The sequence below is a fragment of the Misgurnus anguillicaudatus genome, chromosome 19 (genome assembly GCF_027580225.2).
Source record: "Misgurnus anguillicaudatus chromosome 19, ASM2758022v2, whole genome shotgun sequence".
NCBI lineage: Eukaryota > Metazoa > Chordata > Actinopteri > Cypriniformes > Cobitidae > Misgurnus > Misgurnus anguillicaudatus.
Window position 1 is genome coordinate 22,138,692 of NC_073355.2, and position 287,104 is coordinate 22,425,795.

The following is a 287,104-nucleotide window of genomic DNA, read 5'->3' on the forward strand; positions in this document are numbered from 1 at the left end:
AAACACACACACGGACACACACACACACTTACATAGTCAATTTCTGTGGCATTTTGAACAGATTTCAAAATGCATCAAAAACAACAAAAAATTCTACTATTTGAAATAATATTTATTTTTAATGTGCTTTCTAATGTTTATATTAACATAAATTCACAAAATGTATCAATAAAGTAGTGATGTTAAGGAGTTGGCCACATTCAGTGAAATGAATGGGTCTCTATGGGCATCTGCTGGTCAAAATGATTTTTTTTCTAAACACCAAATGGCTGAATTCAGCACATAACATCTTGATCAATATCTAAAAACAATTTAAAACAGATTTAGATCATAATTTATGTGAATTTTTCATAAAAATTTGATATTTTTCAGGCAAGCTAATGGTGTAGTTGAGGAATTGAATGGTAAACAGGTACAAAAGTACTTCATATCTCCCAAAACACAGCATTAATGTATAGTAATGAACAAAATTATATATTTTTTGTAATCCTTTTTTAATCTCTGGGGTCATTTTTATACCCAAGGGACTATAACGTATACAGGAAAATAGGGTCTAATGAGGGTTAAGTAATTGCTACGTATACACATACCACAAACTGGGTCTAAATCATATTCTTTAAATGTATTGAAGTAAAAAAAACATGTTATTTAACAAAAGGAACACTTTTTGTTTGTTTGAAATGACTCATCACATTAGGGCAAAACCACAACACACAAGAAAATGTCTAAATCAAGGAAGAAACAAGCACAACCTTCTCATTTTTTCCCCAATTTTATATTTTATTGTCATAGAAGATGCTTTAATAATGAACACGCCCGTGCACTTGGCAAGAACGTTATGTGAACAGAGAAACCAAAATGGGAATAAGCAATGGGAGACATGTACAACCAAGATATTGACATTTTGGTTTCAATTGGTTAATCATTCTTTACTGCTCATAGATCATTTTATGTTAACAAGCAAATCTTGGTCCACATACGTTTACTGTATCTGCTGCCATTATATTTCTCTGATGGAAGCCAAAAGAAAAATTATAAAAATAAAAAAGTTTGGAAAAAGAGCTAAATCTCTTGCCATTAATCATGTGCAGGCTGACAGGGAAGAGGTCACGGGGGAAGAACCTAAAACAATGGCATCGCTGAGCTCTCAATATGAGAAAGCTGACACATGTGGACTTGATTTCATTTTCGTTTGCTTAAAAACAGATTTCTTTTAAGAGAAGTTTTTTTAAGCTGGTCTTTAGGAGGCAGAGGGGAGAGAAAGGACAGGAGGGCTATGAAGTGTGCCGCAACCGAAGCAGCATCTACCTCCACCTCTGTCAGTCATTTCAGATCAACACTGTTTTCAGTCCTTCTCAGCAACAAGTTTCAACACTTTCCCAATGGCAATGGTTTTCCCTGAAAGATGAGAAAAGCACACATTTGTAGCATTGTCTTTCTAATACAAATGATCACAAAATTCAAGGAAGAGATACCAAAGCAAGGCTTGTGACCAAAATGTGCCTTAGGAGATAACATCCGCTTCCCCTCATCTCGTAAGGTGAAGCGTCCCATCTGAGGAAAGTCTTTGAAGGTTTCAAGGCAGATGGTCCCAGCTGTTCTCAGACGAGCAATGCACACTTGGTCCTGTTTAACGAAGCGGGGTCGCGTTTTGCTCTTTTCCCCCGTCTTTTTGTCCACCAGACAGATTAAGGCCTGTAAAGCGACAAAAAAAGCAGAATCTGCTTTATGGCAAAAGCTAATGGTGCATTCACACCAGCCACGATAGAGGCGGCAAAAATGCGCTATTATCGCGTAGTTGGGCGCTTGAACATGTGAGTTTACTTGCTTCATTCGCGCGTGAAATTCTAGTCATTCGAGACACTCGCGCGGAAATTTGCGTCACAGGAGGGGCTTCTGCGACTCCGCTTGCTTCCTGTAATCACGGCACTACTACAGCAAGGTCCTGATTGGTTAACGCGGGACGGGAATCCGCTGAAGTTCAGATTTTTCAACACGCGCGTTTTCTGCAGCAATGTTCAATTTGCGCGAAACGCGCCATCCGCGCCGCAGGATGCCTAATCGCTTTGCATTGACTTAACATGTAAATCACTTGCGCTTGCCGCCTCTACCGCATCTGGTGTGAACCCTGCATAATAATTAACTAACTATTAATAAAGTAGAAACAACCTAAAAGTGAGTAAATGACAATTTAATGACCCTTTTTTTGGGAATATTTTTCATAATAATTACCGTGATTTGAACTTCTTCAATGCAGGTGTGAATATGAAGAACAGCGTTGTAACCCGGGCAGATGATTGACTTGTGTTCAATGATGACTATCTGAAAACGGCAAACAAAAACACACAATGTACAAATTGCGGAAAAACACCTCTCCGTTTCAGGTTTTAATAACAGGGAAATCCATTTACCTGGGCATCAAAGGTACGCCCAGTGTGGCAGAGGTTCTCAGCATTGCAGAGAATAAAGCCTGGCAGGATCTCCTCCTCTTCAATACCCTTAAGCCGCAATTTCAAGTTCTCACCAGGTGCAGCGTCATCCGTTTCGACGTCATCGGAAAGCAGACTCAGCACCTCCACAGTGTGCTGCACACGGTAGACACAGAAAGATATACGTGATACAGAAAGTTCAGGGTATTAAATGTAAAGGAGAAAAGCAGCTCTGATTATCTTACCCTGTTGGGCATCATCACAAGTTGCTGAGCTTTACAGATTGATCCTGATTCAAGTTTTCCCAGAACCACAGTGCCCATGTCCTACAAAGAGCCAAACGCGCATTAAACACCTCATTCACAAAAGCATTAGATATTTAATTTATGAACTATGTAGACATTTTAAATGTATTATAATTAATAATTTTAATCACCTTATATTTATCTACTATAGGTAACCTGACAGGCCCATCGCTTGATCTGTTAAGGTTTGGTAAATTGTCCAGATGTGGAATGAATGGTAACCCTCTGTCCATTAATAACAAAATAATAACAGGTGAGATTAATGATGTACGTTTAAGATGTTCTGCATAATTCAATACAGCTCAGCATACTTACGTATACCAGGGGCAGAATTCTGCCGGCTCCTTTAGATTGGCTCCAGTGAGTCCTGAACATGGCATGAAATGAACATCTTTTCTGGGATTAAACCCAACTTTCTTCAAAAACGGAACAAGTTTCTCTTTACATTCTTCGTACCTACACGGAAATAATAAAAAACAGTTGAGTTACAAACAGAAAATGTATAAATATTGAAAAAGAAAAAGTGTAAGGGAAGAAAGTGATTTTGGACATTTAAACACACAAGTGTATTTACTGACCTCTCCAGACTCCAGTTCACTGTTGGGTCATCCATTTTGTTTATAAGTACAATCAAATGCTTCACACCAGCAGTTTTGGCCAACATGGCATGCTCTCGCGTCTGACCGCCTTTCTCGAAGCCCGTCTCAAACTCTCCTTTCCTCGCGGAGATCACCTTCAGAAAAAAAATGACATCTATTAATTAGCGAATGATCAGATTACAAAAGTCAAAGCCTTTAGTCCAAACTTTAGCCTTTAGTCATTTCTATTCAAACAGCTCCCTCTACTGACTAACAATAAAAAATCACCACAGCTCCAGGTGTGCAGCAGACAGGGTTCCCACACCTTAGCTAACTTCAAATTCAAGGACCTTTCAAGGACTTTCCAAGTCCAATAACCTCAAAATCCAATAACTAAATGTGGGGACACATTTCAAGTGAGAGCAAGGTTACATCATGTTACCTTTTAAGATACATTGTTACAGTTCCCTTTCGAGGGAACTCGCGCTGCGTCACTGCAGTGACACTTTGGGGACGCCTCCAGTGGTAAGTGCGTCTGAATGTGTATATCAAATTCAACCAATGATGAGGCTTAACAACAAAGACAGGGTGACGCGGGAGCCAGGAAGTATATTCCTATCTGAAATATTGTCAAAGACTGCGTTACAGGGATGCAGGAAGTATGGCAAGGGAGACGCAGCGTCTCGTTCCCTTCTCAGGGAACAACAGTTACATACGTAACCCAAGACGTTTTCATGTGTTAAACACAACTATGCATACAGAAGATATAAGCATTTAAAGCGGACAGTTTAGCACGTGTGCTTAAAAAGTCTAGAATTTTTATGATATTATCCTACACTACAGGGAATAATATGGATTTTTTCCAGAAAACTTCTTTTTACATAAAACATAAAATAGATTCAAGCACTTTCAGTGACCTGTATCAATGTATGTATATTTTCAAAAACTTCCCAGGGCCTTGAATTTTCCCCACAGATTCACAAACTTTCAAGGACCCGTGGGAATCCTGATCAGACAGGTTATATTAAAGTCACAACGAAATTTAAAATGACTTTTTTAAGACTATTGTGGTATTTTTTTTACAAACGACTTGTGAAACTCATTTTTTTCATGTGCCCTCATAATCTTAAATCAAAAACGCGAATCTCCAATCCTCCACTTCTTGAAACAATCTTTCTATTAGAGGGTTTCATCGGTCGCACGTGCGGTGACGCGATTACTTTACTTCTGGTCTCTCTTTGTTTAATGGTCTGACTAGTTGAAAAACTGAAGTCTTGAACAAATACTTCATTGAAAATAACAAATGTTTTGGTTTCCTAAAGACGAGGGGATAATGGCGATCATGGATTATTGCTATTTGATGGTAGGTTTTGCAGCCGATCTGTTGTTTAGATTGTATACATTATATATTAAACATTTTACACAGTAATGTTAGCTCAGTGTAGTTTTATATGCTTTAGCTATGATATGAACTAAGATAATCTATGTGTTGTTATTTTGCTTGTTATCAGAAATAAACTGCTCTAGAAGGACTTTGTTGTTATTGATTCTTTGCAGAGTTTACCTCAAGTTACATTTGTTTATGTTGTTACTGCTGAAACAGTCTATACTTCCAGTAACAGGGTATGGCAGGTGGACGTGCCCGAAAAAATTGCAGTGATTAACAAATAGCAACATGACCCAACTTCAAACAATCCAATCAATTCTCTATGGTCGAAATTAATTCAAGCCCTACCTTTATGCTTATTTCAGAAGCCATTTCACTAAACTACTTCAGTTTAATTGTGACTTTTAACATCTTCAAATTAGTCACTTTTTGCCTAGAATCTGCAAAATCATACTCGTAGCATTTTTTTTCAAGCAGATTTGAGCTCTTACTCTTTAATCTTATTGGCTGCTTTATCATTTTTTGGTCAATTCTTAAAAGAAATGTTTTCTTATGAAGTTAAAAGGATGGCTAATTTATTGTTTTTGTCTACAAAAGAAATTTTAAACATTTGAACACATACCTTCAAATTAAACTATTTTAAGCTCATGAGAAATATTTCATTCTAGTGTTTCTAAACTTTTGAGCGGTACTGTGCTTAAAAATAAGTGGAAATTTTTCATGGCTGCTCTTCAATGCCTACTCAATGTTGCGACTCACCAGCACTGCCAAATCAGCCTGAGAAGCTCCGCCTATCATGTTGGGGACGAAGCTTTTGTGGCCTGGTGCATCTAGAATGGTAAAGTGCTTTTTCTCCGTCTCGAAGTATGCACGTCCAACCTCCACCGTCTTCCCTTTGTCTCTCTCCTCCTGATTTGTGTCCAGGGCCCAGGAGAGGTACCTGAAAGTCAATTTATTGTATTTTGATCTTACTGCCTATTTGCACAAAAGCAGTTACCAATTTCAGCTAACTTTTAACAAAATCTGTGTACATGACTGCCGGGCGTTTTAGCTAACTCACTTATGAACTCTCAAATTAAATATTCAAAGTTTGAAACCAAATAATTACCAAGTTTCTCTGTTCTTCTCCTTGGCTTCTTTCTCATACTTCTCCAGGGTTCGTTTGTCCACCATCCCCGTTAAATACCTGTGGAGGAGCAGAAAATGGTGCGGATATTAGAATTGATAACTGGAGGAACTCAATATCTAGCGCAAACACATCATTAAAACAGCAACTCACATGATATGTCCTCAAATAGTTGACTTTCCAGCATCTGGCAGAACAGGAGATAAGAGACAGGGTGAGGCCAAGATAGATAAAAGTTTGTCAATTGACTGTTCTCTTAAAAGTGCTTTCCATGTGGCGTAACAGTAATGAAATTTTCAATTTCTTTAAAGGGACATATCACTTTTTTTGAAAATATTTTCATTTTCCAGCTCCCCTAGATTCTTACCGTTTTGGAATCCATTCAGCTGATCTCTGGGTCTGGCGTTAGCACTTTTAGCATAGCTTTAGACCATTAGCATCGCGCTAAAAAATAACCAAAGAGTTTCGATATTTTTCCTACTTAAATCTTGACTCTTCTGTAGTTACATCGTGTATTAAGACCGACAGAAAAGCAAAAGCTGCAACTCTCTAGGCAGATATGGCCAGGAACTATACTCTCAGTCTGGCGTAACAATCAAGGACCCCGCCGCTGCAACATGGCCGCAGCAGGTGCAATGATACCACGCACTATGCGAAAACAGTCCCCTGATATTGGGGACTATTTTCGGGCAGTGCGCAATATCACTACGCCTGCCGCAGCCATGCCACATCAGCGAAGTCACTGATTATTACGCCAGTTTTTATAGTCCTAGCCACATCAGCCTAGAAAATCGCAACTTTTAATTTTCTGTCAGTCTTAGTACACGATGTAAAGAGTCAAGATTTAAATAGAAAATATATCAAAACTCTTTGGTTACTTTTTAGCGCGATGCTAATGGTCTAATCAGATTCAATGGATTGTGCTAAGCTATGCTAAAAGTGCTAGTGCCAGACCCAGAGATCAGCTGAATGGATTCCAAAACGGTAAGAATCAAATGTTTAACTCTAGGGGAGCTTAAAAATCAGCATATTTTCAAAAATAGTGGAATGTCCCTTTAAGATAAAAAACATAACTTTTGTCAATGCGTGACACTGTAAGCAGACATGCATAATGTGAAGACAACATACAAACACTAACCGACATGGCCAATAAAGACCACATTAACATGTTCCTTCTTGGGGGCATTTGGCTGTATTGGGACTACTTTGGGTATTGGCACTACTTCTTCCTCCTCCATTTCTTCCTCTTGTGGCGAGTCTTCCTCAACCGGACCACCATCTCCTCCGGGGCTGCCTCCCGGCTCAGCTTCAGCCTCGCTGGGCTCACTCCCTTTTTGTTCCCATGTGTCATCAGCTGTCATTTCCGCATCACCGTTTTCCATTGGTGGAGCTGATGGCAAAACCAACATTATAACATAACTCCACAGGATATACAAAGAACTTGCAAAGGTGTTTATCTCAAGTCAATAAGAAAAGCTTTGATCTTTTTCAGCGTTATCATTTGACTAACACAGCTGCTTTTGGTGTCAACACAATTGTTGCGTCTACACACTGAACCACAACACGGGGATTGTACGTTACTAACTCAAGCCTGACTATCAGCACCTTACTGCCAACTTGTACGTTTTACTGTTGTTGGGACGTGAAGCAAAATGTGGTTGCGTCTCAGCATTTACTTACATTCATTCTCTGACACTTTCACATTGGCATCTGTATTGGGTCCTGCAAAAAGAAACAAGGTTGACTTTTAAAGTTGTAATTACACAATACGGCCTAGTTACAAAGAACGATAATCTTAAAAGCGCAAAACGTGACCGTGTTCCAATTTAGGCATGTGCCGACAACAAACTGCCATATGTAATAACAGTTTGCGAACAGCACATCCTAGTTTCTTTGTGGTAAAACAGGCCATAGCATGAGGGACAAAAGTAAATGAAAGGAGTCTTATCCCACAACAAACACCCACGTTGTTTTTAAAAGGTATTATTTCGTGACAAGACATCATTTGGCTAAGAGGCAGGTTCTCCACCTGAAATAAATCTCTATTTAGACACCCAAATGAATAGAATGAAGTATGCACTGTGCATTTGAATATCCACACTACTTTGTTTCTTAGTTGACCTACACCCACTGATTGTTACTTTATAGTTTCAAATGCATTGATGTATGTTTATGCAAATTTTAACTGGGGAAGAAAAACTGATAAGATCTTACCATAAAACTGTGTGCATGCTACAGTGAACTTTCTACGAAACCTGCAATGTGTACCTTATAAACACACTAAAGTCTTCAAGTAAAACAACTTTGACAAAGACTGCAAGTAGAAGTTAAGACACTTGCTGTAGTACACATTTATATTATAGTGTGATATAGAAGTTTTATAAAATAACTGATGTCAATGTCACACCAAAAACAACAGAGCTCGTGGGGGTACATTATGTTTGCAGTAAACAACAGAGATGGGGGCGAATCACCCCTTTACATTTAAATAAAACAATATAAACGAGGTATTACCCAACAAAGAAAATTACTTATACGTGCTTATTCACCTGTAATATTACTAATGACTTAGTTTCGACAGCAACCTTGGGCGCCTTTTGTGCGAGCATTGATAAAAATGCAGTCACATGACTTAGTTTAACCAACTTATCCTGCTAACCACCTAAAACGATTTAAACTCCAGAGAGACGTGGGTTATTAAAATGGCTTAACTTAGCCTTCCAGCACTTTCATACTCAAGCGTCCACCCAACTGATTCACTCGCCTTTCTTTCTACTAAAATATGTATTACGGTCTCGTTAACGTGTTATTTAATTAGTCAACAACTTATATAATCCGAATTCTTAACTTTTATACTATGGCACGTGAAATGCGAACACGCTGGCCTCGTTTCCGCTTCAAGTCGCCGATCGTAACTGTAATGTAGCATCGATGCTAACCAGCTGCGGCGAGCTCATGCGAACAAGCGTGTGCGCGGCTAACAGCTAGCGCGCCGACACCACGTTAAATAACCGGCGAACTTAACCGGGAACTCACCCACTGACTCCTCCGTTTCCGCCGAGTCCTTCTGCAGGAAGGATGGAATGAATTCTGCGGCGTGTACGTTGGGGACAAACGGCTTGGCGTCCACGTTTAGGTGGGCACTAAACGCGTTGGAAAGTTGCACGTCGACCTGGGCCTCGCCATCGTCCTCCTGATCCCAGGAATCAGGGGCAGTGTCTCTCGCGTCCATCGCCACACAGCTGTTACTCAGACACACTTTAAAGCCACAAACGCGATCGCTTTCGTGTCTGGCCTTAACCGTCGTTAAGGTCGCCCCTCACGTCGTCCAAACTTTCTGTTCGTGGCGCGTGGCCTTCTCCCAGTTTTGTTAAAATCAAACAGCCGGTGTCTCTCAGCAAGGGGCGAGAGAAAGGGAGGTTTGACTAAGCACTCGGAATGAGTCCTCGTGTGCGCTGACGACAGCCCTGACCTCGTGGAGCAATACCGTGTGGACTTCTGGGAAATGTAGTTCGTTTGGTTCAGGAAGACCGTAGCGAGTATCTGAGCGAGTTCGATCATAAAACTACATTTCCATTATACAGATACATCGATCGTTTTGGTGACCTCTTTTTAAAACTACAAAATAACAAATTTTCGCCCAAAGACGCAGAAAATATATAAAAATGTAAATACATTTAAATTAGGATTTAAAGATAAAGTTATTAAAATTACATTTGCTTTCAATAATGTGACAAAGCAGCAGTTTATCAGGATATCTAAAAACTTTTAAAAAGTAACTCGGACCTCTTATTTGTTTGCTTTAGTAGTATTTTCTTTATTGTCATTTACACAGTAACTCGTTGTAAAATAAAATTATTGTAATTATAAAAGCCACTTTATTCTTGCTTTTGACACATGATTTTCAAGTCAGTACTCCTCTCCCCAAAGATATCCCAAATATTTATTGCACAATTTAAAACAAAATCATTTTAAAGAAAACAGATGAGCAGATCTACAATTATATTATTAAGTAAGGAAGCACAGTTACAAAAAGAGCACTTGATGCCCCCAATCCCCCCTCCAAAAAATAAAAAATAAACGGATGGATGTAATCTAACAGTAGTGATTAAATAATTTTATGGATGGAGTATTCACACAATGTTCCTATGCTGATTATTAATTTTGTGTGCTAAAACATTCAACGTTTTTGAACAACATATAAGAATCTTCATTTCGGTACATAACATTGATTTAACCTTCATAAGCATCCAAAAATGTAACAATTACTCAAAGAAACATCTCTGAAACATTCTTCACAGTGAGAGCAGTATAATAATCATTTCAAAGCCAAAAGTGGTGGATGGAAATCTGTGGAATTACAATGGAATTACAGCAAGTTTAAACATAGCAAATGTTACACGTGTAACCTAATGTCCTCCAAGGAATTGTTTAAAGAATAAATAAATATTCAGTTGTTCTGATTAAAGTGTGACATTATGTACATAAAAGTGCAATAAGGCTGTCATTTCATTAGAAACAGCTGCATGAGCCTTTAAACATCACAACTTTAAAGCAACTTTTTGCAAACATGACATTTTGTCAACCGTTTCCGAACAGTAATCATGATGGCAAGGTGAAAACACCCCATTCGATGTGTAAATAAAGTGTGCAGAATACCAGAAAACTATAGATGGAATAAGGGAAAGCATCCTAAACCAAAATCTGAAGTAAACTGAAGTCACCCATAAAGCAAGGATATGGTGGCAGTGCGCATTAAGAATTTTGGGGAGACCCCTTGAAATTAACCAAAATATAAAAATCTGCAATTGCTTATTTAATCAGTAAAGTAGTTAATGTTAGATTTGGAAATATATTTAAACCATACTGTGAGGAAATTCCAGTGTTTTTGCATTTAAAGCTGCTTCATTCCTTAATTTTAGAGGTGGCTTGCTCAAGGCATCAAGGTCACAGATGCACATTCCTCTGTAATACAGCGCTCAACTGCACTGACATCCACCTAAGAATGGTCTTATCTAAGTGTATCAACACTCTCTGTGTTTTGACCCTCGGGTACACGCTGATCTGACGATGCAGTTTCCTCTTCTGTGTGTGAAGGATGCTCCTGAGGGACCTCTGCCACATCCTCATCAGCAGCCTGGATGGGTGCCGTCTCCCTGAACGATTCCTCTAGCTGGCCAACAGAGCTGGTATCACTGATAGAATCCGATCCTGCCCCGTGACGGCGGAAAAGTTTTTGGCCTGTGAATCACATGGCATGATAAACATGGTTAAACATCTATGCGTGTTCCCCATCACATTATATTTTACCACATGATTGTAACAAGATGTACCTGGTAACCGTTTGATAGTGGACCTTGATGGGGATTCAGGGGAAGACTCTTTATTCATCTGGGCTTTAACCGAGTACACGGGCTCAGTGCTGTCCAGTGAACCTGTGGAGGAAATACAGGTTACATTGTAGAAACTAAAACTAGTACAATTAGACTGAAGTTACCTTAACAGTTTAACTAGAATCCAATCTTATTAATCTATACCTTCAGCCAGGTTGAAAGTCCTTCCTTTTACAGAAGCCTGCACCGGAGAGAACCAGTTGAGCACAGAGCTCACCACAGGGATCTGTCGAAGTACACCCTGCCAAATAAATAGAATAAAAAAATCACATGACTATCATTAATCATTTCAGACTTAAAAAACGTATATTATTTAATATTTAAAAAAGGAAATGTTTTCTATCCAAAACATATACAGTTGTATTCAAAAGCCTTGGATCACTAGTGACAATTAATTCATCCAAAAATGAAATTCTGTCATCATTTACTCACCCTGTATGATGTCTTATAGGACAAGTACGGTATTTTACACTTAAAGCCCTGTTTTCAGATTGTTTATGATGAAATAGAACGGTTTTGACTGAAATTTGGACATATGATGCTGGCCCGAGAATTTTCGGGTGTTTATTGTATCACCTCCCACCTCTACAATGGGTGTATAGGTGCACTAAAACAATCCTTTCTAAAATGCATTAAACTTTCGTTTACAAAGACATGAAACTCACCGAGTGGTCAGGGGTGTTCACTGATATGCTCACACAAAAATTGCTGCAAAAGATTCTTTCCAACAGCTGTTTTAGCATTCGTTGTAAACTTGTGGACCTATTTTTCCAAACGCCTCACACCTGTATATACTTCCGCTGAGAGCTTGAATAAAAGACACTCCAGCCCAGTTGGTGGCGATAATCCGCCTTTGCCAATTGCAAGAATACAAACAAAGTTCCTGGAGCGGAGTAAAAGTCAATGGAGTTGGACAAAAACTACGATAAAACAGCTGTTGGAAAGCATCTTTTGCAGCGATTTTTGTTTGAGCATATCAGTGAACACCCCTGACCACTCGGTGAGTTTCACGTCTTTGTAAACAAAAGTTTAATGCATTTTAGAAAGGATTGTTCCAGTGCACCTATACGCACATTGTAGAGGTGGGAGGTGATAGAACAAACACCCAAAAATTCTCGGGACATCATCATATGTCCAAATTTCAGTCAAAACGGCTCTACTCCATCACAAACAATCCGAAAACAAGGCTCCAAGTGCAAAACACCGAACCTGTCCTCCAAAGTTTGTTTAGTTAAATTTTTTCTACTTATCTCCTGATTTTCTCTGTGTTTTAGATGCTATAAATGTAGACACACACAAACTCACCTCCTCCATAAGCTTCTCTTCATTGGCTTTCTGAAGCTGCAGCTCAGCCTCCTGAATGCCTTTTCTTACTACTTCTGTCATGTTCTCGAATAACTAGTAACAAACATAATTATTACTAATTTATTGGGTTCTCGCTACAGTTATAAGAAATTGCTTAGTGAAAATCAGTGCATAACTTTCCACTTTCCTCTATGTCTCTGCCAAGACATACAATAGTTTCCACCAACTCTGCCACATCCAGGTCTTCTGTTGCCATTTCAATGAATATGCAATTTTTCTCCTCACAAAACTCTGGGCCTGCACACAAGACAAGAGTTCACAAATGATACGAACTGCGGCGGTGGTATAACCACAGCATCATCAGTCACATACCAGTAGAGAAGTTCAAGTCTGTATCCAGCTCCTTCAGCTTCTTAAGCAAGTCACTGTTGACTCTCTCCACCCTCTTTTGTCTCTTGTCTTCATCAAGGTCTGTGTTTCTGGGCTCATACCTGATAAAAGAAAAAGAAATTATTTTTCTTCACTGAGACTAATAATAAAGTCTAACAATAAAGTCACTGTATCCTTTTTGCTGTGGCTCAACTGGTACAATGTCAAGGTTATGGGTTTAAATCATAGGGAACATACATATTGATCAAATGTTTATCTTGAATGAACAGTAAGTAGTGGGTTCGAACCCCTTTAGATAAATGCACTTTGGATAAATGCATTAATTCGTTTTGACCTCAGAACTGACTCATACCTCACACCTCCTAACCCGGGCCAGCTCAGGTCTTCAATGTAGGAAAGTGAAGCTTGTTGCAACACCTCATCTTTGAAATCCTGTCTGAATCGCATGGTATAACTCATCACGGGAATCATCTGCGCCAGCTTCTCCACCAGTGCAGCCACATCATTCTCCTGAGTGCCAAGCACTACACACACATAACACAGTGTGAACAAATCAATGAATAAGGGTCTTATAAGAAATATATCTATCATTAATACATGTGTCACTTTATGGCAACTGGTAAAGTATTGCATTAGCAGCATAAACGTCATAATAAGTTTGATTCCCAAGGAAAATATAAACTACAAAATGGGTAGCTTGAATGCACATTAAGTTGCCTCGGATAAAAGGCATCTGCCAAATGCAAATTCAATTAAACTGTGATTGTAGCACAAACGACAAGTAAACCCCCCTTGGAAAAAACATCAAGACTATAAAGCATCATATAGAGCATCAATAAAGCATCAATAGTGCTTACACTGCAAAAAAATACTTTCTTGCTTAGCATTTTTGTCTTGTTTTCAGTAGAAATATCAAAAATTCTTCAATGAAGATGTAGAATTTAAGTGAATTTGTGCTTAAAGGTGCAGTGTGTAATTTTTAGAAGGAGTTTTTGACAGAAATGCAAAATAATATACAAAAATATATTATCAGGGGTGTATAAAGACCTTTCATAATGAACCATTATGTGTTTGTTATCTTAGAATGAGACGTTTTTATCTACATACACGGAGGGTCCCCTTACATGGAAGTCGCCATTTTGGGCCGCCATGTTTCTACAGAAGCCCTTAACAGACAAACTTTTTTTACTAATTTGTCTCCGACGATGACATGTTTGTCCGGTGGTGGCTACAGTAGCTTCTCTATGTGTTTCAAAAGCAAGGAGTGAGCAGTGGACTGAGCCATTGGTTGCAATTCACCACCTCACCACTAGATGCCGCTAAAATTTACACACTGCACCTTTAAAACAAGCAAAAAATATCTGCCAATAGGGTGAGAAAAATATTCAAAAATATATATTTTTGTCTAAAACTTGACTTATTTTCTTAGGTCATTTTGCATCAAGAAAATACATATTGATTTAAGAATTTTTAGATATTTCTACTGAAAACAAGACAAAAATACTAAGTAAGAAAGTCATTTTTTGCAGTGTAATTACTGTGCCTCCCAAAAGTCATACCTGCAGCGGTCATGAGGGGGTTAAAACGAACACATGTGCCTTCATCTTCCAGTTCCACCACATCCACACCACAGATAGGCACCTGCTGTGCCAACTGCTCACCCAACTGATAAATCAGATCAAAAGCAGTCGTGTCATTCTTTGGTAGGGAAAGACTCTACTAACCACAGCATTTCATAGAGGAAATACCAGATCGTGCATGGCAACAATTCAAAAGTTTTTTTTTAATCTGTAATCCCTTAAAAAGATAAAATTGTGAAAAATACTGTGATAATAATTTGCAATACAGACAACTACATAAATGGAAAAAGACCACACACACTTCAGTATGCAAAAATCACAATATGATATGACATTATGATAAAAATTATAGCCTTGCAACTTGTTTTTATGTTTATAAAGACCAAATCCAGCAAATCTAAAGCTAAAATGATATATAATATACTTTAATTATACACTGAACATTGCAAAGATTACCAATTCATTCGCCATAAAATTATAAACAGTTAAACCTATTTTTTATTTTAAGGGCATGATATAGTGTTTGTTGGTGAGAGAAGCATTTACCCATCTGTTAAGAGCATCAAGAATTTCTTTCTCCTGCGAAAAATATTCGTCTATTGAGCCGCCACTTGATGCTGAAAAAGAAAACATTTTGCCACTCATCAAATCCTACCTGCAATCTATATTTTATTTTATTATATACCACTTTTCAATTGTTCATTGTTTCAAATCAACTTTATATGAATATAATATATAATATTTATTTATTTATTTTATACAAACTATAAGTAACAACAGTCTTAATTTAAATGAAAAACTCACGTGTACGGTTTTCCTGTGAAAATCTGAACACCACCACGGGTGAATTCAGTTCATCCTCCACCTACAAGCATCACAGACACAGAGGGTGGAGACAGAGTCTAATAAAACTGTGACACATTCAAAAAACAGCACAGAAGATTTTTATGTCATGCTGTGAGAACTAACATGTTATTGTGACATTGGTTAAGTATTAAATGTTTTGATGCAATGTCATGGAGAGGCTTTTTGTTTGCTAGCTACTGGTTCGACAGGTCAGTCTGAACAATGTAGCACATGACCTAAAGTCATGCATTACTGCTGAAATGTGATGCTGGAACCTTTGTTATAATTAAGGCTAGCTTGTGAACATAAAACTCAGTTACTGCAGAAATGTCCACTATTAAAAATTAAATTAGATTATTAAACATTTAGATTACCTTCGTAAATAATGCCATTACTATTACTTAAGACTATGAATAAAGGTTTAGCCACCACGGATTAAAAATTTAGTAGGTAAAACCTTAAAAAAATCAAGCGATCGATTTCAATAAAAATAGTTTTCTGCCTTAAAGGTGTACTCAGCAATTTGGTGTTTGTGTTGCTCTGGCTGATATATTAAACCACCTATGTAAAAGCTTTAGTTTCAGTATCTAATGCCATTATACAAATGCCTGTTTATAGTTAGCCATGATTAATTGAATCTTAAGTCCAATAAAATGGTTACAGAAATAAAATAATATTGGTAATATCGAGTAATATCTGGCTGTGATCTCAAGATATCGACCGCTGTAAGGATCCATGTAAAATGAAACATAATTCGATTTGTCACCTAATGTGAATTTATTTTTTACATTTTTTATTTAACTTTCTGTACATTTCTGCATTTACTAGACAGGACAGTAGGAGTTCAAACAGGACATTACACACTAGTCCCTTTCACACATACACTCTTTACTGGTAATTTACTGGTAAATTGCAGTTAACAGATCATGTGTGAACAGAACCTTTCCGGTAAATCAGTGCTCCCAATTTACCAGTAAGACAGGTTGTAAGATTACCAGTAATTTACCGGTAAACGCTGTGTGTGAACGAAAATTATAGGATTACCGGCATTTAGAACGGACGACGTCAGACCGTGCTGACAGCTTCGGGCCAATCATAGCGTTTTAATACAGATGACGCGTTTACCCCCGCACTGTTTACTGACGTTTCCACACACATGCTGCTTGAAAGTTGAGCACACCTGCAGTTTACGTCCACATTTCTTACCAAAGTTGTTAAAAACCTCTCTGTGAAGCCTAAAGTGCAAACAGTACTGATGTTAAAAACGCATTTTCGGTTTGACGTCGTCTCATTCAATGTTGTTTGGTCATGAGCAACTTCGCGACTGTTTACCACAGACGTGAAAACAACAAAATACGGACCGTGGATATGAACGACGTGGATTGTTTACAAATAAAACACTGAGCTCGCCGCGTGCTACAGGTACTTCCGCTTTCTCAACGAATTTACCGGTATTTTGATACTGATGTGTGAATGATGTCTTACTGGTAAAATAACGGAACGCCACTGCGTGTGTGAACAACACATTTTTGTATTTACTGGTAAATTCATTCTGGTAAATTCATGGTAATTTACCAGAATTACTGTGTGAAAGAGGCTACTGTCAGAATAAGATGCTTAATAAATGGCCCAAGTTGTCACTCTTGCAGTACCCTTTAAAAGGGTCCTAATACTGTATGTACCATTTAGGTAAAGATATATATACATTTGGTACCAATATGTACCTTTGATGTACTAATATGGCCTCTTTGGTGCAAAGGTGTGGGGACCATTTTGGCTTTTTTGAGTTGCAGAAGTCAGTATTTGGCATCGAATTTACGTTATGCTAAGTAGTAGTTATGGGTGCTATGCAGTGGACCTAACTGTATATCGATGTGGTGCCCACAAGACTATAGTTCTGACATTATACCACGGACCTACTGAATGCTGTATTCTGATTGGCTGAGAAATGTTTAATGGGTGTTGATTATTTTTCAATAACCGCACACCTAACCTTTAAAATGTCTTAAAAATAGGCACCAGAGTAATATTTTTAGTAAGCGTGGTATAAGCGGAATAATTGACTCCGGTCCTCTAAATTATTTGAAAATAATGCACACCTGTGGTACATTACCACCTTGGGTGTGCATTATTTTCTTATAATTCAACGGCCCGTCGTCGTAATACATATCTTTGCGTGTATATCTTTGCATTGACTGAAATTACTGAGTGCACCTTTAGGCCCCATAAACAAAATAAAGATTTGCATTTAGTAACAATTTACCTTTTTGGGGTCTCCTATCACAATAAATATCTTAACATTGAACTGCAGTTCCTGTTTTCAAATCTAACTTATGAATACCTTTATACCAAACAAACTCGACAAGTGTTAGTGTTAGACACAGGATCATCGCCCTAAAATTTTCCTCCATCACTCACAAATGCCATATTGAAGTTCCCTTTCCATTTCACCATAGTGAGGTCCAGCACTGATGCCCAACAAGTCATCAAGCTTTGTGAAGTGACATTTACTAAATGTATTTTGCACATGCCTGTAGCACTGGTAGGCCTTTAGTTGAATAAAAGCCTTTCAACTGAGCACCAGCACTTATGGGTGGACATGGTGAGGGAGGGAACAGTGAAAAAAACAGCGCGAGTGAAGGGGGAGGAAGTGGAGTGGGATCAAGCAGGCAGAGGGTTGGTCCCACCTACAATAGAGAGTATAAGAGAGCCCAGCACGTCCCGCAGCGAGCCCCCGGAGATGAGAGGGACCCGGGAGTGACACACCACATCCTGAAACCAAGGCACCCACGCTCACTACCACGCTAATGTTTAAGAGCTGCACACATTGCTGACGGTCACAAAACCACAGCGCCAAACACATATATGATGAACACTCTGCTCTTTACCATGTGCAAAGCCTCGACGAGAGACACTTCACTGTCAAGGATATCCTAATGGTGGTGACACAGAACAGAAGTGTTTGCGTGTAAGATTTAGGCTTATGTTTTCTTATTGAATGGGAAAAGTGGGCCACTAACAGGGAGAAAGGAAGTGTTTAAAATATTAAATAAATAATGCAAAACTGAAATTTTGCCATCATTTAGATCTGTCTGGGTTAATACATTTGTAGAATATTATGACATATACTCCAACCAGTCTTGGTGGAAAATCAAAAAATAAAAGCAATTTACAGCAAAACTGTGTGTTACGTATTAATGGTGAGGAAATTATCAGTAGTAACCACAATTTTACTGTGAACTATTTGGCTAAATAAATATTAAACATTAAAGCATGTCCTAATGTCATACAATTGCACTGAATTCACCAAACCAGTTATACATTAAATTGCTTTTATGATCAAAAGAAGCTCAGTCACACAAACATCATAAGGTAAATAAATGATGACACAACTATTATTTTGGCTGGACGATACAAATAAAGTACAATTTGTATACTAAATTTATCATTAATCTATTCTAAATGCCACATCCAAAATGTTTTTGCAATCAATGTGATGTTTTTTTGTTGAAAATGTATAAAATGTCTGCCATTGTTAAAGGGATAGTTCACCTACAAATGAAAATTCTGCCGTTTATTCATCAATATCACGTTGTTACAAAACCTGTATACATGTCCCTGTTCTGATAACAATGAAGAAAGATATTTTGAGGAATGTTTGTAACCAAACCAATCAGAGGCCCCATTGACTTCCATAATATTAAAGAGGACATTTCACAAGACTTTAACATGTCAAATAAATCTTGGGTATCCCCAGAGTACATATGTGAAGTTTTAGCTCAAAATACCATATAGAAATGTATTATATCATGTTAAAATTGCCACAGGTATAAGCAAAAATGTGCTGTTTTTGGGTGTGTCCTTTTAAATGCAAATAAGTTGATGAAATGCAAACACTGATCGCCATGATGGTGGTTTGTTGAGACTGAAACTCAATTGTGCTGTCATTTATTCTCTCTGCACTAAATGGCAGTGCCATGGTTGGATAGTTCAGATTAAGGGGATGTATTATTCTAATATGATCCTCTTCTGACATCACAAGGGGAGACAAATGTGTGATTTTTTCACATGCTTGAGAAAGTTTTGGTAAACCAAAGTTACTGGTTTGATCTTTTTCACATTTTCTAGTTTGATAGAAGCACTGGGTATGCACTTATAGCACTTAAACAAGTCCGATTTTCATGATATGTCCCCTTTAAAAAGAGAATACCATGGAAGTCAATAGGGGCTCTATCTCCATTTTGTGTTCATCAGAACAAAGACACTTATACAAGTTTGTAACAACATGAGAGTGAGTAAATGATGACAGAATTTTCCATTTTTGGGTGAAATATCCTTTTAAGGATCTCACAAAAACTATAAACAATACAGTGAGTAGACCACCAAGTCTGAACAGAGACTTCTAAAGTTATTCCTCTTGTTACTCCCAAATCTTTTCCTGTGTACATACAGTAATTATTTGTGGTGACTGTGGTCTATCCCTAAAGGACTTTGGGCAAACAGATCAGTAAAAAATTACCTACCGAGGTTTTTATTGAAGCCAGTGTCTTTAAATGCTCCAACAGCTGTTGACTCTACAGAGAAACAGATCAATTGTGTCCAATGAGGTCACAGTAATATTGCAGGAGTGATAAAGCACTTTATGTATGATGCAGTCTATCGGATTATCTAAACGACTATGGAAAGGTACTCACTAGCTGCGAGGCATGCCTAATCTTCTCGATAATCCCATCATGACCAAGGTACTGCAGGGACAGCCAGAGAGGAAGGGCCCGCAACTTCTCTACTGGTTGGCTGGTTGTCAGACCAGCTGCTAGAGACTGCCGCCATCAGGCAGGGAGGACAAAAAGCATGTAGTGTTTGAACAAAAGCACAAAGTATGCTCATCCACCATAATCCAAATACATCTTTTTTTTTCTTTGGTATATTATTAAACTGTCCACTGACCAGGGCAGGATCATCATGTCTGTAAAGAGTGACTGCAGGCACAGCGGGCAGGCCCAACCACGGTCCTGGTGTTAACGTCATACTATCACATTTGCTGGCCGCCTTGAGAATGAGGGAGAGAAAGAAACAAATGAGCATAGTTTAAAACAGATAAAAAACTCAATCTAACTGCAAAAAACACCAACATACCATGACCGTCGAGGAGGCTTGACCAAGAGCAAGCGTTGCCAAATTCACCCTAGAACAGGGAACAAAGTCAAAGGCAGACTTGAACATAAGGTACCAAAGACTGTGCTGTGTAATCGTAAAAATGATTTAGCTGTGCTTTATTCACGATACAGCACTACCCTCGAGTACCTTATTGCTTTTATAAAATGGTTACCACACAATACGAATATTAAAGCAAAAAATGTGAAGCAGCCCAACTTTCATAAAGTAAAACTACTAAAGCTTTTCTTCCGCTGGAAAAAATAGTCCCTGATCAACTGTAAACAACAACAACAAAATGTTTCAAACGTTTACGCTGCTAAGGGTTTTACTGTTATTGACCAATCAGAATCAAGGACTGGAATAAACCATTTTATAATTAGAGTTGATGTAGAGTTAGGTAGTAATTATTTAAGTTATTTTTTCGCCATAAACCAAATGGGAATAAAGAATGGGCTTTCTTGCAAGGGAACCAGTTTCACGCTAACTCTTCCAGGGTTGGCCCACAAAAATACGTCATCCCTGCGGCACTCTATTACATCTAAAGTCTTTTATACTATATATACTATAAAACAGTGGCGGCTCGTGACTGCTCATCTGAGGGGCACAAATTCAAAATATGTGTTCTGAGTGTCATGTGTGTTGCTCATGTTTTTAAAATATTTGTTTGTTGCGTCATGTGAACCATGTGCATCACGTGTTTTGTCAAAATAAGTGCCTGCTGCACACGCGTCAAAACCGTTTGTGATAAAAGAGACGCTCACGTTCACAAAACACACGCAAGACACTCCCTTAACAGTAAACTATGCCGTAAACAGCATATCTTTTATCATAAACCCTTACTGACAAGACACGTGATGCACATAGGATCACTCGACGTGCAGAACACAAATTTTGAAATTAAGAACCACACACATGGCGGGCTACATACATGTTGTGACAAACTTCGCATTGAGTGCCCTCGAAAAAAATAGTCACCGGCCGCCAGTGCCACGTGTATAAAAGATATAAAAGACACTACAAAAAGGCATGATACTGACCCCTCAACATGGAGCCACATGTTGTACTGAGCACAGAGCTCTTTCAGACGGTTGAGTTTGTCTGTATGACCGGCACCCGGCGTTCCTGTGAACACAATTTAATTTTAGGGACCGCTTGCAGGTAATCATCAAATGCTATAAAAAAACCCGAATTGTTTGCATTACTAATGAACAGTAATAAACTGACCAGCATTCGCTATCAACAGTAGTGGAAGCTTCCCTGCCTCTCGGTCATCTTTAATGAGCTTGTCAAGGAGAGCGACATCCTGTGAAAAGACAGTTCAGCAAAAAACATCTTCATACAAATCTACATGCACTATATTTCCAAGTTATCCAAATCCACTGCCATCTTTGTGTAAGGAACAGAAACAAAGACACAAAATCTGAATAAAATCTGAAATCATTGTGTCTGTCTTGTTTTGCATATGCAATAAGGCATTTATTCAGTATTTGGTGAAAGTGTAATATTTAAAATATCCAAAAACTTTCCTACCATTTGGTGTAGTGAGCCAAACATGGTGTTACAGGGCACAATACAAAGACTTGACAGAGGTAGACCCAGCTGAAAAACAAACAAAATGTTCACAGCCTTCTGGTAATAAAGTGTATATATCAGATTATGTGGCATAGACAAATGATTTAGAGGTGACATTGTACCTGGCTGCAGAGATGTTGTCCCAGGCCAGGTCTGCATGCAGCACTTTGGTAAATAACAGGCTGTTTAGAGCTGAGCACAGTAAAGCCTTCAGTAGCGTAGTCTTCGTAATGAGTGTTTATAACAAACCGACACACTTTCAGCAGCCCATCACGATCATCTTCGTGGTAGTAAGCCGAGCCGTTTTCATATCTATACAAAAAAGTATCGAATAAAACATTTGAATGGTGTTTTACACAATCGAAAAGTATTGATGGGTGTACACTGGTGAAATTATCTCTTGTATCACATGTCATTGTAATAAAACTCAATGTTTTTCCTCCTAAGCCATTTAAGCAAACACACTGCCAATAAAATTTACTGAGGTGAACCAATGGCCGACGGTGAAACCTGTTATTTTATGCTGTGAGCCAAATTTACATTACTATTAGTAGTGACAGTATCTCAAAAGCATTTATATGCCTTTGGAAAGAGCAATCGCCCAGAAACTAAACTCAGGCATATTTGAAAATCCTGCAGAGCCAGAGAGTGGTATCCGACAGGATGCGTGTGGTCAGGTTTCTCATTCTCTCTCGATCCAAGATAGATATATATGCAGCCAGACTGTGTCCCAATAGAGCCATGTGTCCCTGTTCTCCGACATACTGCATCCTGCTAAAACACAATCGTTGTTTTTACAACATGCAGACGGTTCACACGTGGTCTCTCCATGGATGCAATTTAACATTGTGCCCTACCGATGACTCTGTTGGTCATCTTCTCCATGCATCAGGTTCTGGACTAGCTGTAGTACGCTTACAACATCCTGTCCACTGCAGGGAAAATATAAAAAAAGACAAAAGATAATAATGCCAGTCAGAGGTGTTTGAAGCTAGCTTACACATACTGACCAAAGCTCAAGAAGGCTGATGAAAGTGCACATATGCGTTGTAATTTTTAGTGTAAATGTAAACAGTAGTCTACTTACTCTCCTTGTAAGGGTCCCGGGATGTCTTTCCAACTCAACTTTCTTTTATCTTTCACCTGTTCTTTCTCCCTAAATATATACACAGACAGCATATAAGAAAAAATACAATAAACACCAAGTATATTTTTTTGATGTACTGTCAACATAATCACAAAATGGGTTCTCAAAGTAGAAGCGAATGACAAAAAAAATCAATAAATATTAAATATAGGATGAAATCTTACAGTTTCCCACTTTCCAAAATCTTCATGGCATCAGAGAGATGGTTCCCCATCTCAGCAAGTGTAGAGTCCATCATCTACAATTACAGGATAAAATGTAAAATAATTAATGTGGGCAATATATGTAACATTTAAGAGCTCACAAACTTGATGACAGTGACTTGTCTAAACATTGCATGTCCTGTCTGTCACAAAAAAAATTATTCCTCAGGCATTTACAAGCCATCACACCTGACCTGTGGGACACATTTAGGCCCATGTACTGTAATAATAATTGGGCATTTGGGCAACTGTTATTTGGCTCAATAATCGACTTAACATGTGTTTCTATTTAAACATGGAGTCCATCAAAACCCTCTATCTGGAATTGTTCACAGTAACACTAAGATACTTGATATTCAGGATACAGAGTGTTTGTACTAAAACCTGTCGAATGACAAGCCTATCACGTCAAGTCATTGGTCTGAGCCGCGAGCACATCCACATCAGACTGAAAAGCATTTCTTGTTCTCGTGCGCTCTAACACAACCAGTTTGTTTTAAGCACGACCCTTTCATTTTCTGAATATTTTGACGCAGGAGGTGATATGGGCCAAGAAAACTCAAACTTTAAACAATGTGCTTGCAGGTGTCTATCAATATCTTTGACAACGTTCTTTTTCTTCAACACAGCATCATTTACCGGACAACTGTACATTAAAGAGACTAGTAAGAGCAATGGGCTAGATTTGTATGATTCGGCTGTGTTCCGCATCATCCTCTCTAATGACAGCCTGGCACTGATAGGGAATACGCTTCCTGCACTCCATTCAAATGTACGAGTCCTTCAGGAAATGAAATGCTCATCAGTTTTACGTTACCTTAACCGGTGGCTTATCCGTGCAATGATGAAAATCGAGTCGCAGGGACTTTCTGCGTCCCTGTGCGTCGTCGCGGGCTGTATATTTTAGAGGATAAAATCCAAAAAGCACAAAATTCCTGCGTTCGTTCCCTTGTCTATCGACATTTGTGTAGTCAATTGAACGGCGTTACTTCCTGGTGTCATGTCATGCCTCTCCACGCTGGCAGCGCTGACGTAGGCTGAAACCACGCCCCCTTGTCAGTTTTGCAAAATATCAATAGCTAATCGCAGCGTTGAGGAAACAATAAAAATAAACATTATTTATTTAATTAACAATTTTATATATTTAATTTAATAAAAAAAAATTAATAATAATACCAAGTAAATATCAATGTCATAAAATTAGGTATAGCTATATTATCTATAATAATAAGAATAATAATAAAGCAATTAAAAGGTACGCCTTGGTAAAAGATGATCTATTTACAAACAAATCAACTAAAGTTTGTGTGATCTTGTTGTAGCCTATGGTCGATCATTATAATTTACAAATCAGACAGAAGCGCGCCGCCGCGGGACGCGCGTGCAGGAGCTCACAGGCAGATTAATGTAGGATTTAAGCACCTGACTAAGTAACGGGAAACTGCTGATGGCTGTATGAACGCGGAGTGAAACCTTTTAATTTAATTGCTACATGGATTAATCCATCGTAATTCTTATTTTTTTCTTTGCCTTGCTGTCACTTTTGAAGTCATAGGATTGAACCATGCATTTGATTTGTTTTATTGGCAACTTTTATTGATTTAATGTTTCTGAAGGAGTTGAAATGAGCTGTCAAACTATTAATATATAATTTATGTCAGCTCTTTTAAAATACAGATCCAAACTGACTGGAAAAAAGTGGTATAGCCTAGTGCTTAAATGAATTGCTCATTTGTATATTTAACTGATCAGAAAGTCACGCGCTTAGAGAGCGTCTGTCACATCAGGACACTTATTTTTGTGCCAGTCGACATTTATAAAGGTTGCTAAATAAGGGTTAGGGTTATTATTTTTTTATTAAACATGAGAAAGTATTTTTTCACACGAGCAAAGGTATTTCCTTGGATAACTAATGCCACGCTATACGGATGTTTGTTTGCGGGTGGGGATTTTGCGCATCAGTGTCTCGCGCAGAAAGATGAGATTGACTGGAGCCACACGAAAAACGTGGCGCTCGTGGCCCTCAGTTTCCAAGGTAACTTCAATTACTTTTGGTTAAGGGCCTTGGAGCGTCGTTTCCCTGGAAGATCGGCTGGAATGATTTTCCGCAAACTGCTTTTGGATCAAACTTTTGCATCACCGTTGGCGACCAGTGTCTTCTACACAGGTGCTATGAAACGTATATCCTGTTAAAATGGTATAGAATAGGGTTATCTGTGGATTATGGGTATTCAGCACTCTCACCTGAATTTTACCTGAATTTCAGGTATAGCAAGTTTGCAGTAGCCTGTACAGGAGAGTTTGAGCAAGTTTGTGGAAAATTTTCCCCAAACTTGCTCAAACTCTCCTTTCATGACAATCATGACAATTGTTTGGTTGTTTATTCATTCATTCCATTTTAATCACTGAATTTACTTTTTTTTATAGGTGTGAGTTTCTTAGAAGGCAAGGAGGACATATTTGCAGACTGGCGAGAAAAGTTTTTTAACACATATAAGGTGGGTTTAACATGTGGGCCTCAGTTAAACATAGGCTAAGTTGTCCACTATTGGACTGACACTTTCAGTATTTAAGCATTTGTGAAGGTTTTAGAGCAGTGGATCTTAAACTTTAACCCTTTACGACCTTATATTGCCCACAACAATATTTGAAGACTCTTCCCTCACTTAATTTATCATCTAAAATAAACTATAGCTTGGCATGACTACAGTTATTACAAGAATAACCAAACAATAAGAAATCTTATTTTTTATCTGCTTGAAGCCCCAGTTAAGGCGTCCCCCAAGTTGAGAAACCAGGTTTTATTTTTCACTTTTAGAGTTTTAGAAAGTTGCTTACAGTTCCAAATCAAAAGAGCTCACTCCAATTGTCTGTATATGTTTACATTTTAGACAGGACTAATGTACTGGCCATTCATGCAGGTAAGAACCAAAATTTGTCACCACATATCTAATATGTATTAAATAGATAATGTGTCATAATGTAGTCTTGCATTCAGTTCTTTTTCACTACATACAGTATATGGATTAAAATTGTTTTCCTTTTTTTAGTTTCTGAATTTCGTTCTGATGCCTCTATATTTGAGAACAGCATTTATGGGCTGTTCAGCATTCTTGTGGGCCACATTCTTATGTTTCTCACATCAAAGTGGAGATGGGACAGCAGCGGTGGCATTAGCCTGCGTCATGGCACCCAAAAAAATCACTTCTAGCTCGAAATTCTGGTGAAGAAAAATAGTGATAAAGTAGGCACAATAAATAAATACTGTGCCTTTGCAGATTGGCCGACACTGGTGTATTGAGGTTTTGATCTGTGTACAATCCTTATCAGGTATCTTATTAGGATTTATATTATACTTTTTGTGTCAAATTGCAGTGTAAGGTTAGGATTAAACCTAAATGCATTATTCATTAAAAAAACTACACTGTAAAACTGTTTTAATTACATTAAGTACAGAATAAAACTATGTTCATTTAACTTTGAACAAACATTTGCCAGTAAATAACATAAATGTAAATCTACAGTAAGTTACTGGCAAACAGCTGCATAACTACAGCAAAAACATTTACAGTGTATGTATTCATTATTCGTTTTAGATGGACATACTGTTGCGTATAGTTGTATTTTATTTAAAACAATTTGAAATTTGTTCTGTTTGTTCAGTGTCTCTTTTTCTAAAGAAAAGGATATCCCATTTACGCATAAGGTTTACCTTATATTCACAATGCCACAAAAATTGTTTAATTTTAATTGTTTAGCCTGTTTGACTTCAGTATTTATTGTAATTGTGTATTCTTCTTCGTAGTTTACACATTGCTTTTTTTAGGGTTAATAGTTTGGATAAAACAGTGTGTGTATATGAGTTGTATTTCATATGATGCTGCTCTTTATATACAGGTGACATTTAACATGGACAGTTAACAAGACAGATCAATCTATAGATATCGTAGGTGATGCAGGGTAACATAGATAAACAGCTTTTCCTGTGCTGATTGTCCATGTGGATTAGGCAGGATAACACATTTGCTAATCTTTGAAGGGCAGAAATGTCTGGTGTGCACTAGCTGTCATATATGACATCTGACAACAGTATTTCTCTGTTATTCTCGGTTATTGTCTACTTTCATGTCATAATTTTTTAATGTTAGCTACAGACATGTTTTTATGTTTGGGCTATTGTCTGACAAATTGAGAAAGCTTCGACAAAAATTACCAATTGTTTTTCATATGAAGTAGCCACAGGTACAATTACTGTCATGTTTTTGCCTGTGATGCATGTTTGTTACTCCCTGTTTTTTGACACCCTCAAAATATTAAAGAGAAATATTAAAACCAAACCAATATATTTACAAAGTAAACAAAGAAACACATGAAGAAAAGTTCAAATAATTAGTTTGATTTTATCTAAAGGAGTCTTTTGTTAGTGGCCAAAAGAAACTTGCAACATTCACCATTTTAAAGGTGCAGTGTGGACTTTTTAGAAGGATCTCTTGACAGAAATGCAAAATAATATACAAAACTATATTATCAGAGGTGTATGAAGAACTTTTTATAATGAATGTTTATCTTTTTATTACCTTAAAATTAGGTGTTTTTATCTACATACACAGAGGGTCCCCTTACATGGAAGTTGCCATTTTGTGCCGCCATGTTTCTTCAGAAGCCCTCAACGGACAAACTTTTTTACTAAGTTGTGTCCGACGATGACATGTTTTTTCGGTGGCGGCTACCGTAGCTTTCAAAACAAGAGGTGAGCAGTGCATTGAGCCGTTGGTTGCAATTCTCAACCTCACCACTAGATGCCGCTAAAATTTACACACTGTACCTTTAAAGTTATTATTAGTACACACAGAGAGAGAGAGAGAGAGAGAGAGAGAGAGATTTACATGCTGTAAAAATTATGTAATCAATAAATCATGACATGCATTATTTTACATGACATTACTACAATCTTGCAATGTTTACTAATTTTGTGTTAAAATTTCAAACTTTTTAAGCAACTTTAGTCAAGATTTAATATAGTTGAAATGGCTTGAACAGTTAATATATTTAAAAATTAAAACAGCAAAAATGTACAGTGTATGCATAAAACATAATAAACAGTAAAATGTATGTTTTTCCCCCCTTTTTTTAATTTTAATCTTTGTTGCTTCTTAAGTAACGTTTTATCATTATTTTGTTTAAGTTGTGCTAAATAAATAAACTATATATAAAATTTGACTTGACTAAACATTATTAGTAGTAGTAGTAGTATTATTTAATAAGACAGTATGCCAAACATCACGTTATTCTCAACATATCTAAAGGCCATAAGCAGGCTGTGCTAATGTGTTGCAGTCTTTGTATATCTATAGGTGAGTCTTCCTGTAGTTAAGACGCACCCACTGCTCTATGCCACTCCCTTCCAGGTGAGTTACCAGAGTTGATAACGGAGAGCTCCTTCCTCGGATCTGTTACCTGTGCAAACAAACGGAAATCATTTAAAACTCTTACAAACTCTTGTTTCAGACGGCTGATTGTTTCGGAGAGCAATTAAACAATCAGTCCAAAACCAAATATATCATATATTGGAGATGGAGGCAGCGCCGGGTGGTCTCGGGCGCTGTTCCTGCGCGTTCTGGCTCGCCGTGGCTTTTGATGTTCTTGGTCTCGTCATACTATTACTGGGCGTATTTGGGAATGTATTTTTCTACGATTTTCTCATATATGCAGGCGCCATCATCATTTTCCTGAGTCTCATTTGGTGGGTGTTCTGGTACACGGGAAATATTGAGGTTCCCCCGGGGGAGCTCGAGGATGATGTGGGCTTGCTGAAGAAGGGCAGAGGTTTGGCAGGGGTTGTCAGGAGGTTTTCCACTCGCCTCTCGAGCGGAATCAGAAACTCTCTGAGGAGAAACGGGGTGGCACGAGGTCAAGGTGCAGCAACTCCCGGTCAGGCAAAACCCAAAAGGGAAGGCGGACGTCAAGTACCAGTGGCGCTAGAAATGACCTCCCCAGATAATGTGAGCACTGTTTCTGCAACAGTGACTGGAGAAACCCTCAGGACAGAAACACAGGCCATATGATCCAGCATGTAGAGGTTATTAACATAATTTACATTTTTCTGTGTTGAGTCTGTGGGTAATAACAATATGCAGTAATCTAAAAGCCTGTCTTTTTATTATTGTTAAAACTTGTTTTTATTCTGTTACCTATTTTAGTGGATTCATAATTCTTAACAAGAGAAACAATTCAGGCCATTTGAACGACTTTGAGGAAGTATTTGCATCATGGGCTGATCATTCTGTTAAACATTAACCAGAAAATCTTAAACAATAGTTTTGGGACCTACAGTAGAAAGAAATACAGATATACTTTCATGATTTCAAATATTGTCAGATTTAAGTACAAAATAAACATACCACCTGATATAGCCCTCTACTAATATTGTACAATATGTATTCTGCACATATTGTTGCACTACACAAAATTTCTGTGTTTCAGTTAGGTTAAATGAATAAAGGGATTTTGTATATGCATATAGAGCTTTTATATCATAAATGAAATGTATTTTTAACATCTATTTTGTTTGATTTATTTTGACAGATCACAAAAGAGAATGTGACACGGCCTAAACAGATTTTATTGTTTCTTTAATTTTTTTTAAACAGTATTTTATTTGTTTTTAGTGTTTTATTGATAAAGTTTACAACTGAATTATATTTTTTACTGTTTTGTTAATTTTATCAATTTTGTGTTTTGTGCATTGTACACACCATTTTGAGATTATGCACATGCAAGAATTGCTGTAAGAGAAAATAAATAACATTGTGTATTTTCCTACATTCGAGTGTGTCTGTGTCTGGTTTAAGGTGCTTTTTCAGACATGAAATTGAAACTGACATTTATCGGCCTGATTTTATTGAATCTTTACAACTCTACTGTACAACCTTTGCACAGTGAGGAGTGTTATAAGGTTGACTTCCTCTTATCTTTGTTTGCTCATACCAACTTTAGAATCAGCAGGTGTAAATGAACCAGCAGGTTGGTAAGTAATTTCATAGTAAACACAGAAAGACAGCAGCAGTATCTTCTCTTTTGCAACAGTTAATGTTAATGTATAAAATAAAAGATGTGAATTTAAAAATAAAATAATAGATAAAAAATAATTCCAGATGAACGTTGTAGTATATTTTATTATTTACTATAGTAAACTGTAGCCTATTAACTTTGTTAAACTATGGCCTACTCTAAAATGGCTGGGTTATTTTTAAGCCATGTTGGGTTAATAATGGACAGAACACAACGCTGGGTTAAAATTGACCCAATGCTGGGTTGTTTTAAACCATCTGCTGGGTTATTTTTAACTCATGGTTGCATAACAACAACCAAACATTAGGTAAGTGTTCTGTGCAATATTTACCTATTATTGGTTAAAAATAAACCAAACATTTTATAGTGTAGTATTCTGTGGTATTAATTATAGTGAACTGATTTTTACTTATTGTGGGATTTTATATTAAAATAAGAAATCTCTTTAAGAAATTAACTAATAAGAAATTTCTGCATTGTGAGAATAATTTTCATTACATAACCACAAGTTTTCTCCAAAATCTAAATGTTTACGTTAGATTCACTAACAAATGTTTATTTGGTTAATCATATACATCACTGTATCAAAAAACAGCAAAAAAATTCTGTCATCGCATAAACAACAATCGCGTTCGACTTCACACGACGCTGCGCAGAAGGCATCATGACATCATGTACCGCGAGAAGAATTCAAAAGCCCAGTATTTGACTCGCTCTCGCGGTATTTAGATGTCATATGGTGACCGCCTGCGCAACTTCAAATGGATCCCAACGCATCCGACGTCACGAGATCATGACACTCCAAACCACTAGGTGGTACTACTGTAATATATTGCGCACCGTGTGACTGAATCCACTACATCCGTGAAAACAATGCTGACTGAAGACCACACTTCCTGTTGCAGAGTTCGGCATGGTTGTGCATGCGGCGTATTTAATGTTTAGCTTATAATGCGTAATTCCATTATAAATCGTTTATTAATTCTCATTATTTGGTAAGATGTGATCGATTAAGCTATTTACTATGAAATTAATAATGCATGCGTTTTTCTTCGCATAGTGTACAGTAAAACGTAATGTATTTGGTCGTTCATCTTTCATTTGGTTTTGTTACATCTAACTTTTACACAAACATAAATAAAGCTTACTCAATACATGATGTATCTAAATGTGGACGTAGTGTCATTATTAACATTCATATCGTTGTGTGTTGTGTTCTTAGAATAAGAGGATTTGTTATACATTATGGAGGTAGATGACAGAGATTTCCTCAATTCACCTCCAGTGAAGACTGTGCGTTTTGGAGGGAGTGTTGCAAATACTTTAGATAAACTAAAACAGGTAAGTTTACTGCTGTATAACATTAAAAGCTTGACGCATGTCACTTTCTTTTTTTCTGTGGATCATGTCCTGACATATCTGATGTGACTTCTGCAGGGTGACACAAGTGACTATGAACTGATACAGCATCAACTCTCAGATCCTGACATTAAGGCGAGTACTGTTTTTAAATGTATTTCTGCTTTAAAAAGCATGTGATGATTTATTAGTTTTTGTGTTGTTGTTGTTGTAGGATGCCCAGATCATCAAATGGCTGCAGGAACTCAGGAGCTGTGTTACTCAACTTGGCAAAGATCATGAACAGTTAATCTATGTTGTGTTGGTGAGCGAAATATAATTTTGTCATATGATCACAAAAAATGTCAGGAATGGGGTGGGTTTTATAAAATGTTTGTCCATACAGAAGCTGCCATGGCTCGGTCGCAGTCAAGCTGTTGTGGAGGAATATCTGGCTTTTCTCAGTAACCTTGTGTCAGCACAGACAGTTTATCTCAGAGCTTGTCTGAAAACAATTACATCTAATTTTACACCAAGTAAGTTTGATTTTTGGTTACTTCACTCAGTTCACATTCATCAGATCTCTTACTAAAGTAATATAATAATGTTTATACTTTGCTTTTTTAACCAGAGAGAATAAGAATCCAAGAAGGAAATGTGGATATTTCAGATTCTGATGACGAAGATGAGAGTAAGTTTTTTTTCTACCATTACAATTTTTTTAAATGAACATTTGTTTATACAGTAAATTGTTTTATAGAAAGAGGCTTCATAGACTTGGCAAATGCATTTGTTCAGAAGTTTGTACGTACAGACATTCGTTGTGGACATTCTTTGCAGTTTATCCCAAGTTTTTTTTTTTACATTCATGGGTCAATGACGTAACGTTAAAGGGACAATGTGTAGTATTTTATTAGTCAAAATCAATGTCTTTATTCATAAATATGTCCTCATTGGTGTCAAATGACCTCTGCCAATGATCTGACTTTTCTTTGTAAGCTTAGAATTGTCGTTCCGCCATATTAACAAACTATAATAGCAGAGAGGGACAAAAAGCACTAACCTACCGCAACGCGTTTTTCGTTCAGAGTCAGCATCACGTGAACCAGCTGAAACATGTTGTCATAGCTTCTTGTTACATAACGGCTACCGTAGTTGCAACACGCATTTGGAAAGCGAGGCGCTAGAGAGCACTATTCGTTTGAATGCAAAATACAAGAGTAAATCCTACTAACTGTCCCTTTAATTATTTTGTGTTCGTTTGGTTCAAGTAAATGTAAAAGGGTTAAAATTTCAAAATAAATTTGCAGATTACTTGCATACATTCTTTTTTTTAAGCACCAAGTCTAAAATTTCTGGTTTTATAATTTAATTTTGAAAGAATATTTGGCGGATAATTGCAAAAATGTCAATGTGGTGTAACCGGTCTGTGTCAATTGGTGTAACTAGTAATTTTTTTTAAAAATGAAAATATAAATATATTAATACAAATGTGGAATAAAATAGAATGATCTAGTTTAGTGTAATATGATTTTTTGTTTTACATAAATTTTTACATCATTTGTCAAAAATTTAGAAAACAGAGCAGTTTTCAGCATATGTCAGGACAAATATTACAAAAACGCATTAAAATTTACATTTAGAAAAACTAATGAAATTATATTTTAAAATGATTTTTTATGATTACGCTTACATGCCATCAAGGTGAATAAAAAATGCAATATTTGTAATTCTTTGGCGCAATTAGCGGTTACACCATTTGACATTTTCAGGTCCATTCAGTCTTAACTTTCATAAAAATGGTGCAAATGTAATTTTTTATTGCATAACATTTACATAAATACACTATGTGCATTGAAATAAACCTGATGCATGCTTTTAAAACAAGGTTTTAAAAAAGATTTTTGAATTTCTCATCTTGCCAAACCGTTTTTGTCACTGACCTTCATACCATTATCGGATTTATAGCATATCGACGGAACTTTAGAAGTATACCAGCGATAAAAAATTTTGGCCATATTGTCCAGCCCTAACACATTACAAATATACATATTTTTGCATTTTATGATCTACCCTAGTGACAAACCACCATGCCAGGCTTATGGGATCTCATTTGCTGTCATTAATTTCATGAATTACATTCAAGTTATCTTGATGTGCATTATATTAGCCATTGTTAATCACATCACACTATAATTCATTCTTTCTTTACATTCAAACAGATCTACCAAGGATATTTGATCAGTGTCATCAAGCTTTGCAGTTGATTGCAAAATACGTTCCATCGTAAGATTTTTAAATAAAAAAATAAAAAATGTTTTTCTAAGTTTAATAGTTGCTCTATCACTTACATCACTTATACTTTCAGAACCAGCAGATTCCTGACGCCAATCCTCTCTGAAAAGTTCCCATTCGTGCAGAAATCCTCCAGGATGCTTGTGAGTTACAGAAAGACTTCTCATTAGATTTGAAGGGATAGTTCACCCAAAAATAAAATTTGACATCTATTACTCCCCCCTCAAAACCTGCATGAGTTTGCTGAACACTAAAGAAGATGTTTTAATAAAGATGGTAACCACATAGTTGACCGTACCCACTGACTTCCATAGTAGGAAAAACAAATCTTATGGGAGTCAATGGGTACATCAACTGTGTGCTTACCATTATTTATCAAAATATCATCTTTTGTATCCAACAAAATAAAGTAACTCATACAGGTACTAAACAATATGAAGGTGTGTCAATGATGACACAATTTTAATTTTGGGTGAACTATCCATTAACTCTATGATGTTATGTGTGATTTGACTGAGGCTGTATCATATTCTCCACACAGGAGTGTTATGTACACAACCTGTTAAGGGTTACAGTCTACATGCCAGCCCTGAGGAAAGACCTTCTGGAGCTCATCATCAGCAAGATGCTCACATTAGATGTAAGAGGGCTTCTGTGCAGTCACTTGATGACTATTTCTACAGGTGTTTGCAGCATTTTGACAGCTGTTTTTGACTTGCAGGTTAGTGCTTCGCGAAATGATATTGAAGAAGTGGAGGGTGCAGCGCAACATGACGCCAGTAGAGAATCACGAGAGGACGACTGCCTCTTTAACATGGATGAATATTTCTAAGGACAACTAAATGATAAAAACTAAACGCTGCCATACAGAATAAAATACAGTTGGTGCCCAATGGCATGTGTGCAACCTCTTATGGCTAAATCACTCATTAATTTGTTTTATGGTTAATTTAGGATGAGGAAGAGGACTCACCACTGGATACATCTAAATCTGTTGATGGACCAATGGTCCATCCTGTGGCAGAGAGACTAGACACACTAATGACAGTCCTGCTGGCTTACATTAAAGATGTGTGTCATGTTAACGGTAAGAATTTGAGCTAAAACACTAAGAGGAAATAGTTGGGTATTTTTGCATTAGTGTCTTTGGGTTACACCTTGATTGGTCATAATAGTTCTACAAATGATAGTTCTTCAAATGAACAACTTTTTGCTTGTTTAATGTTATTAGGCTCTTTGGATATTGAGAAGACCAAAGCTCTGTACAGAGACCTGTTGTGTGTGTTTGATAAGGTGGTGCTTCCCACACATGCTTCTTGTCATGTGCAGTACTGCATGTTCTACCTGTGCAGCTTTCGCTTGGTAAGTTCCCCGTTCTCGTGCCAAACAACACAGCACAAATAAGGAAGTGTGCTTTTAACAGTGCTTCATAGACAATTTTATACAGACTGCCGTATCTAAAGCGGCATATAGAGCAGCTTGATATGTACTTTTTGTAAATCTTTGTTGTTTTGTATTTTTAGGGTTTGGCCGAAGCTTTTTTGGATCACTTATGGAAACTGTTGCAGAGCCCTTCACAGCCCCCTGTTCTGAGGCAGGCTGCTGCTGGATACATGGGCAGCTTCATGGCAAGAGCCAAGTTCCTGCCAGTATCGTATGTGTCTAACTGTGATCTCATAACATCCAGTTTTAATAGACTTATTGGGGCATTCCACTTTTTTTGAAAATAGGCTCATTTTCCAGCTCCCCTAGAGTTGAACATTTGATTATTGCCATTTTGGAGGCCATTCAGCTGATCTCCGGGTCTGGCGCTAGCACTTTTGGCATAGCTTAGCATAATCCTTTGAATCTGATTAGACCATTAGCATCATGCTAAAAAAATAACCAAATAGTTTCGATATTTTTCCTATTTAAAACTTTTCTCTTTTGTAGTTACATCGTGTACTAAGACCGACAGAAAATTAAAAGTTCTGATTTTCTAGGCAGATATGGCTAGGTGCTATACTCTCATTCTGGCGTAATAATCAGTGACTTTGCTGATGTAACGTGGCTGCAGCAGGCGTAGTGATATTACACACCGGCTGAAAATAGTCCCCTTAGTAACTTTCAATGGCAGGGGACTATTTTCGGGCAATGCGTAAGTTTTTAATGGGAAAAATATTGAAGCTCTCTGGTTGTTTTTTGGCGCGATGCTGGTGGTCTAATCAGATTCGGTGGATTGTGCTAGGCTGTGCTAGGAGTGTGGCGCCGGACGCGGAGATCGGCTGGATGGATTCCAGGATGATGGGGATCAAATGTTTAACTCTAGGGAGTATATTTTCAAAAAAGTGGAGTGTCCTCTTAACTCTTTCCCTGCCAGCGTTTTTTTTTTTTTAAGTTTCCAGCCAGCGCCAGCATTTTCACAAAAGTTTAATGACTTCCAGAAAATGTTCTTCTTTAAAATATAAAACTGTTTCATCCTATCTTTATTTATTCTCTTTTTATCATCTCTTAAATATGGGTAGGTTTTTCAAAAATACCAAATTTTGCGCAAAAAGCTGAGACTTTTGATAGAGATCAGATTCAGAGGATAATCAAAACATAAACAGAGTTTTTACTGTTTACTTCCAGATTTTATAAGTTGGGTAAGAGCGCCATCTGGTGGATAATAGCTGTAATACGGATTGCCGGAAAAACTTGGCAGGGAATGTTTTTCTTAAAGGAATAGTCTACTCATTTTCAATATTAAAATATGTTATTACCTTAACTAAGAATTGTTGATACATCCCTCTATCATCTGTGTGCGTGCACGTAAGCGCTGGAGCGCGCTGCGACGCTTCGATAGCATTTAGCTTAGCCCCATTCATTCAATGGTACCATTTAGAGATAAAGTTAGAAGTGACCAAACACATCAACGTTTTTCCTATTTAAGACGAGTAGTTATACGAGCAAGTTTGGTGGTACAAAATAAAACATAGCGCTTTTCTAAGCGGATTTAAAAGAGGAGCTACATTTTATGGCGTAATAGCACTTTTGGGAGTACTTCGACTCGGCGCAGTAACACCCTCCCTCTCCCATTATGAGAGTGAGAAGGGGAGCGGACTTTTCAGGCGAGTCGAAGTACTCCCAAAAGTGCTATTACGCCATAAAATATAGTTCCTCTTTTAAATCCGCTTAGAAAAGCGCTACGTTTTATTTTGTACCACCAAACTTTCTCGTATAACTACTCGTCTTAAATAGGAAAAACGTTGATGTGTTTGGTCACTTCTAACTTTATCTCTAAATGGTACCATTGAATGAATGGGGCTAAGCTAAATGCTATCGAAGCGTCGCAGCGCGCTCCAGCGCTTAAGTGCACGCACATAGATGATAGAGGGATGTATCAACAATTCTTAGTTAAGGTAATAACATATTTTAATATTGAAAATGAGTAGACTATTCCTTTAATTGACGAGTTAACTCATCAATGGTGGGGAAAGTGTTAATATACAGTGGAGTTCAATATTTAGGTTTGGCATACAAGGCGTTTGGTTATAATGATTAAATGTGACCCAGCCTGTTAAAACCCAACTAAAGTAATTTTTTTATTTACTTTTTTCTATATAATATCATCGTAGATAATGTAAAGAACATTCTGTGAAAATATAACCTTGATAGGTCATTTTAAAGATTGAAATCGATGTAAAATCAAACTTTGATGCTCCTAATCTCATAATTATAATGAGAGACTTTGGCCTCTGGATTACACAGACACGGTCACAACTATTAAACACCAACTCATCTTTTTTCTTATTAAAAGTGGTTTAAATAGAGTTGTCATTTCATCCCCAGTACAGTCAAGGCCTGTCTGGACCTGCTGGTTCCCTGGCTGCACCTTTACATCGACACCCAAGACTCTGGATCCAAAGCTTTCTGTGACGTGAATCTGCACGGCCCCTTTTACACTGCTTGCCAGGCGGTGTTTTACACACTGATCTTTAGACACAATGCTATCTTGGAGGGCAACATGAAGAAAGGTACACACAGACCTCATCCTGCATCGGTTATAGTGACGATCCTCTGTGTCTGTTTGTTTTTATTGGTTGCATGTCGTTTTTGCAGGATTGTCCTACCTTCAGAGTTTGAATCTCGAGCGCATAGTGATGTGCCAGCTCAACCCCCTGAGGGTCTGTATACCGGCCGTCACCAACATGTTTGCAGCCATCACCAGGTACAGGAGAGATCCTTCATCGAATTACACGCCTTTATGAGATGAATAAAAGCTTTACAGATGAAGGCAATTTTACCCATCTGTTGGCAGGAAGTATCAACTGGTGTTTTGTTACACCATCATCGAGCGGAACAACCGGCACGTGCTGCCAGTGGTGAGGAGTTCAGTGGGCGGCAGCTCTGTGTCCGCTAACGTAAACCCTCTGGACTCTTTCTTCCCTTTTGATCCATATCTCCTAAAAAGGTGCCTTTCAGTCCTGTTATAATCAGCCTTTGCATAATTGGTCAGTCGACTCACCTTATTTTTTACTTAATAACAGATCTGGAAAAGTCATCGAGCCCATCTACCAGGTGTGGGAGGAGCCGTCCGATTGTGTGATTGATGTACCGAAAAAGGAAGTTAGAAAGGTGATGACCACAACTTGATTTGTCGTCATAGTACATCAAACTTATTTCTCACGATTTGACGGTATAGTTAAGCTACAATATCTGCTATCTCACAGGGGTCCATGGATGAAGAAGATGATTTTCTACATGGAGAGACTCCTAATGGAGACACAATTGTGGGCATGACTCCAGGCTCCTATGACTCTCACCTGCACAGTCCGCGAAGCGTGGGCTCTCCCCCTATCTCCTTCCTACAGCGGCCGTTCTGATCAGTACGCCGGTCGCAGATGAACAATCCAAGCCAACATTACACCGTGTGGGGGTGCACAAAGAACGAATGTACTTGTGTTTACACAAATCAAATTAAAAACGCCATTAGAGGAGCCCCTGACTCACCAGTATTACTGACGTGTGCATGTCAGTAGCTTTTCTAAACTTATGAACTCATACTTTAAGACTGCATCACACAATAGACTTGTCTCTTTTGCACACTTTAGTTATTATAATAGTCATATTAAAGAAATGTGGTTTCTTAAGGAGACACTTAGTCTGTGTATAACGTGTTTTTCAAAGAAGCTCACAGCATGTGCATTGTGACTGTTGTAATTGAATTTTGTATTGTGTTGTAAATTTACTCTTGTGTTGAGTAAACTGATATTTGTAATTTATTGTGAAATATGTTAAGAAGTTCCCTGATTTTCTTGTTTTGTGGAGTGAATAGACCCCATGTTTAGTTTCAAGGGTATGAGCTTCAGTTAAATGTCCGGTTTCACACCTTAAATGGTAATGTTGTTTGGTTTGAAATCGAAATTTGTAATATTTTTGTTTTTAATCTGTAAAAAACTTACAACATGCTATCCTGCGATCTTAGAGTTGTGCTACATCTAGAATTTTGATATTCTTGGTTTGTAAACATGTGAAGAGTTTAAATGTTGCCATTTACATTAAAATATTGCTATTCTAATTGTTGAAAGTTGTTTATGACATCATTCTTTTAGGATTTTTATTATATGTGACCCTTTTTGTGAAATCCTGGATAATGTTTCAAAATCTAATTTTGAGATTAAGAGCATCAAAGTTTCAGTCGTTGATCTCACTTTGATACAGCTTTTTTTAGTCAAAGATCAAGGTTATATTGTCACAAATGTTCTTTATCTAGGGTTATACCACGGGGCTGTTGAATGCTTTATTCTGATTGGTTGAGAAATGTTCCATGGGTGTTGATTATTTTTTAATAACTGCACACCTAACTTGTCAGATGTCTTAAAAATAGGCACCAGAGCAATATTTTTGGTAACTGTCAGGGTTCCCATGGGTCCTTGAAAGTTTGTGAATCTGGGGTGGGGGGGATTCAAGGCCCTGGGAAGTTTTTTGAAAATATACATGCATAGATACAGGTCATTGAAAGTGCTTGAATCTATTTTCAAGTTTTCTGAAAAAACTATATTATTCCCTGTGTAGTGTAGGATAATGTCATAAAAATTCTAGACAAATGTTGGCTTTAAATGCTTATATCTTCTGTATGCGAATGTTGATTCATACCAAAATAATTTGCATAGTTGTGTATGATACACGAAAGCATCTCTGGTTACGTATGTAACTGTTGTTCCCTGAGAAGGGAACGAGACGCTGCGACTTCCTTACTATACTTCATGCATCCCTGTAATGCCGTCTTTGGCAATATTTCAGATAGCGATATACTTCCTGGCTCTCGCGTCACCCTGTCTTTGTCATTAAGTCTCACTATTGGTTGAATTTGATATACACATTCAGACACACTTACCCCTGGAGGCATCCCCAAAGTGTCACCGCAGTGACACAGCGTGAGTTTCCTCAAAAGTGAACTGTAACAATGTATCTTAAAAGGTAAGACGATGTAACCTTGCTCTCACTTGAAATGTGTCCCAACATTTAGTCCTTGAATTTGAGGGTACTGGACCTAGAAAGTCCTTGAGAGGTCCTTGAATTTGAAGTTAACCAAGGTGTGGGAACCCTGAACCATGGTATAAGTAGAATAATTGACTCCAGTCCTTTGAATTATTTGAAAATAATGCACACCTGCGGTACCTTGGGTGTGCATTATTTTCTTATAATTCAACGGCCCGTCGTCAATTATTCCTTACTGTTTTTATGTAGAAAACAGTAAATCACTAAAATGACTTGTAGTAGGTTTTTACAGACTGTCACATTTTTCAAACAAACATTAAAAACTCTAATAATGGCAGATGAATGCACGACACACATTTTTTATGACTTTAATAAAAACAATAAAAGAAAGATATTTAGGCCACACACATGATGCATTCTAGTTCAATCACATTACTATATCAGCACTTTCTGAGCATGTATTTACAAATCAAACCGGTTAATGTTAACATGAAGTTCCACCTTATTCATCAGGAAATGAGTAATACCACTTTATAACACGTTGATATAAGTGACTGCAGATATTCCAAGACAAAAACATTCAAATACAGCGTGGTTATGAGAATGGTAATCTGAACTCTCTTCATTGTTTAGATGAATAGATGCATTCAGGGGTGAAGCATTGCAATATGACCTCCACTGCTTTATGGTGGCATGACAACCGAAATCCTTCAAGAACAATCGGTACAGTTACAGATGCCAGAGCCAATAGCAGAATCAAACTAGGAAGGATCTCCCCTAAAACAAGCGAACAAAATGAATGACATCAGACTAAACTGCACTGCAAATGTGACAAAAATGACATCATTAGTGAAGATGTAAAGAGACGTCGAAGGGTTTGGCTGCAGTATTTACAAGGTTTACAACAGCAACTGCGCACATATATGCGAGCATGTCTATGTGTTTCTGAATAATAAAAGATTTGGACTCAAAATATAAAATCTTTAACGCATCATAGCACTTCTTAGCAGAACAGATACAAATAAGCATCATTTCAAACTTAAATGTAAAACATGTAGTGTATTTTACACATAGCTCTAATAAAGAGCTTTACAGCAACGTGTTTACATTATATTCACTTAATAGGGAAATGTACTTGAATTAAGACTTGATTTTTATTTCTCTTGTTAAATATATTAAACACTCATCACCATAATTGTGGTTTACGGTTTCTTACTAAACAAGTTAAGTTAAATGTTGCACATGGCACAATGTGATGACTTAAACCCAAGTCACCTCTGTTTATGTTGTCATTTGTTTAAACTGATCGTTTTTTGGCTTCCCATTATGACATTAAATAATGCTACAGGTTAAATATGTACTGTACATGAACAGATGCTTTGACCAGTAGTCTTCTCAGTTCTCTGCTATCATTTGAAATGAACAGTAAACGCATAAAAAACACAAGAAAACATCAGTCTTTTATTCTCCAGTTTTGGTTCGGTTCGGCCTTGATGTTCTTCTTGTTGAAGTCTTTGTTCATTCCAAAATCCTCTATGGTCACACTACTGCAGGAGCTCAGAGGAGGGGAGGAGCCTGCGGCCAGTGAATGACACTAGAAAGTAAAAACATTCAATAAAGTCTACAATAAAAATATCTCTGTTGCTCAACTGCATTAGCCATGGAAAACACATTCATATAAAATGTATACCACCTTGTATACCCATACCCTCCTGATTTTAAGGGCCATTTTTTCATGTAAAATAGAAAGGCATGTCTAGCTTAATATAGTTTAAGACAGCTGTAATTTATCATATCAATTGATTAAATGTTCGATAATCCAAAAAACAGCATATGTTCATATATATTCACAAAAGTTTCACAAAATGCCATCCAGGAAAATTTTCTTTTAAAATTACATAAACATACAAATATATCAAATGAGAGAACAGACCCGCTTTCAAACAAACACTAACAAACAAACAAAATGGGAAAAAACATTTCATCCTATCTATATTTCTTTCTCTACTTATAAACTCTTAAATATGGGTATTTTTCTTTAAAAATGTTTTTTCTTAGCAAAAATACATTTGCATTGACATAATTGCATTTTTTAAAAGGAATTTTGTTAGAGATCAAATTCAAAACGATTATCAAAACATACACACAGTTTAAAATGAGTAAATCATGTTTTTGCTTCAGTTTTTTATAAATTGGGTAAGTGCGCCATCTATTGGATAATCACGGTATTACAGATTAACATAAAAATTCATTTATAAAGTGTGCGTACGCATAGATTTGATAGTAAAGTGTGTGTATGCAAAAATCCACGGTAAAGTCCATCTTCTGCGCCACGTCAGGGTCAGCAGACGTACACACTTTTGCTTGTCCGATTGCTGCAGGTTTTTGGCAATATTAGCTATTCTGCTGCTCGAAATTGGGTTTAAACATTGACAAGCGCTCTTTTATATGTCTATAACATTAATTAGGCATCATTAAAAGGCAGAGGTCTGAAACTGCTCAGCTGCGCAGAAGGTCAAGATCTTTGCGATTTATAAATTTCACATCTGAAATGAAGGGGTACGTGCGTTTTCAGCGCATACATTCGGTTTATGAATCACACATACGCATTTTTGATAAATTATCGTAAGATCAAATGTAGGATGGTTTCTACGAAGCATTTTATAAATTAGGCCCATGGAATGCATAATTTCATGCAAAATTTTCCTCTTAATTGACAAGATAACTCATCAATGGCAGGGAAAGGGTTAATGTACTTATTTTAATGAAAACCTCAATTTTCTTTTACCTCTCAAAATTAGACGACACACATTGCGACTAATTTTTCCAGCTTGGGTCATGTATACCTCTTATAAGATTATAATCTATTTATGAGGCCAGTAAAATGTACAATAATACCATATAAAATCTCATATATTTAGTCATATACAGTTTTTTCTTTTTTTCCAACTTTTTGTAAAGCTGATTTAAAGGTGCAGTGTTTAACTTTTATAACGATCTCTTGACAGAAATGCAATATAAACCACATAAGTATATTATCAGTGGTGTATGAAGACCTTTCATAATGAAGTGTTATGTTTTAATTACCTTAGAATGAGACGTTTTTATCTACATACACAGAGTGTCCCCTTACATGGAAGTCGCCATTTTGTTTATACAGAAGCCCTTAACCGACAAACTTTTTTTACTAAGTTGTCTCCATGGTTGTCCGGTGGCGGCTACCGTAGCTTCTCTATGCATTTCGGTGAACGGTGGACTAAAATGTTGGTTGCTATTTGCAACCTCACCACTAGATGTACTATAATGTACACACTGCACCTTTAAAGCAATGAAACACTGTGAAAAAAGTGCTATAGAAATAAATGTGACTTGATCTAATTTGAATGTTTTAAATAAAAAGTGTCTGCCAAATGCATAATGCTTATGTGAATGCACAAATGCTAATGTAACTGATTCTCACTCAACACTAGGTCTCAATGCATGAATACAATATAGCCGTTTCCCAATGTCAAGGATACTTCCTTGGCAGGGCTAGTGCTTACAAGTCACTTCCTTTAGAGGCTAGGCGAGGCTCCTCTAGGCATTCGGAGAACACGTTAAATGGAACAGGCTAGCAAGTGCACGTCATTGCGTGATTGAAAGGTCACCTTTAAGGTGTGCTTTCGGTGCTGCGCGCATAGGATTGTGGTTGATTTAGCGCGCGAAGGATACACATATGGATCCTTTCCAGTATATGGGATATTTCTCGAACGAAGGACTCAGACCTTGGCTGAAATTTCGAGGATCCTCGACATTGGAACAGTCCTTCGACGGACGTCAATGACGTAGCATCCTCGAAATTCTGGCTTCTGAGGATCCTTCCTTGACATTGAGAAACGAGCAATATATCTGGGCTCTGTCTATGGACATATTTGGCCTAAAACCTTGTGTGTGAACGTTTTCATGAATCAATAAGCATACAGTTTTGAACAAATTCATTCTGCACATACCATACCACGTGCAAAGAACAGAACAATGAAGATTTATTGCAATAAATTGGCAGTCTATGAACATAATATTATTAAGTGATCAAAGAAAGGAAATCATTTACAATCCACAAAATTTCTCAGAGTGCCAAAATTGTACATTGTGCACCAAGATTAAAAATGAATCATGTGATACCTGCATTAATGTTTTTCAAATCTCCTTGTCAAACTGTGTTAACTGAGAGACTTTGCAAGAGCAGCAGTTATAGCAAGGACCTTTGTGACAGTAAAATGAACATCTGGCCAAAGCTAAACACAGCTGACAGCAGCGGTGAAGAAAAATGCTGATTGTTTTATAACCCAACAATAATATTTACTCACTCTGAATCACAGTCGTCTCCGGAGTTCATGCCGCTTTCCTCTGAATACTGCGGTGATGCTGCAAAACATGAAATAACATTGCTGATGTCTTGATGAAACAAGATCAAATGAGCTCATTACAATCGAAAGGGCAGAAACTGTGATGAGGTGAACGGAAACAAGCTTCGAACAAGTTACTAGCAAGCGCTTATCATCTAGCTAGCATACATTACATCATGTAGTTCATTCCCACTTACTGTGATCCTCAGTGCAAAGTGAGCAGACACCATCCACAAGCTCTTTGGCCTTTGCTGCGAGCTGGCAGGCGGGGTCAGGGATGGGGGAGGGCGTGTCTGGGGTGTCATTTGCCAGGGATGCTCTTGTGCTCCTGTAGGATGAAGAGGTTATGGTATGTGACCATAGACCACACAGGTATATTTGTAGCAAAAGTCAAAAATACATTGTATGGGTCAAAATGATCAATTTTTCTATTTATGCCAAAAATCATTATGTAAAGATCTTGTTCCATGAAGTAAATATATAATTGTGAGTGAATACAGTTGCTACTTAATTTGGACAACTGTAAAGGTGATTTTCTCACTATTTTCATTTTTTTGCACCCTCAGATTCCAGATCTTCAAATAGTTGTACTATCCTAACAAACCATACATCAATGGAAACCTGATTTACTTAGATGATGCATAAATCTCAATTTCAGAAAATTGACCCTTATGACTTGCATGGTTTTGTGGTCCAGGGTCACATATGAGATCAATTTAGAAGCATTACTGATAAATGTTTGCATTGAGAAACTCACCCATTTTCTATCCCGAACAAGTTGCTGTTGGTGAGAACTTTGTGGACATTCTGTGGAAAGAGTTTCAAACTTTTAACACTTGTTTAAATCGAAAAAGGCAGTCTATACGGTTGTCCGAAAATGTTTTTTTGGATACTTAAAGATAGGCTTTAATGTATTAATGATGCTGCATTAGATAACTTTATTGACAGATAACTGGAAGTTAATCTGATGAATTACACCTGTGGTTACTAAAAACCTGTGTGAGCTTGATGGTAGCTGACGTCACACATCTACTAAAAATGACGGTTGATTAAAGGTGCAGTGTGTGAATTTTAGCGGTATCTAGTGGTGAGGTTGCGAATTGCAACCAACAGCTCAGTTCACTGCTCACCCCTTGTTTTTGAAATGCATAGAGAAGCTACGGTAACCGCCACCAGACAAACATGTCATCTTCGGAGACAACTTAATAAAAAAGGTTGTCCGTTAAGGGCTTCTGTAGAAACATGGTGGCACAAAATGGCGACTCCAGGTAAGGAGACCCTCTGTATGTAGATCAAAATGTCTTATTCTAAGGTAATAAACACATAACGGTTCATTATGAAAGGTCTTTATACACCCCTGATAATATAGTTTTGTATATTATTTTGCAATTCTGTCAAGAGATCCTTCTAAGAATTACACACTGCACCTTTAAATATTAAGTATGTAATGCAACACTTTTAAATGCAAATACTTTCTGCTACCATTTTATATTGAAGATTAAAAAAGCAGTAATGTAAAGTGCTTTTTAACTCAACTTTTTGTTCAAATTTACTACCCTTTCGGGTTGTTCGTGGATGAAAATATCCACTAAATTAAATGGCTGTAAAAATGTATCGAATTAATATTGTTTCATTTTTTTTGCATAAATCTGTTAATCAACCTTAGTACTGATCAAAACTGATCACACAAAGGCACACACACACACACACACACACACACACACAGACACACACACACACACACACACACACACACACACACACACACACACACACACACACACACACACACACACAGACTCTAATATGCTGTTATACTCCATATAACTCTATGTACAAGCCAGAAATTAAGCTCTGTTTTTACACATTTTACCCCTTGGGAAAATGAAAAACCACCAACAATCAAAAATGCATGATAAAAAGGTGTCATGGCTCTGCAATAAAAAAAAATATTGTTATAATGGTCAATGGGGCAAAAACATAATTGAACAATAAATGAGGGAGAAAAATAAAAACTGATGCTGCACAAAAACTAAAAATGGATCAAAGCCAATGTTTTTTCTAATCTTTGACAAGCCCAAGGCTGTGAAAAATCCGGTCCACAATCACTTTTATATTGAAAATCTGTCATTATGTTTGGTTTTTCCCCCAAATCAGTGACACCACTTATGAACTTGGCAATTAAAGTATTTATAGTATACACAGTTTGCCCACTGTGTATTGTTGAGTTTTTGCAAAATTTTCAAAGCATTTTCTCAAAATATGTGTCAATATAAGATTTGTCACCAAAAATCGTAACATTTGCTGAAACACAGAGAAATTGTGGCCAAATTAAAACTCAATCATCCCGATCAACACATAAGGGTTAAATGGGGGGGGGGGGGTCTAAAGCTATTTGTAGCATTCTGACACTGTTAAAGAGTTGGATTCCTCATGCTAAGAAAAGGTAAAGTGTCAAAAAAGCAATTGGACGTGTGAAGGAGTTCGTACAGGTTTCGGAACGTTTTTTTCAAAAATGAAACATAACAATCATGCTTTATTTCTTTTATGGGCAATTACAGTGCAGGAAGTACAGTGGAAGTCCTTATATGGGCACTTCAACCAGAATAGTGCACGCACACACCAACCAAGAGCGGACACAAAATCAACATTGCCAAAGAAGTGTGTTGTTGTTTGTGATGGAAATGTAAGCTTGTTGAGCTTCCCAAAGAATCCAGCCTTATGGAAACAATGGATATAGTTTGTTTAGAGAATAGAATAGTTTACCAAAACTAAGTTACTGTGTTAATCTTTTTCACATTGTCTAGGTTTATAGAAGCACTGGGGACCCAATTATAGCTCTTAAACATGGAAAAAGTCAGATTTTCATGATATGTCCCATTAAAAGATGCAATCCATAGGTTTTGCCTCTCTATCGCCATCTCGGTTCAAAACGTAAAATTGCATGAAACTTTACATACTTTACATTGTTGTTGTTGTTGTTGTTTTTTAGGGGGGGGGGGGCATTTTGCCTTTATTTAAAGTGTAAGGAGAGGAAGGTATAGGTCGAAAGTGCATCTGCCCCATATGTCGGAGCACTGCCCACAACACCACAGACTTTAGGTATTTATCTTTATTTCGCAAAATCAGACTCAAATTATAAATAATTTAATAAAAGCTAACCATTGTTTAGTCAGGTAAGTTTGCCGATTTGTAAAAAATTTTAACCAAAAAAGATTGCAGTTTCAGTCTAAACAGGGCTTTACCTGGGCAAACCCAAGGAGCTTCTTGTTGGATATCTCCAGGTGTTTCCTGGTCAGTTCAGATTTTCTCAGTTGGCTGTCAATGATGGCAAGCCTCCTGTTCAGATCCATTACATCCTCCTGTGCAGAAAACACCATTTAAAACAGGTTGATTTCTATACATGTACTGCACCTGCACACTACATTTCATTCCATTGCATCTTGCTAACTTGGTACATTAATACATGCTAAAAGGTTTACTTTGGTAGCGCCCAGACTCCTTTGTTTCTTTCCGGCCAACTGGTTCTTCAGATCTTTGATTTCAGCTTCCAGGAGCTGAATGACTTCCTCGTAGTCCTGTTCAGCACTGTTAGTCTGTCTCTGAACGGCCTCGGCTACCTGCAGCTTACTCTTCAAAGACTTGTTCTCCTCTACCGTGGCAGTGGCCGCCTGTTTCATCCACACACACACAAAAATCAACAAATAAACATGAGTGAAAACATAAATTCATATACAGTTATATATCATATTTCTTTATGAAAGGGGCTTTACATGTTTAATTATGCACATTTTTAATATTTTATTTTTTATGCCCAATTTGTAGCTTTTTAGGATCGGCCACAGCTAACGTATTATCTGCAGGTTTTACCTCAGCCGTCTTCTGCAGTTCCTCCTCCAAAGTCTTCTTACTGTCTTCTGTGTCTTTTAATAACACCTGTAAGCATTGCACTAAACGTTAAGGTCACAAGGACTTTTGGTGCAGATGTTCTGCTCTGTCCTGCAGAATTTTCTAGACAGTCAACGATGAAACACTTTCACAATGCGGCTGGTAATCCGGTTACATTTCAGCTCTGTTGCTCACCTTGAGCTGCTTCATTTGAATTTGAAGTTGTTTGACTTCAGTCTGAAACTCCTCCAGCTCTTCACTGCTGTAGCTGCACTCGGACTCATAGGTCTGAAATAGAGAACAAGACAAATGCAAATGCAACGTTTCATAAAAATGTTAATAGCAGAATACTTCATATTAACTCACCTAAAGGATTATTAGGAACATGTGTTCAATTTCACATTAATGCAATTATCTAATCAACCCATCACGTGGCAGTTGCTTCAATGCATTTAGGGGTGTGGTCCTGGTCAAGACAATCTCCTGAACTCCAAACTGAATCTCAGAATGGGAAAGAAAGGTGATTTAAGCAATTCTGAGTTTGGCATGGTTGCTGCTGCCAGACGGGCCGGCCTGAGTATTTCACAATCTGCTCAGTTACTGGGATTTTCACGCACAACCATTTCTAGGGTTTACAAAGAATGGTGTGAAAAGAGAAAAACATCCAGTATGCGGCAGTCCTGTTGGCGAAAATGCCTTGTTGATGCTAGAGGTCAGAAGAGAATGGGCCGAGTGATTCAAGCTGATAGAAGAGCAACTTTGACTGAAATAATGACTCGTTACAACCGAGGTATGCAGCAAAGCATTTGTGAAGCCACAACACGCACAACCTTGAGGCGGATGGGCTACAACAGCAGAAGACCCCACCGGAAACCACGCATCTCCACTACAAATAGGAAAAAGAGGCTACAATTTGCATGAGCTCACCAAAATTGGATAGTTGAAGACTGGAAAAATGTTGCCTGGTCTGATGAGTCTCGATTTCTGTTGAGATATTCAGATGGTAGAGTCAGAATTTGGCGTAAACAGAATGATTAAATGGATCCATTATGCCTTGTTACCACTGTGCAGGCTGCTGGTGGTGGTGTAATGGTGTGGGGGATGTTTTCTTGGCACACTTTAGGCCCCTTAGTGACAATTGGGCATCGTTTAAATGCCACGGCCTACCTGAGCATTGTTTCTGACCATGTCCATCCCTTTATGACCACCTTCCTCTGATGGCTACTTCCAGCAGGATAATGCACCATGTCACAAAGCTCAAATCATTTCAAATTGGTTTCTTGAACATGACAATGAGTTCACTGTACTAAAATGGCCCCCACAGTTACCAGATCTCAACCCAATAGAGCATCTTGGGATGTGGTGCAACAGGAGCTTCGTGCTCTGGATGTGCATCCCACAACTGCAAGATGCTATCCTATCAATATGGGCCAACATTTCTAAAGAATGCTTTCAGCACCTTGTTGAATCAATGCCACGTAGAATTAAGGCAGTTCTGAAGGTGAAAGGTGGTCAAACACAGTATTAGTATGGTGTTCCTAATAATCCTTTAGGTGAGTGTATATCGACGTTTTCAAAAATGCACAGGATTCAGAACAGTCTGATTCTGACAATCAAAGTTTTTTAAGCACTTTGATAACTTTCCTGAGAGGCAGAAAAGCTCCTATTAAGTATGCAGAGTAAATCTCCTAACTAAAATGAAGTCTCAATTTGAAGAGGTTGTGTGAGGATTCGGCAGCAGTTTAAGTCGTGCATTTCATTACTACTGTAAATCCTGCAGTTCTACTTACTGGGGAGTGAAAGGCAGAAGTGTCCATCAAACTAGCTGCTTCTTGATAGGAGAACATAAAGGGTCCTTGTCCTAGTCCCGCCTCCTCCAGCTTCTCTTGGTAAACATTGCGGGTGGCTTCCACAAAGTCTTAGCAGGGAAGTCATAGTATAGCACAATTAATACAATAGGTATGTAATATATGGGGATTATACAGAGAATTCAAAACTTTTTATACGGAGGTGATTTTAGGTCACATTTGCTTGTTGAGGAAAGGAAGATTTCTGCATTTCATATAAACTCATCTCCTGTCACCCAGCTAAGCCTATCACGAAAACTGCAGGAGAGAGCGCGTCCAGAGGGAATGTTTGTTTATGTTTATGTGCACTTGCTCTGTGTTTGCATAGCTGATACAGGAATAGGAATACAGACAGAAATCAAGACAGCTCCATCTCAAACGCTTTGATCACGATTTGCTATGCTGCCATTTTCCTACTGAGGATGTTCACAGGTGGGGAACAACTTTTCATTTTGAGAAGCCAAGTAAAATACTTCGCTTTCTAAATTTGTACTAAACACAAAATGTTGTCTTGCCCTGACACTTCCATCACATTTTTTTGTTCTGTGTTTAAGGTATAAGCTTAAGCTTAACATGAATATGAATTTTAAATTACTCTTTTAGGAAGTAATTTATGTTATTTCTACTAGTACTGATCTTCCTTTTGCAGTTTTTGCTCTCACAATATTAGGGGAGGGGGGCAAAACTAAAATTGTTCAGAAAAACTTAATTTTAAAAGATAATGTTTTAGACAGAGATATATTTTAGCTGTGGTCAATAACTCACAAGTGTAGTCTATCAATACAAGGTGGAATTTTGAACAAATGTAAAAACGACTTCAGTATAATTTCACTTTAAACATAAGTAGTGAATTGTTACTTTTGACAGCAGGGATAAAGTAACACAACAAAACAAGATAGATGTCTTACAGTTGTTTTTAGGAAATATACATGACTATGACCTCGTTCATATGTAACCGCAAACATATTTTGTAATTTATCTTTGTAAAAAATAATGAAATTACATTTTCATTTAATATTTCAACCAACAATACAAACTTAAATTGTTGCAAATAAAAAAATTTTCAACAGTTTGAACACTATGAAAATGAAATTAAATCAAATTAGAATAATATACATTTTCAACATATACAACAGTATTAGCAGCGGAACAAAAGTAACAACTGGGAACTCCTGACATTTAAACAAAATTGACTTTTATTTTTAAAAAGTCAGAGAAGTAAAACTTTAGGATGTGTTAGGTCAGTGGTTCTCTAACTTTTTCAGCGTGTGGCCCCCATTGTATATGGTGCATTCCTTCGCGGCCCCCCCAAAGAAAATTTATGACAAAAAGCAGTTCTAAAACGTAGCATTTTAATTAAACAAAACATTAAATTATACAAAGTAGTGCTGTTGGTTTGTAGCCTTATTTTTTTTTTAGGTTTAATTACACAGAATTCATGATAAATTAATGTATTTTATAAAATGTTGTTAAACTGGGGACCCCCTGGCACCATCTCGCGCCCCCCAGTTTACGAACCACTGTGTTAGAGCACTAAAAAACCTGTATATTGATCATGAAACGAGAAACACAACGCATCATAAGAAAAAAAATACTGCTTTTGGAATTTACTTATCATCGTTGAAAACACCTTTCTGGATCTACACGCGGAAAACGGTGAGTAAATAACGTGATATTTGTCAGCTCTGTCAAGGGTTGCGTGCTATAAATGCGGCCACAGTTTGGAATGCAAATGTTATCAGGGCTCAGAGAAAATCGCTTTGTTAATTTCATCTCGCATAACTTTCGCCCCGGTTCTCCCTACTGTTAATAAATATATAAACTACATATAAAAAACATGAATAAAAGATCCAATCTTGGGACAAACGTAAATTATAAATCAATTGTAAGTCATCACTACAGTGCATGCTGGAAAGTATGGTATTGCAATGGTGGTTTAAAAAACATAATTTGTAACATAACAAACGTTACTAACATGACCCTGACACTACACAAATATGTGAAATATGTGGCTATACCTCCATATGAGACTGTCCCCTGAGGGTCTGTAGTCAAACTCTCTCTCAACTCCCGCCCCTTCTCTTCAGTAACATCTAGACCCAGATAAGACAGAGCCTGCAAAAGGATCAAAGTTATGTTAGACCTCTATACACAAGAGGGCAGTGTGGTAACAGAAGCACCATGAAGTCCAATCCTTTGGTCCATACACTCTAGAAAGAGTACAGAAGCTGTCACTGGGGCGGTAGTGGTACCCTTTCAAAAAGTACATTTTGGTACCTAAAGGGTGCATATTAGTACCTCAAAGATACATATTAGTACAAAATGTATACATATCTGCACCTAAATGGTACATACAGTATAAGAAGCTTTTTAAAGGGTACGGTCCCAGTGATAGCTTTTGTACCTTTTTTCTGACAGTTTATGCTGCCCTATAAAGGCTAAGTGCAGTAACTACGCAAACACTGAAACCGAGACAATGCCCTTAAAGTTTTTTACACCAGCAGGTCAAACATGTTACTGCAATTTTGGCACACACGATTCTTTGAAATGGGCAAAATTAAACCAGGAGACTTTGTCACAAGACAGAACAGATCTCACAAAGCCCATTTTAACCCTTTAGGGCAGTATGGATGACTAGTTATTTTAAAGTTATGATTTATCTTCTGATGTCATTCATTCCATATCTGGATGGTCTTATGTTCCCTATAACACAATGTACTACAGTTCATAGTGTCTGCAAAGCTCCAAACTTCAAACACACTGTGTAAAAAAAATTGCATAAACATTTTTCTTGTTCAGCAAAAAAAGGTCCTGATGTACTCTGAGTGAAAACTATTTCAAACCAATTCTGGCCAAATCAAATGGGTTTGATGGTTTGATGATAAACTTTTAGAAAAACCTTTTTTGGTCATAACAATGATGTAATAAAAGGGTGTGACCTAGAGCCCCACTGACTTTTGAACCAAACATCATCTTTTGAACCAGTTAATTTCTTTATTATCCGGTCAAAATTCTGTCAAATTTCTACTCTGAAACACCCCCAAAAATTGTCCCGCAAGTATTTCAGGGCCTTAAATATGAATAATACATGTAAATAATAATTTCAAATTTTGGGGGTAAACTGTAATTTTAAGAAATTAATATGCAGTGCAATAAACAGTATGAAGGCACTCCATCACAGTCAACTTTGAATCTTCTTAAATACCTGTTTGTTTACAATATAGGTGCACTGTCCCTTTAGTCTACATTTAAGTGCTCTCGTCCATTGAGACCTAATCCTATTAATGGGCTGGTAGATTAGGGTCAACACCAGGATCAGCAGGATTAAATTAAATCTCTGCTAAACAACTGCACCATAACAAAGAGCACAGACAAAAACAGAGATCTGGGAGGAAAACAGTCATCTTTAACTGGGATATAGGCTGCTTTAAAAGTCACTGGTACAGATTACAATGGGATTACAACCTTTTGAACTTCCCTTATGCTTTTAAGAACCTCTGGGTTTAATCTTGTCATTAACTCTTTCCCCGCAGTTATCTCGACAAATTAAGAAAAAAACATTTGCATTAAAAAAACGTGTTCCTGATGAGTTTACATTAATCTGCAATATGGGATTATCCACTAGATGGCCAATTTATAAGAAAACTGAAGCCATTATTTACTAATTTTAAACTCTGTGTATGTTTTGATAATCGTTCTGAATCTGATCTCTAACAAAATTCCTTCACAAAAATGGAATTATTTCAGCTTTTGTTTTGTTTTTTAAGAAAAATACCCATATTTAAGAGTTTATAAGAAGAGAAAAAATATAGATAGGATGAAATGTTTTTCCCCATATTGTTTGTTTGTTTAAAAGCAGAGGGTCTGTTCTTACATTTGATATATTTGTATGTTTGGGTGATTCTCACGAAACCATTGAAACACCACGGCACTAATGATTGTAGCTTTAAAATGTGTAATATAGTAACATTAAAAAGCATCAGAATTAACAAATACTGTGTTCTACCTTGCACAATGTGTGATTTCAACATAAGAATTTATAATTGGAAATTTTATCTCATTTTCTGCTGAAATTCTCATTACCGCAATGTGTCCGGCTGTGTTTGAACATGCGTTGTGTTGTAATTTAATCAAATTAACACAAAAATATTAAGAAAAAAAATAAATGGATGTTTTGCTAGACTACTTTAGAGCAGAAAAAATATTTACTGAATATTCATGTATAATAATATTGAAGAAAAATTAGGAAAATGATGTGTCCATGCCTGATGTTCTCATCCTCCGCAACACTTTTTGAGAACAGTTTAAGCACACATACAGAATTTTAATAAAGTTTGATTTTGAGTGACCAAGCACATCGACCAGTTACTTCAAGATGGCTACCAGGTAAGATCATTTTTTTACAGTTAATTTGAAATATTGTCTTGTCAGAATGCTTACACGACATTTTGATTATCATTACCGCAACAGATGCTTATTAAATGTTAATTTAATTAATAGAAGCATAATACTTTGATTTTAAATGCATGTGCAGAATCTCCAAATTATGTTCTTTCAGGTTTGTCATGTCATTTTGAAAATATGTCAGTGTTGATGATTTCTGACTGTTGCGGTAATGAGATTTTTTAGGACAGATTTTTTAAATTATGTTACAAAAAGTGTTAAATGATAAGTAAAAGTTTTTAAATTAATGTTCCCATTTACTCCAGACTTTGTTTTTCAATGTCTGGTGGGAAAAAAAGTAAATTTAAGCAACTTTTACATTTTTATGCTTGACATTTTTAAAACCAAGTTTTCGTGAGAATCACCCGTTTATATATTTTTAGAAGAAAATTTTCTTGGAAGGCATTTTGTGAAACTTTTGTGAAAATCACAAAAAAATGCTGGAGGGCAACTTTTCAAAAAATGGCTGGCGGGTAATGAGTTAAGCCCTCTTCTTCCAATGCTGTAAATAGTCATTAAGCATCTAAAATTATATTTATTTCTATGTTTTCTGAGAGGTGTACTCTCCTAAATGCTAAATCTAATACAAAGATGCGTGAATCCACATATGCGGGTGATTCTCACAAAATCCAGACTTAGAAGGTGTCAGAATTTTTAAAAAGCCCTTAAAGCCATTTTTTGCACATATAAGATTAAGGTCTGAGCTTACTATAACCATTATTTCCTGTAGAATTATTTACATTTTCTAGATTATCATTATCAAAAATTATCATTACCGCAACATGATATTACATTAAATATATGCATTTACAAACTCATGTTTCGGTAATGAGAACTAAAAAGTTGTAGGTACTATGAAAAACAAAATTTCAACTTTTATCTGGATAGAAAAAATAAGAACTGCTTACCTGGTAGCCAGCTTGGGTGTCAGTCAATTAAGTCCCTTACAACAAAGTTTTTTTGCAATGATTGAAAATTGTTGCGGAGGATGAGAAAATTGGTCTTGGACACATTTATATTCCTTATTATTGTCATTGTAAATATTTACAGTATAACATTCACTACATTCACAAGCTTTTTATTAAGTAGATTTTTTAAATTATAAATATGTCCAAATCCAGTCATGGACATGTTGCGGTAATGCAACAAAATTGGTTTGTATGATGTCATTTGAAATCATGTGCAAAGTAGTACATGAAGAGATGTTTGTAACTATGCTTCTTATTTTGATGGCATTTACTTTTTTATCAAAATATTTCATGACACCTCATAAGTCTAATTTCGTGAGAATCGCCCATGCGTGACATTTTTGTTTTAAAACATGCAGAAAACTTGAAAAAAAACTTTTTGGGATAAATCTCATTTTGGATAAATCTCATAACACTGACTATTTTCAGCTGTATTCACCAGTATGTGGGTTTAATCTGTTTTTTTGTTCTCTTTCTAACAACTTACAACTTATTTAAACAAAAAAGCAGGCTTACCAGATCAACTTTCTCTGATTTAAGCCGTATGTGGGGATCCAGAGAGATCTTGGGTTTGGGAACAGTGGTTGGTCTCACTGCAGTGGACGCTGGTGAAAAAGTGAAGCATTGAATCATTGAGTATTTTTAAGAGTCATACCTAAATTTAATGTCACTGCTAGCAGTGCAAAATTTGGCCTTAATGATTTTCATTGTCTAAAAGCTCAAACAAATGGGTATTATATTAATACAATAAAGATTATAAACTGTACAATAAACTTAAATAAAACATCAGTGTGTATTGTTAACTGACTCGCTCTCTCTTTCTCTGATCAGCCACCCTCATTGGTCCCTCCCCGAAAGGATTTAACTACCTCCTGATGCTCATGATTGACAGGTTGAGCTCACATACGTCAGACTCACACAGACTTACAGATACATCCAATGCTGGTAATTCAGGACCAACACAGCACAGCAGGAAGGAATTGATTTAACAGGTGGGACTGATGGGTCACGCATTCCCTTACAATCCAGGACAACTAAAACAATCCAGATTAATGGCGCTTCTGTTACCAGATTTCACCAGATTTGCACAGCCATGAAAAGCCAAGAATATTTACAGCCAAAGCACATACACATGTTTTATGAGACGTCATGTACACAACATTAGAAAAGATAATTCGGATAATGAAGATCAGCATTTGTCACAAAATGTCAAAGGGGCCATTCAATTACAATTGTACTTTAATTCTATATCTTAGTAAGTGTGGATGTATAAGCACTGTACACAATATTGATGTCATGATTGAGACACTGTGCATGTAAACACTGCACAATTCAGAGTTTAAGGTCATGTCAGGCCTTCTTAAATCCTTCCCAACTCTTTCCCTGCCAATGACGAGTATTTCCAGCAATCCGTAATACAGTTATTATCCTCCGCAACTTATAAAACCCGGAAGTATCACCCTAGGGCAAACAGCTACATGTTTATTTATGTTTTGATGATCGCCCTGAATCTGATCTCTATCAAAAGTCCTTCACAAAAATGGAATTATCTCAGATTTTTGCTCAAAATTTTGTGTTTTTGAAGAAACCTAACCATATTTGAGAGGTGATAAAAAGAGAACTAATGAATGTAGGATAAAACTTTTTTTTAAAGCAGACGGTCTGTTCTTTCATTTGATATATTGTATGCTTTAAAGCAACACTATGTAGTTTTTTTACCTTTAAATAATGTCTCTAAAATTATTTCAGTGATAGAACAACTTTTAACTGGACCAATTGTACTGTTGCTGCAACCTGAGCAGCCTCCTAGCTGCTACAAGCACACTCTGAAAGTGGCGGTGGAGGGTAGGAAACACAGCCCCACCCCTCCCCCTGCCTGCAGAAGAGTGTCTGATACCAGGCACTGTTGCGCTTTTCAACCACATGGGGGAGCTGTAAGTCATTTTTACATGGAAACTACATAGTGTTGCTTTAAACAAAAGCTGGCAGGAAAGAGTTAAAAACTTTTATTTTTAAAGTAGAGATGCCACAATACTAAATTTCACTTCAGCTACAGATAACCATTAATTAAGAGGGATGCCTGCTGATACCAATAGTTTGGTGTTTTACTTGACACGATGACACGATTTTGTAAGAAATGCAAATAAAAACTTTATTCTCTCTTTTTCAACAACACTGTAAAAAATGATGTCAACTCAACATATATTTTATGTTATGAAATTAAGTTAAACAAGTCAACTTATCACAAGTCAAAACTTAAAATAGCATGTTGAATTGACTTGCAAAAGCAAGTTGTTCATGCTGCATTTGTTTTACAGTGAATTTTATGTTTTCAAAGTAAGCAAACCTTTTCCTCAAATTAACATTGGACTAAATTCTGAATATTAAAATAGTATCTTTTGAGTTTTATAAATTAATAACATTCAGTTAATTACTATCAACACTAAACATCAATTCGGTAATGTTTCTTAAAGGTGTAGCAGAGGATTTTCTCGAATTTTAGAAAAGAACCGCCTTATCCACTTTTTAAAAAAATGCAATTGCGCAACACTCCTGATTGACAACTAGGAGGACCAATAGTCTTGATGATCCACCCGGAAAAAGAAAATCCTCCACAATACCTTTAACACTTCCAATCCTACTCCCTTGTTTGACGGGAATAATCGGCCAATTATTTTTACCAGCTGATACTGATTATTGGCTGATATATCAGTGCATCTCTAGTTTCAAGTACCTATTTGTAAAAAAGTTTTTTTTCTAAAGGCTTAGAAAAAAAAATTCTGAGAAAGTCATAACATGTGTTTGCACATGCAACTTAAATGTGATGATTTGTTACTAAATGCAATATCATTCATACAGTATATTCAAGGTATCCAAAAGCACTTTGGCGCCACTGTATATCTCTATGCGAAAAACCACAACAATCTCAGTGCTTGGAAAAAAAACTTGACATGTTATTGTTTTCTCTCATAATAATACTTCTTCAAAGTATCTACGAGCATAAAATTGACTTAAGTGCCTAGCTCAGTATGGTTTCTATAACAACTTATCAATCCTGTTGTTGTGCCCCGAGAAAGGATTACACGCTATGCACTGCAAAAGCAATCTATACTGTACAGCCAGTCAACCGCTGTGAAGTGAGATAACAGCACTATCTGCCTCCACATGAAAGAGGGTTTCCTCCCGTATTTGATTACGTCTTTTAAAGTTGAATTGTGTCATTTAAACACCTCACATGCATGAGTACTCCCTAGGGCATCAAGAGATTACGTTTCAACTCGTTGATTAAAATCCAAACACTGCTACTGACTAATCCTCAATCTTTCTTTCCTATAATAAATAACTGCTTTGTCAGAAATCCTTTCTGTCCAAACGCGCGGGTTTATTTTGTCTGCTACTTGGATTAAGGCAAAAGGTGTGATGTGTAAGGTGAGTATTCTTAACTTTAAGGCATCTTAACTTTCTTTTTGCCCATTATTACTCTCCTTTATAGGTTATAACTCAAAGTCTACATCTATTTTAAAAAGACAGTAGCACTGAGTAACACTATTGTAATAGGCTTTAAGGTATGCAGAGCAATAGACCTTGCACAAAATCTTGTTTTGAAAGGTTTTGGAATTAGAGGACTTCTTTCAAAAGAAAAATATAAGCCATATTAACATCAAATCATGCACTGCCCAAATATAAGTGACGAGGGTGCAAAGATAACATACAAATACAATGCTTATTAAGATTTAGATTAAGATAACATACCTGAAACATGTATGTCTGGAGAGCAGATATCTGGAGAGGATGAAAGCACTTGAGCCGTTTCCTCTCGTTGCATCTATGAGAACAAAGTTTACATGCAGGTCAAAACTTCTCAGTTCACTGAATTCAGCCCAATTTTAATGTTAATACTGAGAATAACAAACCACATTATAAATGCTCACCTCAGGAGATGGGACGTGAACCTTTAACCGGCTGGAGTTGTATCCGTTCCCAACACTCCTCTGAACTCCGTTATGTAAGGATACGGTGGTGGAGAATGTTCCTTTTCCTGGAATGAAGGCAATATCCACCACTTGTTCCTGACTGCACAGTCAAAATACAAGGATGGAAAGTTTTTGGTATACTGCATTAAAAAGTACAAAATCGATTTTTATACAATAGATCCATTAGTTCCAATCCTGGATCCTGATTGGTCAATAGCTGTGATTTATTCATAAAGCATGATTCATGTGTTTTGTATTCTTGTACCACTATACATTAACCTAAGCTGATATTTTTGTAACATAGAAATTAAGCGTTTTCAAAAATCTTGTTTTTTGATTGATTTGCATTCAATCTATCGTATTTTCCGGACTATCAGTCACACTTTTTTCATAGTTTGGCGGGTCCTGGAACTTATAGTCAGGTGCGACTTATACGTCAAAATAATTTTTATATGAACCAAGAGAAACCATAACCGTCTACAGCTGCCAAAGTCCGCTCTAGGCTGCTCCTGTATTTATGTAATTCAATGGATTCAGTGGTGCTTCGAGACCTTTTTAAACTTATTTTGCCTATTCAGCCTTCCGTGTATGTTGTGTATGCTATTATATATCGTGTAAATAACTGTTTATGTTACTTTAACATGTACGACATCTATTCAGCCTGCTGTTCTGTGCTATTGTTAAATTGAATCATTTGCCTTTCAAGATTAAATGTATGTTCTTCGGCTTGGATTTTGTGAAATCATTTTCTAAATAAACGCAACATATAGGGCCCTATTTTAACGATCTGAAACGCAAGTGTGAAGCGCAAAGCGCAAGTGACTTTGTGGGCGGATCTTGGGCGCTGTTGCTATTTTCCCGGCGGGAGAAATAAGTCTTGGGCCAGGCGCAAATCAATAAGTGGTTGGTCTGAAGTAGGTTCATTATTCATAGGTGTGGTTTGGGCGTAACGTCAAATAAACCAATCAGAACGCTATCCAACACTCCCTTTAAACGCAAGGGAGCAAGTTGCATGGCGGGTTGCTATTATTATGATGGATTTACTAGGCACACGCCAGGAGCGGTTCACAGCCGAGGAGACCCACGTTCTTGTAAGAGCAGTCAAAGACAGAGAAGTTGTTTTGTATGGGGATAGGAGAAACCCGCCCAAATCAGCGTCGGTTAAACAGGCGTGAGAGGAAATAGCCACAATTGTCTCATCAGCTGCGCCAAGCACTACATGTCAGGAGACGGGGGGATCCCAAGCTTGCCAGCATAAATCGGGCACGCCGTGTAACGGGAGGTGGATCTGCCTCTACACATGACCTGACACCAGCAGAGGACATCGCTGCGTCCACCCTCACCGCTGAAAGGGTTTGGGGGCTTTGAAATCGGACCCAAGAAACGCAAGCAAGGTCCAACCCCAAAGTACACTTACAAATCAAGTTCATATACATTAAGGTTTCTTATGAAAACATTTAAATTATTATTTACATAAAATAAACGTAATACAGCCACACAACAAACTTATGAAAATATTTAAATCGTTATTTGCATGATAATTGTTTAACGCTGCCACACAAAATAAATAAAAACTATCACCACAATGCTCAACACAATGATTTCCCTTATCTCATGTATTAATATTTTTTTGTAACAATTTATGATAATGATTTCCCTTATCTTATATTTTTTATTTTAACAATTTATGATTTGCAAAAATAACTGTTGCATCTGTGTAGATTAGATAAGCAATGCGCGTTGTGCACGCTATACATTATGGTCAAGCATGCGCCCTTAAAATAGCATAATGAACAACGCGCAACGCGCCACTGACTTTAGACTAGTTTTTTTTTTGTTAGTAGCGCAATTGTTTTTTGAAACCGCAAAATAGCATAAAGATGGTTTGCGCCGGAGCACGCCTCCTTTTTTGCGCTGAACCGCCCAGGGAGCGCAAGTTCATTCCCTAGTTTGCCGACGTGCGTCTGTGGAGGGAAAAACCAGCTGTGCGCCGATGCAAAATACGAAATGATACATGCGTCACTGACAAAGTCAATTGCGCTGGGTGCAAGATAGGGCCCATGGTGTGACTTATATATGTATTTTCCTCTTCAAAACGCATTTTTGACTGAAGCGACTTATACTCCAGAGCGACTTATAGTGCGGAAAATATGGTAAGTAGCACAATAAAAACATGATAACACATGTTTAAAGTTATCTCATTTTGGAAGCAAACTCTTCAAATATTCAACTACTGTTATTGTCAGAGTTTATATCTTCTACTGAATGTATGGCAGTTGATCATTTCAATTAACACGTGCATATTGCAACATGAAGACATTTAGCCTTTTCATCAAAAGACAACAGAGCAAATACCTAAATTTGACTTTATTGAGGAGACTCTTCGCCTCTTCATATGTGACGCCTATCAATGACTCCTTGTTGATGGCGATAAGCTGATCTCCAGGTCTGAGCCGTCCATCCTAAAACCAAAGAAATTGAACACTTCAATCAATGTCCATGCATCAGCAGGAACATAACCCTTTATACTTCTCATTAACAAGCATCTCTTATATCACACAACACAACACCATATCATATCACTAACAGTAAAAAAGTTACAATAATACATCTAATGAGAAGCTTTACAAAAAACTGGTTGGGAAAAAAGCTAAATCTTTGGACACTTTGGTGTTTAAATAATATCACAATGTTTAATCTCCTTAACAGGCAGTTATGTATAATTTATATTTCACACGTATCTATCTATGACATCTATTTGTATGACTCACATCTATTACTGTATATAATACTATAATTATATAGTCTGATTTTAGGTGAGATCAGGTTACCTAAGATGAAAAGTTTCTGAATAACTACAAAAAAAACAACTTTTTAGATTTATTTCACATAAGATTGGACATTCATCTCTCCTGAGACTCATTCTGGCTAAATGGCTTAAAACTAGCATGACTTTATATTATAACTGTTATAGATGCCCAGCGGTCTGACACTGAAAATCTGAGTGATATTAAATATCTGCATTTCAGCACAATTGTGCTGGAGGTGAAAGGCACATCTCCCTTCCACATTCTGGGTTTTAAATTCCATTGGGAGGGCGATGCCCTACGCGGCCGTCTGTACGTCTGACCTCAACGGTTTTGCTCTGCTGTGACAGCATTTGCTATCACATACAAGACCGGCAGAGTCTGTCGCTATGTCTGTCATTCCCAATGACTCAAAAGACTGAGAAGACACAATGTACCGCATGGACTGTTTAGCTAGAGGTCTACCTATTAATGAAGAAAGCTTGTCATTGGCTTAACACAGCAGTCATTTTAGGATGACATCATTTGTTTAACCTAGAACCTTTTGAGATGAAAATTGCTAAATGTGTCAGAGCTGTATGGCAAGGTGTTAAAATCTGAGTGATCTATGCCTAAGGGATGTTTCCTAGAGGTTCATAATCTCTTTTCATCAAACCCTAAACACTTCCTGGAATTCCCGCTCATTCCTATTTGGTGATCTCATTCTCTCTGTCTTTCATTTTCTTGCATCCGCAGAGCTTCAGATGTGCACGTACAGTAGATCGTTTGTTCATCAAAATCAGATTAGTCTAAATGATTGAGTGCATGCCTGCAGATATCATCATAATACAGAGAAAACACATGCAACACAAATATATGTGTATCCACAACACCCCCCTTTGTCTCACCCGATGGCAATCTCCTCCAGACAGCACTTCTTGAATGAAGACCGCAGGGCCGTCGGGCCTGTTAGAACCGCCACCGATAGTAATACCAAGACTGCAGGTGCGAGCAACTGATATGAGCTGAATCACCCCTTCACCTGGATGACTGAAACAACACACATTTTCACACACGTATTAGAGTACAGTGACGAGTGATTTTGAGACTTTATTATAGTTTTCTGTACCTTAGGGTTCGTAGCAGGGGTCCCGTACTGTTATAATTACTGTGAGAGCCAGCGGGACTGAGCAATAGGGGACTCTGTGATCTGGACGAGGACCCTGATGATGTGCTGTCCAAGTATCTGCCTGCTTTAGCACATAAAGATGAGGAAAGATTACGTGATCATCAAACACTTTATCAAAGTTGAAAACATAGAAGTGGTTAGTAAATAGTAAAGCTTATATCAGAGCCACCAGAGGGCAGTGACAGATCTTATCAAAATCTTATCTGTTTTAAAAAATTCTTCTGGAAGCCACAGTACATTTAAACAATATTAGAATAGTAAAGTAATGTGTGACAAAATAGCTGTGTTTGTGCCAGATACACAATGTTAAAAAAAAATAGGCTCATTTTTCAGCTCTGCTAGATTTAAACATTTGATTTTTATCGTTTTGGAATTCATTCAGCCGATCTCCGGTGGCTGTACCACTTTTAGCATAGCTTAGCATAGTCCATTGAATCTGATTAGACCATTAGCATCGCGCTCAAAATAGTCCCCTTGGTAACTTTCAATAGCAGGGGACTATTTTCGAGCAGTGCATAATATCACTACGCCTACTGCAGCGCAAAGTCCTTGATTATTACGCCGAAATGAGAGAATAGTTCTAGCCATATCGGCCTAGCAAATCACAACTTTTAATTTTCTGTCGGTCTTAGTACACGATGTAACTACAGAAGAGTCAAGTTTTAAATAGGAAAAATATCAAAACTCTTTGGTTATTTTTACATGTGATGCTAATGGTCTAATCAGATTCAATGGATTATGCTAAGCTATGCTAAAAGTGGTACCGCCAGACCCGGAGATCGGCTGAATGATTTTCAAAACAGTAAAAATCAAATGCTTAACTCTAGGGGAGCTGGAAAATGAGAATATTTTTGGGAAAGTGGAGTGTCCCTTTAAGGTGGTACATTGCCGCACATAACGCACATATAAAAAGTGCCCTTCGAAGGCTGTCTAATATGCTCCAAAATCAACAAAACTTTTATTTATAAAACATAGCGAGCTCGCTTTTTAGAAGGAAGATTGGCGAGCTTTGCCATTGTCAAAGAAACTCATATCAAATGCCCAGACGAGGCTATCTGACTACGGCTTCATCTCATTTGCACTTTTAAATTAAAGACTTAAACTGTAACTCTTTGCTGTGCTTAAAGCAAGTTACATCATTAGAATATACTGCACTTCAGGGCCAGCATGGATAAGACAGCTCTCTGCTCGGCACGCTCAGTCATCTTAACTACATTTTCCTGTGGATTGTCTTTCCTCCGGCAAAAACAGATGTTCACAACTGCAAAATACACGAATGCACTGCCTTAAGCCATATTCAAGGGCCGATTTGTTTCTCCCACTAAAAAGATAATTGACTCAAAATGAGAGATTGTCCAAAAGAGAGAGATTTATGTAATAAACATTTCATTTTTTTTACCTATTTTGTATTTAAATAACATTTTAATGGGATCCGCATATAAGATGTTCAAGAACAGCAGAACACAGAAATGAATTAAAGGGACAGTTCACCCAAAAAAGTAAAATTTTTTCACTCTCATGTTGTTACAAACCAATTTCTTCGTTCTGGTAAACACGAGGGAAGATATTTTAAGGAATGTTTTTATCAGAAGTCCCATTGACTTCCATAGTATAGGAACAAAGAATACTATGTAAGACAATGGGGCCTTTGATCGGTTTGGAGGCATTAATGTGTTTTTAACAAGTGCATTGCATGTAAACTTGAAAATGATCGAGAGAAGGAGACGCACTGTGTTGAATCGGAGAATTCCTTGTAGATCCTGTGCTGCCGGTTGATCCGTATTTTTCAAGAAGCTCAGAAAATTCCCGCCTACACAAAGACAAATGACAAAACGACAATAACAAAATTTTAAACCTTCAATCAAATCATATAAACCCCAAATTCCTTTAGACACCTAAATGACATAACAGCGCTTACTGTCCGCAGCTTATGCAAGAACAGCTTACACTCTTTCAGAATAATATCATGCAGTTAATTTGTTTATAGGATGCGCTAGTGAATGACTAGGGATGTTATCTATGAATCCAAATCTGCTCTAAGCAGACAGAAGTCCTCTCTAGAGGGCTGAATACAATGATGTAATATTCAAAATCATGGAAGAAACATGAATGTCCATTTACTGCAAAGTGCAAAGTCTACTGTTTCTTAAAGGGATACATTTTCTTAAAAGAAAATTCTGTCATTATTTACTCACCCTCAAGTCATTCAAAGCCTGTATACATTTCTTTGTTCTGCTAGACACAAAGGAAGATATTTTGAGCAATGTTTGTAACCAAACCGTTTTTGAGCACCATTGACTTCCATTGTATTTTCCTTCCTTCTATAGAAATCAATTGTGCTCCTGTTTTCTGCTTTATTCCTAATATCTTGTGTGTTCAGCACAAAAATGTATACAGGTTTGTAACAACCTGAGGGTGAGGAAATGATGAAAGAAATTTCATTTTTGGGTGAACTATCCCTTTAAGTCAGTGTTTCCCGATCCTGGTCCCCGAGGCCCCCCTCCCAGAATGTTTTAGATGCCTCCTTTTTTAACACACCTGATATAACTCATCAGCTTGTTAGAACGACACGTTTACCATTTTGGAAGGAGGCTGATAAGTTGAATCAGGTGTTTTAAACTGTGTGGCTGATATGACAATTAATTTTAGTATGCTAAAAATCTACAAATTCAATATATGCTCAATTTTTGCTAAAACATGATTTCAGCTTGTACTTCATAATCCAATATATATGTGTGTGTGTGTGTGTGTGTGTGTGTGTGTGTGTGTGTGTGTGTGTGTGTGTGTGTGTGTGTGTTGGTCTATGTGGTTTACGAAGACATGAATAGTGTATAATGACATGTTTATTATGCTATAAACGTGGTGTACAGGGACACAGAGAGTGTCCCCATAAACGGAAAAGCTAAAAAAAAACATACTAAAATGTTAGTTTTTCATGAATTAAAGACTGCCAACAGGTTTTTGTGACATTGGGGTTAGGGATTGGGGTAGGTTAGGGGAATAGAATATAACAGTTTGGACAGTATAACATGCATTGCGTCTATGGAGATGTCCCCGTAAACCACATAATATATATAGGGCTGTCAAATATTTAATCTAGATTAATCACATGATATTATGAGTTAACTCGCGATCAATCGCAAATTAATCTCACATTTTTATCTTTTCTAAATTTACCTAAATGTAACACTTTTTACGTTTTTAATGCTCTAATCAACATTGATTTGGACAAATATATATGCAAATATATGTTTACACCAGCCTGTTTACATTTTCAACAGAACCATCAGCCATAGTCTTATATATGATTTTCCCTTTAAAAGACCTTGTTGTCCATTTCTGTTTGCTGCTGCATCATTTGTGACCTGTGCTGGCAAATTGAGTTTTTGAAATTTTCAAAAATTAGTTATTTATATTTTAACATTCTCTATTAAAAAAAATTCAAAACAATGTTGGAATTTGACAAAACATGACAGAACTACACCTGTTTACGCAAAGCAAAAACAATATCATTATATGTTAAATATGTTTTTCTTTTATTGTTTAATTTTGACATTGAGACAGACTGCTTTAAGATACTAATGCAAGGGTTTAATATAATGTTATCGAACAGATACTTTTCCTCAACAGTTAATCCAAACATTCACTTCAGATATAACCGATTATAGGTCCTACTTGTGTGAATTATTGTCAAAACAGATACTTTAAAAACTGTAAATTTGTGTAGATGTCTGTATCGGGGTCACACACTCACGCGTTTGTGTGCATGCGCTTCAGACGTCAGCGTCAGGAAGATCGCTTTTGAGTCTTGTCACTCTTAATAACCCTTTTAACATCAATCAGGTCTATATATATATATATATTTTTTTTTTTTTATTGTACATTATTCTTCCAAAGACTTCCCTTTTGGTGTACGGCTTTGCATCAGGGTACTGCACCTAAAAACCAATCATGCTGAGTTCAGCTGGACCATCCACCCTCTACTTAAACATTCCCATCCATCTGCATCATCCCCTGACACCATTTGAGTGTCAGATATAGGTCAGCAGAAATGTCCCGTCACTGGGCTCTTATTGACGTGTGTTCATTGTTCACTGACGAACAGATGTAGTCACTGGCCTCTTTACCCAAATGCAGGTGTCTCAGAGTCAGACATAGTTTATGATTATTGTAATGTAGGGATTATGTGAAGATTGTAAACTAAAAGTGAATAAATAAATACAAAGTAGAAGAATTTAAATATTCAGTCTAAGTTTTGGTCCAGTCCAGAACACTTTAACTTTAAGGTGAAAACATGGCCATCATCTACAGTATACCCAGCATCAAGTTGTTAAAAACTATTGTGATTATATAGATAACTATATTATCTATATTGTGATTTATTTATCAAACCTTCAAAGCTGCTCTATTACATACTCCAAAAACACGTGGTAATCTCTGGCTATCAAGAGCCGATGCAATTTTACTTGTTTTTGCTATAAAGAAATCGTTTTTTTATTGTATTTTATTTTAATACTAAGAAACAAAATAAGTAAAAATGTGTGCATGATCTTGCTTGATACAATACATGACACTGCTCTAATATACTGTATGTAAATGCACTATGCAATGTTAACATGCGTCTGAATCACTATACAGACTTCTTGGCATTGCTTCAAATTTGAGCTAAAAATATCTTTCAGATGCTGTTTTTTAGGTAAAAGCTGCATGAATGCATGATGCAATGCAAAAAAAACTCTTTCTCCATTTTCTCCATCCTCAAGACAGGTTATCAGCGCGGATTAAAAGAGAGGTCGGGCAAGGTTGTGATGAATAATGTGGTAAGAAGCTGACTCAAAAATGATTGAGCTCTGTCTGAATTAAATCACAGTAAATACTAAAAAACGTTCTTTATGCACAATCCCCCCTCCCAAAAAAACCCCCAAAAAAACGAGGACTGCTGCTATCAGTCATTCGGTCCCTGAAGACTTCCAGGTTGTTGATATGCGGGTGAAGGCAGTGGATGTTTTTGCATAGTGGGATAGGCGTAATCCCCTCAGTGCGCATTGGTTAAGGGCAGAACGCAGATTAAAGCATGGAAACGCGAGGACTCATCTCATCATGCTCACAGCTTAAACTGTAAGTCTGCTCTCAGTTTTTCTCTCGCCCACTTGCTTATACGTATATCACTTTGCATGCAGTGCGACTTTTTCATTCATACAAATCCTGTACTGCTGTTACTTACTACTATATCAGTCTCCTACTTAAATGGCAATAAGGCTAATAATGTGAAATTTTCTTATTTAAAGTTTTTCTAGAAAGGAAAGTTAAAGACAGTGGATGGGAGATGGTCGAATTCTGCTGCCTAAAACCGGACTCAAGCTACCAGTAGCCTCTTTGAACAACACGCCAAGAGACTTGCATCTGCTGGCAATACCTAGATGTCTTGTATTTAATTATTTAACATGCCTTCAAACTGGACAACATTTAAATGAAAGATCCTGAGGTCACAAATCCATAAATCAATAACAGTAATCGAGGATGAGAGTGTTTAAGTGATGCCAAGGGTTTGGTTTGTTTGGGAATGAAATAAAACACAGAAAAAAGCCCAAAACGTATATATATACCAAATGTTTGCTATTACTGTAACAGTGAAAATGATTTTTGTTGTTGTTAAGACACAAGGATCGGTTTCTTACCTGGCTTCCTCATCTCTGGTTATCAGAAGGCGCATGTGATTGGTTGAAGAAGCTGCTCTGAGAATATCTACCGCTCTGAAATCAAAGAATTACATCAGACACAAAGTTCAAAGTCGTGATGAATAGATCTCACAAAATTCTTCAAAAGAAAAGATGAATAAGGGATCTACTGTACACATTAAAGTCTTACAGATGTATTCGAAACATCAATGATTTGTTTAGCAAATGGATATCTTTTACCAGAAATTAAAGCATAACATAGGCATAAACATAGATATAAACGTGCAAGTATGTACCTCTCACTTGTGACGCCAATCAAGCTTTCACCGTTTACTTCTAAGATTTGGTCTCCAGGCTGCAGATTTCCTTAAAAAAAACATTTACAAAACAAATCTTAAAGGCCTTGTGAAATTGTTTGACTGCGCAGTGTTCTTTTCTTTGTTGATTTCTATTTAAACAGTAAGTAGGAGTCGGCGCTGATAGCCCCGTGGTTATTTCGTCGACATATAGTGCCAGTGCGCGGGTGTTTTTTGCTAGTTTCAGCCCGGTGCATATATCATTTTCACGTCCAGTGTCACGTTGTTTGAATAGCAAATGCATTTGCGCCAATTTTTGCGCCCATGGCCGTGCTTCTGAAAAGCCCATTGTTGGCAAGTTGCTATTCCGAGGCAACTAAAATAGACTACGCCATTGACCAACTAAAACCTGGTCTAAAGTCTAAAGTCAATGCTGCAATATTGGTTTTGTTATTTAAAGGTGCTCTAAGCAAATTCACGCGTTTTAGACCATAAAATATTTTTTGTTACATTCAGCAAACATCTCCTCACTATCTGCTTGCTGCCTGTCCGCTGATCAAACTGTAAAAAAACGCAATCTCTGTAGACAGCCCAGGCTCCACAAACTGCAATAAAAACAAAGTGGCCAAACCTACCATCAGAAATGATAACAAAGTGTTCCAGCCAATAAACGACAAGAACAATTTGGGGGTGGGGGTTAGGCGCGTTCATGAAAGCACGGAAGAGAGGGGGAGGGGAGGAGTTAGCTACGCTCCGTTTGTTTGAAAACAGTTCGAACATCAACAAAAAGTAACGTCATACAGATTCGCTTAGAGCGCCTTTAAAGAGCGCGTTAGTAACATGCGCCTATAAACGGTATGACAACGCGCGTTTGCTTATTACACAAATGGACAGCACACAAACATAATTAAATATAAAAATTAAAGGATTAAAATGTAAAATATTATTATTGAGTCTCTTAGACATAAATGAGGAGAGATTAAGAGACTTTAGAAGGCGTAAAAAGCTGTTTTGTAATTGAATGTTTGCTTCAAACTAATGCAAATATTGCATTTAAATGTTTTTTTAAATGCTACTGAACAGATTAATTGTATATGATGACTCTGTACTTGTGGATATGGTGAGATGAGAACCTTTTTAAGTAACACTTTTCAAAACACTCACGGCGCGGTCCGAGTGCCGAAACGTTTCGGCTCTCAACACGTTTGTTAATTTTTAACAAACTCACCTGTTTGTTACAAAATAAAGTATTTTTAGAGTACAACTCGTTTCTTGCATATTTGTAAATTATTCTTTCTTTGACATTACATTGATCATGTAGGCTATCCACACATTCACAGCTATTAAAAGCCTGCTAATTTTAACATTACTGAAAGAAAACGACTTTTAAAGAAAACCAAAGGTTTTAATACCAAAAAATAACAACAATTTCAAATAAAAACAACACAATTTTTTAACATCAATCCTAAACTGGTGGTCTTCTTCCTCTGCTTGGTTTCTCTGTTTACAAATTCTGCCCTCTAAATAGGGAATCAGCATGGCGCGAGCGCTACTGGCTTTCAAAGGGGATGGAAGATGAGACTGTGGTTAATTTATTGCACGTTACGCCCAAAACACAACCATTACTCATTACTTTTAGACTGTGTGCTAGGCGCACAAACCGTTTTTCTCATCATTAAATTAGCAAAAGTGGATTTGGACACACCCATGCATTTATATTCATTAAAATAGGGCCCAAAGACTTGTTAATGTTTAATGTTTATTTAACTTTAAACAAACTGTTGTCAGTTAATAACACACATTTTTTATTTACAGTAAATTACTGGAAAACAGCTGCCGGTAATACCCTATCCAAATGAAGGCATAAAAGTATAAAAAAGTAGGGCAAGACATATCGGGAGGGCATGCGATCACAGCCATGCTTGATTTCTAATAATAGTAAAATAACACCCTTATATCAAACATCAACATTTTTTACTTGTTTCAAAATGATGACTCATAATATCATATCAATGGGAAGGGTATGCATGCAGTGACTTGCATGACTTTACAATTTTTCATTATGTTGTAGAGAGTCATTTCTGCATGAAGTCATATGTATGCAAGTACCTTTATACAAGCCATGTGTATCAGATTATTACAAGATTAGGAAACTGACAGCATTGTGATGGCTTACTACATAAATTCAGTTTGAATTAGCACACCACAGTTTGGATAATAGATAGATACGTATGCCAAGGTTGTTGGCCTTGAGTGAACTTGACTATATAACTGTTGACCATGACCAAGATCATCAATGTCTGTGTGTATAACATTATAGTTCGCTCTTCAGATGAACCAGGTCAGGATGGGTCAGGGTTATTTCTACTATTCTCCTCCACCTAAGTAAGGTCTTGTCATAACAAATCACGTCATAAAACTGCTACCTCTCAAAGAGGTCCCATATGTCCTTCTCAGTATCGGAGTACTTCACCTAAATATGACCTTTTCACTGTCATAGTCTTACAGTCACCATGGATTACTGCATTTTTTGAAAAGCTGCCTAGGAATATCTGTCTACCAGGAAAACGCTAGCATGCATGATTTGTTTTTCCACCAAACCAAAAAGTGCAGTCAGGACTCGAGAAGCATGCTGAGATCACTGTATGGTGAACTGACAGCTGAATAGTGCCAACAGAATCAAAACAAGTCGAGACGCTGCTTTACGCATGCGTCCACATAAGCTCCCATATACCCCATGCACAATAAAAGAACGGGAGTCAGACTCTAATTCCAGCCGGTCAGAAGCATTAACTCTTAAGCACAGGGATGACAGTAAACTCCCCTTCACACATGAGAAACTTAAGCAGAGGAATACGCAGCGAGACGAAAAATCTGTTTGCTGGAAATAGAAACAGCTTCGTTGACTTGGTTTCCCCTTTTAGAGCAAATGAATTTGGTCGATATGACTGATATTCACATTCAAATTTCAATTTCAACCTACATTTGTATAAAAACTAATCTCTAATTGTGATAATAGGAGATGATTTAACTGATAATAACAAGATTGACTGGCACTAGTCATTGGAAAAAGCTGTCCAAAATAAAGCATCAGGATCAAAGCAATTTAATTAAACTAGCAGGTCAGAGCAGACTTTATCACTGATTGTAAACATAACAGTCCACATGATCGGATATTTAAAGTGTTTTGTCTGGATAAATGTTAAAGGAATATTCCATTTTCTTAAAAGAAAAATCCAGATAATTTACTCACCACCATGTCATCCAAAATGTTGATGTCTTTCTTTGTTCAGTCCAGAAGAAATTATGTTTTTTTGAGGAAAACATTGCAGGATTTTTCTCATTTTAATGGACTTTAATAGAGCCCAACATTTAATACTTAACTCAAAACTTAACAGTTTTTTGACTATAAAAATGACTATAAACGATCCCAAACGAGGCATACGGGTCTTATCTAGCGAAACGATTGTCATTTTTGACAAGAAAAATAAAAAATATCCACTTTTAAACCACAACTTCTCGTCTAGATCCAGTCGTGATGCGCCAGCGTGACCCCATGCAATAGGCCAGAGGTCACAGAGGACGAACGGGAAACTCCGCCCCAGTGTTTACAAATGTGTTGAAAGAGGACCGTTCCGACGTTGTTGTATGTCAACTGATACTAATTAATGTCTTTGTGTCAGTTTATTGTTTACAATGGTCCGGAAATTTGCGTTTTATATATGTAACACGTGACCTCCCTACGTCACTACGCGTTTACTTTAGGTTGCGCTGGACCAGACCTAGACAAAAAGCTGTGGCTCAAAAGAGCATATTCTTCATTTTTCTTGTCAAAAATGACAATCGCCTCGCCAGACAAGACCCCCACGCCTCGTCTGGGATCGTTCATAGACCTTTGAAACTCTGTTAAGTGTTGAGTTAAGTATTAAATGTTGGGCTCTATTAAAGTCCATTAAAATTAGAAAAATCCTGCAATGTTTTCCTCAAAAAACATAATTTCTCACCTGAACAAAGAAAGACATCAACATTTTGGATGACATGGTGGTGAGTAAATAATCTGGATTTTTCTTTTAAGAAAATGGAATATTCCTTTAAGCAATGCTGAAATTATGACAAAGTATTCTGTTATTATTCTTCAAAGAGGACTTACCATCGTTGGAAGCAAGGCCACCAGGTAAAATCCTTTTCACATAAACTCCAAATTCTTCTCCTGTTAGTTCTTTCACACCTCCAATCACTTTGATACCTTTGGAAAAGACAAAATATACATCATGCAAACTTTACAAAATACCAGTTGTGCACGTGTAAACAGAGACTGTTACCTTCAGAGCCTGGGACTTGAGTGAATCACATTATTTCACTGATAACCAGGGCTGGAAATGGCAGAAATCACTTGGGGGACTCAAGTTTGGGGGGGGTGACTTTGAAGATAGTTTTTATGTTGCAATAAAAATAACTCATAATGGGAAGTCATTTTTAAATGTTATTAAGTTGTTTAAATATAATTAATTTTCAATTCCACTATTTAAAAATTATAACCAGTTTTAAACTCACGCTTATTTAACATATTTAACATATCGTCGCTGTCCGATGAAAACCATGTATGTCCATTTTGCAGATTTTTTTATTTTTCGACGGATTGAATGTCCTGGTTCATTTCCGTATACAGTATGCTTCACATATCTAAATGGCCAATGAAAAGTTGTGAAATCATGTCATCTGATTTTCACGTATATTCCATTTGGTGTCAAAGCTGTCAATCACGCCGCGTATCTCCCGCCCTGTGGAAGCATCTCGCCGGTCTTGTGAAGTTTCATCGAAGCTCAGCACTGGATAGCCGAATAAACATAACGTGGTGAGACAATGACTTTCCTTCATCGAGGTAAACCATCTCCCCCTGATGCCAGACGTACGCCTAGGAGTGACAAAATTACAGTAGGACTGTGCAAACAAAGTATCTGTCTAGCATTAACATGTCAGTGTATTGATTCATTGTCCCTTCATAGTTTGCAAGAGACATTTAATACATTTATAATTAATATGAAATAAACTAAGCGTATTTAACTAAGACGTAGGCTATTTAATAAACTGAGCGTTTTCATCTGTCAATATGAAACGGGACTTGGCCATTCTAATTAATGATCGGAATAACGCGTATCGACCACCGTTACTGTAAAATATGCACGTATGTCCATTTAAAATGTCCATTATTCTGGCAAGAATATGGTTACATCTAAAGATGCCGTACCAAGTATGACAACGCTACATTCAACTGCTTTTGAAATACGGTGGGTATTTTTCACTTCCTTTGGACATGAGTTTCATCGGGCAGCGACGATATATATAAAAAAAAAATGCAAATACATGCCTGAGTTGTGTCCCCCTGCACACTCCCCCCATTTCCAATCCTGTTGGCAATAATGTGTAATATGTATGGTATTCTCTTTGGTATAGTCAAGCATTTGACAAAAAAATTTAGTATATATTGATATATACTGTATATCAGTGAAGCCCTTTTCAAACAAAGATGACCAAAAATACACAGAAAATCATTTGTTTTTTGTTCATTCACAGTGCCAATTATTTTCTGGAATCTGTGTGTGCCTTTACACACATGCAGTAAAGATCCCGTAAAGACACATGACGTGTTTAAAGTCCTGCACTTGGTCATTTTTTCCACAGTGTCTTAAGTTTGCTATAATTATCTGTGATTTCTCTCTTGAGAAACCACATGCGTGCATTTTTGTTTATGAAAAGATCAGGAGTGCGTGATGCACTGTTCTGCTTGTAAATGATCTCAGCTTCAGTGTGGATACTTGACAAGATCCCTGATCTCTACTTCAGTCCAGTTTGCAGACGTTTCCCATCGTGAATGTTAATCTGCATTTAAAACAAGGTCCCCTTAACAGGAGCGACATTTACAAGACATGTTTGTGTTCACACAGAAGGCCAATTTTTTTTGTGAATGTGGTTTAAGTGTATTCTCAAACTGGACAGATAGCTTCCCATTGACTTCCTCAAAATTTCTAAAGGGTTTTTAGAATTGCAGCAGTTTATGATTTACATTTACATTTTCATAATTTTGCACATGCTTTTATCCAAAGTGCCTTACAGATGTGGAAGCATTCAATATTTTTTTATCAAAGGCCAACAATAAGCATAGTACACAAAGCAAATATTTATGTTATATCTTAGACATGCAACTGTTTTGTGCTTTTAAAACCAAAATATGTTGCTACGTACTGCTGTATGCTGTACTAAGAATCGAAATCAACTTAGATAAAGAAGTCAAGACTCGGAGGGAACACATGGCTTAAAAATTCTTAAGTTTAGGACAACAAACTTATCAGACTTTTACCCCTAAGACTAGGTGAACGTTCACAGTTGTGTTAGAACTCCAGGAGTGTCCATGTAGTTTACCTGGTGGAGCAGTGCACTTGCAAAACTAATCTTAGGGGTTTTATGCACAAACTGGTACCATTTATATCATAAATGTGCTGTGTGAGGTATGGATGATGAAACCATATACCAAGTACTGTTTGCAAAGATAAGTAAAGCTTATGTGCAAACAAGAGTCCATAAAGTAAGTATTTACATTTGCTTGGGTCAGTATTTACATCTACATTAAGCGTTTCATGTAGGAAACTTAACCCCTTATTTACACGCGTTATGGCTGTGACGTGGCTGCCAGGTAAGATGGCCGCCAGGCGATGACGTTAGAGACTCCACCGTAACACATCTAGCCTTTATACATATCTATGATTTACCCTTTGTTGAAACACAGAAAATCAAGAAAACCAACGTCGGACAGGCCAATCACGTCTCGTAAACCCTGTTGCTTCGCTTCTAAAATGCTCCTGGTGTGAGTTGGCACCGTGGAAGACGGAACAAAACCGTATTGGAGCCACAATACGCTGCAGATGCATGCACCGTAGAGTCACCTTCAAAGCATCAGTTGACCAAACGTCCTCCATTGTACTTCGAATGTCTCAGTAAATTAAAATGAGTTTATTGGATTGCTGTGAGCACAGCAAATGTAATAGATTCAACACAGAATCCATTACAAATTTACTTAACCTCAATGAAAATAAAACAGGATTTCTATGTGATTGAGTTAGTCCAGAGTCCAGCAGAGTCAAACTTTAAACTACCCTGCCAAACATCTGGTCAATTGCAGCCGACTCTGATCAAGAACTTATATAAGAAATAATATATAATTCAAACAACAGTGGAGCAGTAACTGTAACTAAAGAAAAATATTAGTATTTATAACTAAAACTGCACTTTCTGTTAATCTCAGTGAGCAAGGATGCCAGATCCTTTATTTGAGAAATCAACTGCAAATCTGTATTGACACACCTTACTAAAACAACAGCTCTGACACAGCTAAACAAGTAAACCACAAACTGAAGGAAATGTGCAGTATAAACAGGGTCTTAGATTTGCTTTGGCTAGTTTATCACTGCTTGAATTATAAATGTTATGTTTTTGCTTCAGGCTTATCTGCTACTAACTGGCAGACAATAAATTGGTACCAATTAAGTTTTGAACTTGTATTGCATATTACTAGATTAACTTCCTGATACATTGTTCACACAGTAAAACATGTTCTGTGCTATAAAAATATTTTAATATGCTCTGACAAAAACGCAGAGTAAGGACTCCTTGAGCGCTTATATGACAGTATGATGGTTTCACACTTTTAAGTCTGTTCATGATAGCGCTGCAAATGTTTTGTTAAAGGTTTGATTTAGCTGTGCTGCTTTCATTCAGTGCACCACTTTCAAAATCTGTATTCATTAAAATGTCCTCTAGAACAGAATCTTCTTTTAGCACAATAGATTGTTGACTGTGCAAGTTTGAATGTAAGAAGGACAGGTTTAAGGAGATTAGTGATCCCTTCAAATAGTGTTTTGGATCTATTGTGAAGAGGAAAAGCAGGCTGTGCTATAAATATAACGAAGCAAGTGCAAAAACCTGAAAACAAACATAGACTAACCCTATATGCCTTTGTTTCCGTCCATAAACCCGCTGTCTGCTCTAATAGTGATTTGCGATAGATAGAGATCAGAGATGCCTGCCGTACAATGAATGACACTCATGCTGAATGTTTAACTCTGTATCTTTATGTCTTGGATGATTGTGTGTTCTAGTAGCACAATGAAACAAACTTAACTTACCTAATCCATTCTCACAATCTGTAAATTCTATAGAATGCACTGATCGATCTACTCCATAAGGACCCATCAGTGTCCTGTGCAGGAACAGAAGAGCCATAGAGAGAAGAGATTATTTGACAATGTCACATTTTGATTAATAAACAAACTGAAAAAGCGAATTAAATATGTTTAAAATATTTTGCATATAGTATTAGATAAGTGATAAATAAACATGGAATTGGTTTGATTAAACAATGCCATCACCTTGGAAAAAACTCTCTCTTAATTCAGTGGATATATTTTAAACTTTTACAGTATGTCACTATAATCTAACCAGATGTTGACGTATTTCAAGAAATGCTGATCTCACAAAAATGCATAATTATTTCATGAAGTGGCTAATTTCACAATGTGAATCTAATAAAAATAAAACTATTAGAAAAAAGCAATAATGAAGCCAAACCCTTAAACTCAAGTTCACTGGCACAAAAGCAGATCATAAAAATAGCCCCATTGTAATAGTTATAAATTGGAAAAGGATTGTGTTGGTCAATCTCTCTGTACTGTATACAAATATAGTGTGACCACATGTTTAGTTCAAATGTTTAAATTTGTGGACTCTACAACGCTTATGGATTAGCACGCACCATCTCTTTTCACTGTTGAATTTTTCATCAATTATTCAGTATGAATGGCCTGCTTTGATCAGGCACCTAAAATAAAATCTTTGAGAACCCAGTTATTTCGTAATGAATATTTACTTAAAGGTGCAGTGTGTCATTTTTAGAAGAATCCCTTGACAGAAATGTAATATAATCTACATAACTATATTATCAGTGATGTATAAAGACTTAACCATTATGTTTTATTACCTTAAAATTAGCCGTTATTATCTATATACACCGAGGTCCCCTTACATGGAAGTTGCCATTTTGTGCCGCCATGTTTCTACAGAAGCCCTTAACAGACAAACTTTGTTTACCAAGTTGTCTTTGACAATGACGTATTTGTCCTGTGGTGACTACAGTAGCTTCTCTATGTGTTTCAAAAGCGAGTGCTGAGCCATGGACCGAGCCGTTGGTTGCAATTTGAAACCTCCCCATTAGATGCTGCTAAAATTTACACACTGCACCTTTAATTATTCAGGTCATTTGAATGAATAAACTAATAAAGTTAAAATATTAAAGACTTAAAGCATTATGTGTTAATAGATATTGATAGTTAAATTTAAGTGATGTTACTATAACTTTTATAAAGATTTTTTTACAGATAGTAACATGTTGAGTCAGTGCACATTCACCACTATACACAAGAGATATCAGGCTACTACAAAGGAAGATCTCTGCATTTACAGCTTCTTCAGCATGCTTGTTCTTCAGCATGATTTTAAATTGTATTTCAAACCATATACACTTCATCAAGTTAACAGTGCATTTAAGATACAGACAAGAAAGGCTGCGCTGCTGTTTTTAAACACAGCACTAATCCTAATACACAGAACAGAAGCACATTTTTAAAGAAAGTTTTCTGAATTTCATAATGTACCTTCTCTGAATGGGTTTAGTGAGCACACACATAAACAGATTATAATCTCTTGCTGATTACAGCACATTAATAGTACATCCTTACTGTTCTTGTTTTCCTACAATCATATTTAAGCAATCTGCAAGGAGATACATGTTTGCATTACAGTTAAAATGCATTTAAATCATTACGTGAATGAATTAATGGTCTAATATCGTCACGCACGCCTCAAATTCAATATCCAGGCATACTCTGGGATCAAAGTAATCTTCTGCATGAGTGCACAACAGGTAACCTACACTTGTATACAAAAGTTAACAAACCCCCCGTCTGGAGCGGAGAAAGTGTGACGCTAGTGTTCCCTCACTAACTATATGTTGAAAGTCTCGTGCGCCAAACGCGTACCCTATCTGCGTTACATTCACAAAATTACAAAAGTAACATTTTACCTGCTAATCATGACAGCTCCTTTGAACATGACGGAGAATGTTGGCATTTTTATGAGATTTTTGCGCATTCAGCGTCGCGTGCCGCATGTCTATTCCACTCGTGATCAACGCCTCGCGGAGCTCCAATAAAGCGCGAGCCACATGATCCACTGCTGCAGCCCTCTAATACCCCTCATCCTAAACAACACCAACTTTGCCCACAGATTAAATCTTATGCAATGAGGCAACAGAAACGAGGGTCAGTTGTTTTGTGAATACATAAAAACATTTTATCCTCTTTTAAGTCTTAAACTTCTAAAAATGGAACAGGTGGCTCTGGAAAACCAATTATTCACGTGTATGTGCGAACTATGGTTTAAATAATGTCTCGTGTGCAAAGCTATCGCAATTCATTGAGGCTTTCAACAACATCAGATTGAACTTTAGATGCACTCTAAGCTGTCCAATATATGTCTTTTCATATGAGAATTATGTTTTGGCTATAAAAGCTTTGATAATATCCTGCTTACTTGATGCATTGTCTCCAGAAGAAAATAATGGTAGAATAGCAAAGCTAACTTTTTTGAATAACCAAAAAAGTTGATACAAAATTAACAATATGCATAATAATAATCTATTTAATGTCAGAAAACAAGCGTGTTATGTGGTAAAATATATTTAACATGTTTACCTAAATTTAATAAACATTTGTGTAACATTTAACACTCTTTAAAATAACATCAGCATATTTTCACTTTTACCGTGTATAACACTAAATACTGGAAATAATTTAATGTAACCAATAGTGTAAAAAATGATTTAAAAGTTATTTTTTAACTCCCAAATGAATCCCACTGTAGTTGAGTAAACTCCAAAATCTGGGAAAGCAAAATTTATGCCAAAGTAGAAAACTCAAAATCCTCTGTTAATTCTGCAAGACATATTTAATCTCTTAAACCATCTGTTATTTTAAATAACAATGCCATTGTCTATGATCATTTGATGCAAAGCTAGAGTGTTTTCCTGTCACACAGCAATCAGATTTACACAAACATGTTTGAGGTAAAATTGATGGATACAATGTTTGACATTGATGGATAAAGTTTTATATATTCTTTCACATAAAATAATGTCCTATAAATAATGTAATGTTTGTTTAGTGGCCTTTAAATATCTTGACTTAAAAAATGACACACATGCATAATGTAATGAAGCGACTGTACCTGTTAAAGGAGATTACTGTCAGTAAACTCTCTAGTGTTGCTAGTGGCCCAGTTAGAATCAGAGTGACGCATTGCCTTAAATTAATTGTCAATGTGTAACCCTTTGCTGTCATTTCATTTGACACATGTCCTGTGACTCAGGTAGCACTTTTTTATCAACCTGAGCTACAGTCAAAAACAAGTCACACAAAGTTGTTCTGAAAGCTGCTCAAAGTATCATATCATATGTTAAAAATTTTCTTTTGTGCCTGAAACAATACGGTTATGTAACAAATGTAGGTGATTTTTTTTGCGTGTTTAAATGTATGTGTTTATGTGTTGTGTAAGCTTAAATTAATTGCCCCAAGGGGATCAATAAAGCTCTATACTATAAAAGGGAGATATTTTGATAAATGATGGTAGCATATGGTACACATTGCCTTCCATAGCATTTGTTATTCCTAATATGGAAGTTAGTAACATAATTTTTTATAATATATCTTCAGCAGAATAAAAAAGTAAATGATGACATAATATATATTTTTGGGTGAACTATCCCTTTAAGTTTGTTCTTAATTGGTATGCAACATTTTGGATACTGTCACTAGGATCAGTTTACTTTTTGCCTTAATGTTAGAACCGTATTTTCGGAGAGCATATTTTTAGATTACTGACTTCATTAAAGTATAAAGTAAATTATGTTTCTGCTACTCCCCATAATCTGGCAAGCCCCTGTCCAGACTAAGCCTTTCTTGGGCCAAACTCATAGACTCAAATGATGTCATTTAAGGATTTGCTTCACACTGCTCAGCATCATAAGTAACACACAAAACTACTCTGACTTTTAAACTGTTCTGTCTGGCTTGCCTTGAAATATTTCTGTAAATCTTCTCATAAGGTTAATATGTCAAGTGTGGTTAGCAGAATCACATATCAAGCTGTAACTCTCAATAATCTGCTCCTAATACACTACGAGATCACTTCTCCCAATAAATTATTGCACCATGGGCAAGGTTGTCATCAGGGGGCAACCGGGAACATTGCTTCGGTCCTGTGATGAGATGAAGCCCACTGAGGTACTTACTGTAGGCTACTCGTATTGACATTTAATTGGCCTGTTTCCCATTTTAGTCAGTATCAGTATTAACAAAATCCCCTAATAACATTAGATAGAGACTTGTTAGATTTGAGTAAATTCTTACTATTGATTAGGGCTGCACAATTAATCGCATGCGATTGTCATGATGCGCATCTCATCAGTGATGGATGAATCGCCTGCGATTATGAATGCAATATTTCCCCTCTTGTCCGTGAACTACGGCTCTGTGTAGTAAATGCTGCTCCATCTGAAAGCAGCTGATGGCGATTTATTACTAATCAAGGAACCGGCTTTACTGACAAGATGCGCGTGACAATCGCATGTGATTAATAGTGCAGCCCTACTATTGATTTAAATTCAGTCTAATGCTGCGTTTACACCAGCCGAGGTAGAGTGATTTCAATGTTAAGTCAATGTGAAGACGCATTGACGCGCGTCTGGAAGTCTCGCTGTGCGGATGAGGCTTTTAGCGTGAAAGGCGCGATTCCGCCTCGTTTGCGCGAATGGCACGGTACGCGCGAATGGTGCTTTTTGTGCATTTTGCGTTTGACGCGAATTTGCCGCTGACACCCGAGTTGAACATTTAAATTTTGGCAGAATTTTGCACCGCGTTAACCAATCAGGAGCCTGCTTGCTGCTGTGGCGGCAGCCCTGCCCGGAGTCACTTATTCAACCTGAAGGAACACTTGATATTGTAAGCAGTCACCCGGAGCTATACAACACAAGTTCTTTTTCTATAGAGACAGGAATAAAAAGGACCTCGCTTGGAAGAGTGTCAGTGAGGACATCGGGCAACCTGGTAAGTTGTAATACACATTTCACTTTTGAGTCACGTGACGTTTATCGACCCGCGCCGGTAACTCTCTTGATAAATGCACAATCAACATCAGTCATCTTGCAAACAGACAACGAAATAGCACTTGCCCCTCCCACAGGAAGCAGATTTTTGACTAGGCGCGGTAGACGCGATTTTGACGCCTGAAACGCGGTTGGTGTAAACGCAGCGTTAGCAGGTGGCCTTTATGCATGGTACAAGTCCTGCAACTTTAACCTAATGTGCCACTGAGACAGAAATAGAAGAGTTTTACTACTTTACTCTAAAAATCCTGGTTGTGCCTACATTTGTAAAGCCTGATGCTAAGGGGCTAAAAATAATCTATCAGGGCAGCCTCTGTAATACGGGAGACAGCTGTTTATTCAAAATTCTGCCATGCACATAAATGGCAAGAAGAGGAAAGCTCAGGCAGATATTATGCACTGGAAGGCTTACCATAAGACAGTGCAAGAAGAGATTATTTAAAGTACTGGAACATCCTCAAAATTCTGCATTGTGATTAAAATAAACTCAGTAAATGCATAACTCTTCCTAGGTCAAAAATATATGTGTGTTATTGTGTATATTTCATTTCTGCTGTGTCTGCATGTCTGAATCATTCATATGATGTTAATCTCACAGCCCTATCTCCACCAGCACTCATCCTGTACTCTCAGAGAAAAAGATACAAAAGTTGTCAAAAGGCCATAATATGTAACATTTTGGTAGAAAAATAAGATCTACATTTGAGGTATCAATATGTATGCTCTGGTTTATTCGGAAAGAAACAGTACAGCTGATCCGTCTTTCATAAATCTGATAAAATGACTCTTTGGATATATGAAGGATGCAATACTACTCGTACTCAAGATAAACATGGGATAAGCAGAAACAGCGTGGTTTGTAAGCTTTAATAATTTACTTGCTTTCAAACTTAAAACTACGTTTAACATGAGAAAAAACACATCAACCACTCACAAAAGAAAAAATATACATTAAACATGTACATAATGTATGTACAAGCACACACCTACATATGCATGTACTGGTATCTGTATACATGTATACACCTACAGTACAAACAACCTCATCATTTCTGCATAAAACACACAGACAGAGACCTATCCTTTTTTCTTCCAGCAGCCATGGCAACTACACATTGCATCAGAACTTTAATCATCAAATCTGCACAGTGGGTTGTTATCAGATTATCGGATAATCCAGTTCACATTGAGAAATCATAACGGCTGGAGATACACTTTGGAATATCAGTTTTTGGTTCGTTCGTCTTGGGTTTCGTCAAGGAGAAGATCATTCAACATGCCACCCATTACACAAGTGATGGATGGAAAATGAGGCTTGCAGCTTTTATCAAGTGCCAAGTTTCCATGCAGCACCCAGTGTGGTGAAATGGGTTAATCTGAAATGGTCTAAAAAGCCCGTCTGACCTGTTTCCTAGCTGCTGTGTTCTGGGCTCATGAGTGCTCTCTAAAGGAAATGCATAGAAACGCAATGGGAATCAAAACCCCAACCTTTGCGTTGCTAACTCAATGCTCTATACCGATTGCGCTAAATGAAAACATATTGACCTTTTCTCTTGCTTGATAAAACCAGCATAAATAATACACCAGTGAAAGTATTTAGAAATTGTTGGAGGCATCTCATGTTACACTGTTTGTATTTGATTTTTTGTAGACCTATATGCTGAATTTATAAATTGTGTTTATTATGCAATCATGTAAAACCTTTTCAGATGTGATTCAACATACACACTTTGATAATGATCCACAACACTACACCTAAGCCTACTGACTACATACTAATCATACTAACTCATGTCTGTTGTCTTTATGAATTCCACTCTGTAAAGAGCAATCAATGATCCACTGCAAGGCTGACACAACAAACCAGTTAATTATGCAGAACCACATTATCATGCAGGATTGATAAAAACAGGTCAGATGAAACATAGTCAGCAAAAAATTATTAATTATATTCAAACTTGAATTAGATATTTAATATAAATCATATAAATCAATCAGTTTTAAGTGCAATAGTTAAACAGCATCATAACATCATGGTAATTTTGTTTTATTTTAAAGGGGACATTTCGTCCCCTTGGAATTATAAGGTTCTATCTAACATTTTTGTCAAAATTGAGTTATTCACATATTCTTACTCTGTGACAACTTATTTACATTATGTGATGTTTTATTTTAAGTTTTGTACATTTTGGGACGTTTTATTAAACAAACAAAAAGGTTCTATCTACAAAATCAAACTCTAAGTTGGCTCTATAAGGTTCTATCTGCGTGAGCTAATCAGCACTTTGAATGCACAGAAGGGGACCAATCAGGATCAACTTTATGGGGTGGTTTCTCAGACAGGGATTATCTTAAACCAGAACTAGAACTTAGTTTCATTAGAAAATATTTAACAAACATGCCTTACTAAAACTATTACTTGTGTGCATTTTGAGGCTAAACAAAGGGCAGTGATGTATTTTAAGATATTTCAGTGCAAGTTGTTTTCAGTTTGGACAGCTCTTACATTTATTTTATTCTAGGACTAGTTTAATCCCTGTCTGTGAAACTGTCCCTATATGTGGTGTTGCCGGCTTTGTCCTTGACAACAGGAAAAATCACAGACACACAATATCTGTGAGGATTATGGCACGCAACGCAAAGTTTTGAAGAAACCTTAAGATCGACAGCCCGAATTTTAGGCAAGTTCACCCTACTGTAAAATCCAGCTAAAGCTGGTGAGATGGTTTTAGCTGGTCTCCCAGCTTGGTTTTTGCTGGTATTGCTGGTATAGCAAGCTGGTCTAGCTGTGTTTTATGTCACTTTTTAAGCTGGTCTAGCGGTGTTTTGGTCATTTTTTAAGCTGGTCTAGCGGTGTTTTGGTCACTTTTTAAGCTGGTCTAGCTGTGTTTTGGTCATTTTTTAAGCTGGTCTAGCTGTGTTTTGGTCACTTTTTAAGCTGGTCTAGCTGTGTTTTGGTCACTTTTTAAGCTGGTCTAACTGTGTTTTGGTCACTTTTTAAGCTGGTCTAGCTGTGTTTTGGTCACTTTTTAAGCTGGTCTAGCTGTGTTTTGGTCACTTTTTAAGCTGGTCTAGCTGTGTTTTGGTCATTTTTTAAGCTGGTCTAGCTGTGTTTTGGTCACTTTTTAAGCTGGTCTAGCTGTGTTTTGGTCACTTTTTAAGCTGGTCTAGCTGTGTTTTGGTCACTTTTTAAGTTGGTCTAGCTTTGCCAGGCTGGTTGGACCAGCTTACAACAGCTACTGCCACCTTAAAGCAGCTAAAACCAGCTACCAGCTTATGCTGGTCTTTGCTGGATTTTTCAGTAGGGGCAGTCTTTTTTAGGTCTTGCTGAGGAGATTGTTTTCATAGTTAGACACCACACTAGCCAGCAGTGCTAGCTTCTTAGTTCCTGATATTAAGAGGCAAGCACTAAGATAAAAAATACAGAAATAACAAACTAACCTATCATACCCAAAATAGTTACAGTAAGTTATGATCGTTATGTCCAAATGGAAACATGTGAAAGATCATTAAAGCAGTTACCTCAGTATTAAAATTATTTCAGAATGATTGTAGCCTGTAGCTGCTCAATCCTACTGAAAAATACAGCAAAGACCAGCATAAGCTGGTAGCTGGTTTTACCTGGTTTAAGGTGGCAGTAGCTAAGTCCAGCTAGACCAGCTTAAAAAGTGACCAAAACACAGCTAGACCAGCTTACTACACCAGCAAACCTGCTAAAACCAAGCTGGGAGACCTGCTAAAACCAAGTTTTGAGACCAGCTCAAACCAGCTCAACAGCTTATGCTGGTCTTAGCTGGATTTTTTTAGTAGGGAATGGTATAACATGCTTAAACAAAATTGTCTATTTTGTAATGAACCCGACATATACAGGAGGATGGTAGAGAAACTGAGGCAGAAGAGGGAAGAAGCAATGTTGTAAAAGAGCAATGTAAAATCAGACTTTTAGAGATAAAAGTGCTAAAAATAAAAACATTAAATGTCATAGAAAGGATTAAAATGTTACTTTCTAACATATGTTGAAAAATTGTTACAACATTAATTTTATATTTAATGTTTAAATAATGTTTTGGCAGATAGAACCTTATAATTCTTAGCGAAAAGTGTTGTTTTAGAATTAGAAGGTTCTATCTGCATTTGACCCCTTCCAAAAATCCACATTTAGAAATTTGAGAGGATTTTGATATTGTATATTTAGAATGCATTTAGGGTCCCTGTTATTTTCATGTTTGAAAGATACTTCTTCCCCATGTAAGTTTTCCTATATGTTATGCAAAAACTTTGAAGCTCAATATCTCAAAACTGCTCAGAACGCAGATAGAACCCTATAATTCCAAGGGGACGATTTCACAAGACTTTTTTAAGATGTAAAATAAATCTTTGGTGTCCCCAGAGCACATGTGAAGTTTAAGCTTAAAATACCATATAGTTAATTTATTATAGCATGCTAAAATTGCCACTTTGTAGGTGCGTGCAAAAATTTGCCGTTTTGGGTGTATCCTTTAAAATGCAAATGAGCTGATGAAATGCAAACACTGATCATAATAATGGTGGTGCGTTGAAATTGAAACTCAATTGTGCTGTCAATTATTTTTTTCTCTCTCTCTTTCTCTCTGCACTTAATGGCAATGCCATGGTTGGATAGTGCAGATTAAGGGGTGGTATTATTATAATAAGATCCCCTTATGACATCACAAGGGGAGACAAAATTCAATTACCTAATTTTTCACGTGATAGCAAAGAATGGTTTACCCAAACTATGTTACTGGGTTTTTTTACACATTGTTTTATTTACAAACTTTTCACACTGAGGACCCAATTATAGCACTTAAACATGGAAAAAGTCAGATTTTCATGGTATCTCCCCTTTAAAGATGTTTTTTTGTTTGTTTGTTTATTTTAGTGATTTCAGAAAACCAAAAAAGTTTAGAAACATTATTTATTAATGGTGGTTACTAGCAAAAACAAGCAAATAAAACAAAAACACTATAAATAATTGTTATAGGGTATGTTGTAATACAATAAGTGATTACTGTACATACACTGTAAAAATTATTTTAAAAACAAAAACAAATGACTGGCAGCAAATGAATGGCAGCAGCAGTTTTTAAACAAAAACGTAAAATTAAAGTAAAATTTCTTAATTACAATAATGTCCAAAAACAATCATTTTACAGATTTTTTCTTATAAAGTTTTGTTTGTTATGGTGAAATTTTGAATTTAGAATTGTTTCACTGTATAGAGATTAAATTCAACTTAATTCTATAGATCTCTTCACAGTTCACGTCACAGGCGGTTCCCACTGCGCATGTCGGGGTCAAAAATGCCTACTTGCGTCGTGGGCTTTGAAAATCGCACTAGGTCTGCCGTTAAGTTTTTCAGGATTCCTGCAGAATCTCAAAAACAAAAAAATACAACATCTGTGGCAGCAAGCAATTAAACGTGCAGACTGGGACAATGCAAATATCAAAGAGGCTTGTGTTTGTAGTGCTCACTTCATTTCAGGTAAGTCATAATTTTTCAGCCCTGTTAGATTAAACTAGAAAGCCTAAATTGTATGAACAGTTTGACCTTATGCTGCACGCGCACCCGATAGTCATTCAATGTTTACAAGCCTTGAAGGGGTCTATATACCGCTAGTCTTTTTTTTACTCATTAACTGCATTTGATTCAGCTGCTTTTGGAAATAGGTGCTGATCTGTGTAAATGACTACAAAACCATATTCGATTTTTCCTAACCTGATCTTCATTCATTTACATTATCAAACACATTATTGTGTGCCATAAACGCTGTTGAGTATTTAATGGTGTTAACAGCCATGCATTTACATTGAATGAAGGCTGCATTTAAGTCGAAGGACCAATTCTCTGTGTTTACACATGTCTAAAACTTCACTGCCTGTATATGTATCTGATGCTTTACTAATCATATCCAAAGGGAATCCTAACCTAAAGTGTTGAGATCATATACCACTAATCCTCTGCTGTGATCGGTTTAGATTTGTTTCAAATAAACAAAAAAAGCAAGCCAATACAAATGCATTAATTTTCATAATGCAAAAGCAGTGCAAATCCACAATGTTCAGAGCACAGGGACATGATGTGCCTGCTTGTAAAGCCATTCATATCAATGACCACGCACTTTGTTATGCCTCAATAAATGCTTTATATTCAACCTTAGATTAGATATTTAATGTAGGTCATATGAGATAAATCATATGAGAGTCATTTGAAAAAAAAAATCACTTCATATGATTTTCTTTATTTCTCAAACACTGTGAAGGTAAAGTTTTAAGTGCAATAGTTAAACAGCATCATAAGATCATGGTCATTTTGTTTTATTTTAAAGATGTTATTTTGTTTATTTTAGTGATTACAGAGCCAACCCAAAAAAGAAATTCTGGTCAAAATCTAAATCTGCTCGTTTTTAGTTTAGTTTAGTTTAGTTTAGTTTAGTTTAGTTTAGTTTAGTTTACCAAACTGAGATTGATTTTATGTGTGACCTATGTAGACACCAGCCATCATCTATGTAAGTTATGTTTAGATCACGGCAACTGTTACTTAAGGTCAATAGACAGCATCTTCACAGCCAAGCAAGCAGCCTCATCTGACTCTTCATACTGGACTCGTGCCCTAGTCTCCAAACACTAAATTTAGCTCATCACTAGGCAGAGTCACCAGGTATCCATTAGATTGTCTTACCTAATAGTAATACACATAACTTACATATTTACAAATTTTCAAGGTGTCAGAAGTTTCTATTCCTTATCTGCCACTTAAGCACCTGCTTTGGTGCGTCTCTGGTATTCATAATGCAGTGAATATTGGTATTGAATTTCAAGCTTGCTGACAACCAGTTTGTTACCAGTTAAAATTGATTTGCTTAAACCACTGCAAACGATAATGAAAACATGCAATCTTTAAAAGGTAAGCACGATAATAATCAATTTAACATCGATTCAATATTTCTTACACATTTTCCAAACTGTAGGCTAACATGCTCGTGCGCATTGCTCGAACTTACTTTAACTGTTACGCGCGCCCACGCGCTCCGTCTGTGAAGCGAGATTCCGAATATATTTTCATTTTAATATGTAAACTATTTTAAAATCAAAACTTTGATCATGGTTATCCAAAATATGTGTTTTTTCCGTTTAAATAACTCAAGAAACCGCTACTTGTTCTCACTGCAGATAACGGGATGATGGAACCGTAGGCTAAGTTACCTCAAGCAGTCCCCTACCGTTATGTGAAAAACATTCAGTAAAACTTTCCCAAAAATACCTCTACTTCACTTTTATTACACGTGTTCACTAACATTTAACGTCTAAAGATACCAAAATGAAAACAGGGAGAACACAATGCAAACTCTTCAAGTGTTCATTATTAAAAGCTTACCAGTAAATGAGCGAAAGTCCATCAAAACGCTCGAGCTCTCTCCCCCGTGGGTTCAAATATGACATTGCATCCAACAGAAACGTTAAGGTTGAAATATTCTGCTCTGAATCCTCTGTAGTTAAACGATGTCTCCAATTATTTACATCAGACACATCAGTGCGATTTCATGTCAGGTCTCTGCATCACAGCCTGCATTGTTGAGCACGAGCAAGAGTGAGCATTCATTCAGCATTAAATCAATCATACAGCAACAGCCAGGCGAGACAGCGACTGCTAGTTTCTAATCTGTAAGACACGTGGTTTTCGTGCTGACCTGGCCGTCTGTTAGACAGAGTCTTGCCGACAGCCCTCTGGTCACATTACTTTGACTTTTCATAGTGTTTCATAAAGAGCCCCCAACTTTGCCGCTGTCTTTTAAACCAGAACGGCATTTTTGGGTATCACAAAAGGTGTGGTGCATGCTGTCAAGGTGGGCAACTCTTTAACAGGTCTTATATGTATTGTGAATGAAAATATGTCTTCTATGTGAATAAATATATGAGTGTATATTACTGGTTACGTAGGAGATGTAGACTATAAGGTGGAGTCCGGTCATCATGACAGTTGTATGCTACTTCAGGTAACTGTGATTAATACTCTGACTGCTGACCTGTCCTAAGAGATCGGATGCACTGCAGTCTAAACAGTAGGGGGTTTCTAATTTCCCCACATAGACATTTGTTTGCAACACAAATATCTACCCCTGTAGTCCTTCTTCACACATATACCTGTCTATATTTATTCATAGTTGGATGCATAAACTACCACTTTTAAAATTAGAAAGAAAATTCAGTTTTTGTATGCACAATATGTCTGTAGCTTTGAGATCATGAAGTCATTTTCTGTCATTTTTTAAAGAAAGGGATAAGGGAGAGCAGGGCACAACCTAACGCTTTTTGGTTTTGGTTCAATCATTCAAAAAATATTTGAGTTTGATTAATTATATTTTTACACAAACAACACACACATCTCTGCTACAAATGAACATTTGAAGTTTGTTTCCATTACTTACCATTCTTAGACAATTACACCAAACATGACAGAAGTGCAAACGTTACAACTTACCCCATAGGTGGGGTTCATTGTAACAGGCAGGGGGTTAGTTGTAACACTTGCTAAAAATTAAGTTTGCATGCAAATTTTTTCAAAACTATTTTCTCTATACAAAAGAAAACTCAGCACAATTATGACAAAAAAACAGTCTGTAAAACCATACTAAAGTCTCAAAATCAAATTCTGAGATAATGAAAATCAAAGTCTAATTTTAATAATTCATTTCATTATGATTTTAATCTTTGATGTGACCTTATTCAATCAATATTAAAGATATGAACAAAAATACATTTTGACACACAATTTTTGATAAGGCAGACACATTTATTTTGTTAGCTGCCAGCAATCATTAGTGTGTAGCCTATATAAAACAACTGCAAGAATTACGCTAACGTTAGCTGTTTAAATATTGTTAGTGCTGAGCGGTTAGTTGTAACACAGTGTTACAACTAACCCTGCTTTGTAAAAATATTTTCAAGCCTACCAAAAAAGTTGCTAAGAGCTGCAGACATATTTCAAAATAATGCTATGTTTTAGTCAACAAGACACTGATTAATATGACATAACATTGGTTTTGATATCTTACACACCCAACTCAGAAACTTAAAAAAAAAATTACCAATCAATAAATAGAGTTATCTTTCATCAATAACTTTATGGAAAAACATTATACTTTTCATAAATTTGCGCGAGAGCATCTTTTTTCAGCGTTAAAACAATACCGGATAAACACCTCGCTCAACCCTGTGCAACAATGTAAACGATTCGTGTTACAACTAACCCTGCGTTAGTTTGTGACCCGGGCATCCCTACTATAAGGGATAGTTCACCTAGAAATCATTTACTCACTTTCAAATGGTTATAAACCTATATACATTTCTTTGTTTTGGTGAACACAAAGGAAGATATTTGAAAAGCAGGCAAGAAACAGGAGCACCATTGACTTCCATAGTAAAATAAAACTTACTATGGAAATCAATGGTGCTCAAAAACAAATATTGCTTAAAATATCTTACTTTGTGTTTTCGGCAGAGCAAATCAATTTAAAAGTAAATTATGTAAGTAAATTCTGACAGAATTTTAATTTTAGGTAAACTATCCCTTTAAGCATATTTGTTGTGCCCAATTAATTTATACTTTGCTTATTCCATAAAAGGAAACTTAAGTGATTAGGTCCTTAACCAGCCCTTACTAGATTTTTTACATGTAAAAGCTTAAAAAATACAATTCTGTTTAAATAGCACATAGTCACTACTGGGATAACACTCAAACATTTAAAAGCCTTTTAACATTTTCTTTCATCTACTTACATAAGCATGAATACAGTTTCTGGGGGTAACCCCTGACAGTAAATGCAATTATAAATAGCTGCTATTGTTTTGAACAGCAAAAATGATGTGTGTTGCTTCTTATATGTAACTAACAGAAAACAGAGGCATGCTAAGTATCATGACAACTGGAAAATGTTGTGTCTGCTCCTCTTTCCTAAAACACCAATTTTACTTTGACATCTAAATTCAGGAAAGTTGGTCTGTAAATTCTGCTGTCAATATGCCTCTTATTTTCGTTAATTAGGTTTTCTAAATTATTGTTGTTGTTTTTTAATACAGTCATTTAAAGTATATCGATAGCTTCAATTGCCTGCTAAATTATTCTTTAAGCCAAAATTGTTATTTGTACCACAATACTTTTCCTGTTTGTGTAAATTGCAGAGGCTCCCTCTAGTGATGCAGCTTTGTAATGTCAGAACATAGAGCATCCATTCACCTTCGGAGGCGCTGTGATACAGTCTATGTGTGATACAGATACTCAGCAAGTTGTCTCTGTGTTGCATATACCTGGATTGTATCTGTATCTCTACACTCTAAAAACAAACAGTGCTAAATAGCACCAAAAGTGGTTCTTGGCTCGTTATCATAGAGGAACCATTTGAAGTGCCAAATAGCACCGATGTGTAGCACCGGTGTAGAACCATATGGTGCTATGTAGAACCATATGTGGTGATATAGTGGTGCTATATGACCCCCTTATGGTTCTTCATAGGTGCTTCATAGGTGCTTTATAGTACTAAAAATGGTTTCTCTATGATTACAAGCCAAGAACCACTTTTTCACCATTTTGTTTTTAGAGTGTACATATCGCATTTAATCCAGATGTGCATCATTTAAAATCTGTACAATCTCAAAACAAATGTACAAAAACTGTCACTGGGATTGTTCCCATTTAGGTGTATGGTACTACAAATGTACTTTTGAGCTACCTTAAGTACAAAAGTGATCTTTTTGAACCCCAGGGATGCCTTTGCATCTTGTTTTTGAGACTTTGGGTACAGACTGTAAATGATGCACAACTGGATTGAAAGCAATTAACTCATATTTAGAGTTATTGACTTTGTATAAAGTTTATCCTTGTGTTTTCATTACAGTACATCAGTAACTGTAGATTTTGTCTGCATTAATAAAGAATGGCATAGCACCCTAAGAAAAAGAGTGACTTCAATGACATACTTTGAACTAGATCATGAGGTGGATATACAGTGAAGAAAACAGTGGGCGAATAGGTGTGGTAGCATGTTTTAGATGAGTATTACACCACTTTCATGGTCATTCTGTCAACATTCTTGGCCTTATCGTAAAATCGATGTACGCGAGGCTAAGTCAAGCACGTTTGTACCTCTTTGTCTGCGGATTTTGTAAAGTGACATTCAGGGTTTTTTTAATGTATAAGCGTTATGGCATTAGTAACAGAATGGTTGACATCTTATCAAAAGAATGTTTAATACTCGTTTTATTTAAAATACATGACTGGATGCTAGGCAGGATTGGCTGGTTTTCTCAGTCCATCCCCGTTCTAGAATGTAGGTGGGGCTGCACGGTCTGCAATGTTTGACCCAGCCAAGCAGGTTTCTCATAGCTGACCTGGGTGTGGTCATCACCTGTATATGTCAATGCCACTGATACATACACGTAGCACTGACAGCTGTTTTCAACCAGACATTTTCTAATCTGATCTACCTGGCTTACAAAATTCCAAAAAGACAAAACAAGACATGAACATATTGACAAACCAATGATCATTGCTCTGTTGAAATGTTTGGGAATTGGGGACGGCGGCCAGACTGATTTACTGGGACATAACAGAATTGCTGCAACACAGCAGTTTTATGTGTCAGAGGGTCTTTGGGAGGTTTTTAGAGTCACTGAGCCTTGGCTTCCTGCTTTGTCCACAGTCTAGGATTCAGGGTTGAGGATTCAGTCACTTTGCATGCCCAAAAGAGCTTACAAACCGCATGGAGATGGAGTCCTGTTGTGTTATCCTAAACACATATTTAGATAGAAAGCCTCAGTCTGCTGTATAATAACAAAGTAGCCACTGATCGACTCTTTCATTAATATTTCTGTGTCATTTTTGGGTAAAAATACTAGTTGTGTTTAATAAAATCTAAGGAAATATGTGGAGCTTTCTGTAGTGTGCTACACACAGATTTGCTAATGAATAAATAGCAGTACTACAAACCCTAAAGGACAAACCCTATAGGTGAAACGTGCAGATAGCGTGCCATAAAATCACTATAATCTCAACTATTGACATGTGTTGAAACAGCAGCACTACAGCAGTTGTAAATGTTTCTCTTTGACACAAACTAAGATACCTTATTGTCATATGTATCTGCAAGAGAAATAGCTGTTAAAGGTTCCAAAGTGAACCTTAACCCTTACAGAGGCATACGTCCAAATGTCACCAACAATGTCTTAGCATACCTCAGTGGATGTCTAGCATATTTGTGTTTTATGGTTTCTAGGTGCATGTAGTAATGAAAACCGTGTGACACACCTAAAAAATGCTCTTGTGTATATAACAAAGCAGGTGCTGACACTCCTGTCATTGAGTTTGAAGTCTTCACACCCAGAAAACAGACACTCCTCTTTCAAATGAAACCTTATGAATAGTGATTTCCATAAATATTGATTGCATTTTGCCCATTTATGGTCATTTTGTTGTAAATTTACATTTCAGCTCATACTTTATTAGTTTAGTCTATTACGCTTCGGATTCATCCTTGGTATGTCATGCATGCTTCATTCTTAAAATGAGCCTGTCATGTATGCACAACAGTCATGCCATTGAAGTTTTGGTTCAATGCTTTTTAAAAAAAAACATTTCTTTCTACATATAGTCTAACAACCTACTTTTATAGTCTACAAAGTACTTTTTGTGAAATGGGGATCATGTAGCACCTTAAGAGTCTATACAGCTGCCTCTTTTATATATCTCGGTCTCTCCACCCATGTTTGTATAATGCACCTTGCACCGAGAGACTGATGCAGAACACACCCCATAGTTCAGTTCTCATACCTTGAGAATCTAACATTTAGAGGATGAACTTTTATTTGTAAGCCCACACCACTGAAGAGTCCACTGGACCATGGCTGACTGCTCACAAGCCCATTATTGCAGCTCTGGAACTCAACACACCCTATGCAAAGTAGGCCTATCCTGGCAGAAGAATGTGTTGAAACCAACACACATAAATACACAATGTAGTGTCAGGACTTCAGATCTGGCAGCACAGGTCTCACAGCTAAACAGTGTTCATACAATAAAGCACACATCAGTCATGACTTTTGATCTTTACCTTCATACCTCACCTCGGCTATATGGGCGTGTAAAGGGAATTCCTCCCTTTCACCTGTTTCGTAAAATTCCTGGCTCAAAACTTACAGTCGAGCATTTTTCTTACACACAGTATTATTTATTATCAGCAATGCATGCATTACCTATTCATTTACCTATTCATGTAGTATGATGACAAATATTCACTTTCTTGCCCTTTTTACTTGGATCATGTGTAGAATGTTGCAATACTGGTTAAACGGTGAATCAGTCCAAGCATATTTGGTTTTGAAGAAACTCCGGGGGCTAGTCAATGAGACTTTACATCATCCAAATGTAAATTATACAGGAAAGTCATTCACACTTATTAGGCGCTTGAATTTATCACACCACATACAGCGTTAATGCTGCTTGGGTGGTTTGACTTAATAACAAAGTAAATGTTTAAGCTATTGGAATGGACTGTGGTCCTTTGTAACCGCTACTCTCCATATGCTTATCTTTAGTCATAGAGAAGCGACAATATCATATTGCTGTGCAACTACAGGGGTGTTAAAAATAACAACGGTGAAAAAAGTCAAACATTTACTGTATAAACAAGATTTAGCTTTCTTGTGAATCACTGAGCTAATATTTAGTTTCTGAGAACTGCTTTACGTCTGTGTTGTATGGAGTCGACCAACCTTTGGCATCCATATGCAGATTTTGTATTGGATTGAGGTCCAAGGATTGGTCTGGCTACTCCATAACGTTAATCTTTTATGGCCTAACACCATAGTATAGGAAACGTCCCCATAACATGATGCTTACACCACCATGCAAAACTGCCTTTATAGTGTACTGTGGTTTGAATTCAGTGTTTGGTGGTCGTCTGACAAACTGTCTGTGGCCCCCAGACCCAAAAAGAACGATCTTGCTTTCATCAGTCCACAAAATATCGCGGAATTTCTCTTAAAGGTCACGTTCTTTCTGATCCTATTTTTTAAACCCTAGTTAGTGTGTAATGTTGTGATAATAGCATACATAATACCTGTAAAATGATAAAGCTCAAAGTTCACTGGCAGGCGATATATTTTCTTTAACAAAATACCACTTTCAAAGCCTACAGCGAACGGCCGGTTTGGACTACAGTCCTCTACTTCCTGCTTTAATGACGTCACTAGAATAGTTTTTGACTAAACTCCGCCCACAACAAACCGTGTGTCTCAATTCGTTCCCTAGCTCCCGAGGTCGTGAATCAGTATATCGTGTACACAGGTTCGGGCACTGGTAAGGACCCTAGCTCACTTCACATTTGGACAATGTTCACTTATTTTTCTGTCACGTGGCTGCTTAAGCGCGTTGTAATCACTCACAGCTGTTACTCATTAACAACTGGCAAAACCAACATCTCTCTGACTTAATTTTAAAAACAGTACATTGTGAAAAATGCTGCCATTATTCTCTTACATATCTGTGCATAAAATGGGAGGCATATAATTAAATTTTTAATGTAATAAATATATTTACAATTTTAAATAAATATTATTATTTTAAATATTGAGTAGATTGTGATCTCTTACTGTGTAGCAATGTGTGTTTATATTTGCAACTAAAACAAACATTTGTCTTTATAAAAGTTCTGTAACTTCATAAAGTTTATTAAGTTGGATCACGTGATGTTCGGTTGGCGAGCTTCAGAAAAGGTTACGTGATGTCCGGTTAGGGAACATAGGGACCATCGATGCTCACTGGTTTTTGCGTTGCATTGTGGGAATTTTTAGGGAACAAACGTTCCATTGCACTGAACGGATTTTGCGATTGAGACAGCCCTTAAAATGGCTGACTCCCTGATCAGTGCCCTGACTACTGAACATTGAACAAGGGAGCTGATTGAGACACACAGAATATGTCAGACGCCAGCTAAGCTAACGGCAAGCTAAGCTAAGCTGCTATTGAATCACAATACACTAAACAAACTACACAATCAAAAGTCGTTACGTAAGGAGGGACTTCATAGAAAAAGAAAGACATCAGCCCGTTTTGAGGACAGTGAAACAGCAGTATACAGATAAGTCAATTGTATAAAAAATACCGAGTTTTTTTACACATGAAACATGAACACATGTTATTTTGCGCACTGTAAACACAATCAAAGATTCAAAAACACAGAAAGAACGGGACCTTTAAGACCAGTCAATGCATTCTTTCTTACCTCTTCAGCATGTGTCGTTTTTACATCAACGGGAATTAGCGTGGGCTTCAAATTAGATTGGTTTCAAATAGGCGTTTTTTAATTGTTACAGTACTCACAGGTAAGTTTAGACTTTCTTTGATCACACTGGGTCTGATCATTGGCCGAGTCTTTGCCATTTTGGATATTTTTCAATCCATTCGAATGGTAGTTTTCAGTTTTCACCCAGGTCTTTCTGATTTTGGTTCAATTTTAAAGTATTTAATATCATTTTTCATTCTCTGCACAACTTTATACATTTTCTTCTCTCCAGTCAACTTTTTAATCAAAGTACGCTGTTCTTCTGAACACAATGGTCTGAATTGACCATTTTATTTAGATTTTCAGGAAGAAATGCACTATAACCACATGTAATGTACAGTAAAACCCATTTGCTGCCTTTGCTGCCTAAGAGCCAAGAGCCACTTGTTTGACACAGAATAAATAACCTCACTAATTGATCTTAACACTACTATTATTTTGAACACACCCATTTTAAAGGGATAGTTCACCCTAAAGTTAAAATTCTGTCATTACTTACTTACTCTTATGTTGTTACAAACCTGTATAAATTTATTTGTTTGGATGGCCACAAAGGAAGATATTTTGAGAAATGTATGAAACCAAACCGATCACGAGCCCCATTCATTTCCATGGTATTCTTTATTCCTACTATTAAAGTGAATGGGCTCATGATTGGTAAATCATGTTGTGATCATGTTGTGATCATGTTGTGCCTGTTGGTGTTCTACTACACCTACTAGTAAATGATTTGCCATTTAAAAATATAATTTCTACCAAAAACAGTGATGTTGGACTGGTAATATTTTGAACAACACTGTATATATCCATTTTCCCAACAGCAGGACACTACTATAATAAATGTAATGCTTTTGGAAGTGACAGCCATTATTGGTGTTCCTGTAGCTCATTTGGTAACGCATTGTGTTAGCAACACAAAATTTTGTGGTGGTTTCCTGAACAGAGATTAGCTTAAGCCAGGATTAGGCCTAAGTTTAATTAGGAAATATAACTAGTTTTGACATTCATGCCTTACTAAAAACATTACTTGTGTGCATTTTGAGGCAAAACAAAGGGCACTGATATATTTCAAAATATGTCAGTGCAAGTTGTTTTCAGTTGGGACAGCTCTTGGCATTTATTTTAGTCTAGGACTAATCCCTGTCCAGGATACCGCCCCATTGAGTTTGATCCCAGCATTATACACTGTAAAATGTGAAAAGTTGGAAAAAATAACTTCAATTGGTTAGACCTAAAAAGTTTTTCAACTTATATGTTTAAGTGAAAAATACTTTTAAGTGAGAAAACTTATATTTTTGTATTTTTACCACTATTTACAGTGCACATACTGATTTATGCATAGCTTGCATGCACGGTAAGTTGCTTTGGATAAAAGTGTCTGTCAAATGCATTTAATGTAAATGCACCTGTTTGTTACAGTCAACATGAGAATACTGAACGGGCTCTCTCCTTTACTCACTCACAGTACATTTGCATTATATACTGTACTCTAAATGTATACAATAATGGCATGCACATAAAGATATTAGCAGTGTTGCAAACTATGACAAATTCCTTTACCTCTGAAGGCTTTTGCACTTTGTTAATCCATTTTAGAAAATTTGCCTATTTTTGATTTGCATTTGGTTTGCAGTCAGTGCAGATGAGCAATAAGGCTAAAGCTGGAGGACAGCTGTGGACACTATCATAATCGACACTAACCTATTATTGTGGTCTGTTTTATGGATTTTTAAGCTAAGCCTGTATTATGTTTTAAAAATTAAAAAGTCTTCCTGTAGCTCAGCTGGCAGAGCATTGCATTAGCAGCTCAAAGGTTGTGGGTTTGATTCCTACACTCTCAGAAAAAGGTACAAAAGCTGGCCATTTAGCATCGCACTCAGAAATTTTTCCTATTTAAAACTTGACTCTTCTAAAGGTACATCATGAATTAAGACTGACGGAAAATTAAAAGTTGCGATTTTCTAGGCCGATATGGCTAGGAACTATACTCTCATTCTGGCGAAATAATCAAGGACTTTGCTGTCTACCATGGCTGAAAAACGTCCTCTTGGTAACTTTCAATAGCAGGGGACTATTTTTAGGCGCTGCATAATATCATTATGCCTCCTGCACCCATGTTACGGCAGCAAAGTCCTTGATTTTTGCTCCAGAATGAGAGTATAGTTCCAAGACATATCGGCCAAGAAAATCACAACTTTTAATTTTCCGTCGGCCTTAGTACATGATGTAACTACAGAAGAGTAAAGTTTTAAATAGGAAAAATATCAAAACTTTTTGTTTATTTTTTAGCGCAATGCTAAACGGTCTAATCAGATTCAATGGATTTTGCCAAGCTATGCTAAAAGTGGAACCGCCAGACCCAGAGATCGGCTGAATGGATTCCAAATGGTATAAATCAAATGTTTAACTCTAGGGGAGCTGGAAAATGACCTTAAATGCTCCTTTAAAATCATATTATACATATATAGATTGCACTGTGCTTGTCTGGTTGTGTGCATGTTAATGAATGTTTGCTTTACAGTCTGACACCTGATGAATTCAAAAAGGCTTCATTGTTTACATAATGTTTAGGCCTATAGGGCATGCAACATCAATGAAATAGTAGAGGAAGGAAAACCAAACTATTGCTGTATTGCTGTTGAGTTTCCATCTGCTTCCATTCAAAAACAGACACCAAAACACACAATAATACACACATAAGTTACACCCCCCCCCCCCCTGATGACTCATTGTTTCTAGTTATCAAACAATCCCACGGATTCTCAATAGTGTGCATAAGGCCCTGTTTTGAACTTTCAATACAACTGAGATTACCATTAAAATTAATCAGGCTGATACAATACAATGCATATGAGAGAATGTGGCACACAACTGTATATTTTGTAACAGTTTTGGCCTTTAAAACTCTTGAATGCTCGTGCTGGGTCTCATTGTAACTGAATCCCATACAAAGGTTACGTAAACTCTAGTTGAGCTCACACTGTGCGTGTATGAATCATTACTCAATGGCAAAATAATAAAAGAAAACATGCTGTACTGACCCGCATGTGTGTGCTCTTCTAACATAAATCCCAGAAAAAAACGCATTTTATATGAAATAAATAATGATTATTTAAAAACAATAAATAAATAAATAATGAGTTGACATTTCTATATTAATCCACTGTCCAGCACATGAAAGTGTAGACGGAAGAGAAAGAGTCAACGCCTCTGTTTTGATTGGCTGCAGGTATATCTTGACAGAAAGGGGCGTGCACCAGCTCGCGCTTTAACTGGAGTTGATGTTTTGAAAGCGTGACTACACTCTTGAAGGACAGCAAGAGTTTATGTTCGTGGGAGGGTTGTTGATCTTTCGCTGTGGGCGTTGTATGTGAGGTGTACACTACCTGTCCTGTAAGACGCTTCAGGTGAAAACCATCCAGAGTGGAACCTAAACTGTGCCAGCTTTTCAGACGGGTGTTGATGAAACTCCGCAACTGTCATCATGTTCAGTAAAAAGAAGTCGAAGAACACCGTGACCATCACGGATAAAAGGTCGGTGCCAAGCGGATACATCATGCTGTATGTGTCCTGTATATCCAGATCTATGAATCGATACTGAGGCTGGAAGAAAACGTTGCGTGATTGTTATTTAACTACTGAGATTTACTTTTTACTGAGGGATGTTACTTACTGAGGTCTAATCGTCAGTCAAAAGTTCGCTTTTGAATGAGGTTTTATTCTAAAATGGTTACTGATGTTTTCTGTACCGAGATTCATTTTTACTGACGTTTATTATTTACCGATGGTTCGTTTTTTCACTATCACTATTATAGCCATGTTACTATGTAAATGCGTATTTTAAACCTTTATTTTTTCTACGTTTCACATTTGTTTAATGTTCTTGTAGTAAGGGTGTGGCGCAAACTAGTGAAGGCGCTGTAACAGGTTGGATAAGTTTTCACTGTTCAGATCTAATATTGCGTGACTTTGAATAAGTTTTTCCTCTACGTATTTGTCATTAGGGTGGTCTCGCGGCACATTTAAATGCTACCTTGGTAACACAAAAAAAAAGTCTGGTTTTAGCAGCAGATCTGCATGGAGTGTGTGTGTGTTTAGTGATCACATTGAATGGGAAGAAGAGCTGCTCTTATAAACACCCAGATAACCTTCATACTGACTTACCCTTCAGGGTGAAAGTTAAGAATTGAGTAACCTAACACATTCTGCCAGTTTGCTAGGAAGGTAGTAATATGCCAAATCCAGGCTAAAGTCTCAAAATCTCAAGTCAATATTAATAATATAAGGGATATTATGGTCACATAATGTTCTTTACATTATGTAGGTTGATTATATGTAAAAAAAAAAATACAGATTGGGTCACACATTATTTATTCTGTACTGAGCGGTACCTAATAACGTTTAATTGCTGTTTTTATCTTTACATCAGAGTGATCAGGTTGCATTTCAAGTGTTTAAAGCACCTTGAGAATTGCAACTGATGTGACAGAAGTTCAAGTTCAAACATGCTTACATTAATGCTGGTTTGACAGATGAGTGTCACAGTAACTATGGAGGGTTGTACTCTAGTATTACAGTCCAATTTTTGTTGATTTCCATTTTTATTGGTTGCAGATGCACAGAAAAAAGATCTTTACCCAAACACATAGTTTAGTGTTTAGGTCATATTTGGGTGTTCTTTAACCGCACCACACATTCGATGTCACAAAGTGTCAGCTGTGCCAAGTTTGCTGACTCGTTCATCCACTTTTGCTTGTGACAGAAACAGGACATGCTGGGATATAAACAGTGTGTTTATACTGGTTGAAAATGGACAATACGATATAATAGCACTGTTCTTTACGATGGCCAGGTTTTTTAGCTGATCTGATTATTCTTATTTATGATTTATTTTTGTCAGCTTTGTAGGGAACACCTGTAGTAGCGGAGGAGGGAGGCAATACGTGATTATTACCACACCCAGAACTATTAATTCAGATGAAATGATCATTTTCTATTATTAAATTATTGCCTTGATGTTTTTAAAGTTGAAAAACATGGACTGAAACTTCTCATAATGTCATGTTTTAACAACAGCCTAGTGATCCACGTGTTAAGATGTGTTTTAAAGAGCTGGTGTATTTAGAGCAAATAAGATAGGGAGGCTTTTTTAACCTTCTTACAAAAATAGCACATGTCTAGTTGTACAGGTATAGTGAAACCTGTTAGACCTGTTTGGGTGTCAAACACCCTCATTTAACTCATTTTCTCACTTTAATTTACATGTAGATTTTACTCTAAACTTGTAAACCAATGAACTATAGACAGGTCTGTGGTTGTTTCTTAATTAAAACTAGGTTGTGCGCCATTTGTGTTGTTTCTTTCATGGAATGACAGAATCATTTTAGATATTTGTAATTACTATGAACATGTCCCATTGATAATAATTCATGCTGTTGAATGGTAAATAATATGTCTTGTCCTCGAGGCAAATTTGGGTCAAGCTTTGCAGATGTTTTTCATGTTTAGTCATGTCTGCCCAACACTGTAAAGTAGCATTTTTCTGGGTTTAAAGAATGCTTTACTACTATTCCACACTGTAAATAAAGGGAATGTGTAAATGCATATGGTAACATCCAAGGTGACCGAGTCAGAAATATTTTTAGTAAGGAATAATTGACGAAGTGACGAAGTGCTGTTACACCGCAGGTGTGCGTTATTTTCAAATAATTCAAAGGACCGGAGTCAATTATTCCTCTTATATCACAGTTACCACAAACATTGCTTAAGTGCCTATTTTAAGACATTTGACTGGTTAGCTGTGCGGCAGAAAAATAATCAACACCCATGGAACATTTCTCAGCCAATCAGAATGCAGCATTCAACAGACCCGTGGTATAAATACGACTTAATACATCTTAATACATTAGGTTACACCGTCAATAGCCATTTTTAAGGTTAAAGGGGACATTTCACAAGCCTTTTTTAAGATGTAAAAGAAATCTTTTGGTCCCCAGAGCACATATGTGAAGTTTTAGCTCAAAATATCATATAGATAATTTATTATAGCATGTTAAAATTGCCACATTGCAGGTGTGAGCCAAAACGTGCCATTTTGGGGTGTGTCCTTTTAAATGAAAATGAGTTGATCTCTGCACTAAATGACAGTGCCGTTGGATAGTGCAGATTAAGGGCTGGTATTATCCCCTTCTGACATCACAAGGGGAGCCAAATTTCAATTACCTATTTTTTCACATGCTTGCAGAGAATGGTTTACCAAAACTAAGTTACTTGGATGTTCTTTTATACATTTTCTAAGTTGATAGAAACACTGGGGACCCAATTATAGCACTTAAACATGGAAAACATATCTGGATCAGATGATTTGAAATGAAAGTATTCTTATTATCACCCCATCTCATTTAAACCTGACTGGAGATGTTTGGTCCTAGATCCAAAGATATAACACAAAAGAATCTTCGCATCAGTTGGAGTTAATATTTTTGCAAAAGACCTACAAAAATCTTGCATATCCAGATTACTAAAGTAACAAAATGCTTTTAATTTGTTTTAACCTTAGGACAACGGACAGTAGTCTGACCGCCCTGATTGACAAGTTGCAGAAGAATGCAGACAAGGTGGAGAAAAACATCTATGAGACTGAGCAGAATCTCAACAGGGTAACTACAGCACATCTCTGGATTACAAATTCAATACAAATTGGTGTATGGCTGAAAATAATTTTTTATCTGTGGATCATTCATGCTTTTAGGACATCCAGAAAATCAATGAAAACAAGCCGCCACTGTACCAGGAGGACAACAACAAAAGGATCCTGAACTCTCTGGAGCTATTAAATAGTCTGGATGAGGATGCGGCCCAAGCCTCCCGTTTGAAGCACCCTCAGGCTGAGATGATTGAGAAGGAGTGAGTACATCCATTATATCTGCTGGTCTAAGCTCACATTTATCTGAAATAGTCAAAATTGAATGCATGGTGTACACACAAATATATAAAGATAATCTGAATCCTGAGTGACGTTTATCTTTAACGTAACAGTATGAAGCAGCTGCGATTTCGCGTGATGAAGCTTCGCGAGGACCACAATCGCATTTACAATGTCACAAGATCGGAGCAGGTTCCCATTGTTAACTGGGGGAAGGTGATTGATGAAAAACAGGTGTGTAACTAAATATTCCATTCGTTTGACGTTTCGCTTAGTGTGATTCACAAGCATGATTCATTCATGTACAAAAATGTTTCGATGCAGGCAAATCTGAACAACAAAGGATTCGGCCAGGACATACCAACTATCGAAAATGAAGTGGAAGAGCACAACATCTTTCATAGCGAAGTGGAGGCACTGGCTCCATACGTCAACGGAGACAAGGTAAATTGTGACTTATTGTTTTAAAATGCAATATTACAACATAAAAAATGTTTGACATTGAACTAGTGACACCTGTGACTCATTTTCTTGTTTGCATAACAGGGCAGTAATGGGCAGCAGGAGAAGTACAACAAACTACTGGTGAGTCCAGAAAATACTGTCAATTGGATTTTACCAAATTGGCTCCATGATAGCATTGTCTCAAAGTGAGAGCTGGTGATTTATTGATTCATCTGTTCCTCTCAGGCGAGTTCCACTGCTCGACAGAAGAACCTGATCAGTCTGAGGGATTACATGCAGCGTTGCACCAACGAGCTCTACTGGTTGGACCAGCAGGCGGATGAGCGGATCACCTATGACTGGAGCGATAACAACCTTGACTACCCTGCCCGAAAAAGGCAGTACGAGGCAAGGCTCAGAGATGCATAATGATTTGCTTACTGTAAATGAATATACATACTGTTCTGCCATATAGCGACACTAAATGGCAAAAAGGAAGTTGTATGCAGGAAGGATGTTGTATGCAGGTGTTGTTCTCATTGATTAAACATTATTGTAACATTAACATTATATAACTATACATTTAACATGATGCTTTGTAATTGACGACAGAACTTCATCAGCAAGTGTCTAGAGCCAAAGGAGAAGACCATCACCCAGCTGAATGAAGATGGAGAGCTGCTTGTCGAGCAGAATCACCCAGGGAAAAATGTTGTTGCGGTACTGTCACAATTTATTTGTTCTTATAACATTAATCATCACCGCTACTGCTAAATACCACGGAAAGTAAAATTCTGAGGATGATGATTATGAAACGGTTAATACCAGTCCTTGATTCTGATTGGTCAATAGATGCGTTTTATTAACAATAAAACACAGATGCTACACCCAACGATTCTTTGTATCACTGCGCAGCACCCTTAGCAGCGTAAACTTAAGTCGATCAGACACTATTTTTCTAACAGAAGGAAGACTTTTACTGATTTTACTCAAGAAATATATATTTTTAGCGTTAATATTTATTAATATTGCGTGGTAAACATTTTATAAAAGCAATAATTCTCCGGCCAAAAATATATTTTAAATATATGCAAAACACATTTTATAGAAAGTAATGCTCAGTTGAATATATTTTTTTTAATTTGGAAATTTATTTAGATTTAACCTTCATATATCAACGTATATTTTAAAATGTATTTCAAGGGCAAGCAAATACATTTCTAAGTTTACATCCCATATGGCAAAAATGTATTATTTACAAAAAATATTTGAAATGTATGCTAAATACAAGTTAATTTTATAAAGTATATTTTTGATGTTGAAACTATATTTAGCTTTAACCTTTTTTAAAACGGTTATGTTTACAGGTTCGTAACAAAAACAAAGTTTTACTTTCAATGCAACGTGAATATATTTCCTTGGATTGTATATATGTATATAAATATAATTCAAAATATACAAAATGGCCAAAAAATATATGGGTAAAATTTTTTGTATATTCTGAAATATATTTAAAAATATATTTATTTGCCATATTGCATAAGTCACGGCTTTGCATTGTGCCTCACAACGTAATTCAGCCATGACTTATGCCACGATACAGCACAGCTTCTTGTACCTTATTGCTTACTTATAGACTTTTTTATGCCTCATTATGTATATAAAAGCAAGGGTCTGGTAATCATTAGGGACCCCGTGATATGATATGTATAGATATGATGCTTTAGTATATATTTAGTATTTTCCTGGAAAGGTATTAGACTAGTTCTAGACTAAAATAAATGTAAGACCTGTCCAAACTGAAAACAACTGGCACTGACATGTCTTAAATACATCAGTGCGCTTTTGCCTCAAAATGCACACCAGTAATGTTTTTAGTATGGCATGTTTGTTAAAACTAGTTATATTTGCTAATAAAACTATGGCCTAATAATGGCTTAAGATAATCCCTGTCCGGGAAACCACCCATGTATGTTTTAGGGCTGTCAAACGATCAATCATGATTAATCGCATACAAAATAAAAGTTGTGCATGCATACACACACACACACACACATTTAATAGTTTTATATATATATATATATATATATATATATATATATATATATATATATATATATATATATATATATATATATATATATATATATATATATATATATATATATATATATATATATATATATATATATATATGTATATATATATTAATTAACACATGTTAGTGTTTCTTAAATATATACATTCATGTTTGTGTATTTATATATACATGATAATTACACATAATAGAAACATATATTATGCAAACACAAACTTTTTATTTTGTATGCGATTAGCCCTAATATGTTTTAGTCAAAACTCTGATATATTCTTTCTTATTTTGTGATTTACTCATATATAAAATGTAATTCAATAGTACGTTTTGCTTTTTTGCGTTTTCTTACACAAGCTTTATGTTGTTTCGGCCCACATGGAGGCTGTTCATGCAGATTGGAAGGAATATCTCAACTTGCTCATTTGCGAAGAGACTCACCTCAAAAACATGGATGACTATCACAAAGTAAGTCTGCCATTTAAATGATATAAATACAGAAAAATATCTGCTTCAGTCTTGCTTAGTTGTGGCTTTTCATGTTTCCAGTTCCAAAAGGATGCAAGAGACACTGGTGATTTACTGAAGCGTCTGGACACCGAGATCAGCCAGAAGTATAACCCCGAGTTTAAAGACATGTATCAGCTGGAGGGCTTGATTGGGGACCTGGATCTGATGCATTTGTATTTCCAGGACCAAGCAAAGGCTATGGATCATTACGACGAGCGACTCAAATCTCTTCAGAAGCGCAGCCTGCAGGTTCTCCCTCTGAAGTACCGCAGAGAGACTCCTCAGAAACTTCTCCCCATCGAGGCTCTATGCGAATACGAGACTGAAGAGGTACAGGGTTTCAGCACTCTCAATCTTTGCATGCAGCTTAGAGCTCTGCTAATTCCTGTCAGAGAAACATCAGCTATTATCATGAGTAAGCACCGAAAAATGTTACACTCTCGGTTTCGGATACACTCTTTCTAATGTATTTAAATCCTCAAGTCGGCCTTTAACCAAACGATTCATCTTGTTTAAACCTCTGGAGACGAGTACGGAGGATTTTGTACGGATTTCACATTGATTTAAAGAATTTGTGTGTGTGTGTGGGGGGGGGGTGCTGCAGTATCATGTTGAAACACAGCTCACTTTGCTTATTTGTACAACACAGGGCTCCATTGCACGAGGAGCACGCTACACCCTGCTCAGGAACAACGGTCCCAAATGGGACGTGAAGGACACGAACGGTCGCACCATGAACGTTCCAGGAGTGTGTTTTATAATCCCACCCACTGATCCCGAGGCTGTGTCCACTGCTGAAAAGTTGGTTGTCTTCTATATCTCCTGTCATGTTGAACCACAGCAACAGCTTTCCATTTTTACAGATGTGACAGTCATTAATATAAAAACTTTGTTTTCTGCAGTCTAATAAACCAGCACAAAGGCATCAAACAAAAAGTGTCCGGCAGCAAATCTGCATTGCAGAATAGGCTGGGAGAGCTGAGGAGAGAAAGCACAAGCGGTCAAGGTATGCTGACCCCTCGTCATTGTGTTAACCACACACTAAAGCAAAATTATGTGTGGTTCTTTGCAAAAATACATTAAGGGGATAGTTCACCTAAAAATGAAAGTAATGTAATTGTTGACTCACCCTCATGTCGTCCAAACTCGTAAGACCTCGATTTTCGTAACACAGATTAAGATGTTTTAAATTTAGTCCGAGAGCTTGTTGACCCTTCATTGAAAATCTACGTACAGTATACTGTCCAGAAAGGTAATAAAAACATCATCAAAGTAGTCCATGTGACATCAGTGGGTCAGTTAAAATTTGTTGAAGCATTGAAAATACATTTTGGTCCAAAAATAGCAAAAATTATGATTTTATTCAGCATTGTCTTCTCTTCCACGTCTGTTGTGAAGCACATGCCCGAGACTAAAGTCACGTGACGGCAGTGACGTGGATGACATGTTATCCTCAGACATGTTTGCAAAGTTTTTTTTTCAAACTTACAGCGTCTGTCTCCCTCAGACTGTAAATGAAGCCCGGGCACACAAAAAAACAACTGGGGCGCACCAGATAACACGTCAGTTGTGTCATACGTCATCCGTGTCACAGCAGTTACGCGACGTACTTTAGTCTCGCGCATATGCTTCACAACACAATGCTGAATAATTTTTGTTATTTTTGGACCAAAATGTATTTTTGATGCTTCAACACATTCTAACTGACCCACTGATGTCACATGGACTACTTTTATGATGTTTTTATTACCTTTCTGCACATGGATAGTATACCGTTCGTAGATTTTCAATGAAGTGTCATGCTCTCGGACTGCATATAAAACATCTTAAACTGCGTTACAAAGATGAACGGAGGTCTTACGAGTTTGGAACAACATGAGGGTGAGTCATTAATAACATTATTTTCATTTTTGGGTGAACTTTCCCTTTAACTAGTGATTGTATTGATGTCCCTCCGGTGTCCCGTATATGGAATGGCACCAGTTAAGAAGTTTTAAACAAACTTTGGACATAACACTGCAATAACCTTGGTTGATTTACAGTCATAAACTAAACTTAAAATTATGTGATTTAGATGTAATTCACTAAATGCTTAGACAGGTTTAAATACGCTGTAATGATTCAGCTAGAATGATTCTGCTGTCATTATAATATATTCATATACAGAACTCTGTATTGAATCGACTAAATCTGACCAATCGTAGATAAACAAGAGCAGCAGTGCCGTCAGCTGATGGCAGGACTGGATAAAGTGATTGGGGATCTGGATAAGCAAGAGAAGGCCATTTACTCTCAATTGCGCCCCCCACTGGAGCAGACACGACCTGTTCAGGACAGTGCTGATAGACTGCAGGGCATGAGGGTATGATGTTTGAATGCATCTTGATTTTACACCCAAGTTTAGTGAGATTCAAATTCTAAGCATTACTTCATATCCTTCCTACATTGAGGAACTTCTGCATTATCTGCAAGTTTTAATCCATCGTTTTCTTTGCAGGACATTAACTCTGCTGTCCGTAGGATCGAGCCAGAAAAGTCTACAAAAATAAAGGAGGCCGAGACGTTCCTCAGATCAACTCCCCAATGTGCAAGCGCCCCACAGCTATATTCCAAGGTGGATGAGACTAACAAAAAATACAACAAAGTGGACTTGCTTCTGAAGTGTGCCGACGAGAAGTATGTATCATTTCCCCGTCATACACCGTTCAAGTAGTAAAAGCATCCCAATTGAGAATTTGAATTTTTATGCCGAAACATTGCGTTTGTGTGTTTGTAGACTGCAGAATTCCAATAGACTGGAGAATTCCTTGCAGAATGGCAAAAACCTACTGTCCACCTATGAAAACAAACTGGCAAGAGAGGAGGTTGCCCCAGCAGATATCAGTTCTCTGGAGAGGACTCAGCGCGAGTTGGATGTAAAATTCTAGAGTCTATAAATTAAGCATACTTTTGAAGGTTCCCTATGCACTTGTGTCTCATGCATTCTCTTCTTTAGGACATTGCATCTGAGCTGAGGATGAAAAAAGGTGTCCTCTCAGAAAACGAGCAGAACCTAAGAGCTGCCAAGGCTAGCTGCAACAACATGGCCACCAAAGTTCAAGAACACTGTCCTGATATTGAGAGACAGGAGGCAGATGTTCAGAAACTCAACAAACGCTTTGACAACCTGAACAGACAAATTGATGTGAGGTAAGATGATGCCTGGAGTCTTTGGAATTTTAGATTGGAGTTACAATCAAATCACATCAGACAACTCAGGGCAGTGAAAGAAAATTGCTTTAAAATATATCCAATAATCTAAAGTATATAGTAAGCAACTGGAATGAAAAACAATCAAATGAACTTTTGAAATACAGTAAATATATGTAAGAACTCAACAGAGTTATGGTAATGTCATAGTCTCAAAAACAAATGTGCTAAAAGTGGTTCACTGGCTCGTAATCATAGGGTAACCATTTTAAGTGCCATATAGCACCTGTGTAGAACCATATTGTGCTATATAGAACCATATCTGGTGCTATAGTGGTGTTATATCACCCCCGGATGGTTCTTTATAGGTGTTATATAGGTGCTATATAGCACTAAAAATGGTTCCCCTTACGAGCTTTTAGGGCTATTTAGCACTCAGTGTACAATATCAAATACACCTTTAATAATTTAACCTATTTCAATTTTACAGATCAAAATGTCTGCAAAAAGCCAAAGTGGCCCAAACCAACTATCAAAATGATTACGACAACCTCAATAGTTGGCTTTCTCGAATGCCAAACTATGAGCCACGGGAAACTGATGATGTCAGACAGATTGACACCAAGCTGAAAAATCAAAGAGTAAGTTAGCTATCCTACCCATCATTAAATTTACATTAGTGTCAAATTAGATTAATTTATGCAAAGACTGTGTTAAAAATTCACAGAGTCTGCTTTCTGACATCGCAAGAAAAGAATCCGACCTGAACAGTGTGGCAAAAAATGCACAGCTTTACCAGCAAGCGGTCAAGGTATGAAAACGGTTTTGAATTCCTTAAAATTGGTTACATTGTGATTTTGTGTATTCAAAGAAATATGAATGTTTAATGTTGCTGCTTTCAGGAATACGAAAATGAAGCTGAACGGTTTAAATCCATTCTTGACCTTGAAGATGGCTTGGTTCCTCAAACATACAAAAGGACCAGACTTGAGTCTCCTGCTGTGAAAGTGAACAGAGAGGTGATTGTATTTCTCAAACCTAAACTGTTTTTCTGGATTGAATAGTTAGCTTCTGTTAGCATTTTATTACATTTCTGTACGGTAAAGTTAAAACATGAATTTGTGTTCAACAGGAATCTGCTATTGAGGCCAAATTTACTGAAGTGAATGCTGTGAACAAACAGAGACTGCAGAACTTAGAGTTCACCCAAGGTCTTCTTAACCAGGTACAACATATATTATCAAATGCAGTTTATACCAATATTCTTATACATAAACTATTCTAACATGTTTTTCTATATATCATTATTCTTTATAGCAACCAGAGGTTTCAGTAATGAGGAAAGAAATCCAATATGTGCAATCCTCAGCACCAGGAGAAGAGCCCTGGAGAATCAAAAAACAGCTTCAAGAAGAAGTCCAGCGTAGAGAACAACTGGAAAGAGAACTTCAGTCAATCCAGAGTGACATTTATTTACTGGAGGGCCAAAAACCACAGGATACAATTATCAAGAATGAGGTCATCAAGAAGGTGCCTGATCCTCACCTGGATGAAGAATATAACAAGGTCCAGCAGAAGCTCTTAGAAGAAAGCAGGACCACTCGTGTCTTGGAGAGTGAGCTGGAGACCCTCCGTGTAAAGCTCCGTGGGATCGAGACTGAAATGAAAGAGGGTGCCCAACAGTATACAGTCAAAGAGGTGCTCCGCATTGAAAGAGACAAGGCGCAGGAGGAGGAACTCAGGAGATTGAGAGAGGAGCTAGAGGAAGTTAAGAGACTGAAAATGATCAGAGAAAATGAAGTCATTCAGATTCAGAAGCAAGTGACTATACTTGCAGAGGAGAAAAACAGAGAGCAGGAAGTCATCAGGGAGGAGGAAGTTATTAAGGTTCAAAATGACCCTAAACTTGAGAGCGAATACAGATTACTACTTGATAGAAAACAAACGGAAATCGATAGCCGAAAACAACTTGAAGATGAACTTCGGTTCCTGCAGGAGAAACTAAGGCGTCTTGAAAAGGAAAAGGCAATGGCTGAGGAGAAGATCACCATCAAGGAGGTCGTGAAAGTTGAGAAAGACATGGCATTGGAGAGAGAGGTAGAGAACCTGAGAAGACAGTATGAAGATGAAAAAACCAAGCGCAGTACTTTATACAGAGAGAAAACCGACATTCAACGCAAGATCACTAGCCTGGAGGAAGAGAAGTCTAAGGTCATCATTCAGGAGAAGGTACGTGAGATCGTTCGACCTGAACCTAAGGCAGAGGCTGAGGTGGCAAATCTTAGACTTGAACTTGTAGAGCAGCAGAGAAGGTACAGAAATTCAGAACTTCAGCTGAAGTCCTTGCAAGATGAATTGACCATGCTTAGAAACAGAGGACCACAAATTGAATACAAAGAAATCATCAAAGAGGTCATTAAATACAAGACCGACCCAGCAACAGAAAGAGAACTGGAGCAACTCAGAAACGAAATTGTAGACAAAACCCACCAAACAGAGAAGTTCGAGATGGAGATCCTTCAACTCACAGAAGAGATTCAAAGATGGAAAGACACCAAGCCTCAGATTCAGACTAAAGAGGTGGTAAATGAGATCGTGCAATACAGAGAAGATCCTAAAACCAAGGAGGAGATAGAGAGTCTTAAGCGAAAACTGGCTGAGGAACAGAGGAAACGTTTGGACCTTGAAAGTGAAAGGGCTAGCAACGAAGAAAAAATCAGGATTAAGAAGATGGACTTGTCACAAGTGAGGGAAAAGATTGTCCAACAAGAGGTTGTGAAGGTGGAGCAGGATCTAGTTTTGAAATCTGAATGTGACACCCTTAGTCAAAATATCAGCAATGAGCAGAAACAAAGGGAAATCTTGAAAGAAGAGCTGCTCCGGCTGCAACGTCAAAAGGCCGACTTAGACCTTCAGCTCGAAGAACTGGAGCGCGAACGCAAAGCTCGCAGAGAAGCCGAGCTCGAAATTCAGAGGTTGAGAATACGGCTTAATGAATTAGAGATCAGGGACAAGGAAAACAGAGAGAAGGTTACGGTAAAACAAAAAGTTGTGCTCCAGCAGGATCCTCAGCAAGAAAAAGAGCACTCTATCCTTCGTCTTCAGGTTGAGGAAGAGAGGCACAAGCGTATGCTCTTGGAAAAAGAATACAACGCCTTGGTGCAGCAGCAGCTGACCCTTGAGAGAACGGAAGTTCGCGAAAAAGTTGTGCGAACTGAAAAGGTTCAGGTTGAACGTGACCCAGAAGCAGAGATGGAGATTGAAAGGCTGAGGAGGACTCTTGTTGAAGAGGAAAGGCGACGCTCTGAACTGGATGTGGAAGTTAAGACCCTCAACACCAGGGTTTCAGAGATGGAGTTCACCAGTACGAAATCGACTAAAGACCTCGACTACGTTCGTGAAGAAAACAACAGGCTACAGCAGGAGATCCAGCGACTACAAAACGAAATGAGGAGGCTTCAATCCGAAATCGAGATCACATCAAAAGAAACCAGACAAATCACAGAAACTACTACAGTGGAGAGTAGCAGAAACCTGGAACTTCGACTGGATTCCTTGCAGAAAGAACTTTCTGACCTTCAGCGTATAAGAATAGAAAAAGATACAGAAATTGAAGCGCTTCAAAAGAGTTTGTCTTCGATGAGGGTCAAACGAGAACAAAGAGAAAGTCACCTCCGCCGTTCAATTGTTATCATTGACCCAGACACCGGCAAGGAGATGAAGCCCGAGGAGGCTTACAAGCTCGGCCTGATCGAGTGGAAAATGTTCGTCAACCTTCAGAGTCAAGAATGTGACTGGGAGGAGATCACAGTCAAGGGTCCCAATGGCGAGTCCTCTGTTCTGCATGACAGAAAATCGGGCAAGAAGTTTGCCATTGAAGATGCACTAAAGGCTGGAAACATCACAAACCGCCAGGTGCAGCAATATCATAACAAAGAGATCAGTATCCAGGAGTTTGGTGTCATGCTGTCAGCAGGCAAAGGCAAATAAATCCACTATTCAGAAAACGTCACTACTTTTATATTCTGTTCAAATGCTCCAGTAAGCATACATGGCTCTACGCATTCCCAGATCACATTTTGTATTCTCTTTCTAAATGCGTATTTATTTTCAAATGCATTCTTATATTAATGCAAGATGGTGTTCCTTTGGTTATGGTGCTGAATTTGGGTTCTATCGCTATAAGTGTTTTTATTGAATGGCGCTTTAAAAAATCTGGTTCAGTTTTACTGTACTCTGATCTAATATATGCATATAAAGTGTGATAAAATAAATAAAGTATATATATCCAAAGTTACAGCCCTATCTTGTTCTTTTAATGAACCTTTTACGTATGTTGAAATAATCTGTTTTACTTTCATGTCTGATTTGAGATTAAAATAAAATTTGGGTAAACCTGAATACTGTGTTTTTCCTTCATCTTTTTAAATAAAGAATAAAGTGAGTTTAGGATATTTTAATTTTGATAACTAATGATAATAGAATAATAAATTTACATTTAAGCATAAGCAGACGCTTTTATCCAAAGATAACTTAAGTAAGATAAACAATAAGTATGACAAAAAATATGAAAATAAAAATACCAGTTACTGTTAATAAATTAAAAATGTTATTTAATTGAATTGATCTTTAAATAAACAAAATATTTTATTTCCTGTTTTGGAAACTAAATGAAATTTGTCGTATTCAGACGAATGAGCTGATGACACCACTTGACTTTTAACGTTTTCTTATTAAATCCGTAAAAAAAAAAACTAAACAAGGCCTTAACAAAACAAATTTGTTATTAATAATCAAAAATATATCTGACAGATTGTGTGATAAAAACGCCAAAGCTACTTTCAAAACTATGTTCGACTTGTAGGTTCGACATCATTCTGCGCTGCGCAGATCAATCGTCTCATGACAATGAAGTACCGCGAGAGCAATTCAAAAGCATATCTGTTAAAACGCTCTCGCGGTACTTTGATGTCATGAGTTATTGGCAACGCCTATTGGCAACGTACTACAAGATGCGTAGCTCATTTGCATGGTAGCTGTGGTGTAATGTGGGTGTGTTCATTCCCTGCATTCAGTGCGACGTTCCCCACTAACAATTTAAGATGGCGACCGTGCATCTGAGAATCGGGGATTTGGTTTGGTGAGATAATAAATTTAACTTTTTATTATTTGATTTAACGTCTTAGTAAAGACGATTTGCTTGCTCAGAGAAAAGCACAGTTTACATTTTTGCCACAGTTTTGTTAAAATATTAGTTTGAAGCACGAACATATGGCGTAGTTTGAGTCTACATGGCAAACATTGAACACTAGGCTTGAGAGAGCTTAGCTTGTGAGCTAACGATTACTTTCCATGTTTATCAAAAGGTTATGTGGCGTTGGTGTAGTAAAAGCCTTGTGATAGTTTCATTTAAAGTTTAAATGTGTACTTGTATTGCTAAATGATCACATACGTGTTTCAGAACTGTTTAGTGTTAAAATAGCTTTCCAGTAGCATAGCCTGTTTCGAGGCTTTCTCATGTAAAAACCCTCAACCGAGTCACGGTAATTTAAAACAACTTTCCTCTAACAATATATATTTCAGGGGCAAGCTTGGCCGCTATCCACCTTGGCCAGGAAAGGTAAGCTAATATCACATAAAAGGTTACGTGGAAGTTGTGTTGTTTTTCTGAGGTCCGCTGTTTGTTGCCTGTATTTATTTGTGCAGATATAGGTCGAGGTCAGTGCTTGTTTCTCTAAACCTAATTAGTTGCGTACCTACAAAGTTTTTGTGATTGCTTTATATCAATTAAAGAAAAATGAAGCTGACTAGATTTGCATACACGGCCTCTGTCTGACTGTTCTTGTTTGCTTGCTTAGTTTGTAAATGCATTCATTGATCCTGCAACCATTCCTGTATTGTCAGATCGTCAGTCCTCCAAAGGATCTGAAAAAGCCAAGAGGCAAAAAATGCTTTTTTGTCAAGTTTTTCGGAACTGAAGATCAGTGAGTACAAAGATGATAATAGTTTTCACTTTTTTGCTTAATTAAGCAGATCATAACTTTTTATATGTTTTGTCCTTTTAGTGCCTGGATAAAGGTAGAGCAGCTGAAGCCTTACCACCCCCACAAAGAAGAGATGATCAAGATAAACAAAGGCAAACGCTTCCAACAGGCTGTTGATGCGGTTGAGGAGTACCTAAAAAAAGCCAAGGGAAAAGATCAGGTTTGACAATTTAAATTTAGTTTCAGGCTGATATAAATTTCATATTTTAGACAGGCAATTGGATGGTTAAATGATTTTTTTAAAGCCACATAAACTGCCGTCAGTTAAGTTTAAAGTTCTTGCTCTTAAAAGTATGTCCTTCACTGACATTCGTTATCAAATTACACAAATGTAAAGTGATAGTGTGCGTTTTTATATCTAGAATATGGTTTGAGTGATCAATTATATCACAAAGTAATTTTTGAACAGGATCTAACACATCCTGCTTTACTGTAGTGGCAAAAAGTTATATTTTGGGGGGTGTGAATTGCTTCATCCCGCTACTCTTTGCGGATGAATCTGATGCCTGTGATCACGGTATCAGACCAGATCTGTCATTATACATCGACTGGGGGTGGCACGATTCACAAAGCCCACGGTTCGGTTCGTATTGCAGTTTTAGGGTCACGGTTTTCGGTTGTGTGCGTTTCTTGTTGTTGTTTTTTGTTTTTTTTATCGTTAACACTTCAGAAATTTACATCAGCATATGATATATAGCTTAATTATTCACAATTTACGATACAGTATTATAGAGCTGTAATCGGGCCTTAAAAGTTAGGCCCGAAATGATCGGAGCCCTACAGAATGCAGCCCGAACGTACTTAGATTGACAGCTTTTTAAAAGCCCGAACCCGTTTACAGACTGACATTATTTAAATGTGCGCACACACACAGCTTTTGTCAAGAATAAGTAATTTACACCGGTTTTAACATTACTTATTTGTGACTAATAGGCTACATGCCACTTGGAAGTTGAAACAAAGAAATAAATTAATTAATCTATAACATTGTAACATCTCATTCTAAATGGGCCTATGCAATACACTATAAATAGGCCAACATGCCAATAAAAATATTATTTCTTAACAAATTAAATTAAGATAATGCATTCTGAATTAAGATGGGTATTTGGCAATAACGAAATTAAGACAAAGGCTCCGCGGGATTTGCTTCGGCACATCTCTCCATTAATGCCAACATTAGTCTATATCTTCTGTCTAAATTATGTATTTAAGACTCAATTAATATTTAGTTATACATTGAAAAACTTTTACTCACCAAGATTAGGCTACATGTTTTTGATGAGGAAAATTATTAAATCCACTGTAAATGGCTTCAGCGCGGTCCTGCGCTACTGACAGTGCATCCGGCAGCATTGAACTTGACCGCTCATTTACCTCGCAAAGCCGGAGCCCGGCCCGAGCCCGTGTAAAATGTTAGACATGAAGCCTGGGTCCCGTCGTGTTCGGGCAAAGATCTTTAGCTCTACAGTATTAACAAAATTGTTATATGATGTAATAATGCACAAACTGAATTTAACTTGACTTTAAGCACATTATTGGGACCATCTCTGAGAAAAGCTAGGTGAGATTTTGATAAAGCAAAAGTGAAGACATTGATGACATGCTTTTCATTTACAAAGGAAAGGAAAAATAAGGAGTATGTGTATTGCCATCTCTACAGGATCTTATGTGCCTTTTTAGCACACAAAGATTGGATTTGAAGCACACAAAGATTAAACTGAAGAAATAACTTTAGCGTTTATCAAACTGCCTAACTTGCCTTGTTTATACTTGACGCGTCCACACGAGCGTGAGGGTGCGCATGGGAAAAATTATGTGGGTGGTAGTGCACGTTAAGTGCGCGAGACCCCATTTCGCATGGCGGTGTGCATGTCACATTTTGTAAGTGAGCGAGGCTCCGCAACCCAAGAAGCACGAATTCCAGGCGAATCTAGTTGAGCTTGTCGTCTCATCAAGCCGGCACCCAGTCTGTGCATCGAGTATATAAACACCTCCCCAAAAGGAGGCTCGCGCTGTGTAGCCAAACGAAAGTATACAAGGCTTCGGGTAACATATAGGCATGAGGCTACATTGCGCATGCTTCAAAGTGTGACCCACACGCTCCGAACCGAGGCAAGCGAACTGAACGGTTCAGATGTTGCCACCCCTAACATTGACTTAAGAGAAGTGCTTCCTAGTACTGTACATCCGAAAACAACAGACCTAAACCCATATTAGTTATCCATTTTCACCCATCCACCCGGCGGATATGTCGCCAAGCTTGTGGAAAACACTGAACATAAATAATATATATGCTGTGTTTGTTTTGACCATTTTTAACTAAAGAAATGTTACATATTGCCACTTTAATGATGGTTAGGTTAAACCATGAACATTTGAGATGTGTGGTACAAAATGCTAAACATTTAGGGGTGGTTTCCCTGACAGGGCTTAAAGAGAGAGTTCACCATAAAAATTACCCAATGATTTATTTACTCACTCTCAAGCCATCCTCGATGTATATAATTATCTTTTTCAGTTGAACACAATCGAAGTTATATTAAAACAAATGTCCTGGCTGTTCCAAGCTTTATAATGGTTGTAAATGGTCCTTCTGATTTGAAGCCCAAAAGATCCATAATTCACACGTCTCCAGCAGGTTAATAAAGGCCTTCTGAGGGCATTCAATGTGATTTTGTAAGAAACGTATCAATATTTAAAACTTTACAAAGTGAAGTAGCCAACTTCCGATAACTGGTAACGCACATTCACGTGAGGGTCACGTAGCACACGAAACGTAGTGATGCAGTGATGAACGCTGAAGCGCAGAAAGCAAAAAAGCACTCTGCAAGGAAATAAAATTTAAACAAAAAATAATTGTTCATCAAGGATCTTCCCTGACTGAAATGCATGTTTGAGACATCTAAACTCAAAATGGCTTGCACTCACGTATTAAATAAAAATTTAAGATTTACCAGTTTCCTATAGTTTGTGGATTGCCTTTATGTGGTCCTGTATAGCTCATTGGTAGAGCATTGCACTAACAGCGCAAAAGGTCATGGGTTTGAACCCAAGGAACACACATAGGCTACTGATATAAAAATGTGTACCTTGCGTCTGCAAAATGCGTAAATTGAAATTGGTCATCACAGCACGTCACAAATCTTCAAATTCCCTTTACATAAGTTCACAAACAGTGCAAGAACAAAGGAAATCTTGCGATGTCTCTCGTTCTCAAACACGACGGGTGTAAAGAAATGTTAGAAATGAGAATCAAACAGTATTGAGAGAAAATCTCTCACTGCTCTTAACTAAATCACTTTTCTACCTTTAATAACATTTGTACGTCGAATTGTACACGAGTTTGATTCGAGTTGCTCGTTCAGGGTTTATATTCTTAGAGCTATGACTGTGGAACAGAAAAAAACTAAATTATTTGTTTATGTGTACTACTAAATAATAATAAAAATGCACATTTCTGTAACACTTTACAAAAAGGTTGTATTTGTTTACATTAGTAAATGCATTATGAACGAAAAATGAACATTATATTGTATATAAGCATTTATTAATTCTTGTTTATGTCATTACAGTAATTGGTGTTAGTAATTGATGTTGTTTTTTTTTTTTTTGACTTTTAAAACCCTTTTAATTCACTCCATTACCTAAAACATCACAGAATCATTATACAGACCACAAACAAAAATAAAAAATAAATACCAAAAAAACAAAGAAACCCGCACAAGATTAATTGCTAATTTTACCAATTAAAAAACAAATTCCCAGATTCAGTAATTGTCACTAAGGCATCTCTCACACCCCACCTCATTGTAAAAAAAAGTACATTATCAGTTTGTTTGTAGTATGCAAATTCAATGGCAATCCTAGATTCAACCAGTGATTTGAAAAGACACAACAAATCAACATCTTGACCAACATTTTTACATTGATGTGTTTTCAGGATTGCTAGCTTGGCTTGTCCAATTAAAAAATAATAGTAATTGATGTTGCATTAACTAATGCTAACAGTTTCAAATTTGATTTAAATTAAAATGCTAAAATGAATAAGATTTACAATAAAAAAATTACAAAGTATTATATGTATGTATGTATGAATGTCATATATATATATATATATATATATAAGATTTATAGTTTATATATATATATATATAATATATATGAACGCTTGTGTCTTCGTCACCTTTTTCACCCCTGATGAGTTTGCACCCCTGTTATCAGCTCGCTTTCTGATTGGGTATCATTTTGTTTCACGTGACAATCTACAGCGTGTGCGTGCATTTGTTCTTGAGGTTTCCCCACACAACAGGATTTCGGATTTACGATTTGTGATCGGAGCAAATCGCACAACATAGAAAAATCTAATAAGATAACCCATTCAACCACAACCGACTATCGGGACTTTATCTAGGATTGTTGTAAGGGGGAAAATCGGCCAAAAATTCAGCCAGATTATCTTTTGGTGTGTAACGGGCTTTAAATATTTTGGCAAAAAAGCAAACCACAGTGTATTAGGAAATCTGCGTTTGATTTAAATCTACAATAAAATGTGCAGAAAAGTAAAAAGCTCACAAATAATAAACTAGTGCTGCACAATTAATCGCATCGCAATCGCGATGTCAGCCTGTGCGATTATATGACAGCAAAATGTTGCAATTATATTAAATAAATAAATGTGTGGACTTGTTAACACAAACTTTCTGATAACAGTTTGATGATTTTCCTTGCTGTTTAAAAAAAGAAAAAGTAACAAAAAAGGCGGTGCACGTGTGGCATGCACGTGTGTGGTGTGTGTCGTCACTTATACCAGAGCGAAGATGGAGGTTGACAGTGATCTGGTAGCTTAAAAAAACCTCTACGTCTGTTGTATGGCGGTATTTTGGATTTAGGATTACTGACACTGAGCAGTTGCTACATCACGTGGCAATACGAAAACATTTCTAGTTTTACAAATACACATTTTAGCTAAACTGTGTGTGGATTTTCCTTAAAACCCATCAAGTTGACTCATGATACCATTTAGTATAATCGCAATTGCACATCGCAATATTAGCATCAATAACAGCAATTGGAAAAATTACTCAAATCGTGCAGCCCTATAATAAACCATACATTGACTATAATTTTATCTGTTAATCTGTAATATTTGTTGATCCTCTTTTGTTGGTAACATTTTGTAAGTCATTATCTATTTCTTTATAAACTTTGCGCTTTGTGTGTTATATTTTGCCATGCTTCCTTAAATTCTTCTCAAAGCTGACCTTCAGTTTATACTTCGCATACACAAATGCATACAAAATGTTAAATGCCTCTTTAATATTTCGATAGAGAGTGTAGGTGTCAGTTAGACATCACTTTTGGCCACTACTATGTGTGTACTTCAGTTTCTGAATTATACTGGCTAACTTTGTATGAAAAAACTTACAGACAAATATATTTTTCATTTTACAGACACACTCTGATGACAAAAGCAAATCAGAGAAAGGGCGTAAAACGGCTAAACCGATGAAGATTATTGAAGAAGATGATGAAGACCCCTTCAAGGGTGGCTTATCAGACAAGGTTGGAAGAAAGTCTTTTACCTTTAAAGAGCAAAAGGGTTAGATCATAACCCAGCAAACTCCTACAGCTTTTTTGTTAGGTTCATCAAAGTGGTTTACTATGGCCTTTTGCTGTTGCACCTGCTGTGGTATCAGGTTACAGTTGTATATGTTACAATTCTAGTCTCGGATTTGTCAAGCACACCCACCTGTTCATTGAGGCAGTCGTGTCATCATTTGCTGCATAACCGGTCAATCTCCCAGGCTGTATTTTGAATGGGTAGAGATACAGCTTAAGGCTTTGTTTGACAGATAAAGCCATTCTGTACACCTGGTGAATGTGTCTCTCTTTCCCTTAAGGAACAGACTGATTCTGATCCAGAGCCATCCTCTGTACAACGTCTTGTCGCTGGAACAGTATCAGGATTCAAATGGGAGAGCAGTGTAGGTCTCATTCAGTTTGTTTCTGCCATACATGCATTTTTATGTGTTCTGCACATAATATGCCATTAATAAGGCTGATCAATGGCGAGGCTGAAGTAGATTTTGTTAGACTTTGGTGCAGTCACAGTTTTGCTTGTGATCGCAATTGCACGAACAGATCCATGAACGTCATTTTCAATCACTAAAATGAGATGGTTTCGGAAGCATCTCATTTTTTTTTAAATTTCAAGTGATTACATCCTTTACTGTATAGCTGCACCTCCCATCATGTAGATCACTGTTGCAGATTAAAAAGCTATCAGGTCAGAAAGTCTCTTTGGAGAATAGTTTCAAATTTAACTTTTTTCCATTATAGCCAGTAAAGGATGACCCACATTTCCATCACTTTCTGCTCAGCCAGTCTGAGAAGGTAAGGAGATATTTTGCTGGGATGCTAAATAATTTTAGACTTAGTGCAACCTCACCCCTGTCTCTGGCACATTGCACATAATGGCTGCTCTTTAATACTCCTTGCACAATTTGCTTTGGGTGATGCTAGTAGGCAGAATCTGCAGCATGGCAGCTGGACTGAGTTTATAACATTTCAGAACAAACTGTGAGGAGCTTATTGATCCTCTTGAGATGTACTGAACTTCATAGTTAAAAGAAATTCTGACCTTTTTTGTGTGTGTGTTTTCTGATCTTTTTTTTTGTGTTTGTCATGACCAAAAGGTTTATGTTTGGGCTGTACTCGGGGTCCAAAATTATGCCACACAAATGCCAAATTAGATGCCAATTGGCTGGCTACTTTATAGAGTTTTGCAATGAAATACATGCTTTGAAACAAAGAGTGCAAAGAGCAAGATGTGATTGATAATCAAGTATTATTATCTTGCATATCTAATTCTTGACACATAGGTATACAGAGAAGACATTTGGGGTATCTTGTAATTCAGTTGGAACAAAACTTTTTTTTCATGTTAACTTTGACAATGCATTGAGTATTTTATTAAACCCCTAAATCAAATGAAGAGTTTGGTTCCAAAACGCAATAAATCCATTTTGACTAATTTCGGTAAAACGTGTTTTCTATACCAAGAAATTAACAAGATGAAAACCACTATTTTCTGTTACAAACTGTTACATAGCATCTTTGTTATATTAACATTAAAAATTTAAATCTATAATTTGATTTTCAAATATTTATTATAAAAATTTATTATTTTTTCAGCAAAATGCAAAAAATCCATGAACACTTTTTTCCCAAAAAGCTATAAATCTATTGAGTCAATATATAAATGTGCATTCATCTTTGCCATGTTATATTCATTTAGTTGACTAGTGGTATACACTTATAGAAAAATAAACATTAATGACATTAATAAAAAAACACTTACTTTGTCATATTAAGAACACTGTCGTTGCAGCTGTCATTGTTGGGATGTCGTCGCTAAACTTTTTTTTCACAGTAATCAGGTGTAAAATATTTTGGTCCTGCCCGATTTTCGTTGACTTTGACTAAAATAATGGAAAGTTTTTCATCAGATCCCCTCGGGGTCAATGTGTTAGCATGACAGAAGCTTGATGCTATTGTGTGAGAACAAGCAATAGCCGGCATTTTTCCTTCGCCCGAGTGCCTCTCGCATAAATTATTAGATTTTGATGGGTTACATTTCTTCCCTGCCACAGGTTTATCAGAGTATTATTTTGTTTTTGTTCGTTTGTTGATCACGAAGTACAAAGTAGATAAGGAAAACTAGGATTCTGTGTACTCAATGCGTCGCCATTATTGTGTACAATGTGTGGAATGGTGCGCTGGGATTTGTTGAACGGATTTATTGCATTCTGCAGAGAAGGAGGACTGGCGTTTATTGCGTTTTGGGGAAAAAGGGAGAAAAGATGACAGAATAACACGGCAGATATTGGATTTTGCGTAAAATTAAGAATTTACTTTTTAATACTGACCAGATACAATACTGATTTTGGTGGTAACTTAAAAAGTGGTGTTTATTGCGTTTTGGAACCAAACTCTTTCAATAAAGAAAGAAAAAAGCTACATTTTGTTGTCACTAATATTTTTGTGGTCAGATAATGATTTTGGACCCTGACTTTTGTTGCACTGTTGCACATCTAAATAATTGATTATTGAGTGGGAAACCGAATCAGAAAAGCTTGTTTTAGCCAACAGAGAAGCCTGGCCACGATACTGTTGTTCTTCTGTTCAAGTGCCAGTAACCTTAGCAAACTGTTTGTGATCTATCCTTTCCTCTGGGCATTTCCTGATCAGAGAAACATTTCCTTATCGTTTGTTCTTCTGCCCATTTGCTTCCAGGCACCACAGTCACCACATATTGATCTTAATATTGTATTTCAAAAAAAAGCAGTCTCTTAACTGGCTTAAAGTACCCCGTGTTCATGAACACTGTGTCCGCCATTGTCACACTGTGTTTAAGTTTCAGTTACACTGAAACGGAGTGTGTGGCTTAGCATGATAACTTGAATTTCAGTTCCCAATGCTGGCTTTGCTTCTGGTCCTTTACTCGTGTATCAGATATGGCAGTTTGAGCCTTGTGACCTGACAGACAGCAGTGGATGATAAGCCAGCAATGAGTAGCAAGAATTTAAGATCATTTGTGACTGTTGGGCCAAGAGGTTTTCACCTGGTTTTCCCTGCTGGCTCTTGGTGTTTGTAACCCAATGTTTACCTAGGACCCTTGAGTGTAAAACTTTATGCTGTTTTTAATCTTAAAATGGTTCTGTTGAATTGACTTTACAAAAACCTCCTCTTTCCTTGCAGCCGGCCTCGTCAATGGAACCCATTACCAAACGCCTAAAGATTATCGAGGAGGTGAGCACTGCCGTTTTTGGTTTATTTAATAATTTACTCTCTAGCCAGCTGGTGTTACATGTAATAATAATTGTAATTTTTCTCTTTTAAAGGACACCAAATCAACATCCATTCAAGCAGCAGACAGCACAGCCATCAATGGCAGCATCACACCTACAGACAAAAGGTAATATGAAAGATTAGTCATGTTCTTAGAGATCACGTACCATTTGATTTAGGTGGTGGTTCACATTTCGCGTTTTTTTGCATGCACAAATACTTCATTTTCAATGTAGATATGCTACAATAGAGAGCGACGCGGTTGAACCCGCATCGAGTTCGAAATATGTTACCTTTCCAGAATGCTGTGACCGCACTGCTCTTCATGACAAGAACCAACCAATCAGGTTCAGCCTTTATGTATCAACATTGGGTCATGTAAACATTGGATCATTCTGTATTAACTTGAGATGGAGGAGCCGCTCCGAATCATAGCTGTACAGGAAACAAGCAAACTGTCAATTTTGACACAACGAGAAGAAACAACACATGGAGACACATTACTAAATCACACTACCGGAGCCCAATCGCCTAGGTGCGAGGTGAAAAAAGGAAGAAAGTGGCACAGTTGGGTTTTCCGTGTGGTTTTGGAAACGAACTGTGACGCCCTTAGAAAGCTGAGACCATGACTTGAATGTAACTCTACACCCTTCCCTCATTTATTATATTTAGATCTATGCAAATTAGTCCTCACCTCTACTCTTTCACACCACCTCGGACCATAGATGTAAATGTAAATAGATTTTACATTTGACAGTTTCATACACAACTGCTAATTCTGGTTTCAGTGAAAAGTCTTTGTTTTTTAGCACTGCTGTTAACAGGTTAGAGCTTTCACACTGCACATGTGTCTGTGCGCCATACGTACATATTATGGAGGCGATTTCAAACCGTGGTTTTGAGTCTTCGGAAACTCCAATTTTTTGGTAAAAAATACTCCGCAATGGTGTTAAATTAAGAATTTGCACGTGAACTGTCTTAGGGGCTAATCACACCAATGTGCTTTAAACGCTTGGAAACGCAAGGCGTGACGCACTGCCTTTTTTCCGCTCTCAGTGCTCCTTAAAAAGCGCGTGCTGCGGCTGGCTGCAAAAACCGCAAGCCGCTCGGCGCGCATAAACAACGCGCAAACGCTCCCTGCCCACAGAATATCATTTAAAAAAGGCGCCTGCAACTGCCATAAACGCTTTTGGTGTGATAGCCCCTTAAAGCATATTAAAAACTCTACGTAGACATATAAACAACAATATAAACTGGATTTTCACCACAGGGACATTAAGTGAATACTATCATTAAAACAAATACAAAATACTATTAAGAAATTATTAAGTTGATTGACTTGTCACTAGGGGTGGGCGATAAACCGGTATGAAAGTGATTAAAGGTATTGTAATGCTCCGTGATATAGATTTTGCAATACTGTTGATACTGCATTAATCAGGGTTCCCGCGGTGTCGTAAAAAGACTAAAATTCAGAAAGTTAAATTTAAGGCCTGAAAAAGTTTTAAATGCCCAGATTTTCATCCTAGTAGGTCCTAAATTTAATTTACCCAAGTATTAAAATTCCTACCTCCGTTCATTCACAAGAAATGTTGTCTGCAGAAAATAAATTGGTAAAACGCTGTAGAACTAAACAGTGATGGGGCAGAAATGTGCATCTAAAAATCTGGACACAAAAAGGAAAGCTCAGAACGCTTTTTAATTATTTTTTAATTTTTAAAGAGGATGCACATAGTCTATCATAATCCACGCAAATCGTGCCATAGGCTATATTTCAGGTGTCGTGATCCGACTATACTGTGGGTTTGTTGAGAAACAAACCTTAATTTAGTTTTGTATAAGAAAAAATCTTTCTGGGTTAATTTAACACAACTAAACGCCCGTGGCTTAACAAAAGCTACAGTAAGCATTGCCTGCTACTGAACCATAGAGGACCCAGAAACGAAAATATCAACACTGCTTTATTGAAAATCAACATGCTCTATTAAATCCCTCCTCCCTTCAGCTCTCCAGAAACGGCAGCGATTGGCAGGTGGAAATTACTGTAATTAACCATATATTGTTCAAAAGCACAAAAACCTCGTTCACACTGCAAGTCTTAATGCTCAATTCGGATATTTTGCTCAGATCAGATTTTTTTGTTTGGCGGTTCACCTTGCCTTTAAAATTGTGGCCTATATCAGATACCAGTGTGAACTGTTTGCAGTTTCAAACTGACCCGCATGCACAAACAAACATTAACAATCACGTCACACGCAGCACGCCGTGGCGCTAAAGTTGGTGAGGCTATGGAGGAAGTAAGCATTTTTGTTTTTCTTTTAAAATGTTTGTGTAATGACAGCCGTAACATTAATGAGCAGGTGCTGAGGATGAGAAGAATGAAGAGAAAGATGGCAAAATAAGCTATTTTGGCCTTTTGCTGGGTTATGGCTGCAAATTCACTACAGAGGTCTGTGTGGATGTGGAGACGACGCCAGGAGTGGTGGGAATTGTGATGATAGACTGACATAAAAGTCGCATCAAATCTGCCTTGGTTGTTCACACTGCGGCCACATTGGAAAAAATCTGATTTGAGTCCGATTCAGGACCACATATGGAAGTGGTCTAAATCTGATTTGAAAAAATCAGATCCGGGCAAGATTTGAGTGTTTACACTACTCCTGAAGAAGTCTGACCTGGTCACTTGACCCCAAAAAAAATCAGATTTTGCCCACTTTTGCCTGCAGTCTAAGAAGGGTCAAATTGTTTTGTTTTTTAGGAACAATTCGAAATTTTTTGATAGTGCAAATAGTTGAGGAATTAAGGTTTAATGAAGAGCCCTTTAGTGGATATGGTTAGCACACATAAAAAAACAACGAACATCCTTTAATGGTAAATTTCATTTTCTTAATGCAGATTCATACATTACTGTGTAATTGGAGATGCAGGCTATTAAAAGCGATGGTGGTACATATGCATGTTTATGGGAAAATGTATGGGGAAAAAATCATGTCTATGTCCAATCCCTCACTTTTTCTAGTTATTTAAAGTTAAAAATACATATTTTGCCAGTTGTTCAACTAACAATTTGATTTCAATATGTTTTCTCATATGGTAATATACTGTAATATAGATATACTGGCTGGAGAGTGGAAAATACCTTGATATGAATTTTAGCTTATACTGCCCACCCCTACTTATCACTTGTTAGGATGGTGATATAACTTGCATATACATATTTGTGTTAGTTTCAATTTTGCACTATTTTTAAACACTGTATTACATGAATTTAATCTGTGTTGCTTAATTTTAATAGCTTAATGCTGATAATGTTGTATGTTTGTTTTAACAACAGGATAGGATTCCTTGGACTGGGGTTAATGGGAAGTGGTGTGGTTTCTAATCTGTTGAAGATGGGGCATGTTGTGACAGTTTGGAATCGCACGGCAGAAAAAGTATGATCAATATATCTCTGAGCATTATCATTTAATAAGGCCATATAAAGTTTCAATATAAACCATTTTTTGTGTTTTTTTTTTTAATTTCACATGTTTAACCAAGTCTTAAAGATGTTAAACATTTTGATTGCTTCTGAACCAGTGTTAATACAATGTGTTTTTTATTAATTAAAAATAACATACGTTTTTTCTCCTGCAGTGTGATTTGTTCATACAAGAGGGTGCAAGATTAGGACGAACGCCTGCAGAGGTTGTGTCCATGTGTGATATCACATTTTCCTGTGTATCAGACCCAAAAGCTGCCAGAGATGTAGGTCAATGCTTTATACGTGTATTTTTCTACATGAAAGCTTTTACTTCGGTGTCTTGCATTTACAAATATTATTTCTATTCAGTTGGTTTTAGGTCCTAGTGGTGTGCTACAGGGAATCAGACCAGGCAAATGTTACGTGGAGATGTCCACTGTCGATCCAGAAACCATCACAGAGCTTGCACAGGTTACCAGCTTTTTCATTTTAAACCTCTCGTATCATATTGAATTTGACGGGGAAAACCTTTAAGATTGATTTGGTCTTTAGGTCATCACATCCAGAGGTGGCAGATTCCTGGAAGCGCCAGTTTCAGGCAGCCAGCAGCTTTCCAATGATGGTATGCTGGTCATTGTTGCTGCAGGAGAGCGCAGTGTTTATGAAGATTGTAGCAGTTGCTTCCAAGCAATGGGGAAGACGTCTTTCTTTATAGGTAACAAAACCCCTCAGTTATTGTGTGTAAGGTTGATGTGTAAACTTGGTTTTGTTTAGCAGGAGAAGCTGGAAATGCCGCAAGAATGATGCTGATCCTTAACATGGTTCAAGGCAGTTTCATGGCAACTATCGCAGAGGGATTGACCTTGGCGCAGGCCACGGGACAGTCACAGCAAACATTCTTGGATATTCTTTGCCAAGGACAAATGGCAAGCACTTTTGTGGACCAGAAATGCCAGAGTAAGTTTACCAAAATGTGGATTGTCTGTGTTTGAGATATTTTGTTGATCGATATGTTAGTATAAGAGTATAAGAAATGTTACATTGTAGTTGCCAGTAAAGACTTGGGCACTGGAAATGTGAGGCACGTTCAGAGACAAACTGTGCAAATCTAGATGCACTTTGGGATGATGGTTTTATTGTTTGAAATTAAAACAAATGTACTTTTGATTGTATTTTGCTTTGTTTCTTGCCAGAATATTTTGCAGGGCAACTTCAAACCGGATTACTACCTGAAACATATTCAGAAAGATCTGAGATTAGCCATTTCAATGGGAGATTCGGTTAATCATCCGACACCAATGGCAGCAGCCGCAAATGAGGTGGGATAACACTTGAAGAATAGGGATTCATTTGGCCACAGTTGGTTTTCCATTGATTTTTCTGGTAGATGGAGCCAATAGATGTGACCCTATATGTAAAATCCATGTCTCAAACTTTGATGCTTCTAATCTTATAATAAGATTGATTTCAATCATTGATTTCACTATGGCTATGTTAGAAACCAACCAAATAATCTATCTGTAATCAGATTGATCAATCGAACTGATAAGCCTTCATGTAAACATCTTAATCGATTGTATTGAAATAAGGGGTAGTGTATAACGTTCTGTGATCCGATCATCAGGAGACAAGTATGCATGTAAATGCCTGAATTTTATTCGACCCAGAAATACCTTTTGGACTAGTGTCTATGTTCACGTCTTATATTAACATCTTTACGTGTCACTCGATACTAGGGGTGAGACGAGATCTCGTTTATCGTTTTTTAATTTTATACATGAATATCAGCTGACGTCACTAAATTGTCTTCCGCCATTTTGATTACCTGAAGTGGTCGCAAAAGCACTAGAAGCTATGCCTTCAATATGTTGTGAGCAGTTTTTACAACACTAAGAAGGCTCGACACAACATGATACTTTGCTCGAAGCATCACCTGTGTCTCCACACATGAACTGGAGCACTGAGAACATTGTTTGTGTACACAGTTTACTAAAAATAAAGTTTTGAACAACTGACTTTGGTTGATTCGGCGTCCGCTCGCCGCCATCTTCCCAGTCAAGATGTATCCATCTCCAAATGCGACGTAAGGAGGGACGAGAGTAAAGATGGATAGCTTCTAAAGCATACTGTAGTTCCATATAAATGCACGGATAATTCATTGTTTTGTCACAAGAGAAAAACAAAATTGACCTTCTAGTTGAAAAAGGAGCCTCATATGAGATTCATTCATTCGCATTCGGCGATTGATTCTTTACATCTGGCAAAAATGACGAGCGGACACCATAAAAACCAAAGTCAGTTGTTCAAAACCTTTGTTTTTTGGTAGACTCTGTGTGCACAGGCAATGTTCTCAGTGCTTGCGTTCATGTGTAGAGATCCAGGTGATACTTCGAGCAAAGTTTCATGTTGTGTCGTGCCTTCTTAGTGTTGTAAAATAGTGGTAGTTCGGTAGCACCGGACAGCGGCTGGACGAACGCATCAGGGATCGAGTAGGCATCACACCCTAACCAAGATATTTTTTTAAAGTAGTGTTTCTTTTCATGACAGTTGAGGTGCGAAATGTTGTCTTTCGTAGCCATTTCCTGTATCGACAGTAAAAGATAAGAAATCCTTAAATCGTAGCAAGCTAGCCAATGCTTGTCAGTAGCCTACTGATACTCAGTAGGTACTCAAGATGGCGGCATGACGTAAAAGGTCACATGACTGATTTTTATCTACACCAGTGGTTCTCAAACTGGGGGGGCCGTGAGACTGTGCCAGGGGGGCCCCAGTTTTATGACATTTTATAAAATAAATTAATTTATCATGAATTCTGTGCAATTAAACCTAAAAAGGCTACTAACCAACATCACTACTTTGTATCATTCAATATGTTTTGTTAAATTAAAAGTTGAGTTTTAGAACAGTTTTTTGTCATAAATTTTCTTTGAATGCGCCGTACACAAGGGGGGGGGGCACGCTGAAAAAGTTTGAGAACCACTGATCTATAGAACGTACATGTAAGCGAACATTTGACTAAGCTTGCAACATTTACGGTACAGTCACACAGTTGAGCATTTTTCAACTTTTGAAGCACCAACGTGTCCGTCAGCCAATCAGATTGACTTATGCAATTACATTTATGCAAGACTGGATTATTATTATTACTGTGATTGGCTGTTGGCCACCCTTCAGACACGCCTTCCGTCAAATGTTAACCCTTTCGCCCTGAGTGAATGTATCGTTAGGGTACATAAAAACTGTACCGTTGTAATCTGCAGTCGTTTTTAATTCAGTCGGATTGACAAAAAATAGAGCATGTAAACATACACTAGGTTTTTAATCTTTGACTTGACCTTACTCGGTCAATATTAAAGATATTAGGGTTACATTATGTAGGATGGTTTTATCTAGAAAACTGTAAATCAAAAAAATTACTTTACAGACTGGGTCACAAATGTACCTTCATAGAGATTCTGTAATGCCTTTTGATTGCACATATGCTTTTTTTTTAAATGTTCTCACTTTTAGCAATTAATGTATTTTTAACTTAATGTATTACTTTATAATTCTGCAGGTGTACAAGAGAGCAAAAGCATTGGACCAGTCAGATAATGACATGTCTGCAGTCTACAGAGCTTACATTCACTAATCCTGTAGATGTGCTCTACGTCCCGGACCATAAACTTCACCTACTTTTCTTTGTTTCTCTTGCTCACTTTCTCTCCTCTGTTGATGAATTTCGTTGGGCACCAGTGATGTTTCCTATGTGTAATGGGATCTCTTTAGCAGCCTAATCCGAGCATTGCACTGACTATAGTATCTCTGCACGTACGCCTAACGGGAGGCAATTTATCTCCCTGCAATTGATTATTACAGAACGTGCAGTTTATTATAACCGCATTTCTTTGAGGCTACTGCGTACAATGCAGTTTCGTTTAAAATGGCTAGGGTTTTATTTATCGTTCATTTCTTAAATAAATTCCCTCCATGTTCGGAAATCTGTAAAAAGACGTTTGAGGAGCATGACGAAGCCACTGCATTGCCTTAATTCCCATATATGATAGATGTATTTATTTATTTTACCTTTGAAGATGACCATCCTGTCAGGTGCATTTTGGCCGTACGTTTAATTTTCTCATTTTTGTTCAAGGTCAATAGTTTTTTGCAGTGTTTAAAGTTGGCCATGTAAAACCCCCACAAAGATCCTGAAACAATGAAGTCCATCATGCTGAAAGGCATGCAATAGCTTTTCCAAGTATTGAATCATAACTTAACAATTATGCAGTGGAACTACCTGTTTTCCAGGGCCATCTTTTAACTGTGGATAAGCATTTTGAATCGATTTGTTTTACTTGTCTTTATTTGAAAACTTTTTAAATTGGACCTTATAGTGCAAATTAATTCTTTGCACAGTCAGCTGGCAGGTGATCTGTTGCCTTAATTTGATTTTGTTTTAGTGTAATTTGTTTGAAAGACTAATTGACTGTTCAAAACATTTTTTTATTTAAGTACCCATATGACTTGAAGAGAATTGTAAAACAAGTTTGGAAGTCAAGATAAATATGAAATAATCTTGCAACATTTTATCCCTAAATTATAATTGATTCATGCATTTATTTTAATAGTTATGTTGCAGGCCATATACAGTGGCATTAATTTGGTCTTTTTAAATTTCAAAATACAGGGTGATTTCTACAAACTCTTATTCTGCCAAAAATTTGAAGTGCTTGATTATGGATAAAACAAAATATTGGTTATTATGGACTCTTAAGATAAAGACATTGTATATATCCCATCAAAGGTTTGGTTTATTTGAATACATTGAATAACATGATTTCAGTTTGACTCTACTGAATTTAGCAATCATCTGGTGTCTTAATATTGTAGCCTGTTCTGTTGTCTTAGCTAATGGGTTTATTTACTGTAAATGGTTTATTGATTTTGTGGCTTAAACAGTTGGCAATGACGTACTGACAACTTGATTCTAGTTGTACAAGGAAGGTATTTGGTGTTATAATTGGAGTTATTTATAATTTCATGTAAATGTGAAATTTCTTTTGCTTTTTGTTTGTGCGGTCAGCTGAACCCTCTGAATAAACAAACCGAATGTCTAATTCATGCAGAGTACTTCATTTTTGGTCTCGTGTTTATATTATATTGTGGCTTCATTTATTTAAAATATACATAAAACACTTTAGAAGTTGAAGTATAATTTCAGATTGAAATGAAAGAGTCATTATATAAATTATATAAAATAAAGTCATTATATCATTATATAAAATTATATAGGATGGCTAATATACACTCACCTAAAGGATTATTAGGAACACCTGTTCAATTTCTCAAAGCAATTATCTATTCAACCAATCACATGGCAGTTGCTTCAATGCATTTAGGGGTGTGGTCCTGGGCAAGACAATCTCTTGAACTCCAAACTGAATGTCAGAATGGGAAAGAAAGGTGATTTAAGCAATTTTAAGTATGGCATGGTTATTGGTGCCAGAGTATTTCACAATCTGCTCAGTTACTGGGATTTTCACGCACAACCATTTCTAGGGTTTGCAAAGAATGGTGTGAAAAGCGAAAAACATCCAGTATGCGGCAGTCCTGTGGGTGAAAATGCAATGTTGATGCTAGAGGTCAGAGGAGAATGGGCCGACTGATTCAAGCTGATAGAAGAGCAACTTTGATTGAAATAACCACTCGTTACAACCGAGGTATGCAGCAAAGCATTTCTGAAGCCACAACACGCACAACCTTGAGGCGGATGGGCTACAACAGCAGAAGACCCAACCGGGTACCACTCATCTCCACTACAAATAGGAAAAAGAGGCTACAATTTGCATGAGCTCACCAAAATTGGACAGTTGAAAACGGTAAAATGTTGCCTGGTCTGATGAGTCTCGATTTCTGTTGAGACATTCAGATGGTAGAGTCAGAATTTGGCGTAAACAGAATGAGAACACGGATCCATCATACCTTGTTCCCACTGTGCAGTCTGTTGGTGGTGGTGGTGTAATGGTGTGCGGGATGTTTTCTTGGCACACTTTAGGTCCCTTAGTGGCAATGGGGCATTGTTTAAATGGCACTGCCTATCTGAGCATTGTTTCTGACCATGTCCATCCCTTTATGACCACCATGTACCCATCCTCTGATGGCTACTTCCAGCAGGATAATGCACCATGTCACAAAGCTTGAATCATTTCAAATTGGTTACTTTAACATGACAATGAGTTCACTGTACTAAAATGGCCCCCACAGTCACCAGATCTCAACCCAATAGAGCATCTTTGGAATGTGGTGGAACGGGAGGTTCGTGCCCTGGATGTGCATCCCACAAATCTCCATCAACTGCAAAATGCTATCCTATCAATATGGGCCAACATTTCTAAAGAATGCTTTCAGCACCTTGTTGAATCAATGCCACATGGAATTAAGGCAGTTCAGAAGGCGAAAAGGGGGTCAAACACAGTATTAGTATGTTGTTCCTAATAATCCTTTATTACCCAGTAACCACATAAAAGTATGCATTGCTTTACCATTGATTATTAAGAATATAGGTATGAATAATTTTGGGCATTGGACATTTTGTCAATGTAAAAAATAGCAAATATTTTTTATTAATATCATCTTGGGTGATTTCCAGTCCGAAGTTTCCCATTCACCAAATGAAAATTGACCATATTAAAATTTTGATAAAATTTTGTTTTGATTAAATTTTAGCACGACTGTACATTTTGCTGCGTCAACCCTGATATTGAAGGTTCTAACCCGGAATATGTCGCTGTTACACCAACCGGAAGTTAGAGTGAGAGGGAGGCGGTGTCAAAGATAATTGTTTATGAGGGATCGTCTCACTATTCATACTAAATAACGGACTTGTCGGGCTATTTTAAACACGTTTCATACTCAACAACATTGACTGGTAATGCTCGGATCAGATCGGTCTACGCTGTCGGAACTAAAGATGACCGCCGCCAGTCAAGCAGAGAGGACTGTACTGGTAAAGACATTTATTTGTGTTTGTTACATCTAACGTTACCAGACATTAGACAAGCAAATACGAGGCCACCATAATTTCAAATGCACTGCAAAAACAATTGTTAATATCCGTTTGCTTTAATTACTTGCTTGTGCATTGCAGTTACAGTTTTGCAGAGCAGCTAACGTTAGTGGGGCAAAGTCCAAATTCATCTGTGTTCAGAAATGCTTTAAACACTGATTTGTCATGCGTTATCAATACCTCTTTTGATGTCGTAAATGCGTTACGACACCAAATGCATTACGAGTCTTTTTAAATTATTTGGCTTATTTTCTATTTTAGAGATACAACAGAATTAAACGCATTAATCGACCAAAAAAGAAAAATCATTATAGGTGTTTGACGTCACACCGATCGGTAGATGATATCAAAGTCTGCGCAGCGCTGCATGAATTCAAACACAGCTATTAATTTACCTTTTATGTTTTTCAACCTCTAGTGTAACAGAAATGTGAAATAATGATAAGTCTACAATACTTTTAATGCATTGATAATAAATAAATGAGTACTGAGGCTTTCAGGTTGTGCTTTTTAGGAGGAAGAGTTTAATTGGCTGCTCAAAGAAGAGGTGCATTCAGTGCTGAAACAGCTGCAGGACATTTTGAAGGCAAGTCCAGTCATCATTTGTTTGTACATAAGAAATCTGTATTGTGCAAGTGGATTACTTAATAAAGTGTGTGTGGTTTCACCAAAGGAGGCATCTAGGCGGTTTTCGATGCCATCACCATGTCTGGAAGGACAACTGAAACAAGAGAACTTCATTCTGGGCAGTTCTACGTAAGATACTAATATAGGATTAAACTATACAGAATCTAGCCAGATACATAAATCTATTGTCAGTTATTGTTATTTAACAAGCATGCGTATGACATTTGAAGCTACGTATAACACAGTAGAGAAAGAGCCTTATTTCATATAAATACTGTTTGTATTTTATTAGGATGGACCAAGTTAAAGGAGTCTTGACGCTACAAGGAGAAGCTCTAACTCAGGCTGTAAGTGTTTTACAACAAACTAACAAATGAAGTGTTTCGCAACAAACCAAAAAATGAAGATGGCTTTTAGCCCTATAGTTGATTTTAAGTGTGTTTTTTAATATATGTAGGTAGGGCTGGGCGATATGGCCAAAAAATTATCAAGAAAATGTTTTCCATATCAGTCGATATCAGTAATTATCATGATAAATAACAAATCTTTATTCCTGTCAAATTTAAAGGCAGATTTTTGCTCCTGAATGAAAGTTGTAAAAACCAGACAGTTAATAATCGTTTTAAACTACTTTTTATTCAGAACATGACAAATACAAATACTAAAATCTTGTTTGTCTGTATTAAATGTAAATATATTTGTTATGAAATCAACACATTTCTGACACAGACAGCAGCAGGCTACTGTCACTTTAAGACCCAAGACAGACTGCTTGAAGTTTCAATATACTGAGTAACATCCAGCTGTATATATTCACTTAAACAAGAAAGAAAACTTAGTTCAGTGATCACGCGTGTGTTATACATATACGAGCTATAGACGGTTTCATCGGACGCACGTGATACACGTCTGGATCCGAACTTTACTTACGGTTTCGGTTTTTTTAATGGTCTGACTAGTTGCTAAACTGATCTCTTGAACAAATGCCTCATCGAAAATAACAAATGTTTTGGTTTCCTAGGTAATCTATGTGTTGTTTTTTTGCTTGTTATATAAATAAACTACGTTTTAAAGTACTTTGTTGTTATTTATTATTAGCGGAGTTTAGCGGAAGTTATGTGCGGACCGTGACAGCTGCTTGTTTATGTTGTTACTGCTGAAACCATCTATACACGCTGATAATTGGATGTCAAGAGCGTCACGTTTCTGTGGGAGCGCACACTCATACAGTATATTCACTGCAGTAGTGGATCTGCTGTTTTTCCTCAGTTTCCTGAATTTGTGAAAGTCTTGTAAATATACTTTTAAAGCTGTGCGGACGTGTGCGCGTGCAAGGCGAACGCTGAAATAAAGTACAGTATACTGTAAATAATTTGTCTGCTGTGTTCCAGGCTTTGACGAACCTTGTTTGCGCATCCAATATTACACAAAAGGAAAGTGTTTCCGCGCATTTGGATTCGGTGATTTTGTCCGCGTTATCCGCGTCGCGAAAATCATAGGGCTCTACTAATAAATTAATAGCTTGCCTCATCTTACTCCACTCCTTCAAGTCTAATTGACACTGTGATTGTAAACCAAGAGCTCGTGCCGCATCCGGAAGTGCTTGCGCAACATTACTCACAGTGCGTAAACATTATCGATCACTGTCGTTATCGGTTTATCGGAAAAGTTTATATCGGTAAAATTATCGTTATCGAATTATCGCCCAGCACTATATGTAAGACTACATTCAGCACAACATCACCTTGCTGTCAACTAGTAAAGGTGCAGTGTGTAAATTTTAGCGGCATCTAGTGGTGATGTTGCGAATTGCAACCAATGGCTTAGTCTACTGCTCACCCCTCGCTTTTGCAACACATGGAGAAGCTACGGTAGCCACCACAGAACAAACATGTCATTGTCAGAGACAACTTGGTAAAAAAATAGTCTGTTAAGGGCTTCTGTAGAAAAATGGGGGCACAAAATGGCGACTTCCATGTAAGGGGACCCTCAGTGTATGTAGGTAAAAAGATCTCGTTCTAAGGTAATAAACACATAACGGTTCATTACGAAAGGTCTTTATACAGCCCTGATTATATAGTTTTGTATATTATTTTGAATTTCTGTCAAAAGATCCTTCTTAAAGTTACACACTGCACCTTTAAAATCACAATGCAGTTTATTAAATATTCAGAAAAATATATAGTAAATGTGTAGTAAAACTAAAAATATTTTGATAAAATGATTAGATAAAAATCTATTTTTCTTTGCAGGATGTTAATATCAAAGTTGCAAAGAGCAGTCAAGTCATGCACTTTGCATTCCGAGATGATAAACAGTGGAAATTGCAGCAGGTATTTTGTCTTTCTTTTACTCTTTTTTTTGTTTAAAAACTAAATCTAATCAAAACAAGATCTGCCTATTATCTTGTTTGAAGGCTGGATTTTACTCCTTTACAAATAGAAATGTTAAAACCACCCTGCCCTATTTCAGATCCAAGATGCTCGAAACCACGTGAACCAGGCTCTGCAGTTACTAAGCAGCCGCGATGAGAGTTATTACTTCAGGACTGGGGCTGAAGTTAACAAGGTTTGTCATCTGGAAGCTATTTTAGGTTTGTCACAAATATTTGCTGAGCTAAATGTCCTGGTAAGCCATAAATACAGCTGAAGCTGTGCAGTGCAAGTTATTTATTTTTTGTATTTTCGATACTAATGCATTTTTAGCCTACATTGTGTTGTATTACTAGTCTAAAAATAGGTTGTCCAAAATATGCAAGAATAACAGTCATTTAAATGTCATATAGAGAAATACACACTTCATTGTGGCTGATAAAAATATTCATAGCCAAAAATCCCAAATTTGAAAACATTAGGTTTGGCAACAAGTTGTGTTTGTGTATTTAGCAGACGCTTTCATGCGAAGTGGCAATACAATCAAATTAATCTGTACAGATTGTCAATCAGTACGTGTCATCTTGGAATGAAACCCATGACCTTTGCATTGGTAGCACTATTGAGCTACTCGATCCCTAAGCAAGCTGTTACGTGTATTTCAGCTTATGGATGCAGTGATGCTACAACTGACCCGAGCCCGTAATAGACTCACCACCCCAGCCAGCATGACTCTTCCTGAGCTTGCCTCCAGCGGCTTAATGGTTAGTTTGTGGTTCTTCGCAATTCAAGCTAGCTAGCTAGCTATTACAAATCTCCAAGTGATGATGTCTCTCTATCTTCTTTCTAGAGAATGTTCACACCTCCAATGCCTGGGGACGTGATGGTCAACTTCTACATAAATCTTAGCAAACTGTGTCTGACGGTGTACCAGCTACATGTACTGCAGCCTAACACTACCAAGGTACCATTTACGTTAGAGTTGATCAAATGTAGCACTTGAAAGCACTCAGATCATCTTGTTTGACAAATGCAAAACCGTTTTATTTTGTGTTAGAACTTCAAACCAGCAGGAAGTTCAGTGCTGCACAATCCAGGAGCGATGTTGTAAGTGCTCACATTTCCTCTTTCATATTGCAACACTTGCAGCCAGTCTCATAACATGTAATGCATATTATTTTTGATAGTATCTGATTTCTCTCTCTTTAGTGAATACAACAACACTAAGTTTGAGGTCAGTCATGTGCATAAGGTGGAGTGTGTGGTGCCGTGGCTGAATGACACTTTGGTGTTCTTCACCATTTCCCTGCAACTCTGTCAGCAGCTTAAAGATAAGGTGGGTGTGGCCTATTGAAACCGTATTATAAGTCACCTGCATAGTCATTGTCATGCTAACATTCAGAGGGTGAAATAGCCTGGTTTGATCTGTAAATTAATGATATTCTTTAACATCTTGAAACAAACTTAATTTTTTTAATAAAGGATGAATTTGCTTTTTTGTTTGCAGATTTCCGTGTTCTCTAGTTTCTGGAACTACAGACCCTTTTAAGTTGTATGTATCTGACCAAAACATGAAATATAATATATTATTATGCTCTAGGATGCATTAGGAACAAAAATGTGAACGGGTTCAACGAAGTGATGTCTTGTGACCTTTACTATATGACTAGATATATATATATGTGTGTTTCGTTTATTACGTGAAGCACACAAAGTTTATTGTACTGTATGCGTAATGCAACAAGTGTAGTGGGTTGTGCATGTAGAACAAATGTTGAATGCGTTCATTTGAAACAAGCTTTCAGACGAAGGCATTCAAAGACAGTTTGTTCCTTTGTGTTCGTACAGTATTTGTTGTTTATGTCAGTGTTGATTTATTTGTTCATAATTTTGCCTATTTAAGCTTAAAGGAATAGTCAATTTTCTAGAAGGAAAAATCCAGATGGTTTGCTCACCACCATGTCATCCAGGATGTTGATGTCTTTCTTTGTTCGGTCGAGAAGAAGTTGTGTTTTTTGGGGAAAACATTGCAGGATTTTTCTCATTTTAATGGACTTCTACTTCTTCTACTACTTTAATAGACACCAACAATTAACACTCAACACGTAACAGTTTTTTTTTCGGCGGAGTTTCGGGGGACTGTGGACGACCCCAAGCGGGGCATGGGTGTCTTGTCTAGCGGAACGATTGTCATTTTTGACAAGAAAAATAACAAATGTGCACTTTTAAAGCACAACTTCTCGTCTAGATCTGGTCGTGATGCTCCAGGTGACCCCACGCAATACGTCAAGAGGTCACAGAGGACGAACGTGAAACTCTGCCCCAGTGTTTACAAGTGTGTTGAAAGAGGACCGTTCCGACGTTGTTGTATGTCAACTGATAGTAATTAATGTCTTTGTGTCAGTTTATTGTTTAAAATGGTCCGCAAATATGCGTTTTATATATGTAACACGTGACCTCCCTACGTCACTACGCATTTACGTTAGGTCGCGCTGGACCGGACCTAGACGAAAAGTTGTGGTTTAAAAGAGCATATTTTTATTTTTCTTGTCAAAAATGACAATCGTTTGGCTGGATGGGACCCTTGTGCCTCGTTTGGGATCGTTTGTAGTCCTTTGAAACTCTGTTGAGGGGAACTGTTACGTGTTGAGTTAAGTATTAATTGTTGGTGTCTATTAAAGTCCATTGGATTGAGAGGGGTCCTGCAATGTTTTCCTCGGGAAACATGGTTTCTTCTTGACTGAACGGGGAGGGACATCGGCATTGTGGATGACATGATGGTGAGTAAATTATCTGGATTTTTCTTTTAAGAAAATGGAATATTCCTTTAAATGAAATGCTACAAAATACACACGGTTATTGTTCCGGTTATTTGTTAAAAGGACTTCTTTTAATTGTTGACTACATTCTTTATACCTCCGTTTTTGTCCTGGGGTTGTATGTTTAAAACCGAACACTAAATGAATAGTATACGCTTATGAGATATTTATGTAGTATCTGAGACGGGGACCATTATCAGTGCAACAAACTAAATGTATTAAGATCATTATCATAAACCTCACTATGCTTGAATATCAATGTGCATTAATAACCAGCAGTGTATTTGCCACTGTATCTCAACTGTGGTATGATTAGTCTTTCATATTCCAGCATTTTATTATCACGTCACACATTCCCGAAGATAAGATCATTATGGAGCCATGTGTGGCATTTATAATAGCAGTCATTACATAATGAAAATAAAAATATATATTTTTTTCTGATGCTTTGAGTTCTGTTCTGAAGTCTGCCTACAGATTTGCTATAGGTTTCTATGTGATTGTATCTTATTTGGTCTTTATTTATTGATGTTTTCTGTTATTTCCTGTTAAATGCACTTATGTTTTGTCCTTCGTGATTTCAATGATGTAATTTAGATACTTATTTAAGGAAAACTTGCAAGCCATTTTAATGATTTCTTGCTTAATAGTATTTTGTGCAATAAACATAATATATGAACACTATTTTGCTTATGTGTTACTTTTTTACTTTAGACATCTGTTAGAGCAGTGCTTCCCAAAATTTTGATTTTGCGATCCACTCAAAGAGGTATAATCTATCCAAGGACCCACCAATATATTTTAGATGGAAATATTTTATACACATTTTACCTCTTAAATAATTGAGTTGTTTTATTTTCCTTGTCATTTTATTAATAAAGTGTATGTTAAATATCAAAATTCATGGTATATCTTATCAAAATTATAGTCATTAATTAGACTAAACTGTTTTTGTCATTCACCAACCACAACAGCAAAGCGACATTGCTCGGGTTTGAAAAAACCTGTGTTAACGAATTTATGATGTATAGGCAACAAATTTAAATTTTAAAGGCTTTTATTTTGTGCATTTATATGGCAACCAAAAAGTAGATTTTTCAGCATTTGTTTTTGTCATTTATTGCTTACAACAGTGGTTCTCAAACTCGGGGGTGTGAGATGGGGCCAGGGGTCCCCGGTTATGACTTTTTTTTTATAGATGCATTAATTTATCATTAATTCTGTGTAATTACGCTTTAGAAAATTAAGGCTACTAACCAACAGCAATATGTTGTATCATTTAATGTTTTGATTAATTCAAATTCTAAGGTTGAGATTTGTTTTATGTCATGAATTTTCTTTGGGAGGTCCCAAAGGAAGGCACCATACATGAGGGGGGTGCACACCAAAGAGTTTGAGAACCATTGGCTTACAAAGTCTTAATTTATACAAATAATGTAGTACACTCTAGAAATATTTCCATAAATAAAACATTGGTTACAACAGTTTCTGCTTTTCTTATCAATAAAGTGAGCTATTTCAATTTTTTAAATATAAAATTATGAAAAATCTCAAAGTGCACTGTACATTTCAGTTTTATCAGTCAGAATAATAGAAATCCAACACATCTTATATGGCTGAGTAAAGTATAAAGTGTTGGCTTAGTAGAATCTGGGATAACTAGGTTACAGATTAACAAATTCTTTCAAAATGAAATGTCAATAGAGATGTTTTTGTCTTGGCATGCAACATTCAGTATGCAACTTCTGTAGAGTATGATTTAACAACCCCTGGCTAAATATTAAATGGATGTTTGACATAATAAGGAAATATCTTTCACCTTTATCATCCTTAAAAGAAAGTATCTACAATTTCCAGTAACTTGTGCAAGTATGATTAGTAACTTACTAATTCAACTAGTGTATTATTTTGTGTGATTTGCATTGAAGATCACGGCTCCATGCCCATGTTGTCGATGCCCACCTTCTGTCTTCTTGGCTGTAATGTGTAAACAGTTGTTGGCAAAAATGTAATGAATAGTATTTTTATTCATCTAAAGATATGTTATCCCTTAAGTTACACCAGTAGCATGTTAAACACAACACACCTTTTCATCACAACAGCAGCAGCAACAGCAGCGGATAAGAACCAAGATAACAAGCAAGAGGACCATGCCTATGATGAAAACACATGTAACATTGTCTTTATTAGGTAAACGGATCATAATTCCTTACTGTGAGCAATTTTATATTATAACTTGCCTATAAAGATGAAGAAAACTGCAAAGGAGGCAATGTCCCAGTCCGACTGAAAGAAGTTCTTTGACTGTATCCTCGAGACCACATCATTGAACTGGTTCTCAAAATCCTGTTGAACGCTCTTATCCATGACTTCAGTGTAAAGTTGCGTTGGTAAAAGTATTCTGGTAATACAACACTATTTTTTTTTAAATTGCATGTTTAAAATCCAGATGTCCATAATACAAGCATGTCTATAGAAATGTACTTTGATCCAAATTCAACCAGTGGAAAATAAAACTAATTCTTTAGGAATTACTTAAAATTAAATTTCCTTTTATATAATAACCAAACAATAAAGTATTAGGAACGTTCTTTTAGGTTTCATTCTAGTAACCAAATATTGTTAGCTGGGACCAGCTAACCAGCTGCTAAAAACTAAAAAGACGTGGTTCCAATTCTCACATTATAGTTTCATTTATTCAGACGGTATTTTTTAATCAATGACATATAGCTTTGTGTTAAATTGTTTTAATACCTTAAATTTAACAGTTTCCTTGTAATGACGAACATGAACATGACGAACTCTACATCCGTCTTTCATGTAGATTAGTCGTATGTAACATAAATTAATTTCTAATCCAAATGTATTGCTTATTTCTATTTCATAAATAGTTTTAATATATCTTTCATAACATATTCATCGATCACTCACCTGTTGTTTTCCTTTTCGTATTTCCGGGTTACTGCGCTACACCTGTCACGGGCAGCTCGTCAGATCGCTCAAATAGATTGCGGAAGAGCAAAGATGTGATGATTGCATAAAACACACTGCCAACTGTCAAGTCAACTGCGTTTTTATGTTAAGTTGGTTTCATGCAGATTAATTACTGCACAATACACGATTGGTATAGATAAGCAGTCAATATTTCACATCCAAACTGAGTTTTGTGAGGTTTGTGAGGTTTAGCCAAAGACTACACAAATTACCAAATTGACGCAGTTCACTTTGAATGGGGAAAAGTGCAAAGAAACTTCCGCCTTTCAGTGAAAAAAAGCCAATCACCAACCGACGATACTTTAGGGGAGGAGCTATACGCAGTACTATTTAACATTTGCACATGCGCAGTAGCTAGAGCACCCTGAAAAATGTGTTTCAGCTTAATTTAGCTTAATGTTACAGTAGAAGTCGGGTTTTATTGTCGGTTTAAAAAATTTTAGTAAACAATCCGTCAGGGGCGTTGTAAATATTCCCCCGTGTGCGATGGCTTTACTCAAAGGGACTTTGGCATTGCCTTTAAGTCATGCTGTAATGTCACACCTTCACTAACGAGGGCGCTGTCTCAATTCACCTACCCTTGAGCTGCGTTTCTTTTTTCGAGCAATGACATCTGACCCTTTGTTTACGTGGAAGGAGAGACGGTCGTGCTTCCGGGTTTTATTTCTGCAGATGTCAGACCAGTTTTAAAGATATGGCTACGGTACCAGCCCAGTCTCTCAGGGTGTCTGAAATTAAAGACCCCACCGTCTTATTCGACCGATACAGCACCGATGAGATTCGTGCTATCGAGAGGAAAGTGCGGGGAGAGATCGAGCAGAAGAAGGAAGAACTTCGACAGATGGTCGGTGAACGATACCGGGATCTAATCGATGCGGCTGACACGATCGGTGAGATGAGACAGTGCTCGGAAAGTGTGGTTCAGTCCATTCAGGACATGTACCGGTACTGCAATAAACTGAAACAGACAAAAAACACCCCTCAGTCCAGTGGAAAGGCAGAGGTAAGTTCTTGTGTCAAGATTCTTTCATAACATAATAAATAGTACGCTTTAACACAGACCTACGTGATAAAAATACTGTTTAGTACTTACTATGGTAAACTGTAGTAATACTTAGATAATATTTTTGAACAATACTATAGTATAGTAGTGTACTGCAGAATATTAACACTGTAGTGCAGTACAGTTTCTTTTTTTAATATACTAGTTTACTATCTAGGTGCTGTAATATAGTCTATTTTCAACCAAATGTGTGCTACAATGGTCTCAGTGGTGTGCACCTCAATGCCAAAATATTTCAATTTGTGCACCTAGCAGGGACAGAAACAATCCCAAGAGAAATTTTACACTATGGCATCACAAATTAAACTACTACTGGAAATCCCTGAGCGGATTTGGAGCTCCATGGAGTCATCGCAATACCTGCAAGCCACGCAGCTGTACCTGTTGTGCTGTCACCTTCACAGTCAGCTACACCTGGAGGGCGGAGGTCATCATTACAGTCCCGTTCTCGCTCGCTTCCCCATCCTGGTGCGCCAGGTAGCAGCTTCCGGTCACTTCAGGTACGTTATGGAACGACACATCTGTGAATACCTTTCTGTTTGGCTTCGATCATCTTAAAAGCCTGCCGTCTTTGTTTGTAGGTCTACGATCTTATTGGAGAGTAAGTCTGTGCTACGTGGCAGGGCAGTGTCGGATCAGGCGATCGCTGAAGCGTTGGTCTCCACCATGCTCCTGGAGGACAGCTCTCCTCGCCAGGCGCTCGCCGACTTCCTGCTGGCTAGGAAAGCGTCCATTCAGCATCTGCTTAATCAGCCTCAGCATGGTGTGTTGGGTTCTTATGTTCACAAAAGCTAAACTTCAGTCATTTTTGTATAAAGGGGATGCCCATTTTCCACAAATTGGTGTAAATGTTTGGGGAATTTGTGAAATGTCTGTACCATAATTCCTTTATGGGACAGATATACAGTAACGCTATTCTTCTCTTAGGTGCTGGTGTTAAAGCACAAGTTTGTTCTTTGGTGGAGTTGCTGGTCACCACTCTATACCAGGCTTACGCTGTGTTTTACGTGCCACCCGATGGCCAAATGTCTGACACTGGATTGGGCTCTGGCCTGCTTTTTAGCACCTTGGAGAATGTGACCTCTAACACTACTGGTGAGAGTAATCGAAATTGTGTTCATGCTCAACCAATGAAACATCATCCAACGTTTTTTATTTTCTGTGATGCAGGAAAAGAAAAGAAGGTTCTGGACAATGAGGTGAGTCCAGGGAGCTGGTTTAAACACCTCCCTCCTTCGGTGATGAACTTCCAGCCTACTCTTCGAACGCTAGCGCAGCCAATACAGAGAGAGCAGCTCAGAGACACCCTACAGCAGTGGATTGATACGTTTGTGCTGTTTTTAAGATTGATCTGCATATGTATTTGCATTTGATCGATTTCTCAAGGTGCTGATTTTTTTGTTATAGCTGTAAGGAGGATATCCGCAGTGGGGTTAGCAGCCTGCTGGTCTATGTGAAGAGTCTGAAGGGTCTGGCTGCCATTCGAGATGCTGTGTGGGAACTTCTCAGCAGTGAATCCATCAGTCAGCACTGGAACACAGTGTGCCAGAGCCTCCTGGAGCGACCCCTGGCCCTGTGGGATGACCTTTTGCAGCAGCTGTTTCTGCAGAGACTTCAGGTGCTTATAAACACTTTAAAGAAGCCAGTAAGATGCCAATTTAAAGCGTCCTATCACTGTTTATAAGTCCCGGACAACAGGTTTAAATGCATGCAAGGTCAAAAAACACTGTAATTTTCTCAAAATATAAATTTAAAATTACCCCATTTCTCAGAGATCCCCAAACAATTAGTGTGAAGCCGTTTAACGACTCAGTCTGCCTAAACCCCACCTTTCAGTAGCCTACTCTGCTCTGATTGGTCAACTGACACAGTCTCCGCACAGATCAGTGGCACAGACCAACAATAGTGCAACATGTATTGACCTAGTGCTAACATGATTTACTGAGAAGACATTATCGACATAAATATACATCATTCATTATAATCCAAGCAATAAAAACGACAATAGAAACTAACATTTTACACTCATTTAAGCATTTATGTAAGCTAACCGGGTCATAGCAAAACCGTGAGCATGCGTTAGCCGCTTGCTAACGTGACTCTCTAACAGTATATTAAGAGTTTAAACAACGACATCATTTATCATTAATCCAAGCAATAAAAATGACGATAGAAACTAACATGTACACTCATTTAACCTCTTATGGAACGGCTGAAATTCCACAAGGGTGCGTATTTGTTCCTCAGACGTTGCACAATAAACGTGACATCCGAATATATTCATTATAAATTAAATTATTTTTAATTCATTATAAATAATTGTATACAGTATTTATATCGTAATTCGGTCAGAAACGTCAAGATTGTGAGATGAACAAATTGTTTTGGATTAAAAGGCTTGGATATTCCATTTCCTTGGACTTTTTGGGATTTATGAACAATTTGTTTTGGACAATTTCACCGATGCTAGATTACAGTTTTATGACTGCTATAAATCATATTATGTTTTGTGTGTGTGCGCTTAGTGGAATCCCGAAAGTCTAAGCTTTCAAACGATGTGCCGCATGACCGTATATATTGAAGATTTAATGCTTCAAAGTTACAATGACGTTTATGCAGCCTCACGTGCAAGGGAGGGGTTGTGCCGTGTACGGCACAGTGTTCCTTATCAGGTTAAGCATTTATTTAAGCTAACCGGGTCATACCAAAACCGCAAGTGAGCATGCGTCAGCCTTTAATGTGACTCTCTGACAGTATATTAAGAGTTTAAAAAACAACATCAATGCACATCATTCATCATTAGTTCAGGTTATAAAAACGACAACAGATATTAAAATTTTTACACTCATTTAAGCAAGTATGCTATAATCATACTTACAGGTTTGGTTAGGAGACCCATGTTATTCCAAATAAACTGGGTACTAAACCATCTTTCATTGCCAAACGTCTAGTAAATCCCTCCTTGAAAAAGTAATTTTAACCACTGATTCTTCACAGCCAAACGTCTAGTAAATCCCTCCTTGAAAAAGTAATTTTAACCACTGATTCATGAGACATATATCTTTATCCTTTGGTAGTGAAAACAACACAAACTGAAAACACAGCATGATATGATGTTTACACACTAACTAGCTGTGGGCAGGTCATAGTTTTTGTTTCTCCCGGGCAAGGCTGTAGGCGGAGATTATTATGCAAAGTGTTCATAAACGTGGATAAAGAGAGGCAGGAGATTCAATCTATATGACGACTCGTTTCAGCGATTCAGAGTCAACTCCCTACTTTAGAAGCCAATAACTTTATTAATCGTGCAAGTTTTGGTTCAACTACTTTTCACATTGTTTACATTGATGGAGAGCTACATGACACACTGCAATACAGGTCATTTTCGATTTTGGATCTATGTGGCTCTTTAACTTGTTGGTGTCTGGTAGGAAAGCACTATATGTATCTGTTTAGGGATGTTTATTTCAGTTAATTTTCCAGACAGACAACCGCAGCTTTTGTCATTGTACAGTGTTCTATATTTCACTGTTAACTTATAGTTCATTAGTCTTTTATTTATTTTTTATTTATTTCCTGCTATATCCAGTCCATCACGCGGGAGGGCACAGAGGAGATTGCTAGCAGCTCAAGACAGCTTTTGTCCTCAGCTCTGCGGGATCTCCACGGCCAGGTTTCGGCTGGAAGTTTCAGCAGGAGTGCACAGTACGAGAGCGACGTAGCTGCTTTCCTGTGGTCCGAGTCTCAAGGGGACCTGCTTAGTGACGCAGCCTGGGTAAGCGTCTCCCAACGTAGCCCGCAGCAGAAGAGCGGCCTGTCCATGAAGACACAGGCCATCACTCCTTGCGTCCAATCGTTCTGCTCCGCTCTGGACTCTAAACTCAAAGCCAAACTAGATGATCTGCAGCACTACTTACCCTCTGAAAACAATAACAACACCAAGGAACTATCGGAGATAGTCCCGCCGACTTCCACCTCCCCCATCAACCGCTTTATGGATGCCGGAGCGGTGGAGGAGATTCTGAGAGATCACTGCCTGGCCTGTGTGAGAGACACCCTAGCTAGTGTGCGCTCTGAGCTGGCAAATGCCCAGGCGAAGTCCGCCGGCCCCAGTCAGTTAGGTTCAGTGCTATTCATGGCCAGGCTGTGCCAGTCGATGGGCGAGCTGTGTCCTAGTTTGAAACAATCCATTCTGGGAAAACAAGGGGGTGTGGATTTTGTCAGCAGAGGCACGCCGCGACAGGGCAAGAAGTTGGGCAAAGGCAGCGCAGCCAGGGCATCAGAGGTCAGCCCGGCTCTGGCCAAGTGGACCAGCCTGAAAGAGGAACTTTTATCTTGTAGCATGGAGGCGTATGGGATCTGGAGCTCTGCACTCACTAAGGTGACTCACTAAAGATATTTTCGGGCTCTGGTTAGAGGTGGGACTTATAAATAATTGAAAAATTTTCAAATTGGTCTGAAAATAATGAATACGTTTTAGGCGCTTGTGGGTAACTTTGCAGCAACCCTGCATGCCAGAACTGCCGGCTCCATCCTGGGTACTGCAACAAACTGGGAGGAGCTTGAAATACAGGAGGAGACGGAGTCAGGAAACAGTGTAATGTCTAAAATACGCCTTCCTGTGCAGGTAACTGTAACCATAGTCCTTCCATTACACAAGCATTTATACAAATTTAAATTCTATCATCATTTACTTTTACTCATGTTGTTACAAACCTGTATACATTTCTTTGATCTGCTGAATACAAAGGAAGATATTTGTAACCAAACTGTTTTGGGTACCATTGACTTCCATAGTAGTATTTTTCCTCAAGTCAAGTCAATGGTGCTTCTGTTTCCTGCATTACAAATATCTTCTTTTGTGTTCAGCACAACAAAGAAATGTATACAGGTTTGTAACAACATGAGAGTGATTTATGACAAATTTTTCATTTTTAGGTGAATTATACCAATAAAACTTGAATAAATGGATTATTTGGGCAACTATCAATATTGATATTATTGAATAATTTTAACTATGAAATAAATGATTTTGTCTATCTTTTCTCTCTGTGCAGCCATCATGGTATGTCCAGTCTTTACTCTTCCATCTGTGCCTTGAGGTCAACAGGGTCGGAGGTCATGCATTACCAAAGGTCACTCTAGTGGACATCTTGCGGGGATGTCTGGATCAGGTACTGAGCGAGTATGAAAAGCTCACTCAGAAGACACAGAGCAAGGTAAGATGATATATTAAGGGTGCGTCTCATTTCTCTGTCTTACCCCTACCCCTCGGTTTTGCGTTCATGTGAGGCGAAGTGGCGTCTCAATTCTCAGTTTGATCAAGGACTAGGGCCAGGGCGTAGGGATACATAGCCCTTGAAACGAAGTGTGATAAGGACCACACTTGAAAGAGAGGAGTAAACGTTAACGTAGGAATTTCTCCGGACAGCCGGCATCAAGTTTTTTTTATGGCTGAACGTCAAACTGTCAAGGAGTCTCACAAATGAAAGTAACGTTATTTTCAGCATGTTTAATTGAGATTATATTATGACAATCATGTTTTATGATACTTTTAATAAAATGTTCAAGCAGTTTTAATTGTAATGTTTTTGTTTTAATCACTAGTTAAGCCGCTAGCTAGCTGCTAAGTTATGCACTATTTGTTGAGCTCAGCTCAGGCAATCGATACCACAACCTGAGATGACGGCATCTTCTTTCTTTATGTCAAAGCTTGTCTGTTGACGTAGCAGCAAGGGAAGGTGACACAAACGGTAATCGAGTGGTGTCTCATTTTTTTAGAGGAACGATCTGTCTTACCCCTTCCCCTTCACTCAGTTTCGAGGGGCAAGGGGAAGACAGACAAAGGGGTCAGACAGAGAAATGAGATTGGCCCTAAATCCCTTACTTATATCTAACTTTTTATGGAGGCGATCCATTATCTTTACTCTCTCTTTTATGTCTGTCTGTCTTACTGTCACTTTCTCAAGGATGAAGCATTTCCCATGACCCAGAACAGAGCTTTACAGTTGCTGTTTGACCTCCGCTATGTCAGTGTCACTTTAGGTGGACGTCTCGACGAGGGCAGAACTTCTCGATCGCATCAAGACCCAAGGTAACCAGATCCCAGGCCTATGATGCAATGGTCAAAGATCTGTAGATGGAGCAAAAGTGCATATGATAACCCTACTTCATTTATGAATGGAAACTGCCCATGACTATCACTTCCACTACATGTACAAATAACTTGTAGACAGACATCTTATACTGTTTTTTCAACCCTGGTGTTTGTTAAGGATCCAGCAGGTCTGTGACTCCCTGGAAAGTCACATTGATCCATTCGACTTGGATGTTTTCACTCCACATCTGAACAGCAACCTGAACCGAGTCTCACAAAGAACCTCTGTAAGCATATTTGTTTGCCTGTTTAATGATTGTCATCCTTTGTGCATTTAAACTTGGATGTTTTGTGTGTATTCTCATGTTGATATATTTGTTCATCTAGGTTCTTCTAGGATTGTTGTCTGGTACGGAGAAGCAGTTCACCCCTAGAACTAACAATATCAACTCTCAGGAACCATACAACATCCTTCCTTTGGCCAGCAGCCAAATCCGGTAAGTTTAAAGTTCCTATCGGGTGCCTTTTTACTGCTTTACTCATTGTTATACTTTTATAGCCATTTAATTTAATACTGCCTGCTTCATAATTATTTTTTTAAGTGTTGTTAGGTATTCTTACCTCTTTTTAATGTCTTTTCCCAAGATTTGGCTTGCTGCCGTTGAGTATGACGAACACTCGGAAAGCCAAATCAGCCACGCATGGAGCAGACATCACTAGACTGGTAAGTTAGTTATTTAGTGTGTATTGAATATCTTTACTGCTATGTTTCAAAGAAAAGTAAACCATTGTGCAATGATGTTGTTTATAGAAGGAGAGATTAGATTGTGTTTTCTTTTATCATTGTGACTTTGCAAAGGAGTCGTTTTCTACCAATGCTCTTAGTTTTACGTGGCAGAGTCCTAGCAGAAGAGCTACAGGATCTCAAGACAACGGGTGATCTTGTGTGTTGCTTTTGCAGTGAGCTTGCAGTGCATAGATTTGCATTTACAAGATAAAATGCACTGAACTTTGTTCATTCATTGCATCAGCTGATATGCTTAATAGGGATATAAATATTTAGCAGTGTTTTGAGCATAAAGGCTTATTGTGTAAACAATTCACAGCTGTGTTCCCAACTTATCTGCTGTGGTTTCATAACATCATGAGATGCAAATCCAATTTAAATGCTTCACTAAAGTCATTCCCTATGATTCGTTTAGGCGGCTCCTTCTGCTTCAGCTCCAGAGGACAGCTTTCGGCCAGGAAATCTTTTTAGGCAGTTAGCCAACCAAGAAGAGGAATCTGCAGCCCCCTCTCTCTTTAAATTAGGCTGGCTTTCTGGCATGGCCAAATAAACTTTTAGTTGTAATATTAATATTTTTTATTTTTAAATGCATAAAAAGCTCTGTAATATAATATAAAGTACATTTTGAAATGTGAAATGGGTGTCCTGTTTGCATATTCCTCACAAAATCTATCAAATTTAATGATATGAAGTGAAATTGCATTGCAAAAGGGAATGTTTAGATAAAAAAGTAAACCTTTTTTATGGATGAACACATTAAGATTCATTTGGTGACTTTTTTCCATTTCTATTTGAAGTTTTGTTGTTGGTTGAAGAAGCTGTTAATACTGCATACTAGTGCACAATACTTTAGATGGTAGTAAATGTAAAAGGGATTTTAGTGGCAACAACATAAACAAAAATCTTTCGTGGAGCACACTTAACTTCTGCATTGAATCAATAACAACAGAGTTCTTCTAGAGTAGATTATTTTTAATAACAAGCAAAATAAATGACGTAGCTAAAGCATATCAACCATTACACTGAGCTAATGTTACTGTGTAAAATGAATGTATGCAAATCCTTAAAATTCTTGTCTGTAGCTGCTCAATCCGCACAGCAATGATCCATATCCATGATCCAGCAATGCGTGTGCGTTCAATGAAACCATCTATATTGCTCATTACTTTGCTGATCACTTGTACGCAGTTGACGTTTTGCTTTATTGAATGATTCAGTTTGCTGTAAATACTGTATATTGATGCGGTTAGACCTAGACATTTGATTCCATCTTATTGAGATCCTAAACATCCCAGTCAACAATGTGATCTCTCAGTGAAGTCACCATAAAGTCACAAGATACTTCTAATGTTGTCACAATAATCCAAAATATAATCACTGTTGTCGCGGTATGCGAAAAGTGAGATCTCGGGTGTTGACTGGGATGTACATTCATTAGAAAGGATAGTTTTACCTCATTAATTTTGACTTTATAATATATTGTAGCTTGGCAATAATTTCAAAAAGCTTTCCCACCACTACAAGCATTGTGATTTAAGCACCAGTGGTGGATTTAGCAAATTGGGGGCCCAAGGCGAAGGTATGTATGGGGCCCCCTGTCCGATCTTTAAAAGAGAATGACATTTTTTTTACTCCAAAATGAAGATGGAGAGCAGAGAACACACAAAGTGTAGCACTACACAAAATAATAGTCATGATAGAACACAATAGAGCAGTGGTTTTCAAACTGGGGGCCGCGAGATAGTGCCAGGGGGGCCCCAGTTTTATAACATTTTATAAAATAAAAACAATTTATCATGAATTCTTTGCAATTAAACCTAAAAAAATAAGGCTACTAACCAACAGCACTACTTTGTATCATTTAATATGTTTTGCTTAATTAAAAGTTGAGTTTTAGAAAAAAAATTTGTCATAAGTTTTCTTTGGGGGGCCCGCGAAGGAATGTGCCATACACAAGGGGGGCCACACGCTGAAAAAGTTTGAGAACCACTGCAATAGAGAATAAATCAATGGGGCGAAAACAGCCATGGACAGTAAATGAAGGAGAAAAAGTTTAAATCTGATGCTGCACAAGAACTAACATAGCATCAAAGCCAATGTTGTTACTAATCTTTCACTATATCCCCCTAATATGACTGCGGTAGGGGGCCCCAAGCAGCCGCCTACCTATGCCTCTATGTTAAGAACGCCACTGTAAGCACCATATATTATAGAAACTAATGTAATGCTAGCTTTAGTTTTTGAAAAAATTAATTTTTACTGTAGAAGATTTAATATTGCATGTAAATATTTAGGATTGATATAGTATTCATCATGACTATTGCACACATGTGCATTATAAATGAATAACTCCTATACAGGTCAGCAGTAATGTGTTCATTCAATAGAATGAATGGAAACCAATATAATCTAAAATAGAAGCCAATCACATTTATCCACATGTATAATTTATACTAAGAACATCCACTACAAAATTAATAGGTAGAAATAGATTACAGAACATTTAAGCTATTCAGCATTTATGTATACACACCACCAGGTGTGTCAAACCACTCATCGTTTTCTCAGAGTCATATTTACATTGATATTAACTTGTGGCCAGCAAATTTCATTCAAGAATTACATAATAGAGTTCATAAGCTTAACTCTATTATACGCCTACTGGATCTTCACCCAATGATAATGAAACCTATGTACTGGTCTACGTTAAACAACCAGACAGACCGCTGTTGTCCTGTCCTGACCCATAGCCTCCAACCTTCTATTTGCGATCTAGTTTGCTGGCCATCTCTTTCAGCTTTTTAATGTCCACCGGTCCAGCTGCGGCTGCTGCCTTTGCTTTCTCTTCCTGTTCCTGTTGCCAGGTAATGATTGGGTGGATGCTGCTCCTGCGGTTCCTGCTGTTCTGCTGCAGTTGCGCATCACTGAAAGAAGAATAAGAGGCATTTATATAACTTTAAAAATGAATTTTCTTGTTCAATGTGACTTTTAGTGTCACTAGCATTTACATCATTAAGATGGTAAAACGGACTTACGTAAAATTGTGTGGTGCTGGTGAAATGGCCTTCTTTTGAATTTCCTTGTAAACTGGCGACTTTAAGTAGCGATAAAATGTATCCTAAACGAGAAAACATAGCATTTAAGGGCTATCTACATCTAAATGTATAGGGTGCATTGGGACACTCCACGTTTCTTGAAAATATGCTCATCTTCCAGCTCCCCCAGAGCCAAACACCCGATTTTCACCTTTTTGGAATCCATTCAGCTGATCTCCGGGTCTGGCGGTACCACTTTTAGCATAGCTTAGCACAATCCATTGAATCTGATTAGACCATTAGCATGGCGCTCAAAAATAACCAAAGAGTTTGGATATGTTTCCTATTTAAAACTTGACTCTTCTGTAGTTACATCGTGTACCAAGACTGACGGAAAACCTTGATTACTTTCAATAGCAGGGGACTATTTTCGGCTGCTGCGTAATATTATTGGGCCTGAAGCAGCCATGTTACAGCAGCAAAGTCCTTGATTATTACGTCAGAATGAGAGTATCTCATTCTAGCCATATCTGCCTAGAAAATCATAACTTTTATTTTCCCGCCGATCTTAGTACACGATGTAACTTAATGTAATGGTCGTGACCGCTGTAATGCATTTACGGTAAATAAGGGTATTCCCATATGTATTTACGGTAGTCCAATTATATAGGGGGATTACGGTAGTAAGCATGGAGTGTTTTATGAATGGAGTTGTAATGGCGGCGTGCACGCGAGTAAACGACGCCGAGTAGACAACGCCGTTTGGTGGCTGTTCTTCCTTATTTAAGGTATAGTGAATTTTAATATGTAAGGTAATGTTTTTTAAAATGCATGACATGTGGTGTAATTGCGTATATTTGGATATGTCATGCAGGCAATGATGAAGGGTTGTACCTGTGCGATGAGACATTTGTTGTAGCTGCTGCCAGGTATGTGATGTGTAGCTATAGTGCATTGTTACGGTGTTTTGTAAATGTTTTTGTGCTTTGATGTATTTAAATGTATTGTATTGTATTGTATTCGGTATTTAAGTAATGCATGTATTTAAATGTATTGTAGTGTATTTGATATTTGGGTAATGCATGTATTTATGGATGATGTGTTTTTATTGTTAAATGTTGGGTGTAAGATTAATGGTGATTTCTGGCTCTGTTTTAGGAGCTGGCCTATGTCACTGTTTTGAGGCTTTAGATATAATATATAAACCCAATGTGTTTCTAAATCCACTGGTGAGGTACTTAAAAGTGTTTGCCCATTTTAATATACCCACATGCACTTGCTACCAAAGAAGCCTATTTATGTGTTATTTTATTATGGTTGGATTGTGAATAAATAACTATGAAAAAAGATGATTATGGGACTGAGGAGTTTGTTTGTTTATTCTATGTAGGCTTTACAGTTTTGGCGTCAACGAACAGGATTTATTTTTTTTTATTATTTTTTTTTCTGATTGGTAGCGAGTGATGTGGTAGGGTTGGTTAAGCATTCAAAACAGTGACGTGGGCTGAAGAACTGGAATTTCAGTAGAACGGCGGGGGACATAAAAGCTGTTATAGTGTGATTGACATTAAAACAATGGAGCAAGAACTTGTAGCATTGCGGGACAGGCTGGCTAAGGAAAAAGCTGCAATGGATGAACTTCGACAACGGACTAAGCATTGACTGCTCAGTTACAACAAGCAGCAACATCAGATCCTTTGGAGACTTCACATTCCCCTTCAGATGCAGATATGCCTGATTCTGAAATATTGTGAATAAATTTAACAATAAATCCTCTATGGATTATTTGGACATAAATATGAGATTAATAAAAGTAATAATCAATAATATTGTAAAACCCTTAACACATATATGTAATGTCTCATTCCAAACTGGAATTTTTCCAGAAAAAATGAAAATAGCAAAAGTGTTACCACTATTTAAAGATGGAAGTAAACATATATTCACAAATTATAGGCCTGTCTCTCTGCTGCCACAATTTTCAAAAATATTAGAGAAAATGTTCTACAATAGATTGGATACATTTATTGAGAAACATGAGTTAATTAATGAAGGGCAATACGGATTTAGATCCAAAAGATCGACAACTATGGCTATTATTGATGCTGTGGAAGAAATCACTAGTGCTGTTGACAATAAAAAATATGCTGTGGGAATCTTTATAGACCTAAGAAAAGCATTCGATACCATCAATCATTCTATTCTTGCTCAAAAAGCAGAAAAATATGGTATTCGGGGAATAGCGGGGAACTGGATTAAAAGTTATTTAAATGAGAGACAACAATTTGTTAAAATGGGGGACGATGAATCAGAATGTATGAGCATTGTTTGTGGGCTGCCTCAAGGGTCTATATTGGCTCCCTTGCTATTTAATTTATATATTAACGACATATTTAAAGTATCAGATCTATTAAAAATGGTGCTATTTGCTGATGATACCAACTTATTCTATTCTAATGATAATTATAATAAACTTATAAAGGATGTAAATCAGGAATTAGCTAAGCTTAAAACATGGCTGGACTGGAATAAATTGTCACTCAATTTAGATAAAACAAAGATGATTATGTTTGGCCAATACAAGAAAAATCCTGAATTACTGATAAGCATAACTGGTATTAGAATAGAAAAAGTAACAGAAATAAATTTTTTGGGAATCACGATAGATAGTAAATTGAGCTGGAAATCACACATTGGACACATACAAAGAAAAATATCAAAAAATATTGCAATTATAAATAAAGTAAAGTATTATTTAAATTATAAGGCGCTATATATATTGTATTCCAGTCTTATTTTGTCATATTTAACTTATGGAATTGAGGTTTGGGGAATTAATTATAAGAGTTCCCTACATTCCCTGGTAATACTCCAGAAACGTGCAGTCAGAGTTATTCATAAGGCAGGTTATCAAGAACATACAAATATTTTGTTTTTACAAAGTAACATGCTTAAATTTATGGACTTAATTGATTTTTATATTGTGCAATTAGGATATAAAGCAAATCGGGTTCTTTTACCAGCAAATATTCAAAAATTATTCACAGAAAGGGATAGCTGTTACAATCTGAGAGGTTATGCCCATTTTAAAGTACCTTCTTTTAGAACGACAAGAAAAAGTATGTGTGTGTCTGTGTGTGGTGCCAGACTCTGGAATACCCTGAGCTCCCACCTTAAGCAGTGCCCATCCATTCATCAATTTAAAGCAAAGTATAAACAAATAATATTGTCTAAGTATAGGACGGAAGAATGGTCTTAGGGTGGAAGTGGAATACGTTATAGAGCTAGATTAGTGACTATTTGTTACAGGCAATGTTTTCTTTCTCTATCTTTTTTGTACTTATTGAAGAGTTTTTTTTCTTTTCTTTCATGTCTTAATAGAAGTATTGTGAGCAATTATTGTTGATTGTACAGTCACTGGAACAGGATAGCATAAACATGTGACGACTGTCTTATTGGTTAATAAATGTAATTGCGGCTTAATGGTATAAAAGGGGGTAGGTGTTAATAAGCTTAAGCTTCTACCTACCCCTTTTGAGCATCATTTCTATTTTTTCTTTATTTCTTTCTATTTTTTTCTTTATTTCTCTCTTTTTTTGTCTTTCTTTTTTTTATTTGTATTGTAATGAAATTTGTTATTTTGTTGATTTTATGTATTAGATGCTCAAATAAAACTAAATGATGATGATGATGATGATGATGATTCTGCTGCCTCCACTGCCTCCGCTGCCGCCTCAAGTAAAATTACAACATCTGTTGAAGTGATTTATATGCCTAAAGACAAAAATTTTTTTACGGTTTTCTGGTAATCCAGGTACTGTTTTTTTATTATGACTGGGTTGATGAAGTGCAAAATTTTATGACCTATAGACAATACAAAGAAAGAGAGCAGGCAGCATTTCTGTATGATCATTTGGAGGGGGGAGCAAAACAAGAGATAAGATATAGTTCAGCAGAAATACGTAGGAGCCCTGCATTGATTCTAGAAGCTTTAAAGGAGGCTTATGGCCATCCTTATTCATTGACTGCATCTCAAAAGCGTTTCTTTGATCGAAAACAAAAGGCAGGTGAGGGGTTGCGGGAATTTTCTCATTCATTGCTCTCTTTGGCAGGGGATATAAATCGTTGTAATGAAGGAGTGGAATTATGTGGGGAACAGACAATAAGAAATCAGTTTGCAGAAAACGTAAGGGACTCTTCACTCCGTAGAGAATTAAAACGATTGATTAGACAAGATCCAAATATTAAGTTTTCTGTTTTGCGGAGAGAAGCTATGCTGTTTTGGGAAGAAGATAATGTACCTGATAGAGTTTCCTGTGGCTTAGCCCCAGAAAGTGCAATAGTTGAATGTGCTGGCATTGCAAGCACAACAAGTACCCCTGTTAACCCTGATCCTCTTCTTCTTGAGCTTAGGGATGCCATGAGGAAACAGGAGGAGAAATTAGAGGGGCTTGTACAACAGGTATCCCGATTGCAAAATCTTGAGGGGAGACGGGGACGTAGGTTAAGACAGGAACCCAGGTATGATGCAAATGGAAGACCTATTTGCTTTAGATGTCAAGGAATAGGGCATATAGCCAGATTTTGTTCAGATACAAACATTATTAGTGATAATGGTCGCCAGGCCGCACCTTCTGAGGTACCTAGGGGGGCAGTGGCTCCAGTGAATGTGCAACAGGGAAACTAATTCCTTCTGTAGTTAAGAGCCAGACTACGGGAGGGGAATATTTGGGCTCAGTTGATCCTATCATTTCATGTGAAAAGGTATTTAATGCTCTTACAGGGCCTACCCCAGTTATGGATGTGTTTATGGGGGGAGTATGTGTTCCATCCATGATAGATACAGGCTCTATGGTGACCCTTATAACGGAGAGTTTTTTTAAGGAACATTTTGAGTGTAAAGGAAAGGATGTTCTACAAGAGTGTGGGTGGCTCACTTTAAAGGCAGCAAATGGCCTTTCTATACCATATTTGGGGTATCTAGAACTTGATGTTAAGATTATGGGGAAGATTTTGCCAAAATGTGGTGTTTTGGTGGTGAAAGATCCAACAGATCCTGTAACAAAAGTGAAAAGGAAAAATGTGCCAGGATTAGTGGGCATGAACATAATAAAGGATTGCAGTGAAATTTTGTCAGGTCCTCTTAATTTAATGCCACCAGAACAATGTCCTCAAGTGTGTCAAGGTTTTGCAAAAGTGATGGCACCCTTACCTATACTAATACCTGCAGGTTCTATGTGTTTGGTCCCTGCTACAGGGTTTCAGAATACTTATAATTCAGATTACAATGTGTTGGTAGAAGGCCTAGAGGTGGATGAAGGGGCTTTACCTGGGGCACTTATGGTGTCCCCTGGGTTGGTAAAGGTCCAGGGTGGCCAACTAGCTGTTCTGATCATAAATGCTAGTGCGTTAGATATCAGCTTGGCCCCTCATACACGACTGGCCCGACTGCATGCAGCTGAGGTAGTAGCAGGGGGTTTAAAATCTGTTTCTTTTCAGAATATAGGCCCTGGGGAGGTTCAAATCTCATTAGGTTCAGAGGAAGCCTTGGTTTTGAGTCAAGAGGCTGGGCCCATTTTTTCACATGATTTTCCTTTTGAATGTTCTTTGTTAGAAAGTCATCAGGTAGCTCAGGTTAAAGCATTACTAAATGAGTATGCCGATGTGTTTGCTTTCAATGATGATGATCTAGGGTGCACGTCACTTATACAGCATGAGATCCCAGTTCTGATGATGTGCCGATTCGTCAGCAATATCGTCGTCTTCCCCCTAGCCAGTATGAAGAGGTAAAAGCTCATATTAGACAACTTTTAGAGCAGGGGGTTATTAGTGAGAGCTGTAGTCCTTATTCATCACCTTTGGTTATTGTTAAGAAAAAAGATGGCAATATGCGCATGTGTGTTGACTATAGGCAGCTGAACCTGAAAACGAGAAAAGATGCTTATCCACTTCCTAGGATAGAAGAGTCGCTGGATGCCCTTAGCGGGGCCCAGTGGTTTTCAACCTTGGACCTCGCTAGTGGTTATAATCAGGTGGAAGTGGCAGAGAAAGACAGACAAAAGACTGCTTTTTGTACTCCGTTTGGTTTATACCAATTTAACCGTATGCCATTTGGACTTTGTAATGCGCCAGGAACATTTCAGCGACTTATGGAGAGAATTTTAGGGGACCAACATTTTCAGTCTTTGCTCTTATATTTAGATGATGTGGTTGTGTTCTCATCATCTTTTGAACAACACCTAAGTCGTCTGGGGTTAGTGCTTACACGTTTTCGTGAGTGTGGTTTAAAAGTAAAATGGAGTAAATGCTCGCTTTTCCAGCGCCAGGTGTCATACCTGGGACATGTAATATCTGCTGAGGGGGTTGCAACAGACCCTGAAAAGACTCGGGTAGTGGCCCAGTGGCCACGACCAAGTACAGTAGCAGAACTTAGATCTTTTTTAGGTTTTGCTGGGTATTATAGGCGATTCGTGAAGCATTTTTCGCAGTTGGCAGCCCCCCTGCATGGCCTTGCAGCATTAATGACACCTAAGGCAGGTAAAGCAAGGACAATAAGAGTGCCCCTTTCTGAACGTTGGAGTTCCGAGTGTGAGACTGCTTTTCAGTCATTAAAAGAAAAATTAGTGACTGCTCCTGTGCTTGGATATGCAGATTTTACAAGGCCATTTTATTTGGAGATTGATGCTAGTCATCGCGGCTTGGGAGCAATTTTGTCCCAAGAGGGGAAAGGTGGAAGGAGACCAATTGCATATGCAAGTCGTGGGTTGAGACCATCTGAGCGAAATATGGAGAATTATAGTGCCATGAAATTAGAGCTTTTGGCACTGAAGTGGGCAATTACCGATAAGTTTCGTGACTATTTGCTAGGTCACAAATTTATTGTAGTTACAGATAATAACCCGCTGAGTCATCTGCAGACTGCCAAATTTGGGGCTATTGAGCAAAGATGGGTCTCAGATTTGGCTAGATTTGATTTTGAAGTTCAGTACAGGCCAGGGCGCCAGAATTCGGCTGCCGATGCATTGTCACGTCAGACCCCGGTAGTTTCTGCTATTGCGCAAAGTATTTCTAATCAAATTGAGGAAAAGGAGCATATAGTGATGGTTAATGAGCAGACAACAACATGGAGTTTCCCAGTGTTTTCACCAGAGGTTTGGGCAGCTCAACAGCAGGCTGATCCTATTATTGCAAGGTTTTGTGTGTATTGGAGTCAGCAAGTTAAACCAGACAGATTTGCAAGGGGGAAGGAAGATGGTAAGACCTTGGAACTTCTTCGGCAGTGGGAGAGATTGGTAGAGGAGAAGGGAGTGTTGTATCGTCGATTTGTGGATACAAGACAGGGCCAAATTAAACAGGTGCTCTTACCGCAGAATTTGAGGGAGAAAGTTCTTCGAGGGCTACATGATGAACACGGACATCAGGGTGTAGAACGCACCTTTAAGTTGGTTAGAGCCAGATGCTATTGGCCAGGCATGTTTCAAGACATTGAGGCTTATTGTAGGCAGTGTGAGAGATGTATTGTGGCAAAAGCTCCTGTGCCAAAACTGGTAACTGAAACTGGTAATTTATTAGCTAGAAGACCATTTGAAGTGGTAGCTATGGATTTTACAGTTTTGGAACCTTCTAGTGATGGTAAGGAGAATGTTTTGATTTTCACTGATGTGTTTTCAAAATTTGTGGTTGCAGTACCTACCCGTGATCAGAAAGCAGTTACGGTAACAAAATCGTTGGTGCGGGAGTGGATCCATAAGTATGGAGTTCCCCAACGAATTCATTCAGATCAGGGGAGGTGTTTTGAGGCAGAGGTTGTTCGGAACTTATGTAAGATGTATGGGATTAAGCAGAGTCGAACTACTCCTTACCATCCGCAAGGCAATGGCCAGTGCGAGAGGTTCAACCGTACTCTGCATAATTTGTTGCGAACTCTTTCACCATTAAAGAAAAGGAGATGGGTAGAATATTTACCGGAAGTAGTTTTTGCTTACAATACAACTGAGCATGCGAGCACTGGCTATAGTCCATATTTTTTGGTGTTTGGGCAGCCGCCAAAGTTACCAGTTGATATTTTGTTTGGGGTAACCCAGACAGATTTTGGTGAGACAGTTGATGAGTGGGTGGTGGGGCATCAGGAGCGAATTAAGGAGGCTTATCAAAAAGCAAGGGAACAGATGGAGCATGCTGCTGAAGTAAGGAGAAGACAGGTTGGTCCACCTTCGTTGCAGAGTTCTTTACAGGTGGGTCAGTTGGTTTATCGTAGGAACCATAGTTTTGCAGGAAGACACAAGATTCAGGATGTGTGGATGCCTAGCCCTTTTAAGGTGATGGCTCGGCCAGATGATACTAAAGCTGTGTATACAGTTGTTCCGGTGGATGGGTCTGGCCCACCTAAAAATGTGCATAGAACAGAATTAAGACCTTGTGGTCCAGCGGTAGTAGGGTCACGTGACCAGGATATGGAGAGCTGCAGTGGTGCAGTCTCTGATAGTGATTCAGATGAAGCATGGGTTGTTAGGAGGGTTCCACCTGAACCACTATTGGGGGAGGGGAGTCAATTGAAACTTGGATTATGCAGTGAATCCAATCTGGACTTGGAGGATGTAGAAGAGCCCCAACATTTTGATGTGGTTCAAATACCTGAAATGCAGTTGCGGCGGTCTAGTAGGCAAACAGCAGGAAGGCATTCTAATCCATTTCATTTACCTAGGTCAGTAGTGTCTAATGATGGGGATGTTGGGAGCACGGGGTGATTAATGGCACTTAAATTATAAAGGGTTATTAAAGTGTTTTTTATGTGTGGTCAAAAAAAATGAATTAAAGGATCATCGGGACGATGATCGATTGGTGGGGGGGTGAATGTAATGGTCGTGACCGCTGTAATGCATTTACGGTAAATAAGGGTATTCCCATATGTATTTACGGTAGTCCAATTATATAGGGGGATTACGGTAGTAAGCATGGAGTGTTTTATGAATGGAGTTGTAATGGCGGCGTGCACGCGAGTAAACGACGCCGAGTAGACAACGCCGTTTGGTGGCTGTTCTTCCTTATTTAAGGTATAGTGAATTTTAATATGTAAGGTAATGTTTTTTAAAATGCATGACATGTGGTGTAATTGCGTATATTTGGATATGTCATGCAGGCAATGATGAAGGGTTGTACCTGTGCGATGAGACATTTGTTGTAGCTGCTGCCAGGTATGTGATGTGTAGCTATAGTGCATTGTTACGGTGTTTTGTAAATGTTTTTGTGCTTTGATGTATTTAAATGTATTGTATTGTATTGTATTCGGTATTTAAGTAGTGCATGTATTTAAATGTATTGTAGTGTATTTGATATTTGGGTAATGCATGTATTTATGGATGATGTGTTTTTATTGTTAAATGTTGGGTGTAAGATTAATGGTGATTTCTGGCTCTGTTTTAGGAGCTGGCCTATGTCACTGTTTTGAGGCTTTAGATATAATATATAAACCCAATGTGTTTCTAAATCCACTTGTGAGGTACTTAAAAGTGTTTGCCCATTTTAATATACCCACATGCACTTGCTACCAAAGAAGCCTATTTATGTGTTATTTTATTATGGTTGGATTGTGAATAAATAACTATGAAAAAAGATGATTATGGGACTGAGGAGTTTGTTTGTTTATTCTATGTAGGCTTTACATTAAGTTTAAAATAGGAAAAATATCCAAACTCCTTAGCTATTTTTTAGCGTGATGCTAATGGTCTAACCAGATTTAATGGATTATGCTAAGCTATGCTAAAAGTGCCAGCGCCAGACACGGAGATCAGCTGAATGGACTCCAAAACTGCAAACTCAAATGTTTAACTCCAGGGGAGCTGGAAAATGAGCATACCCCCACAAAAAGTGGAGTTTCCCTATAATAAAAAAAAGTGTTGAATTAGTTAGCATATAGATTATGTAGCATATTTGGTAGAGCACTGCATTATTAGTGCAAAGGTAGTGAGTTCCATTACACATAAATGTAAATGTGAAACGGTCAGATTTGTGTTTTAAACCTCAGATCGGGGTGACTATTTTTGACCTTTTTCATGAGCATGAAGATGTGGTTCTGCGCAGCATCCAGCACATAGCGGTGAGGATGCTCTAAACCTTTCACTGTAATACCCATAGTCCTGCCATCAATGTTGATCCAGCGCGGAGCTCCTGGGGCCAAAAACGTTCTGCAAAATGAAAGATAATGCAACAAAACGCATCTAAAGCTATACAGAGAATTAATCATTTTAAAACAATGTGCTTCTCACTTAAAAGTACTCTCTGCCTTTTCTGACATAGAAGATGCTGCTCCCCATTTCATCTCCTCAGCAGCTTCCCAGAAAGCCATATTCTCACCTAAGTTGAAAATTAGAAACATATTTAATAACCAACGTTGCTTTTTCTCATATACAGTTAGTGAAACCATTTAATGATTGTTCACAAACCACTAAATTCTTTCTTTAGGAAGACCTTGAAGTCTGCACGGCCCCGTGGGTCACTGAGCAACTCAAAAAAACTGAAGGACCAACGCTCAACTCTCATCTTTGTGGGAACTTCAACACTGGAAAAATATAATATGAACAGCCCACTTTATATTAGATGTCATTAGGCATAGGCACAATATACCTTTTGTGTGCATACATGTTGTTAATTTATATCATATTCACACTTGTTACACTCTTGTCCATAACCTTACACCTAACCAGACATGTATATGTGCACAACAACAAGTGCAATATTCTTAAAGGAACACTCCACTTTTGTTGAAAATATGCTCATTTCAGCTCTCCTAGATTTAAACATTTGATTTTTACTTGATTTTATTGATCTTTGTTTATTTTTAGCGCGATGCTAATGGTCTAATCAGATTCAATGGATTATGCTAAGCTATGCTAAAGGTGGTACCGCCAGACCCGGAGATCAGCTGAATGGATTCCAAAACGGTAAAAATTAAATGTTTAACTGTAGGGGAGCTGGAAAATTAGCATATTTTCAAAAAGAGTTTTTTAAATGCTTTTTCATGATCTAAGTACACAGTATTTAAAGACACCTATGTGTTGACAAATATAGAAAGTAAAGCATCAACACATGCACAATTCAGCTCTCAGGAAGATCTTACTTCGGCATGTTTAGCTCCCAGTATGTGTCATCATCAGTTTGCCAGGGGTTGCTCGGAAGACAGGGGACCAGGAAGGGGTCGTGGTTCTTGTATGTTGTTATGTACTTGACAATGCTGAATGCAAAGTAATAGTTCTTTAGAACGAAGCCCACCAAAACATACTTTTGGAAAATTGTAAAATCTGTATTTACTGTTTAAACTTACGCTCCAAGAGACACTGAAGACTTGACCCTTGACCTCATGATGGCTTGCTGTGTGTAGATGATCTAAAATATAAGATCAAATACAAAGCCCGTTAAACAAAATGAAAACATTTTAAAATGTCATGTTTGTGCCAATGTGATGCCACTTACAATTCTTCTGTAGTAATCGTAGGTTTTTTTCTGAAATGTAAAAAAACAGCATCCTGTTACGTATTATCAGAAACCATGATGAAATATTGCTGAAAGCATTTACCTACACTCCATCTACCTTGCCAAACACAAGCAATATCTACATACTATCCTGGCAAACACAATTACACACAACCCTAGGCACCTACACTTTATTGATATAATGAATTTAATGGGTGTTCAACATAATGGTCTAAAATAATGTGGGCAACGTACAAAAAGAAATATGATACAAACTGAGTTTAACTGAGTGTTGGGTGGTATTCAAGGCTTGAATGTATAGTGTGTGATCTTAAGTGTGTGTATAGGACTTTTGAAAACCAAAAGCAGATGTATGGATAGGAAATCTGTAAGAATAGGAGAAAAACAGAAAAGAGGAGGTTACACATATTTTAACTGGATTACATAACATTGGTTATCATCACATACTATATTTGTCATTAAAGGTGCATTGTGCAATCTCTAGAAGGATCTCTTGACAGAAATGCTAAATAATATACAAAGCTAAATTATCAGGGGTGTATAAAGGTAATTTATTACCTTAGAATGAGACGTTTTTATCTACATCCCCTTACATGGAAGTCGCCATTTTATGCAGCCATGTTTCTACAGAAGCCCTTAACAGACAAACTTTTTACTAAGTTGTCTCCAACAATGACATGTTTGTCTGGTGGCGGCTACCGTAGCTTCTCTATGTGTTTCGAAAGCAAGAGTGAGCAGTGGACTGAGATGCCCCTAAAATTTACACACTGCACCTTTAAAGCCACAATATGTAAATTTTCAACACTAGAGGTCGCTATTACACAATAACAGAGGCGAAGCTTGTGGCACTTTTTAACTGCATAGTACCCTACGGTTTGGGTCAGGTCAGCTTACTTTTGGGGGCTTTTCCACTGGGTGCAGTACGTAGTACACAATACTTTTTTTAGTACCACATCGGTCGGGTTCCAAGTTCCAAAAACGTGACGTGAAAACACTGTAGATCACTTATTGGTCTGAGAGAATCGTCATCTACCAGCGTCATCGCTATAATGTAAAGATTAGCTTTACCTTCATGCTAGCTTGCGCTGTCTCAACTAAACCTGTTGTAATCTGTGCTTTGCTGAAAGTTCCTAAACTCCCTTTTAGCGATGAAAACATCCACAGGTTGAGAATCAGAAATACCATAACAGTTTTTTTCCAGACTTGCAGTTTGTAGCCGCACATTTGCGACGTGCACATCCGCATATATGCTTAAATGCAACATAAATGAGGCTCAGTGGTGTGCGTCGACTGACCCCACGGGTGTTTGTAAAGAAGATGCCATGTGAGACAGAGGTAGTTATAAACGCCATGTGCAAACATCTATATGTGGTGGTCAATTTTAATTTTGTGGCGGACTGAGAAATAAATAAGGCGCTCTCACTTGTATGATGTCACAGCAGTATGCAGCACAAATTTAATGACACGCCTATAATCACTCCCACTCTGAAGTGATACTAAACTCAATAGAAAAGATAACTAAGCCAAAGTGAGGTGAGCTGACCCGACCTGACCCAAACTAAACCGTGGGGTACTATACAATGGAAAAGCACCATTTATAATATTAAGAATAGGATGGGAGATGCTGTTTTCACCATCCAGACACTGGAATTCGCTAATCATGTTCACGGATATTAAATAAAAAAGTGAAGGGTCTTTTGGGTTAGGTGGCAAAAGATATAACGCAGTAGTTCACCCAATAACAGGCTGCCCAGAAGGGGACAGGGTGTGTAAGTGGGTGGGAGGGACCTCCTTGAAAGATCAGCAGGATCCTCTTATACAGCAAAGAAGATTGTGAGCAGATCTACATGGACATCCCAGGACTGAGAAAGACACACTGCTAATCGGCTCTATAGTTAACCCCTCATGAACCACAGTGCATTTAGTAGTCCTGCCAACTGTCTTGTCTGTCTGATCTATGCACAGGTCCCCCAACATCATGCTTTTGTGATTGTACGCATATCGCATGTAAACTTACCAATTACCTCCTCTGCATTAGGATCGATATGACGATCCATGCCATAATCCATGGCGCTGTGAGTCTGTGGCTGTTAGGTAAAAGAAGTAAAAAATGTAGCATGGGTTTGGTTAGAGCAACATCTAGGGCAGAGCTAACCTCAACAAAAACTGGCAGCATTTGTCAGCTGTTTACCGGAGGTTTGTGGACAATCCAGTAAGCTCTCTCTTGACAGTCAAACACCACTCTGTCTGGCTTCTTACGTTCCTTCCCAGCACTTGAAAGGCAGAACGAAATAAAACAAAGCAAGTACTTAGCGTATTATCATATCTACTTATTTAACCTCAAAGTATATCAACATGATTAGGAATTACAGTAGTGGATTTATTTGGATCAGAAAATGTTACAAATATAAATGATAGATACGAAAAGTGTAACCTAATGTAATTAAGTGTTACGTAACAGCATATAGACTCACTGGTACTGCTCTTTAGCTTGCATTACAATAAAATCCCATTTGTGGTTCATCCATTTGTGAAGTTTGTTGTATTCCTCCTGTGTAAGTACACATTGCGGTATAATGACATTGTATATTGTGATATATGTGAATATTAATATGAATAGTTTTGTCGTACCTGTTCGTAGGCATCAAGTACTCCCTTTTTGCGAATGTTTCTCTTTGCAAGATAGATTGCTTTAGTGTGAGAAAATGTTTTTTAGGGGATATAATATGGCATTAAATGTGTAAAATCATTATAAATTGTTTATATTTGATACATTCTCTTATATTATTTAGGTAACCTGTAATTTTTTCAGTCTATAACAAAATGTGTGAATATGCAGAATACACACCGTAATCGGTGTCTTCAGCCTTCCATTTCTGCACAGGCCAGAAATAAGGGGTCTACGCAGAGAAAAAATGTCACCAGATTACTTTGTCCCCTTTTAAACAATTTTTTGAAAATACAGGATTTCTTAACACAATTACCTGAAAGCGGTACAAACTGCTATCTGGTTTAAGTACAAGTTTTTTGTGGTCCTGGAGAGGGTAGATGTACCCATATGCCACTAACATTGTGCCAAATGCTTGAGCCTCTGGCACAGGAAATCAAAGCTTATTATTGTACAGAATAAAGTATTTTTGTGTATTTAAGAGTTAAACTGTATTAGATTTATTAAAAAAATTTCAAACACTACATTTTCTGTACCTTCATTGTTTGTCTTCATATAGTTGGCTATCCACGCAAGGATGTCCTCACCTGTGAGACAAGCAAAAAGGCGAAAAAGGATTTTAGTGTATGTTTGAATATTAAATAACAATGTTCATGCATTTTGTGCATGTGAATACTGCTATAAATTGCAAGCCTTTCTATGAAAAGTTGCTCACTATTTTTTTTATTTACTAACTGTGATTTGCCAACAGTCCTTACAGAGATTACAGAACCTAAAGTAGCAAAGTTTTCATCCAATTGAAGGCTGCTGTATATAGCCAGGACCATCAGATTACGGTCACCAGCAGCACAAAGCTTTTCTCTGTAGGTAACATCTTATAAGCTATAGCAGTGTTTCACCAATCCTGGTCCTGCAGTGCCACAATATACACATTTGAGATATCTCCCTAACAGTGGCAGCCGGTGACTTCTTTTCGAGGGTGCACGATGCGAAGTTCGTCACAACATGTATGTAGCCTGTCATGTGTGTGGTTCCTCATTTTAAAATATGTGTTCGCCGCGTCAAGTGATCCTTGTGCATCAGGTGTTTTTTCAAAATAAGTGCCTGCTGCAGACGCGTCTAAAGGGTTTATGATGATGCTCGTGTTTGCCAGATACTTGCATAATCTCATGTGTAATCAGAGTTTAGTGTAAGGGAGTGTCTTGCGTGTATTTTGTGAACGTGTGCGTCTCTTTTATCGTAAATGGTTTTGATGCGTGTGCGGCAGGCACTTGTTTTGACAAGATGCGTGATGCATGTGGTTCACATGACGCAACAAACACATATTTTGAAAACACGAGCAACACACATGACACTCCGAACACATATTTTGAATTTGCGCCCCTCGGAAGAGCAGTCAGCAGCCGCCACTGCTCCCCAACCAAACACATCTCATTAATTTAGCTTTTTAGTTTCCTGCAAGCAATAGCTATAATTTTAACCATCTAGGTTAGTTAGATGTCTATTTAATTTTCACTGACAGCACAAATGTTGTGGTGTTTTTTTCCTATACTGTAAAAAAACTGGTAACGTGAAAAATGTAATTTTTTCACATTTTTTCTAAATGTTCTCACAAATTTTTTAGATGTTACAAATTAAAGTATTGTTATCACCTTAAATGGTTCACTTAAATTGAGAACTGATTAAGTGTTATCAAGTAATTTTTAAAGTAGGACCAACTTTCACTTTTAACAGTATAGAAGTCTGGGCTGTGTTAGGAGTCTTGGATGGCTTTTAGAAGTCTTTTAAATGCAAAATTGCTTGCTGTGTATGACTCTATCACCTGCATTAAGTGTTTTATAAATGCACAAACTTACCAGCCATTGCATGAGGAATTGTTGTTACATTTAGCTTCTGTTCTGATTTTTTAACTCCATTTGTTGGGTCCTGCATCTGAACCACTATGGTCTCCACCTGAGACATTCAGGAAACAAGGTATATATTAAAATCTACTTTTGGCTACCTGCATGGTTTACAGAAGGACCATGCAATCTATGTAAATTAAAGTGTTTCCAACCAGGGGCCCGGGGCCCACAGGGGGGCCGCAGCAGATTTCCAAGGGGGCCTCAAGATGACTTAAAATTATAAAAATTGAACAAAACAAGCAGTACAATAAGCTAAAAATCAAGATGTTTCTTATTTGTTTGGCCATTTTAGTAGCAAATATACATCTGTCTAGTCATTCCAAGTTCTATTTATTTTTATGTGGAAGAAATTGAGTGAGTGGGGGTGGGCAACTTGAAGTGAAAAAAGTTGGGAACCACTGAATTAAAGCCTCGAATGAATGCATTGAGTAAACTCCATGTGCACCCTATAATGAAACTAGACTTACAGTATATGCATATTTGCAGTCGGCACTAAAAGTGGCAATCTGGCTCACAACTTGGTCTATGGCATCATATATGGCCTTTGAACTTTGTAAGAGTGAAACATGAGGCCAAGCTGTCAGATGTGGCTTGATGCCAGGCTAATTGGCTTTGATGTAAGAAAGCTCTTCTAGAGTGAATCTTAATGAATCTCTCTCCATGGAGAGACAAAATAAAGAGATCTGAAGAAATGAAATAAAAATGGAAAGAACGCTTCAATTCTCAGTGAATGTTAGGATAAAATGGGCAGCTTCCAGTTTATAGACATATGGCAATAATATTATTATAGCGTTATTTTACATACCAATTATAAAATTATTTAAATGTATAAAAAACTGTAAAGAGATTTTGTTACATAGTAAATAAAATGAAAACAGAAACAGAGCTACATTTAAAGTATAAAGTCTTGAATAGTGGGTTATGATCAATAAACTAACCATCACACTAAACACTATATTTTTACAATGCCTTCAGAAGAAAACTTACCTTTTTTAGGCAGGCCATCCGTGGCCGATAATGTTGACCATGGTCTCGGTCTGACCTTATTGTCATTGTGCAAAATAAACAAAATAGAAGCAGATAACAAATCCTCTACTACAAACCCTTCACCGGAATATGGGTTTTAGGTTTTATTGAAGTGGATGAACAGTGGCGGTCCCTTAACATCACACACACGCATGCAGAAAGAAGAAAGTGTCCGACTACACATGAGAGCCTGACAGCGAACCAATTACAGCGCAGCTCTCGTGCAACCTAAGAGCATCATTGGTACTGCACTGCTCTAGCTGGCCAAAAGGTGGCGTTAACGAGACACTGCAGTGAATCTCATCAATCTTTTGTCCACAACAATATCAAGGAAGGCCCATCAATTTTTTACAAATAATATTCTACAGCCTGGCATAACTAGAAAAATTTATAAACACTAACAAATATCATGAGTTTTAATTGTTTTAGTGTATTTTATTGCTTGTTTTGTCCATTTTAGGTATTCTTTCCTTATGTCTATTTAACAGGAGTTGTTTTATATAATTTTACTACCCTGTAGGAAAATACATTGCTTGGCAGAATGTGTCCATTCAATGAAATCTTTAAAAACACCAGTCACCACAAATATTGTAGGCCTACTTACTTTAGTAAACTGCAGTAAATTAAAGTACTCTACCATTGTATAGAATCATCAATATAATATACATAGTATTCTATAACATTTACTAAGGTAAATTGCTAAAATGTTGTAAATTACACTTTAGTTAACTGCTATAGCAGTGGCGACTAGTGCTAAACTTTTTTGAAAATGTTAATTTTGAAATCAAACTGTTAAAGCATGAAAAATGTACTATGAATCTGTAAATTTGAGTATAATGTGGGTTTATATCAGTAATGAACTAATCATTCACACACACACACACACACACACACACACTCGCACACACGCACACTAAAGTTGCCTAAACACAGGCCAGTACGTTTATTTTTGCTTTAATTGCTCGAGTCTGTCCCAAAATATGACTCCGGTGTGCCCTCTTCTACTCGCGTAAAGGGTCCCTAAGGTCTGCACTACATGATGTCATCAAAAGTGTGGACCCTGATGAAGTCCATAAGTCCGGAGTGTGCCATTTGGGACAGGGCCTTTGAAATTACCTACTAAGTGAGTATGCGATTTCGGACGCACCCACTGACATTCATTTGGGGTGCGCCCCAGACACACAAACATGACACACACAACAAACTCAGTTTTTATTTTTTTAAATAAATAATAACATGACTAACAGTGAAATAGTACATCTAAATGTTTTTATTTTGTATTAATTTGCACAATATATATTTAACTTTTGGTAACATTTTTTTTAACTTTTTGGTAACATGTTAATCAGTGCTCAAATTGAATCAAGTTTTATGGGAGGGATGAATCAAGTTTTATTGGAGGATCCCTCCCATGACATAGCAGCAAACCCAAAATAGCAACACATTAGCATATGATTTATGTAATAATTTCCAAATATTTTTGTATAAAGGCTGGAAACTAATTTATTAATCATTTCAAAATATAGTGTTTGACTAGATAGGACATTAATGTGAACTATAGACGGTTTCAGCAGTAACAACATAAACAAGCGGCTTTTGTGGTCAATACGTAACTTCCGGTAAACTCCACTAAGAATAAATAACAACAAAGTACTTTAAACGTAGTTTATTCATATAACAAGCAAAATAAACAACACGTAGATTACCTAGGAAACCAAAACATTTGTTATTTTCGACGAGGTATTTGTTCAAGAGTTCAGTTTAGCAACTAGTCAGACCATTAAAAAAACTGAAACCGGAAGTAAATTTTGGACCATTCGCACGTGCGTCCGATGAAACGGCTATAAGTGATGTTTAAGTTGAGTGCAGGATAGCCTACATTAGATGGGGCAAGTTGCTTTCTTTATTAGTCACTTAGTAGACTATTCATCTAACCATTTTACTCATCTGCTTTATTCAGTAAAACGCTGTTCAAATTATTTGAACTAACACCAGTTTATGAGGCAAGTGATAAGAAATGCATTACTACTAAGGTAACACTGAGGCCTCCCTTCATACATAGAGATCATTATTTTCAATGTTTTTGGTCACAATGCAATTACCTTTGTGGCCATGACTTAGGGACCCCCCTAAGTATAATTTTAACTTCTTATAGGAGGTCCATAATACATTATGGGGGTCCTGGATCCCCCCAGCCCCCCCCCCCCCCCCCGGTCAATTAGAGCACTGACGTTAATGTAGCTTTCCTTTCTGGCCAACTTTAAGGGGGTGGCGTCCCAGCGCCCCCTATTGACCAGCCGCCACTGTATAGTGTACTACAAAATGTTTCATCTGAGTTGCATGATATGAATAGGAATTAATGAGAACGTGTGAACTTATTTTGAGAATCACACACATTCGCCCACTTTTTCTCGATATAAACTTTCGCCTCGTTTGGGATTCGAACCCGCCCAAAACTTTCATCACCAAGCAGAGCACTGCGCGCGCGCCACTGTTATGGTAACGGCGCCCCGCCCGCCACTAGCACTCAGTCGCGCGCAGTTTCACTCCCTACTGTATCGATGAAGTTGCCCAAAGATGGCGGATTTCCTGCCGTCCCGGTCCTTTCTATCTGTTTGTTTTCCAAACTGTCTTCTCAACAGCGGCGAGGCGGAACAACTACGGAAATCTAAAGAAATAGACAGGGGTATTTTGAAAGACAAAACATATGTAAAACGGTTAGTCAAGATACTTTTGCTCGGCGCCGGGGAGAGCGGCAAGTCCACTTTCCTCAAGCAGATGCGCATCATACACGGGCAGGACTTCGATCAACGGGCCAAAGAAGAGTTCAGAGCCACCATTTACAGTAATATTATCAAAGGTAGGAGGCACAATCTTCTCCGAAGCCTCGCGTCAGGCCTAAACTTGACTACGGGTGTGCGAAATGTGTTTTATAAGGTTCGGAAGGCACGAGGGGCCAGTGAAATGAGGTTTAGCTAGCGTTAGCTGAAGTTGCGCTGTAACCTGCCCTGAAGAAACGCCCATGTTATTCTCTCAACTTTTCTCCGTCGTGTTTTTCAACAAAGACTTGAGTGAATGGCAAGAATTATTGTGTCTAATATTGCCTGTCCACTTTTCAATCTTTGAATTATATCACTTCTCATTTCACTGACTAAAAATACACAGACTCTAGTGTGAATTTCACCAGACACGAATGTTAGTGCTAACGTTAACAGTTAAACCCTTCTGCATTTTAGAGAGCACAACTTTCACATTTGATTTTAGCATTATGTTCCTTTGGAGCTTCCTAATGTTCATTTCTAAAACACTGCATTTAATACAGTCATGTTCTCATTGTCCTCGACGCTGCTAATTTTTTTCTGTGTGTATTTACCCGAGTTAATGCAACAAAGAAACTGGATTATGTCAAATAAACCAATCCAGTAGGATTGTAAATCAGTTGTCTCGTTTTGGTATGCTGAGCCCGTCTCATAAATAACAAAGAGACTGGTGTCTAGCGCGAGCACACCACTGATTCAAATAATTGCCGTGATTGTTTATTCAAATCCTGCAGACCGTAATTTATTGTGGCGCAATGTGACCGAAGCATTGTTTGTTGTGTCTCAAATAAATGCATATATATTTCTGTATAAGATATCTTTAAATAGCGTGTTCACATGCACGTGTTTAGGGCATTTGTGAAATGGGTGGTGTCCAGAGCTGAGCGTGCCACATGATAAGTCAGGATGACAGTACTGCTGAACACTCATTATTAGCACATGTTATGGAAACAAACCAGCTTTACTGTAACTGTCATGGTTATTCTCCAACAGGCTTTTTAACATTACATAACTGATAGAAGGAAGGTTCATTTAATGTGTTAAAGACTTTTAGGCATTTCTGTCATTTTCCCTAAAAAAAACGTTCTTTTCAGGTTTTTGACTGCTTTACTATTTCTTCTTTTTAAAGGGGATGTGACAAATAATTGCACCCAAAAAAAATGGGTCTCCCTTGTTGGCATGCTGCTCTAGGGGCTTTCCAGTGCATATTGCTATGAAAAGATTTTGAGATTTCCTGTACCACATTAATGTTTCGCATTGGTCATGTACAGAGACTTTACAGTGAGAAATTGCATGTTCAGCAGTGATCTTGTAGGACTGTCTGTCTGTAGCGGTCACTAACATCATATCCTTCCCTAGCTTAACTTAAACAGGAAACATTTAGTGAAATGGCTGCTTGGATCTAATCCTAAGGCATTTCAGAAAATGAAAATCACTACTTATGATGTTTAGAGAGAGACAGAAATGGCACTTGATCCACCTTAGTATTTTAAATCCTTTTTTTCGGTTTTGCTCAAAAATCAACTTGTATATATCTCACTATATGGCAGAATTGTTTGTTTATTGACCACCATAATCAACCATAATATGAGATTGAACGCCCAATCACCAGACGTAATTTTGTTGGTAGGGATTCACTGATATATCGGCCTATAATCGGTAGTGGCAGATAAAAGCATTTTCCTCTCTATTGGACATCGGCTGATTGTTCAATAAAAGCCGATGATCAGGGCTGGTTGTGGGCTGGGCGATTAATCAAAATCGAACTTCAGTTGCGATGTGAAACGTTGCGATTATCAAATCGCAAAAAGATGCGATGTGAGAAATATGCAGTGAGGCTTTGTGACAGTCTAACCAATTGAATGAGTGCGAGAATGGCTGTGCTGTCTCCGTGAGAGGCAGGTCAACAAAAACGGTGCTTCTCCTAAACAGATAAGGGGTTTCAACTTAAAGCACTCGCACAGCCTGTGTCTCTCAACGCTTGTTATATTCTCGCGTTGTTCCCATGGCAACGTGTCAAACTTTTCTTTCATCAGCCTGGTTCCGCATTGCAAAACTTTGGACGCGCATCTCCCACAACAGACGCGATGTTTAAACTTGACGCATGTGCGTAGCCTGTATCTCTCAATGCTTGTTAAATACTCAAGCCTATCCCGCATCCCAAGACTTCACACACGCGTCTCCCAAACGGACGATACGTTAAAACTTGACACACATGCGCAGCCTAACAATGCTTATAAGCCTGTCTCCTTATTTAAAACAAACTAAAATTCCATTTAAATGGTTTGCTAATTTCACTTGAATGAAATTATTACATTGAACCCATTTTCTATTCTTTTTAAAATCCCAAATGTATTTTTTATATTTTGATAATTATACAGTTGAGTATTCCAGTAATTTGTTTACAAACATGCATATAAATCTTTCCACATTTAAATATGTTTACTTTTTGTTAAAGTTACAGCTATAATATACCCACTTATTTAACTACTATTAGTCCAAGATAAGGACCATTTGACATTTCATATAAATATATATGAATAAAGTTAAATCACCAAACCCATAAGCAGTATCTGTAAGATTTTTTCATCAAAAATGAATTGCAAATCAAATAGCAATTTCTGGCAGGGGAAAAAAAATCCCCGCAATTTGATATTTCCTTTAAATCACACAGCCCTAGTAGGTTATATCCTAGCAATCAAAGGGATGGGGAAGTCCATTCAAACTCATGATGTGAGATTATTTTGTATTGAGTGGCAATGACAACAGAGTTGCCATTTGTATGATCTGCACCTCTTGGATTTCAGAACATAATACTTTAAAACAAAGACTAAAAAGCAATACTTTCAGTATCTGTAAATTTTATTCTAAGTAATCAAATACCGGTATTTGTGCAGTATTTTTTTATCCCTAGTTGTTCGTTATCATGTGAGTTTGCCTGACGGTATGGATTAAGATATTGCCTTATGTGGTGACGCTTCCAAGCTGCACCGTATTGTTTATCTTTTCTAACTAAGGCATGGTCCTGTTTATAATCATGCAGAGTTTCGTGCAGCATGCATTTGATGCATTCTGGTGTTGTTTACAGAATTTGATTAATTTAATAAATTACATGATTTGCTGTTGCCAGATCCAATCTGCCATTGTAATGGCCTGTTGTTTATTGCAGCTGTGGTGGTACAGATTCAAACTTTGGTTTCTCTGTTCAGAAGGTGAAAGTGCATTTATTCAGTATATGGTGAGGAAACCCTCAGAGCTGCAGTCACGTGGACACGCTGCTTTGCAACAATTGCGGGATGTGTGAGAAGAGTTAGGCTTTTTAACACTTCTGTGCTTTCAGTAAAACTCTCTGATTCTGTGTTGTCTTCTGTATTCTGTACATGCAAAATGCATGCAATTTTAATCTTGATTTGCTGTGTAATTAAACTGAAGAATGAAGTTGTGACCAATGTGCCCATACTCCATAGGGACAGGGCGGTGTCTACATTTAGTGTGTGTGTGTATTTCAGACAGAATGGCTATTTGCTTTTGGTAATGTACATCTATAGACCTTTGTTATTGATTCTGCCACAGGACTTGAATTCAATACAGACGCCTTTATTTACATGCAGTCTTGTGCTGCACTAATGGACTTGGATTCTGCTGAGCTCTCACAGGACTCTTTGGTTAAACAGTTTTGACATTCCAAAACCCAATCTGTGAAATTAATCATTAAAGAGTTAAGTGAAAAGATCTTGGAAAAGGCTTATAGCCTCAGGCAAGGTCTAGAAACTTCATGCAACTGAACCCTTTGAAAAGACCTCCACAAGTCAAATGGACTTTTCATTGATTAGCTATGAGCTATGAATGAATGGTTAGAAAGGAGCGTGTAAATCTTTACGATGATTTATTTGAATGCATTAGGGGTGGGTTATAAATCGTCTGCTATTATCATGCGTATCTCATCAGTAAATCCGGTTTCGTTATTAGTAGTAAATCGCCATTACCTGCTTTCAGATGCGGCATTTACTACACACTACACAGCCGTATTTCACAAAGAAGCTCGGCAAAATCGCATTCTTATCGTGGACAATTTGCCTCCGATAATGTATGCGATTTTGCAGAGCTTCTTGGTGAAATATGGCTCTGGGGTGCGTTTCCCAAAAGCAACGTTAATCAACTACTGTCGTAAGTTACGTCGTTACCGACGAAGGTCAAGGATTTGGAGTTTCCCAAAACCATTGTTCAAACAAACAATCGCAAGCTGCATCGCAAATGTGCACAGTGCTACGAGCTTTAAGACCCTGGGGAATCCCTGGGAGGACGACATAAGAGGGAACTTGCGCATTAATTAAAAATCTTGAAAATAAAGAACAAATAACTAAATCACGATAACAAAATCAGTCTTCCGATGCAATATATTTTATTTATACTGCCAATAATTTAAGACTGTTGTTATTACACGAACTAATTTGTTAAACACATTCAAATTAAAAATAAAACGTAATATGTGGTAACCTCCTGCCGTCATTCTGGAACAATTAAATTAAAAGCCTGTTTCTTATAGACGCCTGTCTCTTTTAGACGCCTGGTGTGATGATAGGTTTGGGAAAATAAAAGCCCGGGCTATTATTTGAAGTTTTGTGATGTGATGGCGATTTACTACTAATCACGAAACTGGCTTTACTGATGAGATGCGCATGAGAATCGCAGGCAATTTATCGCACACCCCTAGAAATCAGTATTGAAGATAACAGTTACTGCAAAGTAACAGCATACATTACAACACAGCAATGCCTAGTTACCAGGAACTACAAACTTCACCACCAAACCAGCCCACAGACAATATCTGAAAGGCCATATAAGCTTTCAGTTGTTGTCTGTTCTGTCAGTATGAGAAAAAAAGCTGGTAATGGAAACTGGTCTAGCAGGTTATTAGTGCTATAGCTGCTGGGGATGCCAGGTTTTGAAAGAAAATAGAAAGCAAGGTGCGAAAATCAGCATACAATGGGACTCTCCTACGCTGGTAATCATGAGTATATTGATACTGAAGGAAATGGATGAAGCGTGATTTGGTACTGCCATGTACGTGTATGCTGATAGGCATGGGGAAAATCTAGTACGTCAATACAATGGTAATCTCTTTATTTTTTTGTTGTTGATGCAAACAGAGACAAGTACAGGATTTTTGTATTTACAAAGGATGCTGCTAACTTTAGAGGTCTGTTTGGACTGAATCTTTTTCTGTTTTTCCCCATTGTTAGGAGATATGATGGCATCTCTACTCTTTTCAGACAGAGGAGACCATTGAAACGGCTTAAATAAATATTGTTTTGTATCGTATTGCAGGGTGTTTTTGATCCAAAATAGGTAGTTCTTGTGATTCGTTTAGATCCAATGAGTTTTTTAAAATGAGGGGTAAATGAAATTATAGAAAATCATGTCCAGCTTATTGTGGTAACGATTGTCAAATCACTAGCCAGTTTGGCGGGGTTATGTTTTACAATTTGCAGTTTAAGCAGTCTGTGCAGATTGAGCGCACACACTTAAAGGTGCAGTGTGTAATTTTTAGAAGGATCTCTTGACAGAAATGCTAAATAATATTCAAAACTATATTATCAGGGGTGTATAAAGACCTTTTTATAATGAACCATTATGTTTTTATTACCTGAGAATGAGACGTTTTTATCTACATACACCGAAGGTCCCCTTACATGGAAGTCGCCATTTTGTACCGCCATGTTTCTACAGAAGCCCTTAACGGACAAACTTTTTTACTAAGTTGTCTCCGACTATGACATGTTTTTACGGTGGCGGCTACCGTAGCTTCTCTATGCGTTTCAAAAGCGAGGGGTGAGCAGTGGACTGAGGCGTTGGTTGCAATTCACAACCTCACCACTAGATGCCGCTAAAATGTACACACTGCACCTTTAACTCGTCGTATTTTCTCATTCGAGGTTATGCGCCCACATCACGTTGCTGTGCGTGTGGTTCACGTATTTAAAGTAACAGTATGTAGGATTGTGGCCAAAACTGGAACTGCAATCACAAAACTTGTGGCTAAAACTGGTACTGCAATCACACAACTGGTGGCCAATACACAACATGACAACATAAACATCAGTTGAGGGCTGCAACTCCACTTTTAAAAAGACAATATCCTGGCCGGACCACTGTTGTCAGTGATATAAGTATTTGAAATGAAAATTATTTCTAAATGTCTGGTGATGTATCAGGGCCATTTTATGATTAATTGATATAAATTTCGTTCGTTTTTACCCCTGATGAGTTTGCACTCCTGGCATTGATTATCAGCTCTTTTTTGTGCAGTGATGATGATAAACTACATTTATAATGTTGTAATAATTGGTTACACAATGTTGTGGTCTTATGCAACTGAGATTTACTGTAATGAATAGCTGCACTAATCAAAAAAAGGCATTCACAAAGCAAAATTCACAATGAAATCCTACAATAAAAAAATTAGATATTTATTTTATTTGTTTTGAGTGATTTGTTATTTGATCACTGAATTTTTTTACTAATGACGTTTATTTTTATGCAAACAAACACACACATAAACACTATAGCAATATCTCTCTCTCTCTCTCCAGTAGGGTTGGGTATCGTTTGAATTTGAACGATTCCAATTCCGATTCCTTGTTTCGATTCCGGTTCCTATCGATTCTCGATTCCGATTCTTTTAAGAGGCAGGGTCAAAAATGTTTAGGATATTTTAAATGAGCTAGCTAACCAATAGTCTTTCTGAAGGAAATAGTCTGACCTTCTCTATCAATTTTAATTTTATAAACTTTTGACTTTTTATGAACTTTACTATTCATTTCTCACATGGCTGTTTTCAACTACAATATAAATATCAAATCTATGAACTTGAATATAAATATTATAAATTATGAATATATTTTTACAGGGGTACACTTTCCTCAAGAGAGCTATATTTTTGAAAACCTCATGAAAACACATTTACAGGTACTTGAACATGTTACCGTGCTCCCACTGATGGGCTAACTAACATTCGCACTCTTAGCTCATAAATTGTCTATGAAAAAATACATGGGCTAATTGGTTAGATCAATGTTGGCACAAGGCATTCTTTTCAGGGCTCGCAAAATCGCTAGCCCGACGTCCCGGGGCTATTGCGAATTCCTGTCGGGTTATAAAAATGCATCTTCGCTCTGCCCGTCGGGCTATCATAGGAAAAATTTTAATGTTTTTGCATTCTCTCAGATTTTGTTAGGTAGTATGTACGGCGTCGTTTTGTCAGTCATTACTATCCTCACGTAACAAGAAGTGAAACTGAAAGCATAATTAAACCCATTATTCCTTTCGTGTTCACGTCTGAGATGCGCGCTCCTCTGAATCCCGGGTCCGCTCTTCACAAGTACGCGCTTGTTCTTGTGCTCAGCAAAAAACGTGAACTCAAGTAATTTAAAAATAATAAGTCCTTTTGTTTTCAGAGACTAACATTGTTTTAGCGTTTCTTTTTTCTACCAGGGATTTTGAAATTTAGCGAGCCCTTATTGTATATGTATTGTTTTACTTACTTGATACAGACTGCAGTGCAGTCACTGCGGTGCCAAGCTGTGGGTCAGAGACAGAGGAAGAGGCAGCAGAGGATGGTCGGCGCAGCGTGTCAAAGACGGGGCACACATTTATTTCTACTCAATGAAGGTTTATGACGCGTTGTGTTGGTACTGCTGAAAATATATATCCCATATGCCAGTTGAATGGGATTTCAGGTTTATTGAAGTTCATGCATTTTCAGCAACAACCTAGAAATCATTTCAGCAGACGGTCAGAGTGTGTTTATGGTGACAACACAGCTAGTAAATGACAGGCTGAAGAGAAAGAGAAATCTCTGTCTGCAGTTATCTGTGCCATCTTTGTCTTCTATTATTTGCAATTTTGTCGATAAGCACAAACACAAGTATAACTAATACACTTATGGATATTAGTTATTATAGTGGTAGTGGTAATTGTATTGGTATGTTATTAAACTTACTTAAATGCATCTATAGCTTTGTAAAGGATTATATTTTTCGATGAATTGTTTCCATTATGTTCATGTGAAAGCAAGGTCCAGAACATGATCAATGCATATTAGGGATGCTCCATTTAGGATTTTTGCAGCCCATACCGATTTGTTATCTTAGTTATCTTAGTGATCGGCCGATACCAATTCCACAGGCTTGCACTTACACTATACTTTTTTCGATCCGTGCCAGGGCATGCTTAACCAAATTAACCAATAACCAATTTTTAAGATGATATGCAAGCTCTTTGATGACCGTAACTGTTAACATGTTTTCAATGTTATACCACAGATGTTGGCTTACATATTACTTGCAGTAATTAGGTATATTATTGTTATAATCGAGAATCAAATAAATAAGCACAACAAATATTTCTTCTGCAAAGAGAAATGTAATATCTCTTTAAAAAGGTTTATGTCATTTAAAAGTAATGAAAATAAAACACTTAACGGTCTTTACTGTATGAATTAAATATACATGCATTCGTATGAAGTACAACAGTTATTTAGTCAAGAGCAGAGAGTGATTTTATTAAGAGATAAATTAGGTTACTGTAGCTTTAAGACGTGAGAGAGATCGCTCCGTACATGTGCACTAATGACAGGCTGCTGTGTGTGCGTGTGGTGGGTGTACGCGGACAAGAGCAGCTGTGAACAAAAAGAATGTTTAAACGGTCAAAGCTTTAAAACGCATGCAAAAATAAACTTTTGGCATGAGGATGCAATTGTCCGCGATAGATATGTGTTGTATACGCTGTTTGATGGGGATATGAAGACGCGTCACGCTGTTGACCGGAGCGCGTCCTCATAGAAAATACAATCCGCATTTAGGAACACTATGATGACACAAAGTTATAGAAAGATTGGTTTACGAGATCGGTTTACGGCAAATTTAGTGAGTACCAATCGACGGTGTTGTGCCTGAACGAGTTCATTGAACGAAAGTTCATGAACTCGTTCAAATTTTGGGCAAACGTGAACTGAACGTAAATAATTATGCATGTATGTATAGGCCTATATATATTTTTATTTAAGGTAGAAAAGTGATTTAATCAGGAGCAGTGAGAGATTTTCTCTCAATGCTGTTTGATTTACACGAGAGATAGACAGGAGCAAAATTAGGTAACTTCCCCTTTAAGACCAAAGTCCGGATACAATACAATGAGCTTTCTCTTTTAGCTGTTTACTTTCTCTTAAGACCTAACTGGTCGTGTTTATGAGGATGCTTGCAAAGACAGGAATTTTGACGCATATGTGTATTTAAGGCCAATAAAGCGGGAAAAATGCTCAGGAGATTAATGAGCAGCGGTCGCGCGACTTGCATGCTCCTCACAGACAGAAAGAGCAGCGGTTGCGCGACTTGTCTGCTCCTGACACACAGAAAGAATGCACGCATACAGATCTGTTGTCTGTGTTTCAATTGCTTAAAATAACTTGTTTTAAAACTGCATTGCTTAAATACGTGTACAAACGTTACGTTTTCACTAGGGATGCACAATATATCGGCCGACATATCGTTATCGGCCGATAACTGCTTATTTTTAATATTATCGGTTATCGGTCTGATAGCAAAAGGCCGATAAATGAAAGCCGATAAATTATGGATTATTTTGGTTTGTTGAACCACTTCACTTGCTCATTGCTGGCCATGTGGAGTTTTGATTGGTGCTTTCTGTGATGACACGTGTTGCGGGCTTAAGAAGAGTATGCTAGTCTAGCGCAAAGACAAGATGTCCTCGGTCTGCAAGTTTTTCATTGTGAAAATAATATGAATATTTATCGGCCTATAGATATCGGTTATCGCCCCCCAAATTTAAAGAGTTATCGGTATCGGCCAAAATTTCCATATCAGTGCATCCCTAGTTTTCGCGACCATGCACACAAGAGCGTGACGTGGGCGCGTAACCTCGATAGAGACGATAGTCCAAAATCTCTACCAATTGACAAATTTCTACCGGTTAATTATCTCTACCGGTTTATCGCCCATCCCTAATATGGGCTATAATGGCAATCATTTTTTAAAATAATATGGGAATTAGTTCATTTTTGGAACTGTGAACTAGTTCAAAATTTTGAAGTATGAGCCATGAACTGAACTAGTTAATTTAAAAAATTTGTGAACTGAACTTTGAACTAGTTCATGTAGAAAGTGAACTTTCCCAACACTGCCGATCGAGTCATTTAATGCCATTATCGGCCGAGGCCGATCGATCGGAGCATCCCTAATGCATATCATACATAAAGTGGAAATATAATTGTCTTTAAATGTCATGAAGATGTGTATAGTGTTTTATGATGTTAACATTAGGTTTCCTCTTATCTATCGTCACAGGTATTCGAGTGCTTGAGGATGCCAGAGAGAAACTGCATATCCCATGGGGAGACCCTTCTAACCAGAAACATGGAGACACTGTGATGGCTTTTGACACACGGTCTGCTATGGTATCACAAGGGCTAGTGGAGACTAAAGTGTTCCTGCAGTACCTGCCTTCAATCCGTGCCCTCTGGGCCGACAGTGGCATACAGAATGCATATGACCGGCGTAGGGAGTTTCAATTGGTGAGTTTTTATCTGGCCACTAGTGATTTGAGTCATGATTTTAATTACAACATGGTGTTCACTAGAGGTGGGCGGTATGGCCAAAAATCAGTTTCACGGAATGAGTCATTTAACGGTATACATGTTTTTCAGTTTATATTGTTTTTGGAATATAAAAATGTGCTGAAATTTGCCACTGACTAGCTTTTTAACTAAATGCTCACCACATTATTAAAATATGGGGAACTTAAAGTGAAAATGCCCAGAAGAAAGCAACAGATTAAGTCTTGATAGACAGAATCTTGAAGCTATATTATGCATTCATTTGTATTTTGTATTTGTGCATACAGTTCATTAAAAATAGGCAATATACCCGCTATACCTGTATATGAGAAAGGAAGCTCTAAATATAGATATTATAAATATGACAGGTGCTATGACTTATGGAGTCTGTTTTAAGTTCTTGACGCACTTTACTTTCTAATAGACCTTAACCGTAGCGTCTCTTTCTCGTTGTGTGTTGAGATCAAATACGCTTGATGCTTTGTTGTTATTTATTCTATGCGGAGTTTACCGGAAGTTACGTGTGTTCCACGTAAGCCGCTTGTTTATGTTGTTACTGCTGAAACCCTCTATAGACGGAGTAAAAAATTTTGTCTGTAATGGAATATATTGTTATACTGCCCAGCCCTAGTATGATGTTTAACTACTGCCTAAAGAGTGAATAATTATTATTTAGTGGGATTTAATGAAATTGTAGGTGAAACAGACTATGACATTGTTGGTTACTGTTACAGTCGCCTCTGTGTGCCTTAGTTATGTCAGCACAACAAGTGCATAAAATTATTACTTTTTAATAAAATAAAAATGCAGCTATTGTTTTCTGAAAAAAGCTTTTTCGATTTTACTTTCAGTTGTATGTTATTCACTGGGCCGTTTGACAAATTGTAGTACAGCAGCTTACTTTGCATTGTAGAGTTCTGTTTCTTTTTCCCCCTCGACACGTTTGACACCTCTCTGCTCATGGTGGACAAAAGCACTTTAAATGGCTTTAGGCTCCATCTGAACGTTTTGCAGATTGACTTGCCTAGATGGTGTTTGTATATCTAAAGAGGATGTGTAAACCACATCACTGCTATGCTTTGGCCCTGGCCGTTGTAGGCTGTACATTTTTCATCAGCGGCCTGTTTGTAGGGTAAAGAAATAGTTTACCTAAATGGAAAAAATAGGTCATTATTTTCTCGCCCTTCGTTGTTCAAACCCACAGTGGCTTTCTTTGTTATTGGCAACCAAAACACAGAAGTGTTGCTTTTAATAACTTCACACAACTTGAACCATAAATTTTAGGTGTCCTTAAGTCATACGAACAGGGTTGGTGAAAATCAAACTAATGGCTCTTTTCCATTTCATAGTACCCCACGGTTTAGTCCAGTCCGGGTCGTGTCAGCTCACCTTACTTTGGCGTGGTTAGCTTTTCCATTGAGTTTAGTATCACTTCGCAGTGGGAGGGATATTAGGCGTGTCGTTATATTTGCGCTGCCTAATGCTGTGACATCATACGTTGTATATTCCCATACATTAATTTCTCAGTCCGCCACAAAATTAAAATTGGCCACCACAAATAGATGTTTGCACATCGTGTTTATCACTACCTCTGTATCACATGACAGTTTCTGTTCAAACACCCGAGGCGTCAGCCGACAACGCTCCGCTGAGCCTCACTAAAGTTGCATTTAAGCATATAATGCTGACGTGCTCGTCGCAAACGTTCCGCCACAAACTGCAAGTCTGGAAAAAACTGTTATGGTGTCCCTGATTCTTAACATGTGGATGTTTTTCATCGCTAAAAGGGAGTTTGGGAACTTATAGCAGAGCACAGATGACTAGCACTAAAGGTAAAGCTAACGACGACGCTGTTAGTGACGTTTCTTTCAGATCAATCAGTGATCTATGTGTTTGCGCCTCACGTTTGGTATCAGCTCGGGTCGCTTGGAACCCCAACCGAGGTGGTACGAAAAAAGTATTGGGTACCACGTACTGCACCTAATGGAAAAGCTCCCAAAAGTAAGCTGACCCGACCCAAACTAAACCAAACCGTGGGGTACTATGCAACGGAAAAGCGCCATGAGATTGTACTCACACTGTCCAGACCTAACAGCGCCCGAACCCATTTGACCCCCAAAGCCTGGTTCGTTTGACTAGTCAGTACCGTGCCATGCTTGGGCACGGTTTGGTTCATCGTAATTGGTTAATTTGGTTAAGCATGCCCTGGCACAGATCGAAAAAAGTATAGTGTAATTGCAAGCCTGTGGGGAAGGGGGACAATCATGCTCGGGCACAGTTCGAAGCCTAATATGAGCGCGCCTTTGAGTTTTTCTTATAACACCTTTGGAGCTTTTTGAAGCTTGGGAACAGGCAGCGACCATCCATTCTCAAAATGCCTCCCCAAAGAAACACTTTATAAAAAATCTTTTGAAAATTCTTTGAAAAAATATCTGAAGGAAGTCATCATGGATTTGAATTAAATGAGTGTGAGTGAATAATGACAACATTTTTAATGCATTGGGGTTTTTCAAAACTTAAACTTGGTGGATAAAGGAGTTTTCCCTTATTTATGTAAGCAACTTGGTCTCAATTATCATATAAAGTTTGTCAGATTTAGTAATTTCTGGTTTCCCCTATAAATCTCAGAAGATTCCTCATTAGAGCCTGACAAGTAACATCTTAACAAATGCAGGCTTCTCTAAATGCTCTCAGTTCCTAATGTTTTACTTCCTCATTATTGAGGCATAGATTTCTTTACACCCTTTATCCTACATCATTGTTATGAGTTATAGAGATTAAATAGTATGGTTTTCCTGATCTTTGTTTTGTAAGAATTTCCTGAGAAATTGAGGAGCTGTCATTCTTGTGATTCCTGGAATTTTTCCTTCCAGTTCTGCATTTTATTTTTCTGTACAATTATGATTATAATTTCCTATATTCATACTTCCCTTCGCTAGTACAGTGAACAGAAAGGTTTTTTTCCTGGTGGTCTTCACCCATCTGTAGTGATACAGCATTGGCATGTTGTGAGATGCAGCAGCAGATGCATGCTGGTTAGGACAAGAAATAACATGACACTGAGCAGTTTTACTGTGGTCCAGATCTATGGAGCTGATAATATAGGGTTGATCTCTTAACTTAGATCAGGAATGTCCGTTTTGTGTCAGCCAAGGCCCCTGCTTTGCTTCGGCAAGTGTGACGTTTACACGAAAGCAAATCCGACCGTTACTGTTGAGGTTTATGTGCAGCTTTCCAACAAGGCAAACACGCTCTTCCCTCTGTTCTACCGCAGGCTTTGGTGATTTGCATACTGCCTGTGTGAGTAAAGGGAACAAAACAAAACACTTTTGTGCCCTGTAATCCACAAACCACGTGTGTCGAGTGCAAAACATTAACAGGCTTCCTGCTTTCACAACCCTGCCCCTTCAGCCTCTGGGGTTTATGGTATGCACCCGATGTGCAACAAAACAAAACTTGTTTTAGATTCCAACAGCCAAGATCCGTGTGCCTCTGGCCACCCCCCTTTTCAGACTTTCTTGCCCCACCCCTCTCCTTATTTCTAGATCTTGCATAATCCTAATCCGACACTTTAGTCTTTTTCTGTGCTGTTCTCACTACCCCCAGTGCTTTTTTGTCCTTATAACTTGTTTTTTGTGCTTTAAAGAAAGCAAAATGTTTATAATTGTCGGCTACAGTTAGGTTAATAATCCCAGGATTTATTTGCAGTCCCACAGTCATTTTAGTCCCACTTACTTAAGGCTTAATCTGATTTAGCAAATGCTGGTGGGATGGAGTATTTTATAAATGTTGAATTGCTTATAAATTCAGACATGGATGCTGCATTGTAAAAGTTAAACGGATTTCAGTGCTGTTTTCAGCTGCTGTTCCCAGAGGATCCATGATGTCTGTAGATTGAAGGCACCGGAAAAGATGTTTTGATAGGATACATCCACCCAAGTGCGTGCTCTCCTGTTTTCCAAACACTGCTGCTTTCTGTGCTCGATCCACCCAGTATTATTGGTACATCTGGATGCTTCTAGGGTGGGAAGGAGAGTATTGTTTACAGATCTCTAGAGTACTCGTCACTTTTGTTGAATAAAGAACGCTTTTTGGAGGTTGACAGGCCTGAGGTCTAAGATTGCCCGTCTTCCTCTTTCTTATACCCCAGCCTGAGATTACCAGAATCCCGGGGGAAGAATTGAATGATCCGTGAAGGAATGTTAAGCTGTGATTAAAACTATGGCCCTCATGCACAACATTGGATCTAATGCCCATGAAAGAAGTGCTTTACTTAGCCCACTCTTGATATTATTACTATTCTTCCCTCATAAACATGTACAAGTTTCATATCTGTTGTCTAGTGTAGAGAATGCTTAAACAAAATCTATAATATTTTTATGATTTTTTTTAATGGAACATCCTTTAGGCTGCTGTGTGCTGTCATTTTGTAAAACGTCATTTTTGCTTGTTTATACTATTGTATTTAAAGTATTAGACTTTTAAATTGTGTGACCAGATTTCTTAGCATGGAATATGGAATGGACATAGGACCCACAGATCACCACCTCCCATTGCACACATAAAAGTATCTACACATGATGATAATGTGAAATTAATGTATTCTTGCCTAAAAATGCAGATACTTTTAGCTGGAAGCAATTTTTGCCTGTGTGCGCTTGTCTTTCAAGAGTTTATCATAAAAAAGCATCACCTTCATTTTTAAATGCATCCACAGTTCATGTGAGAAATAGGGCTGTGATGGTTGTAATGATCACCGCACAACCGCGGTGGTGAAGTGCGACCCATGGTGGTGAATTGGGACCTGCAGTGGTGTCTCGCACAGCATGATGTTTTTAAGTTTATGTGAACACAAACGGCCAGCAGACTTTGAGTTTGTGCGCTATTTGCAAGGGGACACAACTGATATCAGTGGTTACCCGCTGCTTGGGGGAGGAAAAATTAGGCAAGATATCCTCTCTTGGTCACTCAAGGTTGCGAAAAAGTATCAATATGCGCTACCAGTACACCATCAGAACGCGTTTTCAGCGTGACTGGAAACATAACCCCCAAAAGATTTCTCCCTTGAAACAAGTGTTGTTTTACGGATGGAAGTGCTACAGCATGCACATACGCGCCGATCCCGTAGCAAGCACATATGCTCATTTGTAGGGGTCGACCGATATATCGCCGAGGCCGATAAATCGGCCGATATTTGGACATTTCTTATTATCGGCATCGGCCGATAAATCTTTCCATTTGGCCGATAAATTCTCCGCTTTGGTCACGTTAGCGCATTAGCATTTTGTTCCTTAGGAAGACGAATACACTCGACCCCACAGCGCCGGTTGGTGCATGACGTCAATGCACTGCGAGAGCAATCTGCTTCATATGCTTTAAAAACCCTCCCGCAGATCCCCGTGCCTCACGCCGACCGGCTCTTGCTGCACCACCCGACGTCAAATACATAGCTAGTCTGCCACAGTGAAATAACCAACCATCATTTCCTTATAAAAATGATGTTGTGTTGTGTATAAAACTCCGGCATGCAGCAAAGTCTCACTTAAAATGTTCCGTGAGCTGTCATATCCGCAGCTCGGTGGTAACAAACAACTTGGGACACAAATAGATTTAAAACATACTGAAATTTTTTTACCTACCAAACAGTGACAAATTCCGCGACCGGCTCTTCCTCAGATATGCGCGTTGTTGTCGGTAACTTATAAAAAAGACGCTGTTTCCCTCCGCAATAACCAGCGCCACCGAAGCCCAGCATGAAAGCTGGGCGTGCACGCAGGTGTGTGTTAGGAGGACGAGACGCACGTTGTATGGTAAGTACATAACTTGCTAATATGTTTGCATTTCTATTTATTCTTCTTCATTATCCACCGCATTTAACTGTGCATGATAACCTAATGTGTGCACCGGATTGTACATTGTCATGTTTAAGTTTGTTTTGTTTTGATGCTAAGCTACATGTCGCTAAATAAGCAAATACTGTTATAACGTAGGCTGTGCATTTTGTCGTGTTGTTTTTACAAAGACAAAACGGAAAAACAGAGATAAATCTTTTGGTAACACTTTACAATAAGATTCATTAGTTAACATTAGTTAATGTATTAACTAACATGAACAAACCATGAGCAATACATTTGTTACAGTATTTATTAATCTTTGTTAATGTTAGTTAATAGAAATAAAGCATTGTTTGTTCATGTTAGTTCACAGTGTATAAATTAATGTTAACAAGATTTTAATAAAGTATTGGTAATGGCTGAAATTAACATTAAAAATATTAATAAATGCTGTATAAGTGCAGTTCATTATTAGTTAATGTTAACCAATGTAGTTAAGTAATGAACCTTATTGTAAAGTGTTACCAATCTTTTTTGTTTAGTAATATATTTTTAACTTTAGGAAAGTAAAAACAACCTCTTACTAAGTAAAGTACTATTATATTTTTTGCATAATTTTTTTTATAAATCTTTAATTTCTGTATGTTTAAGTTAAACACATAAATTGCACTAATTGTTTATACATATTATGCTTAATAAATGTTAATTTACTTTCATTAATTGTTGGTATGCTTTTTATTTACTTTAATTTCATTTCTTATATCGGCGTTATATCGGCCAATCGGCCACATTGCTTGCTTCATATCGGCATCGGCATCGGCCATCAAAAAACCCATATCGGTCGACCTCTACTCATTTGCTTCACAAATTGTGTCTTAAAACCACGCAGAAAACGTGACCGTGTCGCTTTTTTCTTATTCAAAGCACGTGAGCGCTCCAGAGCGTCTTGTCATTGGAAAATTTAAAGTTGCAATTTTCTAGGCAGATATGGTTAGTACTATACTCTCATTCTGGCGTAATAATCAAGGGCTTTGCTGCCGTAACATGGCTGCAGCAGACGCAATGATATTACACAGTGCCTAATAAACAGAGGCATCAGTGGGAAGTCCAACCTGTGTGAAATATTCTCCCAAAAACACTTTGGTCTTGTTTCTTTCTTCAGAGGCCTTTCTCTTCTTGTCATACAATTCGTAAACACTTTATCTCTTGAAAAAACATGGTGAGAACGCAAGCTTCAATGAATGGCTGAAACCGTAGCCCACCACACATATACACCTGAAAGTGTGCATGTGCAGAAAGGGAACCTTGGGACGAGCACGTACAACGGCCTTATGTAAACATATCATCAGAATGATTGACAACTGGGATGACCAATAAATTTGATGATCTTCCGCTATACCTTTAATAGTATAGCATAAGATAGTATAATCATTACTATTTTTGTTTAAAGTCTTCCATCTTTGAGACCTCTACCTCATGTCTATTTCTTGTTGGCTTTGCTTCAGGTGTTGCTAAGTTCCAGGACTTCCTTTTAGCATTGCTCAGAAACTGATATCTTAGGCTGCTACAGAGTATGTTTTTCCTGTGTGCCCACGCCCTCCATTGAAGATGAAGAGTGCAGGGTTGCTGTGGCTTCATGCCCAGCTACTAAGGGAAGGTTACCGGGGGTTTCTTATGACATAATACCTTCTGTACCGAAAGCCACCTCAAAAGACCGGTGCATCCCTTCTAAACCTCAGCTACCCCAAACATGCACATAGATGTTTCATATTTCAAGAAGGTTTTTATGTAGGAAATGAGGAAGGCCCAGACAGTTAGTGGTGGTGTTTTCATTTCAGTCGTCTGTGATTGGTTGTACAGTCCCATCATGAATAAGATGAGGATCATGCATAGAAGGAAGCAGAACAGAACTACTTCCTGCTTGTAAGCATGCCAAACTATTGTAGTTGCAACAGTCCGAAAAGCCGAGTGGTCCGTTATACATCTGAGCGTCATGGCACATTAACACAAGGTTATTCGTTGTTGCCGTTTCCTGGCCAGCTTGTTCCTATTACTCAAGATTTTCATTTTTCCGAAACAGACTCCACACCTAGGTGTTCTCCTTCCTCGAACTCTGTTTATGTGTCTCCCAGGTCCTGCGTTATGTTGCTGGTGGCGTGCCGTAGTGAGACCAGCTGTCACGAATATGGGGTTGATGTGGAGGTCACAGTATGAACATCAAAGCTTAGGAAATGTATAATCAGAATACTGATTGCAGATGAGCAGTAATACTACAGAGTTATCCTAAAAAATATGTCAGTAATAGTCTACATTATCTTGTTTTTAATATACAGTATGTCTTTGATTAGCACATCCTGTTCTGTCATGAAAGTTTTCATGAGATTCACATCCGTCTGTGCTTTTCATGTTGAGTGAGGCCCTTGTTTCTGTGAGCGCTGACTTCGACACATTTATTTTGCTTATAAGCAGCTGACGAAAGAAAACCAAGTTAAGTTCGTCCATTTGGTCCGTGCATAAACCCTCAATTTAAAAGAGATTTTAGAGCAAACACATTTTTTGGAGAATTCCTCCATGAGATATTGACAAACTCATAATTTATCTTGATTTAACAAGAAATTAAAAACTTATTTAATTGATTACCATCAGCAATTTTTAGACATGATATCAATTTCCCCCAAAATGTCCCTCTTTTTGTTCTATATAATTAAATCCATTTTTTTTTACCATGAACATAGCCATAGAAGCTGGCATAGCGTTAAAAAGAAAAGAAAAAAGCAGATGACAGGGCTATTTAGGAACATTTAACTTATTAAAACCTTTGTGTCATCGGCACCAGATGACACATCCAAATACATGTGTGTATAAATATAGATATTTGTATAAAGAATTTTGTTTTGTTCATTTTGTGCAAACATGAAAACAGTGTCTGTTAATCTGATAGCCCGCTGGAGTGATGATCATTTTGTGTAGATGTGCTGTTTTTACATGACTAATTTTTTTTTTGTTGCTCTTTTTCAGGGTGAATCGGTGAAGTATTTCTTGGATAACTTGGACAGACTGGGAACACCGGTAAGCATGTTGCTGTCTGTTATCGGACTTTCTCATTGCACATTTTCTTTACAGAACTGAAACTACTAAAATAGTCATTAAAGTAGTAGTTAGTCAAGTAATATTTTTTATTTGTGTCATAAAAACTATCCAATCCATTTTAAGCATTTGATTTTTAGTTTTAAGCATTGACAGTCTGTGTCCAGCTTGCAGAATTTAACACAAAGGATTTAAACATGATGACATGTTTTAATAAAGCTGGGAGTACCAGACTTGTACTGTTAGCTCAAGGCATTATTAATTCGGCCAAAATGTGGCCACGTACACACTTCAGATACATTCGGTTGTCACTTTACCTTTTAGTGCTTAATCTGGAACAGGTCTGTCGTTTGTATGCAAAATCACAGAAAGAGGTACCAGCATTTATTTGCTTGTGTTGCCCTATCTTGCAAGAAAAACACAGAACAAGAGTCTGTAATAAACAGAAATCAATATAAAAGCTTTATATTAAATATGAGTATTGCAATCCACACCTTCCCCCTCTAAGTGAAAGTGTTGTGATTGTCACGCACTCCCAGTCATGAACATGCATCTCAGTCGGAACCTGCCGGTTGTGAGATTCCAACCAGTGACCTTTGGGTTACAAGGGGAAGAAAGAGGAAGTCTTACAAACATGAAATGCACAACTAGGGCTGTGTATCGCCATCAGTTTCCTGGTACGATACATATCAAGATACAAGGCCATGATGATGCGCTCACATCTGTGTCGATATTGCAGTTTTGGGAGTGACTTTTGCTGCATGTAGGGGATTCACTCTCGCATTTAAATGCGCTTGTCACTGCCTAGACTTTGAGGGTGAACATGGCCTATATAATATAACCGAAATACCAGCGATAACAAGAGTGTTTGTACTTTTGTTCAGCACAGATTCAATTTAGGCATGAGCATTGATGACATCATGAATGATACACACAGAGGGAATGAAAAAAATCTATTAAAACCATTTCACATGGCTAAATTTTGTATTTTATATATTTACAAAAATGTTATTTATCTAGATATAGGTTAATTTAATGTAGTTGCAAAATTGATATTTATTTGACAAGTCTTTATTTAAAATTATACCACGGGGCATTATATATAAATATTTAATTCAGTATCTCTAAATAAAAAAGCAGATTTCAAATTAATCACTTTGCCGCATGGTTGATTTATTATAGCAGAGAGGAAAGGAAATACTGAATGGCCAGTGTTGAAAATGGTGTATTGTCACATAGTGTATGGCCATGACCACGCTGCTCTAATTATCACTTCACACAGACAAGAGAAGTGAAACTAGTTCTGCTTACATCAGAGGTCACATGTTTTACACTTTCAACAGTGGCAGTCAAACCGTTTCCCATCATTTTTCCTATAGCAACATTTTCTCAAACATTTTACCCAAGAAATCCCCTTCGATGTTTTCTGTAGAAATATTTAAGGAGATAATTGAAAGAATGATGTTTTGATAGAAATGTGTGCTCTTCCTGTGTGTCATGACTCTGTGATTTAGGATGCAGATGGAATTGTTCCTCATCTGCTTATGAGAGGTTTTCTTGGTCACTCAGATGATCTGTGAGCTCATCATGCTAATCATAAATGATCAGAGGCAGATGCTGGCTCACCCATGAGTTATCACAGGAATAGTTTGCCAAAAACTGAAGATTTTCTTATAATGTACTCACCCTTATGCTGTTACCCTCATATGACGTCGATATAAAATGTTGAACATGTTGAAGCTCCAAAAAGCACATGCATCAATCATTTCCACTTTAGATTACTCAGTTATTTGGATTATTTGAATTATAAAGTGTAATTGTAACCAATTAACCACATATCAATCCCAATTTCAAATTTGATTGCTTTAAATTTTTGGGTTCTTGCATGTCTCATAACGAAATATTATTTATTGGCATTGAAGGTGAGTAAATTATGTGAAATTTCATTTTGGGTGAGCTGTTCCTTTATTAGGGTTGTGGCATTATTAAACATGTCATTTTGCAAGATTCTCGATACCATTTTTGATGGCACAGCAAGAACGACTATGCTGTGTGTCTTTACAGATTATAGACTTCCAATTTATTGACAAAAGCAATCAGAAAGCACCACCCTTCTGCTTTTCATGAAGATGACCAGCATTTTTGCAATAGCCACACGTTAGGCTTTGTTGCGGCTGGGATATTTAGCACAAACATTGCTAGTTATTTATCGCTAATATATCCCTTTGTTTCGTGATCCAGATAATTAGATAAAGTAAAGCTTAGATATTTTTCCTAAGTGAGCTGTTTGTAGGTTTTTGACTGTACTAAGTTTACCCAATAGTATATTTTGACAGGCCGGTTGCCAGTTATTACGGTTACTAACATGAGACCACAATGGTCCATAAATGCGATCACCGGAGGGCGCAACCCCAGAAAGAGCTGCAAATTGAGTTATAAAAATCCACTAAATTGGGTTTTTAATGTAAAAGCAAGCGAGCGCACAAACAGAGAAAACCTTTTCTGATTGGCTGTTTCCTGATTGATTGCGTCCTGCCACATCCCTTTTTTGCATTTAGTATAGGGCTGTTAAATAGAATTTTTATGCATTGATTGATTGTGAACATTTACTGCATCAACCCATAAAACCGAAGTTGTGAAGGACATACACTTATCTACAGTGTTGGGGGTAATGCATTTCAAGTAACGTACATTACGTAATAATATTACTTTTCTGAAGTAACGAGTAAAGTAAATCATTACTTTATAAATGTACATATTAATATTTGAGTTACTTTTTAAAAAGTAATGCAAATTACTTTTCAGTTTAATTAATTTGATGTAAAAAAAGGAACAATGTACTGCATTAAAGGCAGGGTAGGCAGGAATGATCTAAAAAACTTTTTTACAAATTTGTTTAAACTGTCTTTATATACAAATACATGATTAAAATGTAAGTACTTTGAAAAAGAGAGTACAAAACTCGAGTGTCTGTAGACCTCTCACGACCGCCCCAAACACAGCTAATTATTTCCATTCGGGATGAAACAAATGATTAGCTTGCGCGAATATCACTCTCTCTCGCGACCATGGCACCACCCGTTGCTATGGGATCTGCCCAGACATGCGCACACCCGATTGATTTGAACGTGCACGAGGCACTCTAGAAAGAGCACAAGCATGGCAGAGAAAGAGCATTCAGAACTCTCAGAAAGTGAATTCAGAAATCACAGTACCTGCATATCCAGTCAGCGAAGGCAAACAAGGCAAAAAGGGAATAAACGAAGCAATCAAACGAGAGTAAATATCACGTGGCTTTTCCTCGAGTCGACGATGCGACGTAGCGGTATTGTCTGCGGAGTGTAGTCCTCATCAGAGTCAACAATGCTTTCATCACGGAAACTCTGACATGCAAAACACTGGCTTAATAGTGAGTACTAGAAGGCATCCTATCTGTTTATATTCCTACTGATAAAGTTAGGTGTATTATTACATGTGATTGTGACATGATGTTACTACATGCACCGCGCTCCTTCCTCTCCGCTTGTCTGTGGTAAATCCTTCTCCCAGCAAAGCTGTCGGTGTCGCGCGTTCATGTGTTTTGGGGGTGTGGCTTTAGAAGAAACCCAGAAGGGAGGGGGTGGAGTGAATGGAAAAAATGAGCTGTGTTTAAAACAGTGGCGAGAGGTCCACAGACACTCAACTCCTACACTCTTTTTTTCAGAGTACCCACATTTCACCTATGCATTGATATATAAAGACAGTTCAAACACATTTGTAAAAAAAGTTTTTTTAGATAATTCCTGCCTATCCTGCCTTTTAACTGAACGTGTTAAACGTAGATTTACACACTCTATGCATGAGCTTTTGAGCGGGAAAAGTCAGAAACGGAGATGGCAGGCCAGAGCTTAACATTTTTGTGATGGAAATATGCAATTTCTGAATACAGAACTTCTCAGTCGTAAAAGCCATCTGCAAGGCCTGAAAGAGATCAAGTCTTAGCCAAGTATGGAAAAAGTAACGCAAAAGTAACGTAAGCATAACTTTCCATTAAAAGTAACCAAGTAATGCAATTAGTTACTTTTTTGGGGAGTAACTTAATATTGTAATGCATTAATTTTAAAAGTAACTTTCCCAAACACTGCTTATCTATGCAGTAATATTAACCTCCTAAGACCCGAGCTGTGGTTTGTCTTTTTTTTCAGATTTCTTCTAGCTATTTTGGGTTTAGGAAGAACCAATAAATATAATAACCAAACATTTTTCTTTGAACATAAAGCAGTGTAATTGTCCACGTTTGTGTGCAACAGGTTCCAGTTACACAGAATGAAGTGGACATTTAGGTCTTAGGAGGTTAAACATTTCAGATGCACAGAGATATCGGATAGTATTGAACCGTTGACATAATAATCGTAACAGAGTCGTGAGACACCCCTGCTTCAATTGCCCATTGTTGCAATAATATTGTGTCGCTTTTAGGTCTTGGACTGCAGTACCAAGTTCAACCTTTAGATGTCAATAATACATACTGCCTTTTTAACAAGCGTTTTGTCAGTTTGCAATGTGTCTGTTTTTGTTCTGCCATCTGTAAAATATCATTGGTCCAAAATCCTGAATAGGCTAATCATTGGAAACTTATAGCTTCAGGCTGTGTTGGGACACTGTCAGTGTTATACATGCATCTGCACAACAGTCACTGTATCAGTGCATGACGGCTCTGTGCGGTTCCCTTCAAGTCATGTGACCTGGTGCCTGCTGCTCTTGTTCTCTTTCTGTACTGAACGGATGTTTGCGGTTTTGTGCTCTTTCTAGACGCTGCTGACTGCAGTAAATGTGACGACAATTAGTATCTCATCTAGTCTTTAGACGGATCTGTTTTAAGACCTAAAGATCAGATCATTTCACAACTGTTTTAAATTCACACATCTTATTCCATTCTTATGTCATGCTCGGGTTTTATTTCATCTGCTAACTTTATCTTATTTGATCTCTTTCCTCTTTAAATGACTAATAGCACGTAACTCAGAGGACAATCCGTTTATTTCTCTGCTTATCTCATTACACGTCTTGACATCACTCTGTGTCGTTTGTGCACAGTTTGTCATTCTGACTTTCTCTTCTGAGAAAGAGGAAGCTAGGGTGGAATCCGCTCTGGACACGCCTCAGAAAGGCCTTGCTTTTTTAATAGTCAGTTAGCCTTTTTTGTTGAGACAAACGACTACTCTTTCCATTAAGCCATAGCGGTGTGGACCCACTTGTGCAATCACGCCACCAACAAACAGGAAGAGGAAATACAGCACGCACATCCGAGTGTGCTCGGAGGGACAGGCCTCTTGACGTTGTTGGAAAGTATGTGTTTGTTTCAGTTTGCGTTCATTCTTAGTCGAGAGGATTCATGTGGGATCCAGTTGTTTGTGTGGAGGAAAACCTCAGTGACCTCAAGTTGTGAATGTTCAGGAGGTTATGAGGAAGAGGGGTTGGGAGAGATGAGCAGGATGTTTAACTTTAGACTTAAGTTTGAATCTTATCTTCTTATAACAAAACTATGACATCTGAGACTCTTAAAGCGATAGTTCAGCCAAATATCAAAATAGCTCCATGATGAAGTTACCCTCAAATACAAGTGTCCATCATCTTTCAGAAAAACAGATTTGGAGTTATTTTAGTAAATGTCCTTTGCTTTTCCAAGCTTATAACAATAGAAAACCGGGATCAGGAAATAACTTTAGTGCTTTTATCCTTCACAGAAGTAATCCACACAGCTCCAAGGGGTTAATAAAAGGTGTTTTGCGGGCGACGCCATCTTGGACTCCCACGATTCACGAGAGTCACTGCACAACGTACCCATGGCAAAGCTACAACTCTGATGTGAATGGCTTGAGTCCAAGGTGGCGTTGTTACCGGAAGCTAGTTAATAAAGTTTAAAAAGTTTGAAATATGGATCTGTTTCTTACAAAAATTGCATCAATTATCCACAAAAGACCTTTATTAACCCCTTGGAGCTGTGTGGATTTCCTCTGTGAAGAGTGAATGCACTTTATTGCTGTTTAAGGTCAAAAGTTGTTGCCAGATCCCTGTTTTCTACCATTATAAAGCTTGAGGGAGCAAGGACATGTACTAAAATAACTCCAAATGTGCTCGTCTGAAAGATGATGGACATATCTCAGATTACTTGAGGATGAGTACATTATGGGGTAATTTTGATATTTTTCACTGGATTATCGCTTTATATCCTTAATTGATAACACTATTTTACTTTAGGAAGTTGTGTACTGCAATTCATTCAAGGCTTTAAAACCAGAAATCACCAAATTGTTTATTGTACACTTCTGCTGCGCTCATGAGAATAAATGAATCTCTTTAGTTTCACTGTGATCAGGTTCGAACCTTCAGTCAATGAGGTTATGTCATTGTCTGCAAGCACCGACTGCTTCCTTCTGGCACAGGGCCCGTGTCGGATGGCTTTTCCATTAAAGGCAGTTGCCTTTGATGTCATCCCGTCTGGAATTTCAGAAATGTATCTTGGGCCTTATGAGCTAGCACCCGGCGTTAAGCCGTGCTTTTTCTCTAATCGACTTACGTTCGCTTTAGTGCAGGCAGGGTAGAGTTTCACATAATACATTTTGTGTGCATTGCCTTCCACTAAGTATTGGCATGAGCTTGGTTTTCGATTCACCTTTTTGCTTCTGTGTCTACTACCCCCATCCTTTTCTCTGGTATGCAGAAAATGTAAAGAATGGACTATGAGCTATCCGTCATAGTTGTTTGCTTCCTCCAACATTCACAGTTTTGGTGTGACACAGTGGAACTGCTTTGGTGATGACAATTGCATGTCACAAAGGCATGTTTATAAATGAAAAGGCAAATTACTTGTTTTTTTACTTAATATTTTACTTTCCAATGGTAATTCTTACTTTCCTTGGTAATTCTAGTTTCTCAGTGTTGTTATATGTGACCCTATCTGTGAAATCCAGGCTAAAGTCACATAATCTAATTATGTGATTAAGAGCATCAAAGTTCAATTTTACTCATTCACATGACCTTACTTACTCTGTATTAAAGATATCAAGGTTATTTATTCACAGAATATTTTTCACATTATAAGGAAAACAGTAAATAAAGAAGAATTAAGCTGGGTTTTCATTGACCGGGTCATATTTATACCTATATTACCTTGCAGTAGATTAGGAGTTCCCAAAATGTTCATTTTTGCGACCCACTCAAAAAGGTTTCATCTATCCTGCGACCCACCAGATTTTTAAATGTTTATAAAAAAATACACATTTTACCTCTTTTATAATCGAGTAGTTTATATTTTCCTTGTCATCTTATTACCTCTTTCCTCGCCAGTGTTTTTTTTTTATTCCCAGCCAGTGCCACCATTTTTTTATGATTTTCACAAAAGTTTAATGCCTTCCAGAAAATGTACTTTTTTTAATATGAAACATGCAATATATCAAATGAAAGAACAGACACACTGCTTTCGAACAAATAAAAAAGTAGAGATAATTGCATTTTTGTAAAGGATTTGTGTTAGAGATCAGATTCAGAGCGATCCTCAAAACACACACAGAGTTTTTACTGTTTTGAATTAGTTGATGTTTCAGTGTTTAAGTTGGGTAAGAGCGCCACCTAGTGGATAATAGCAAGAATATAGATTGCCATAAAAACTTGTCATTGGCAGGGACGCGAAATTAAAATCATTGCTAGTCATTAATTGGACTAAACAATTTTTTTTGTGTCATTTACCCGAGGGGCAACCTTCCAATCTCTCTAAAGAAGCCAATATGGAAGTGACTTAAACTGCAATTCATCGACTGGCCACTAGAGGCTGGCTTCAAAAGGGAGTTAATTCCCATAGACCCCCATGTTAAAATGCCCAACTTTACAGTAGAAAATAATATTTACAGCCTGGTTTTTGGTCTATATAGCAAATCTTGCCCTTCATGAAAACTGTGAGGGGAGTGAATTTCTTGGTAACTCATCCATTTAAATGATATTAAGCCTTTAAGGTGCAGTGTGTAATTTTTAGAAAGATCTCTTGACAGAAATGCCAAACCTTTTCATATTGAGCCATTTTGTTTTTATTACCTTAGAATAAATCGTTTTTATCTACAAACACAAGGGTCCCCTTACGTGGAAGTCGCCATTTTGTGCTGCCATGTTTCTACAGAAACCCTTAACAGACAAACTTTTTTAATAAGTTGTCTTCGACAATGACATGTTTTTTCGGTGGCGGCTACCGTAGCTTCTCTATGCATTTCAAAAGTGAGGGGTGAGCAGTGGACTAAGCCGTTGGTTACAATTCACAACCTCACCACTAGATGCCGCTCAAATGTACACACTGCACCTTTCAAGTTCTGCATAATTAGGGCGTGGCCACTTGATTGACTGGTAAGCTGCCACTGCTGTCACTAGAGTCAAACCAGGTGGGCGTGGCTTCAGCAACCAGCCACTTCGGCTTCACCCATGTTTCGCCACTTGACCCATTTTCGGTTATTCACGAGTGGTGCACAGCCAAGATGGCGACGGAAGGCACCGCCTATTCAAAAAAGCTCTTCACAAACCTATGGGTGATGTCATGTCACGGATGTTACTATGTCCATAGTTTTACAGTCTATGCATTCACCATAACAGTAAAGTGACTTTCCGTGACCCACACTTCCCATAGTTTGCTGTATTGAAACATGTATCATAGTCATATTATTGCCTCATCTTTGTTAAATGATTAATCATTGCTCTGATTTATCTTTCTACAGGACTATCTTCCCTCACAGCAGGACATCCTGTTGGCACGTAAGCCCACCAAGGGCATTCACGAGTACGATTTCGACATCAAGAACGTACCGTTCAAAATGGTGGACGTGGGCGGCCAGAGGTCAGAGCGCCGCAGGTGGTTCGAGTGCTTCGACAGCGTCACCTCCATCCTGTTCCTCGTCTCATCCAGCGAGTTTGACCAGGTGCTGATGGAGGACCGCCAGACCAACCGCCTCATGGAGTCGCTCAACATCTTCGAGACCATCGTCAACAACCGCGTCTTCAGCAACGTTTCCATCATCCTTTTCCTCAACAAGACGGACCTGCTCGAGGAAAAGGTCAAAAAGGTGGCCATCAAGGACTACTTCCCCGAGTACACGGGGGAGCCGCACAGCCTAGCGGACGTGCAGAAGTTCCTGGTGGATTGTTTCCGAAACAAGCGCAGAGACCAGCAGCAGAAGCCCCTCTACCACCACTTCACCACCGCCATTAACACGGAGAACATTCGGCTGGTCTTCCGTGACGTCAAGGACACCATCTTGCACGACAACCTCAAACAGCTCATGCTGCAGTGATGCCGGTCCGGCGGCGACCCCTTTCAAATTTCTCCAAAGTAACCAGATGTTTGTACTCCATACAGTAAACCTTTCTGAATAGCTCTGACATGCTTTTATGCGAGGATGCAGGCCTAGCCTAGCGGTCTGTCACGAGCGCAGAACGGCGGGGTTACTCGCTCAGCGGCCAAGGGTGTAGTTATTCTCTTTTATAAAAAATAACAGAGTAAGGTTAGAGAGAGTGTGTCTGTCCACTCACACTTGTTGTCCTTATTCAGCCTGCCGAGAGAAGCTGTATGTGTCATTAAACGTTATATCCACCATCTGTGAAGCAGGTGCCAAAAGCGATGCACGTTCCCATAAGTTAGGGACAAAAAAAGAAACGACGTTTTGGTGGGGATATCTTAGCACTGTCCTGAATACCTGTTACCTTTTGAGCCTTTTATTACTGACCAAATAATGAGCAATGCTTTTAACCCTTTTAACAGGAACTATTCTGAGCCTCTACCTGCCTGGCCTTCATTTCTTTTTGTTTTTCTCGATTGGTGTTTTAACCTCTAGTTGTTTAATCAATCATTCAGTTGTTTTATATAGATATATGAATATATTTACCAGTAAGAATCATAAGTTATATTTCAAAAGGTTTACACTTTTTTTGCCTTTTCATCTGCTGATGGATACTGCTTACGATATATAAATATATACTATACCACTGAATTGATACTGTGGTTGCCAGGCAAGCTGATATGTACAGCACACAAGGCATAAACTCAGGGCTGAATGTAGACCACTTTAATGTATTGATGAAAACCATCTTTTCAGGAACAACATCTTATCGTAGCTCTCCATCGGCGGATTGGAAATCACATTTTCTTTTTAGCCTGCAGACATCCTTTTTTCATTTTCCCTCTCAAGTCAGGAAAATCCTTACGGTTTTATTAGTTTGTCCATCAGGGAATGCTTAAAACGGTTTAGTCTTAATTTATTTGTCTTTTTTGTTATTTGTCAACAAACTATATACTGCCGTCTTTCGGTCGAACCCCAAGGTTTTTAATTTTGAAAAACATTGCTATGTTTAAGGTACCAATAATTCGATCACCTGTTTTGTTTGCATACAAAAGGGATAGATTTGACCTGTGAACCCTGTCATTGTGTATAGCTACTTTGTATAGTGCCATGTCCACTCTTGATACTACTCGTAGTAAGTATTTGATGTAAATAGCCTGTATCTCACCCACCTCACCCTTTTTTCTAACCGATATGTAATCAACACTGAACATGTATAGCTGTTTAATGCCACTGTGTGTATTTACACAACCAATTGCCCGTTTCTTTTATATATATATAAATGCTGACTCGCTCCTTTCTATCCATTGCTGTTTTTATTTAATTTTTTTTTTTTTTTTGGTTGTGAACGGTGCCTGTATACGTGTCTATGCATTCAGTAGCTGCTGATTTTAAGTGCTGGCTGTAAAAATGGCCGGTTGCGGATTCTGCCGTATGCTCCTGGCTGAAGGCCCGGGAGGTTTGTGAAAGCAAGTATTACATCTTCACACTCCGCTGACAGTATCCTGTGTCTCTTATAGTGCCAGTTAGTACCCGACCGATGCCTTAGGAAGAGCACAGATATTAATACTTAGTCCTTTAACCATTCAAACCTAAACGGCACAAAGCACTCAAGATTTTGAATGATTTACGTTCAGGACGCAAGTACATTTCAAAATGGTGAAATAGAAATAGTGCTGAGAGTATCAATCTCTAGTATTAGCTGTGGTCTGTATTGTCATAGATAGCATGCTGAATCTTTGTATTACATGACATCCACACACCGATAGCCTTTTGCAACCTCAATAACGCAAGTGTTACATACCTCTCGAAAAGGAAGAGGAAATGATTGAAAATGAGCAGCGAAGTTAAATACTTGTCTGTTGGCAACCACTGAAATGGCATATATACATGCACGGTTTTAGTTGAGCTGTTTCGGCCCTGAGGGCAAACCCAAGTGCTTGTGAAAATGATGTCACTGTTTGGTTAAGTTGCGAAAGATATGACAGGTGGTCTTCTGCCAACACGCATGCCTCTTGTAGTGCATTAAGGCACCCGTAGTGCATTTATTCTTATGTCGAGCTGTTAGCGGTTAATGTGTTGTTCCCCCAATTGACATGTTTAAAAAAGGACGATGCTGCACACGTACAGATACACTACTTTATTACGCTGTGTTCTTGCTCTGTCTGCACGCTGCTGAGGTGTGAGAGATGTAAACTGGGCTTTATTCTCAAAGTCTTTAACCTTTGACTTCCAGAGTGTGGCAGTGGATACGAGTTTTAAGTTCTGATCATGGTTTCTCCATTTTTGTTTTTAATGTTAGGAATGGTGAATGATGGTGTATGAGCTCACTGTAATAATCTCTGAAACTTGATTGTGATCAGAGATGGCAAATTAGTGTTTTGTTTTTCATCGGTGCCCAGATAATCAGTTGAATATTATGCAAGCCACAAAATCTTATTCCTAGTGCCTCCTGTTTGATGCTTCAGATCTTTCTTTGTACTTAGGCCTTTTAAATTTTTGATTCATGTGAATATTTTTTGAGTCCTGATATCAGAATAATTCGTACTAAATGATTTCAAGAGAGACTCCTGCACTCAGTACAGTAGTTTTCATTGTACAGTCTAACTAATGCTTCCTCACTCTTCATCATTGACTCAATAAAATCATTTTTCAAAAACTTGAAGTCATTTTGATGTTTTGTGGTATTTGACTAACTTTGTTTCAGAAATGGCTTTTAATAAAGGTGTGTCTATAAAGTGTAGTTTAACATCACTAACACTAGGTTGCAGTGTTGTGCTAGATTTAAAACTGAGTTTTTGCTTTAGGGCTGAATTTTTTTAACTTCTAAACACAAACATTACAAATATAAATTCAACATGGTTATGCTACAGTAACCATGATTTAAATATGGTATTTTACATAGTAACCACAAATTTAACTTGAGTATCTGTAGTATAACAACCATAATATTTGTATTCATACCATGCTTACAAAACTTTTATTATAATAAACCATGGTTCATTTTCCTAAGGATTATAATGAATGACACTCCACCATGGGGTGGTTTTCCAGACATGTTAAAGGTATTGTGGAGGATTTTCTTTTTCCGGGTGGATCATGAAGATTATTGGTGGTCCTAGTTGTCAATCCGGAGTGTTGTGCAATTGCATTTTTTTAAAAAGTGGAGAAGGCGTTTCTTTTCTAAAATTTGAGGAAATCCTCCGCTACACTTTTAATCTAATTTTAACTTTTTTACACGGACAAACTGAATAACAATGCTTGATATATAAAAGCAATTCAAAATGTACAGACTTAGATTACATAAGAATTTACCTTTATAATAAATAAAAACAAAATGAAGTCAGAATCAAGTAAGGTGCAGAACATGTGTGCAAAATGCCTAAATGCACACAGAGGGAATAAAACACAAGTTTAAGATTTAAATAGTGAAATCAGATAACCCTGAGTATTCTATAAATTAAAGAAAAAGAAATTATTAAAAAAACGAACGTATAGCCAGAATTGCCAACTTTGTCTTTTTAACTGGAGAAACAAAGAGATAACTTCACAATGGTATATTAACCTGAAATCTTCTTCCAATATGGACGTGTAGCCCTGTCACGGGGATGTTGGATTTATTCACACACATAAAAATATTTATTGAATGCTACTTTTTCCCATAATATTTGCATTATCCTAGGCTGTACATTAATATATTGGGAGAAAGCTGTTATATGTGAAATCAGATAATGTGCAACTTTATTTATACAGCCAAAATTGAATGATCCTCATATTTAAAAAAATCTGCAACAATTTGACTGAGATTGGTAATCGAATCAGGCTTCTTTATATCTAAGCATCGAATCTTCGACTATTCGGGGTCACCCCTAGCTAGCCCTACATTCTAAAAATGGCTGGGTTATTTTTTACCCATAATGAGTAAAAATTGGGCAGAACACACCGCTGGGTTAAAATTGACCCAATGCTGGGTTATTATACCCCATGATTGCATAACAACAACCCAACATAAGGTCATTTTTAACCCATCATGTGTTGTGTCCAATATTTACCCATTATGGGTCAAAAATATCCTAGCCATTTTTAGAGTGTATGTGCGTATGTTATGCAATTTTATTTGTGTATATTGTAGGCCTACTTGAATTTTGATCACTTATGGTTTCAATATTTTGTTATTTGCATTTATTCCAGCAAAATAAAAGGCTGACAACTTGCACTTTGTGATTATTAAGATTGTGTGAATCTAGGCTGTAAATTTGGTGGATGAAGGGGTAAAGCCCAGGAGCCCCTTACAGTGTTAATACGGCCCCCGAGGACCACCGTATTTCCCTCTAGTAGACTACAAAACATTTTGATCTGTTTTGATTTCATGTTTAGTAGTCATTTGACATATATGCATAGCTTTACGTGTATCTGTCTTCCCCACTCAAGCAGACTTAAGTCTTGACCCTGTGAAACAACAATAAACAAATAACGAGGTAGACGGACAAATCACAAATTACAGGAGATATATAATACAATCAAATATGCTTTACTACAGATTTAAGCACATTAAATGATTTTTCAAGCCATTGTATTCAAAGGTTTTGCCATACTGTCAAAAGCATTGAAAAGGGACTTGATGTCTGAGAAAGACATTCTAAAATTAGGTTTAGAATGAATGGTTCTGGTTTTATGAATATGAAACTTGCCTAGATGACAAAGCAGAAAAATTGTGTTTTCAAGATTGACGTCTATACAATAAAAATCTGACAAAAAAATAATAGTCTCTGAAATTTCTATCATTTTTTACAGCATAGAAAAACTAAAATAGTAACATCTGACCAAAAAGATTTTGATTATTCTTGACTCTTGCGTGACTAAAATAACTGCCTAGAGGCGTTGCAAACATTGCCACCTAGTGGCGCAACTTTCCTTAAAGTTAAAGTCATATATTGGGTCCACAGTCAACCTAGAAAATGAGAAAAAGATCAACCCAGTAACTTAGTTTTGGTAAACCCACTCTCTGCAAGCATGTAAAAAATTAGGTCATTAAAATCTTGCTCCCCTAGTATGTCAGAAGTTGATAATACCCCAAAAAAGATGACATAATAACAAGGGGGATATTGGATTTTGTGTAAAATTAAGAATTTACTTTTTAATACTGACCTGATACAATACTGATTTTGGTGTTAACTCAGTTTTTTTAAATTGCGTTTGTTGCGTTTTGGAACCAAACTCTTCAAATATTACTCTTCCACCAAACAAAGTAGTTCCACAGAATCAAGTGTGGCTGCAAAAGAGCGCAGTTCCCAAGCGACACCAGTGTTGCCAGATGTACGATAATTATCATATTTGTAAGATAGTTTTGACCTCTGTTTGATGTACGTTCAATAATGAAAAGAAATCCCATAATGTCTGAATGGTATGTGCAAATGGTCGTTGCAATCGTAGGGCTTCTATACTTATTGATCTATCTGTTATTCTCTTTTCATCTCACCAACAGTTTAATACTTACTCGCACATCCAAACGTAGTCAGAGAAGGGCACCATCTTCCAATTGCATGACGTTGCGAAAAAGCAGTCACATCCTCTTAAACTGTGCTGCTTTCATGGATGTCAGTGCCTTGACCTCTGGAACCGCAGTCTTTGATAGTTTACAACTTATCGTGTGTAGTTGGCTTTTTGATAAAAAAAATTGTGGCTTTTTGATGACTCATGGTCCTTAATTGCTTCTAATTTTAAGTTTTTAGTTATGATTACAAAAGGATTTGACTTCGCTTAAGCCATACACACAACAGTCACTGCTGTCATGAATCAGCCACTGACGAACCTTGCCGTTGTCGCCAATTGTCCACTTTGTATTAAAACATCTTTTTTTTGCTTTTCTTTGACTCATCTTCATCATATTGTTGGTTATTCGTTTCCACTGGCCTCTTTGCCCCAGTATTTTGCCGCCAAATTTTAAGCCCCATAAACTTGGCATTTTTGACAATACAGTTACAGACACTGCATTTTAACCATATTTGAGGTGCAATATCTCAGTTGCCCTCTGGGGTGTGTTTAATATTTCAATGCAGGGTCACATTGAGTCCAAACGTCTATCACCATGCCAAAAATCAGACTTATTTACAGCAGCTTTTTAAAGTTATGGTCACATAAACTTGGTAATTTTGACAATACAGTTAATAGACATTGCATTTTAAACCATATTTGAGGTGCTATATCCCAGTTGCCCTCTGGGGTGCGTTTAATATTTCAATGCAGGGTCACACTCAGTGCCCCTTTCTATCACCATGCCAAACATCAGACTTATTTACTGCAGCATTTTAAAGTTATGGTCCCATAATCTTGGCATTTTTCACAACACAGTAACAGACACCGCATTTTAACCAAACTTATGGTGCCACATCCCAGTTGCCCTCCGGGGTGCGTCCAACACCTCAATACAGGCCCACACCCAGTGCTCCTGTCTATCACCATAGGAAAAATCAGACTTATTTACAGCAGCATTTTAAAGTTATGGTCCCATAAACTTGGGCATTTTTGACAAGACAGAAAGTAATGCACTTTAATCAAATTTGAGGTACTATATCTCAGTTGCCCTCTGGGCTGCGTTTAATATTTCAATACAGGCTCACACCCAGTGCTCCCGTCAATCACCATAGGAAAAACCAGACTTATCCACAGCAGCACTCCAAAGCCATGGTCCCACAAACCTGGGCATCCCCGACAAGACAGAAAGTAATGCACTTTAATCAAATTTGAGGTACCACACCTCAGTTGCCCTCTGGGCTGCGTTTAATATTTCAATACAGGCTCACACTCAGTGCTCCTGTCTATCACCATAGGAAAAATCAGACTTATTTACAGCAGCATTTTAAAGTTATGGTCCCATAAACTTGCCATTTTCACAAGACAGTTACAGACACTGCATTTTAACCAAATTAGAGGTGCAATATCTCAGTTGGCCTCTGGGGTGCGTTTAATATTTCAATACAGGGTCACACTCAGTGCTCCTGTCTATCACCATAGGAAAAACCAGACTTATTTACAGCAGCATTTTAAAGTTATGGTCCCATAAACTTGGCATTTTTGACAATACAGTTACAGCCACTGCATTTTAACCATATTTGAGGTGCAATATCTCAGTTGGCCTCTGGGGTGCGTTTAATATTTCAATGCAGCGTAACACTCAGTACTCCTGCCTATCACCATACAAGAAATCAGACTTATTTACAGCAGCATTTTAAAGTTATGGTCCCATAAACTTGCCAGTTTTGACTAGACAGTTAAAGTAATTACACTTTAACCAAATTTGAGGTGCTATATCTCAGTTGCCCTCTGGGGTGCGTTTAATATTTCAATGCAGGGTCACACTCAGTACTCCTGCCTATCAGCATACAAAAAATCAGACTCATTTACAGCAGCATTTTAAAGTTATGGTCCCATAATCTTGGCATTTTTGACAATACAGTTACAGACACTGCATTTTAAACAAATTTGAGGTGCTATATCTCAGTTGGCCTCTGGGGTGCGTTTAATATCTCAATGCAGGGTGGCATTCAGTGCTCCTGCCTATCACCATAGCAAAAATCAGACTTATTTACAGCAGCATTTTAAAGTTATGGTCCCATAAACTTGCCATTTTTGACAAGACAGTTACAGACACTGCATTTTAACTAAATTAGAGGTGCAATATCTCAGTTGGCCTCTGGGGTGCGTTTAATAGTTCAATGCAGAGTCACACTCAGTGCTCCTGTCTATCACCATAGGAAAAATCAGAATAATTTACAACAGCATTTTAAAGTTATGGTCCCATAAACTTGGCATTTTTGACAGTACAGTTACAGACACTGCATTTTAACCAAATTTGAGGTGCAATATCTCAGTTGGCCTCTGGGGTGCGTTTACAGTTTTTTACAATCACTTTGCTACTATTTTCAGAACATTGATGTCATTTTTCACAACTCTAGACACAAAACTCACAACCAAAGATCAAAATGCAAATTTTTCAAAACTCTTAACTCTTTTCTCAATTGCTTGGATACAATACACATAAAACTTGGATCATTTGTTCATTCAACCAAAATCACATGTTCAATATGACACAACTTAACATCAAAGTACTACTGTTTCAAAAGGCTATTCACACATCACATTTCAAATAAGTGTCTATTCATTTTCTTACAATGATCTAACTATCAATCAATACAACTGCCCAAAATGATAAGTAACTGTTGCATTATTCGTAATAGTTGTATGGAAACAGACAAAGAATCTTCCATGTTTACTGAAAATCATGAAAGTTTCAAGATAATGAGGTTCATTGTAACCAATAAGCATGGAGCATGAACCAATTATCACTGTACTGTATAGATGCAGGCCCTTGTAATTGCTTGTCCAATTCTGCCAACTTGTTACTGATGATTGAGTGCAGATTGTGAAATGATGTGACCTATGTTGTGATTGTACTGTAGTGTTTTCATCAATACATTACAAACTTTGTTCAATGATTCCAATGTGTCTGTCGTATTCTCTCTACTACTGCAGTACTTTTACAGATATGTATTTGCTCTACATGTACCATAATGAAATCTGTATCACCAATTTTGTTCTACAATATTTAATGATTGTACAAACAATGACTTAGTGAAACTATCAGTTGCTTGTGTGTGGGTGATCTATAGTTATGTTTCCATGGTATTTCACAGTAAATTTGTGTTTTGAAACAATGATTGTGCAAGTGCAAGATGTCTTTAAAGATGTGAATGCACAATGCAATGTTTTGAACACTAGACAGCCTGTGTTACAAGTGATTACCGTTTTGAGTTTTGTATCTAGAGTTGTGAAAAATGACATCAAGGTTCTGAAAATAGTAGCAAAGTGGTTGTAAAAAACTGTAATATCTCAATGCAGGGTCACACTCAGTGCTCCTGCCTATCACCATAGCAAAAATCCGACTTATTTACAGCAGCATTTTAAAGTTATGGTCCCATAAACCTGCCACTCTCGACAAGACAGTTACAGACACTGCATTTTAACCAAATTAGAGGTGCAATATCTCAGTTGCCCTCTGGGGTGCGTTCAATATTTCAATGCACAGTCACACTCAGTGGTCCTGTCTATCACCATAGGAAAAATCAGAATAATTTACAGCAGCATTTTAAAGTTATGGTCCCATAAACTTGGCATTTTTGACAATACAGTTACAGACAATGCATTTTAACCATATTTGAGGTGCAATATCTCAGTTGGCCTCTGGGGTGCGTTTAATATCTCAATGCAGGGTCACATTCAGTGCTCCTGCCTATCACCATAGCAAAAATCAGACTTATTTACAGCAGCATTTTAAAGTTATGGTCCCATAAACTTGGCATTTTTGACAATACAGTTACAGACCATAGACCGTAAAAAAATATGGACGTAGTGTCCGTGACGTCACCCATTGGCTTGTGAAGATCGCTTTTGAAGCTTAAAGTGGGCGTTGCCTGCCGTCGCCATCTTGGCCGCGCGTCCCCGCGAATTACTCGCGGAGGACCGAACATGGGTAAGGAGGCGGGACATGGGTGAAGCTGAGGTGAAACCACGCCCGCCTAGCGCGAGTCTAGTGACGGTAGTGGCTGTTCAACCGACACTCGGGCGGCCACGCCCTTAATTATGCAGAAGTTTAAGGCTTAATATAATCTAAACGGATGAGTTACAAAAAAATTCACCCCCCTCACAGTTGTCATGAAGGGCAAAATTAGCTATATAGGCCAAAAACACTTTTTGTACCAGGCTGTAAACATATTATTTTCTACTGCAAAGTTGGCCATTTTTAACATGGGAGTCTATGGGAATTGACTCCCTTTTGGAGCCAGCCTCAAGCGGCCAGTCGATGAATTGCAGTTTAAGTCACTTCCGTGTTGGCTTCATTAGAGAGATCGGAAGGTTGCCCCTCGTTACAGACACTGCATTTTAACCAAATTTGAGGTGCAATATCTCAGTTGGCCTCTGGGGTGCGTTTAATATCTCAAAGCAGAGTCACACTCAGTGCTCCTGCCTATCACCATAGCAAAAATCAGAATAATTTACAGCAGCATTTTAAAGTTATGGTGCCATAAACTTGGCATTTTTGACAATACAGTTACAGACACTGCATTTTAACCATATTTGAGGTGCAATATCTCAGTTGGCCTCTGGGGTGCGTTTAATATCTCAATGCAGGGTCACACTCAGTACTCCTGCCCATCACCATAGCAAAAATCAGACCCATCTACAGCAGCACTCCAAAGTTATGGTCCCATAAACTTGGCATTTCTGACAATACAGTTACAGACACTGCATTTTAACCAAATTTGAGGTGCAATATCTCAGTTGGCCTCTGGGGTGCGTTTAATATCTCAATGCAGGGTCACACTCAGTGCTCCTGCCTATCACCATAGCAAAAATCAGAATAATTTACAGCAGCATTTTAAAGTTATGGTGCCATAAACTTGGCATTTTTTACAATACAGTTACAGACACTGCATTTTAACCAAATTTGAGGTGCAATATCTCAGTTGGCCTCTGGGGTGCGTTTAATATCTCAATGCAGGGTCACACTCAGTGCTCCTGCCTATCACCATAGCAAAAATCAGAATAATTTACAGCAGCATTTTAAAGTTATGGTGCCATAAACTTGGCATTTTTGACAATACAGTTACAGACACTGCATTTTAACCATATTTGAGGTGCAATATCTCAGTTGGCCTCTGGGGTGCGTTTAATATCTCAATGCAGGGTCACACTCAGTGCTCCTGCCTATCACCATAGCAAAAATCAAAATAATTTACCGCAGCATTTTAAAGTTATGGTGCCATAAACTTGGCATTTTTGACAATACAGTTACAGACACTGCATTTTAACCAAATTTGAGGTGCAATATCTCAGTTGGCCTCTGGGGTGCGTTTTATATCTCAATGCAGGGTCACACTCAGTGCTCCTGCCTATCACCACCCCAAAAATCAGCCCTATTTACTGCAGCATTTTAAAGTTATGGTCCCATAAACTTGCAATTTTTTGACAATACAGTTACAGACAGTGCATTTTAACCATATTTGTGGTGCTATATCTCAGTTGTCCTCTGGGGTGCGTTTAATATTTCAATGCAGGGTCACAGTCAGTGCTCCTGTCTATTACCATGCCAAACATCAGACTTATTTACAGCAGCATTTTAAAGTTATGGTCCCATAAACTTGGCATTTTTGACAATACAGTTAATAGACATTGCATTTTAACCATATTTGAGGTGCTATATCTCAGTTGTCCTCTGGGGTGCGTTTAATATTTCAATGCAGAGTCACAGTCAGTGCTCCTGTCTATCACCATGCCAAATATCAGACTTATTTACAGCAGCATTTTAAAGTTATGGTCCCATAAACTTGGCAATTTTGACAATACAGTTAATAGACTTTGCATATTTACCATTTTTGAGCTGCTATATCTCAGTTGCCCTCTGGGGTGCGTTTAATATTTCAATGCAGCCTCACACTAATTCCCCCCTTCTATCGCCACGCCAAAAATCAGACCTATTTACTGTAGCCTTTTAAAGTTATGGTCAGATAAACTTGCCATTTTTTGACAATACAGTTACAGGCATTGCATTTTAACCAAATTTGAGGTGCTATATCTCAGTTGTCCTCTGGGGTGCGTTTAATATTTCAAAGCAGGGTCACAGTCAGTGCTCCTGTCTATCACCATGCCAAACATCAGACTTATTTACAGCAGCATTTTAAAGTTATGGTCCCATAAACTTGGCATTTTTGAAAATACAGTTACAGACACTGCATTTTAACCATATTTGAGGTGCAATATCTCAGTTGGCCTCTGGGGTGCGTTTAATATTTCAATGCAGGGTCACACTCAGTGCTCCTGTCTATCACCATGCCAAATATCAGACTTATTTACAGCAGCATTTTAAAGTTATGGTCACATAAACTTGGCATTTTTTGACAATACATTTACAGGCATTGCATTTTAACCAAATTTGAGGTGCTATATCTCAGTTGTCCTCTGGGGAGCGTTTAATATTTCAATGCAAGTTTATGGGACCATAACTTTCAAATGCTGTTGTAAATTATTCTGATTTTTGGTATATTGATAGACAGGAGCACCGACTGCGACCCCGCACCGAAACACCAAACGCACCCCAGAGGACAACCGAGACACAGCACCACAAACATGGCCAAAATGCAATGTCTGCAACTGCACTGCCAAAAATGCCCAAGTCCACGGGACCACAACTCCAAAATGCTGTGGTAAATAGGTCTGATTTTTGGCGTGGTGATAGACGGGGAGACTTAGTGTGACGCTGAATTGAAATATTAAACGCACACCAGGGGGCAACTGAGATATAGCACCTGAAATATGGTTAAAATGCAATGTCTATTAACTGTATTGTCAAAAATGCCCAAGTTTATGGGACCATAACTTTAAATTGCTGCTGTAAATAAGTGTGATTTTTGGCGTGGTGATAGATGGGGGGACTTAGTGTAAGGCTGCATTGAAATATTAAACGCACCCCAAAGGGCAACTGAGATATAGCAGCTCAAAAATGGCAAATGTGCAATGTCTATTAACTGTACTGTCAAAAATGCCCAAGTTTATGGGACCATAACTTTAAATTGCTGATGTAAATAAGTGTGATTTTTGGCGTGGTGATAGATGGGGAGACTTAGTGTGAGGCTGCACTGAAATATTAAACGCACCCCAGAGGACAACTGAGATATAGCACCTCAAATATGGTTAAAATGCAATGTCTATTAACTGTATTATCAAAAATGGCAAGTTTAAAGTAATGGGACCATAACTTTAAAATGCTGCTGTAAATAAGTGTGATTTTTGGTATGGTGATAAACAGGAGCACTGACTGTGACACTGCTTTGAAATATTAAACGCACCCCAGAGGGCAACTGAGATATAGCAGCTCAAAAATGGTAAATATGCAATGTCTATTAACTGTATTGTCAAAATTGCCAAGTTTATGGGACCATAACTTAAAATGCTGCTGTAAATAAGTCTGATATTTGGCATGGTGATAGACAGGAGCACTGACTGTGACTCTGCATTGAAATATTAAACGCACCCCAAAGGGCAACTGAGATATACCAGCTCAAAAATGGTAAATGTGCAATGTCTATTAACTGTATTGTCAAAAATGCCAAGTTTATGGGACCATAACTTTAAAATGCTGCTGTAAATAAGTGTGATTTTTGGTATGGTGATAGACAGGAGCACTGACTGTGACCCTGCTTTGAAATATTAAACGCACCCCAGAGGACAACTGAGATATAGCACCTCAAATTTGGTTAAAATGCAATGCCTGTAACTGTATTGTCAAAAAATGGCAAGTTTATCTGACCATAACTTTAAAAGGCTACAGTAAATAGGTCTGATTTTTGGCGTGGTGATAGAAGGGGGGAATTAGTGTGAGGCTGCATTGAAATATTAAACGCACCCCAGAGGGCAACTGAGATATAGCACCACAAATATGGTTAAAATGCACTGTCTGTAACTGTATTGTCAAAAAATTGCAAGTTTATGGGACCATAACTTTAAAATGCTGCAGTAAATAGGGCTGATTTTTGGGGGTGGTAATAGATGTGGGGACTTAGTGTGAGGCTGCATTGAAATATTAAACGCACCCCAGAGGGCAACTGAGATATAGCACCTGAAATATGGTTAAAATGCAATGTCTATTAACTGTATTGTCAAAAATGCCAAGTTTATGGGACCATAACTTTAAAATGCTGCTGTAAATAAGTCTGATGTTTGACATGGTAATAGACAGGAGCACTGACTGTGACCCTGCATTGAAATATTAAACGCACCCCAGAGGACAACTGAGATATAGCACCACAAATATGGTTAAAATGCACTGTCTGTAACTGTATTGTCAAAAAATGGCAAGTTTATGTGACCATAACTTTAAAATGCTGCAGTGAATGGGGCTGATTTTTGGGGTGGTGGTGGATGTGGGGGCTTAGTGTGAGGCTGTATTGAAATATTTAACGCACCCCAGAGGGCAACTGAGATATAGCAGCTCAAAAATGGTAAATATGCAATGTCTATTAACTGTATTGTCAAAATTGTCAAGTTTATGGGACCATAACTTTAAAATGCTGCTGTAAATAAGTCTGATGTTTGGCATGGTAATAGACAGGAGCACTGACTGTGACCCTGCATTGAAATATTAAACGCACCCCAGAGGACAACTGAGATATAGCACCACAAATATGGTTAAAATGCACTGTCTGTAACTGTATTGTCAAAAAATGGCAAGTTTATGTGACCATAACTTTGAAATGCTGCAGTAAATAGGGCTGATATTTGGCATGGTGATAGACAGGAGCACTGACTGTGACTCTGCATTAAAATATTAAACGCACCCTAGAGGAAAACTGAGATATAGCACCTCAAATATGGTTAAAATGCAATGTCTATTAACTGTATTGTCAAAAATGCCAAGTTTATGGGACCATAACTTTAAAATGCTGCTGTAAATAAGTTTGATGTTTGGCATGGTAATAGACATGAGCACTGACTGTGACCCTGCATTGAAATATTAAACGCACCCCAGAGGACAACTGAGATATAGCACCACAAATATGGTTAAAATGCACTGTCTGTAACTGTATTGTCAAAAAATTGCAAGTTTATGGGACCATAACTTTAAAATGCTGCAGTAAATAGGGCTGATTTTTGGGGTGGTAATAGATGTGGGGACTTAGTGTGAGGCTGCATTGAAATATTAAACGCACCCCAGAGGGCAACTGAGATATAGCACCTCAAATATGGTTAAAATGCAATGTCTATTAACTGTATTGTCAAAAATGCCAAGTTTATGGGACCATAACTTTAAAATGCTGCTGTAAATAAGTCTGATGTTTGGCATGGTAATAGACAGGAGCACTGACTGTGACCCTGCATTGAAATATTAAACGCACCCCAGAGGGCAACTGAGATATAGCAGCTCAAAAATGGTAAATATGCAATGTCTATTAACTGTATTGTCAAAATTGCCAAGTTTATGGGACCATAACTTTAAAATGCTGCTGTAAATAAGTCTGATGTTTGGCATGGTGATAGACAGGAGCACTGACTGTGACCCTGCATTGAAATATTAAACGCACCCCAGAGGACAACTGAGATATAGCACCACAAATATGGTTAAAATGCACTGTCTGTAACTGTATTGTCAAAAAATGGCAAGTTTATGTGACCATAACTTTAAAATGCTGCAGTAAATAGGGCTGATTTTTGGGGTGGTGATAGATGTGGGGACTTAGTGTGAGGCTCCATTGAAATATTAAACGCACCCCAGAGGGCAACTGAGATATAGCACCTCAAATATGGTTAAAATGCAATGTCTATTAACTGTATTGTCAAAAATGCCAAGTTAATGGGACCATAACTTTAAAATGCTGCTGTAAATAAGTCTGATGTTTGGCATGGTAATAGACAGGAGCACTGACTGTGACCCTGCATTGAAATATTTAACGCACCCCAGAGGCAACTGAGATATAGCAGCTCAAAAATGGTAAATATGCAATGTCTATTAACTGTATTGTCAAAATTGTCAAGTTTATGGGACCATAACTTTAAAATGCTGCTGTAAAGAAGTCTGATGTTTGGCATGGTAATAGACAGGAGCACTGACTGTGACCCTGCATTGAAATATTAAACGCACCCCAGAGGACAACTGAGATATAGCACCACAAATATGGTTAAAATGCACTGTCTGTAACTGTATTGTCAAAAAATGGCAAGTTTATGTGACCATAACTTTAAAATGCTGCAGTAAATAGGGCTGATTTTTGGGGTGGTGATAGATGTGGGGACTTAGTGTGAGGCTCCATTGAAATATTAAACGCACCCCAGAGTACAACCGAGACACAGCACCTCAAATATGGCCAAAATGCAACGTCTATTAACCGTACCGTCAAAAATGCCAAGTCCATGGGACCACAACTCCAAAACGCTGCCGCAAATAAGTCCGACGTCTGGCATGGTAACAGACAGGAGCACCGACTGTGACCCTGCATTGAAATATTAAACGCACCCCAGAGGACAACTGAGATATAGCACCACAAATATGGTTAAAATGCACTGTCTGTAACTGTATTGTCAAAAAATGGCAAGTTTATGTGACCATAACTTTAAAATGCTGCAGTAAATAGGGCTGATTTTTGGGGTGGTGATAGATGTGGGGACTTAGTGTGAGGCTGCATTGAAATATTTAACGCACCCCAGAGGGCAACTGAGATATAGCAGCTCAAAAATGGTAAATATGCAATGTCTATTAACTGTATTGTCAAAATTGTCAAGTTTATGGGACCATAACTTTAAAATGCTGCTGTAAATAAGTCTGATGTTTGGCATGGTAATAGACAGGAGCACTGACTGTGACCCTGCATTGAAATATTAAACGCACCCCAGAGGACAACTGAGATATAGCACCACAAATATGGTTAAAATGCACTGTCTGTAACTGTATTGTCAAAAAATGGCAAGTTTATGTGACCATAACTTTAAAATGCTGCAGTAAATAGGGCTGATTTTTGGGGTGGTGATAGATGTGGGGACTTAGTGTGAGGCTGCATTGAAATATTAAACGCACCCCAGAGGGCAACTGAGATATAGCACCTCAAATATGGTTAAAATGCAATGTCTATTAACTGTATTGTCAAAAATGCCAAGTTTATGGGACCATAACTTTAAAATGCTGCTGTAAATAAGTCTGATGTTTGGCATGGTAATAGACAGGAGCACTGACTGTGACCCTGCATTGAAATATTAAACGCACCCCAGAGTAAAACTGAGATATAGCACAACAAATATGGTTAAAATGCACTGTCTGTAACTGTATTGTCAAAAAATGGCAAGTTTATGTGACCATAACTTTAAAATGCTGCAGTAAATAGGGCTGATTTTTGGGGTGGTGATAGATGTGGGGACTTAGTGTGAGGCTGCATTGAAATATTTAACGCACCCCAGAGGGCAACTGAGATATAGCAGCTCAAAAATGGTAAATATGCAATGTCTATTAACTGTATTGTCAAAATTGTCAAGTTTATGGGACCATAACTTTAAAATGCTGCTGTAAATAAGTCTGATGTTTGGCATGGTAATAGACAGGAGCACTGACTGTGACCCTGCATTGAAATATTAAACGCACCCCAGAGGACAACTGAGATATAGCACCACAAATATGGTTAAAATGCACTGTCTGTAACTGTATTGTCAAAAAATGGCAAGTTTATGTGACCATAACTTTAAAATGCTGCAGTAAATAGGGCTGATTTTTGGGGTGGTGATAGATGTGGGGACTTAGTGTGAGGCTGCATTGAAATATTAAACGCACCCCAGAGGGCAACCGAGACACAGCACCTCAAATATGGCCAAAATGCAACGTCTATTAACCGTACCGTCAAAAATGCCAAGTCCATGGGACCACAACTCCAAAACGCTGCCGCAAATAAGTCCGACGTCTGGCATGGTAACAGACAGGAGCACCGACTGTGACCCTGCATTGAAATATTTAACGCACCCCAGAGGGCAACTGAGATATAGCAGCTCAAAAATGGTAAATATGCAATGTCTATTAACTGTATTGTCAAAATTGTCAAGTTTATGGGACCATAACTTTAAAATGCTGCTGTAAATAAGTCTGATGTTTGGCATGGTAATAGACAGGAGCACTGACTGTGACCCTGCATTGAAATATTAAACGCACCCCAGAGGACAACTGAGATATAGCACCACAAATATGGTTAAAATGCACTGTCTGTAACTGTATTGTCAAAAAATGGCAAGTTTATGTGACCATAACTTTAAAATGCTGCAGTAAATAGGGCTGATTTTTGGGGTGGTGATAGATGTGGGGACTTAGTGTGAGGCTGCATTGAAATATTAAACGCACCCCAGAGGGCAACTGAGATATAGCACCTGAAATATGGTTAAAATGCAATGTCTATTAACTGTATTGTCAAAAATGCCAAGTTTATGGGACCATAACTTTAAAATGCTGCTGTAAATAAGTCTGATGTTTGGCATGGTAATAGACAGGAGCACTGACTGTGACCCTGCATTGAAATATTAAACGCACCCCAGAGGACAACTGAGATATAGCACCACAAATATGGTTAAAATGCACTGGCTGCAACTGTATTGTCAAAAAATGGCAAGTTTATGGGACCATAACTTTAAATTGCTGCTGTTAATATGGCTGATGTTTGGCGTGGTGATAGATGTGGGGACTTAGTGTGAGGCTGCACTGAAATATTAAACGCACCCCAGAGGGCAACCGAGACACAGCACCTCAAACATGGTTAAAATGCAATGTCTATTAACTGTACCGTCAAAAATGCCAAGTTTATGGGACCATAACTTTAAAATGCTGCTGTAAATAAGTCTGATGTTTGGCATGGTGATAGACAGGAGCACTGACTGTGACCCTGCTTTGAAGTATTAAACGCACCCCAGAGGGCAACTGGGATATAGCACCTCAATCTTGGCCAAAATGCAGTGTTTGTAACTATTGTCAAAAATTCCAAGTTTATAGGACCATAACACCAAAATGCTGCTGCAAATAAGTCCGACGTCCGGCATGCTGACAGACAGGGGCACCGACTGCGACCCTTTAGTGTAATATTATACGCACCCAAGAGGACAACTGAGATATAGCACCTCAAATATGGTTAAAATGCAATGTCCGCACCTGCACCGCCAAAAATGGCAAGTCCATGGGACCACAACCCTAAGATTTTTTCATGAGGACAGACAAGAGCACTGAGCGTGACCCCTCAGCGAAAGCCCAAACGCACCGCAAAAATCAGCTCAGATATAGTGCCTAGAACTGAGCTGACTATGCACTGAGTCCTCAAAACAAATCCAGAGTGCCATGTAATAAGCAACAACCTGTACAACGAATGGACATTAAAAATTGAGTTTTTGTTGTGCCATAACGTCCTGCAAAGTACAAACAGCCACAACAAGCACCAGAACCAGAATCAAAATTAGCTTTATTGGCCAATTGTGCACACATGCACAAGAAATTCATTTTAGTTTCGTACTTACAGACATACAGTAAACTTAAATGGCAAAAAAGCAAAATTTCATGTAAAATTGAAAATTAAAACAAATAATATAAATAAGAAGCAAGTGAGAGAGTTATTTACAGATATCTAACATACAGATATCTATTTACAGAAGTACTGTCTATAAAACTGCATATAATGTACATTATACAAAATGTATTTACAGAGTTACCCTGTTAAACCCTATGGGATATTGTAATATTCAATACTTTAAAACAGCAAGGTCGGAGCAAATGTGCTACTGTAACTGCTTAAGGTGAAGATGTCTTGTGGGAAAAAATTTCTGGCACAGCAAATTTGAGAATGGTGAGAGGGAGTGATAGGGGCTCTTCAGGAAATCTACTCTCATCTCCACAGTTTGAAGCAGCCAGCCTCACTTCTGTAGTAGATTCATCATTTCTAGAGTCATCTGGAAACATCAAACACACACACACACACGCACACACACACGCACGCACACACGCAAGCAAGCACACACGCACCCGTGCGCCCGCACACATACACGCACACTCGCGCGCGCGCACGCACACACACACACACACACACACACACACACTCACTCACAATCAAGCACACACACACACACACACACAAGCACGCCCCGCGCGCGCTTACACACACACACACACACCCACGCAAACATCACAAAGACATACATATTGGGATCATTCATTAATGCAATACAAAGATGACACGTTTAACAATTTAATTTTACATTAACATATTTAGTGTATCTTTACATTCTGACACTAAATTTTCTTTCATAACTCTGTTATTCTGTTTATTTTGAGAATGGTGAGAGGGAGTGATAGGGGCTCTTCAAGAAATCTACTCTCATCTCCACAGTTTGAAGCAGCCAGCCTCACTTCTGTAGTAGATTCATCATTTCTAGAGTCATCTGCAAACATCAAACAAACACACACACACACACACACACACACACACCCACGCACTCACGCACGCACGCACGCACGCACACACGCAAGCAAGCAAGCACACACGCACCCGCGCGCCCGCACACATACACGCACACTCGCGCGCGCGCCCGCACACACACACACGCAAGCACACACTCACCCGTGCGCCCGCACACATACACACACACTCGCGCGCGCGCACACACACACACACACTCACTCGCGCGCGCACACACACACACGCAAGCACACGCACGTGCGCCCGCACACATACACACACACACTCGCGCGCGCACACACACACACACACACACACACACACACACTCACAAGCACCCGCACACACACACAAGCACGCCCCGCGCGCGCTCACACACACACACACACACACACGCAAACATCACAAAGACATACATATTGGGATCATTCATTAATGCAATACAAAGATGACACGTTTAACAATTTAATTTCACATTAACATATGTATCTTTACATTCTGACACTACATTTTCTTTCATAACTCTGTTATTCTGTTTATTTTCAAATGTATATTACTCTCAAAGTAACAAAATAAACATAATCACTCAAAACAGCGCGAATAAGAGATAATGCGCTACGGTCCCTAAGCTGTGCGTGAAAAAGAAACTGCTAACGCGGAAGCGTCGCGTCTTTTAAGGTGGAACGAAAAGCGTCAATAAGAAGCTGCGAATAAGAAGCTAGATTCAGCCTCGTTAAAATCCAACTAAATGGCGGACTTTGTTGAAATGTAAAAGAACAACAGTTTAAAAAAACAACAACAATCAATTTTCATTGGCTACCTGCAAATGTGGCCGGTAGATTGACAGTGTTGCCCACCAATTGCAAGGTTCACCTACCCGCATTTGGCGCGTGGTCGGGTGTTAATTTCAGGCAAAAAGTCTGATTTTTATGCTTTATATATTATAACAATATTACTGGCATGATCACTGTTGTTTAATTTACTACGTATAGGGGTGGTTTCCCAGACAGGGATTAGCTTAATTGTACCAAACCAAACATATTTTAAATAAGTAGCTTATTATAACACTACAGACACTGTTGCCACACGAGTGCTCTCTTGGCATGAAACGAGGCTTTTTCTTCTCCCTAGTGTGACATTTCTGTTACTACAAATACATGTGGTGTGCTTATCTTCTGCAGCAGAGCAAAATGACTCGGCGCATTTGCACGGTCTCATGTGACTCTTTGCTAAAGGCTTTTATGATTCTACTCTACAAAAGCATTGAATGTTTTCTGTAATATCTATAAACCTATATAATCAAAATAATCAATAGGACACGTGTTTATAAATCATTGTTTATTTTACATTATTTCATGTAAATGCCATTTTTAGATGTACACCATCGCACAGGCATATTATGATTTTAATACCTCAAAAAGTGCTTTATACAAGTCAAGAAAAAAAGCACATGTGTCGTCTAATCAAACATACAAAACCTAAATATACTGTATTTAAATACATCATGTATGACAAATCAAATCAGAATATACATACAGTAAGAGTTCAAGTCATCTCATATGCAGCAGGTTCTTGCTTAAAAAATACATATAGGTTTCTTTGCATTTTAAAATCGTCCCATTGCTCGTATACTGTCAGTTCTCACCATCTCTTTTGATGTTTATTTAATTAATTACATTTACAAAATAACTTCAACTTAATAAATTATCATTATCAATGTAATTTATTGTTTCAAGCCATTATCTCTACATGATCCCTCAGAATTAAAAAGGCACATTCCAAATTCCAGGAATGATCATATATCCCTTAGCAGGATTTCAGGAGCCACAAAAACATCCCTCATAAAACATTTTTATGAGTAAAAGCTGGAAGACTTGCAGGTGGGGCACATTACACCCCATTTCATTGGACTGTGTTACTTTATTTTGGAAAAAAATGATATTAAACAAAAGGCAACCTGTTGCCAGATGAGTTTGCATGTGTGCAATAGTGCTAATAGTTAAACAAGTGGAACCCCTTAAGCAAACAAATGACGTTTAAACCTCAAACAGTAGGCAGCTCTTTCTCTTTACATTTTGAATGAGGCGTAAGCAAACAATATGAGCATCTTGGTCATCTCTGGTGTGAGCAGCAAAATATGGCCTGAGGTTTCATTTATAGATAACAATGACAGCAGTGACAATAGATACAGCATTTCAAATGTGAGAACTATTGAAACTATTATTAGGATTGTTTAAATAAATAGTAAAGCCACATTTCACACTAAGACTTTGGTACAAAGAGGTATAAAAAGAGGTGTAAAAGCAAAGACTGTAGTGTGAATGCGTAATACAGTAAAGGAGCCCTAAAGCATCCATAAAGTATTTGTTTTCAATAAATAATGAATGACACAAAAAATGTAAACCTGTTTTGGGGTTACACAATTGGATGCTTAGCAAGAGTGACGTTTCGTTTGATTTGTGACAGTTTAACCCTATTGCTACTACAAGGTTCATGTACAGCATTCTTTGGGTGGATCGTTCAAGTGGAGGATAACGGTGTGCGTACGCGTCTTGACTCATCTGGTGTCTTGAGGGTGAGGCAGTATTCATACCGGCCAAGGGTTGCTTTTTGCAGGACAGCTGTCGATATCAACGTCTACTTCCACAAAGTCGACGGGGACATCATCGCTACCCTGTGAGCTGGATTCCCTGTCTGGTTTTTGCCTTTCGTTATTCCTCGTCTTGCCAGGACAGAGACCGGTTTTGGCTGGACGCACCAGTCCAAGAAAGAGAGCACCGAGAACCATGCCAGCTGCGCAGGAGTAAAATGCTGACCCGTAATTCTTAGTCACGTCTACCAGAACGCCTGAAAACAAGACACAAGAGTATTTTTATAAATGTGCAGTTAGTATAAATATATCACGGTAACTTGCCTATGCAAATACTTATGAGCAATGATAAAAGTTATGCACGCACAAACCCTGTATAAAATCATTAGTGTAGTGTTGTATAGTTAAGTCAAATGTATTTAAAGCGTAACTAAACCCCTGGTCACAGCCTGACTCCACCCACTGGCAATATTTGAAAAATGCAAGAAAAGTGGGCATATCCCAAAGGAGATAGAGGGGAGGAACTAAGCTCGTACCAAGTGTGTGGTGAGATCTTAACAAGGGTGTGGTGGGCTTGAACCTGCTTACGTCACGAGTCATTTTTTGGACCCAACATCCAATAGGAAAATTCAATTGCAGTAGCCACCGTTTAACCTGAAGAGGGCAGCACTCAGACGTTTTTACACCATATATTGTAGTATTGAAACACTTTATATCCAAATGTCAAAAAACTTACTAAAATCAATGAACAGCACTAATAAAGCGTAATTCTTACAGATCATTAACTAAAAAAGTTGGTTTAGGGTTTAGTTACTCTTTAATATCAGGGTTCCCACACCTTAGTTAATTACAAATTTAAGGACATTGGAGGCGTTGCAAATATGGTGGCGGAGTGATGTGACTTTCTTAAAAGGACTTTGGTATAGTAAAGCAAGGTATTGTACAGTAAAAGACCACACGATCATGAATTTTTCTAATGAATCCGTCTACATGTGGTTTTACCTCCAAGAGGTGGACCAGCCAGTCCTGCGAAGCTCTGGATGCAGACGTAGACACCAACAGCCGACGGCATTCTCTGAATGCCAATCACATCATCTTCAGCCAGCATGGGGATGTGGCTGGACGCCACGGTGCCCAGCAAGAAGCCATAGAGACAGGAGCAAATCATAAGCCCCCAGAATTCAGCGACAAAGGTGAAGGCGACCAGCACCGGACACAGCAGCACCGTGCATATCAGCAGAATGTAGATCTTGCGTATGGGCCTGCGATTGAGAACCCAACCCATCGACAGACGACCTAGAATCTCAGCCACCGCCATGGAGGAGAGCATGTAGGTCGCGCTGTCGCGTGACACACCTCGACTCACGCTGAGGTCAATCACGTACAGCTGTGGGGCAAAAAACCCTAATGTGGCAAACAGGCCGAAGAGAGCGTAGCAGTTGAAGCAGGGGTCCCTGAGCACGGAGAAGTCCAACAGCTTGCTCCCGGAGGCTTGTTTGAGTGGGGTCTCGGGCAATGCTGCTGGCTCTTCTTCATTCGTTTCTTTCTCCTCTTTTTCCCTAAGTGCTTTCTTTTCTGATCCCTGGGGCTCGGAGAGGTTCGTCTGAGAAGAGCTGATCGACTGGACCCCAGAGTCCACAGAGTTGATGGAGGTACGTGTGAATTCGTTCTCCTGATCGTATTTGGAATCGGGTTCCTTCAGCGGTGATGTGGAACCCTCCGTGGTGGAGGGTTTGGGTTTAATGACTATTGGCTTTAACAGAGCTCCACAGACGATGATTGAGGTCTGCAAAACCCCAATTACAATCAAGCAGTAGCGCCAGCCGATCTGCTCCTTCAATGCGTTCAAAGCTGCAAAGTGGTTATAAATAAAAATAATTGCTTTGTCATTTATCAAATTACATCAACACGACTATTGAAAAATAATAGTTCTGCCAAATTATTAATTAATTATTATAATTATAAAACAGCACCATTTTTCAATATTCTACTTTGTTCTTACCTCAACTTAGCCAAATTAATACATATCTTTTCTCAATGCGTGCACCTTTAATCCCTGCACAGCGCCCTGTGAACGCGCCAGCATTTAGCCCAGCCCCATTCATTCCTATGGCTCCAAACAGGGATGAATTTAGAAGCCACCAAACACTTCCATGTTTTCCTTATTTAAAGACTGTTACATGAGTAGTTACACGAGTAAGTATGGTGGCACAAAATAAAACTTTTGTTTGGAGCCATAGGAATGAATGCGGCCAGGCTAAATGCCAACACACTCAAGAAGCGCTGCACAAAGACCAAGTGCACCCACCGAAAAAAGATAGGCATGTATTAATTAAGTTGAGGTAAGAACACAGCAAAACACCGAAAAACGGTGGTGTCTTCGTTTAACTAATTTGCAATTTTGAAAGTTAAGATTGCTGTGAATTATACCTGGCGCTAACGCTAGCAGCGAGAAGCATTCTCCAGTGGACGCTATCGATGTGACGAGGGAACGTCGCTTGCTGAAGTACTGCGAGAGGATGGTGACTGTTGGCAGGAAGGTAAGGCAGTAACCCAGGCCTGTAAATAAATAGGAAACAGGGAGATGACAGCCACTGGTCCTTTCAACACAAGGGGCTCAGGTCAGTCTGAGGGCCGTGCTCATGCACGTCAAGAGCCAGGCCGCTTTCTTCCATTGGACAAACTGGACAAATGGCTGAAAGAAAACTGTATTTAAAAGAGACAAAGAAAAGACAAGGAGAAAGAAAGATCGGCGAGGTTAGGATGTGTCCGCTAACAGTGGGAGGGAAGGAGGGATATGATCATTGGGAAAGCTAGCAGTGTGTCGTGTGTAAAAAACATTCACGCTGTCAGGTTATCTGCTTGTTTACAGAGATCTGAAAAGTGAAAGATTATGGAATCAAACAGCATAACTGTCTGCAATTGAAAATGAAAATAATCCACCAGTTGAGAACTATAATAAGCCCATTATGCAGCTGTATAACCTACATTATTATGAGTGTAAGAAGGGATTATTTAATAGATTTATGGCAATGTCATGTGCCTGGATGAATATGTGGCCATTGTGTCAAACAGTAAAATAGTAAGAAAGTGGTTTATGTGCATTGAATTAACATAAATGTAAAAACTGGCCGAATAAAAAACAAAAAGTTGCTAAAAGTATGTAACTAAATATTTAGGTGGTGGTTATGGCCCTGCTCACAGCACTGCTTGAATTCCCTTTCTGTTTACTTGAGAAGTGAAAGGAAAACAATGTTGTGTACAGAAAATAATAATAAATAAATTATTCATACAGTAAAAAAGAGAAAATCAATGGAGAGCACATAATGGAAACCATGATCAATATTCATCCATTGATAAAACAGCAATGGGTCATAGCCATTTTAAACAAACTTTACACTAACAAGAAATTGTCATGATGCAAAAATGTTAATATTTTTTATATGTAATGTACCTTTTTTGTTTTTTACAATGTCATGACATGTCACTATTAGATTGGTTGTTTTTGCAATGATATAGTGACCATTATATAATTATATCTCAGTCTCTTTGTTAGTAAAACAATCAGAAAAAAAACAGAAAATTAAATAAGACAAGACAAATAAGATAAGACAAATGTCACGAACATGCTACGTGGTTTAATCATTTGTAAATATAATGTCTTATATGTTTTTAAAAGACATATTTATATTTAATTTTTGTGTAATATTAAACTATATTATGTCAAAATGATTTGCAGCATCTGGGTTACCGTGTGTTATTAGTTTTGAGAGGTTGTTATCTGGAAATAACAAACCTGCAAATCGCGACTGGCCAATTAGAATCAAGCACTAAATACTGATTTTTGCCAGAAAAACCAATTATTTTTAAAGGGACACTCCACTGTTTCTGAAAATATGCCCACTTTCCAGCTCCCCTAGAGTTAAATATTTGATTTTTATCGTTTTGGAATCCATTCAGCCGAACTCCGGGTCTGGCGGGTCCAATTTTTAGCATAGCCCAGCACAATCCACTGAATCCGACCAGACCATCAGCACGGCGCTCAAAAACAACCAAAGAGTTTTGATATTTCGATATTTAAAACTTGACTCTTCTGCAGCCACATCATGCACCAAGACCGACGGAAAATAAAAAGTTGCGATGTTCTAGGCAGATATGGCTAGGAACTACACTGTCATTCCGGCGCAATAATCAAGGACCCCGCTGCTGCAACATGGCTGCAGGAGGCACAACGATACCATGCAGCACCCAAAAATAGTCCCCTTAGTATCTTTCAATAGCAGTGGACTAGTTTTGGGCACTACGTAACATCATTGCACCTCCTGCAGCCATGCCACAGCAGCAAAGTCCCCGATCACCACGCCAGAACGAGAGCACAGCTCCCAGCCACATCTGCCCAGAAAATCGCAACTTTTAACCCTCCATCTGTCCTACTACATAATGCAACTACAGAAGAGTCAAGCCCCAAATAGGAAAAACTCTTTGGTTATCCCTCAGCACGATGCCAATGGTCCAATCAGACTCAATGGACCATGCCAAGCCATGCCAAAAGTGCCAGCACCAGACCCGGAGATCGGCCGAATGGACTCCAAAACGGCAAGAACCAAACGTTTAACTCTAGGGGAGCTGGAAAATGAGCATATTTTTTTAAAAAAAGTGGAGTGTCCCTTTAATATAAGGAAAATTTCTATGGTCATTAAAACTTTGTTAAAACAACAAAGCTGGTTGTGACCTAAGACTTATGCCCAGTACTGTACTGTATGTGATTGAAAGTTGAAAGTAAGGTTTCCAAAAATGTCAAACATGTATCGCATGAAGTAAACTCACACACACAGACAAACTGTATGTACCTGCAACAATTCCCATGGTGATGTACATCTCAGTGATAGATTGGGTCAGGGCTGTTGTGATGGTACCCAGGCTGATCAGGAATCCACCGAGCATGACAACTGGACGATAACCAAAGCGGTTACTCATGACTGTAGAAAGTGGAGCTGTAGGAAAGATGGCTTTGATTATAATCATGAACACAGTATGTTTATTATAACAATTCCTTTTCCGCACAGTTTGATAGATTTGAACAGTTACAGCTCAAGTTTAATTACAACCATAGGATGCAATATTGAAAGCAATGGCAAGATGATGTGTTTCTACACTGAAAACAAGTGTCTGCCAAATACAGTAAATGTGATCACTTTCTATTTAAGCTATTTTTAGTGTCAGCTTGTGTCCCAGTGGTTAAAAAAGGTAATTTCGTCCATTGAGTCCATGTGGTGAGCCTGCATTGCTACTGGGTAAAATGAGTGAATCCCCAGGCATCTCTCATAATAGCCAACAGCTTGAGTCAGCACATCCACAAAATGAGGCTGGATCAGTTTTAGAGGTTTTAACTACAAGCAAATAAAACTGCTGAAGGCCCCTCCGTTGCTTATCATTTCAGATATGTTTGCGTGACTATTTAATTTGATATCTAAGCAGCACAGCTTGTTTCTTAGTTAAACAGTTTGTGGCTGCTCCCATTCAGAAGGATGGGCCTGGACTTTTATGACCTATTTTTCTCAACTTTCAGATCTAAAAATGGAAGAGTGTGTTATGTATGTAGCCTTAAAGTTAATAAAACCCTCATTGATAATCTAGGAACAAACCTAAAAATAAAACAGGATGGCTGGTAAAAAAATGGCATCAACAGGATTTGAAAACTGGAATTTCCTCTAGGACAATCATCTTTGAGGGACAAAACAATCTAGGCCCATGGCATTTTATTTCTTGTACCTTAAATCATTGATTTGTGTCAGTATACCCACTGCTTTCATACTGTAACTTTAAGGAGTGGTTCTCCGGACAGGGTAAGTCTAGTCAAAGACTAAAATGCTTGTTTGAGTTGTCTTAACTGAAAACAGCTTGCACTGACATATCTTAAAATATATCAGTGCCATTGTTTTGTCTCAAAATGCACACTTTGTAAAAACTATTTAAATGTCCTAATAATAACCAAGGCCTAGTCCTGGCTTCATTTAAACTCTGACTGGGAAACCGCCCCTCAATGTTTAGGGTTTCACGAATGAGTTACCTGTAAAGGCCATGACAAAGACACAGATGGAAACAACCCAAGACACTCTGCTGTTGGTTTCACCAAAGCAGCTCATGAGGTCCTGAAGGAAGATCCCAAAAATCTTGATGATGCCATAGGTAAAAACTTCCACGAAGAAGAAGGCGACGGCCACCACCCAGCCCCAGCCACCATCTGGCACCTCGGCATATACATTGGGGCTCGTGCAGCCCTTAAGGGCAGACGTCAATCCTGTCATGGCAGACGCTGGGGTTTCTATAAATGTGAACAAAGGGGAAAAGAGAACATATTTAAGATATTGAATCGGTAGTAAGACGGTCGACCCCTCTTTGTGTCTTAATCTGACAAATGTATTTTAAGGACACTAGTCGGTACAATGTCTAATCTGTTTTAGATAACACAAACTAAACATACACTGAGTGAAGTTAATATTACCTAATTTAATCATTCCGTCTGGGTTGCACAACAATACATGATTTATCTATCATGATTTATCACATTCAAATTTATAATTAACTAAAATGTCAGATTTAAACACAAATATTTTATAGAAAAAAAGAAAAACAGTGTTTGATTTAGCTATCAAGACGACTATAGTAAAAAGTTCAAGAGGAAGTAATGGATGCAGTATGTGTATGAGTGACCGCACTGCAGCAGGACTGTACTGTATGTTCTTGACAACGTCAACCTCATGACGTCCAACCTCACTAACGTTACATGATAACGAAGTGAGGTGAATGAGTCGCGAGCGCTTAACACTACGGTATGATGCAACTAATACGAAAAGAGCCCGTTTTCCGTATTAAAAGAGTAACTTAACCCGCGTAACTTACATTTATTTAAGAGTCTTTAGTAAGGTCGAGTGCCGAAAATTATTCGTAAATCAAAAACACATATTGAATTTAACTTACCAAAACAGGAAGAGCTGACACTAGGAAAAAATGTAAAAAGCGTCTTTGTTAAAGTGCTAACTATGAAACATCTTCATTGAAAGCCTCTATTCAGTTTCCCATATGAGTCTTTCAGAAGAGTCGGAAGCGGGGAAAATCGCTCTGTTCAACTCGGATGTTTCCTGGTGTATAATTCCGTCTATGTTTGACAACCTTAATGTTCTTAAATAATGAAAATATAATATTTCTAGTCTTCCTGGCCAATTCCCTGTCTCTGTTCCCTCTCACTGAAGCTTCTTAGATTATATACCGGCTGGAGCCGGTATTTATGCGCGGGCGCGATAGTCTCGGGAGTGCGCACTGGCTTTCTTGTTGGCGCTTACTCAAGGATGCGCTCAAATCTCGCCTTAAAAGTTTACACAGGAAAAAAATCCCTTGCGCACACTTGGACGTCATCAGTATTTAACATCTTACTACACTGTATTAGATCATGTGTTATCTGAACGTCACGTCAGTTGCTTAATCTGTTCAATAAAAATACAAATGTTACAGATTTTTTTGTTTATTAGTAACCTTATCCATATAAACAATGATATGTATAAAATAATTTTGAGAAAATGTTTGGGCATGCCCGTCTGTGGTGACATATCATCGAAAAGGGCGCGTGTGCGCGAGCCGGTGAGAAGAGCTCTCGGAAGTAGTGCACGTGCATGTGAAGCATGGTAGCCTACCGGGTAAAACAGGCTCATTCCAGTTCTGTCTGCAGTACAAACAAGCTCATAACTAGTTAAATACAAACGCATTTAAATAGCTTAACTCAAATAGATACTATATAGTTGATCAATACAAAAACAAATATCACTTTAAAAAAATACTCAGAACGAGTTTTAGCAATCTTTTATCTTTTTGCCGGTGTTGTTGACGTCACGCGCATATCCACGCGAGTGTGTCATGTCAAAGCTGCTGTAGACGTGTCGGAAGCTCATAGCTTTGGCTATTCAAAACAATTGAAATTATATCTTATATTTTAATAGAGACAGATAGATTGATGTTTGTTATTTAAACTGTAGTTTATCCGATATTGACTGTAGAATGTAAGTAAATTAAGTATTTGTATTTGTTTAACATACACTTAATACACACGCACACACTCACAACACACACACACTCACAAACAACAACTTCATATTTCCAAATTGTTTCTATTATTATTAAAACCTGAAAAGTTGTCTCTGAGATTTTTTTAACTAAAACCAAGTTTAATTATTATTAACATCATAAGATGCTGTTACACAGTAAATTTCATAACATGGTTCATATGATCATTATATGCTGACCTCCAATGTCTGGTTAAATTATACCACCGTGTACCCTATTGAACTCTTTAAGACCCTAACAAACATGGTTACAGTACAACATTGATGTGTAGTCATAACATTGCCTTGCATAATGAATTACTGACCATTTGAACTTTACTGAAATGTGATTGCAAGGGTTAAAGTAAATCACTGAGTTAAAGCACATCAAAATACACACTCTTAATCACCAAACCTTGATTTTACAGTAAATAGCTTGATAATATATTACTCAGTGTCTTCTAGGAGATTTCACCGCCTGCACAGTGATAGCAACTTGTAAGTTACTTTTTATGTGTTATGATTATCATTTTAGTACGTTCAAGTATGACAGAAATGACCATGACAGTCCTGCATCTCCAAGCACAAGTGTGATTTCTTAAAGCTGAACATTGTTCAGTACCTTGGACAGCTCATTTCTCAGAAACATCAGGTCAATTTTTTGATACTCCCAATTTTCTTACGTAAACACTTGCAGTCTGGAACGTTCGAAAGCCCTACAGCCAGGGTTTAAATTGGGCCGGGGCTGTCCGGGGCTAAGCTCCGGCACATAGGCTGAAGGTCTCGCTCTGCTCTAGCCAGTTTACCCGCTGCGCTGGTGCGTGTGTACTCGCTGGGCTGGTGCGTGTGCACTGACGCGAAGGGAATAATGTGTTTCCATTCATTATGGGCATACTCACCAACGCAAGTTCAACGATTTGCGCGAGTAGATTACATACAAAGTCAATGCAAAGACGCAATCAGACGCGTCCTCGCACGAGGCGATGCAAATGACGCGAATTGGGCGGCGCAATTGCCGCGGAAACAAGCGCTTTTCCTTTTAAACGCGTCTTCGCGCAAGTTATGCAACTCGAGCGAAAAAACTCAGGAACTTCAAGAACGCGCTTTCACACAGGATCATTTGACATTGTAGAGACAAGAGAGAGAGAGAGAGAGAGCATGAGAGAGAGAGAGAGAGAGAGAGAGAGAGAGAGAGAGAGAGAGAGAGAGAGAGAGAGAGAGAGAGAGAGAGAGAGCGAGAGAGAGATTGAAAGAGAGAGAGAGAGAGGTAATAATGGTGCCAACGTCGAGGAAACTTAATAGAAGACTAGAAACGTGTTAAGGACTAAAGTATGTATGTCACTCATCTAATTACAGTATGTTATCTGGATAACACTGCATATAACTCATTGTATAGTTTAATACATTTATGTATTTTGATTACACAAATCAAACCTTACGATTGTTTTAGCTGCTGACCAGCATAGGGAATCTCTATTGCTAATTTATTAGACATGTTGATGATACAGTACTGTGTGTTGTACCTTTTCTTGTTAATTTAATCTTTTTGTGTAGCCTATCTTATGCATATAGAATTATTCAAGGAGGTTGATTCCTTTTACTTCATTTAAAGTTTGATCAATTGTGCATAATGACATGTGCAACAAATGGATATAGGGTGTCAACAGTGGCGGTTCTACACGGAGGCCAAGGGTGGCCTGTGCCTCTGTAGACAAGTCCCTGGCCACCCCTGTGGCCACCCCGTGCTGACCAAATAATAAAGTATACATTTATTTTGATTTTACACGCGAGCGCCAAAAGCGGAACTAATCCAACGCATAACGTTCTAAACGGGCAAATTAGAGCGGCGCACCCAATCACTGTAGCCGGCTGCAGGTGCTGCTCAGCGAGTGTCTCAATTCGTTCCCAATTTCCCGATGTTGAGAATGTGTATGCAGGTTTGGGCACTGGTAAGGACTCTAGCTCACTTGACATTGGGACACTGTTCACCTGTTCTCCTGTGACGTGGCTGCTTAAGCGCGGTGATCATTCACAGCTGTTACGCATCAACAACCGGCAAAACCAACATCTCGCTAACTTTTTAAAGTTTACACATTGTAAAAAGCGCTGTAATTATGCTCTTACATATACGTGCATAAAATTGGAGGAATATAATTAAATGTGTCATATAAAAATGTTTACAATAAATATTATTTTAAATACTGATTAGATTGTGGTCCCTAACTGTCTAGCAATGTGTGTTTATATGTAAACTAAAACAAACGTTTGTCTTTATAAAAGTTTGCATTTCATAAAGTTTATTGAGTAGGCTTGCATGATTTTCGGTTGGGGGGCTTAAGAAAAGAGCCCAGCTCCCCTTTTGCACCTGCACTCACTCTTGTATTAAATAAAGATTTATATGATTGTAAAGTAAGATAAAGTTTACAGGGCAGTTTCCCGGAAAGGGATTAGACTAGTCCTAGACTAAAATAAATGTAAGAGCTGTCCAAACAGAAAACCACTTGCAATGCCATATCTTAAAATACACCAGTGCCCTTTGTTTTGCCTACAGCACATATTTATTTTTAGCTGGCTTCACTCAAGAAGTACTTGTAAATACTTGTAAATAGATATGAACCATTTTTGAGGAAGTTACACACAGCAGATATTAATCACACCTTGATAAAATATTTACCTGATGTCAATAACTATGTCATGAGTTACCACATACAATCAGTACTTTTCAGATAACATTAACCCACATTTTCTTTGTATTCAAATAACCCTACAAATATCTTACACACTTAGAAAAAAACATTAACCCACATTTTCTTTGTATTCAAATAATCCTACAAATATCTTACACACTTAGAAAAAAACAGATGAAAGTTGTACCCATTTGTCACTGAGATAATACCTTTTAAAAAGGTTCTAGTATGTACCATTTCGGTACATATATGTTGGCTACCTTTGAGGTATCATAATGTACCTTAGATATACCAATACTGTACCTCTTTTTTTTAAGTACTGCCCCAGTAACAACTTTTTGACCTCCATGTACCCGTGTGATTTTCTTTTTAATTTTGTATTTGAAGACTTACTGCATAAGCTACACAAAATTAGCCCATGAACTGCATGTTTTACACATTGCTGATATGCTTTAACTATCCCCATATATATCTTACTAAGCAGAAAGTGGCATGTGTAGACTTTGATCAGAGTGCAGAATTACTGCACATTGCTCTGAGAGGGTGTCTGTTTATGTAACCGTCCAACTTTACACTGCACTTTAATGTCATGTTGAAACTATTATTATTTGTTGCATTTGTTTTTGCTCCAAATGTGATGAAAAGACTTATTTGATCACACCTTTCAGCTTATTGCGCACTTTCCAGTTTTTCATGTTATTGTTTTTTAGGTAAAAGATTATTTAAATCCCAAATTATTCAAATTGAGTACAAAGCAACCAACATATGAAACCACCATTAAACTGGAGTTTTTTAAGTTTTGATTTGAAATCATAAGTGAGATCATACTGTAGTATAAACAAAGTAATTATGTCTAGTTTTTTTTTTACAAATTTAAGCTTACAATGTTCCATCGACTTTCAATACAAGCTGATCAGTGTAGCATAGATAGCAACTTCTGACATTGATAAAGTGATTGTTTACTCACGAAAAAAACCTTTGCTTTCAAAGAGTGTAACAGGGATGAAGTTTGTTGGCCAAACTGAAAGTTGTATACTGGTTTCCTTACCAAAAAGCCAATAAACTTTCCCATATAGAATTTTAGATCGATTTTTAAAGGGGACTTATCATGAAAATCTGACTTTTTTCATGTTTAAGTGCTATAATTGGGTCCCCAGTGTTTCCATCAACCTCGAAAATGTGAAAAAGATCACCCAGTAACTTAGTAAACCATTCTCTGCAAGCATGTGAAAAAATAGGTAATTGAAATGTGGCTCCCCTTGTGATGTCAGAATTTTTATTATAATAATACCGCCCCTCTGCCATTTAGCGCAGAAAGAAAGAGAGAATAATTGACAGCACAATTGAGTTTCAGTTTCAACAAACCACCATCATTGGGATAAATGTTTTCATTTCATCAGCTCATTTGCATTTTAAAGGACACACCCCAAAACGTCAAATTTTTGCTCACATCTATAAAGTGGCAATTTTAACATGCTATAATAAATTATCTGCAGGGTATTTTGAGCTAAAACTTCACATACGCACTCTGGGGACACCAAAGACTTATTTTACATCTTAAAAAAGTCTTGTGAAAGGTCCCCTTTAACAGTAATTTATGACACTTACACGCTTTGTCCAACAAGATAATCTTCATAGATTAACACAACTGTTATGAATTTTGAATGTCTTAATGCGTTTAATAGAAATTAAAGGCTAACCTTAGGCTACAAGCAGTTAGCAACCGCCCTTTTAAAGACATGTTAGCTTTAAAATCACTGGTGAGAATAACCTAAGATGTTATGTTTTTTAACTGACTTTTAACCGGCAGGAACCGTAAGTGCTTGCTAACTCGTTTCCTGGTTTTGCCTACAAAAATATGTCATCCCTGCAGCACTCTATATTTACACTCTATTTTGACATACTTTCTTAAAACCAAAATATCACTACCTTTGAATATTTATTTGATTTTGCCAAGAAGACATGTTCCTGGATAAACATCCCTCAAGACAGTCCTAACCTAAACCCCACACTGTAAAAAAATTGCTGTAATTATGCATCTGGGGCCGTATTCACAAAGAATTTTATCTTACCACTAAGAGTACTCTTAAATTGCACTAAAAGATTTTAGCTAGGAGTTTTCTCTTAAAAGTTATTCACAACGCCTTTCAGACCTACTTTTAGTAAGGAAAAATGATAACTCCTAAACTAAGAGTGAGTCTCCGTTGCTACGGATGACGTCAATTCTCATGCACGAGCTGCCTCGCAATGACCACGGTGATTGGTTGTTAGATGACAGGCTGTCATGCGGAACATAACACAGACGCACCAAATCATGGAATTACAACATCAAGATATGTCTTTGTCCTACACAAAATAATAATAGTAATGCCATCGAAATTCATATATAAAAGAAAAGTCGTGAATGAAATTAAATTAAATCAAGGTATCTTATACCCAAATGAAAACCGCCAATTGCCTAATAATAAAAAATGACATTGCATTAACACTTGCTTGATTAATTTACATCCTATTATTACATATTAGCCTAAAAAAACTACTTAAAGCAAGGAAATGTTGCCCATATTGAAGAAGCCTAATGTAATAAATAAATGACGGTGGATTATGAACTCGCCAAAAGCCCAACTAGACGCTGGATCATACATATATATGACATATACCCGACCCGCTCCGTGGCCCGCATTTTTTTTAAAGTAGTAATTGTTTAAAATAGTTTACTGGCATTTTTATTTCAAACGACCCGACCGACCGCGACCCGAATATCATAAAAAATATTTTTGGATGACTCGTAACCGCAGGCACACGCTCATTTCGGATCAACCCGCGCATGGGGAGAGGATTTGTTTGCAGATCAATGCAGCATTCCCGCTTATGTCGCGGACTCGGACGACTGCGAGAGGCGGTGGTATGCATTACAATCGCAGTCAAGGGTTGAGGTTGCAGCCTTTAAACGGGCAAGCATGGCGTTGGTGTACATGTACAATATTAAATATATAATATCATTATTGTTTCATGTAATTAAAAACTTCCTGCTTGTCATGAATGTAATGAATTGTAAAAAACAAATGTCATAAACAATATGCTTACATTAAAGTGTGCTTTTAAGTCTAGGCAAAGCTTTTGAGTTGGTGAAACTGTCAGTGTTAAGGAGGATCAGACAGCACCTAAGCCTTTAGGATTCTTTGTGAATAGGTCTTAGTGAGTTAGGAGTCCTCTCGACGTCTTTTAAGCTGTCCCAGACTTAGGTGCTACTTTTAGGGCTAAAATGCTTCGTGAATTACTTTTAGTGAAAAAAATTAGGAGTCCTAAAGTTAGGAGTGACACGCCCATTATTTTTAGGAGTTGCTCCTAAATTTGCCAGTTAGGAGCTACTTTTAGCCTTAAAATTCTTTGTGAATACGGCCCCAGGTTGCCAGTAACTTACTGTAAAAGATAAAGACTGAAAATGTTTCATGTTCATTTAACTTTGAACAAACTGTTGCCAGTAAATAACATTAATGTAAAATCTACAGTAGTTACTGGCAGCTAGTTGCCAGTATACCCAGTAATGCTGTAATTTCTACAGAAATTATTTACAGTGCACCCATAACCCAAACCAACCTGACCATGAAAATCAGGGAAATAATAGGTTTTATTTAAAATAAAATAACACCAAAAACACAATACTGACCCTAAATCTAATCCCACAATTAGATTCAACTTGTTGAAACAATGTTCACCAACTTTGTTAAACATTTATTAATTTAATTAAAAAACACCTTGTACTGACAAATCTTAACATATATCAATGCCATTGTTTTGTCTCAAGAAAGTATTGTTCTTAAGATGTATACAACTAAGGTCTAGTCCTGGTTTAATCTAAACCCTGTCCAGGACACTGCCCATATGTTACAAACCTCATTCTCTCAAGCAACTATCTGTTTTCATATAGACTAAGATCATCGGATCAGTGATCTAAACTAAGGCAAAGTTGATGATAAAAAAAAATGACCTTAACCACAGAAATGGTCATTGTGTACTTGTTCCTTTTCCACTATCATTAGATATTTGTTAGCCAGGCTGAGTACTGGCACTTTTCAGTTCAAACAAAAAAGTTTTTAAAAGACAGTTGAAGTATAAAGCCACCAATGACATCTAGAAACTTTTTAACCAGATGTCTTTTAATAGGTCCTATTTTGCACATTTTAAAAAATTCCTTGTTGCACCTAAACATTTAAGTTTAATCAACTTGAATTTACAATTAATTTCAACTTCTTTGACTTGTTATAAATGATAAAAATTCTCTAACGTTATTTCAACTTTATTTTTTATAATTTACAGCAACTCCTCACTAGTCAAGAAAGTTGAAATTAATTGTAATTTCAAGCTGATTAAAATAAAAAATGCAAACAATTAAGGATTTTTTTACAGTGTACCGATTACGTACCAATACGTACCTTTGTGGGTCTTATATGCACTCTTTACACTGTAACAAATTTCTGTAATTTCTACAGCAAAATTTTACAGTTACTTCTTGTTCTGTCATTTTACAAAGTTTAGCTGTACATTGCAATGCATTGTGGGTCAAAAAACTATTACAGAAGTTGACAGCTTTTCCCCCACAATAAATTACAGGTATATTTGCGCTTGCCTGTAAATGATGCAGTATTACAGTTATTCACTGTTGAATGCGTTGCACGAGGCAGCTTGACGCCATTTTATGTCGGATTGCAGAGGAGCAGGGACATTGCCACGCCACTCATGCACAAAATGTAAGTATACTATTATAAATAGCTATTATAATTGTTAATGTTGGTTGAAATAAAGTTTACTGTGTATCAGTCAAGCCCCACAATAAAGTTAATAAAGAAATTTTGAACAAGCAATCCCAGGTGAAGCAGTTTAGTGGTTAAAATAAAGTAAATTGTATAACTTTCATGTTAAGCCTTTTCATATTTAAATTGGACTTCAAAGTATGTGCATTAACGTCACTCAGGCATGCAAGCAGGGTGCGTGCATGCGCGTATGTGCACGTCCACATTGATGCATAGGTCTTATACATGCATACATATATTTTGAAATATTAAAATATTGATAGGATTAGATCGAGAGTTTTTAACAAACGTGTTCATAGGCGCAAATTCTTTCTCCGCCGTTGGCAGCGTCAAGCAATGCTTAGCAACGAAAGAAGCTCGAAGCGCCCACGCGATTTGAAGAGGAGAAAAGCGGCGCAGTAACGTTATCCGCGTGGTTTCAGACGCGACATGTAAAGTAAATGTAAAGCAACTGTGCGTATGTGTTGGCCATTTCGGTGGCTGCTCAAGCCGAGCCCCGGAGGACCCAGGGGATCAGGGCATATCTGCGTGTTTATTGTAGCACTTCCAGGGGTTAAATTGGGATTTGTTATGTGGGGGGGCACTGCGGGGAGGGTACTTTAAGGGGTAACATGTTTAATAGTGATGACAGAAAAGCCACTGGTGTGTTTTAATGACATTCTGGACCTCTGATAGGATTTGATAAGTTTCAACTTTAAATCTGTGCCAGAGATTGACCACAAATATTTTATAAAGAGTGTCTGAATTTTAAATTATGCAAATCTATGAGTTTGACACCCAGTGACGGTTCTAGACAAATTTCACTAGGGGGGCCAAGGAGGGGCCAGTGTTTTACCAGAGGGGCACATAAAAAAACGGCAAGAAATTATATTTAAAGATTATAGGGGCGGTTACAAGAATTAGTTTAAGACAGGACTAGGCCTTAGTTTAATTAGGAAATATAACTAGTTTTAACAAACATGCCTTACTAAATACATTACTTGTGTGCATTTTGAAGCAAAACAAAGGGCACTGGTGTATTTTAAGATATGGCATTGCAAGTGGTTTTCTGTTTGGACAGCTCTTACATTTATTTTAGTCTAGGACTAGTCTAATCCCTTTCCGGGAAACTGCCCTGTAAACTTTATCTTACTTTACAATCATATAAATCTTTATTTAATACAAGAGTGAGTGCAGGTGCAAAAGGGGAGCTGGGCTCTTTTCTTAAGCCCCCCAACCGAAAATCATGCAAGCCTACTCAATAAACTTTATGAAATGCAAACTTTTATAAAGACAAACGTTTGTTTTAGTTTACATATAAACACACATTGCTAGACAGTTAGGGACCACAATCTAATCAGTATTTAAAATAATATTTATTGTAAACATTTTTATATGACACATTTAATTATATTCCTCCAATTTTATGCACGTATATGTAAGAGCATAATTACAGCGCTTTTTACAATGTGTAAACTTTAAAAAGTTAGCGAGATGTTGGTTTTGCCGGTTGTTGATGCGTAACAGCTGTGAATGATCACCGCGCTTAAGCAGCCACGTCACAGGAGAACAGGTGAACAGTGTCCCAATGTCAAGTGAGCTAGAGTCCTTACCAGTGCCCAAACCTGCATACACATTCTCAACATCGGGAAATTGGGAACGAATTGAGACACTCGCTGAGCAGCACCTGCAGCCGGCTACAGTGATTGGGTGCGCCGCTCTAATTTGCCCGTTTAGAACGTTATGCGTTGGATTAGTTCCGCTTTTGGCGCTCGCGTGTAAAATCAAAATAAATGTATACTTTATTATTTGGTCAGCACGGGGTGGCCACAGGGGTGGCCAGGGACTTGTCTACAGAGGCACAGGCCACCCTTGGCCTCCGTGTAGAACCGCCACTGTTGACACCCTATATCCATTTGTTGCACATGTCATTATGCACAATTGATCAAACTTTAAATGAAGTAAAAGGAATCAACCTCCTTGAATAATTCTATATGCATAAGATAGGCTACACAAAAAGATTAAATTAACAAGAAAAGGTACAACACACAGTACTGTATCATCAACATGTCTAATAAATTAGCAATAGAGATTCCCTATGCTGGTCAGCAGCTAAAACAATCGTAAGGTTTGATTTGTGTAATCAAAATACATAAATGTATTAAACTATACAATGAGTTATATGCAGTGTTATCCAGATAACATACTGTAATTAGATGAGTGACATACATACTTTAGTCCTTAACACGTTTCTAGTCTTCTATTAAGTTTCCTCGACGTTGGCACCATTATTACCTCTCTCTCTCTCTCTTTCAATCTCGCTCTCTCTCTCTCTCTCTCTCTCTCTCTCTCTCTCTCTCTCTCTCTCTCTCTCTCTCTCTCTCTCTCTCATGCTCTCTCTCTCTCTCTCTCTCTTGTCTCTACAATGTCAAATGATCCTGTGTGAAAGCGCGTTTTTGAAGTTCCTGAGTTTTTTCGCTCGAGTTGCATAACTTGCGCGAAGACGCGTTTAAAAGGAAAAGCGCTGGTTTCCGCGGCAATTGCGCCGCCCAATTCGCGTCATTTGCATCGCCTCGTGCGAGGACGCGTCTGATTGCGTCTTTGCATTGACTTTGTATGTAATCTACTCGCGCAAATCGTTGAACTTGCGTTGGTGAGTATGCCCATAATGAATGGAAACACATTATTCCCTTCGCGTCAGTGCACACGCACCAGCCCAGCGAGTACACACGCACCAGCGCAGCGGGTAAACTGGCTAGAGCAGAGCGAGACCTTCAGCCTATGTGCCGGAGCTTAGCCCCGGACAGCCCCGGCCCAATTTAAACCCTGAGCACTTCCACTCATAAAACAACAAGTGAGAAAACTTTTTGGGGTTATAATGTTTCCACCTGCGCTGAAAACGCGTTCTGATGGTGTACTGGTAGCGCAGATTGATACTTTTTCGCAACTTTTAATGAGAGAGAACGGCCGTTTCTCAACCGAAGGCTTCAGTCTCCGGAGGTTGCATATGCAGGCTGTATGTCATCAAGCCTGGTTTATTATTTTCATACATTTGCAAGTCATAAGCATATTACAACAATGTATGATCAACAAAGAATAATAGTCAAGCTTTCAAAAATGATATTGCTATGAAAAATTATTGTACATTTGAATCTATTTTTCTTTGTCTTTTAGGTGTTGGCAACAGCAACAGACGTTGAAAAAAGACTACAGTTTCCTGACTCTAATTGTCTTAGGTAGTCTATTTTTTGTAATGAGTTGTAAGCATTGCAAAGACGCAGGGCCGGATTAACCATATGGGCAACTGGGCAATTGCCCAGGGGCCCAAGATCTCCAAAGGGCCCAGGGCAGCAAGGCCACGAGCAAAATACTGTATCTGGTAATCTCCAACTGGCCGCTTTATATTAAACAAACTGTCAACACGGGCTTTTGCGCTGCAAAGAGAGACGCGGCGCTGCGCTATGACTTTGAACGTGAGTTGAGAGCGGTTGAGAGACAGTCTCATGCGGACTGACCAATGAAGAGAGGGCCTCAAGTTAAGACCCTCTCCTCATTGGTCAGTCCGCATGAGGTGGGTCAAAGGATCTTACTACTGCTACAACAGAAAAAAACGAGACATGGAGCGCGAAGCGGAAATTAAAAAAAGGAAAATGACATCAGAAACGCAGAAAATGTAAAGTATAAACAGTAGTGTAGTCTACGTGATACGCAGGCATCTGAGCGATCCGATCGGCGTATGAAATCAAATTACTATAGCGGCGCGAAAGTGACTGGGGAGCAGACTTGTGTGGCCCCACAAGAACCCACAGACGAGTGACAGCAAAGTACCGCGAGAGCTATTGCCGTTATCACATGGAGAAATCTGATTTGAATCGCTCGCGCGGGACTTTGACATCACCAAGAGGTCTGCTTAGCGCCAAATGAAGTCGAACCTGCAGTGTAGCTGCTTACGCGACACTGTAAACAAACATGTGGAGAAGTGAACGAGTGGAGTAGTGCACAACATAAAATCCGGAGAATTCACAACACACATGTAAGTAAACAACATTTAAATCATCAATCCAGTTTATTTCTTTATCTGGAGGTAAGGCTCCAATAAAAAAAATAAGCCGGTGTTTATGTCCTGATGGTTTTTAGCTGCCTTCCAGCATGTTTGCTTGTGCTTCACAGTGTTAAACTTACTTTCGCTGTGTTCATTTGTATATCTACGTTCAAGATGTAGCCTATATGATCTTAAACTTCTGTGAGGACATTAATGTCCGCGTTGATGTTCAGTTCAGACTTGCAAATTAAAGATCATTTTCTTCACTTTGTTTGGGTGTCTAATATTAGGCTATATGATGGTCTTGTAATAATAAAAGCCTATTTTAATTTTTAGACAATGGTAATGCATTTGTATGAGCATTTAAATATTTGTAAATCAAAAATACACTTGATGACAGTTAGAATTTGAAGTATTGAGTATATTTACTGTATTACAGTAATATATTCTGTATATGACCATATTATGGTGATCCTGGGGTCGTGATTATGGGGCCCTTGAATATTGTTGCCCAGGGTATAACAAAGTGTTAATCTGGCCCTGCAAAGACGGGCTATGAAGGACACAAATTAGTTTAACGTGGATATGTTTATGTGGAAACCAACAGATTTTTTGCATGTAAACCATTTGTTTATGCTTAGGTGAATCAGCGTTTGGATGCTGAGCATCGGGTGGTTGTGCCTCCACATCCCAACTTCGTGGCTGCAATGGCAGCTTTGTTTTCTAGCTACTACAACTTCAATCTTGTGTACCAGGAGCAGGTGCACACTGGAGTTCATTCAAAGGTAACTATGTGCTTGAAGTACAATGCGGTTTATCATTATTTTGTAAAGTGTGCTATTATGAGTAACAGAGATTTTATTTTGCTTTAAGTGTGCTTACAGGAAATCCCTTTAACATGATTTTTTAGTTGATAAATTGGGTTAAGTTAGCAGTTATTTACCCAAATGCTTTATATCATTGCAGAACCAATTCATTGTAACATTCAAACATTGACAATAAAGATTATATATTTTGAAAAGTAGTTCTGCATTGGGGTAACTGAGCATTTAGGTAAATAAACTGCAAACTTGCTTTTTTATGGCATTCACAAGAAATCTCATATGCCCACCCAGGCCTCACCCTCCCCACTATGGCAGTGATGCTCAAGGCAAACACACAAAAAAGGATCTGTATGCATATACTGTATACACACACCCACATATATATACTGATACATAAACATATCTTACAAACCTACAAAAAAGAGAGATTTGCATGATCTTTGACGATCATTCATTTATTCATGGTTTCATTGGGGTATGAATGAGACTTTGTTATGAAAACCATAGGATTCGGAGTCATAGGAGTAGTTCTTTTGGAGTTTTTTCACAAAGCTGTAGGCCTACATGTTATCAACTGTAGTGATGTAGTTGCATGGACATAGCCCTGTACTATGAGTCCTTTAATTGTAGATCTTTGGATGGGCCAGCCCAACAGCAGCAAACTTAGACAACCAAAGAACATTTTACCAAAGACATGTCTTGAGTTCCTCAACAGAATAAATGTATTTTCCTGCTTTAGGGTGCCCTCTGACCACTCCCTACATTGGAACAATTTTGTCCATTACAGACTGACAGTATAACTACGTAGTGGAGCCTCGTATCTACGTATCTAGAATGTTTTTCAAGTCTGAAAGCACTATAAAGTTGCTTAATACACTTAATATGGTGTATTATGTTATGAATACTAAAATGTTATATTGTTGTGGTTTGTTTTATGTTTTGTTGTCCTTTGAAGCAGGGGATAGTTGGGAAATTTTCAACCAGAGGACCTGCTGCTTGAGGTTATGTTAATGCAACTAACCTAACCATAACTCATGCAATTTTGTGACTAGAAATCCAAATCATCCCTTCAACTGTTATGACCCTATATTTCACCATTGCATTGCAGAGCCACTTCCTGGTTTAGCTTGCCTGGACAGCACAACTGAAATTAAATTAATAATAATTACCCGCTGAATTTTTCTGTTGCAGTTTTTCTGCACTTAAGCTGAAAAGGGCAAATCAGCTTGATTTGCACAGCCTGATGTATTTTGCACTCTCATGTAGAGCAGTTAAGGCACGTTTTCATAAAGTTTATTTTCATGTGATTTTGTGATTTCAGATGCTTCATTGGACTGAACCCCTCCAGTGGGACCAAGACAGCAAAGGTGATTAGCCAAAAAAGAGGGAAGGTACAGGAGAAAAAGAAGAACTGCATTAACCCTCACGTCTCCTCTCTACTTAAGCGGCTGATAGATTTTGAATGGCTTCAATTGTAAGTCTCAAGCGACTTCCTCACAATATGAATGGACAATGTTCTAAATGTTTTCTGAATTTCACTGAATGTTAAGAAAATGACATTCTGAAAATGTACAGTATTGTAACACTGTATTTTGTTTTAATAATAAAATTTCATGATTTTGCATCTTGGAGTATGGTTTTATTTAACAGTTGAAGAGAATCTTATCCAATGATATTTGGATTTAAACCAAGCCTGGTCTTATTTAAAACACTTTACAATAGGCATCAGCAAAGATTAACTATTTATTTTTTACAACAACACAATGTATTGTAAAATATTTACAGATTTTTGCTGGCAGCTCGAGTTGGCAGCAAAAATATGTAATTATTTCAAAACACATTATGTTGTTGTAAAAAAGATTCTACAATAGCATATTGTATTGTGAGGAATTTACAGATATTACCTGGCAACTCTAGTTGCCAGGTAATATCTGTAATTTGAAAAGAAAACAAGATAATGTTGTAAACTAAATTACAATAAAGTAGTGTTTTAATATAGAAACCTAATACTTTGCTGTAATTTATGTACAACAATAACCTGTAAACGAAATCCAGTATTATACTGTAATTCATTTTTACAGTTATTAAAAGCAAATTCACAAAACTTTACAAGATTTTACTGGCAACTTTTTTGCCAGGTACTTACTGTAAAATCTACAGGCAAATTCGTTACAGTGTAGTTACAAAAAGGTGTACTTTTTGAAAGCATACCGCCCCAGTGACAGCTTTTGTATTTTTTTCTGACAATGCTTGGAAGATGTGTACCATGATGAGAAAAAAAATCACAGGAGACAGGAGATGCTTTGCATATTTTCATTCCTAATATATTTCCTACATATTTATCTCTCTTTTTATGTTTTGGTCTTGAGCAATCCAGCAAAAAACTTTGCACTCTTACAAGGTATATCATAGGCACATACATACAAAACATCCCGGTGTGTTAGTATTCAGGATGGCGACATGTAAACATATTAAGTGTCAATACAGCAAAACAATATATAAAAAAGTAATTCATCTCTTAAGATTTAATATGATGGGTGTTAAAAATTAAAATAATAAAATGCTACAGTATTACAACTTAATTAATATGTCTTACGCAACTATAACAATATATGATTATATTTCAGTCATGCACCTTATTTATAACACACCCTTCAGGGGTTTGAGCGACAATGACCCAAATCCCTGACCAAATGAAATTAAGATATTAGCATTTCAACGTTCCGTTAATAAATTAGCACCCTGAAGTTAAACTTTTTTTTTTATTTGTCCTTGATCATGCACTGAGGATCCTCCTGTGACAGCGGTGGCCTCCACCTGATCTCTACCCTCTCACGGTCGTCTCCCTTTGCCTCTCCCAGATCCGTCACGGCACCAATTTATCTACCGGAAACCAGAACAGAGCTTTATTTTTTTTCCTCAGCCATGGGTGTGTTATAGACAGATACATATCCTAACAGGAGAATAATAAGGAATATGCCATTTGTGTTAGTGACAATGAAATTTCAGAACCCCACAATGTTCGCAATTGTAACACTCAGAAGCAATACCAGAAATGAGATACCCAAACTGATATCTTATAAATGATATAATCCTTTTGACATCAGAGTCCTGAGCGCTTATTAGGTTATCCAAAAGCCAAAATTCCAGGAAATCTAATTTCCAACATACAATTCCAACATGCTCTCAAGTCCACCACCATGTGGACCTAAGTGAGAACTGCACCACGTATTAAAACCTATCGAGTACGAAACTTTGTTCATAGCATGTATTATAAATGTACAGCCGTGACTAAAAGTTTTGAGAATGACACAAATAGTAATTTTCATTAGTTAGAGGTCTTGAAAAAGAAGCCATATAACCATAATAACATCTGAAATAAAAACACTGAAGCAGCAGACTTTGTGAAAATGAATATTTGATTCATTCTCAAAACTTTTGGGCCACGGCAGTACTTTAAAATACTTCTTGTGTCATGTGTGCATAGACAAAAATGTGTTTGACATCAAACACAGTTATCTTATGTTCATCTTATGTGCTGCACTCAGCATAACTGCGTCAAAATGGCAGACGAACTGAGAAGAAACAAACAAATGACTTTTGTCCAGTCTGTACACAAACTAATGAGTCACCTTGTGCTTACAGTCACAGTCCATGTATAAAGAACCTGAAATAAAAACTAGACTAAGCTAATGTTGTGTCTATATTTAACTTTAAATTAAGCCTAAATACTTACTTACAATAGTGTAGTATTATTACAGTCCAACTACAGTATACATACTGCTGTAATATATACTAAATAATTTCATATATTAAAGAAGTAATGCCTTAACTATTTAAGATTTGGTTTTGGAAACTATTAGACATGGTTAGTTAGTCGGTGAAAAGTAAATCACACTTAGTTGTGTTCTTGTGGACAGAGGGACAAAACAATCCCATACACTGGAACGTAACACTGTGTAGTCTGACGTGGGGAGGTTAGCGAATGCTCACGGGAGGAAATTCATTTTCGTCGTCCAGGCACACGGGCCCGGCAGCAAACTCGTGTTCAGGAATCACTTCACCCTTTTTAGCTCCCCCGTCCTCTGAGTACCCTGTAAAGAGCACAGCTGGGTTATAAAATCGAATTTGAGTGCACATAACTGTGTGGGCTTTTGTCTTGTCTGATACCTGTGAGAGTGGCCGTGACGGGTCCAGAGGTGGGAATGGCCACAGTGGCGGCATAAGACTGGCCTGCTTGTGGTGGTTCTGAAAGTTCAGATTTTTCTGTCTCGTCCTGCTCATTATCTGATCCGAACAACCTGGGAGATAAAGGGACGCAACAATACAATGCCTATCCATTAAGGCGGTTCATTTCAATTAAAACAAACAGCATACCTGTTTGACAGCAATTGTCATTTATGCAATTAAATTTGGTGGTGCAGAAATTACACACTTCAGCTTTAACAACAAAAGCCTTTAATAACATACCACACAGTCAAACATTTTAAAGGATTTATTTCATCAGTTCAAGAGTAAAGACTCACCTGTGCTTCTGCACCAAAGTGCACTCGCCACCATCTTGAGGATCAATGTTATAGATGAATAGCTGCCCATCAGAGGAGGACACAAGCAATCGTGGAAGCTTCTGGATTCTGATTGGTCAAAATGCACACAAACCCTTCAATGAGTTGTTGTTTACAAGTCATTACAATGATAATCAAACTAGACAGCTGTAAACTCACGTTGCCAGGGCACAGACATTCTTCTGACCGGCCATTTGAAAACGGACGGTAGCAAAGGCTCGGTCTTGACTCATCATGCCTGACACCTGTGCAGGGAGGTAGCTACTGGCTGCTGTGAACATCTTACCTACATATGTTGACCAAGAGGGATTGTCTTCCTCCCCACTATGAGAGACACACAAATACACAGATGAAAACACACACACACTGCAAAGTTTATTTTATTTGTGCCCTCACAAACTATTTATTTTACATTCTAACCCTTAGCATTGAGTAAGACAGCCACTAGAAGCGTTTTGTGGTTATTTATTTATTTGTGTTATAAATTGATTTTTGGAGGGGTGATGATGTTCTGCTGAAAGGAACATGACTAACAATTATCTGACAGAATAAAATAAAGCATACAAAGTCAATTAAAAAAACAAACAAGACTGGCAGCCACATAAAAATATTTTTACTCATAGTTTAACTGCTTCCTTAAAAATGTTTTGTTAGGTAAGAAATTGAATTTAATATTACTAAATCAACCTCACTACTAAAGTCATTTAAAGGGGACATATCATGAAAATCTGACTTTTTCCATATTTAAAGGGATTGTTTGGCCAAAAATGATATTAAACCCACGATACACTCACCCCCAAGCTGTCCGAGATGCACACGTCCATCACCCCTCACACGAACACATTCTCAGCCATTTCTAAGTTTTAGATCTTTCAGTCAATCAAATGTAAAGTTATGGAGTTCTCCAAGTCCAAAAAAATGTACATCCATCCCTCACAAAACAAATCCAAACGGCTCCACGATGACAAACAAAGGCCTTCTGAGGGTAATTTGCGTGGTTATTGTAGAAATATCCAAATTTAAAACTTTATAAACGAAAACAACCAGCCTCCAGCAACCCCGCCATCCTAGTCGTGTCTGTATTCAAGATGAGAGAGTACGCAGTTTATGGAGGGTTCTGTGGTGCTGCTCTGTGCCCCTGCCCTCCGAATTTGTCATAGGTCACTAAGAAAAGTGCGTACACCACGCTGATACTCTCTCCTGAATACAGAGGAGTCCAAGATGGCGGCGCTACCGGAAGCTAGCCATTTTTGTGTACAAAGTCTCAATGTGGATATTTCTGATTACATGGTGATGGCCTTTGTTTATCATCGTGGAGCAACCTGGATCTACCCCGTGAAGGATGGATGCACATCTCCTGGACCCGAAGGACGTAGACCCTCTAACTTTACATTTGATCAACTAAAGGACCCAAAACATTTTCTAAAATAACCGAAAATGTGTCCGTCTGAAAAACGATGGACACATGCATCCCGGACAGCCTGGGGGTGAGTAAATCACGTGTTTAATATCATTTCTGGCCGACTATCCCTTTAAGTGCTATAATTGGGTCCCCAGTGCTTCCAACAACCTTGAAAATGTGAGAAAGATAAACCCAGTAACTTAGTTTTGGTAAACCATTCTCTGCAAACATGCGAAAAAATAGGTCATTGAAATTTTGCTTCCCTTGTGATGTCAGAATGGGATCTTATTATATTAATACCGCCCCTTAATCTGCAACTATCCAAATCACGGCACTGCCATTAAGTACAGAGATAGAAAGAAAGAAAAGATAATTGACAGCACACTTGAGTTTCAATTTCAACAAACCACCATTATGGCGATCAGTGTGTGTGTGTGTGTGTGTTTGCAATCTACCTTGGGCTGTGCTGTTCTAGCTTGAAAATGTGCACCGTCTCTGTATTGCTTGAGGCACAGAGAAACTGAGCATCCGGGCTGAAGGAAAGGGAGCTGATGTTGACATACCTTTGGTGATACAGACACACAAAGGTCAAAACCGTAAACAAAAACAGGCAAAACGCTACATAGCTGTCTCCAGCTGGCTCTGTCTCCTGTATAATCAAAGAAAAATCCATGATGTCGCTCTTCTGCTTTATACCTTTTCATTCCCCGGCGAAACTCGAACAAACGCTGACCCTCTGGTATAGAGAAAACTCGAATCACAGTGCCCTGCCAGAGCAAAAAGCATTTTTACAGTTAAAAATTACTATGAAAATTTGCAAAAAATTTAAAATTTTACAACTGATCATCATGTCATGTTTTTTCACATTACCATAACAAGAAAGCAAATTATTTTATTTATTTATTTGGCAGATGCTTTTATCCAAAGCGACTTACAGTGCATTACAAGGTACTGTATACAGTATAGGTTTAACCATATGTGTGTTCTCTGGGTTCGAACCCATGACCTTTTGCACTACGAACGCTATGCTCTACCACTGAGCTACACAGGAACATTTTTAGGAGTGTATAATGGAAAATTATCATAGAAAATTTGTAACTATTAAAATAATTATATGTATAAAAAATCTGCATAAATAAAATTTACAAAAAAATATTATTTTTTATTTTATTTTAGCAAAATATGACCTAGATCTTGGCAAGTTTTTGTATCTCCCTGTCCTATGTGTCTGTCTATACATCTATGTTTCTGTATACACATGAGACATTTACCCTTTCAGAGGCACTGGCCAGTTTAGTGCCGGAGGCGTTAAAGGTAATGGCAGCCAGGGGACTATCATGGGCTGGGATCATCGTCACAGTGCTCTGAGTCAACAAACAAAGAGACAGACAACCAATAAAAAGGTTTAGGGCAGGGCAGAAGATCATAAGTTTGATCACAGCTAAGAGACTGCATGTCCAGCAACTGTAGACAAAAAAAGCTGCTAAAATATTGCTTTGCTGGTATTTTTACCAGATTGTTGGCGTCGTAGACAATAATTTCGCCGATGGTGTCACTGCCTGGGTATGCCAGGAAAGAGTTGGAATGGTTGATGGAGAGAGCACACAGACCTAGTAAAACACATCAGTGGGTTACACATAAGCATAAAACAGATTTAATATCAACATAAATCGAATTATTCTCTGACCTGATGGGTTGGATGGTGTGTTGAGAAGGGTCTTAAGAAGTTTCATGTCCTTTATGTTATGGATATAGATGGATTCCTCCAGACAAACAACCAGTCTCTGAAAAAAAAAGCATATCTTACTGCAAACACATCATAGAATGAAACAATTAAATGGCAAACATAAACTAAAAGCTTTATAACTGATCATTTCCATGTGTTTGGCTGCAACACAGCTGCGCTGTATTTACCTGTCTGTTAAGGCGCACTGCAAGGATGTTGTTCGAATAGCTGTAGTTGCAAATCTCTGTTCCCTTTTTGAAGTGGTAGACATTCATGCGACGTGGCATGGACTGACTCACCACCACCACCAGGCTGCTGGAGAAAAGCCTTTCCACGATATACACGTCTGGAGTTTCTGCTGAAGGGCAGCAAAACAGACATAAGTTAGCAGCAACAATACACAAGCCACATGCTTATACATGCAGTAGCTGCACAAGGGCATTGTAGTCATTGGGGTAAGCAACATTTGAAATAATAGTTCACTCAAAACAACAATTCTGTCAATAAATCAATATTTGCATTTAAATGGGTCAATTGTTATGATATTTAATTATCAAACAGCTTAAAACTATCTTTTGGTGTCTTTGTACTGAAGCTCAACTGGCAGAGCATGTTGTTAGCAGTGCAAAATGAATGCACTTTTAAAGGGCACCTTTTACAAGATGTAATATAAGTCTGAGGTGTGCCCAGAATGTGCTTGAGTTTCAGCTCAAAATACCTCACAGATCATTTGTTATAGCATTTCCAAAATGACCCTATTTGGCTGGGAGCAAAAAGGCGCTGACTTAATCTCTGTAACTTTAAATGCAAATGGGCCAGAGCTCCTCACTTCCTTACAAACAGACAGTGAGCGCTTTCAGTTAAATTAGATCTGATTAATACAGTCTGCACAATAGTATCTAATGGACAGAGTACGACTCGCTAAGGGTGGAAACTATGGTAATTCAGAATTGTAAGTGGGCTGGGCTTTATCAATGTGACCTCACATTGATAATAGAATCAAAACGGCATGTCAGATGAGACTGCTTTAGTTTAATGGGGATTAAAAACAACGAACGGGTGGATTTTTTATATCGTAGGGTGGTTGTGTTCACACACTGACACATTTTTCCAAACACCTTGTAAAAGTGGATTTTGCATAATAGGTGTCCTTTAAGTTGTTTTTGATAAATGCATCAGCCAAATGCATAAATTGAAATGTCTTGAAGCTTAACAATTCAAATTACTGCCACTTTTGTTGAATAGAAAAGTAAGCAAGCTGGAAATTCTGTTCCATGGAAGATGATTTTAAGCAACATGAGATTGAGTCAATGATTGTTATTTTATTTTACTTCATCACTGGATAAAGAAACCATTTTTAACACTTGAAAAATGAAAATCTGTCATCATTTGCTACCCAGTCTCACGAAAGTATGTACCTATAGTCACATATTTTTTTTGTGATACTGTCACAAATTTCCACGTCTTTCGTGATCATATAACAAACATCTGTCCGTGTGCCACTGTCACGTATTGGCCACTCAACTGCTCCCTCCCACATTCAAACCACTGTCGCTTCGGTTTAGGGCCAGATTTGGTGTTTGCTTTAGGATGTCACTTTAAGTATTGGTTTATACCATTTTTTCTAATAATTTTTTTTATATTTTTAGATTTTTTTAAACCATTGTCGCCTGGCGTTAGGGTTAGAGTTGGGTTTGGGTAAGGATGTCATTTTATGTAAACCTAACCCCAAACCGAAGCGACATTGGTAAGAAAATAGGACAAAATTGTTGAGTAACCAATACGTGACAATGACACATACAGAAATTTGTGATACGATCACGAAAAAATGTGGAAATTCGTGACAGTATCTTGAAAAAGAATAAAAAAATTACATGACTATTAGGTACATAATTTGTGTGACTGGGCTCACCCTCATGTTGTTCTAAACCAATGGCGGCCAGTGACTTCTTTTTTCGAGGGCGCTCGATGCAAAGTTCGTCACAACATGCATGTAGCCTGTCATGTGTGTGGTTGTAATTTCAAAATATGTGTTCTGCGTGTCGAGTGAACCTATGTTCATCACGTGTCTTGTCAAAATAAGTGCCTGCTGCAGACGTGTCTAAAGGGTTTATGATAAAAGAGACACTCGCGTTTGCCAGATACTTAATCTCATGCGTAGTCACAGTTTACTGTTAAGGGAGTGTCTTGCGTGTATTTTGTGAACGTGAGCGTCTCTTTTATCATAAACGGTTTTGACGCGTGTGCAGCAAGCACTTATTTTGATAAAACACCTGATGCACATGGGTCACATGACGCAACAAACACATATTTTGAAAACACAAGCAACACACATGACACTCCGAACACATATTTTGAATTTGCGCCCCTCGGATGAGCAGTCACGAGCCGCCACTGTAACATCATACAGTGTTTCTCAACAAACTTCCAAGAGGGCCTCAAGATGATTTAACATTATTAAAAACGAGGATTAAAATGAGTTAAAACAAAGAAAATCTCTGTCCAGTCTAGTTTATATAATTTGGTGGAAACTGTGTGTGGGGGGCCTTCAAATTTTGTTGCAGACAATAGGGGGGCATTATACCATATAGTACAACATATTCTCACCCTAAGATTTTCCTAGTGGACTTCCCTCATGGGATTCATAGCCATTTAACTACATAAGTCTACAGATGTCTCACCTTTCAGAGGTTTTTGAATCACTTTGTGTTTTAAAGTTTAAATTAATCAGTGAGCTCTTTGACCTGTCCAATACAGTTAAGACAACTTTAGGGCCACATCATTCACAACATAGTTTCTGACACTACAATCTATAGGCCATAAACTTCTTCTGAGAGAGCAAAAGACAGAGAATACCAAGGAAATGAGATGACATTTTTATTTACTTCTTGTGTGACTCATTATAAAACGAGTGCTACACCCTACAATGACTACAGCACCAGATGCTTCCTCCTATTGCACAGTACTGTGGCAGATAACTGTATTTGCCAATAATATTACACATCACACACATGTACAGTATATGTAGCTATTTATAGACTAGATTGATTGAATGGGATTAGGTCTCACTGCTTTCATGAATGCAGTCCAGTTTATCCACTGAGGTCACGGAGAAGAGTCTGTATCCAGTTTTGGTGCCCACAGCCAATGACGTGGAGAAACACAGGACATATTTTCTACCCTTAAAAGGCAATAATAAAAGTTTAATCAAAAATGTAAACAAAATAAAAGCATTTGTTTAACTGTATATACAGGCCAAGTAAGTTGTTGGAATGCCCACATCTGTTTTGCGCAGTCCTCATTCTTCAACATAACTCTTCATGTCAGGTCATGTAGTTAGCATGTTCCTTCCTACTTATATTCAAGGTCATACGCATATCCCCACCCCATTACTGGCTACACTATCACCGAATCTCAAAATCAACTTTGTAGCATATGTTGTTAATTACTTGCTGCAAAGATCACAAAATAACAAAATTCAGATTCTGAGTCCTTATGTGTGTTGTTGTCCAAGAAACAGCTGACTTCAATATATCAAGTCACCTGACTATCAATACCATGTTTTGTGCTTGATTTGCACTACTTGACTATCAGACTTGGTGAGAAAAGCAGTGGGATCAACCACAGAAAAGGGTCATCCTGTCAAATGAATGTGGACTGATCAATAAGTTCACACAGTTCTGCAATTCTTGTCTACCAGGTAAACAGTCAAAGCTCACATTCCTTTGGTCAAGTTCAAAATCTATAACAAATCTATAAAAAATATGTTTAGTTGAGCTCTTTTGGTGTTGTTTTTCTTCCATTTTAAAGCGATTTTGCTTAAATAATAAAAAATAAAAAATATAAATCGTCGTAAAACAGTACTGACACACAACATAACGTACTTAACCTGAGCTCTTCATTCATCTGTCCTATATCCTTTGTATTAAATACTGTTATAACACAGTACTGGATGTTGTATAACACAGTTATATTTTTATAGACGAAAAAGAGTAAAAAATCTTTAAGAAGATGAGACATTCCTTCGTGTAAAGGTTTAACGCGTTCAACAGCATCTTAATAAAATCCGTTCAGAAGATGATGCAAGACTGCAGATGTGCAGCGCTTACGTGGAGTCCTGGTTGAAGGAGGCGCAGCACAGCCCCGGGCCGCCAGGACCGTCGGCTCCCTCTCCGGTCTCCATCCCGATTCCCAACGACCTCCTTCCCTCCCTCCGCCCTGGATCGGAGGCCTGGGATCGGTTGGACCTCTCGGAAAGATGGTGGCAAACCGAATACCTACTGGAGAAAAATTGTGTCGTGGATGGCAAATATACTCCGGCACTTTAGTTATCCTTTTGTCTCGCATTAATGAATTAAAACGCAAGTTTTTTGTACGTTTCTGAATTCAAGCGGAGCATAGAGAAATGAAGCAAAACAAAACCAGCTGATAGTTGTTGCGTCACATCAACACTAAACACTAGTGGTCGAGAGGAAAGTGCCGTGTTGTCGTCCGGCAAAGCGCTGATTGGTCGAGAGAACTAAGTTAGACGCTGATTGGCTCTCATTGCGGTAGTCAGCAGAAAGGGGTGTGGCTTAGCTGTGCAATTTTACGTTGTCTAAAGGAATTTTCTTATTATAGCTGCATAAATATATATCATACTGACAGCTTTTATTTCCTAACTACAATATTTATCAGTTATGTGCATGCTTCTGTCAAATGTTTGATGGTTGCGGCCGTGTTCCAGAGAAAAATACGAAAACAGGAGCTTTTTATTGTTTATTGTCATTAAGTGTAAAAATAAAATATTATTGAAATATCCCTTTTTATAGTTGCAGAATACAGGTGCAAGTGATCAATTAATAACGTAATGCACTTTATGATGCCATATAATCATTTATTTTTGTTTGGAAAAAAGACATTTAAAAAAAATAATATACCATATGGAAAATACTGCATAACAAGTATTGCATATGACAAACTTGAAATCACCCATCCCAACATCAGCCATATTCATATAAGCATACTACAGCAACTACTGTAGTAAAAGCTAAAAAGTGTCTGAGTAAACAAAAAACATGGTCACAGATTATCAATAAGAAAGCAAAAAAGACTTTGGAGTTGTTTCCAGCTCTTCCTCTCAGATCCTGTGGTGTTTCAGTGCTAAAGAAAAAAAATATACATTATCATTATCAATGATACATTGATATATCGTAAAATATAATTATATATAATATCATAAAGAAATTGAAGCGACTTATTCAAGCATCTAGAGAGTTGAGTAAACAATAACCTTGAAATGGATCCCAAAGTTTCAATTGTTTTATTACAACACAATACAATACCTTGAAATCCCAGACAACCATGGCACCGTCTAAGCCTACGCTGCTGAATTTTTCCACTTTGTCCTTACGTCCTTCCAGAATGCAGAGCTGGCTATAAGTAAAACAAATATCATATTAGTAAGCTGCTGTAGAATCGAAAGCATCAATGCTTCTGCAGGCCATCGAGCCTTACGTGATGCTGTTCTGGTGTAGACCCAACCCAGTCTCTTCATCCTCAGTAGTAGCTTTTTTGTCCAGATTACGGAAGTGTTGCATAGCAGACATGTTACCTTTGGAAGTCTGTTTGGGAATGTCTACTTTCTTCACAAACTCCAAGCTTCCAGGACCCTTGTATGAAAACTGATAAGGGCAACAGTCGTGGCCCTAAGATCCCAACCGCAGACCAGTGCACAAAATGTAATGAATAGCAAAACTGCATTAAAATCTTTAACCATCACTTGTTTATTAGCAGTGTTTGAACATACCGAAAATATTTACAAGCATATCTTATAACCAATTCTGGTCATTTCGTAACATAATGCAGATCTTATGCAGGGTGTGGCGCTATGTGTTTGTGTAAATAAGCTGATAAACTATGGAGCCTCAGACTTGATATAGCACTAATAAAACGTTATGAATGAAATGGAGCTTTAGGATATCCAAACCTCCTTACCGCAGCTACAATCGTAGTCTCACTTACATACAGCACACTCAGCAAAGGAAGATGTACTGTTGTCAGCTGGGTAACCCTGCAATGGAGAAACATAATTTGTAGGCAAAGTAAAGGTCATGGCGTGAATTATATACCTTTCATTTTTAGACAGCAGACACCTGAGGCATTTAATAATATTTTTATGCTTTCATATTTGCATTTTACATTCTGTGTATCTGTGAAAGTTGAGATTTACTATTTTATTGTGTGTTATAAATGCATTACTCTTTTCCCTGATTGGCATCCGCTACACTAATGGCGCTGTTGTGGCTAACCCAGGCCAGAGTGTCACCAGATGGAGAGAAACAGACACTGTGCACCCAGCCACCGCACTCTTTATTTTCCAGCAGCACCTCTCCAAAGGGCATTTTGGCTCCCCAGGGTGTCGGTCCAGGTCTGTCCTCAATGTCCTTAATATATGCAGAAAATATTCTATAACAAAAGCAAGGCCTCTGTTACAAACATGATGAATAGTTACATCATCCAAAAGTTATGTATATAGTCTGTATATTTAAACCTGCAGTGGAGATCAGCAGAGCCGGCTGCCAGCAGCATGTTGTTGGGATGCCAGTCCAGACACAGGACTGTTGAGTTAATTGGTTTTTTGATATGCTTACTCAGCCACCTATAGATTCAGTGATCAACAATGTAAAGAGTTGATGAACAAAGTTTGCACAAGAGAGATGTAGGAAAGCTGACACACAAAAGGACAGAGAGACACAGGGAACAGCTTACGTTTTAAAGGTGCAGTGTGTAAATTTTAGCAGCATCTAGTGGTGAGGTTGCAAATTGCAACCAACGGCTCAATCCACTTCTTACCCCTCGCTTTTGAAACGAAGCTACAGTAGCTGCCGGTAAAACATGTCATCGTCAGAGACAACTCAGTAAAAAAAGTTTGTCTGTTAAAGGCTTCTATAAAAACATGGCGGCACAAAATGGCGACCTCCACGTAAGGGGACCCTCTGTGTATGTAGATAAAAACGTCTCATTCTAATGTAATAAAAACATAACGGTTCATTATAAAAAGGTCTTTATACACCCCTGATAATATAGTTTTGTATATTATTTTGCATTTCTGTCAAAAGATCCTTCTAAAAATTACACACTGCACCTTTAAAGTTAAATATGGATAAAAGGAAAAATCAAAAGAATTGTCGCTGGCATAATTTTATTGTGCAAAGCTCTTTTACTTACTCTAAAAAATTTTTTTATTTAGTCCTCCTGTATAGCTTAGATTGCATTGCATTAGCAGTGCAAAAGGTCATGGGTTCTTTGTAAGTCCCTTTGGATAAAAGCGTCTGCCAAATGCATAAATGTAATGTAATGTAAATGCAACCCAAGGATAGAAACATGGGTTGGAAATCTCCCACACATTGCATCCAAAACCAGAAAATGCGCAAAATGAATCTCACCAGTCATTTTCTTTTTCAAAGTAGCACACCGAAATAAGTTTAGCCCCACTTCCAAGAGCAAACTTATTCTCAAGAGGTGACCACTTGACACATGTGGCAGCTCTGTTGATACGAACCAGCACCAAGGTTGGCTTCCAAACCCCATCCTTAAGCGTCCACACATAGGCATTTCTATCTGAGGCACATGTCACAATACGGTTGGACTCTGGGGCCCAATCAATGCCTGTAAATACAATAAACAATTAGTTGTTGTTATGACATATTATGTATATCAAGAGGGCTGAACATTGTCAAATCTGAAATATCATGAAAAAGTTATATTTTGTGGTAGTACTTAAGAAACATATCACATATATGCATATCTGTGCTTCTGTAAATAGTTAAGTTCCTTCTCTTCATTGGAATGCTAAGATCAATATGGGCGGGTTAACGACTAATTTGGCCTTACCTGTAATTCGCCCACTATGTTCGGTCAGTTCATGAATCTTAATCCATTCTTTTTCTTTGCTTTGGTAGATATGCACAACATTGTTGTTGGGGCTAACAGCAATTTCTAAAAAGAAAATGACATTAGTAGGATTTTGACAGTTGCTATAAAACCTAATTGGTTTAGTGGTTACGCAGGAATTGTGGTGGGAGAAAGTAGTAGTGAAAATAAAATACATTAGTATAGAAAACTGATATGGTTTATTCCTCATATGCACGGGGAAGTGCAGCTTTTCTCCCAACCAAGTACAATCTGATACAGTATTTCTCTGAGTAGATTTTAATGGATGACAATTACCAGAAGAAAATGGAATGGCAGGCAGCAACATTAAGAGCTTGAAGGCATGTAATTTATGTTGAAATGTCTGATTTGCTCTTACGTGTCCGGTCTTTGTTCCATGCATGACAGGACAGAGGCTCCAATCCGAAACTATAGAGGGACATGTTTCAACAAGGAGACCCTGGAATGCACCACAGATGTTAGGAATAGTATGCAATTGTGGAAAGGTACAATGACTAAAAAAGGAAAAAGTGTTTCTAGCTTGAAATACTCCACCCAAATTACTTTGATTATACTTTCATATTAACATACTTTATCAGAGTAATTTATCACAAGTGTGCCTAGTTATCTTCAACTAAATCTATTTCTTCCTCTAACGGCATATATTATTACTTTTATGCACATATGCAATTTACCCATTACTTAGATTTGTAAACAAAATAAAACATGTCCACAGGTACAAGTGTTTGGAAATCATTTAACAAACTATTCAAACTTTTTTCCAATATCCATAAACACTGGCAATTAAATTAAAGTACATTGTAACATCTCAGCAAATTTGCAAAGGAAACAACATAACACTGACTACTAAAAATTGACAATTCCCTCACCTTTTTCTCTTCTTTTTGATAGTGGTATATCCTATATCCTTTGGGTGTAGAGCTATGGGTAGGTTATGTTCGTGGACTCTGGGCAGTCGACACGAATGTGATTGAGCAGTGGCGAGAAAGGGTGCAGAGGCAGTAAGGAGACAGTGAGGGTGTGTCTTCATCTTCGCATATAGGCAATTACCTGCCTGTAAAGTGTTAAATTCAAAAGTTAAACTATAAAAAAATCCAGCTAAACTGTCAGGGTTAAAGACTTGAAAGTCAAGCCTTTTTCACAAATTTGGACTTTTTGTAACTTTTATATTTAGCATTTTCATTGCAGATCCTATTACAAGAAATGTATTGTTGCATTGCTGAAATAACCTTATAAGTAAGGTTATATGCCTGATGACAATAACAGCACTGCTTTGATTTATTAAACATTTTAGTTGTGATCAGGGCCATGGTGGAGGTTCTGGAGGAGAGGTAAACCCCCCAAATAATCAAAATGACCAGTTACAACCCCACCAATATTTAAAAAAAAAAGATTAATGAAAACATAAGTACAGTTAACACTTCAATCCCCTTAATGTTCATATGGCAAACCATAGAGGGTCTCACGTGTTAAACTCACGTGTCATTGCTAGATGTAAATACAATTTTAATATTCACTGGATGTAGCATATCGTGTTTAGCAGAATGTAACGTATCAGCTGGTTAATAACCTCTACACTCAAGATACAAAAACAAGTGCTTGTCCTTTAAGGTTGTCAGGAGTAACGCGCTGCCCAGATCGAGGCCGATTGACGTCAATCGCTGTTTGTGATTGGTCATAACCTTTTCCGGTGAGGCATCCATCCATCCAAGGACTGTGAGAAAACCAGTGTAACAGATTTAAACAGCGTCGACTAACTCATCGAAACGACTCGGGTATGAATATACAACGGCATAACTTTTCGCTTTACCTGTTAGTGATATGGATGAGTTGGTTGCCAGAGATCGGTAGCGAGAGTTAGTGTAATGCCGTCGGCTTCCGTTGTTGTGGTAATGTAGCTTGCAAGATGGCGTATGTTACTGCTGGGCTAGACGGTACAAAAGCCACAGATGCCACTGAAGAAGCTACAGTATTATGCTCGTTATCGTTGAAACGTGCTTTATTTAGCGGTTATTTGCTGTGGGGTGTGTTTAAGGCAAACTAAATGTTATTATTTTCACTGAATAGTATTACACTGTGATATGCGCGAACTGCGTTGCGTTGTAGCTTTTACGCAACATTACAGCTGTCAAAACGTAACACTGTGTAGGAAATGATAGTTGAGAGGGATTGTATTTCAAGTTGCTGATTTGTGTGAACAAACAGGTATTTACAAAATATTTTGTAAAAGTGTGAGAGCATTGAAAAATCCTGTCTGAGTTCCTTATTCATATCTAGTCCATACATATATAAAAAAAAATCCTCCTGCCTCATTTTACATTTTAGTCAAGATGATACATTGCAATATATTTTCATAGCATTATGTCCTGAAAATTGGTATGGTGCTAGTTAATCAGGCATTTTACAGCAATTCCTTGCTCCAAAAATAGATGTCTTGTTTTGTAAATGTTGACTTGATCTCCTCCTCCTCCCAAATTCCTTTGCATCTCACGATGAGCTACTAAGGTCCAGTGCTTGTGTCAGGTCAGCAGGTCACCATGGCGTCCAGCAGTACGAGCAGTGAAGAAGAGAGGAGCTTGCGAGAGTGTGAGCGCTATGTGCAGAAGCACAACATCCAGCAGCTATTGAAGGACTGCATTGTGCAGCTGTGCACCTCCAGGCCCGACAGGCCCATGGCTTTCCTCAGAGACTACTTTGAGAGGCTTGAGAAGGTTAGAATGATGGTATGTTTATCAATCTTTGTTTGGAAGTTTTAGTGTAATAAATTGTCTTTATGTGTCATCAGGAGGAAGCTAAACAGATGGTTAGCCAGCAGAAGTCGAGCTCTCGTTCGGATTCCCGCGAAGATGAGGTCTCTCCTCCCATGAACCCCGTGGTTAAGGGACGCCGCCGCCGTGGTGCCATCAGTGCCGAGGTCTACACTGAAGAAGATGCAGCTTCCTATGTTAGAAAGGTCATTTCATAGGAAAAGTCATGCTTGCTTTTACTTTCCGTATGTTCATTGCATATTGGACATTGTTTACTTACTGAATGTGCCTCTCATGTTAATGTACAGGTCATTCCTAAAGACTATAAAACTATGGCTGCCCTTGCAAAAGCAATTGAGAAGAATGTGCTTTTTGCCCATCTTGATGACAATGAAAGAAGTGACATATTTGGTGTTTTTTTTTTATCCTAGTCTTGTGCTAAAATGCATGTTTGAGCTGCCTAATTGAAAAACATCTTGCACCAACATATCTTAACATATATGAGTGTCATGATTTTGTCTCAAGATGCACACCATTATTGTTTTTTTATGGTTTGTTTGTATAAACTACTTCAGTGTCCTAAATGGCCTTGTCCTGGATTAATTTAAACCCTGTCTGGGAAACCGCCCCATAGCATAATAGTTTTTTTTTCAAATGTATTATATTTAATAAAGCATATTTTACTTTGTACAGTGACATATTTGACGCCATGTTCTCAGTCACCTACATTGCAGGAGAGACTGTCATTCAACAAGGTAAGGCTTACTTACTGAATTTTTTTTTATTAAAGTTGTACAGGGGGAAAATATGTATAAGTATTTTATTTCTGATTTTAGGGGATGAGGGTGACAACTTTTACGTTATTGACCAAGGTGAAATGGATGTAAGTGCAATCCTTGTGTTTATAATTATGATAACTATAATTAATGCAAAGTTCAGTAGTGCTGCCTTACGATTAGTCACGACTAATCGTTTGCAGAATAAAAGTTTTTGTTTACATAATATATGTGGGTGTACTGTGTATAATAATTATTTTCATATAAATACACATACATACATGTATAATTTTAAGAAAAATATATTTATATAACAAATATTTATATTTATATATAATATAGATTATATTTAAATATAAACATGTATATACACATGCAAATGTTTCTTATTTATATACATGTGTTTGTGTGTGTGTGTGTGTGTGTGTGTGTGTGTGTGTGTGTGTGTGTGTGTGTGTGTGTGTGTGTGTGTGTATTTACACATAATTATTATACACAGTTCAACCACATATATTATGTAAACAAAAACTTTTATTCTGCAATCGTGAGGCAGCACTAAAGTTCAGGCCTTTTGTATACTTGCATATTAATGGGTGTAAAATGAGGATGATTGGGATATTAATAAGCATCTGTGTTTTGCTAGGTTTATGTTAACAATGAGTGGGTAACCAGTATTGGAGAGGGTGGCAGTTTTGGTGAGCTGGCATTAATCTACGGCACTCCCAGGGCAGCCACTGTCCGAGCAAAGACCAATGTCAAGCTTTGGGGAATTGACAGAGACAGCTACAGGAGAATACTCATGGTTGGTAATCTGAATTGCACATGGATATACAATAGTATTGTTATACAATAGTTTTAAAATTGTGCTGTTATACATTAGACATTTCTTTTTTGTTGTTTTTGTTTAGGGAAGTACTCTGAGAAAAAGAAAAATGTATGAAGAATTCCTTAGCAAGGTCTCGATTTTGGGTAAGTTTAGTCTGTTTATGTATTATAATTGGTCCATGCCATGGACTGTAAAAAAAGATGGACGATGCCTGTTCGCTTTCTTCCATTGGTGAAAAGTGAAGCCGCCAGTGCGCCGAATGCGCAGTAGCGATTTCGGGACCAGTACTGCGCAGTAGTGAGTAGGAACTAACTAAAAACAAAGCTTATTTTAAAAACAAACACTTGAATTTACATCAGCGTGATAAAAGCTACAGTAAATGACAGAAACCAGCTTCAGAAAAAAGATCATTGAAGTGTAATTAAATTGTTTAGTTGGTCTCAAGTCCCATTGAATAACATGGAGGAGGCGGGGTTTATGACCTATACTGGGACCAGTCACTGGGGGGCGATCGAGACATTTTGGCTACACTTTTCAGGGCTTGTGCGGCACGCTTGGTCCATGTGCATTGTAAACATTAAGAAACTAATGGAATGCAATGCAAGTTAATAACTGAACTGTATCTATTGATGATGTTACCTTATGATAACCTGATAACATGCTGTCAACAGAGTCTCTGGATAAATGGGAACGGTTGACTGTCGCTGACGCCCTTGAGACGGTCCAGTTTGAAGATGGTCAGAAGATTGTTGTTCAGGGTCAACCAGGGGATGAGTTTTTCATTATCCTAGAGGTAGGTTTCCTAATATAAGTCACCTTTTAAACACCACTAAATACTGTAATTTCTCATCTGGAACTTCAGCAACGCTGATTTATATATTTGTATGTTGTTTGAACTTTCAATGTATGTAATTATTGCAAATAAATGATGACCGTGTTGTAAAAAACAGATTTAGTGATTTAAATTTGTGTCTTTAGGGTTCTGCTGCAGTCTTGCAGCGACGGTCAGAGAATGAAGAATTTGTGGAAGTCGGAAGACTCGCACCGTCTGACTACTTTGGTAAATGTGTTTCTGCTTACTTGCTAGGAAGTTGCTCGCGCATGTAAATGAACTCACGCAATATTTTTTGTTTATTTTCTAATTTACCTGCATATCTCAACAGGTGAGATTGCCCTGCTCATGAACCGGCCTCGTGCTGCCACCGTGGTCGCCCGTGGTCCACTGAAGTGTGTAAAACTTGACCGCCCCCGGTTCGAACGCGTGCTCGGTCCCTGTTCAGATATCCTGAAGAGAAACATACAGCAGTACAACAGCTTCGTGTCTCTGTCGGTCTGAGATGCTCCAGGCTCTTTCCTCTTCTATTGCAGGGTCCACCGATGCAAATCCGCTTTATTTTCTTACTTTTTCTTTATGCATTTTTCAACACCCAGGTGCCCATTCACTTCAGTGTTCCCTCCCTGTCTGTTTTCTGATTCGTGCTGTACCCGGTCGCGTTTGTATCCATCGTAGATCTACCATGAGGCTGATTGTTAGATTCGCCTGAGAAACGAGCCAATCAATGTGCCACAGTTGCCTGTGACGTGAACAGTTGTTGAAATAACAAGTCCATCAAGATTTTTTCTGGCCTCCTAATTGCTTAGTTTCTCTGTAACAGTGTTTAGATTGGAAGGGTGACAGTGGCAAGAAGAATGACAGTCGCGTAGTGTTTCTACACAGTATATAATGGTGTATCTTTATTGAGCCATTGAAGAGTTTCAGATTTAGTTTTCCCTCATTCATTCAAGCGTTTGAATATAGGGAAGCCAAAGGCAAATCCACGTGTTACTTTGTTTTCTTGAGGGTACTGAAGTTAAATGTCACCGTGTTTATTATGGTGATCAGCTTTGCTCTTATTGTTATAGCTGCACATATATAGTGTATGTAAATGATTATATATTAGAAGTAAATGACCATAACCATATTTTTTTGCACAGTTTGATATCTATCTCTCTCTCTATATATATAAGAACACTTTATATGCGCCTGCTATTTTTCATTGTGGCATTTTATCCCATTGCATTTGGGAAGCTTTTTTCATACTCTTCTGTTCTTCCATCGTTCTTCATGCTACAAACACGACTTGTACTGAACTTACGTAGAGCACACCAGGATTAGTCAAATCTCATTTTGAAGTTAAACTTTTCACGTTTCCTGCATTTCGGTTGCTTTCTTCTACAAATATACTATTATTTGTGTTGTTTTTTTCACCACACAGAAATTGTATTTTCATTTATTCATTACTGTATTATTTCAAAAAGAAGATGGATGTTGGCACAGAAATGTTGAGGTTAAGGTTGCAATTTAGGTTTAAGATCGGGAGCGTTACAGAAGTGTGATAGCTGTGGTTAATGGAGTATCTTTAATACTCCGCTGTTAAATTTAAGCGGGTGAAGCTTTGTGATACACTGACTATGTGAACACAACAGAAAGTTACTACTTCATGACCTGCTTGGTGGCCAAGATTTTTTTTTAAAGCTTTTACTATTTGCTTTTCTCTGTCTGTGGAAGTGTATGTGAACTATAACGAAATCCCAAATGGGCATCTCTTTTTCTCATACACTTTTTAAACCAAAATTAACATAACCACATTCAAGTATGTGAAAAAAATTTTTTTTCAAGTGAGCTGTGTCCTTTTTTGTTTGCAGATTTACATTATTGATTCTACCCGTAGTTAAAAGAAGGTTTAAAACAGGGACAGTATTTACAGTTTCATTTGATGGTTTCTCTATCCCGTTAGAGTCGGAATCCATACAATGCTATTAAAAAAGATTTTTGATACAGTATTGCCACCACCCAAATCATTCATCAGATATTATTCTTTATGTAGGGTTCTTTCAGATGTGTTGCAGAATTTTACTGAGTGATAATATATATATAGTGTTAACCATTGCTAAAATTAGATTTTAATTGTTGTCACACAGAGATACTCCTGTATTATTTTAAAGTTTTTTTTCCAACACATCTTTGATTTATGTAAGTTACACCAGACTCACTTTATTGTAAGAGGTTATGTAAAATTGAAATATGCCTGTTTCTGTACATTCAAAGGCAGTTGTCCCTCTAGTATATTCTCTACATGTTTTATCAGCTTGAAATGGGTATTATATGTAAAAATACAATATTTAATTTGATCTTTATATGGTCCCTTTAACAGTATATTTGATGAGTACATTTTGTGAGATATATTAGACTCAAATCTTTATTAATTGAGAGTTTGCACAGAACTGTCCCAAAATTGCTATTGGATTAAATAGGTGGGCTGGCCTTTATTAAGTGTTTTTCTTCAGAATGAGAATTTTGCTGTCATGCTCATTTGCAGATTTCTCCCCCTAAATGACTTTATTAGATTTTAAAAATCAATAAAATCTCGGTGCTTTAGTTGAAATTTTCCAGATGTCTTCTAGCCTTTAAAACAACTGTTCCACTGTATTTTGAATAATTTGTTTATGCCTTATAATATGGATAAATAAATGACCATGTCTAAATTATAGTGTTTATGAGCTAAGTTTCTACTGTGACACCCTTTGTTGCCGATAAAATTGCAGTAGTGCACTTATTAGTGCTCATACGCTGTTCATTTACTTTTTTTACGCATATTTGAAGCGCAGGATTGTTGTTGCATTTGTACACAACAATAAAGGAACCATAAATCTTTTTCCACCAGCTTATGTTACATGCATCATTAAACTATTTGTGGTTCTTCCTCTTGTTCAGTGAATAAATTAAGTGATTCTGTACTGCTACAAATAAAATTTCTGCTTATTTTATTATCTTAGCCCTGTATCTTAAAGGACATTCAACTGTACAATGAAAATGTATTTGATCTACCCCAACCACCTTTTTTGTAATGCTTTTCATTACCTGCTCGTGACTGCCAATGGTGTTTTTGAGTTTACCGTAAAATTCTGTTATTAAAGTATGTATAAATGAATTGATATATTTGGTTGTAGGCTTTGTTTTCAGGGCTTGTAGATTTCTGTCCACTTGTTCCTCAGCTATTCAGTTTGAAACCCTCAGCACAGAGAGTTGTAAATGTCAGAGGACCATTTTTCTGTTATTCTTTTTCTATACGGTTTGATTTCATTGGATGTGCTCAAATTAGTTGTAACTTTTTTGGTATAGATTGTCCCAATGGCAGGTCAAGCAATAAAATGATTAATTCTTGAATATGTAAGTCTCCTGTGTTTGCATTAATTGTATTTTGTTAATTAAATGTTGTCTGATGTAGCAAGCTGCTTTGACAGGCAGAGCACTGTAACACTTTTCATATTTTTATTCAAGATACAGCCAGGTCTTTGTTTAAAATGCTAAACGTTTAAGTTAAGTTTAACTATAAACCTTTATACTGTGTAGGAGAGGCAGTTCTTTTCCGTTAGCTCATGCTGTCTTTACAAATATAAACGTATTATTTTAACTACACAAGATAAGTGCATCTTGCTACTAGATTGAATACAAAGAACGAAACGGACCGTTCGTGGAATCCCACGAGACCTCCGAGAAAGAACGAACCATGTTCGTGTTTTTTCGGAAGTACAGTGAAATGCGCCCCGTGCTGCTGCAGCTCAACGCCAGTTGTACCATCCCACAGGCACCCTAGACATCACATTTCAGGCTATTTTCTCTGATTCTTCACTCGTCGGATACTATCTGTGGACTGCAAATGCAAGCCATCAAGTGTGTTGTTGTCGGCGACGGGTAAGATATGAAAAATAACGCGTGCGTTTTACGAAGGTTTCTTTCGCAGAAAAAGCAATTGTTGCGAGAATAAGCTGGATGGTCGTGGGTTCGCTCAATGGATGAGTGAGATCTGTTGAATTTACACCCGGATATGAGACAGAATTTATACGCCTATCAATTAAACGTAAATTAATATTTGTAGCCTTTCTATTACACAGTAGTTGACGTTATTGTCATTGTAAACTGTATTGCAAAAAAATTGCAAATTGCTAACGGTTCTGTTTGGTTATGGATGATTTATGAAATATATAGACAGCGTTCCCCATGTACAATTTATAAATAGCATTTAGTAGCATGAGGTATTGGTTTATTTTGATCATGAAACGAGCAAATGTTAAGGGGATCTCCTCAGTGTGATGCGAGTCTCCGGCGGAATCGCTAAATAATGATGTAATGGTTTCACACCTACTAGCCTACTGTTCACTGAAGCTCCGGTGGATAAGATTCATTCCCCTAGATCACATAATACTGCTGGTTATCTGTCTAGCAGCTTACAACAAAACTAATCATTTACCCCTTTTAAATACTGTATTTTTTAAAGGGCATAAATATGTTAATATTTTTCGCATTTGTCGGTAATCCACATCGATTCATTGTCAATATGGTGTTGTTAATATTCAATACCATACCTACGACCATACTATATTTTTAATATCTTTTATACGGCAAAAGGAAAAATATTAATTTATATTATCAATGTGATGTCTTATTTAGATTCTGGCAGATTGTTTATGTGTATGTTTCTTCACCTCACGTCTTCCATGTCTGGATTACACCAAATAAAATCAATCATGCAAATATCGTTTTCTAAACATGGAAAATTCTTATTTATGTCATGCATAAAAAATTGCTGATATGCATGTGGAGAGTTTATATTATTTATTAATCCCATTAGTAGGCTACCATGCTTTCTGTCATTTGCCATGGGCAATCACATTTCACAGCCCTGTGGCCCAAACAGAAAGGGCGAGACACTGCATGACAGGAGCATAAATTCAGCTTTCTCAGCTGTGAACCCGATTTGCTTTTTACTTTACGTTTCCTATACACTATCACACTTCCTTACTCCTTTCCTAATTTTATCTCTGTCCCTTATTCACTCTTCACCCTACCATTGCATTTCCTGCCTACCATGTGTGTTGTCTAATGACAAGACTATGTCACCCTGTATTTAGTTATCCAGTGGGACAGTTCATTTGAAGAAAGTAGATGTCAGCTTGCCATCTAGTTAAATAGTAATGATACTGCCCGGTTGACAATCTACATGCCTTTTTGTCTTGTTTTTGGTTTCCCTAACATTGCAGTCAATGATCAATAATACTGTACTATAAATGCACTCACCCCCTTATTGTATTGTATTGTAGTGCCGTGGGTAAGACATGTCTGCTCATCAGCTACACCACTAATGCTTTCCCAGGAGAGTATATACCCACAGTGTGAGTACAGTTCGATACTTTGAGATGAGAATGATTGGGAATAAAAATGTATTTCTGTGATGTTAATGGTCTGAGGATTCATTCCACAGTAGGGATCGACCGACATGGATTTTTCAGTGCCGATGCCGATTTTTGTTCCATCAGCCTTAACAGATGACCGATACAGGCTGCCGATTTTCTTGAGCCGATATTTGGACCCGATACTGCAAAAAATTATGTAAAAAAATTGCATGTTGTTAAAAAGAGATTTTATTAGTTTGGACAGTTCTTACATTTATTTTAGTCTAGGACTAGTCTAATCCCTGTCTGGAAAACTTCCCCATAGAGATGTGAAATAAAAACCAGCTTTGTTCAGCTATGATCAGCTGTTAGGCTGAGCTTTCGATGTTGTCATGGAAAGATTGGTTGTTTTTAGTCACATGACCTGCAATCGCTTGCGGCTTCTAGCACTCTGTCTGTAAATAATGCCGGAAAAAAAATCGGCGAACACGGAAGCCATCTATCGGCCGATGCCGATACACATAAAACTTGCAAATATCGGCCGGCCGATATATCGGTCTATCACTATTCCAAAGTTTTCTTTTGTACTTATTTGTGAAGCTTAACACCGGTTCGCTGTCCCCTTTAGATTTGACAACTACTCTGCTAATGTTATGGTTGATGGCAAACCTGTCAACTTGGGACTGTGGGATACAGCAGGACAGGAGGACTATGATCGCCTTAGACCACTCTCCTACCCTCAAACGGTATTTGCATTTCTCCTTTCTATAGTCTTTGTAATTCTCTCTTTGGATTTTCAGAAATAGTAAACATATCTAAACATTTTTCAAAAAATGTAAAATGAAAAAATATATTTTTTTGTTTTACATTGGGTTATATATGATGCAATGCTAACTTAAATGAATATTTAATGATATTAATTTTTATTCGCTTTAATTTCTGCAGGATGTATTTTTAATTTGCTTCTCACTGGTGAGCCCTGCTTCATTTGAGAATGTTAGAGCAAAGGTTAGTATTCATTCTGTAAGTAGAAATCTGGTTTCTTCATCAACATGTTATGCCAGATCCCCAGCGCTGATCAGATTATTTTTTTGTAGTGGTACCCTGAAGTTCGCCATCACTGTCCCAACACCCCCATCATACTTGTGGGCACCAAACTTGATCTGAGAGATGACAAAGACACAATTGAACGTCTTCGAGATAAGAAACTGGCCCCCATCACTTATCCACAAGGTCTTGCGATGGCTAGAGAGATTGGTAAGAACTTTTTTTTAAGGATGGTGAATTTATTTTTGAAAATCTGATCTAGACTTATTCAGTGGTTTTTTATATTAAAATGTTTATATTGGTGATTTTACTGTCATAGTAAATTTGTACTATTTTACATAATTGACTAATTTGATTTTTTTGTAGGTGCTGTTAAATATCTGGAGTGCTCCGCCCTTACTCAGAGGGGTTTAAAAACCGTGTTTGATGAGGCCATCCGTGCTGTTTTGTGCCCTCCACCTGTAAAGAAAAGGGGAAAAAAGTGCACTGTATTTTGAGGAACCCATTTCTTAATTGATATAAAAACCATTACTGTATCTTAATTGATATGCCAAATTTGCTTTTTTCGCCTTAAACGATCGGATTAACAAGCAAATGTTTGGAAAAGGACATAAGGAAATGATGTGTTTCAGGATGTACAATTACTTATTAAAGACAGTATAGCTAACACATGCATTTAGTTTTTACTCAACTCTTTTGAACAATATAATACAGTTTGCCAAGTTGCAGCAAGTTTGACAATTTTCAGAGCTTTAAGTATGGACATTGTGAAAATATTCATATTCTATCTGCAGGTATGTTTCCCTTTTGGGAAAATTTGTGAATGTGTCAGAAGACTGTGTAAATACATGTTGTGTATAGCTTTGGTGAGGTTTTTTTGTGAGGCCACAGTCAGCACTCTCACTTGAGGGGTGACAGTAAACAACATTTTAAGTATTTTACATTTAGCTTTTATACTTTTAGCTTTTATTACTGTACTTATGTTTTAATGTCACTGTATTATATGTGATTGTTTCATGTGACCCTTTCTGTGAAATTCAAGCTGAAGTCTCGTAATCAAATTATGAGATTGGGAGCATCAAAGTTTGATTTCATTCATTCGTTTCAATTCAATTTCATGACCTTGCTCAGTTTATATTTATAATCAAGGTTATATTTTCACAGAATGTTTTTATGCAGTATGGTTTCATGTAGAAAACAGTTAATCACAAAAATTACTTTAGCTGGGTTTTCACAGACATAGTCACATGAACAAAAGATGCAGTTGCTTAATGATACCATAACTGTAATCACATTTGTTTATATTGTGTAATTGAGTGCATACTTCCACCTCCATTAAATGAAAATAAATTTGTGTAAACTGTGTATACCTTGCTTAAAAGTCTTTGTTTTGTCTTATATTTTGACATGTCCTTTTACTTTAACATACAGTTTTATATGTTTAAAACAATGAACGGATATGTGTTCAAGGCAAATCTTTCAACTCTTCAAAGTGTTCCAATTTTGTTTATTTTATTAATATTTTTTATTTTATTAATAATTTTATTAATATTTAGTCAATGTGTGTCACATGAATTTTTGTTTCATTTATTATGCATCAGCAATTGGTATTACTTTAATGTTACAGATCTGGGGCCTTATGTATAAAGCATGCGTACGCACAAAATGGGTCTGAAAACGTGCGTACACCAGTTCCCACGCAAAGGTTGTGATTTATAAAAAAACAATTTTGATGGGAGAATGGGCTTGCAGGGTGGGATATTAGGATGATTCATGTACGCACACTTGCAGGTGATCTGTTATTTATAAAGGGAACATTGCTTTGTTTAAGAAGTCTTCATAATTTTTGGTGTATGCCATTTTTGGCTTTTGTGCGAACGTAGACTTTTAGTAAGGATCCTATTCACAGTTTTATAGATGAGACCCCTGATGACTGAAAATTAAACCTAATCCATTGGCAGACACGTAATCTTAGTACTTTGTTCAGTAAACAGTTCAATTCCATTTGCACATTTCAGGCCCAATAGGATTATAGTGTAATTTTAAATGTATACACTCATATAAGAAACACTCTTCTAGAGCTGTGTTTCTCAACCAGGAGGACGGGGCCCACTAGAGGGCAACAACGAGGGGCTCAGGACGACTTAAAATTATTTAAAATAAAAATATAAATAATTACACATATAAAAAATATATGTTTAGTGTTTGGTTATTTTTATGAATTTCATTTTAATGAATATAGACCTTTCTAGTTATGGCAAGTTCTAGAATATTTTACTGAGTAAAAATTGTGAGTGGGGGATCTATGTCATAAAGTTGAGATCCATACTGCATTAGGTTGCATACATTGTCTATTATTTGTCTTTTTAAGGATTTCGTAAACATATACTTACACCAACAAAACAAAATTTGAACAAAGTAATACAGACACGCTTTCACCAAGACATTTTAAATGAATTAATACTTAAATCCTAAATAAATCCTAAAGTATATAATCTTAGTAATAACAATCAGTAAAAGTTAATCAGGTAAGAATCATATAAATGTGTTTCTCCACTATATTAATATTTAAAATCAGGCCACATTTTTGTTTTACCTCGAATGCCAAATGAGGTTCGCAGTGCCTCGCGAAGTGTCAAGGTAGTGACGTCTCCGCGCTGCAAGACGTCGAGCACGCGCACTCTCATGCCCCGGATGTGTTTGTGCGCTGTGTTTCTGCAGAGGAGGAGGAGATGCCACTACCCGTGCAAGTCTTTAACTTTCAGGTAAATTCAGCACTTTAAATGTTCCTGCGAAACTCGTAGACCACGTGAATGGCTTAAGAAGCATATCGAGCTGAACTGCTTCTGTTTACTGTGTTAATGTGACACCTATCGCGGCCGTTTTGAGCTGTTAGCCCGTCTAGCATGAGCTTGTAAGTCAGAGCGGCCCTCCGGACGCGACAGACACTTCTCAAGTTTAGCAGCGGCGCGTGTTTATCACCCCGAGGAGCGAGACCGTTGCGTTTTCGACAATGAACACATTCACTTGCGCTGTTTTGGTTTACACCTGAATGGGCCTGGCGGGTTTTCTCGAGCTTGTTTGCGAAACACTTGGGTAGACACTTTCTTTAGCCGGCTAAGTGTACTTAGCAGGCTATCTCGTTAGCAAGCTACATGTTTTGTATGAGTTAGCGGGCGTGCTTGAAATTCATGATGTGTCTCAAAACACAGAGAGCTGGATACGTCGTAATATCATAGAACGGTCCTTCAGACCATCCAAACGTGCACGTGATGCTCAGAAATGCTGTCTAGGTAGACAGGTCTGTAGGTTTGGAGACAGAGCCATGGACTAGTGAGCTCTCTATATCAACTTCTCCTCATGTGCACGTCAGAGATGAATATATAGCACTAGATTATAATTAAAGTCGGATCTTATTCCCAAGAGCATGAGAATTAAAACAGTCTAGGTGTTTATAATTTACAGTGAGCTGTTTTCATTTATATATCACTGCACCCACCCAATCTCATGAGGCTGTCATTTATAAGTCCATACATTATAATCTAGTTTGTCAAGAATGACAAGCAGGACCAAGGCACATGATAAAGTATTGGGTATGTGGGGTGTACATGTCGTAACAAGCAAGAACCCTCAGCAAGCATTCACCTATTCTGCATGCAGAGATCCATTGTTTACAAATGTACTCCTTTTACCATACAAATATTTCGACACCCCCACTCCCAAATCACAAATAGTTGTTTTGTTTTTTATTCGTGTAATATATGTTTCTGTAGCTTATTGGTAAAGTGTTAGAAGTGCGTAGGTTGTGGGTTTGACTCAAAGAGAACACAAATGAAAAAATGCATTAAATTCACTGTATAAAGCGCCTTCCAAATTTTATATCAGATGCCTTATTAATCTGCTTATATTATTCTTTATTTTCACAACTTTAACCTTTGTTCAAAGCTCTGGCCACCCAGTGTAATGTTTTGGGTCTGTGCTTCCTCACAAGCATCCTCCTTCTTGCAGGAAAGTTCTCAGTCAGTTTTAAGGGATGCTGCAAGGCAGGTTCAGGGCAGATTAAGGGATAGCTTGAATTTGCCAGCCATTTCAGGCTCATCCTTTTCGGTAGAGCTTCATTTCTACTCTCAGAGAACCGGCTCTGACGTGTTCATGGACTTTACTACGGGAAACATGGTGTACAGCTCAGGTTCAACTTCATCATACTCAGTGGAGGTAACCACATGATGTAGGCAGATCAGACATGCAGGTTATTTTAAACCTAGCTGTTGAGAGACTCCGTGTTGCATAACTGTCTCTTTCATCATATAAATCATTTAACACGCGCAGTTGTTTTGATGTTTTCCTGCACAAGATGTTCTGCTGGTTGAAGCAAACATTCATGTAGACATCGAGTATGTGACCACAGTGTTCTGGTAATGGGTTTGAGCCGTTCATATGGGTGATAATATAATTGCAGGTACATTTGGTGTCCAAAGTCATTATTTTTTCAAGTAGTTATATTTTTAATTATTACAGGCCATTACAATATAATATTTTTTGTGACAAGTGGCTTATGAGAAAATCACGATTTCCTGTTGTCCGAATAGTCTGTGTCAATTCTGTTATCGTTAAACTCTGTACCAAGGTATTAGCAGTGTTGACAGACAATGTTTCTCTGTGTATGACAGCCAGCACTGTTACTGTACCCTGGAAACAGACTTTGATTATAACAGATTTGACACTGACTATTGGGACAACAGGACATCATGCAAGGGTGTACGACAATATTGTGATTGTGATTATTCTTGACGATTATTAGACTTTGCATTGACATGTGACTTTCTGTGAAACAGCTGCATGGTAAATTCTACACATCCAAAACTAAATAACATAATGTAAATAAAGTTTATTTAACTAAGTTCGGGAGGAGCATGGTCATGTAATCCAACCAATTAGCATGAAGAGGTGCCTATTAATATCCATCCCTCACCTCTGTCCCGTGACAGTTTTTTCAGTATTCTTCCTTCATCACATCACTCTCAGCTAGTTGCATCTATCCCGGTTAAAGAGGGAGAGTACTTTTGGTTCGGGCTAAAATTTCGAGCTCAGAGCCATCCCCTCGGACAGCACGCCAAATATGCTTTCTCTCATTCCCTATCGATTACATGTTAATGTGAACTTGTGAAATCATTCATGATGATTCACCACTGTGTATTTGGTGACCGAAATTAGTAAAAATGGACAGCTGTAATTGAGGCTTTTGGCGATTATGTATTTGTACCTGTAAGGAATGAGACGGTACGAAAATTTCATATCATGATTATAGTTTGTTAAAATGAGATTGAAGTGTTAAAAAAGAACTGATACACACACTGAAAACATTTGAACAAGTTTTATTTTTGAAAATCGTAATTTAATATTTCATGTCCCTGAAATTATTTCTCTGGTAAAAAAAAAAATCTGTCTAATAAGTTTACCGTGAATGAATACGATACATTGTCCCTTAAATGCCTTCTTGTGCAAAAAACTATGTTGCATGTGCGCGCCTGCATCAAACTGATTCTGGCTGGACATGATTTACCGCAAGTTTTCAAAATCACGGTAATCAAACACGGTTGTAATGATAATTAAAGGTATTGCAGAGGATTTTCTTTTTCCGGGTGGATCATCAAGACTATTGGTCCTCCTAGTTGTCAATCAGGAGTGTTGCGCAATTGCATTTTTTAAAACAGTGAAGAAGGAGGTTCTTTTCTAAAATTCCAGAAAATCCTCCACTACACCTTTAAATTTTAAATGATAATACTAACCGCCAGGACATTTAATCGTGAAACCGGTAATCGTCACATTCCTAGTACCTGTAATTGTAATCTAGATTAGTTTTTCGATTAAAGTTTTTACTGTCCAAAAAAACAGTCTGATGTCTTCCTTGTCCCTCCTTCAGAAATACGTATTGAGTTCTGATTGTGTCGTTTGTTTTGTGTGTTGTGATTCGATAGCAGCTTAGCTTGCCGTTAGCTTAGCTGGCGACTGATGTATTCCTGTGGGCGGAGTTAAAAAAAACTGTTCTACTGATGTCATTAAAGCAGGAATTAGAGGGCTGTAGTCCAAATCAGCCGTTCGCTGTAGGCTTTGAAAGGTGAATTCTGTTAAAGAAAACATATCGCCTGGCAGTGAACTTTCAGCTTTATCATTTTACAGGTATTATTTATGCTATTATAGCAACATTACACACCTTTAATTCTGCAGCCCTACATCATGCTATATAAGACACCTTTTAAACAAAATATACTGTTTATTTGTTATGGCCTGTAACAGCTTGTAATTCATGACAATGAATAGCAACCAAATTAATAAAATAATTAAATAACCATTTGAAAAAACATAAAATAATCACTTCGGACATCGATGTACCTGCAGTTATATAATAACATATTTGTTAACCTTTTAATAATTTGTTAAAGGCTGAGAAAACAGTATTTTCAGAAGTAAAGGGAGGGATTCTGTTGTGTCCCCTACGCTTGAAAGTGTAACTGTGGGGCAAGGCGTCTAACATAATGTTTTTTGTATTGACAGGGGTCTGTAGAGCCCATGCAAATAGATGCTGACCCTCAGGAAGACCAGCAGAATGCGCCTGATATCAACTATGTTGTGGAAAACCCGACTTTGGTATGCTGTGTACTTTCTTTGACATCATCTTATTTTAGATTTTTTGAAATATTTGTGTATCTTCCTGATCATCTACGAGAAATTGTTTGTTTATTTGTATTCCTGTATGTTGTGTTCTGATTGAGGATTTCTCTGTATAGGATCTAGAGCAGTATGCCTCCAGTTACAGTGGACTGATGAGGATCGAGAGGCTGCAGTTTATTGCAGATCACTGTCCCCAGCTGCGAGTGGAAGCACTGAAGATGGCTCTGTCGTTTGTCCAAAGAACCTTTAATGTTGACGTCTACGAGGAAATTCATCGCAAACTCATTGAAGCCACAAGGCAATTGCGAAGCTTTCTTAAACTTTGTCAAATCTAATGGAAAGATAACATATTTGGCTTTGACTCAGATTTTAAATAAAACGTTTGGGTCCACAAGGGAGGTGCAGGGTGTACCAGATGCAGTACCGGAGGGGGCGGTAGAACCCCCACCACTTGACACAGCCTGGGCAGAATCCACCAGAAAAAAAGCCCTGCTTAAACTGGAGAAGCTGGATACTGACCTTAAGAACTACAAGGGAAACTCTATCAAAGAAAGCATAAGGTACAGTCAGAATGAGTCAAATATACGCATTAAATAACATCATATTTGTCCCAAATCATTGGCGATTAATATTGGCTGCTAACGTATATTTTGCATTTTAAAGTAGATGCTATCTGACTAAGCTTGCGCTATTTAATGTGCACTTCTGGTTTATGATACCTCCGAGTTGTCTTAGATGCAACGCGGCACTGCGCTTCTTGTCCCGTATGCGACCCCTCTCTCTCTCTCTCTCTCTCTCTCTCTCTCTAAATAGGGCTTAGATATAGTTATTTATATTCCTGTAGTTTTATACTGGGTAGATATGTATATGTTTGGGTTACGTATGTAACTGTTGTTACCTGAGAAGGGAACGAGACGCTGCATCTCCCTTGCCATTCTTCCTGTGTCCCTGTAAAGCCGTCTTTGGCAATATTTCAGATAGCAATATACTTCCGTGTCACCCTGTCTTTGTCGTTAAGTCTCATTATTGGTTGAATTTGATATACACATTTAGATGCACTTACTCTTGGAGGCGTCCTCAAAGTGCCACCGCAATGACGCAGCGCGAGTTCCCTCGAAAGGGAACTGTAACAATGTACCTTAAAAGGTAACACGATGTAACCTTGCTCTTACTTGAAATGTGTCCCCACATTTAGTCCTTGAATTTGAGGGTATTGGACCTAGAAAATCCTTAAAAGTCCTTGAATTTGAAGTTAACTAAGATGTGGGAACTCTGTGTATAACTTGATTTTACTTCCCCTTAATTAATTGTCTTTATATAATTCAGCATGTGTTACATGCATAATATACTGTACATATTAATAGTCATTGGACCTGGTTCCCGTTGATCTGAATGCCGTCGTTTTCTGCATGTTTTCAGGAGGGGTCACGATGACCTAGGAGATCACTATCTTGACTGTGGTGACCTCAGCAATGCCCTAAAATGCTACTCCCGAGCCAGAGACTACTGCACTAGCGCCAAGCATGTCATCAACATGTGTCTTAATGTAATCAAGGTATGAACTCTGTTTAAACTTGGACAGTAAAAGATATAATTGTCGGTTTTTAAATATGTTTTTACATGGATAATTTAACCAAATAGCTCTTTTAACCAAAAAGCTTTTTTGTTTATTTTATAGGTTAGCGTTTACCTCCAAAATTGGTCCCATGTACTTAGCTATGTCAGCAAGGCTGAATCCACTCCAGAGATAGCAGAGGTACAATGCAACCAGTCATTGAATCATCCATATGAGTAAGATTTCCACTAGTAGTTTAATTTGTATCTCTCTCTCTAATCTAGCAACGAGGAGAAAGAGATAGTCAAAACCAAGCTGTTCTTACCAAACTAAAATGTGCAGCAGGCAAGTGAATATTTTTGTTTTTACAAAAGTAACACAACTCATTTGTGATTTTGTGATCAGTAATGACACTTTGACTGTATGACATCATCATTGCTTTCTTTGATTACATTAGGACTGGCAGAACTTGCTTCAAGAAAATATAAACCAGCTGCCAAGTGCTTTCTGCTAGCATCTTTTGACCACTGCGACTTCCCTGAGGTTGGCTGCATTTCAATACCGCTTCAGATATTTTTAATAATGTTGCTGGTTTGCGTAAAGATTTAAAGCATATAGTCATAATCCAAGGAAACATCTTATTTTCAGAAGTATAGTACTGTGCAAAAGTATTAGGCCACCACCACCAGACTTTTTGTTTTAGAAGTTTTAATGTCCATCCATATTTATTTTTCAATTTATTTATTAAGATACAAACAGAAAATACAGGAAGTATGTACAAAAAATAAATAATACCATTTTCAGGATTAAATGTCTTCTTTAGGCATCGTTGGTGTTTAGTGACCTCTCTTGGCACTAAACACATCTTGAGCAGAATGAAGTTAAAAGACTTTAAAAAGGATTTAATTTTATTTAGGTTTACGAGATCCTGCAGTTTCCTGCTACTGCTCAAGTGGAAGGGGAGTTTACCCTAAAAACTTGACACATCAGTTGACATTTTTATACAGTTTTTAATACTATATCCACATTTTCTGGATGTATTCTATTAAAGAGACTGAGAAACAATTATATATGATCACTATAACATTGCAAAAACAACAAATCTAATTCTGGCATAGTGGCATAAAACTTTTGTACAGTACTGTATATATTTAATTATTTATACCAATGGGATTATATATTTATTGTATAATAAATTGTTCCTTGTGTATTAGTGAGAAACAGTTCATTATAATACAGCGTCTTTATGTGATTGCATACGTGTTCTTGGCAATTTTTGTCTTCTGTGTGTTTGTAGTATCCCTTCAGGTTTTAATGAGATGATCTGTTTGATTTTTAGCTTCTTTCCCCCAGTAATGTAGCAGTGTATGGGGGCTTGTGTGCCCTGGCTACATTTGACAGACAGGAACTGCAGCGAAACGTCATCTCAAGCAGGCAAGCTCTCTCTTTTTTATTTTTTATTATTTACTCGCTGTGATTCTGAATAATAATTTAATCCTCACCTCTTTTTCTAGCTCCTTTAAATTATTTTTAGAGTTGGAACCCCAAGTCCGTGATATTATCTTCAAGTTTTACGAGTCAAAGTATGCATCTTGTCTGAAAATGCTGGATGAAATGAAGGTACTTTTTTTCATGATAGAATACTCTTTGCAGATGCTGATTTCTTTCTGTTGTTGTTTTTGTTAGGTTATTCCTTATTGCTTCTCTCTTTATTTTACAGGATAATCTCCTCCTAGACATGTATCTGGCCCCTCATGTAAGAACACTTTACACACAAATCAGGAACAGAGCCCTCATACAGGTATGTGTGTTGACTTTGACTTGTGCTTGTTAAATAGGACATTAACCAGTTTAAAATGGTTTATCATTTTGGAATATACATTGAGATTTAGTTTAGTGTGGAAGATCCTAGGGTTGCCATATTTGCGTTAAAAACAAATCAGCCAAATGGCCAATTTAAAGGATTAGTCCATTTAAAAAAATAAAATCCAGATAATTTACTCACCACTATGTCATCCAAAATGTTGATGTCTTTTTTTGTTCAGTCGAGAAGAAATTATGTTTTTTGAGGAAAACATTCCAGGATTTTAATGGACTTTAATAGACCCCAACACTTAACAGTTTTAATGCAGTTTAAAATTGCAGTTTCAACTAAGTTTCAAAGGACTCTAAACGATCTCAAACGAGGCATAAGGGTCTTATCTAGCAAAACGATTGTCATTTTTGACGACGAGAAATAAAAAATATGCACTTTTAAACCACAACTTCTCGTCTATCGCCAGTCCTGTGACGCGCCAGCGCGACCTCACATAAAAAGTCATCACGTCAAGAGGTCACGGAGGACGTATGCGAAACTACGCCCCAGTGTTTACAAGTGTGGAGAAAGAGGACCGTTCCGACGTCGTTGTATGTTGAATGATACCAATTCATGTCTTTGTGTCAATTTATTGTTTAAAATGGTCCGCAAATGTGCGTTTCATATATGTAACACGTGACCTTTCGACATCATTACGCAATTACGTGAGGTCGCGCTGACTCGTCACACAGCCGGAGGAAGAAGAGAAGTTGTGGTTTAAAAGTGCATATTTGTTTTTTTCTTGTCAAAAACGACAGTCGTTTCGCTGGGTGGGACCCTTGTGCCTCGTTTGGGATCAATTAGAGTCCTTTGAAACTGCAATTTTAAGCTGCATTAGAACTGTTGGGTGTTGGTGTCCATTGAAATGGGAAAAATCCTGGAATGTTTTACTCAAAAA

General features: G+C 37.7%; 19 protein-coding genes and 1 long non-coding RNA gene across 39 annotated transcripts in view; 12 read left to right on the forward strand and 8 right to left on the reverse strand.

Annotated features, from left to right (window-relative positions):
* Positions 1-753: 753 nt before the first annotated feature.
* Positions 754-9,305, reverse strand: gspt1l (G1 to S phase transition 1, like). Its single transcript, XM_073857143.1, is given in 14 exon segments — positions 754-1,394; positions 1,523-1,695; positions 2,233-2,322; positions 2,412-2,585; positions 2,675-2,755; positions 2,866-2,959; positions 3,050-3,190; positions 3,313-3,467; positions 5,459-5,639; positions 5,808-5,885; positions 5,979-6,012; positions 6,964-7,215; positions 7,506-7,547; positions 8,862-9,305. Coding segments are annotated over 14 exon segments (1,740 nt in total). The 5' UTR covers positions 9,058-9,305; the 3' UTR covers positions 754-1,345.
* Positions 9,306-9,748: 443 nt separating this feature from the next.
* Positions 9,749-24,439, reverse strand: pdxdc1 (pyridoxal-dependent decarboxylase domain containing 1). 3 transcript variants are annotated; one of them, XM_073857139.1, is made up of 24 exons: positions 24,236-24,439; positions 23,380-23,453; positions 23,156-23,224; positions 22,926-23,000; positions 22,688-22,842; positions 22,191-22,375; positions 22,027-22,095; positions 21,721-21,799; positions 21,534-21,618; positions 20,476-20,524; positions 20,287-20,388; positions 20,034-20,159; positions 19,863-19,913; positions 18,228-18,272; positions 15,298-15,358; positions 15,040-15,110; positions 14,473-14,578; positions 13,266-13,437; positions 12,896-13,014; positions 12,695-12,820; positions 12,524-12,612; positions 11,363-11,459; positions 11,159-11,260; positions 9,749-11,066 (listed from the first exon to the last, which is right to left on the reverse strand). In XM_073857139.1, exons 2-24 carry the CDS (start codon positions 23,451-23,453, stop codon positions 10,837-10,839), a joined length of 2,337 nt encoding a protein of 778 aa, XP_073713240.1. In that variant the 5' UTR covers positions 24,236-24,439; the 3' UTR covers positions 9,749-10,836. The 3 variants fall into 3 exon arrangements, with proteins under 3 accessions (XP_073713240.1, XP_073713241.1, XP_073713242.1); XM_073857140.1 differs by lacking the exon at positions 18,228-18,272 and having other exon boundaries at positions 24,236-24,438; XM_073857141.1 differs by lacking the exon at positions 18,228-18,272 and having other exon boundaries at positions 22,688-22,839; positions 24,236-24,397.
* Positions 24,440-24,818: 379 nt separating this feature from the next.
* mpv17l (MPV17 mitochondrial membrane protein like) lies at positions 24,819-28,272 on the forward strand. Its single transcript, XM_055180254.2, has 4 exons — positions 24,819-25,585; positions 25,846-25,916; positions 26,310-26,339; positions 26,469-28,272. Exons 1-4 carry the CDS (start codon positions 25,282-25,284, stop codon positions 26,643-26,645), a joined length of 582 nt encoding a protein of 193 aa, XP_055036229.2. The 5' UTR covers positions 24,819-25,281; the 3' UTR covers positions 26,646-28,272.
* Positions 28,273-28,804: 532 nt separating this feature from the next.
* Positions 28,805-30,511, forward strand: LOC129433741 (transmembrane protein 238). Its single transcript, XM_055192375.2, has 2 exons — positions 28,805-29,497; positions 30,004-30,511. The coding sequence occupies exon 1, from the start codon at positions 28,992-28,994 to the stop codon at positions 29,481-29,483; it is 492 nt and encodes a 163-aa protein (XP_055048350.2). The 5' UTR covers positions 28,805-28,991; the 3' UTR covers positions 29,484-29,497; positions 30,004-30,511.
* Positions 30,512-31,326: 815 nt separating this feature from the next.
* rrn3 (RRN3 homolog, RNA polymerase I transcription factor) lies at positions 31,327-39,673 on the forward strand. The gene is made up of 18 exons (XM_073857144.1): positions 31,327-31,484; positions 31,712-31,830; positions 31,927-31,983; positions 32,063-32,152; positions 32,234-32,363; positions 32,459-32,518; positions 34,050-34,113; positions 34,196-34,265; positions 34,664-34,762; positions 34,844-34,938; positions 35,076-35,209; positions 35,354-35,484; positions 35,646-35,776; positions 37,933-38,117; positions 38,203-38,311; positions 38,402-38,554; positions 38,631-38,718; positions 38,814-39,673. Exons 2-18 carry the CDS (start codon positions 31,735-31,737, stop codon positions 38,964-38,966), a joined length of 1,845 nt encoding a protein of 614 aa, XP_073713245.1. The 5' UTR covers positions 31,327-31,484; positions 31,712-31,734; the 3' UTR covers positions 38,967-39,673.
* Positions 39,674-40,938: 1,265 nt separating this feature from the next.
* Positions 40,939-91,146, reverse strand: LOC129433880 (syntaxin-binding protein 4). 4 transcript variants are annotated; one of them, XM_055192619.2, is made up of 23 exons: positions 91,018-91,146; positions 90,705-90,893; positions 78,219-78,292; positions 74,189-74,284; positions 70,039-70,108; positions 69,743-69,817; positions 65,795-65,874; positions 64,005-64,128; positions 63,784-63,925; positions 62,445-62,551; positions 60,048-60,189; positions 59,869-59,941; positions 56,632-56,720; positions 52,723-52,819; positions 50,648-50,775; positions 49,053-49,145; positions 48,840-48,905; positions 48,452-48,640; positions 48,215-48,331; positions 45,727-45,776; positions 45,167-45,297; positions 44,931-44,988; positions 40,939-42,178 (listed from the first exon to the last, which is right to left on the reverse strand). In XM_055192619.2, exons 2-23 carry the CDS (start codon positions 90,767-90,769, stop codon positions 42,142-42,144), a joined length of 2,103 nt encoding a protein of 700 aa, XP_055048594.2. In that variant the 5' UTR covers positions 90,770-90,893; positions 91,018-91,146; the 3' UTR covers positions 40,939-42,141. The 4 variants fall into 4 exon arrangements, with proteins under 4 accessions (XP_055048594.2, XP_055048576.2, XP_055048585.2 ...); XM_055192601.2 differs by having other exon boundaries at positions 90,705-91,074; XM_055192610.2 differs by lacking the exons at positions 90,705-90,893; positions 91,018-91,146 and adding an exon at positions 80,171-80,353 and having other exon boundaries at positions 64,005-64,125.
* A 10,803-nt stretch (positions 91,147-101,949) lies between these two features.
* Positions 101,950-116,117, forward strand: ppl (periplakin). Of its 2 annotated transcripts, none has more exons than XM_073857145.1 (21): positions 101,950-102,198; positions 105,224-105,323; positions 105,416-105,570; positions 105,703-105,823; positions 105,914-106,033; positions 106,136-106,174; positions 106,280-106,441; positions 106,646-106,751; positions 108,496-108,593; positions 108,675-108,965; positions 109,285-109,436; positions 109,538-109,641; positions 110,840-110,997; positions 111,133-111,311; positions 111,412-111,550; positions 111,631-111,824; positions 112,315-112,465; positions 112,552-112,635; positions 112,727-112,843; positions 112,957-113,049; positions 113,142-116,117. In XM_073857145.1, exons 1-21 carry the CDS (start codon positions 102,149-102,151, stop codon positions 115,812-115,814), a joined length of 5,286 nt encoding a protein of 1,761 aa, XP_073713246.1. In that variant the 5' UTR covers positions 101,950-102,148; the 3' UTR covers positions 115,815-116,117. The 2 variants fall into 2 exon arrangements, with proteins under 2 accessions (XP_073713246.1, XP_073713247.1); XM_073857146.1 differs by having other exon boundaries at positions 106,646-106,742; positions 108,487-108,593.
* A 724-nt stretch (positions 116,118-116,841) lies between these two features.
* Positions 116,842-135,284, forward strand: glyr1 (glyoxylate reductase 1 homolog (Arabidopsis)). 5 transcript variants are annotated; one of them, XM_073857147.1, is made up of 16 exons: positions 116,842-116,964; positions 117,408-117,444; positions 117,729-117,808; positions 117,890-118,028; positions 123,323-123,433; positions 123,772-123,855; positions 124,211-124,264; positions 126,632-126,682; positions 126,775-126,848; positions 130,056-130,155; positions 130,358-130,468; positions 130,554-130,655; positions 130,737-130,899; positions 130,959-131,134; positions 131,372-131,503; positions 133,741-135,284. In XM_073857147.1, exons 1-16 carry the CDS (start codon positions 116,927-116,929, stop codon positions 133,813-133,815), a joined length of 1,527 nt encoding a protein of 508 aa, XP_073713248.1. In that variant the 5' UTR covers positions 116,842-116,926; the 3' UTR covers positions 133,816-135,284. The 5 variants fall into 5 exon arrangements, with proteins under 5 accessions (XP_073713248.1, XP_073713249.1, XP_073713250.1 ...); XM_073857148.1 differs by having other exon boundaries at positions 130,962-131,134; XM_073857149.1 differs by lacking the exon at positions 124,211-124,264.
* A 1,666-nt stretch (positions 135,285-136,950) lies between these two features.
* Positions 136,951-143,731, forward strand: rogdi (rogdi atypical leucine zipper). Its single transcript, XM_055192667.2, has 11 exons — positions 136,951-137,169; positions 137,744-137,815; positions 137,903-137,985; positions 138,149-138,203; positions 140,109-140,189; positions 140,329-140,424; positions 140,894-140,992; positions 141,079-141,192; positions 141,286-141,335; positions 141,438-141,564; positions 141,736-143,731. The coding sequence occupies exons 1-11, from the start codon at positions 137,095-137,097 to the stop codon at positions 141,775-141,777; spliced, it is 894 nt and encodes a 297-aa protein (XP_055048642.1). The 5' UTR covers positions 136,951-137,094; the 3' UTR covers positions 141,778-143,731.
* Positions 143,732-144,361: 630 nt separating this feature from the next.
* smim22 (small integral membrane protein 22) lies at positions 144,362-146,266 on the reverse strand. 2 transcript variants are annotated; one of them, XM_055192720.2, is made up of 4 exons: positions 145,979-146,266; positions 145,288-145,448; positions 145,134-145,201; positions 144,362-145,024 (listed from the first exon to the last, which is right to left on the reverse strand). In XM_055192720.2, the coding sequence occupies exons 2-4, from the start codon at positions 145,412-145,414 to the stop codon at positions 144,977-144,979; spliced, it is 243 nt and encodes an 80-aa protein (XP_055048695.1). In that variant the 5' UTR covers positions 145,415-145,448; positions 145,979-146,266; the 3' UTR covers positions 144,362-144,976. The 2 variants fall into 2 exon arrangements, with proteins under 2 accessions (XP_055048695.1, XP_055048696.1); XM_055192721.2 differs by having other exon boundaries at positions 145,288-145,462.
* A 235-nt stretch (positions 146,267-146,501) lies between these two features.
* Positions 146,502-154,625, forward strand: cog1 (component of oligomeric golgi complex 1). 4 transcript variants are annotated; one of them, XM_055192702.2, is made up of 14 exons: positions 146,502-147,044; positions 147,357-147,604; positions 147,686-147,867; positions 148,032-148,431; positions 148,512-148,722; positions 150,694-151,485; positions 151,585-151,731; positions 152,162-152,323; positions 153,074-153,198; positions 153,380-153,488; positions 153,589-153,698; positions 153,847-153,925; positions 154,087-154,137; positions 154,404-154,625. In XM_055192702.2, exons 1-13 carry the CDS (start codon positions 146,736-146,738, stop codon positions 154,105-154,107), a joined length of 2,895 nt encoding a protein of 964 aa, XP_055048677.2. In that variant the 5' UTR covers positions 146,502-146,735; the 3' UTR covers positions 154,108-154,137; positions 154,404-154,625. The 4 variants fall into 4 exon arrangements, with proteins under 4 accessions (XP_055048677.2, XP_055048653.2, XP_055048668.2 ...); XM_055192693.2 differs by lacking the exon at positions 154,087-154,137 and having other exon boundaries at positions 146,503-147,044; positions 147,360-147,604; positions 148,032-148,199; positions 148,275-148,431; XM_055192687.2 differs by lacking the exon at positions 154,087-154,137 and having other exon boundaries at positions 146,505-147,044; positions 148,032-148,199; positions 148,275-148,431.
* A 131-nt stretch (positions 154,626-154,756) lies between these two features.
* Positions 154,757-174,472, reverse strand: rgs9a (regulator of G protein signaling 9a). Its single transcript, XM_055192730.2, has 17 exons — positions 174,073-174,472; positions 173,038-173,134; positions 171,718-171,768; positions 171,498-171,604; positions 171,362-171,413; positions 171,145-171,203; positions 170,988-171,064; positions 170,705-170,786; positions 170,538-170,600; positions 168,493-168,522; positions 168,344-168,405; positions 168,140-168,253; positions 167,466-167,581; positions 167,289-167,376; positions 167,069-167,207; positions 157,024-157,106; positions 154,757-156,912 (listed from the first exon to the last, which is right to left on the reverse strand). Exons 1-17 carry the CDS (start codon positions 174,136-174,138, stop codon positions 156,750-156,752), a joined length of 1,449 nt encoding a protein of 482 aa, XP_055048705.2. The 5' UTR covers positions 174,139-174,472; the 3' UTR covers positions 154,757-156,749.
* Positions 174,473-176,598: 2,126 nt separating this feature from the next.
* Positions 176,599-207,143, forward strand: gna13b (guanine nucleotide binding protein (G protein), alpha 13b). Its single transcript, XM_055192744.2, has 4 exons — positions 176,599-176,971; positions 187,295-187,521; positions 196,416-196,466; positions 205,223-207,143. The coding sequence occupies exons 1-4, from the start codon at positions 176,689-176,691 to the stop codon at positions 205,793-205,795; spliced, it is 1,134 nt and encodes a 377-aa protein (XP_055048719.1). The 5' UTR covers positions 176,599-176,688; the 3' UTR covers positions 205,796-207,143.
* Positions 207,144-227,178: 20,035 nt separating this feature from the next.
* On the reverse strand, positions 227,179-235,735 carry slc16a6b (solute carrier family 16 member 6b). Its single transcript, XM_055192754.2, has 6 exons — positions 235,427-235,735; positions 234,516-234,770; positions 233,296-233,439; positions 230,876-231,004; positions 229,448-230,296; positions 227,179-228,702 (listed from the first exon to the last, which is right to left on the reverse strand). Exons 2-6 carry the CDS (start codon positions 234,751-234,753, stop codon positions 228,443-228,445), a joined length of 1,620 nt encoding a protein of 539 aa, XP_055048729.2. The 5' UTR covers positions 234,754-234,770; positions 235,427-235,735; the 3' UTR covers positions 227,179-228,442.
* Positions 235,736-243,694: 7,959 nt separating this feature from the next.
* Positions 243,695-250,480, forward strand: LOC141350887 (uncharacterized). The gene is made up of 4 exons (XR_012358981.1): positions 243,695-243,979; positions 247,196-247,257; positions 248,705-248,848; positions 250,209-250,480. It is a non-coding gene; the product is annotated as an uncharacterized lncRNA (long non-coding RNA).
* A 706-nt stretch (positions 250,481-251,186) lies between these two features.
* On the reverse strand, positions 251,187-261,048 carry wipi1 (WD repeat domain, phosphoinositide interacting 1). 4 transcript variants are annotated; one of them, XR_012359186.1, is made up of 13 exons: positions 260,688-261,047; positions 259,650-259,730; positions 256,769-256,938; positions 256,542-256,638; positions 256,367-256,464; positions 256,126-256,218; positions 255,551-255,621; positions 255,310-255,417; positions 253,612-253,776; positions 253,414-253,521; positions 253,058-253,188; positions 252,786-252,981; positions 251,187-251,770 (listed from the first exon to the last, which is right to left on the reverse strand). XR_012359186.1 is itself a non-coding variant. In XM_073857153.1 (13 exons), the coding sequence occupies exons 1-13, from the start codon at positions 260,761-260,763 to the stop codon at positions 251,720-251,722; spliced, it is 1,347 nt and encodes a 448-aa protein (XP_073713254.1). In that variant the 5' UTR covers positions 260,764-261,048; the 3' UTR covers positions 251,187-251,719. The 4 variants fall into 4 exon arrangements, 3 of the variants coding, with proteins under 3 accessions (XP_073713254.1, XP_073713253.1, XP_073713255.1); XM_073857153.1 differs by having other exon boundaries at positions 252,881-252,981; positions 256,769-256,935; positions 260,688-261,048; XM_073857152.1 differs by having other exon boundaries at positions 252,881-252,981.
* A 277-nt stretch (positions 261,049-261,325) lies between these two features.
* Positions 261,326-266,131, reverse strand: LOC129434014 (actin-related protein 2/3 complex subunit 1A-B). The gene is made up of 11 exons (XM_055192810.2): positions 265,995-266,131; positions 265,385-265,569; positions 264,874-264,954; positions 264,456-264,560; positions 264,008-264,230; positions 263,113-263,220; positions 262,821-263,027; positions 262,557-262,632; positions 262,077-262,267; positions 261,905-261,995; positions 261,326-261,722 (listed from the first exon to the last, which is right to left on the reverse strand). Exons 3-11 carry the CDS (start codon positions 264,935-264,937, stop codon positions 261,717-261,719), a joined length of 1,071 nt encoding a protein of 356 aa, XP_055048785.1. The 5' UTR covers positions 264,938-264,954; positions 265,385-265,569; positions 265,995-266,131; the 3' UTR covers positions 261,326-261,716.
* Positions 266,132-266,149: 18 nt separating this feature from the next.
* On the forward strand, positions 266,150-273,073 carry prkar1aa (protein kinase, cAMP-dependent, regulatory, type I, alpha (tissue specific extinguisher 1) a). 3 transcript variants are annotated; one of them, XM_073857160.1, is made up of 11 exons: positions 266,150-266,290; positions 267,044-267,226; positions 267,301-267,468; positions 267,571-267,660; positions 267,954-268,017; positions 268,099-268,145; positions 268,682-268,840; positions 268,947-269,007; positions 269,536-269,657; positions 269,843-269,924; positions 270,028-273,073. In XM_073857160.1, exons 2-11 carry the CDS (start codon positions 267,053-267,055, stop codon positions 270,198-270,200), a joined length of 1,140 nt encoding a protein of 379 aa, XP_073713261.1. In that variant the 5' UTR covers positions 266,150-266,290; positions 267,044-267,052; the 3' UTR covers positions 270,201-273,073. The 3 variants fall into 3 exon arrangements, with proteins under 3 accessions (XP_073713261.1, XP_073713260.1, XP_073713262.1); XM_073857159.1 differs by having other exon boundaries at positions 266,151-266,290; positions 267,039-267,226; XM_073857161.1 differs by lacking the exon at positions 266,150-266,290 and having other exon boundaries at positions 267,021-267,226.
* Positions 273,074-273,339: 266 nt separating this feature from the next.
* rac3a (Rac family small GTPase 3a) lies at positions 273,340-277,505 on the forward strand. The gene is made up of 6 exons (XM_055192821.2): positions 273,340-273,599; positions 275,006-275,077; positions 275,706-275,823; positions 276,023-276,085; positions 276,175-276,334; positions 276,491-277,505. Exons 1-6 carry the CDS (start codon positions 273,565-273,567, stop codon positions 276,619-276,621), a joined length of 579 nt encoding a protein of 192 aa, XP_055048796.1. The 5' UTR covers positions 273,340-273,564; the 3' UTR covers positions 276,622-277,505.
* A 1,228-nt stretch (positions 277,506-278,733) lies between these two features.
* The window catches only part of gps1 (G protein pathway suppressor 1), a 10,198-nt gene continuing 1,827 nt past the window's right edge, over positions 278,734-287,104 (forward strand). The window contains exons 1-11 of the mRNA XM_055192864.2: positions 278,734-278,889; positions 282,680-282,772; positions 282,913-283,094; positions 283,192-283,356; positions 284,216-284,351; positions 284,475-284,552; positions 284,636-284,696; positions 284,809-284,894; positions 285,691-285,785; positions 285,866-285,971; positions 286,072-286,152. Of these exons, the coding sequence (XP_055048839.1) occupies positions 278,857-278,889; positions 282,680-282,772; positions 282,913-283,094; positions 283,192-283,356; positions 284,216-284,351; positions 284,475-284,552; positions 284,636-284,696; positions 284,809-284,894; positions 285,691-285,785; positions 285,866-285,971; positions 286,072-286,152 (1,116 nt within the window). The 5' untranslated portion in view covers positions 278,734-278,856. The remainder of the gene's footprint in view (positions 278,890-282,679; positions 282,773-282,912; positions 283,095-283,191; positions 283,357-284,215; positions 284,352-284,474; positions 284,553-284,635; positions 284,697-284,808; positions 284,895-285,690; positions 285,786-285,865; positions 285,972-286,071; positions 286,153-287,104) is intronic.

What these genes read in the sequence shown, in the direction of transcription:
- rrn3 (XM_073857144.1), top strand. Translation starts at nt 31,735, where the DNA reads ATGGAGGTAGATGACAGAGATTTCCTCAATTCACCTCCAGTGAAGACT. An exon ending in GACGACTGCCTCTTTAACAT is followed by an intron (nt 34,939 to 35,075) that starts GGATGAATATTT and finishes ATGGTTAATTTA; the next exon opens with GGATGAGGAAGAGGACTCAC. An exon ending in GATCCATATCTCCTAAAAAG is followed by an intron (nt 38,555 to 38,630) that starts GTGCCTTTCAGT and finishes ACTTAATAACAG; the next exon opens with ATCTGGAAAAGTCATCGAGC.
- pdxdc1 (XM_073857139.1), bottom strand. Translation starts at nt 23,453, where the DNA reads ATGATGGACTCTACACTTGCTGAGATGGGGAACCATCTCTCTGATGCC. An exon ending in AGAGGAAAGTGGAAAGTTAT is followed by an intron (nt 12,613 to 12,694) that starts GCACTGATTTTC and finishes GTTACTAGTTAT; the next exon opens with TCGAGAACATGACAGAAGTA. An exon ending in CACTATCAAACGGTTACCAG is followed by an intron (nt 11,067 to 11,158) that starts GTACATCTTGTT and finishes TGTGATTCACAG; the next exon opens with GCCAAAAACTTTTCCGCCGT.
- gna13b (XM_055192744.2), top strand. Translation starts at nt 176,689, where the DNA reads ATGGCGGATTTCCTGCCGTCCCGGTCCTTTCTATCTGTTTGTTTTCCA. An exon ending in TTACAGTAATATTATCAAAG is followed by an intron (nt 176,972 to 187,294) that starts GTAGGAGGCACA and finishes CTATCGTCACAG; the next exon opens with GTATTCGAGTGCTTGAGGAT. An exon ending in TGGACAGACTGGGAACACCG is followed by an intron (nt 196,467 to 205,222) that starts GTAAGCATGTTG and finishes ATCTTTCTACAG; the next exon opens with GACTATCTTCCCTCACAGCA.
- rac3a (XM_055192821.2), top strand. Translation starts at nt 273,565, where the DNA reads ATGCAAGCCATCAAGTGTGTTGTTGTCGGCGACGG. An exon ending in TGTGTTGTTGTCGGCGACGG is followed by an intron (nt 273,600 to 275,005) that starts GTAAGATATGAA and finishes ATTGTATTGTAG; the next exon opens with TGCCGTGGGTAAGACATGTC. An exon ending in CACTCTCCTACCCTCAAACG is followed by an intron (nt 275,824 to 276,022) that starts GTATTTGCATTT and finishes TAATTTCTGCAG; the next exon opens with GATGTATTTTTAATTTGCTT.
- rogdi (XM_055192667.2), top strand. Translation starts at nt 137,095, where the DNA reads ATGCTCGGATCAGATCGGTCTACGCTGTCGGAACTAAAGATGACCGCC. An exon ending in AAGCAGAGAGGACTGTACTG is followed by an intron (nt 137,170 to 137,743) that starts GTAAAGACATTT and finishes TGTGCTTTTTAG; the next exon opens with GAGGAAGAGTTTAATTGGCT. An exon ending in AGCTGCAGGACATTTTGAAG is followed by an intron (nt 137,816 to 137,902) that starts GCAAGTCCAGTC and finishes GTTTCACCAAAG; the next exon opens with GAGGCATCTAGGCGGTTTTC.
- LOC129434014 (XM_055192810.2), bottom strand. Translation starts at nt 264,937, where the DNA reads ATGTCCCTCTATAGTTTCGGATTGGAGCCTCTGTCCTGTCATGCATGG. An exon ending in ACATAGTGGGCGAATTACAG is followed by an intron (nt 264,231 to 264,455) that starts GTAAGGCCAAAT and finishes TTGTATTTACAG; the next exon opens with GCATTGATTGGGCCCCAGAG. An exon ending in CTACACCAGAACAGCATCAC is followed by an intron (nt 261,996 to 262,076) that starts GTAAGGCTCGAT and finishes TTTTACTTATAG; the next exon opens with CCAGCTCTGCATTCTGGAAG.
- rgs9a (XM_055192730.2), bottom strand. Translation starts at nt 174,138, where the DNA reads ATGACAATAAGGTCAGACCGAGACCATGGTCAACATTATCGGCCACGG. An exon ending in TCTTCAGTGTCTCTTGGAGC is followed by an intron (nt 168,254 to 168,343) that starts GTAAGTTTAAAC and finishes CTTTGCATTCAG; the next exon opens with CATTGTCAAGTACATAACAA. An exon ending in CCAGCACCACACAATTTTAC is followed by an intron (nt 156,913 to 157,023) that starts GTAAGTCCGTTT and finishes TTCTTCTTTCAG; the next exon opens with TGATGCGCAACTGCAGCAGA.
- mpv17l (XM_055180254.2), top strand. Translation starts at nt 25,282, where the DNA reads ATGAGAAAGTATTTTTTCACACGAGCAAAGGTATTTCCTTGGATAACT. An exon ending in GACCAGTGTCTTCTACACAG is followed by an intron (nt 25,586 to 25,845) that starts GTGCTATGAAAC and finishes TTTTTTTTATAG; the next exon opens with GTGTGAGTTTCTTAGAAGGC. An exon ending in TGTACTGGCCATTCATGCAG is followed by an intron (nt 26,340 to 26,468) that starts GTAAGAACCAAA and finishes TCCTTTTTTTAG; the next exon opens with TTTCTGAATTTCGTTCTGAT.
- wipi1 (XM_073857152.1), bottom strand. Translation starts at nt 260,763, where the DNA reads ATGGAGACCGGAGAGGGAGCCGACGGTCCTGGCGGCCCGGGGCTGTGC. An exon ending in AATGTCTGTGCCCTGGCAAC is followed by an intron (nt 253,522 to 253,611) that starts GTGAGTTTACAG and finishes TTGACCAATCAG; the next exon opens with AATCCAGAAGCTTCCACGAT. An exon ending in CGTCACGGCCACTCTCACAG is followed by an intron (nt 252,982 to 253,057) that starts GTATCAGACAAG and finishes TGCTCTTTACAG; the next exon opens with GGTACTCAGAGGACGGGGGA.
- smim22 (XM_055192720.2), bottom strand. Translation starts at nt 145,414, where the DNA reads ATGGATAAGAGCGTTCAACAGGATTTTGAGAACCAGTTCAATGATGTG. An exon ending in AGTTTTCTTCATCTTTATAG is followed by an intron (nt 145,202 to 145,287) that starts GCAAGTTATAAT and finishes TTTTCATCATAG; the next exon opens with GCATGGTCCTCTTGCTTGTT. An exon ending in GCTGCTGTTGTGATGAAAAG is followed by an intron (nt 145,025 to 145,133) that starts GTGTGTTGTGTT and finishes TACACATTACAG; the next exon opens with CCAAGAAGACAGAAGGTGGG.
- LOC129433741 (XM_055192375.2), top strand. Translation starts at nt 28,992, where the DNA reads ATGGAGGCAGCGCCGGGTGGTCTCGGGCGCTGTTCCTGCGCGTTCTGG.
- ppl (XM_073857145.1), top strand. Translation starts at nt 102,149, where the DNA reads ATGTTCAGTAAAAAGAAGTCGAAGAACACCGTGACCATCACGGATAAA. An exon ending in GCTGAGATGATTGAGAAGGA is followed by an intron (nt 105,571 to 105,702) that starts GTGAGTACATCC and finishes TTAACGTAACAG; the next exon opens with TATGAAGCAGCTGCGATTTC. An exon ending in CCCGAAAAAGGCAGTACGAG is followed by an intron (nt 106,442 to 106,645) that starts GCAAGGCTCAGA and finishes AATTGACGACAG; the next exon opens with AACTTCATCAGCAAGTGTCT.
- prkar1aa (XM_073857160.1), top strand. Translation starts at nt 267,053, where the DNA reads ATGGCGTCCAGCAGTACGAGCAGTGAAGAAGAGAGGAGCTTGCGAGAG. An exon ending in ATCTTGATGACAATGAAAGA is followed by an intron (nt 267,661 to 267,953) that starts AGTGACATATTT and finishes TTTACTTTGTAC; the next exon opens with AGTGACATATTTGACGCCAT. An exon ending in AGAGACTGTCATTCAACAAG is followed by an intron (nt 268,018 to 268,098) that starts GTAAGGCTTACT and finishes TTCTGATTTTAG; the next exon opens with GGGATGAGGGTGACAACTTT.
- slc16a6b (XM_055192754.2), bottom strand. Translation starts at nt 234,753, where the DNA reads ATGACAGGATTGACGTCTGCCCTTAAGGGCTGCACGAGCCCCAATGTA. An exon ending in CTTTGTCATGGCCTTTACAG is followed by an intron (nt 233,440 to 234,515) that starts GTAACTCATTCG and finishes TCTTTCCTACAG; the next exon opens with CTCCACTTTCTACAGTCATG. An exon ending in CACCATGGGAATTGTTGCAG is followed by an intron (nt 231,005 to 233,295) that starts GTACATACAGTT and finishes ATTTATTTACAG; the next exon opens with GCCTGGGTTACTGCCTTACC.
- LOC129433880 (XM_055192593.2), bottom strand. Translation starts at nt 80,238, where the DNA reads ATGCGCAAAAATCTCATAAAAATGCCAACATTCTCCGTCATGTTCAAA. An exon ending in ATTGGCGTCACAAGTGAGAG is followed by an intron (nt 69,818 to 70,038) that starts GTACATACTTGC and finishes CTTTGATTTCAG; the next exon opens with AGCGGTAGATATTCTCAGAG. An exon ending in GGGGACAGTCTCATATGGAG is followed by an intron (nt 50,776 to 52,722) that starts GTATAGCCACAT and finishes TTCCCTGCTAAG; the next exon opens with ACTTTGTGGAAGCCACCCGC.
- cog1 (XM_055192678.2), top strand. Translation starts at nt 146,736, where the DNA reads ATGGCTACGGTACCAGCCCAGTCTCTCAGGGTGTCTGAAATTAAAGAC. An exon ending in GAGTCTCACAAAGAACCTCT is followed by an intron (nt 153,489 to 153,588) that starts GTAAGCATATTT and finishes TTGTTCATCTAG; the next exon opens with GTTCTTCTAGGATTGTTGTC. An exon ending in GAGCAGACATCACTAGACTG is followed by an intron (nt 153,926 to 154,403) that starts GTAAGTTAGTTA and finishes TGATTCGTTTAG; the next exon opens with GCGGCTCCTTCTGCTTCAGC.
- glyr1 (XM_073857147.1), top strand. Translation starts at nt 116,927, where the DNA reads ATGGCGACCGTGCATCTGAGAATCGGGGATTTGGTTTG. An exon ending in AGAATCGGGGATTTGGTTTG is followed by an intron (nt 116,965 to 117,407) that starts GTGAGATAATAA and finishes TATATATTTCAG; the next exon opens with GGGCAAGCTTGGCCGCTATC. An exon ending in AAGCCAAGGGAAAAGATCAG is followed by an intron (nt 118,029 to 123,322) that starts GTTTGACAATTT and finishes TTCATTTTACAG; the next exon opens with ACACACTCTGATGACAAAAG.